The following is a 288358-nucleotide window of genomic DNA, read 5'->3' as shown; positions in this document are numbered from 1 at the left end:
TTATTAATACCGAAATACAGCTGGTGCATTTCTCATGCTACCTTTAGGAGCTAGCAGGACAAAATGGCATCAAGCAACAGTTTTTAATTCCCTTTGTTAGCCCTAAAAAAGGCATTCCCTAGTGTGTAATTTCCTTTAACCTTTGCTTTGTGAGTGTTTCCTAACATGTAATTTCCTTTAGCTTTGCGTGCATGTGATCTATGTGAATGTATGTATGTGTATCAGAGCATGCAAATACCTAAAAGAGATAGAAGAAAACAGAGAATTTTTTTTTCTCAACCACAACATGCCAAAAACAAAGGAGAAAGAGGCATCTGGAATTGAAAAACTGTGCTAAATTAACAGACATTTTCTGTGGTGCAGGGGTCAAGGTCAGTGAGGAGACAGAACCAAGCAGATCAAGCCCTGCTTACATGGCTCCATCCATCCATCATCCCCTGATCTGGGTAAATACCGTGTTTGTGTTTTTGAATGTGTTCAGAAAATTAAAGGGGGCTAATCAACAATATTACACAACTGGTGTGTAAATGATTAATCTGCTTGATCCATTAAACAAGTTTCATACTGACGGACCAGGACAAAGCACACATTTATGTATTGCAAAACAAAACATTTTAGTAAGTGTTCCAAGAAAGAAAACTCTGAATATATAGGCTATATATCTAGTCATTCTCTTATGTTTTCTCATTAATACTCAACATTTCTTATTTTTTAGATATAATAACCATTTAAGATCTAAGGATTGTGGTACAACCCTCAGCTTTTTGTCATTTGAAAAGAAAAAAAACTAACATTTCCCTTCAACATGTAATAAGTCAGCATAACTTTGAAGGTTGTTTTTTGTTCCCTAATATTTGCTTTGATTTTTATTAGCTGCTTATTTAATAAACTTATGTTGACTGATTTTTATTTTGTCATGAAGTACATACACAGTAGTTTTAATTGTTGAAAAAACATTTGTTTTTATACTGCAAATAGTGCTCTACTGTTTTATAATTATGGTTCCGTTGTGCCATCCAATAAAAGGCCTCTCCAAGCCAACCTCCCGGGCTGATTTTCCACACGAGCCCACCCCTGATGGTGGTAAACCTTGTGCTTTGAAGCGGCTGGCAATGAAGGAAGAGATACAATTTTATATCGACAATGGCAAAAAGATGGAAAACCTTGGAACACAGTCTGCCACTGCACCCACCAATACAAGTAAAATCTACAGGATAAAGAAAAAACAAAAAAGTAGGAGACCATGTGGTCTGTCAAATCAAAATATAACTTCTTTTGGAAAAGATAGATGCTGCATCCTTGAGACCTAACAGTGTATTTTTAGTAGACATCCATGATGCATGTTACCTCCAAAGAGCAGTTCATTATCTTCATCTTCTGCTTCAGAGATCCTGGATATAATGGGTGCCATGTTTCTTGCCCTTGTTGTTAAATGAGTCTGGTGATGTTCCAAGCTGTTCAGACAGACTACTGATAAGCTCTTGATGAAGGACAGGCGACATTTCCTTTTATCACTCTTCTGCCGGTATGTGTGCAGCAACCTCTTTGACTCCATGTTGACATGAGAGGTCACTCTTAACTTGTCTGACGGAGTAGGTGCATGAGCTTTCTGCTACTGCCGAAAGATGTGATTAACCTTATCATGATGGTGTGTCATTGCCCGGTTTACAGCGTTTACAAAAGATTTTAGAAATAATGTGTAACTGACCCATAGGCTTTGGGAATGATGATATACGATACTGGTTAAAAATGCAGGCTGTTTATATTTTTAAGAATGAAGTGATAATTTTTACTTGACTCCTTATGGTGATTTTTGTGTCTTAAATTGATTTATTATTAAAATACTACAATTTAAATAACCAACAGTTTTGTTAAAATTAAAACTTCTAATGCAGTTATGTCTAGATATCAACCAATCAGTTATTAATTTCTGTCAACGTGCAGCTACAAAGAGGTATCTACAAACCGTTGGCACAACAGATAAAAAAATTAACACTGACAAATAGCACATGCCAAAGGTTAAGTAAAATGGAGGAGAGGAGGAAGACGCATAATCACCAATGGAAACTGAACATTTTCATGCTGGAGGGGAGAGCGGATGCAGCCAGTTGGTGTTCTGGAAATATCAACCTTATTCCCAAGTCTAACAATTATATTAACATGATAAATAATATTTGAAGCCTGGCTAAGGTCAAGCAGGTCTACCACTGAGTGCCTACTGCAGAATAAATTTATCAGATGGTAATTATTAACTCAGATAAATGTCTTCAATCCTGTGAGGTTTCCTAAACCTACAAACTTCACATTATTTTAATTAGACATTTCAAATAGTCACAAACCTTATTAACCCAGTCTCACTGGGGTTCTTGAAGCAGTCACAGACTAAGAAGTATGGATCTTACAGAAATCTTTCTGCAAGTCTTCTCTAGCAGTGATAGCAAATAATGATATTAGATAAGGTAGGCTATTTACAATACACATGCTAAGATAAGACTTCACTAATCTTAAACTGGAGAAAATTTACTGGACAAATTCAACCTGGCAACAACAAGTTCGCATACAGCTGCCTTTTCATGTGTATCTTGATATTCACTGCGTGATGCGTCATGTGATATAGGAAAAGTCAAAAACAGCTAAAATGATGCTTTCCTCCATATTGAAAGTGGTTGCAGACTCCACTAATTGGTTTTAGTGCCAAGTGACAGCAAAACAAATTCAACACTTTTCAACTTTGTTCTTTCACGCAACCAGCCTGCGTGTGCATGTCTATGTGTAAAAGATTCAAATTACAGCTGACGTAATTCATTAACATGATTGAATTATGCCAGCCGCTTGGCTGGAGGGAAAGCAACTGTTGCCTCTTCGCACAAGTTCACTGGGAAATAAATGGAGAGGGGGTGACGTCATTCCCGGTGTGTTGAGCGTATTAGGTTTAGAGATTCTCAAGACCTTTGAAGACAAATTGTATGTTTTGTCTTTGCAGAACCATGTCTGTGTTAATTCATTTTCAATGCATTTGGTCAAGGCAAGCAACCTTTTAAATACAATGTCCTGGTATTACATATTCCATAATATTATACACTAACAATGTTCCTGGCAGAGCCTTTGAAAGAGAAAGAGGCCCATAGCATTACAAATTGTCCTCCATACCCAACTGTGGGAATAAGATGTTTTAAACATTTTTACCCAAATGTAGTATCCATACACATTATTTAATTTATGTCTATCAAGGCCAGTATTCCCATATTTTTTCTCCTGTACCTTCCCATACCATCCGGATCACTGTGCATGCTGCCAAAATAAACTTTGTCCTTGATCAGCATTGTTTGTCACAGTTCCAAGTGTTTTAAATGTAGGCGTTTTTGCAGGAGCATTCACTAGGCTTTTTGCTGACGCTTACAAAAAGTGTCTGGATAAATCAACTTACAGCTAAATAATGAGATGCTACATAGAATTGATAACTGATGACTGCTAACTTAATTTCTCAGAGAAAACATTCGAGCAGCTGGGCCATTACTTAGGCCAATAGTTGAAATGTGATACACTGAACAACCTAGAGGGATTAGATGGAAAAAAAAATTGTCTATATAATCTTGTTGTTGACCGTTTCTTGGATGGAGCAAAACTATGGACAGCTGTTTAGGTCATTGACTGATCCTCTGAGGAGGTGAGCCAGCCATTTGTACTAAAACCTACACAGAAAAAGACTATTTGAACATACACTGTGCCTTTGGTGGTTGATAGTGGCTGTAAAAATGAATGAAAAACCAATAGAAAGGTGATTAAAGCAGTAAATCGCTGCTCCCTTTAGTATTTAGACACATACTAGATGCCAAAACATGTCCTTGTTTTATCATTTAAAGTGCAAAATCTAAATTCAGATAACATTTGAACCTCAAATTTTCTAATAAAAGCTGTTCATATACAGGTTTTATGCAACCATAAAATCCTAAGACATTAAAACCACAAAACAAAATGCCTGGTGGTAATGATCTTTCCAGCAAACAACACATGGCTTTATTAGCAGTTTCATTAAATCTCACATTAAGTGGGACCCATGAGAAACCATCTCTTGTAAAAACTGTTGCTCCTGTTCCAAATGATCTATAAAATTGTTGCAGTAAAATCAGGGCCTCCCAAAGGTCAGGTGTCAGCAACTTGTGGCTCTAGAACTGCATGTTGATGTCTGAGCTAATCACATTGTTCCTTCAAAACTTGAAGGAATATTAAATATTTTTATTTAGAAAGTTAGTAAGAAATTCTGTCTATATCAGTTCTTTCTGTTTTATGCAATATCTGCATAAAATGTCAACAAAATACCACCTATGGTACAAACACTTATTTTCTTTAGACATTTTGTCATTTAGTGGCAGCTGCAATACTTTAGTTTTATTCTCAGGTCTTAATTGGCTTTATTCTACACAAAATAATTATTTTTGGTAAAGTTTGATCATTTATTTAGCTGGAAACATAGACAGTAATCATATAGTTTTTATACAGTAGGCATCTATGAATAACAAAGGAAAAATCACTATCATCAATATAGTACTAGGGGACATCCAAGTCTTTCGTCTGTTTATCTCCAAACTGAAATCTTTTATCTTCATCCTGAACACTGTTTTGTGCATAGCCCGACTCCAACAATCACTAGTCACATTTTCTTTCCCTTTCAGTGACAGCATCAAAAAGAGAAAAAAAAACTGCACTCACAACAAATAAATGAAACAAACCATATCAGGAACTTCTGTTATTCTCACCTTGTGTTGTGACTGAAGCTTTGCAAACATTTCCTTCAACAAAGTTTGTATTCTTCAGATTCTATTATGATTTTATCAACAGTGAAATACTGCTGAAAAAATATTTATCTAATGTAACTTGTCATTTTAATGCATGAGAAGTATGGATCAAAATATCTAAAGCCCTTGAATGTAATTTTCTGTGGGGTCGTTATTACTACCTGTAAAAGAGTTGTTTTCATCTATGTCCTGCTTTATTCCATGCAAGACTCTACAACAGAGCAGATTTTTAATAACATCAAGTTATAAGACCTTAATTTAGACTGACCATCATAATGATACACTAAAAAAAGTGTTCTTTGATTTCCAGTGAACTAACATGCACCCCTAAATCAGCTGGCAGTGGGAATCAGACAATCATTCTCTAGATTGGTCTAGACCAGTGCTTCTCAATTCCAGTCCTGAGCCCCCCTGCTCTGCATGTTTTAGATGTGCCCCTATTCCAGAACAGCTGATCCAAATGATTGCATGACCTCTTTTGCAGCCATCAAGTACTGCAGAAGCCTGCTAATCACTTACAGATTCGATCCAAGTGTGTGGCAGAAGGGAAACACCTAGAACATGCAGGGCAGGGGGGCCTGAGGGTCCCCAACCTTTTTAGTACCACGGACCGGTCAAGACTTCACAAATTTACTGCGGACCGGGAAGGGGGTGCGTACAATGACGCCGATGCTGCTGTTTCTAAATCATTCTTTAATCACATTGCTTTAAACAGTATTAGTTTATACAGCACAGATGTTTTGAACATGACATAATTCTAACTTATGCATAGTCATAGCCTGTCACCCATCACAATTCATTGCTCAGAAATGTACTTTATTTGTGATACTTTCAATATTTTCTGCAGTGGTGCATCAGGGTCTGTTGTGCTCCATCCAATATTTCAGTTTGCCAATTTTAGACAGGAGAGAAAATTTCAGAAGCTCTCAGCCTTTTCAATGAAGCCATCTCTATTATTTTGTTTAATTTCTTTTTTTGGTTAGCAAATTCTAATCTGTATTTCAAATTTTTGACCAAGATTTCCTTTTACAGATTTAACCTTTGCATAAATAATGACTACCTGATATCAGGTGCATTTTATTGTTACCTTTGGTTAAAACATCTATCCTGCAGTGTTGAGCTCTCTAAAATCATTGAGCTTTGCATAATCATGTCACTTGCAATTATATTCATATGCCCGTGTTACTTAGAATGTGTAGAAGTAAAGCCTATTTTAATAAGTAACCTTTCTAACACTTATATTGATAATCACTGCTGCATTTATATTCTATATCTTCAGAAGCAATTGTTTTGTCTGGGCAACATTTTTACTATCCTTAAAAAAAGAAAACCCTTTCAAAGTCACAGTAAAGCTTCTTAAATATATATATTTTACATACATCTTGTATGATTCTGTAAGGGTAAATCTCAATTATACTTTCATTCCTGTTTTGGATTAAGATTTATAGAAGTTTTATTCTCAATGCTGAAATGTTTACAAAATTTGGTGTTCTTGATATTATTCACTTTCAATCCCATAGGTTATACTATTGGATAACTTGAGCAATTCACTCCTTGTCTTTGTACTTTACATTTTCTTTTACCCCGAGATCTATTTTTATCATCAATGTTAGAAATTTGTTTGATAATGTATAGCGTAAAGCACTTTGGGATCCTCTCGAAGCCTGATTTACTGTACTTGCTACTTACAATTTTTTGGAGGAGTGAAAAGTTATAAGCAACAAAATTATGTCCTGCCCTTTTGCCTTAACCAAAATGAAATGTTGAGTGACTGAAAGAGACAAAAAAGAGGCACTGGACAAAACCAGAACCACAGCTCACACTTTCTCCCAGGTTTGGGAAATTGTCATTTAGAGTCAAGAGACCTCAGAAAATAAACACACGCAAACACCTGCACCATGTGGATGAAAATGTGGAAGTTCTTGTTCTGAGGGGTCAAAAAATTCCAGTTGTTAAAAATGGAAAAGACCAGAGGGAAGGAACAGCTTAGGTTAGATAGCCTTGGGCTGAACACAAGAAGGGAAAACTCTGAGACTAGCCCAGAAACAGAAAAGCGAAAAAGGAAGAGTCTGTGTTCAAGGATGATACCCAGTAAATGATCTAAGATGAAACAGAAAGCTCACAAAAAATAAAGGATAGGAGAAATAAAGCAGCGTGAGTGACAGGAAACAGTTGCTGTGAGGAAGAGTCAACTGAAAAATTGAACAGAGAACACATCAGAAAAGTAGATCAGACAGAAAAGAATTGTAGTAGCAATTTTTCACAAGTAAACAAAGACTTATTTCATGAGGCTGGCAACGTTCACTAATGAATGACGTTTTACTTGAACTTCTTAAAATATGTAGACCGACTCCTACAAAGATGAATCTTGTGTTGGATTTTTACTTTAATTATTAACATTTCCCCCAAAAGACACTTGTACCAAGAATTAATCTTGCCGACTGGTCTTACCACATTATTTGTGCCTCAACAGGTCCATTACCATCTAAAAATGCTAAAGAGTACTAACATTTTTCAGTTCGTATTTCATCAAAAAGATGCAAATGTCATCTGTTGGACCTAACACATGCACTGAGCTATGCTTTCAGGAACTTTACTTTTTGGAAGTCCACAAACCCACTTCCATGAGATTGTAGGTCCTTGTGGATCACCCATCATCCTGTGCATACATATGTTAGATGAAATGTACAATACAGTAATATGTACTGAATGTACATGTATGTATGAATTATGTAATTCTATGTTGTTACATAAAATAGAATTACATAATTCTATTTCTAAATATAGAAAGTTAAAAAATCCTAAATAAAGGAGTTAAAAAATCTTCTACTAAGCAACTTTTGCTAATTAGCTCGAGCTAATTACTCAAACTAATTAGCTTTAGTTCGAGTCTTTTTGGACTCTAACTAAAGCTAATTTGGATTGTCAACTACCAAACTCAACTAACACCAGGAAGTTGTTTGGAATTGACAAGAGAATATTTTTTCCTTTTTTACACAAAATTTTGCAAATAGGACTGCGCAGATGTAGTGAGGTACCCATTTTACCCATTCATTTCTTTATCTTTTGGTGCAAATTGTGCTGCTGCTGTTTTTTGTGTGAAACTACATTGAAGCAAGAACTGTTGGAAACAATTACATGTAGGCATACAGACACAGAAATAGGATTGATAAATGCCATTTTGAAAAAAAAATCAAAATTGGTTAAGCTAAATGAAAAATAAATACTTTATAGTACAAACCAAAGGTTTGCAAAATAGCAATATAAATGATCTCATTGTATATTATTTTTCCAAGATCACAGGTGAGGCTCTCCCTCACCTGCCTCCCCTGACCGCAAAACAACTGAAAAACTAACTGGCAGGGAACAAAATCTCTAGCATGGGTTTATTTTATTTGAAATCAAGGACTGTCCAATAAGTTTACATAAATACAGTACATCAATTAAACAAATAAAATAAGCTAATGTAATAAGAATCTATTTAAAGGGCTTGTATATTGCAGCATATATTTTGAAGTGAGGCTAATGCATCAGTTGTATGACATACTCAATATTCAAGTAGCACTGTTGAAAGCTTTTAGCAAGATATTCACATTGGGGTACTTAGAATAACAATGTTTGGCCAAAGGAAAATTAGACACCAACACCAAGGAAACAAATGACATTTTATTGTGTTTATTTATTAATTAAGAGACCAAAGTCTAATTAGGAGCCAGGAGAAAAAGTGAATGGAAAGTCACGGGTACTGGACACTAAATATAAGTTCAACAGCACTTCTGAAAATTTGCTTCTTTTTTTTAAAATTTCATTTTGTCAATCACTGTTTATTTTAATGCTTCACTTAAATATTTCCTTTTTACATGAATACCAAATACATGCATTTAGAAAAAGCTTTAAAATGTTGTCAAATATTGTTAAATATATATATATATATATAGGCCAGTTGAAAAAATGACACTTGAGCCTAACTTTGTATGTTTTTGACACCAGAGTTTTTGATAAAAGCACTAAGGCAAACCTTTTCAACCTGTGTGGATTATTTTTCACAGATCCCCTTTGAGCTCTTTGGACTCTTTTTGGTTGTCAGAGCACCGAGTGCTGTCAAACAGCCTTTTTATGTCAGTCTGGAGAAGCTACCGCAGCAGGCACTGTCAATTGTGATGACTAACAAAAAGTTAGGAGCTAATGACAAGTAAAAAGAAAAAAAAAACCTTTTAACTTGTTTGTGAGTATACATATCTAGCTAATTCAGAAAATATTCAAATGCATTTGTACAATGGTCCTTTTTACGCTTTTATGCTTAAAAATGTACAGGTATTGTAACAAAATAAAATTATATGCAAATTGCATGAGTACAACTTAGACCTAATTTTTACCTAACAACTGTGTGATTTATTATCTTACTTACAAAGTTTGCTTTCTCTTTATTGCATCTCCATCAGCTGAAGCAGCCCCAAATTTGGGTCGGCAGCACTTCTGCCAACAAGATCAATCTAAGCACATGCTTTTCAATAACCAATATAGGCATATTGCATACGTATGTAACGGCCAAAAGCTCATCTAAATGATAACAACAATATTTTCTACCTCAACAACACCCAGCTCAAGCACTTAGCGGCTTAATGAAAAAAACAACAAAAAAAACATAATTAGACGCTAATTAGATACCAACTCCTCACACCTGGTAAACATGCAGCAACCACAGCGCAACACGGTCCTACCCACACAAACTACCATGCTATTTGTAAAAACTCACTGAACCAGCAGCCACAGAAGACAAAAAAATATAGCTAATTTCACAAAGCTAAAAACATAAATTTAGTCCTACCCTTGTTGTGTCACGGTCATAATCCATGTGTTAGAGTAAATATTTCCGCTGTATGCCCTGTAATCCATTGTCCTTGTGTCACACTGATGTGATTCCTCACTATTTTCAACTTTTCTATCACTTTGGATACCGCCAATAAACTCAAAGGGTCCTTCCTACTCTTGCACGCAGCTGCAGCTTTCCCTCGTTTAAGGAAATACATTTTCACTCCTGATTGGTGAATGATATTTCGTTGGTAGTTTGTGTTACCCACTGATTCTATTGGCTATTGGATCTGTCAATCACCCAAATCAAGCAATGGGCTGCAGATAATCTGCCCTGAAGGTTTGGTTTTATGACTCAAATGCTCAATTCTTCTATAACCAGGGCGCCCAGGGCAGTACTTCTTAGTAGCACTTTACGCTTATATTGTTTCAAAAACCATTGTTATTAATTACAAAGAATATTTATAGCAAGATATGGTGCCAAATGTCCAAAAATGGCACACTTGAATGTATGCCTGGAATTTTATCAACCAATACCTTTCTAAAATGTCTATGCTTAATTTTATGGGAATGAAATGTGGTACAGTAGGTGGTCAGAACCTGTACTGTGAATTGCTAGAGGTTCTGGATTTCAACTGGCTTTCAAGGAAAATTCACATTACTTAATATATTCTATTAGAATGTATATATATATATATATATATATATTTTCACTGTGTGCCATATGTATTTGTTCTTACTCGGTAATACAATTGTTGATTTGTAGACCTCTAGAGTATTCTCTGGACTATTACCTTCTTTAAGGTGTATTTGACTGGAGTTCCTGAGATATATGGGATTCATTTTGGGGGTGTCATTTTGAGAACTCTCCAAAAAAGAGGCTTGGTGTTCAAGGGGTTGAAATTTCAAAATGCAGCATTATGTTCAAATATAATCCATCCACATACATATTTGCTAACACTTCCTGTCTTAAAAATAAAAAGAAGCAAAAAGCCAGATGCTTATGAACTTCATTGACTTCACAGCACTTGCACATTTCTTAATTTCTTGGCATGTCCCTTTTGTCTTTGATAAAAGGAGTGTTAATTACCTTTTTGTATTACTTTTTGCTCATCAAAACAAATAAAATGAGAATATTCCCATAAAACTATTACCTCAAAAAGATTCTTTAAAAAATACTAGAAAAATTTACTAAGGATTAAAACAACCTTTTCATACACTGCTAACTTTTTTAGTTTTTCACAATGTAATATAATGAAACACTGCCTAATGAAAACAAAGATGGAAAACCTATTTGTAATGTTGCATGTATCTCTTTATTTGATGAATGTATTTAAATGAATAAATAAAACACTACGGCGTCACAGCACAGAAAAACACAGTCACCTGGGAGGCATGTTTTGTAAAGCACCTTTTTTTCAAAATGAAAGCGGCATCCAAACTGCCACCCCTGAGCTGGTTCTCTGCCACTCTGCGACAGTGTGCCTGCCAACCCTCCACCACTCTATCACTTCTTCTCTGACACCCTCTGTTTAATTTCTGCACTCTCGGAGACTGTTTGGCTGCCATGAACCCATTTCTTTCCCCCTTTTCCTAACCTCAGTGGAGTCCAGAGGTAAAGACAAAATATTTAATCTTGTAATAATTTTCTACATGGTGTGAGGCCAGAAACGTGTTTGATCACCCACTCTGCAAACAGCCTAAGCGCTCTGTGACGACTTTAGTGCTATTTGCAGTTAACTGGGATTGATACAGCCCTTTATCAGTACTTGCAATTGGATTTTTGTACAATTTAAATGTCACCTTTTTACATGAATTCATTTAATATGTTTCACCTTGACAACACTCAAAAAAAGTAAACTTAGTTTTGATTAACATGTAACATGTAAGCCGAATAAAATGAGATGTTTTAATGACTGGAATTTTTCTAAATGTATAATCCAAGAAATTTCTCATCTGTGCTGGATCCAGTAACAGTGATCAAGGTACTCAGCAATTCAAGCTGAAAACAGAAAAAAAAAACTATATATCATTTTCCACTTCAGCACAGGTGTTCCCATAACACAAATACACTAAACCTGTGCTGGCCATAGATAATCTACTTTTGTCTTAGAAGTACTTTTTCACAGCATGCACACACTCAGATTGAAGGCAATATGGGCCTTGGCTGTTTTCTCTAAAATCTTTCAACATATGGATTGGGGAGCTAGGATCAAACTTCCAACCACCTGATTGGCAGACCACTCTTCCCCTTGAGTTACCACAGCTTTGATTCCTTTCAAAACTTGTTGACTTTTTTTAGTTTCGCTTGCCAGAATTCAACACCTCTGTCTCACTAGATTTAAATGTTTTAGTGGGACTTTTCTCTGCCTGTCTGGAAAGCTATTGTTGGCTAAAAAAAAAAGAGGCATGGGTGTTTTCTAAAACAATTAAATCTGAAATGCTAAAACGTATACATATTTAGTGTATTACATGCTTCCATTATTTTAAACATGTAAAAGGAGCACCTTTCATGACACTTAAAACTCTCACAATAGGCATACTATAAATAGTGAAGACATTAATCTGGCTCCTGGCATGGAACAAAAGGACAACATGGGCACAATCATATTTTATTGTTCAACTTTTAAACCCCAAAAGAGGAGGGTTTTATTTGCAGACTTTTGTCTCTTGTCTGTCATTTTACTATTTCTTTTTTTTTTTCTGCCCACATAATCTCTGAAAAATACTAAATACCCTGAGGAAGAACCACCTGTCCTCAGAGATCCTCACGAACTTCTACCGCTGCATCATTGAGAGCATCCTCACCAACTGTATTACAGCTTGGTACGGGAACTGCTCTGTCTCCGACCGGCAGGCGCTGCAAAGGGCGGTGAAAACTGCCCAGTATATCGCCGGGACACCGCTCCCTGCCATCAAGGACGTCTACAGGAAGCGGTGTTTGAAAAGGGCCGGGAAAATCACAAAGGACTCCACTCACCCAGCACACACACTCTTTTCCCTCCTGCCCTCTGGGAGGCGTTACAGAAGCCTACGGACCAGAACCACCAGGCACCGGAACAGCTTCTTTCCCACAGCTGTCACGCTTTTGAACGCCTCCTGACATAAAACATAAACTATAAGGACTGTACTCCCCTATCCTCTCATACAACAGTAACACATGGACTATCCTCACACACACACACACACATCATGGACTGTTTTCTTCACACACACATACAACCTGTAAATTTTATCTGCCATTATTTATCTTGTATTATATTATATACATATATAATCCATTCCCTAACATTCTTGTATATTCTGTATAATCTGTATAATCTGTGCATATAGCTCCCATATTTATATTTATATTTATACACAATATCTATATCTCTTTGCTATAACACCTTATAATCCATACATACATAGTCTTGTACATCTGTAAATAAATATTTATATCTCGTAGAGCACTTCTGGATAGATGCAAACTACATCTCGTTGCTTGTACTTGTGACAGTGCAATGACAATAAAGTTGAATTCTATTCTATTCTATTCTCTACTGCTTTTTTATAAGCCCACTATCTTTAATGTTCACATAGATCTGTATGTGTGTGTGGCTATTTGTGCTTTAGACTTTACTCATTATTGAAACTAAAAAAGTTGCCTTTGCAGCTCACTTTTTTGAGGGTATTTTATTATTTTGAAAAAGATTAAAGGCAATAAAACACTGTACCAGAGACAATTACACCCAGTATGGGGGTGGTTTGAAGAATGTCTATGATCACTTTGCTTGTTGATTTTTCACTTTGACTAATACATCTGCAGGAAAAGAATTATTATTAAAGTAGGATGGGTTCCTTTGCAAAGTCTTGAGGAAATTAAGAAAACAAACATCAGTGATGAATGACTTTTGCTTTTGATGTCATTTTAATACAAAAAAAATCAGCACATTAATACTCAGTCCCACAAATGCACTCTGCTTCTTCAGTGGCATTCTTAATCACCTGCGCTTCTCCTCGTATTTCAGCAAACCTCAAGATGAGTGATTGTAAACAGGTGCAGACTCCTTCAGAAAAAGTCCTCATTTTGCACAATGAGTATGCAATTTTATGGCACAAATCTTTAAAAAATAAATCGTGATCTGAATGCCTCTTCTGATGTGTGCCTCTCATGATGCTCAGAGTTACCAAAAGAAATTTTCCTATGTGTGAACACATTCTGACAACCCAGGATTCTTAATTCTTTTGATTTTCCAAGTTTCAGTAACAGTGTCCTTACTGGACATTGTTTACTGAGTTCAACCATTTGATGAGTTATGTGTGCAATGCTTTTATATACACAGTAAAAGGTTGTGACTGCAGTCCAGCAATTTATTTTAGTGTCCATTTTTAAGTTTTTAACTTTCTATTAGCACTATAATATTTGGTTTTGCTTTCAAATCAGCTTTGCTGCAGTCTTGTTATCATTTCAAGAGTACACATAGCAAAAAGCATTGGATTTTACTATTAAGATAGTTTTACTTTTCAAATTAATAGTTTGAACAAAGGATGGTTTGACAAATTTATATTTCTTGGGCTGCGTGAGGTCTGGTAAATTTTAATACAGCACATTCTATCTGAATGTGTTAAGATATCATGCACAACATTCGGGAAAGACATCATCACATTTTTCTATGTTTTGAATGACTGTTTTGTGACAGTAATGACTATCATTTTCAAAAATCACAGTATATGACCAGATGTTGTGTAACATGCCATTGTCGCTTCTCAAATGGTTCTCTGAACAACAAACAACCCGGAAGCTTGTATTGTTTTACCTAACATTTATTTGTTTGCATTCTTATGTTTTCTTTATCCCTAAGGAAACTTGGGGCAAGTAAAGGGACTGAAAATCGTATGTTCTAAACCTGTCTAATGAGCTAGATTATAAAATAATATAATGTTATTACTTATAATAATATAATAATAATATATTTTCTAAATAGGATTAATCTTTTTACAACCTCATATGTAAACAACCCATTGGACTTTTCTTTTAAAATCTGGCTGCTGGGTAATAGTAGAAAAATAATAAAAGCCAGCTTTCAATCTAAAATCTGAGATGAACTTTCTTTTTTTTTTTCATTTTAGCTAAGCTTTTCACAAGTCAACAACTGGAGCCAGATTCTTTCAGTATTCATATTTTTCCTTTAAATTAGTTGTTTTGTTTTTTTCAGTGAAACTGTACAAAGGTTGAAAACGTATTGAAAATATTTCTCAGGTTCTCCTTTTAGTTCACAGACACCTGGCATTTTAACTATAAGGCCCAAATTAAAAGTATTATGTGAAAGATGCTCCAAGAATTCAATGAGTAAATAGCAGCCAGGTGCTGCTTATCTACACACAGTTAGATAAGCAGCACCTAACTGTGTGCTGCTTATCTAATTGATCATCAGAAAGTGTATCCACCTGCAATAAAGCAAAAATGTTTTTAGTTTGCAGATTTAAAGCAGTGAAGCCCTCAATGATATGAAAGAACCAAACAGCTGTTACTCATTGAACTGAGATGTATGATGAGGCCATTTCCAAATACAAGTCAGAAATACTCAGGGCCGTTTCATCTTCCAAGGAATGAACACTGAAGTCATTTTATCTTAAAGTCAGGAAGCGCAATGCTCAAATAAATCCTAGTCACTTAATGAGGTCTAAAACTCCACAGGCCTCACATTCTATATTTCATGTTAAATTAAGGGCATGGATAAGATTAGGAAAAAGGAATGACAAGTGAATGATAAGTTTAACCTATCTGGGTTAGGGTTGTCAAGTGACAGAAGGAAGTCTAAATTTCCAAAGAAACCACCCACAACCATGTACATAGGATTTGTACATAGTTGTGGGCTTGTTGATATTCCAGTAATACAGTAGTAACAATTTTACTTATGTTATTAAACAACACACATTTCAAGGCAGTGGTATTACTTTGCAGTGTGAAGAGTAAATACTGAAAATGCTTGCTTGCCTAATTATAGGCAAGCAAGCTAAGGTTACACTTTTTTGGGGTTAAGTTTTACAATTGGCAAAATACATCAGCACATAAAAGGGCAACAATTACAAATGGTCAGAAGGATTAAGGATGTTACAACACGGCTGACTTGTAGATTAGCTTTCCATGAGGACTGGAGATGGTCCAGCTTGTGGCTCTGGAAACAAAGTGCACATGCCAATGACCTGATTCAAACAAATAACACTGAATAACAATGAATTCAGGAAACATTTTTTTTCCTCAAGAAGAATAAGCAACGCTTTTAAGGGAAACACAACCAACTGCAGTCAACCTGTTAAACATTTTGGTGCATTTTAGTCACAATCTGTAAAGTTGTATACTTCCCTATTTAAACACATAGAAAGGCTATTAGAGTCCCTTTGACAGAATAACAAGATAACAAAATATCTATGTTTATATATTTTTACATGAGTTGTGGAAGACAGACAATAAAAGCATCATAGGTATGGACATTTATGGGTTATTTGCACAAAGATGACAGCAGAACTACATGTGAATTTGATTTTGCACAGTTTAAATATGAATATAAAAATACTTTTTCATCACATTTATTGTAGTTGGTTGCAGTCAGAACAGAAGTCACATCATATGCACTAACTTTACAAAAATCCTATTATTGCACCTACTGCTTTGTATTTGGCTGGGACAGTCAGTTTTCTCCTCAAGTTGTGAGATGGAATGTTCAATCTGATATTTCCTGAGATGCACAATGTGTGCTACGCTACAAATGGACAACTGACTTACCAGAGACTGAATAATGTGTTTTTCTCCATGTGTGAATTAAACATTTTGGCAAGGCTTCCTCCAAATAAGCAGATTGCTATGCGTCTTATTTTTTATTTTATATATATATATACATATGTAGAGAGAGAAAGAGAGAGAGATGTAATACAATACAAGAAAAATGCCCCCGACCATGCCTCCAAAAAAAGAAAAGAAAATGAATTGTTGCCCTTGTAAAGTTTCTTAATACATCAAATGTGAATGTATGGTGGCAGATACCTCATAGCTGCCCGAACCACCGGATGAATTGTCTGCCAGGCTAAAAGTTATTAAAGATTTTTATTACCACCTATTTTATGCTCTACAGGTACAGCCACCTCCTGCCAAACAGCCAAAGATTTGCGAAAAATCATATTGGAACTAATCAAGTTTTAGCTTTTTAAAGTGCAAACTGTAACAATCCTGGCACCTGTGCCAGTAGGATGAATTAGTAAGAAAGTCAGTTCTCTTATTTTAGAGTTGAAAAATAAAATCAGGTAATTAACCTTTTTTTTCTGAGGCACTACTATGGAAATCACTAACTGCAAATGTTAATTATATTGTGAAATGCTGTACACGTATAATTTTACAAAACAACCAATGAATTAATTGTTAGCAAGGATGAGTGCACATTATTCAAGTGTTGAGAAACAGCATGGATTAAAAAGCTGCATGTCAGTGAAGTATACCCTGTGAGCAAGTTTTTGTTGGACATAAAGAGAAAAGACAGTATTTGCCTTCAATAATATGAATTTGAGTGTGAAAGGTGAAAAGAAATCTGCATAAAGATATTTACTGATGTGTAAAAATTGTAGAAAGGCATTTGGGGTTGATTAGCTAAACTAACCAAGCCTTACTTGCAGCTCTGTGTGTCTAGATGAAATTTGGACAAAACCAAGGTGCTAGAAAAGTCCAACTTACAACATATTTTTTGTTGGCTAAACAAAGACAGGAACTGGACAACCCTTATTTTCCTTAAAAAAATATCCATGCTTGTCGAGGTTTTGTTCTCAGAGTATAATGCTGTTCGTTTTTTGGGGGTTTCTCCAAAAACACAAATGTTAATTCATGTTGTTTAAATACACTTCAGACATGACGATTATGTAGCTGTGTTTTGGTCTTTCATTTGATGTACCTGTGCAGGTTTTTTTCCACCTCTTGCCTGTAGACAAGTAGGGGGAGATACCTTCACATGTCTACTTCCCTACACTGAACCAGAATAAGTTGGTAGAGAAACATAAATGGGTGGACTGCAGTGTAGTGCATTGTACACTACACTGAACTAACCACTAAATTAAGAGTTATTATGAAATGGGGAAAAAAGCCCTAAAGCAAACTTGAAAGGAAGAAGTCCAAATTTAAGCACATACTGCCAAATTCTGCATTGCTGCACACTCAACTTCACATTGTGCACTTGTTATAAACAGGTGTAGCCAGAAAATCCATGTAAACCTAAACGTTGACAATTTATTTAATTTTTAGATTATGGGACTCATATGTAGCCAAAACACCATGCCCTTCCTGGCATTTCTCTAATTTGTTACTTGGCCTTTCAAATGTTGGTTTAAGGGGACAGCAATGAGCAAATCATTTAATTTAAGTAGGACTATACAGCAAGTGTAGCAATCAGGCAGACAGGGAAATGTCCCAGATGTTATGTTTTAGATGATGAATATGCAGAGGGAGTGAGACTCTTGGCATCTGGCACAAGTTCATTGCCTGCTTTCGGATGGCCTCATTCCTGTCAGAGCCCCAGCCACACAATGTCTGTTTGCGGAACTAAAAATAGTGACAGAGGCAAAGCAACACTGGAGAATTGTGTTCCCAAAAGACTGACGTTGGCCTGAGAGCACTCATGTGAGCTGTACTGCCACACACCACAATGCTTTTTTAAACACTGTAATGTACAGAAAACAGTAAATGTATTCCTAGATTAGGCAGTGGGAAAAACAATACATGTTTTTTGCTGAAAGCTTTGTCCTCAGATAACTCCCTCTTAAACAATAAAACGGCTGCAGGTTCTAAGTTTTTGATGGTAATTTTATACCGAAAAGATGACTGTCAGGCTGTCAACCATCTGCGGTCGTGACTGCCTGCAGCTCCCTTTCACTGGATTTTCACAGTAGTGGGCTTTCCTCCCATTGTTGCCGCTTCCATGCCATTTATGTACCACCTGCTCTCAAGTGTGAATACTGCAGACAGCTGTAAAATGTCCAGCCTGTCCAAGCATTGCTGCTACAGGGGTTTTTAGGAATAGAAGGTGCTTTTTCAGGTCAACTTAAGATTTTAAATTGGTATTCTTAACAGGAGAGACAGCAACTTTCTCCTTGTTTCCCTAGTTTCTGCAGGGATTGTTTCTTTCATTGCTCACAAACTGTTTCAAGGCGCTTGCCTGCTCAATGTTTTCTTGCCTGTCTTATATAGATAAAGCAAACATTTGGGAAGCCCTTAAGTTTTTTTTTTATGCTAAGTCAATACTGTTCATCTTCACAATGGTAGATTCTGATTGAGCTAAATCGTACAACGTTCTTCATGTTTTAAAAACTTAGACTTATATTTAGAATTATCAAAATGTACCAATAATCCTAAATGTAGGCTGAGAGTTAACTTGTGGAGGGCGTTGCTTTCGAAATCTCTTTGGAGAAATTTAAGACTACGGCTACAAACACTATGTATACATAGCGTGCAAGTAAAAACAAAACAAAAACCACTGAGCTTAGTATGAAAATACCATCATTATTCAAGAGAACACAAAAACATTTTGCATCAGAATATTTACAGAGATCATTCTCTATTGCTCACCATGCAGAATATGAAGAATTGCAAAATTCCAGTAAAGTCAAAACAAAATGCTTGACAGTAAACAAACAACAAGGATGATCAAAAAATGTGAAATATGAAACAGTAAGGCTCAGTATAAAGTGATTCCAAAGCTGTTTTTTAAAAGTATATAGAGCAGACCCAAAAGAGTATATGTGGTGTTTTTTTATTTTTTGGAGTGATGAATAATTCAGCAATCTCACAGCATGATATTATAGCACATGTATTTAGGAACATGAAGTCTCTTTCTATTTTGATGCATTTTCAAATTCTCAACATGGAACAAGGCCAAAAAGGGAAACCTCCTGTTGTTCCAATTGTGGAACTGGAATTCTTGATTTTTGCTCATCTGAGTCACACCAAGAAGGGTGATATGATTTCTTTGAACCAGAATATCATGTCACAGTTCAGCATGGCTGAAACAATCTGACAGAGACAGGAAACAGGTAACCAAATGTACTAATTTAAAAACATTTAAAAAAATAGATTGATAAAATATGAGCACCACAAATATCCTTTACACTAAATGCCAACTGGCAGAATTGTGCTCCAGCGTCTGTAAAAACAGATGCTGGAGCACTTTCAGCATCTGCACTTTCAACTGAAGCTGCCTAGTCTATATTAAACAGTCACCAGGAGCCACAAAAATACTCCTAAGAGGTACAGTAAGTCCATAATGTTTGAAAACTCCATTTACCATATGTATTTTATTATTCATACGTAATTGGATTCCTTTTCTCATAGCCAAGAAAAGTGTAACTACCTGTTTCAACACCTAGCTATGTTGCCACTTAAAATTACAAAAAGCTTTAATCAGCGGTTCTGCAGTTATTTTCTTTTTTATCTGTACTGCGTATTTCGGACTTTCTCTTTGGAAGGTACACATGCAGGAGCACAGGAGGTTGCTGTGGTAGTCAAGAGAAAAATGACAAGCACCTGAGACAAATAACTGAAGCTGACATAGTACAGTGCTTTGATCAAAGAAATACTAGAAACATGTTGCTGTAAGGGCAGAGAATATGACCTAAAAACTTTGTGCAAGTGAAAAATAAGTTTTATTCTGAATTTTGAACCTTTAATATGAAACCACATCCTTCTTAAAGGGGCAGTAATATCAATTTCCTAGGCACACAGTGTAATTTTATACTAAAAATGCTGTATATGCCTGATAAAACTTGAAAGAAATTTGACATCACAATTGCATGTCTTGAAACCGGGCCTCTGTCTCTTTAAAGCTGGGGTATGTAACTTTCATGAAAAAATTTTAAATTTTCAACATGTCATGACAGTACAAGGAAAGTGCATCTGCTCTTTCTGACAGCCCATCATCACAATGTGGCTCCATTCAGTTTTTACCAGTGCTTTACTGAGAAGTTCTTTTGTAAGATGAAGATGCACAGTTCCACCAGATGTCTGCTAATTGCTGCTACCACTAGTCTGGAGGAGCTGAGTGGGGGATTGGAGGGGTAGGAGTACTCTATGAAGCAGAAGGTTGGCTTAGAGACCGAGGCTCGGGGGAGGAGCTGCATGGAGAAGACAGCGCTACGAGGCTACCAGGGGAGATTGAAGGATTTCTGAAACATGCATGAAAGAATGAAGGCAACACTCCAGATATGTATTTGTTGAGGAAATATCATATAATATGATATAAAGCTCAAAAAAGTTTATTTTACATTATACTGCTTCTTTGTCATGTACTCATCACATCATACATTACTTCTTTTACCACTGAACTCAGCGGTAATAGAACGATGTGTGTACTGGTCAGCTTGCAGCTTCACCATTCCTGATGGTGGTTTCCTTGTGTGAATTTGTACCCATAGTAAGAAGGTTTAGTTTATCAGGGTGGAGTTTATGAGAAGTGCATCTCAGCATGGAAACTAAGACTAACATAACATCATAATCTGGTTATCAGTACATTTAAACAGCTATTGTTAACTCATGTTGCCTGGCATGTTTACTAATTCACTGTTGCAGGTACTGTAGGCTTACTGACCTTTTTAAAGCCCTCTCAAAACATCAGATGCTCTGATTGTAGTATCACTTGGCTGTGCTGCACCCACTCGGTAGCAAAGGTTGCTGTTTCCATCCTTTGTTGCTTCCTGTTGAGCTGCCTCATAGGTCTCATGTACCAAGACAAGATCTCAAATAGAGAAATTCGAAAAGCCTGCTCTTCCAAAGACCTATTTTTCCTCTCTACTATGTGTCCCCACCAGGTTTGTCCTCTTGGAACTCATTTCTTGTTTTATAGACACGGCATTAATTCTGTCTCAAGAGCAGAATCAGGTTAAGGGTTAGTTTGAAGGTATGTCAATTTATCCAGCATGGCCTTTGTAATTAAACTTATTTCTGCTCTTTATTTAAAATTTGTTAAAGATTTTACACAGATTGAAGAAGTTTCAAATTGCTTATCAGTTTATTTTTTGTCCTTCATAAGAACCTTGTATTTACAGAGACATGGATGTTTTGAGGTCATCTGGATGCTATACGTAGTACGCTGGTTATGTAAACAAAAAATCAGAAAAAAGATGTGAGAAAGAAGTTCAAAGTGAAACAGAAATACAAATCATACCTTGTAAACTTTTGAATTGTACAAATACTATCCAAATATGATTGCATTTGCATTATTCGTTGATAAATCATACAAAAAAGAGGTTTCATATAGGTAAAGTACATCTAAATATACTTCATAAAACCCCTCTGCAGCATTAACACGACTTATTATTCTCTGTTGCAGAATGGTAATGATATGCATGAAGCAAATTCTGATGTTCTGATGCAAATCTAACAGGGCTTTTAGATAAAGATCAAAGACTTCACAACCTTGCATCAAATTCTCCCTCTCTCTTTCTTGCACACACACATAAACCGTGCATTTCATTTGATGCTTTGAACCACAGAGGGCCTCACACAGGAAAAACTTTAAGAAGGGCCTAAATATGAAATGATGCAATTATCTGACACATCCTTCAATAGGTGAGACTTCACTCTTTTGCCTGCTTGAAGCTCTGTACTTGTGCCTCTCCGTTCTCCCCCAGTGCCGAATGATGAGGGTGCAGTGAGCATTAAAGGGCTCCTCTGAACAAAAAGATTCAATATGAAAAGGAATGAGATATTAGGCAGCAGGAGGGGATCGTAACGCCACTGTTCCCCCTCCCTTGAAGCTGTCATATAATTAGATAAAGGTGACACTCTGCGGTGAGTCCTTTCCTTTAGAGAATTTTATGTGACCCACAGGTCAGCACATGGGAAGAACACCAGACACTGAGTGCAGGTTGTTCCTACCTTTAAGTCAAGGTGACATCACCTCACAACAATGGAGGAGGAAAAGAAAATCAAAGAACACAAAGAATACTGTACAAGGGAGATTTGATGTTGGAAAAAAAGTTACTGTAACAACATGCCTGAAATTTAAATGCCTGCATAAAATGTAAAAGCAAGCTTCATTGTTTTCTATTATGTACAAGTTGCAACATTTTAAAAACTGCTGACTATTCATTATAGACAATACATTAGGCAGTTTTGCTAATTTGATCTGACTATAAAGTGAGAATTTATTTGTGTGAATTTTATGACAAGTTTATATGAACTACTCAGCTGAACTCAAGTGTTTATGCAATTTTTATTTAACTGTCTCCTTATCACCAAATACTTTTTTCATTCAAATCAGAAGCTTGATATGCTTTATCAAAGCCACAAAAATCACCTGACATCGTTTGCTTTATTCTGACCTAAATCTTTCTTTTCCAAAACACCAAGTTATTTCATCTGAAATAACTCTTAACAGTAGATAGTGGTTTATTTTCACAATTTCATCATGCACCAAAGCTTAGCACAATGAAATTTAATCAAATTAAGTCAAGCTATTTTTTATACCAACCCATGCTAAAAAGCAATCCAGCTGAGCTTATAATGCGACAACTATCAGGGTTTTCAACTCATTTTAAAATTGTATTACGTTTAATTATAGCATTTTATTAAACACATTTAGATTTAATTCAGGCTTATTTTTAACTAAACTTTTTTGTGTACCAGTTTGAACAATGAAAAAAGTCTACATGGACAATAGGGTGTTGCTGAGTCTTTGATGCTTGGCCGTCTCTTAATGATCAGAAGCAGAAAGGAAGATCTGTCATATTGGCAAGGGATTGGGAGCACAGAGTTTTCTGAGACCTTTCTAAGGCTTTTCCCACTGATCTTCCTTCTTTTGTTTAAAAAAAAGTTTTCCTAGTTCAGAGAACACATAGAAGAATATGAGATCTGAAACAAAAAGATGTTTTTAAATGTTATCTAAAGCCTGAGAGTTAAAAAGGGAAAAGAAGTTTACTTTATGGCATACACTTGAATTAGGATTTTGATTTAGAAAGAAAATGCACAGCGAAAATAAAGAAAAAATATGTATGTTGCTTAGGGTTGCTAATTTAAATATCTATTGATATTAAAAGAGATGAATGATGAAATAAAGATTGCATGATTTATTAAACAAAACTAAGCCAAAAACAAAAGAAGCTGGTTGTGGTAAAAGTAGTTAAACAATATAACGTAACGTATAGTAAACAATATAACTTGGAATAACAAGAATAACTTGGTATTGAACTTTCATGTAAATGTGGCCATCTCATTGTAAGGCCTGGAAAAACTGCTGTGTCATTGTGTTGACTAAGACGGGGCTCTTCCAAGAGAAAAAAAGAGATCACAACAATGTATCCATACTTACCCTGCAAATCCTTTACATTGTAAACATGACAGGACTTGACATTTCACAAAATGCATGTTTTTTATGTTAGGGTACATGCGAACAGTGACTATCGATATGTCAACGTCATAAGAGACACTGTCAAGACAGCAGAATAAATTATCCTAAAAAGATTAAAATGAAATACAGTAAATATATCATGCCCATATGCTAAAATCAACTTGTCCTCTGAAAAGGATAGAAAGTGTTGGGTAAATAAAGATGGCAAAGAGTAATAACTTTCTGAGACTCTGGCAAAAAAAATAACATTTGAACAGTTGCAATCTCAGATGAGCAACACTGGCATAGCTGAATGGCAGAGCTGATGATGTGCTCTCAGGCCTTTTTCTATTTACACCCTAGCAGTATAGTTTGGCAATCATTCATTGGACAATCTGACATGCCTCAAATTGACGTGAGTCTTTGTGACAAACACTGTGACCAAGATTTTATTAGAACTATCTTGCACAGTGCCACATGCAGTAAACTTAAATTTCTTTGCTGTGGCGCTGCTAACTTAAAAAATGCTTGAGGGAGAGGTCACTCTCACAGTTTTAAAAAAAGCAATGCTGACTTTGGATAATAGGAAGCGAGACTTTGTGTTCTACTTTCACCTTTTCACTTTGGGTTCTGCAGATGAAACAATGTCCCTGCTGTACAACTGAACAAAAAGTTGTTTAAACAAATGTGACACCTTATTTTTTTATTTATTTATGCATGCATGCATACATGCATGCCTGCCTGTCAGTCACACCTCTGACCATCCATACCTCAGATGCCTTCTGTCGCTATCTCAAGCATTTAATCTACTAAACCCAGAGTATAGTCTGGATAGGTCACCCGTCCATTCCAAAGGGTTTTATTTTCATCTAATTTCTCCTGGTCAAATGAACATGTAAGAGCAACTTATATTGCAAAATGTCTGCCCTTGAAAAGTGAGTCACAGGGTGCTTTCAAGGCAGTCTCAAAGCTGAGTTCTCTCTACAAAATTATTTTTTAGGGCATCAAATAAAATTTGTTGTAGAGATAATGAAAATTCAGTAAAGAAAGAAAACTTTGTGGAGTCAGAGTGATGTATGCAAGTCTTTTCTTATACATCAATTTCTTTGAACTAAATGCATACAAACTCAGGCTGAAAAGTTGTCCTAGACACAGTTTTTTCTTGTCTTTCCATCACTGACTAATAATATTGTGTTTTTTTTAAAGCAATGTGTTGAGAAAGTCCTAATTATAAACTTTTTAATATGGTGTACTGCAGCATTACAAAAAGTTTGGAAGACCAGAAAGTATCTCCGTAATGCAAACCCCTACTTCATCAAATCTTGCTGAATAGGTCAGATATTTATGGCCGGAGTTTGAGGATACTGTTTTTGGCAGCAAATGAAAAAGTGCTTGTGGCTTCACCTGGAAATTTTGTAAAATCTATCAGGGGATAACAAAGATAGATGGTCCAACTAATCATTTGAAGCTACTGTTGCAACAGCTGAATTGTGTAGGCACTCTGAGTCTGCAGAACCAGGTATTTTTATCTATTTTACATTATTGAAGTGATTGTTTTCCCATAAAGCCTGAGTCCCTAAATGCTGAACAGGCTCTTTTCAGACAGGGATTTAAGTTGTTCTATCGGTGTCCGATTGCCAGAACAAAGCCACTGTTACAAAGATTGATGTTGTACTTGTTAATAATTTTCGGTACATATTGGGAAGCAAATGGTCAACGTGGGATTCTGCACAGTTTTAGTATGCTTTCTCTCATTTAGATCATGAATCAAAAATGTGGGGGCTCTGTGTGTAACTCTGTGTGATCAAGATTTACTTCAGTTTTTAGATTAAGAGCAGATGCTGGCATTTATAATTCAAAGTTTTCCTCAGTGAGTTGGCTCATAAGGGTATCTTTGTCTCTGCCCTGCAGCTTAAAACTAAACCTTAATGAAAATTAAAAGCAAAAGGAAAAGAATATAAAATGGTTTGCTTGGCTAAGAAACAGACATGTCTAACATGATGTAAAAATTACATCAAGTCAGTGGTCTGATCCTGTAATTTTAAATAAAACAAGTTACACTATGTTTTTAATTTTATTTAGAAATGCAATTAAACATGTACTTGGATCAATTTTATATATTTCTCCAGAGGATTTATTCGCTTTGATGGTTTCAAACATACTTTTTTGCTGCGTCTGTGCTTTGTCTCACAAAAAGTGAGACTTCATAGAATAAGCTTGTTCTGGTCTACATTAATTTGAGAAAAATGGGCTGTTTTATAAAAAGTTCACACTCTTAACACATGCATCTGATTAATGTATATGTACTTTTCTATAGCAGCTTTTCATCTCAATAATCAGAAAGACGATTGCAGTTGTTTTGAGTTTTTTGGATGCCCCTCTTTAGTGGAAATTGCTCTGATCCTAAACACATTTTCATGGCTTCAACTTAGTTGTACTAAATGTTTTGGTCATCTGGATGTCAACTGCAGTATCTAGTAAGTTTCTAATTATTTTAAATCTCTACAGAAGTTCAAAAATTGAATAATATTTATTTATTCTCTATCAACTCTGTTACTAATTGTGTAACTGATCCAAAGAGAATCAGATTAAATTAACTGTCTTTGTTCCAAACATACTTCTGACTACTGTGGAATTTATATTTCTAATGGTGGCCACATTCAGATGTTAGTTGGATGGCCACTTCTTATTCAGTCACCACTCTGAACACTAATTACGCTTGCTGGTTGTCCAGCCTTGTGCTTGTATGAGAATGAGTTCTCACAGTGGCAGTGGTATGCAGCTTAATTGCATACTTTTATGCAAATTAAGTTCAGCTCCAAACACTTGGTTCAACTGTGTGATTGCAGTAAAACTTTCACCTCTTGAATGCAAGCTTGAAGCTCATTGTTACCCTTGGTTAAAGCACAACATAAGCAGAATACAGAAGAAATGTGTTGCTGGATTTGTCTGTTCCAGAACATAAAAGCTTTCTTTTCATCAAATGCTCAAACCATTTTGTAACTGATCCACTTTAAAGCGGTCGAATGCCAAACAGCTTAGTTTTATTAGAGTGGAAAATGCATGGTTTGTCATATGCATTTAGGATGAAAAATAACTTGGGACTGTGGAATAATTCATGGATTTCTAAGTAAGAAGCATTCCTGGAAACCTTGATTGTACCAAAAACCCAACTATATTAAAATGGGAAAACGTTCTCTCCTGTACTACATCACAACTGTGTGAAAGTATCTTAAAGTGCAGCACTGTCATATCTTGCCATCGTGTGAATGAGGTAAGTCCAGCCAAGCCCAGTTCAGCAGAATTCAGAAGCTTTATTTCTATAAACTGGTATTTCTGTCAGATAACGAACAGACATAAGCAACGCAGAGGATCCCACAATAAATCAGGGACACGGGTGAACTTAAATATGCTGAGAAAACACAATCAGGAAAACAAAAACAGCTGCGTAGATAACATCCAGGTGGCGGGAATGAAGAGAACAACTAAGGATAACCAAACCCATCATGAGAAGCACTTAAAGTAAAATATACAGTCCTTCTATTAAAAATGTTAGTTTTAATAATTTGACCCTAAATCACTTGATATTTTACATGAAGTGTAAAATTCTAGCCTTTGCTATATTACCGAGATAAGTTCACGGGTTCATTGAAAACAATTTAAGAATTCGAGAAATTAATACACCAAAAAAAACATAGTTTTGCTCTTTTGGGATTTAATGTTTTTTAATGACATTACAAAACAATTTCTTGGGGACTTGAAACATTTTTTTTTCTTGAAAAAGAAAATGGTATGGTTTTCCAAGTTTCTTTAGTAAAATTCAGAAAATATATTTTCTCTTACATCCTTAACTGAACTACAGTGCAAGTAATTGCCTTCATAGCTCACCAGATCCTTAGATAAAGTCCACCTCAAGAGATGTTGACAAGTCATATTTTCCAAGTTCAAATTGAGTCTCAAGTCACCAAAGTACAAAATCCAAGTACTGTAAAGCCTTTGAAAGGAAAATCTAAGTTAAGTCTTCATCTCCAATGACTGAAATAAATGTATTCCTATCAAATCCTTGGCATCTAGTGCATCTCTAACACTGCATCACTGCAATTTATATTCTGATTATATACCTATGTACTGTTCATATACCTAAATTACCACATTAATATATATTAATTATTTTTAAATCTTTTAATTTCCATAAACAGTTGTCATTTATCTAGGCATGCAGAAAATTGCAAAACTTTTCTTTACATTATTTGGAAAATTGATCAAATGTAATATTTACCCCATTAGAAAAATAAACAGGCATTTCCTATTATGCTACAGCTTACATTGACAAATTGTTTTGAGTTATTAGGAGCCTATCCATGAATGTCATTATTTAATAATCAAGCACATCCTTAACAGGAAAACATGTACAGCAGAGCATCACCTATCAGGGTTGCAGCTTGCAGCTTACATACAAGTTTCCTTTCAATCTTCATACATTCTTTATTCTAAACCATTCCTTTTCAGCTTTGTATTATCCTGCCTAAGGGTAAACCACTACCCCAGTTTCAAATCTTTTGCAGCCTCTAATGACTTTTCTTCCAGAATTGCCCCATATTTAGTGCCCATAATCCTATCTATTCTGACTTGCTTCCACCTCTCTACGGAGCAAATTATCCTGATAGCATGATAATGCAAGCAAGTTTCAGTGTACAGTAGTTGATTATGCGGCAAAACTGGTGGTGGAATTGAGGACTGCTGCAGGCTAAACTTGGATGAACTTTCTGTCCGACGCACACTCCAAACAAACTCCAGACCACTTCTGCATCAGGAGTGATACATTTATTCTGTTTCAAATCTAAAGACATGACGTGAGGATGAACCACTGACTGAGAGGCAGACTGACCAAGTCCAAGCAATTAATGTGGTCCAGGCATGGCACCATACAACACGGTCAGCAGAAAACATGACATCCACCAAGGACTCCCCACTTCCTCATTCAGATAAAGTAGGTGTGCCAGAACGTACGCCATCCATACCTCGTGACATACCTCCCCACCACACACACACACAGGCAAACACATCATCTGCTACAGTGCCATTGCTGAGCATTCGGCTGTGACATTAGGAATTTGCCATTTTCAATCATATGGCTACAACACTAGCGATGGTCTGTAGAGTGACATGCAGTGTTAGCATTTGCCCTGGCTCCCACACAGCTTTTTATGGATGGTGAAAAGATTAACTTTGGTCTCCTCTGACCAGAGCACTTTTTTCCAAGTGTTAGATATGTTTTGATATATAGCCAGTATTTTAACTTCACCATTCTCCCATAAAGACTACATTTTTAGAAGTTAATAGCTGTCCTTTCAACAGACTTTTGTTTGTCTCTGCAGCTCCTCAAAAGTTACTATGGCTGCTTCTGTGATTAATACACTCCTTCCTGTTCAGTTTAGGTGGATGACCTTAGTAGCTGTGCATTTTTTCATTTTCAGATGATGGATTGAACAGAACTCTGTAAGCTCTTCAAAGTCTGATATATTGTTTTGTGTCCTAACTCTTTAAACTACCCCACAACTTCATCCCTGACCTGTCTGGTGTCCATGATGCTGTTTATTCACTGAAAAACAATCAGGAATTTAAATTAGTTTATATTTGGTAGAGTCTATATTAAAGGAGGATGTTCTATAAATTTTATTCTAGGTTGAGTAAACCTAGATTAAAAAAAGTGAATCTTCTCAATTTAAATATGGGTTACATAGATATTACAGATGCCTATTAATAGCAAATAATCCATATGTTAAACTCAGCATAAGGTAACCTTTAAATTCTTAGTGAGATGGAAATATGTATTTATTTTAAAATTGTAGAATTCTTGAGAACTACGAAGCTTTTAAACATTAGTAAGTTTTAATAGTTGTTAGTAATACAGGAGAAATCATGATATTGTTAATTTTAGAGGTGTGTACAAATTTTCTGGAAATAAGAAACTTTTATTATATGGTGACCAGAAATAGCTATGCAAATATTGAATAAAACCTTTAATTTACTGTATTGCAGGCTAGACAATGTTGCATTTCTGGGGCTGCTGTAACAGGCACAGATTTGCACTGTTGTAAAGCTGCAGCACTACGCAAGGAGCCCAGAAGAGTACTGTACACTCCTTGTTTCTATGGTAACCATGAACATGTGTGAGTAAAGAGGAGGAGACCACGGTGAAGATGCTTGAGGTGAGATCATGATGCAAAATGACTTGACCATGTAATATTCTTCTCTTAATAAGTGGGTTGGTGTTTGGCATCTATGTGGCCCCCAGTGACTCCGAGTCATTTTCTGTTTTTTCCTCCAGTTTTGAACCACGCCTACTGCACAAAACAAAGTAATTCTCTTGGCTATAGTGCCAGCAGTACATCTAAGGTGGGAGACTGACAGGTCTGGTGAGGATATCTTTATGTTTTCTTTCTTTTCTCATTATTTCAAAAAGAAATGCTTTGAACTATGAGAGAAGGCCACTGGGGGATTGAGAAGTGCGAATATGACGCATAACATGTTTAATCTTACAGTAGCTTCAAAGTCTCCATGGACTTCTTTGGAATCTATGACCCCCATAAAACTAACATGGTTATTTCCATACCTTAGGGACTTGTGGAATACCAACACTGTAAACAGATCAAAGGTACAGGATTAAAATAGTGCCGCAAATGTAGACCAGAGTGCGGTGGTTAAAGCTGTCACCCTCACTAAGAAGTTCCCCAGTGAGTTCCCCTGCATGAATTTAGATTTGGCACTCTCCAGCAGCCCATAAGCAGGCATCTGAAGTTAAGTGGTTATCAGCCACAGGAGGAAGTGTGAATGTGGATGTGTTTTTGTCGCTTGTCTCTGTGTTGGACCTATGATGAAGTGTATAACTGTCATGCATCTATCCCGCCTACTGAAAAATAATAGCTGAGACAGGCTCCTTATAAAACTGAGCTGGATAAAAAAGCATCATGTAGGGAAATAAATGGATGAATGTGGACAACATTTTAATTAGCATCCACTGACACATTTTGTTAATAACTCTTTAATGTTAGAGTATTTATATTGATTTTCTCACTCCATTTTGAACTGAAAAAAATTAAGTTAACATACCAGTACATTTCAGATGAATTCTGCACTGAATTTCTGTTTGATTAGAAGGTCAAGCAAGCCTTCTTGTCTTGAGCTTACTATTTTTGGAGAAAAAGAGGAGGGTGAAAAAAGAAAGAGTAAGGATGGTGAGATGGTGAAGGCCCAGGGAGAAGAAATAGGAACACAGAGCACAAAGGAGAAACTAAGAAGAGATGTACAAGTATGAAGAAAACAAGCACAGGATAGAGGAAGATCAACTACATCAAATAGTATTATGTTCTACACTAATCAGCTATGTCATAAATTATGGACTGAGGATGAGGGATGCTAGTCTGGGAGTTTATACAAATATCTGTTAGATATATAAAGGTATAAGTCATTTAAACAGATTGTCAGATTTATAAAAAAAAAAATTCTGCTTCCCATATAGTAATTAGTAGCTTACTTCATCAATACTTTAAACCATGTTACATTTTACAGTGTTTTTGTATTTTTTCTTTAGTTTACATAGGAACTCTAAGGAAGTTAAGTTCAAATGAAGCCTAGGCGCAAATTCAAACTGGAAGACTCTTTAGCCCCACCCGCATCATCCAATCGGCGCGTCCCGCTCATCACCGCCGACCTATCAACGCTGGACCAAGCCACGTCACGTCCAATCACCGACCAAGGCCCAGTTGATAAGGACCTCCATCCATGGCATCTTCCGCTTTCCAGCTGCGCTCAACCCTCCTCCACCCCTTCTCCACCTCCATTCTTCAGGCTCCCATCCTTCACCGACCTCCACCACCAGTGTCGGGTTCCGGGGGATGACATTCCTAACCTACATCGGGAATGCTCATCCGAGCTGATCGCAATTCACAGCTCAATGTCCTCAGCCGGGGCCCAAGCGCCAAAGAACTTTAAATTCATGCATGTCAATAAACCTTTTTAATCGCTGTTTTTTTCGTCTGAGTCTCTCCAGATTGAATTTTACTAACCACACCTGAGCTTGAGTACCATCATAACTGTCAGATAAAAATTTTGCCTAAAGGAGCAGTGTTATGTAAAATCGTCTTCTTTGAGCTTTACATTATGTTATATTGTTATTCAATCATCAGAAACCTGGAATGTTGCTTTTATTCTTTCCTGGATGTTTGAGAAATCCTTTAATTTCCAGTGGCAATTGTTTGGGGACACTGAGTGCTGCCTTAAAGGATAAGCTCCTCACTGGAGATGCAAATTCCAAGCTTCCAAGCATGACAGAGCACCCTCCCCCCACGACTCCGCCACTCAGACTAGCCAGCAGCAATTAGCAAACATCAACGGAGTGTTTGCTAATTGCTGAGCTCATTGTGTGAGCTACTTCTCAGTGCAATGCTGGTAAAAGCATTGCTAAAGGTTTAATAGAGGATGTTGTAGTGACTTTGTGACTATAAAAAATAGCAATAGTTTCTTAAAGAGACACAGGCCCAGTATCAAAGGAATTAACTTATAAAGTCAAATTCCTTTTAAGTTATATTTGATATAAACAGCGTTTTTACAAGTGAACAAAGTAAATTGATTGTGCTATAAAATGGCTGGAAAACATACTGTCCTTTAAATAAGACCTCTCTTACAACAGGCAGGCTTTAGGATCTCAAAATATTCATGCCATATTTTAAGAAATTTAAGAACAGATGAGAAACAGAGACATTGACACCCAAAATGTATTAGACCTCTCGCAAACCAAACTGAAAAGCCTTATCCACAAACCTACATAAATGTGGTGAACCATCCTAAGAGTGTCTTGGCTATCAAACTCAGTCAGAGGGCATCCATAACTCATCCAGGAGGTCACAAAAATCTAGAACATCTAAAGCACTGCAGATCTCACTTGGCTTCTTTAGGGTCAGTGTGCATGATTCAACAGGGAATAAAACAATCTGCCACAACAGCTTTGATTTGGTTAAGTCAACTGATTGCAAGTCAGTTAGAATATTTTTTTAACACAGGAACATACAGTCTTAAATGATGCCTGTTTGAAACAAAATCCAAACGTTTACTGTCTTAAATTCCTCTTCAGCGACAAAAAACACTCATCCATGCTTAATGAAAGATGTTGCTGCCAAGGGTGATGCAACTAATGATTACTTTTTCACATTAGACCAGGTAAGTCGGGATAGATTTTATCCCTTAACAAACAAAATTATCATTTGACACCTGCATTCTCAGGATATTCGTCTGTAATTTCAAGCACTGTGCCCCATTTCAAAAATCTTGAAGACACCCTGAGTGCCAAAAGTGTTTTGGGATTTAGTAGATTGTGAAAATATTTTGCAAACAGATTTGTTTGTGTGTTCTGCTAATTATGTGTGTAGTCGTGCAGAATTACTGAGTGGTTTCTGCTTTTAAAAAAAAATACAGAAGCAATAATGGAAAACATATTCTACTTTTGAACTTGGAGATGGGGGAGGGGGAGGGAAGCCTTGTTAATAACTTAATGTTTCTGTGCTTTTAAGATTTTCTTTTCACAGAAGACTGAAAAAAAATTAAAGCATTTTCTTTGTTTTATTTAGGGGGTCACTAGCTAAAAAGGTTAAAAATCACTAGAGAATTAGCCTCATGCCAATCAGCTGTCAGACACCAACGGCTTGCCCTTTAAGGTTCACTGAAATACTGCGGTTTCACCCTTAGAGCTTCTCAAGAGTAATTTAGCTGTGCCTTTGATTTTTTTTAAAAATTAGAGCATGGTAAATTAAACATGATTTCCCCTCTTCCGTTGTTACTTCTGCCCATGCTGCTGCAACAAATGTCCAAGTTTATATAGTACCTTTGTAGAAGAGCAATAGGATTTTTTTTTTTTACAAATATGGGCGCCTTGATGAACGTCAGTCAGTTGTAGCAAAGAAGCCTTTTCGCTTGTGAAATGTGATCACATTTAGAAAGGTTCATCAGGAGCCAATGTAGCATATGATGATCTTTGCCTTGCCATTTGTGAAAACACTCTTCCACACACCAGAGGCAGCTAATATTTTCTGCAAAACTGATTGATTTGGGCATGTGAACTAAGATCAAGGACCTCGCAATAACACAGCCCTACAGGAATATGTTAAACAGATTAGCAAAGAAATTATTTAAAAAGTAAAATAACGTTCATTTTATTCTTTTTACACCTGCTTTTCTCTTTCTTCCTTCTTGAGTAACAAGAATGCTACTGACTGCCCTCACTACCACCCACTCACATCACAAAATATGTGTTATGTACTGTAGATGTATATGTTTATTGTTCTAGCTGCTGGCCATATAGCACTAAAAATGTGTAACTAATCCTGCAAAAACAACAAAAGATCCTATTTGGAATTCCAACTAGCATGTGCCCATAGGACTATACAACAACAGTAGGCATTTAATCAAAGACGATGCTAGGCTACTCGCTGGCAGTGGGAATTTTATTCAGCATCATACTTAAAACAAAACCATTGTGATCCATCTTTTGGTAAGTTTTAAAATCATTATGGACTTTGGAGAGTGATTTCATTACCAGCCTGACCAACAAACAGCCTCATTTTAAAATGTAAACAAACAATACGCCTAAAGCAACTCTGCAACTACTACTCCTTCTTGGCCTCATTACAGGGCAAAATCTACACACAGGCTCCTCAGATAACAGAACATAATAAGTCAGATGAGACTTTATACCTTAGATGCCTGAGGCCTGTATTGTTCTTTTATGTTGTCCTTGGCCTTAATTGTGTCAATGCAGATAGATTTCTTCTCAAAACTTTTGGATGTTATCGACCAACACCAAAAAAAGAAAAAAGAAAGTAAGAACAAATAATCCTTGATTCATTTTCTAAGAAACATCATTCCTTATCAACTTTGACAGGCCTGTAACTAAATATTGAAGCATTTAACCCTGCGAAATCCAAAATCCAAGTTTTTTTTTTACTCTGGCCCAAAACTTTAAAACTTTTCAGTTTGAAACTTCGCTTTTCGTTTCTGCTTCCACTTGCTGTTTTGCTTTACCATCAAGAAATACCTGGCCTTGGCAACAAAAAACATTTGGTGCCTTGTCTCAAAGCAATTCCTCTGACAGTGTATCCTTTTTGTACAAAGCCTTTTTCTGGTCTGCCAGTGACGAGTCTTGCTGCCTCTGCACCAGACACAAATTCTGACACAGAAAGAAAAAAACTTCAGTTGAATAAATTACACCAAGTGTTGTAAGGAATGTCACAAAAAGCACAATTTGTGTCTGTCAGCATACAATGATTTTGAACCGGTTTCTCCTTTTTCCGAAAGAACAGGTCATGTTGGAGGTACATGATGAATCAGGATCTTTGTTCCAAATGTCAGACATTTCTTTTCACTTTATAGTTAAAATTTTATCTCAAATTTTATTACAGCTTAAGGGGTGTATTTTAGCAGCCTTAGTCCAATTACAGTATCAAATCTGTATGCTCCAAAAATCTTACACGTATCACAGCTTCATGCAAAAAGTTGTTAGTGAGTCAATGACCAAACTTTCTTTGGCACACTAATAATTTTTAATGAATCAAGTTGAATACAGCCTTGCCACTCTTTAGTGTGAGGGTTGCCCTGACTTGAAGGTTCTGGTCCAACTTGATATGCAGTAATTGCATGCCGCTTTCATGAAGATCATTTTATCATATTTAGCTGTCTCTCAAACACAAGAGAGAAATTTCTTTAATGTTTTTTTTTTTTTTTTGATGATTGGTTGGGCAAAGGAATTAAATGTCAGAAAATGGTAGAAATATTTCCTAAAATTAAAAGAAAGGTTTACTTGAAGACACAGCAATTTACCTAAATGTGAAATTATACCATGCTTTTTATTGTTTGATTTTTTTAATGTTGCTAGTAGGAGTTCCAGGCAATGTACTTTATTGCAGTTTGTGAAATTTTTTAGAACTGACTGACAAAATGAAAATACTTTTGAAGTAGAAGAAAAATGTTTAAATTCAAAATGTTTGCAAATAAATAAGTAATCCACCGTTACTCTGAAGCCACCCATTTGCTTTTGGAAGTGATCAAATAGTCCACCTGGGAGTAATTTAATCTAATTCGAGTACATATTTTCTGTAAAGCCCTCAAAGCTTGCTAGCAAATATTATGGAAAAAATTACCTTGTGAAGACAAAAAAACCCCCCAAAAACCCGGAAAGGTCAGGGGTAAAGTTGTGGAGAATTTTAATGTAGGTTTAGGATCTTAAACAATGCTCAAAGCATGGAATATCTTACAAAGAGAAGCCATTTAATTCTGGAGAAACTGCAGGGAGACACAGCTCTGTCTGTAATTGGAAGAACTATTACTCATACACTCAACTATTTCGCCTTCATGGAAGATTTGAAGAAAGCCATCGCTGAAGTTGTCAGCACTTTTGCAGTGTCTCACAAACCATTTAGGAGACACTGCAAATATGTGGAAGAATGTGCTCTGGTCAGATAAAACCAAAATTAAACCTTTAGGCCTGCAAAATATTATATAGATTATTCTAAATGCACCCTCCTTATGGCGGCACATGGAAATGGCAGTATCTTACTGTGAGGATACATTTCTTTAGAAGGAAGGGAGGCTGCTGGAACTGGTCAGAAGATGAATACACATACATTCAAGCATTTGAAATACTATGAAAAGTTTTGTTATATTACTGTGGGGGAATTATGGGTCACCATTTTTAAAATTATGTTTAAAACAGGGGGGTTCATGCAGAAAACCTGATAAAGGCTGCCAAAAGCTAGAGAACACGAGAGATTTACATAGGACAATGTTTAAATATATAATAAATAGAATGGTTTTTCAGACATGTAACGTTTCAATGGAGTCCAACACACCTAAATCGCCTCTCCAGAATGCAGTCTAGTTGGGCAGAGTCCTGCTAATTTGCTAATTATTTCATTCAGCGGTGTTGGAGCAGAAACACGTTTAAAGTAGCAGAAAGTCCGACCCTTGGACTGACAGTTTGACACTTTAGGTATAGATCAAAGCTCATGTCTTAAATTGGCCCAGTCATATTGCAGAACTGGGGATCTGTGGCAATATTTGAAAGTCGATGTTCACAAGTGCTCTCCATTCAATCTGACTGAGCTTGATCTGCCTTCCAATGAAGAATGGGGGAAAAAAATCAGTATCCAGCTCTGTAAAGAAGGGAATTTCATATCTAAAAATTGTAGGACCATCTTTTACTGCAATTAAAGTATTGATTCAGACCAACTTTGCACAAATGGATACAAGACTTTTTAGGTTTTTATTTTTAAAAAGTTATTAAACCCATACATAAAAATGTAAAAGGATGAATATTGTTGCAAGGTTGTAATTATTAAAAGACAAAAAACATGCTCCTTACCTTTAAAAACATTTGACGCAGCCAAAAGATCATGGAGAATTATTTTGAATGACCTCACTTCACATTTAAAATTTTCAATCAGCTTGTAGGAGTTGCCAAATTCTAATAAAAATGCATGTTTACATACCCTCTTCTTGTAAACAAGTAGGGATTAAATTTGGATTATGGCACTGTTGTAGCTTTAAAGTAGAGCGGCAAAAACATCTGCTTGCTAATGTTTTGAATCATCCCTAGCAGCTAAAAACAAATCAGTATTCTCTAAGGGTTCTCATGACTCAGCAGCGGTCATGCACTTTCTTTCCTTTAAGCTAATTTTCTTACATTTTCAGGTTAACTTCTTTCTGCAGTTGCTCTTGTTTTATTAATTGTATCCTTAAGACAGTGTTTAGCTTCACTCCCTTCTTGAAATGTTCGTCGGCACGTTTTATGAAAACAGCACAGGGTATGTTAGCAGGGTTTGAGGAAATTATGTTCTGCAATCCAGTCAATGAAAAAGATACATCATGTTGTGTAACAATACTTTTCTCTTAAATATGTCTTCTATTTTGTTGTGTTTTTTACACTTAAATATTTCAGTTGAAACTAAATTAAGTATCAGGGGAAATAAATTTAGCAGGTAACAAAGCAACTATCAAATGTTCAGGGGTAACAGCTATCCAAACCAACCTCTTCCTCTGAAAACAAAAAGTAACCCAAATATTTCCTTTTTTGACAAGAGCTGCAGTCAAGCATTTGTGTTAACCTGCAATTAGTGCTTTACAATCACTATTTGGAGTCCCAGAACCTCAGAATGGCATTTTTGTTCATTTAAACTACTGTCACATTTATACATGTAATTTCTTGACCCAATCTGGCATGGGTGTGTCTACTGAAATTGAACTCCAAAAATGTTAAACATTTTTCATAATTCAAAAATTTTGAGGCCATGTTGGTCCCTTGTTCCCTTAATAAATAAAATACATTTGAAAACTTTACTTTTCGCTGGTCATCATAGTTTGATAATAAAAATGGTTTGATCATTTTTGTAAGAATTTCAAAAACTGAAATATATACCAAAATATCTTTTTAAGGCAGCACACCAGCTCTAGAATCTCAGGCATTAAAGGGTGTCTATATTGTAAAATCTAGTTTTTTGAGCTTTAGATAACATTATAATGTATTTTCCTCATTAAAAACATGAGTGTTCCTTTGATTCTTTTATTCATGTTTGAGAAATCATTGAATCTCACCTGGCAGCCATTCATGGGTGCCAAAAGGCTTACTTTCACTATACTTCATTATATCAAAACATTCCTCCCTGGAACTGCACCTGCCTTGCCTATCATCCTAACTTCTTGCGTAAATTATCAGGGTGATATGACGTTATTTTTTATTTAATTATCTATGAGTAATTTTATTGATTCTTACATACAGAATAGTATAAACAGTATCTACAGATACTGTTACAGATACTACAGTATCTTGCAGATACTGTAGTTTTTATTCATTTATAAGTTTTTCCACTGAAAAAAAAGATAAATATTTATATATTTCTTATATTTGATGTTATGGACTTGTTTTGATATTTCCCTTCCTTTCTGCATGCATAGGTGAATGCCTGAGGCACTGGAAAACCAAAGCACTGAAACATGACACCAATCAAGCTGAACATTGTTGGAAATGAATGAGCCAGGATGGATTACAAAAGCGGCTTTCAAAGTCAGGTTAACAGTGTATGAACAAGCTTCTTAGGCAAATCAAGCAGCTCCATGTGACTTCATTAAGAGCTACATGTATTCAAAAGATGTCAAGGTATCTTCATTTAGCTGTTTATTCAAGCATGCATTGAGAAATCAGCTGTCATTATATCAATGACAAAATATTCCATAGAAAATAAAATCAAAAACACATTTAAAAATATGTGTCTATGAAACAAAATTAAGTCTATGGATGACCTTCAAATATGTCTTTTCATTATGACGCATTGAACTGTACATGTCTTCGAAGACACAGTTTCAGTTTTCTCAGATTTAATACCAAAATTTAAAGCCAAAATTTTCAGTATCGGCTTGTGAACAAAACACAGACTTGGCACTTCTTCATCTCCTCTCCCAGCGGCTGTTTTCGACCATGTCTGCAAGAGGTCACCGCACATCAGGGGTATCACAGAGCAAAACAGTTTCTTAGAGAAATAAGACTCCATTTCTGCGATTGATTCACACTAGTTCCATTCTGCAGCCAAGAAGAACATGTGCACACCTCCGCACACAATCTTTTTTCTTTAGTAATGGCTTCACCACTCAGCTCACCAATCCCGAGTCACTGTCATGCTGCCAGACGTGAGAGACTGACAGACAGATAGTTGATTGACAGGTGGATGGAAACAAGACACATCCACCCATCCATCCATTTTCTCTAATATTTTTGTTCTGCTAAGGGCGCAGACGATGATCTGGTACAGCCCGGACAGGTTGGCAAGTTCATTGCAGTACAAAAAATGTGCACACAACTTAGAGGATATAATCATTAACTAATCTAATACACATTTGACAGTGGGAGGAGCCTCACAAAAACTAATTAGAATGTAATTATTATTATTATTATTATTACACTGGAAACGTATTTTAAATTCCTGTGTTACCCTGCAACCTCGGATGACTGAGGGTAATGTAGTAGATGATCTTCCCTCAACGTGTGATGCTGCGATATAGAAAAGACGAGACACACACGTTGAGCTCCTTTTACCTTCAACAGGAAGATTTATTCTTCTGGTGATGACCGTACTCCATATACACTACATATGCAATACTTCATATCAAACACTTCAGGTATCACTGTATAACTTCAACAAATAACCCTTCGATTCAGTACATTACAAATGACTGCGATATCCCTTTAAACCGAACAAGAATTATTTTAACATGCTCCATCATGAATTTTACTGAATGACAAAATATTTTAGATAGCTTTTAATTCTCTAAACCAATTAGTTTTGTTTTAACTCAAATATCTTGTCCCTTTTCCTCAGACCTTTTATATTTTTAACTTTCAAAATAAAAATATATGGATTTGCTTTTAACTATTTTAATAGCTTTTACAATTTTTATTTTGCACAACATATACTTCAACATTTAAGCAATGTAGCTTTTAACTGTTTTAACAACATTACAGTATTTTATCTCTTACACACACACAAAAAAACTGCTCCGTTAATACAGTCTCTTCATGCAACCATTTACTCAATGAGTTTGACAACAACATTGTTTCTGTTTTTTTTAAATAACCCATAAAGAAAAGACACCAGAAAAATGTCTTTTACTATTTCAAAAGTGAAAAATATAATAAGTTCAAAGTGCATTCATTCTCTAGTCCTTCAACTGTTTCTCAGCTCAACACGTGTACAATGTTCGCTCGCATTAGCATTAGTTAGCCTCCCGAAATACGTCCCGTTTTCTACACATTATCAATCCAAAGCTGTACAAAGTGACCCACCAGTTAACTCTCGAGTCTATAACCTCTTAATTTTTGGACATCACATTTATGCATCAAAATACATTTTTACTGACCTGCGATATAGAAAAGACGAGACACAAACGTTGAGCTCCTTTTACCTTCAACAGGAAGATTTATTCTTCTGGTGTGCTCAATCTTTTCTTGGTCACTAACGCGTCAGCGCCCCTAGCGGCCATGTGTAGCATTGCACGGACTAACTGAAATAACGCTACAGAACGTATAACGAGAAATTAAAGATACAAAATGAAAAATTATGTTGGGGTGCCTATTTTCTTACTTCTTGGTTTTGTTTACTAACAACTTGTTTTTCACCCCTCTACACCTGCTTAAAGGTTGTTATTTAGAATTGAGATTTATTGGTTCATGTATTCTAATTTATTGAATAAGAGAGTGTTTATTTTGACTAAATAACACATTTAGAAAAAAATTTAACTGTGGAATGTAAGCTGTCATGCTATCTAAACTAGTATTCAAATGAGAAATACTCATCCATCAGGAAGTGGATGCACAGCATAGGGACTTTAAAGTTTCTTCAAGATCCCCTTATCTCCAATTTGGCAGGAGGCAAATTTCTATGGGCTTCTTATGAAATAAGCAAAAAACATAGCATTTTATCAAATGACATCATAACGTCATTATATAATCATCAAATATACATCAAATATTTTAATCAATGTTCAAGTTATTAAAGAGCTGGGATTGTAGCCTTGTTTTAAAGGAGCTAAGTAGTTTGGCTCTTGTGCAGTTGTCTGTAAGTTTGATCAAGATTAACAGAGCATAAAAAATAAATTCTACTTCACCATGTTTGGTTCTGGGGATGCAGAAGACCTGAGTGGTGTGTTTAACATATAAAAAAATAAAACAAAGTTGCAATGGTTAGTGAAATGTCATACTGACCTAATTGTATGATGTTTATTGCTCCTAAAAATAGCAAGTGAAAATCTGAATTAGGCTAATCCTATCTAGTTTCTTTATAGTGACTTTGATTATATATGCAACTGAGGCATGCTGTGTATTATAAATGTGTTTTAAACTAGTTAAATACCTTCATTCCATGTGTGCACAACCATTTTGTCAGGTTGTGAATATTTCACTGATAAGAATGACTCAAAAAAAATATATATTTTGCTTCCCTCTGTGTTGGAATCCAGTCCTGAGAACATTTTGTTCTACCATACCACAAACACCACTGCAGGTAACTGAGCCACAGCTACAAATGTAAATGGAAGAAAGAGTTAAAAGTGACTTGCTGAAACCTTTTGCCTAGACACACACATACTGTGATGTTTGTGTGGAAATGATGGAACTGATACAAGAGCCACAATCAAAAAGTTGACTTTTAGTTGCTTTCCTCATTGGAAGCACAGCAACACTAAAAAGCGACAGCTGTGTAGTGTTGAGTGTGGCTCAGTTAGACAGGATCTGACAAGAAGGGACACAAAGGTGGGCAGAGCCAATTGTAGTTTCAAAAAAGAGGAAAATGTCAGCAGTTATCTGGCAAACTGCTTACCATTCTGCAAGGTTCCGATTGTTGCCTTCTATTAAGCCTATAGCAGAAATTTTCAGTTTAAGTATATATATCTATATATAGAGAGAGATAGATCCATCCATCCATCTATCCATTCATCCATCCATCCTCTTACACTCTTGTCCTTAGTGGGGTCAGGAGGTGCTGGTGCCTTTCCAGCTAGCGTTCCGGGCGAGAGGCAAGGGTACACCCTGGACAGGTCGCCAGTCTGTCGCAGGGCAACACAGAAACAGACAGGACACACAACCATGCACACACACACTCACACCTAGGGAGAATTTAGAAAGACCAATTAACCTGACAGTCATGTTTTTGGACTGTGGGAGGAAGCCGGAGTACCCGGAGAGAACCCACCCATGCACAGGGAGAACATGCAGACTCCATGCAGAAAGACCCCGGGCTGAGAATCAAACCCAGGACCTTCTTGCTGCAAGGCAACAGTGCTTCCAACTGCACCACTGTGCAGCCCTTTATATATATATATATATATATACTTAAACTGAAAATTTGTGAAATTACAGAGTATAACTTATGTATCACAAAAACAAACCATCACAAACCAAATCTGTAAATGTATATAAACTTAGTTTTACTGTATGTGTCTAAGTATTTAATATTTGTTTTTAGATTCAAAGTTTCAAGTTGAAGAAAGATTATTCTGCTGTATGGCTGAAGAATGAATACAATTTTACAAAACAAACACCTTAAAATATGCAATAAAAAATGCTGTGCTTATTGTATGGTTATTGTATATTTCTGTAATTTGCTGGATTATTGCAGTTGACAGCATTGTTTTATAGTTTGTTTCAAAAGTTTAAAGTTTTGAAATTAAAAAATAATTCTGACTGAAACACCTCCTTATAACACTAGTCATTAGGAGCAACAAAAGAACTTAGAAACTGCCTGCTACTAAATCAATTAAACTGGAAATAAAATAATGTAAACGATAGAAGTGATCCATGTCATACTGAATCATAACCCAGCATAGACATTTAGATATTCAAAGAGAGTCAAAATATGAGTAAGTAGTATGCCCTGCTTTTAAACTGCATTATTTTGATCAGTGGTTTATGTACAAATAGAGCAGCAGGCATACCTAAGGTATTTTAGTTACTTGCCTGAACATCAACTCATCTTCACATTTATAAATGCTTTTTAACATAATAGTAGTGGAGTTAATTCATTTTCTTGTATTTACTTTGTTACTGTCAAAAAATGCAAGTAAAATGCTGTAATTCAGCAAGGGACTACAGCTTTTTTCTTTCTAAGCCCAATTTTTCGTTATTTAAATTAAACACTGACCAACAAGTTACAGAAAAAAAGGAAAGGAAAAAATGCACTGGTTGAAATATAAAAATATATGTATCATGTTTGGTGTTTGTTAAGCAGATGTAGAGGGGTGTAGAGGGGTGAAAAACAAGTGAAAAACATTTTTCTGTTGTCTTTTCTTTATGGGTTATTTAAAAAAAACATAGAAACAATGTTGTTGTCAAACTCAATGAGTAAATGGTTGCATGAGGAGATGGTATTAACGGAGCAGTTTGTAGTTTTTTTTGTGTAAGAGATAAAATACTGTAATGTTGTTAAAACAGTGGATACAGCTAAAAGCTACATTGCTTAAATATTAAAGTATATGTTGTGCAAAATAAAAATTGTAAAAGCTATTAAAATAGTTAAAAGCAAATCCATATATTTTTATTTTGACAGTTAAAAAATACAAAAGTTCTGAGGAAAAGGGACGAGATATTTGAGTTAAAACAAAACTAATTGGTTTGGAGAATTAAACACTATCTAAAATATTTTGTCATTCAATAAAATTCATGATGGAGCATGTTAAAATAATTCTCGTTTGGTTTAAAGGGATATCGCAGTCATTTGTAATGTACTGAATCGAAGGGTTATTTGTTGAAGTTATACAGTGATACCTGAAGTGTTTGATATGAAGCATTGCATATGTAGTGTATATGGAGTACGGTCATCACCAGAAGAATAAATCTATCTGTTGAAGGTAAAAGGAGCTCAACGTGTGTGTCTCGTCTTTTCTATATCGCAGCATCACACGTTGAGGGAAGATCATCTACTACATTACCCTCAGTCATCCGAGGTTGCAGGGTAACAAAGACCCAAAAGCAGCAGGCATGCAAAGTAGAGTTAAGTTTCTTTTGTGAATTTTAATGAAAAGATGAACAAACTTACAGCACAGTCCAAAAGGCTAACTGAATAGTTTTTCTATTCAGTTGCATTTATCTATTACAGTACATCATCCTTGAATTTCACCACAGGTGACATTCTTTGACACCTGCAGGTACATCTTGGTAAATTGGAATATGCATTCCAGTGAGTCTCATTTGTCAGATTAAAAGAACCCTTTGAAAATGATAACCTCTAAAAAGTAATTAACATGCTTTTAATTAAGCTTAGCTATGTTAAAAATGCCGTTTACTGGTCGAATGTAATATTCTGATGGTCAACAAAATCAAAGCAAAGTTTTTATTTGCTGTAAGCAAAAAAAAAAATCATCATAATTTACAGAAGACAACAACCTGTACAATTCAGTTTAGTTATGTAATTATATATGTCAGGTTAATTGTAAAATATATATATATTTTTTTTGGACCACTGAATAAATGTAAGTTTTGGATTGTTTCAGAATATATTAAAATAATATTTGAAAAGAACAACTTTGGTCTGAAAATAATTGAAGAAAAAAACAAAACAAAAGAATTACTGACAAAAAAATTATAATTTAGTACAGTCAGTTTTACAACTCAGTTAATGTTTATGTTTGGAATATAAACATGAGCAAACCAATGACCCAACAAGTATAAATATCAAGCATGCTGAATTTGAAGGAAAATAAGACAAGTTGAAGGTCAGATAGTGATCAGATATCCCTAAATGTGTCATTAAAGAAATTATAGATGCAAATTTGCACTAAAAGTACAACATAAATGTAATCAGATCTGTTAAACTTCTTAAAAACTGGACTTTGTTATTATCCAGATGCTGAATGATTTCAGTCCTTGAATGAAAACCATGTGAAAAAATAGCAGGAAATATTAATGAGACTCAATCCAGATTTTGGGATAAGTGTGGAGTACTAAGCACTGGTAAATAACTGGACAATTTTAAGTATTTCACTTGTCAAAACTGAGCAAAGATTATATCTAACAAAACAGTCGCATCTTTAAAAAGTCAAAGAATAAACTCCTTAATTCTAACTTTTAAATGTACAATCTTGAGAGATTGCTGTTGTTTGTGTTGTGTCCATGGTAGAAGATAAAAAAAACTCTTCTTTTTAAAAAGCTTCTTTATGTGCTTCCAAAGACACTGTTCTAAGCAGCTTTGTTGTCTCAGAATTTTTTCTTGACATTTGTGTTCTGCTCCAGATTCCTGAGTGCCCATACTGATAAATATTACCCGACAGGTGCTGCACTCTATTTTGAGACCTATAATCCATGTTTTTTGTAAGTTTGAGAGCTTTCGCCAGGTTGGCTCTGTCATGCTGAGATGAAAACAAAGGGGATTGTGGCCAGGATTTGTTGACCCACAGCGTATCTTTCAAACTCTGCCACATAAGCTCAGAGCCACCAGCGGCCAAAGCAATGGGAGAGCAGGATCTTGGTCAAGCTTGCTCTGCAGTACGCAGGCTTGGGATATGATCAAAGTGACAGTGTGGTTTTTGTATGCCATCTCCATTTACTGCTTGCTGTTCGCTGCTTGTAATGATGTACTTTTCAAGCAAAGTTAGACTTTATTTATAGCTGAGTTGCACAAGAGATTGGTTTTCACAAAGATCAACTTGATGATGGTAAATGTAAAGGCAGCATAATTCGTTGTGGCATAAATTAACTCATCTAAACATCTAAAAGAAAAACTCTGCATGTGACCCCACAGATTTCCTTTTAGATCTGTGTAGCTTTTATTCAACAAGAAAATCTGGAATTAAAATAATATGTACTCTACATTCTGACAAGATAATTAAATGAATTCATACACTGCTGATTTTTCACATTTTCCCTCTTACAAAGAAGGGAGAGGTCTATAATTCTCATTGCAGATATGCCTCAAATTTGAATAAATTGTAAACAAAGAAAATCACATTGTATAATTTTTAAATATTAATTTTCCTTTCTGTGCATGAAATATTCCTTAACCCCTACCAATTATCATACATTTTGCCTCTCACAGATCTGTTAGTACAGTTTTAAGAAACTCTCCTTTCCTCCACTGTATTTACTGCTCATTTGAACTTTTTACCTGTATAAAATTCACCTGTTCACACAATCAGTCAGACTCTAACCTCTCCACCAAGACCAAAAACCTAAGGACACTAGAGATGAAACTGTAAACCTGCATAAGGTTGAAAAAGGCTACAGGACAATAGGCAAAATGGTGATTCAAGAGGCTTGACAGTCTCAGTCAGAGTGGAGCTGCATGGAAGATCTTGCCTTGTGGCATGTCAATGATCATGAGAAAAGTGACATGAGAGAACCTGGTCGTTGAACCAAATTGAGCTGGAACCACAGTCCTATAGGTTATCAACAGTAAATAGGATTAGAAGTATTGTCTTAATACAATGCAAAAGCAGATAAGTGTCTATAAAATAAATCTGTAATTTGTGTCCCATAAAAAGTTCAAATAATCAAATATCTAATATTTGATTATTTTCTTAATATTATTATTATTAATATATATTAATATTATTAATAATATTATTCATATTATTATAATAATCTATATATACCAAATAATTTACAAGATCATTTGTTTCATGTATAAGTCTTAGAATTTATGAGGAACCTGTAATTTTTAAGTATATTCATATCATTTATATTCACAGTAAGTGCAAGATGTTTAAACCATCTTTGCTGAAGCAAATGGTAATGCTGTATGTTGTATGGAAAAGATATTTTGATGCACAAGTGTTCTCACTTGAGTGCACCTTCAGGGTAATGGCATACAGACAGACTCGGTTCCAGGATTGGGTAGTCATGGTTTATATAATTTTGAAGTGCATGCCCCTGAGGAACACTTGAAAAGGTTGCATTCTAGGATTTTTTTCCTGTAATAATTTTTTTCCTCCTTTTTTCTCACTCTTGAACACCACATATCCTAGGTAGTGGATGAACATGCATCCTCAGATGAGGCAGTTCATACAGGTAACTGAAGTCTTCTGCAAGTTTGATTGGTCATGACAAGTAAACTGCTCATTAGTTTTTGAGTATTATTCACTCTGAGCTGGAGATTTTGCAGATAGTAGTCCCAAGACGACTGAGGTCAAGCACACAGTGATAGACTTATGTCATATAGTATTACTGCTAAAAAATAATATGGTTTTTACCACTTCTTTACATTCAACCTCCAATCAACAGTGATGCATATTAAATCATTGATCTCTTTTTTGTATACTCACTAATCCTATTCAGGGTTGGAAAGTATCCCAGCAGTTATTGGGTGAGAGGAGAGACACATTTTAAACAAAAAACCACAATGTAGAAATAGTGTGTGAAAAATATAATACTTCTACTGAAGTACAGTATGCTCCATTAGGAATTTAGAACTTGAACATCAGAGTTGTGATGCCAATATACTGACCATGTTGATGATCAGCAGGTATGAAAAGCAAGTCTGTAACAATGAGGAGTGTATCAGCATGCTGACAGGAAGGATTTGCAAAGGTTTCACAAAAGTAGTTGGCATCCATCAACATCTGTATGGCTGGACCAATTTAAAAACAATTTAGAGTCCATTATTCCACTGTGAGAAAGATTATTTACAGGAGGAAAACAACACAGCTACCAAATTTATCTTGAATCAGTCTTCCCAGAAATTCAAGTGGAGGTCAATATAATGCATTTGAAAAATTTAAAAGCTACATTTCAGACTTTTCAATCTTCAGAATCTTATATTTTTGTGACAGTAAAATTTGAAAATGACTGAACAAATTTAGCTTTACTCCTAAGAGTTTTTCCTGAGAAAGCCTCCACTCCCTGAAAGAACAGGACAGCAAGTTATACATTTTTAAGTTGCTATTGAATACACAAAAACACCCAAAAACTTCTGAATCAAAATCCTTTTACAAGCTATACCAAAGTTGGGATGTTTATATTTTTTAGATCTCCAGCCATGAAGGACTGGTATAACTATTGATTCAACAATGCACTGCAACACTTCAACAGGAAGAATAGTTTTAGGAAGGAAACTCTGTGATCTTTGGGAGCTTATAATAAAGGACTAAGACAAATGGATGTCTCTCTTTTCACCCATTCATTAGGCGGGCAACATCGGGAACATAGCGTGCCACCTAAAGTCCTTTCACTGCTGGTTGAGAGAAGATCCACTCCATGTCCCAGGAGCTCTGAATCCAAACAGGTGACTCTATTAATCAGTTGAAGGAAAAAACATTTATCCTGGTTTCATTCAGAACCGTTGATCCGGTAACTGATAGATTATGCATCAACTCTTCAAAAGAGATTATTGACTTCTTAGTCAAAAGTAATAAAGCATTACTTCACTCAAAATAAAGTTATGGTTTCTGAATATTCACAATTCACACTGAACTGTGACATGATTGCATCTTGTTATTGGTTTCACTTTATTGATTTTTATATATTTTTGTTTTATCTTTCATGGTTTTAGTTTCATTATTCTTTTATATTTTTCTTATTAGCACAGCAAGTTTATCGATTAACATGTTTAACTACATGGTAAAAGTTTGTGCAAAATTTGGTTGTTAATAAACTCTTGTATATTGAGTTTATATTGAGAGAATTGCTATTCCACAGCTTTGCTGTTCAAATAATATCGGTGCTGGATTTATACCTTTATATGTTATTAAATATATAACACGTATCTATAAACATTGATTCATATTATTAAATATATACTCAATAACAGAAATTATTTATTTGAAATCCAATATGTCAAGCTATTTCTCAGTTTGTAAAAAAAAACCTTCATACATTTACACGAATGCTAAAAAGGGAATGCAGTGATCAGCAAAACGGAGCGTTGTTTTTGTTTCGTGGACAAAAATAGTCTTTTTATGCACAATCTTTCTATATAACGTCAAAGACAAGAGTAATGAAGTGGGAAGCAATATAAAAAATGTTTCACCAGGAATAATCTACAAGCCTTTTCACAGTTGAACCAAAGGAGTGTACATAAGATTGAGATTTGACAGCACAGATTTGACAGCACTTAGTTAAACTATGAATAAAACAAGGTGGCAGAGATAATCCCATCCTTTTGTATTTTTGTGCTGGACACCTGCACTAAATTGACTCTGTCTTGACAGAAGTGAGATATTGCTTGTTTCCTATAGAACATGGTGCACTCCCTGGTTTGCAGCTTCGTGACTCATACTCCAGCAGGAAGATGAACCCAAACACACTTTAGAGCTCTAAAGAATGTCTTGAAGAACAAGATGGATAAAACATGTAGGGTTTTGAGATTTTGCTTTTTTGTTTTTTTGCAGGATCATTGTCAGTTTGTGAGTCTGTTTGTAACTGAAACAAAATGGATGCATGACAAGAAAACAGAGCTGAATCATTAACTTCTAATGAGAATTTTGTCAGCCTTTCAAAATTAGCTTTCGTATCAAACCAAAACCAAAATAAAAAAGTGACTGCTATAAAAAGCAGTATTTTTATAAAAATATTATGCTTATAGTCATGACAACAGTAAAACTTAATCAAACAATGAAAAGGTGCAAAGAAAAGAAGAAATCAACTTCAGATTTTTTGACATTTGAAAAAAAGCTGGTATTCTTAGTGGCTCCTAGGCCCATGAAATGAATTCCTCTGCAGAGTCATGTCTGTTTTAATGCTATCTCAGGACTTTAAAATCCATACTATGCAATATTGGTTTTTAGCTTTGTGCCCATTGTACAGTTTTCTCCTTGCTTTTTAAGGACTGTATTGCTGATGCTGTTTGCATGGACAGGATTTTAAGGTATAGTCATGGAAAGAGATTTCTGGATTTGAGAAAAGGAGTCATCCTCAAGCCTTCGTCTGCAGACTGGTTTGCATTTCATTGTGAAGTGGCCAGGTGTCAGGAAGCACTACACTCGTCTTTAACCTTTTTATTTTAATTCAATGTGTAAATTTGAACATTTTGGGTAAAAGCACTAAGATATGTGTTTTGTGGTGTGTCTTCTGTGGCAGTCATATTGTGTTTCAGCTAAAGAGGAGTCCAAACTCAACCCCAACTTCTTAAGACAAAGTGAGTTGATAAGAGCCAGATTTTACTTGGTTGAGAGTCTGAAAAAAGTTCAAATATTTAAAATATTTAAATGACTTTTAAACTATGCATACATAAGATGTTTGCTTGATATTTCATTATTGGAAGTAATTGTTTCTTATGTGAACGTCAACTTCTATGTTGTCTTTTTCTGTTCTTGAAGAAACAGGAAAAGACACCTTTTTCTGGTGTCTTTTCACCAGAGGTGATTGGCTGATTTGAATTGAGAAGGTGGAGTCTGAAGTGTGTGTATATAGGTGGACTCCTGGATGGAGCAGAGAGACTGATGGAAGGGCTGTCATTTTGAAAGCTGCTGTGAAAACCGATAAACCAGCTTTGTTTGCTGTGCAGCCAAGTCTGAGTGATGACTTTTCTTTACCACACCACACCTCTCAGAGTAAGGCTGTGATTCTCAACTGAAAAGAAGTGAACTGCACCATCTTAGTTGGGGAATAGGCTCTACTTCGAGCAGTTGACTTGACAATGAAGAAGTGGCTTAGGTGTCTTACTCACTAGTGGCAGGATGGATTGGAGCCTTGTTTGCAGGAAGGTGGGTAGTGCTCTTGTTTATTGTGAGGAGGAAGGATCTGAGACAAAAGGCAAAACTTTTGATATACCAATCTTTGACTGAAAGGTAGGTGGAATCATCCTTAGAGATAGGGTGAGAAGCTTGATTATCCTGAGGATCCCAAATTATAGCTATTGCTCCTCCTCAAAAGGAATCAGAGGCGCTTCAGGAATCTGTTTAGGACGCCTTCTGCACCTCACTGTGGAGATTTTCCAGGAATTTTGCACTAGGATGAGACGACAGGACAGGCTTCGAACCTGCTGGAGAAACTCAGAAACCCTTTCGACATAGAAACACCCTGAAATCCCCTAAAATAAGCTGGAGAGTGTTGCCGGGCAGAGAGACGTTTTCTACTAGACCTGGTACACAGGCCACATGCCTCCGATAAGCTAAGGTAACAGATGCATGGATTTTGTTTTGTTGCTTATGAAGTATTAGCATCTTAGTGGTTATATTTAAAATTTGTGTTTTATAGTTTATATTGTTTTCAAATAGGAATTTCTGGCTATACATTTTGTTAGGTAATCACTGACATTTTTTTGGAATTGCATAAACAGGGAACTTGTATTTTTTAACAAGCCTTTAAAGGGTTTTCTGGGCATGTTTCACCTAGTAGATGTACTTGGTGAGACATGCCCACCATGCATCAGAAAGGTTTCTGAGACATGCCCAGCAACTCTTGAAAGGGTTGTCTGGGCATGTCTCACCAAGTAGAGGCCCACAGGGCAGATCTAGATTACACAAGTGACTGCATATTCCTGTTGGAAAGGCCATGCATTGGGATCCTCCAGAATGAACTGTAAAGAGTGTAGAGAGTGAAGAGTGTTGCTAGGGAGACTTGTTACCCTAGCGGCCCAATGTCAAATAAGCAAAAGCCAATAAATGAATGGATTTTACACAGATTATTGAACATCCCATTAATTTAGTTTACAAAAGTGTTTTTTTTATTTTCAAATGTTTAATAAAAGATCAGTATATAATGAAAACAGCAACCATATTCCCACATTACATAGTGCATGACAGTCTCACAATTGTTGTTGAAGGAACTCATTCTTTTTTGTGTTACTGTTTTGTAAAAAGCTTTCTACCTTGTTCATTTGTGTTGAAGAGAATCTGGTTCAATTTGTTTCAATTTAATTTATTTCATGAGATTGATCTATTTATTTAAAGGAAAAAAAAATAGGAGTTATTCCAAGATCTCTTTGAATCTTTTCTTTTTTAACATTCAGCATACAGTATACAGTACAATCAAAATCACTTTTGTACAATTACATCCAGTCAGGTGTTGGTTAAAAGCAATTCATTTATAGTATGTGCCCAACCCCTTGATTATAAAAATGATACAATTATACATTCCAGCTTGGGACACATGCAGCATAACTTAGATCTGACTCTGTGTTATTCATAAATTCCTATGAAATCAGTTCTTTCCTCACTTCATCCAAATATAAGACAATGTCTTTTTAGCATTGATAGCCTTTCAATAAGCGTTTCTTTATTTATGTATAGTTAAAACTGGGGGGGGGGGGACATATCTTTAGCTAAGTTTCACAATTGCACAGGTCAGCTGTAATATGACAGTGAAGGACCCTCTCTACTGAAATACACAAACTTAATTAAGCTCTCAGTCTAATTACACAGCCTGGAGCCACTTCTTTCTCAACTTGTCCTGTTGGGGCTGATGCCACATTGAAACACACACAAATGACTGCAAAATCTTTACAGACTGTGCACAAGTGTGTCAGGATAACCCACTTCATCTGCTCTTTCATCCCAGACTCTTTAAGTGCAGCTTGTTAATGTGCTGATAGAGTAAATGATTTTAATGAGGTAGAGGCTTGTGATGGAAGACCTGGCTTACAAACCCATCAATTCTAAGCACCCGGGGAAAGCAAACCTGGGTCAAACAACAGGTGGAGATAGCTTTAAAGTTGTTTTGAATACCAAAGTAAGGACCACATGACCCAAGTACATCAGTACTTTAGTTAGATGTCCATCACAGATAAGCACTGACTTTACTTTTTTCATCCATCCATCCATCCATTTTCTGTTCACCCTCGTCCCTAATGGGGTCGGGAGGGTTGCTGGTGCCTATCTCCAGCTACGTTCCAGGCGGGAGGCGGGGTACACCCCGGACAGGTCGCCAGTCTGTCGCAGACTTTACTTTTTTCTTTTTTTTTAATCTCTTGGTATTATCTGGAAATTTTAAGAGCAAGGTACCCTATTTGGCAGGAACAAATGACTTGGGAAGAACAGATGAGACTAATCAGTGGAAGCATCTCTGAGTGAAAATGGTTAGGATCTGCTATAAGGGAAACACAAAGAAACATATTTGATAAAAAGTGATAAGAGGCTCAATAGAAGTAGAACTAAACTTAAGAAAGAGCTACATAACAGTATTAAGTTTCCTAAATCCAAAACATTAAGATACGTTCGGCCACAGAGGTTTATTCTGTTATATTTGTTATTGAACTTAGAAGTTATTGATGATATATACAAAAAAAGGGGAACAAAAATGCCAAGTTATCATGGAGAAAGACAATGCATTGACTCATAAAAAAGTGGAATCTGAAGAGTTGTTCTTATGGGACCAAAGCACAATATCAAGTTAGACAAGTTTCACCCTCATTTAGAGACCAAATAATTGCAGGAACATTGACAGGGCTGAAACAGCCTTTTCATCAGGTAACCTCATTCAAGGTTTTACTGCGTCATAGCACAAAATGACCTTAATATTTCTGCCCAGCGAGAACAGAGTTGATCAATAGCAATGAGATGGGTAAGATTTCTGGCTGACAACACTCATTTTCCGGTCTTTACACTGGTGCTTAAGGCTTTTCTATAACTGTCTCACATCATCTTGCTCTATTTTAATGATCAGTTATCCTGATGTAAAAAGTTAGAGTTGTACAGAAATCAATGTTCTGGAAAGAAATTCTGAAATCAGTAAAGAATAAAACAAAGAAGAATCAGCCTCAGAGGGAGATATTGTGTTTTTTTCTGTATTTGAAAACAACCTTGAACAATGACCAATATAAATAATATGAACAAAGTCTTAAAATGCTCTATTACTTAATTTTTGCATAAATCAGTGTAATTTACCTCCGACTACTACTTTCTTGATATCTGTGTTCTGTAATCGACCGGCCCTTGAGTAATTTGCCTCCTAAAGCCATGCAATTCCTCTGAGGAAGGACAAATTTGTAGTCTGATTCAGAAAAACTTATAAAGAAAGCCTGCTCTCAGTAAAAAGTGTTACACAATCACCCACTTGCTGAGAGCAGTCTCAAATATTCTGAGTTAACAACTGGGCACCATTAAAATTTGAATGAACACTATGTTTTATAAACAATAGACTGGATTCTACAAGAAGCTGTTGCTAAAACACCACTTTTTGAATAATTTAGAAGTAAACTCCATGGGCCATTGTTTAAAATTGTCCACCTCTATCTTAGAGGCCATAAAAAGGCTCATTAGAGCACACAGCGTTTCTCAACTTATAGCAACTGTCACCATTTCCTTTAATGCTGAAGTTATGAAAATACATTATCCACTAATCAGGCTCAGTATAACCCTTATTGGCCTGATGAAAAGCACACTAAAGAAACAATCAAATGTATATGTCTACATATAAAAAGGCTCAATAAGTGGATTTAAAATGAAAACTAATGAAGTTCCAGTATATTCCTCAAAGTGCAAACCTTAATTTAGAACAATGCTTTTTTTTCTTCATACCATTTTTCAAGCATAACTTTTATTCTTGTTCTCATCGATTAAGAAAAAAACCTTCTTTGTTTTATGCGTGCAAAGTCTGGTGAATAATTTCAATGAGTGCCAGTTTTAAGACTAAAAGTACCTTTTGAAAATAATAACATTTTAGCAGGTATTAAATGTACTTTTCTTTACCTCATTAATAGTAATTTATCTGTCTTACGTAATACTGCAATCTTAACTGTAGTTTTTTTCAATAGCTTAAAGTGAAAAATCATAATTGACAAAGTAAGGCTCGAAAGTCATGTATAATTAATTCATACAATGTGTTTCACTTCTTGAACTAAGTTACTGAAATAACTTAATTTCCATAGTACTTTAATTTACTGAATGGATCTTCAGTAAATATTAAGAAAAATAAATAAATAAAAGATTAAGTTGTAAAACCTATGAAGAGGATGCAGTCCAACACCAGCCATTTGCCATAATTGATATTTGATATAATAAAACATGCATTTTAATTATTTCTGTTATTTAAGCTTTTGAAACGAATGCATTTTCCTTTCTAGAAGAGGTAAACATACTGGAATCAAAGTAGAACAAACAACACAAAGCCCACCTACCTCTCTTTAATCGGAATCTTAGACATAATCAGTTGTTTCACTGCATGGTGTTGCATAATTTTACAATGCATCTAACTTTGTTTTCTTTATACCGCAGATATGAATAAAAGGATGTCAGAGACCCACTGATATTGTGGATCTACACAGCATGCTCTCATGTAATTTATGAAATTAGCCTAGTGAATATTACTCTAAACGTGCTGTGGTTACAGAAACCAGTAGAAATATTGCAAAGGATTTTCTACAGTTCGAGTTATTAGAAAAGTATAAAAAAATTAGGTGAGTATTAAAAATTTCAGGAGGTTGGTCAGTGGTATAATTAGAATTTTGAAATATCTTTGTAACCCATGATGATTTGAACATTTGCCACCAAGTGTTCAGTGTTTCAGGGAGCAGCAATGGCAATCTCCAAATAGCAAAAGTTAAGATACTGCTGTTGATTAGATGCGTTGGTACTGCAGTAATTAAAGTCTTTTCTTTGGAAACTACAAACTTCTTTGCATCTTTTACATTTTAGCTCTACAATTTTACAAATTTGAAATTTATAATTTAATCTTTTTTTCCTCATTGGATGGGAAATGTGGGAAATATCTTCAGGTATTTTGGAAACTGAGAATTAGCAGAAATTATGACTCATAAGTCAAATTCATAATTTTAAGCTGTGATCCAGACAGTTTTATTGATACTGCTGATTGGTGTCTTTTTTCGCTAAATATACACTGTCAATATGAACTCAGCTGAACAATTGATAATGGACTTACACTGCAGGATTTTCCACAGGTATAAAGTTTGTTAAAAGAAAATAGATATTTACCGCTAAAGAATATAGAAGAAAATGAATATTATTTTTCATTGTGTATTTGAGTTGATAGCAAAAGATGACAGGAGAAACTACCCAATCTTCTGGCATTAGTGAAGTGAATTCCATAATGTCTCTGGAACTTTTGACAAATTTTAACATGGGTTCTGAAGCATTCAAGTTGCACTGGAGTTACTAAGGGCTCAAAGTTTTTATATCTGAGGCAGAGTTCAACTCCAATGACCCCCCACTGGGCACATTATAAGTCTCTGTGCCTGCTGGTCATTTTCAGTGGAAATAGCAAATGATGCTGCAGCTCTGCAGAAAACTTTGAGGGGATTTGAAAATCATCATAATGGAACACATTGATCAGAGCATATGAATTTAATGTAACCTAACATTTTCATTTAAAATCCTTTTCAATAAAATCTTCCCTTGTAATCCCAAGTAAAGGCTTTGATGAGTTGTGGTAATCCTAAACTCCAAGTAGTGTCCTCAATTACAGGTTAACTACTTCTACTGCAGGCATACAGAATACAATTGAACCCTTCTTAAAAAGTAAAATAATGCAAATAAAATGGAAAAAACTGGAAAAACAAAAATGGATATTTAATAGAACTTTAATCAGTTGCCTTGTGTCTTATGATATTTCAACAGAGTTGTGTGGAAGCTTGTTTTTAGGAGGGTTGAAAATGATCAGATAAAAAATTATTTCAGGCATTCTTTACAATGTCAGAAGATGGTCACTGGTACACATTTCCTCATGCTTGAAGGTCATATATATTGAAAGAGTTTTGTTGTGCTTAACGGTGCTGGTTATTCTAATTAGCTTAAGCGGTTGCACCTGTGAAGGTGTGGATAAAAGCCAAGGTCTTTGGCTCATCGTTGTTACTGGAGCTGTTTCTTTGTACTTTTGTGGTGTAGATTTGATTATGATGTCTTAGAATGTGTTTCTTTGGCCTTCAAGAAAGATTTCTTTTTCTTTATGCTGATTTCAGTAATAGTTATATTAAAAATGTGGCAATGAAAACCTAAAGTACATAAAATAAAAAGTATTCTGATGATAATATCAGGGTTATTGTTATCCAAGTGTGAAATGGCTATGAGTTCAGGCAGTCTCCCTAGGTGGGAGATTAAACATGACTAGAGAGTATTGTAGCATGTCTGCCACATGTCACACTCTCTGACATCTGGGTTTATACAAGCAGCTCACATGTGGGCTGTAAATAATGGTTTTGTGTGCCATCAGCTCCAGCACATGTTACGCCACAACAAACCCTAAAAGGTACATAAGCATTATTAGGGAAGAAAATGTAGCCCTAACATCAAAGGCTCTGTAGAACCAACTTCCATTTTGATGTTGTAATTTCAAAGCCTCTTTAATAATTGAAAGACACTTGAAATGAGGATAATTGAAACTATCCTGTACTTGGCAACGCAAGGGCTGAGAGATGAGAGTGGTGAAGCAGACTCAAAAGTCCAAAAGGGTAAACACAATTATCATGAATGATGCATCCTAAGGGATACCATCTAGCAATGCAAAAAAGCTTTTTTGTTTTTTAAAGCACAGATTCACTCTGGGGGGGAAGCTGTATAAAATAATAATAATTAAAAAAAAGAAATACGGCCATTCTCCACAGAAATTGTTTGTGTTGAATTGAGAGGCTTGTTATTGCAACTATTTAATACATTGTTTACAACTTCACTTTCTGAGCCAACAGTGTATCTAGCACTTGGAGAACCAAATTGCTATCTTCATGTTGATAAAAGCCTGCTGCTTCCTTATTCAACCAGATTAATTACTTGAGCCTTTGTGCTAACTCAGGAATCATGAGTCTGAGATCCCCCTTAAATTGGATCCTATATCCTAATGCTGACTGTTACATTTTTTTTTAGCTGAAACATTTACTAAGCAACCAACAATGTACAGTATCTACATTTTATAACATGGCATATGAGACTGAGGTTGCTGCTACTACGTACCCAAGGCAAATAAAGCTGCAGACACACTACATGAATGTCACAGTTTTCATTTTGAAAAGAGTACATGTTCTCACAAGCAGACATCACACACTGGACCTGCAGAGGGATCGCAGACCATAGGATTTTTCAGACCATCTAAAGACAACAGAGCACATCAATGTCTGATGGAAACTCTCAAAAGATTGACAGGTTGAACATACAAGTAAGTGACAGTTATAGAGGATATTCTCAAACTGCAGATGATCTATATTACTGTCTCTCACATAAAATGGAAAAAGATGCAACTAAAGACATGGACTAAGAGCAAGACAGAGAACTCAGAAATGTAACAGAATCAGCGAGTTTGGTTGGTTGAAGGATGGGATCACCGAGTTTGTAAACACCACTGACTTCGATCGTTTCTTCAAGAGTCATCAGGGTCAGTTCAGCCCTCAGTCAAAGGATGGCACCATATGTACAGCAAATAAAGAAAATCACAAGTTACCAAAAGCAGAAAAAAAACAATATGCCTCATTTGAATCAGAGCGCTTAAAAAGTAATTCAGATTACTTCATGCCCATAAAAAAGATTTACCAACTCTAAGGGTGATTAAAATGTTTTTTGAACTTCAGTCTCTGCACTTTGGGTTCATTATGGGAAGTTAGACACAGTATCCAACTTTGATGTCAAAACAGGGGTGTCCAATCAAGGTCTGGCAACCTGCATGTTTTAGTTTTAGTTCAACAATCTGGTAGTAGCTACCTCCTCGGTATATCAATGTTCTGCAGAGGCCTGCGAACGAGCCATCATTTAATTCAGGTGTGTTGAACCAGAGAGAACAAAAGAAATTCAATATACCTGCCCTTGAGAACTGACTTTAGACCCCTCTGAGTTAAAGATATGCTGAGGGTGTATTGCATCAAATTTGAAGAGGCAGAGTTGCTTATATCTTATTTACCTTATTCAGTTGTATTCTATTACCTACACATATTCTTTTTTGCCTCTGTGACATCAGTTAAGTCACGTTTCTGTGCATATTACATTTCAGTAACAACACAGCTCAACACCAATAATTAAACAAGAAGCAAATGCTGTCTTGTCAAATGCTATCAACAAAATCGTAATGAATAGACTAAATCAAATGAAGTATATTAATGTTTCAGTTGTTTTTCATAAAAGGTGACTCTAAACAGGTGGGGAGTTTAGCCTTGTTTTAAAGAAATTCTGTGCTTTAGCTGTTTTACAGTTAAAGCACAAAAACAAAAAAACTGAATGCTGCTTCTCCATGTTTGGATCTGACTCTGGGGATTCAGAGTAGACTTGAACCAGAATACCTGAGTCAGCAAATGTCAAGACCAAGAAAATACAATAAAATTGCATACTAAATCAGCTTCAATAATAGAGATACATCTACAAATGCAAATTTAGATTTTGCGTTGCAGTAAAAAGACCTTTGCATTAAAAATAGCAGAAGGCTTTAAATTAAGCCATTAAGTATATTGATTTTGAAAAACATTAGGATATGAGCTCTTTTCTCAAATCTTCATTGTGGTAAGATCATGTAAATATTTCTTATATTGATGAAAACTCAACAGTATGTATTGCCGGTTTGCTCAGCTGGTCAGAGTGTGGTGATAATACCACCAATGTCACGGGTTCAATCCCCATATTGGCGAATTGAAATCTACACTATTCAGAGAATCAACACTTCAAAAAAGCAGTAGACTTTAAATTAAACCATTATGCATATTGATTTTGAAAAACATTAGAATATCACTGCTTTTGTCAAGATCATGTAAGTTTTTCATACATCGATGAAAACTCAACATTATGTGTGGCTGGTTCGCTCAAATGGTCAGAGTGCAGTGCTTATAGTGCCAAGGTCATGGGTTCAATCCCCATACTGGCAAATTGGAATCTACGCTCTTCAGAAAATCAACACTTAAAAATAACAGAAAGCTATAAATTAAACTATAATGCATATTGATTTTGAAAGATGTTAGAATATGAGCTCTTTTCTCAAATCTTTAGTGTGGTAAAATCATGTAAGTTTTTCTTATATCGATGAAAATTCAACATTATGTATGGCCGATTAGCTCAGCTGGTCAAAGCGTAGTGCTAAAGCCAAGTTCATGGGTTCAATCCCCATACTGGCAAATTGGAATCTACGCTCTTCAGAACATCTACACTTAAAAATAGCAGAAGGCTAAATAATTAAACTATAATGCATATTGATTTTGAAAGATGTTAGAATATGAGCTCTTATATCTTCATTGTGGTAGTGCCACGTTAGTTTTCTTAAATCCATGGAAACTCAACATTATGTAAGGTAGGTTAGCTCAGATGGATAAGGTGTGGCACTAATAATGCTGAGGTCATGGGTTCAATCCCCATACTGAACAATGAAAATCTAAAGTCTTTGAGACAATCAACACTTCAAAATAAAAAATGGTTCTGAAATAAAATCTATACTTCAAAATAAAAAAGGGTGAAAAATAAAATCAATAATTCAAAATTAAAAAATGGTTCTGAAATAAAATCAATACTTCAAAATAAAAAGGGGTGAAAAATAAAATCAACACTGCAAAATGAAAAAATGGTTCTGAAATAAAATCAATACTTCAAAATGAAAAAGGGTGAAAAATGAAATCAACACTTCAAGATGGAAAATCAATAAATCAATACTTTTAAATAAAAAAAATGCTGGAATATAAATTTAGCACTTCAAATAAAAAGACTGTAAAATACACCTTTTAAGCATGTTGATTTTGAAAAACTTATTAGCAGTTTTTTTTTAAATCTTCATTGTGGTAAGATCATTATGCACCATTATGCATATTGATTTTGAAAAACATTAGAATATCACTGCTTTTGTCAAGATCATGTAAGTTTTTCTTACATCGATGAAAACTCAACATTATGTGTGGCTGGTTCGCTCAAATGGTCAGAGTGTGGTGCTTTTAATGCCAAGGTTATGGGGTCAATCCCCATACTGGCCAATTAAAATCAAACTTTTCAGAAATCAACACTTAACCTCATCTAGAGATTCCAGTGAGTGGGCTCATAAGTGTTCAGGGTGGACTTTCACTTTGTGGAATTGTGTTATGGTTAGCTAAATTAATATTCCATATTCCTTTTGAAAAAAAAAGGCAAGATGAAAATGTTCTTCTCAGACTGTTGCCAGTGGAAGAACCCAAAAGCTAAGATCTAATAAGATCTCTTTGTAAAGCACATTTTTCTGATGCCAGCATTAATGTACATTTTGATAATACTTAAGAGCAGAAGATTCCACCTCGGTATAGATATATTTTTCAACAATGAATTTAGCTTTCTGCATTTCAAAGGCATTGCTGTAAAGGCAAAGTTAATGGGTACTTGACAGGCCTGCCTGCAGCCCTGAAGTGTCACATTAGAAGGTATATGAAAAACAAATAAACAAAAATGATTATTTGCTTTTGCAAATGTTAACCCCTTTTTACTGGATGAATGAGACAAAATAAGGTCTGAAACACCCTATTGCTCAACATCCCCAAGGCTAAAATGTCTCTAGTTTGAAGTGTTCTGCGAATAAATTAAACCTCACAAAGCAGGATAAACATTTCTATTACATCTTGTTTGTAATGAAAGCTTGCCCGAAATATACAAACTTACACTAACATTGACTTGTTAGTGAAAAACAATGCCTTCCAATATCAAGGTTCTTAAAAACTTTTAACATATGAAACAGTTCTTGTTTATTTCACATCTGTCTGACATTATCCATACTTTGGTTCCCTTAAGCTTCAAACTCAAGCTGGAGAAGGTGATGACTGAAGGAAAAAGACAAACTATGTCAAATAAAACAAGAGAACAACAAATGGAGAATTGTTTATGTTAAGATACATATCTTTCTATGTGATCAAAACCAAAGGCTGACCTGAAATGATTTGTCCAAAGTATAATATTTCCTTATTATTTTTTATGTTTATATTCAAACATAAGTCTCTGAAAAAAGCAGAGAGCGGAACCAACCCAGAAAGGCAAAAACAGAATAACTGCAACATGTTGACATTGTTTTATCTAGAAACCTTCTGATGATTTGGTTTTTATTGTGATATACAGAGAACACCTATTATAGGGAATCTGGGATCAAATTCTTAAAAGTAAGGGAGAGAAAATGTAGCAAACATTCCAACACAGAGTTCTGCAGCTCATCAGAATATTTCCTTTAAAGAAATCAGGATTGGATGAAATGCATGAATTGCTACAACCAAATACTATTTATTTTCAAAAAAAACTTTTGGTTCTATCAACTGAATGCTGCTTAAAATATTAGATGGCATTTTAATCAACCTAAATTTGACTCAGTTGTGCTACTTAAAATGTATTTGCATATTTGTTTTTCTGTCTTTTGTTGCAGGTGAATGAAATGCAAATTTCTGTCCTCTCTCTGAAGTCCCTTGACAATCTTTGAATTCAATTTCCTACCTTTGATGGATTATTAAATCCTACAACTTCAGCCCACATCCCATTCTCATCAAAAAGAAGCTGCATCAAATTGGCTCAATGAAAGACAGCTTTGACTTTCACATTTCATTTGAGATGGCAAATAGTCAAGAATCCACACACAGAATAGTAAGCAGAGAGGAGATGTTTAACCTTTCAAAATACTTTGGGGGTAAATTGCATTTAAAAGGTCATTTTTATTAGTTGTGAGAGGGCCACTGGCACCAGACCAGGTCAAAAACAGATCCTATAATCGTCCTGGTCACAAGCTACTGACATTTTAATTCAGTCCTGGAAGAGCTCTCAACTCAGGAAGCTCAAGGGTTTTGAGGTAGGTTACACCAAATGTCATTTTTCACTCACACGTGCACGCCCACATTCACAAACACAGAAAATAAAAAGCTGTAGATCAGCATTTTCTTACTCACATTTATAAACATAGGAATACTTCAAGTGGAAAGGCACAAAGATTCAGTTTATGTGTCTTGATGACAACTCTTAACCTCCTTGAAGAAACTGACTACTATTTGTAAAGCTGGTGCTGCAGAAATAAAAATGGATATAGGTTTGTTTTTACCATTCAAGGTCACTGGAAATGGTGGATATCTTTCCTCCATAATCCTTATATCCTCATATCTGATATCACAGCTCAAATATCCAAATGTTTTCAGCATAGGATGATGGCAGGGCTTTTAAGGTCATTACTAGAAAAGAATACACAAAAAGTCTCCTACTGCTTATTGGCTCATTGTTTAGCCAATGTTTAACAGCTTATGTCACCAAATATATTTTGTGATGTGACAAAAATGATTTAAAAAATGTAATCACGCCTATACTGAATGAATCCAACATTGTTATGAGCCTTAATTGCACAATGTTTGTGTGTAGAACTAAAGAAACAAATGTATGTCTGACACCTATTATGTAATCTGATTGACATCAGTGCACAATGTCGAGCAAAAACGTAAGGCAGTAGCAAACATCTGAGTGCACTGGTTTCTGAAGGCTGTCGAACAGATGAAATATATTTACTTTATATTATACTTCTGCTCAGGAAGCAACTAATTTTTTCAGCTGCAGACAGTCTCTTGGGACTTCTTACCATCAGCATTAACCAACAAAAGGTTGACATGCACAGGTGATACTGACCTGAAACAGGTGCCTACACAGATGTCTTGCTTCTAGTAGTTTCTTACTCAATTTAATGAACTTTACATTGTTTTTAAGTGTCTTGCATAAGTCACATCAAGTAAGTGAGGCTAATTAAGAGCTACTGTAGTTGTTTAATGCCCCTCCTTTGCCTGGTTTTATCTATTTTAACAGAACTAAAGTCCCTTTCTCCGGTCGCTTTTATCTCAATTATTTTCTATACATGCGTACTGCACAAAAATATAAAAGAAAACTAAAATAAAGAAAAATAAACACATTTAGGCAAACATTTCATTTTGTTTTCAAATGCAGCAATAAAACCCATCTATGAGGAGATAGAAAATTTATTGTTTTACAGTATGATTCACAATATATGAATTTATTATATCCCCTTATGCTACTAATTAGTCACTTCTAGTAGCCTCTCAGCCACTCCAAATGCAAAAAAAAGCATAATTTTTCTGCCCATTGCAGAGGCCAGGACTGCAAAGCATAGCCTTGCTATGTTTATATCCCAGTAGGTGTCAAAGTCAAGAGGCAATGCCCCAGGCAATAAATTCCAATTAAATGCTCATTGAACCGTTAAATATAAATTACATTATTTTCAGTTAACTCCAGACTAAATATGAGCTTCTGTATGGTTATTTGGGCTCAGTCTAAAATATACTGGCAACTGTGCATAAAGATTCTAAATATCTGGCATACACTCTATGGTACACTATGGGAGGAATGTGCCAATAATCTTTTATCTGAACTCCAAACATACATATTGAATGCTACCTTAAAACCAAAACCTGCACCCCAGAAATAATAATGTAAAATAAGTAAAATTGACTTTTTTGAGCTTTAAATAATATTATAATGTTATTCTCTCATCCAAAACATGCCTGAAGTATTACTTTGAGAAATCCTCGAATGTCCCATTGCATTCAGACTAGCAGCGCAGCAACTGGAAAACAGCTGGTGGAAGTATACATCTACTGAGCTTATCATGTGAACTACTGAACTTCTCAATCCAAGTGTTGTGCTTTAGTAGAAGTCAAAAAATATTATAATTGCTTAAGGCAATTATAATATACTGCATGTTCTCCCTGTGCACGCGTGGGTTCTCTCCGTGTTCTCCGGCTTCCTCCCACAGTCAAAAACATGACTTTCAGGTTAACTGGTCTCTCTAAATTCTCCTTAGGTGTGGCTGTGGTAGGCGTGTGTATGCGTGTGGGGGTGGGTGTTTGCCTCTGTGTTGCCCTGTGATAGACTTAAGACCTGTCCAGGGTGTACCCTGCCTCTTGCCCATCTCGTCCCAACCCCAATGGGGTAGGGGTGTAAGAAAATGGATTAAGTTTGATATATATGTAGCATTTTTATAACTGGGGGTAACATTATTGATTGTGCTATAAAATGGCACTATGTGTCTAGAAAACACAAAACACCCCTGGCACCCCTTTAAATGTTTTGGTTTAAAGTGCAGATTAGCCCTATACATATCATACAGTATGGTGGATAGCCTAGGGAGAAGCCATAGCTAAGGCCCCAATATGTTAAAGAGTGCTTTAGCAAGTCTTTTTTTTGCCTGAGGAGGTCAGACTTTTTAACATATATGTATCCTCTAAGACACAAGTGCACAGTTGTATGTCTTAGATGAAAATACAGTTATCTATCTATCCATCCATCTATCTGTCCATACAAGTGCATTTTAATAAATTAAAATATTATTGAAAGAATTTAATTCACTAAGCAAAACACATGATATGTGACAGATAAAAGTGGGCTCCCAAAATCAAAGAGGTAGGAGAAAGTAAAAGGTTTAACCAAGAACTTTAGCAAATTATGAAAAGATGCATAATATTTCTGAAAGAAATACAATTTAGTTAACACAGATATTTTCATATTCCTTCCTGTCAGTTAAAGGCTTTTACCTCATTTACTGATGAGATGTTCTACTTTGAAGCAGACTTCACTTACCTGCATGAACTGCCTCAACTGAGGATGCATTTTCATCCACTGCACACTTTACCTTACCATCCCACTACATCAGTTATGCTGGTAAAAATGATATGCACTTTTTGCACTGCTTGGTTTATGCTCATGTTCTCAGTTTACATCACAATTTACTTTTGCTTATAGTTGCTATTTGGTTAGATTTAAACATCCCTGTTTCTTGATGTGACTCAGAAACAGCCTACTTATATGGCTAAGCCAAGCTATGTGGTAAGGCTATGGAAAGTTACCATAGCCAAAATACTTACCATAGTGGTAAGTATTCTGCTATAAAATGTACCTATTGACTGCATTCAGTTAGCACTGCATTGAAATACATGGAAATATACCTCACGATTATATCTTATTTTTCTCTTAAGGTTACTAGCTGATGCTAACATTTTTTCTCTGAATCAGCTAAATCATCAACATTTGATGTAAGTTAAACTTTATAGTTTAAAACATGTCATAAATAATAATCTTGTAAAGTAATGTAATGTAACAGCAATAAAAATATTAATAAATTTAAAAAAATGCTAGGTGCTTATGCGTGTTCTGTACTGTGTCAGTTAATGTGGAAGTATGGTTCTGGTGTATCGGAGGAACAATCTGTAAATATTATAGGGATGGCCTCTTTATTGGAATCCCTGGTAAGACATGTTAATTTTTTTTTAATATATCTTCATCTTTTATTGTAGCAGTTTTATTGTGCCACTGAAAAATAATTAGAAAAAAAAATCAGCCTTTGATTTGAGTTTCTTTCTAAAGCCAGAGAAAAAAAAGTCCCACAATAGCAAATAATTGTTTTAAGAAAAACTGCAAATATTATAATTAAGTTCTAACTGTCTGCTAGTTTCTAAGAACTTTCTCTTTTCATATGATGTGATAGATGGGTCTTCTTCTAGGCCACTAAGCTGGATGAATGTCTGAATTTATCTCGCCACCACATGCATTGTGCAAGATGGCAAGAGCCGTAATAAAAAAGACAAAAGTCGCCAAATCTCACTGTTAGAGAACTGCAGTAAAAAGCGTCTTTCTGGGTCGCTTTTCTTTGGGACAACAGTAAGACACTATTTAAATTCCAACAGGTTATTTGGGGGAAAAAATAATTTTTTCAATATTTTGCAAGCGTTTGGAATTTGCTAAATTAACTAGAGCGATGTGCTTCTGTCATATGTGCCTACAGCAAACATTTCAGTGAAGTCTGGCATGAATATTTAGAAAAGCACCTGATCCCTACTGTTAAGTATGGTTGAATATACTTGACAATTTAGGTCTGTATCTCTTCCAAAAGTCACCAACAAGATGAGTTTTTTTGAAAAACTAGCAGTATAAAGAAAAAAATAACAATTTCTCTTAGTAAACTTCAGTTCAATTCAACTGAAAACATTTTATTGTCAAAGCCCTGATTTACAGCAAATGTAATTTAATGGCATTCTACAAAACAAATAAACCCAATTTATATACAGATATTACATTGGCATGTCATATGACATTAGTGACTCAAAACAATTTGTTAATGTTGTAGATATAGCCTCATATTAATAAGCACATTTTAGTCTCCCATACTAAATGCTGTGTTAAAAGACTGGATCACTTCAAAACAAAGTAGACAAACCTCTGACACGCTGTTGCTGCTAAGAGAGCTGCAACATTACAAGGACACTTCTTGCTGAAAATATCAGAATAAAAGCACTTTGCACTCATTTATTTACCTACTAGGCTTTGTCTTTGTCATTATGTTGTAATGCCTACCTTAAATGTGAAAATCTTTACCACATTGTTCATGAGAACAATGAGGTTTTGTTCTCATTTAAAACCTGAGAACAAAGGTTTTAAATGTAGAGTTAGAAAATTGTTTCCCCATGTCATTAAAATTTCTCCAACTCAGAAGAAAAATCTTGAAACCCTATTTAGCGTGAAAATAGCTCTATAGATAATAAGTAGACAATATGAAGACATAAATAAACAGGTGTTAATTGTGTCATTACAAAACAAAAAGGTTCTGATTCATTCACAAATCCAAAATGACCTTTCATGTTGTGACCTTAGAGCATAACTGCCTACATATGCCTAATTAGAAGCTTGAGGCCTGACTGAATTGGGTGTGAAAGACTTGAGACTTGACTTGGAAAAATGGCTTGAAAATCTCTGCCAACTGGTATAAAGTTTTCTATTTAAAGGAACCCAGTTGACTGCATCAAGTGACGATGTTTCAGCAAAAACTGAGCAATCACAATGTTTTCAATGTGGCAACACTGAACTGTGTGGTATTCCCTTATTCAGTTAGCCAAGAAATGATCAAAAATGATCAACAAAAATTTTAATCATCAAAAACAAAACAACTTTCAAAACCGCCATCTCAGCCAACAAACCTAATCCTACAGAAAACTTGTGGGGTGAGCTGAGATGATGTAGGCTTTAGAGTGGACTCAACATACTGGACGATTTAGAGAGATTGTGCAAAGAATAATGGTTAAAGATTCCGATCATAACATAACATTTAAAAAGAAAAGTCAGCACTCAATTTGAACACTGGCATCTTCTTAAATGTTTAGTGTAAGATTATGTAACTGCAATCAAAAATAGGTTTACTTTATGACCTTTTAACCATATTTACCAAGGATGTTTATACACTGCTCAAAAAATAAAGGTAACACTCAAATAACACATCCTAGATCTGAATGAAATAAATATTCTCATTGAATACTTTGTTCTGTACAAAGTTCCATTTGCACAACAGCAGATGAAATTGATTGTCAATCAGTGTTGCTTCCTAAGTGGACAGTTTGATTTCACAGAAGTTTGATGTACTTGGAGTTATATTGTGTTGTTTAAGTGTTCCCTTTATTTTTTTGAGCAGTATATATGTAGTGAACATTGTACCAAGGGTCTTCAAATCCAGATTTCGAGGTCTGGTGACCTGGAACTTTTAGATATGTCTGCTTTAACACAGCTGTTTCAAATAATGAGTCATTGGCAGGTCCCCAGAGAAGGTTTTGTGAGACGGAGTGCGGCAAAACAAAACACATATCAGAGTTGGAAAAGGCGGATTTTGGCATAAACTGGTATGTGAATGGTTTGGTTGGAAATGGAGACAGGAAATGAGGAAGACATGGATTTTGAAGGGTGGACGCCAGTGGGGAGAGGAAGAGGGAGAGGACGGGGAAGGCATAAAACAGATGAAGGAAAGGAAATGGGTGATATTCAAGGAAATAAACGAGAACTGGAAGGAAGTAGTTCCGAAGAAGAAAGGATAGTTAGGAGGAAAGTTGTGAGGGAGGAATTTAAAATAATATTAAAACTTAAGAACGAAGAAGAACAGGATAACATCAGCCCCATTGTGGTGTCAAGAGAAATAAAAAAGAAAATTGGAGATGTTGAAATGGTAAAGATTTTGAGAGATGGAAACCTATTGGTAGTTTGTAAAAATGAAGAACAAAAAAATAAGGCTTTAAATGTGGATAATATATGTAAAAAAACTGTGTTGGAGAAAAAAATTGTGGGAGAAAATAAAAAAACTAGAGGAGTGATTTATGGGATCCCTCTAGATGAAGATCTTGATAAAATTAAGCGAAGTATTGTAGGAGCAAAAGCAAATAACTTGAAGAGATTGTCAAGAACAATAAATGGAGAAAGAGTAGGAAGTTTGTCAATCCTCATTGACTTTGAAGGGAAAGAATTGCCACAAAACGTCAAAATAGGTTATCTTAGTTTTCAGGTCAGACCTTATATCCCTCCACCACTTCGTTGTTTCAAGTGTCAAAGATATGGACACATAGCAGCAGCTTGTAAAGGGAAACAAAGATGTCCAAAATGTGGTGAAGATCACAAATTAGAAGAATGTAAAGAAGAAGCACAAGAAAAATGTTGTAACTGTGGAGGGCAACATAGAGTTACGTATGGAGGATGTGAGGTAAGGAAGAAGGCAAAAGAAATTATACAGATTAAAACAACTAAAAACATTAGTTATGCGGAAGCTGTTAAAAATGTGAAGGAGCAGACAACAAGAAAGAGTGAACAAATAGCGAGCCAAATCCCACAGCAAAACAAAGTACAATCAGAAGATAATATCACAGTATCAGTAGAAAAACTAATATTATTTGTAGCATATGTTATCAACTGCACTGACCAAGCCAAGCATAAAACTGAGAAAATTAAAATAATAGTGAGAGGAGCTGAAAAGTTTTTGGGGTTTAAAGAGGGATCATGGGAGAACATAAACAAAAAGCTGGAGGTAGATGGTAGATCAGGACCACCAGGTGAAAATAATTAATGCTAATATTACAATGGAATGCAAGAAGTTTAATTGCTAACGGACAGGAACTTAAAGGTTATGTTGATAGTCTTGAGGATAAACCAGAAATTATTTGTGTTCAGGAAACATGGTTAAAAACAACATTAGATTTTGTGATTAAAGGATATAATAGTGTTAGAAGAGACCGACAGGAGGAGAGAGGTGGAGGAGGATGTGGAATATTTATAAAACAAGGGATACAATATCAGGTATTAGGGAAAGGGAAAGAACTTGAATATATTGTAATTGAAATATGGGAACAAGAAGGCAAATTTAAAATAATAAATTTTTATAATCCATGCAAAACATTATCAATTGAAATATTGGAGGAGTTAACCGAATATTTGGAAGGGAAAATAATTTGGTGTGGGGATTTTAATGCAAATAGTACATTGTGGGGTAAAAGTAATGATAGAAATGGACAGGTTATAGAAGAATTAATGGGAATGAAAAATCTTGTATGTATTAATGATGGGAGGGGAACAAGACTCAATGTAAGAACAGGGATGGAATCAGTTATTGATTTAACAATTGTTTCAGATGTTTTAGCTGGTATTTGTGAGTGGTTCATTGATAAAAATTCAACAATAGGTAGTGATCATTATCCCATTATAATAAGAGTAGGATTAAATTTAAATAAGAATATAAAGGTCAATAAAAAACTGAATTTTAATAAGGCAGACTGGATTAAATTTAGATACTTGAGTCAAATAAATTTAGAGAAAGTAGATATGACAATGGATATAAATGATATAAATTTAGAAATTAGTAAAATAATTATGGAAGCAGCAGATAATTCTATAAAGAAAACAGGGTGTAGAAATGATAAGAAAATGGTGCCATGGTGGACAAATGAATGTAAAAAAGCAATAAAGTTAAGAAATAAAGCATTTAAAGTACTAAAAGGTAACCCAATTTATAAGAATTTAATTGATTATAAAAGAAAGCAAGCAATGGTAAGAAGAACTATTAAGAATGCTAAAAGAGAATATTGGAGGAATTTCTGTAGCACAATAGGGAAAGAAACCAAAATAGAAAAAATTTGGAAAATAATTAAAAGAATGAATGGCATAAGGAGAGAGTTTGAATATCCTATATTAAAAATGGATAATATAAATATAGTAAGAGATGAAGATAAAGTTGAAATATTGGCAAGAACATTTAGTAAAATTCATAGTTCAAATAATATTAGTGAAGAGGGAAGAAAAGGGAGGGAAAATACAAAACTTAAATATAAAGAGTTAGTAGAGAGTGTTGAAGAAACGAATAATCTGTTAAATGTTGAGTTTACAAAAGCTGAATTGAAATCTGCACTCAGGAAGACAAAAAATACAGCACCAGGTAAAGATCGGATTTATTATAGAATGATAAGACAACTTAGTGAAAAATCAAAAGACATAATATTGCAATTATATAATAAAATTTGGGAGGAGGGAAAACTACCATTGAACTGGAAGGAATCAATTATAGTACCAATAGCAAAACCAGGAAAAGATAATTCAAACCCAGAAAACTACAGACCAATAGCTTTAACATCCAATGTATGTAAAATAATGGAAAGAATGATTAACAATAGGATCGTATATTATTTAAATAGTAAAGGATATATATCAAAGTTTCAGAGTGGTTTTAGAAAAGGGAGGAGCACTAATGATCCAACGTTATGTCTAGAGCATGAAATTAGAAAAGCACAAGTAAATAAAGAAAGTGTAGTGGCAGTATTTTTTGACATAGAAAAAGCATACGATATGATGTGGGTTGAGGGATTATTAATTAAATTATATATGTTGGACATTAAAGGAAAATTATTTAAATGGATTAAAGACTTTTTAACAAATAGAAAAATACAAGTTAGAATTGGTGAAGTGATCTCAGGAAAATATAAAGTAGAAAATGGAACTCCGCAAGGAAGTATTATAAGTCCATTATTGTTCTTAATTATGATAAATGATGTATTTAAAGATATTGGAAAAGAAATTGGATGTTCACTTTTTGCAGATGATGGAGCTGTTTGGAAAAGAGGGAAAAATGTAGATTTCATTGTAAGAAAATTACAAAAGGTTATTATTGAAATAGAAAAATGGGCGTTGCACTGGGGATTTAAGTTTTCAGTTGAAAAAACAAAAGTAATGATATTTACTCAGAAAAAATTAAACAAGGAAATAAAATTGAAATTATATAATCAAGAATTAGAGCAAGTAAAGTGTATAAAATTTTTAGGAATATGGTTCGATGAAAAACTAAAATGGAATATTCATATTCAAAAAGTGGTAGATAAATGTAAAAAAATCTTAAATATTTTAAGATGCTTGGCTGGCAGTGACTGGGGAGCAGATAGAAAATCACTAAAACAGATTTACACTGGAATGATAAGATCTAACATAGACTTTGGTTGTATAGTTTATGGTTCAGCAGCTAAAACACATCTGGTCAAATTAGACATTATTCAACACCAGGCATTAAGATTATGTACTGGAGCATTTAAAACCACACCAACAGCAGCAATACAAGTAGAAATGGGAGAAATGCCATTAGATTTAAGAAGAACAAAACTAGAAATAAATTACTGGTTAAATGTACAAAGCAATAAATTTGATCATCCAACTAGGGAAATTTTAAGTCCATGTTGGGAAAAAGAAAAGAAAGAAATGAGGAGTTTTGGATGGACAATTGAAAATACAATAAAAGAATTTAAAATGAATAGTTTAGAAATAAGTCAAACACCAATATCAATAACACCACCATGGATTCTACCAGAAGCAACAGTAGATATGTCAATAATGGAAAAGAAACAAGATAAATCTTACATAGCAGATAGTTATTCAGTACAGATACATTTAAACAATTATTATCAATATATGCAAATTTATACAGATGCATCAAAAATAAATGGAAAAATAGGAGTAGCTTTTGTAGTACCAGAATTCAATTTAAAAATGGGAAAACGAATTACAGATGGATTATCAGTATACACAGGAGAAATGTTGGCAATATTATTAGCTTTACAATGGGTAGAAGAAATAACACCATTAAAAACAGTGATATGTTCAGATTCTAGCTCTGCACTATTAAGTTTAAAGAACACTCAATCAGATAGTAGGATGGACATTTTATTAGAAATATTTCATACATTATTTAGGATACAAAATATGGGTTTAATAGTTATATTTGTGTGGGTTCCAGCACATATTGGGGTTGAAGGAAACGAGAGAGCAGATAAAATGGCTAAGAGGGCAATTCAAAATCCTATTGGTTTTACAGTTAAAACAAGTAAATCTGAGGCAAAGAGTATGGTTAAAGGAAAACTGATGGAAAGATGGCAAAAAAGGTGGGATGAAGAAAAAACAGGAAGATGGTTTTATAAAATTCAGAAAATAGTAGGAGAGAGAAGAAATGGAAGAAGAAATAGAAAGGAGGAAAGGGTGATAACAAGATTAAGATTTGGACATACAGGACTTAATTATACACTTTTTAAAATAAAAAAGCATGATAATGGCAAATGTGATTACTGTGGAAAATATGAAACAATAGAGCATATTATATTAGAATGTCATAAGTATGAAAGAGAAAGAAGATGCATGAGAAGAGAGTTTGAATGTATTAAGGAAAAGATTAATTTATTAGATATTTTGAGGAAGAATTTGGGGAGTAAACACATACAAATAATTATTAAATATTTAAAGACAACTAAATTGTTTCACAGAATTTGATTATAGTAGGTGTGTTTGTGAATATGTGCATGATCTAGAGAGGTATAGTATAAAGTTAAGTATAAAAATGGATGAATGTGTGTGTATATATATATATATATATATGTGTATGATTTATTTATTTAGTTTATTCATTATTGTTATTTGTAGGAGTATATTTAAATTTATATAAATAGATAGTCCATCTCGAACCACACTCCATACCAGTAAGTGGCGGTAATGCTACTTAAAGTTTGTTGCCAACCGCCAAAAAAACTCAAGAAGAAGAAGAAGAATGTCCCCAGAGAACGCTTTTTGCAGGAGGTGATTCAGCCATATGATTCAGGTGTGTTGGAGAGGAGGTACATCTAAAGGTTATAGGCTACTAGACCTGAAGACCTGGATTTGAAGACTCCTGGAACAATTCATTCTAAAAGGTTTTGAAAAAAAAAAAACATATTTCCTTGACTTTGTTAGGATTATTACTCTGTATTTCTGTTTGAAAATATTTCTGAATGCTTAACAGTTAGTTTTGGGAGAACAGGTGATACTTTCTATACATGCGGTTTAGCTGCATGCAAGAAAGTATAGCATGCTGTTAGTATGCAGAGAGTGCAAAACCTGAGTCAGGATTCATTTCTTGGATCACAAACAGGCTCACTCGTTTCTTTCCCACAAATCACCATTTATTCTTCACACATTTACTGAAAATTACAGTTTATTTAAAGGACACGGGAAGGTCAGATAACACAGATACATGTAGCTAGGAGTTACTACTCAGTGCATGGCACATTCTCAGGGAGACGACCCATTGTGAGTCTTTGGCTCTTTGCCTCAGGAGTGTTAAAGGCAGAAAGAGTGCTGAATATTAAACGTTGAACAGTTGGCCAGCCAACTTGAGCCTTTATATTTCAAAATGTGGAGTAAATTAACCTTGCTACAATGAGTGACAAACAATATTCTAAGTTGGGTAGTAGTAGTAGTAATAATAATAGAAGTACTTTTTTTGTCAATTGATATACTTATCACAGGAAACAGTGTCAGACCTCACCAGTGCAAAGGGTATTTCTAGAAAGATCACACATTTAGAAAGCAGTGTCCTCACTTATAATAAAACTCAGAGAATTAAACAACAAATGAACAATCATGAAACAAGTTACCAGTGCCACTGCTACCTTTGAAAAGAATATCTAAACGCATGCCATTTTACTATGACGGTTGTCAGATGACAGTTTGAAATTTGTTGACAGTTCCAGTGTCTCAGCCTTCTCTAACAATGCTCATATGCATATGTCTTGCTCTTTGTGTGTTTGGCTATGTTTGTGTGTGTGTATTTTAAAAAGTAAGCGTGTAAGTCAAAATGTGTGGGCGCACGTTTTTCCTTGTAGGCGTGCGCAAGTGTGTGCTCTTAGAAAGATCCTCCAGGCGATGCAGGCTGCTCTGCGATGACATGCTGTCTGCTCAGTTGTATTCGTGGAGCTTTGTCTTTTTGCTGCTCTCGCCGTCTGCATCCTTATTGTCGTGTGACAGCTTTGTGTCAAGTTGTTCACTCTGCACCTGGTCCTTTTGCTGTTGAGTTACAAAAAAAGGTTTACATTAGAAAAGACCGAAAGGATTAAGTTCTCCAGAACAGAGGTGAATATAGTGTTGATTAGAGTAGATAGAGCCAGAGTCAGACTCCTCTAAATAAGGCTTGGAACACTCTGAATGAGGAAAAAGAAATATCAGGCTGCAGAGATAAATCATTTAGAAATTTCATGCCACCAAGATGTGAGGTGGAAGGGAAGTTAAAGCAGACCTGTAAAATAAAGGCATGTTCTTCTGTAAACAGAATTCTTAGAATAGTCCTGAAATGGTCTTGTTATGACCTAGTCATACCAATTACAATCATCCAGCCCAGCCCTGATGGTTTTTTTTCTCCCCTCCAGGGGATCTTTTGTGGGCTCTAGTGATATGAAAGTAGGCTGACAGGAAAGGGGGAAGACATGCGGCAAATATCGCCGGGTCCGGGAATCGAACCCGCGACAGCCGCGTCGAGGACTCCAGGCCTCCAAACGTGGGTCGCGCTATCCCCTACGTCACCACACCCCAGCCCTGATGTTTATAGGACATGAACATTACATTGTTTTTTTGCTGTCAGAATTCAACTACAAACCATTCTGGAGCAAACTGCAGCAAAATCAGATCCTCAACCTATGAAAAGCACAAATCTTAAAGTACAGCAAACGGAAAACCAAAGTGATATTACAAAAAGGGAAATCTTGTTACAAAACTGAATTTCTCTGATTGTCTCTTTAATTCAGTTTTGTAACAAGATCTCCCTTTTTGTAATATCACTTTGGTTATAAAGTAAAAATTGAACTTGTCCACAATTTTCTTGAGAAAAGGGGCACAAATCTGTGTTCTTTGCCATTTCAGTAAACGTATTGTTCATCTTATAAAACAAACCAATGAAAAGAAAAACCTTATTTTGATAAAATATTTGATTCAAAATCTTTTCTGATCTGATTTTATTTAAGACGGAACTCAAAGGTAAGAAATCAATCTTATGTCTTTTAAAGAGTATTAGAAAGTGGGGTATTAGGTAATTATATCTATAAAAGTCAAACAAAACCTAGATGACATAAAAACAAAACAGACACTCTTATAATTTCACAAGTAAAGATGAATAATTGCCACAAACGTAGAGCTAGTTTAAGCAATGGGTCTGATCTTTTGTATAGCAAATAAGTAGTTATGAATTCCTAAAAGCTGTCCTAAAATGAGTTCACAATTCTTCATAACACTCATATTTGGAAATGATTGCAAGCCTGGAATGCTCACAATCTGAGAACAGTCTCTTACCCAGCTGCCAAATTGGAGGCTACAAATCTTTTGCCAACTTCAGCTCGTAAGAACAACAAAACTAGCTTGATTTCCATTTACCCTCAAACCCTAACTTGAAGAATACATAAGAAAGGTTAGCATGCACCTTTTGAACACATACCTGTATCTAATTAGGTAAATTAGAAGAGAAAATCTAAAGGTGAAGTTGTTTAATATTTTCTGAAAAGGATCCACATTAGTTGTAACAATAGATTTTATTTGGGAAATATTTATTTTAGATGTAAAAACAATACAGTAATAATACTGTAGGTTATTTAGTTGTTATACATTTTAAGAAAATATTGTCACAGAAATGTCGCCATGTTGTTCACACTGCAATGCATTCTGGGTAAATGATGTGCAATGGTCCAACTGCCTGACTTTCTCCAGCCAAATCAGTGATGAGTAAAATTATTAAGCCTTTTCGATTTGAATTGGAGCTCTTTGAAATCGATCGGAATGTAGAAACCACAGAAGGTGATGATGATGATGATGATGAGGATCAAATGGAGGAAGAGGACAGAGTTGGTTGTAGGAGGTTGCTGCAGCTACTGCCTTCAGTTTCATAAATGAAACAATGAATGACACCTACCTCTGGTTGGACTGATTGATCGGTAAGTAATTCTATAGCTCTGTGTCGGTTCGGCAACAGCTGTTTAGGGTCCGAACTTGGGCCGGTGTTGTAGTGGTTTCACATTCAGTAACGGTGTTCTAGCTCAGTTAGTATTTCCAGTAGTAATAGCTCTGTTAGCGCTGCTTGTTTTTGATGTTTCTCCCAGCATCTGTAGAGCAGTGTCTGGTTTGGCAACACTGTATAGGGTCAGGTGGGGTCTGGTAACAGCTGTATAGGGTGGCTTTGGTCTGGTCGGATCAGTGGTGTTAGTACCGGAGACAGTATAGCTCCTGTTAGCATCTCAAAGAGTCTTCGTAAATCTTGTTGGTACAATAAATGTAAAGGGCACAGATTAAGTCCTTTGGTAGTTGTTTTCTGTTCCGTCTCTCGCACTGCGCTCTTCTTTCTTTCATGTGGGAAATTATCCAGATTTGCCTCACTTTTTTCCTTTCTCTTTTCTTTTTTCTTTTTTTAATTGCATTTTAATTTTGACAGTGTGGCATTATCTAAAATTACACCACGCAAACGTGATATGATAAACATCTACTAAGATAAAGTTAGCCTTCCTATGTTTACTCTGTAGATTCCAGTACAGAATGGTCCATTATGCATCATCAACCCATCGGTGAAAAAATGGCGACCTCCATGGGTGAAAAATATAACAAAAGATGCATATTTGTGAAATAGTTATGAGTGTTGGCCTATCACAAACAGCATTTTTTTAGTTAATACTAAAATTACAACATACTTACACTAACATATTCAACCAGTCGTGGATTCCTTTAAAAACTTGATGATATTTTGTAATGTCTGATTTTCCATTTAGTTACGCTAAAGTAAACACCAGGTAAATAAAATTATTTGACTATTTTGTAGAACTTGTTAGGAGTTGTTTTGTTGGCTTGCCATATGGAAGTAAACCAACAAAAAGCACTCTCTTTTTGATATAGACGGTGAGTGAGTATGAGAGGGAGAAAGGGATAGAGAGGAAAATGCTGCAGTAAACTGAGCTGTTTCTGAAGGTCTTTAGGATGTGAATTGCACAATTGTTTTTATTTCAAAAATAGGAAGAAATTAATAGTAAAGACAATAGATGCTTTAATTAGTCTGATTCCCCATCAAACTTTCTTATGTATGTAGAAATTGTACCATCTGTAATTCTGTTTGAGTAGCTTCTGTTTAGAAATTACATTTTCATTTGATGGAATCAAGTTGAAAAGTTATTGTAAGACTAAACGCTATTGATGAGTGCCCCAAATCTATGTGGACACATGAGCTAATAGGGTATTTTAGCAGGTTTCTTAAAGATGTATCTTGGAAATTAGAATAGCAAAGAAATTTTATTTTTCCAGTATTATAAAGTGAATTATATAGTCACATTACTCAAAGTTTTGTATATTTCAAGTGTTAATTGCTGTTAATTTCGGAGATTGTGGCACAAGTCAATCTCCAAAATAGGATAGACTGCTGATGTGATCTGCCCAGCAGTCTTGACACCTTCCACCAGGGACCTAAGTTTTAAAAGGTCACTGGTTCTTGAGAGCTGTATCCAAACAAAAATAATTTAAAATTCAGTTGATGGAAAAGTGTTATAGAAAAAGGTGCACAAACTAAACAATAATTTATCTTGTGAGGCAAAGCCCATTCAGGAATTGCAGCGAAATTTTAAAGACATCATACACAGATTCACCCAGGACATGGGCTATGTTCCTCTTGGTAAATCAACTTCTTTTTTCAGATTAAATTTTGTATTTAATTTGGAAATTAAGAGGTCCAGAGGGAGAGTGGAGAGGCACAGGACCCAATCTGCTTGGTATCAAGTATAACATTTCTATAGGAAATGATGATTTGGGGAACAACTCCAAGACAGAAAATACTTCATACCTTCATACGTGCTTTAATAGCCATGAGTTCACTGGACTAAATTCCCCAGCAAACTGACCTTAACCCCAAAAATAATCTATGGGGTATTGCGGAGAGGAAGATGAAAGGCACCATACCTGAAAATGTAAGTGAACTATTAAAGCAACCTGGACTTTTTCGACACTTCAGCAGCCCCAGAGGCTACAGTAATCCCTTCTAATCGAACCCTGTCCAAGTATTGAATGTCTGTATTGTACAGTACACTTATATACATTTCAGTAGGCCAGAATTTCTGTGTAAAAAAAATATTTTAATATTGGTCTCATGTGATATTAACATTTTCTGAGAAACAAAGTTTAGAATTTTCATTAGTTGTAAACCATAACAATCAGAACTAAAGCAATACTTGAAATATATCACTCTGTGTGTATTGAATTTATGTTATTTATAAGTCTTGCATTGTGAAACGGCTCACTTAAACTGAAACTGCTTTACCTAATGTAAATTATAGCATGGGCTGTTAGATTTGGACAATTTCTTTCTCTTTGCTTCTCTAATTTCGCCATGTTCAGCAGTACAATGGCAATTTAAATATTTCTGAAATGTAAAGCAGTTTTTAAATATTAATTCAGGCTCTCTGATACTAATTGTTTTTTTTAAGTAAGCATTTTAGAGCTTGCATTGATAGGAAGCATATATGCACTGATCTCTAGCAGCTTCAAATCGAGGCCAGTGGTATCAGCTCCTTTTGGTGAATGACTTCCTTAGATAAATGATAGTTTGTGCAATGCTGTGTACTTTACTATGGATGGTGAGAAGTGTTTCACCCATAAATTATTGATGTGGAAACTCTGGCTGCTCTGTTTTTTTTTATTATTGTTTGCTGCTTGTGTGTCTGAATGCTGTGCACCCAATTTAACCATCACATCCTCTTAGTGTAGGATGGAGGAGAACTTCCAAGCTGATGATGTGCAATTGTGTTGGGTTTTCATGTTACAGAGGTTTTCCTGGCGTGCTATGAAAAAATCATAAAACTTGCACAAAATAGTGTTAGTTCTGTTGCAGGGTTTTAATCCAAAGCTTGCAGTTATGCATGGACTTAATCTTGTTGACTAAAAAAAGAGGTCACTACTCACGCTGTGCATTAGTGAACAGAACTCAAAGTTCTTATTAACGGATGTAACATCTAAGCATTACAAATTAAAAAAGTCACTTTGAAAACATGTGTTTCTCTAATTTGTGTCTATAGTTCACAACACATTAAAACTGAATCTTTATATTTTTGTGATTCGAGTTCAGGATCCAGAGCAGCCTTCTTTTCCATTTTAATAATTTAAGTCATCTTTGGCAATGACAGAGACGACACATAGACTCTGAAAAAGAAAATTCTCCAAGCATCTGTTTAGTGCTCACCAGTGTCACTTCAGAGAATGCCTTGAGGCTTGCTGACTGCTAAGAAACAGAGTTACACACGGCTCTGCTTGGCAGTAGACTGTAGATTAAATGTTCATCTTGAAACAAAATGCAAGAAAAATGGTAAATTAAAATGAGTAGTATAGGTCCTACCAAATGATACAAGCTAAACTGAAAAGTACATCTAATTTTCACCTAATTCTACTGGAAAATTGGGCATTTCACTTAGTTATGAGGATTCCTGACAACAAACAGCACTGTGTGCTTTGGTATTTCCTTTTTTTTCTATATGTCTTATTTATCAGCAGTACAACTCCCCTAAGCACACCCGGGTATAAGTAGCTTTTTTCATTTATTCATAAAATAAATACATAAAAACTCTACTGCAAATCCACATCGAGTGTGGCTTGTACAAAAGTATTCATAACCCTTTAATGACTACAGCTTCATTACATTTATATACAACACAAAGTAGCACATAACTGTTATGTAAAAGTTTCCAAGATGGCGGCGCCCAAAATGGCTGCGGCTGCATGGGCTCTCGACAACTTGCGAGTATTTGAGCAAAATACGCCGCCTACAACGCTACAAACTTTGCATCCAGTCAGTAAGTTAGCATATGATCGCCAGCGTCTGCTGGAATTACGATCATCAAATGATTTCGGACTCTTAAATACGACTACTCTGGAGTGTTTACGTGACCTCGGAGTGCTACGGAAGCAAGATCCAGCGGCCCGCAGTGCAGCGGACTCGCCTAGCAGCACTAGCCGGAGGAGGAGAAAGCGAAGGCGGTGCGACCGGCAGCGGAAGCGCGGCTGTCGAAGTGGACTAACAGCTAAGCTAAACGCTAACCCCCACAGATCGCCGCTTCCTTCCATCTTCCTCTCCAACGTCCGCTCTCTGGACAACAAAATAGACCATCTGCAACTGGAACTGTCTTCAAAGAGAGAGTTGAGGAACTGCTGGGCTCTTATTCTGACGGAGACATGGCTCAACTCGTCCATACCGGACAACGTTGTTAGCCTGGAGGGGCTCGCTACATTCCGTGCAGACAGGAGCAGCGCTCTCAGCGGTAAAACCCGAGGAGGGGGGCTGTGTAATTACATCAACAACAACTGGTGTAAAAATGCAATGACTGTTGCCAGTTACTGCTCCCCGGACATCGAGCTTCTGACTGTTAACTGCAGACCATTCTACCTGCCCAGGGAGTTTACTGTTGTTAGCATCACTGCTGTGTATGTGCCCCCCAGTGCTAACACTAAAGAGGCTATGAGTGTTCTCTACCGGACCATCAGTGATTTGCAATCCTCACACACAGAAGGCGTTTTCATCATTGCTGGGGATTTTAACCAGGCCAACATGAAGACTGTTCTCCCTCACTTCAACCAGTATGTGGATTTTCCAACCAGGGGAGGAAATACTCTAGACTTGGCCTACACCACCATCAAAGAAGCATTCAGAGCAGCCCCCCGCCCCCACCTTGGCTCTGCTAATTCCTGCATACAAGCCCCTGCTGATCAGAACAAAACCTACAGTGAGGCAGGTGAGAGTGTGGACTGAGGGGGCCATGGAGGCACTTCAGGACTGTTTTTTTTTTTTTTTAAATCTGGAAAGTGAGTTGTGCATTTATTTTCTGACCCATAAGTAAACATTGTTATAGAACTAACTTTTGCTGTAATTGCAGCTACAAGTATTTTGGGTGTTTCTCTATCAGCTTTGCATAACTACAAACTTGCATTTTTGTCACTTCTGGTCTGCCTGTATGTTCAGGTTTGTCGCCCTGCTGGAAGGTAATCCTCTATTTATTACAAAGGTCCTTTGCAAGTTCTGAATTAGTTTCAAAATTATCACAACTAAAACTCCAGTGTTTTGCTCTTAAGGTTTACAACTTTAGTTTGTACTACTTTGTACACCAAAAAGTATAGACGTGCAAGAGCAGATTCTGTCATAGCTCTATTATTGAACTGATTCTGTTGTAGCTCTTACACACTACAAATAAATAAAAATAAAAACAGGCTAACTTGTACAACTTTTAGGAATATGTGAGGTAGGAAGTATGTGGCAGCATGCTCAACAGTTTTAAAAAATGTTACACCTGTGTTTACAAATGCTGGGGAAATGTTAGACTCTCAAATTCCAACCCATTAAATGAGTAATAAATTTTACTGCAAAAGACTGAAGGCATTTTATTGTTCAAGTCAGTATTCTTACAAGCAATTCCTGCAGAATAAAAAGCTTCTCAAACTGAAAAATTAATCTGAATTCTTTTAGTATGAATGGCAAGTAGTTTATGTGGATCTTCAGACTAAAATTCACTCAATTTTATCCAGTCCCGAGTCACGCTATGCCATTTTTCTTTGTCCACCCTTCAAAGAACATCTTCACATCAAGCTAGAAGCCTCTCAAGTTTTCAGTCTCATAAATCGAACATGAGGACACATAATGAAGGTAGACTGACTGAAACGAAGAGCGCCTTGATGCAGATTGATCCGCAGGGACCGGAATGCAAATTACGACTAATCACATTGTTTACTACACCCTGAATGGCAAAAGGGCTGTGAATGAGGGATGTGGGAAAGAGTTGATTGTAGGCTTGCTGTGGTAAGCCAATTTGAAAAATTTCCCATGCAATAAAGGAAATACCGAAAAGGTTTGGAAAGCAGGGAAAGATGTTACATATCACTTTTGCAAAAAGATGTAGGCATTTATATTTGTCAAAATTAGACTTTTAATTTATAAATATTTTTCTGTAATTTTGTTTTTGACTTAGAAAAAAGAAACTGAATCACTTCATGTAGACTGACTCTTTTATGCTTCTGCATCACATAAAATAACACATCCCTTTCTCCACACTGACCGCCCAGGCTCCCCTGACATGAAGACAAAAAACAAAACAAAACATGCTTTCTAGCATAAAACAAACCAACACTCAAATGTGTCCATTGGAACTGTGTCAAAATGTTCTTGAATTCTAGGCATGCGTGTTCTAAATATGGACTTCTGCCACTTGGAATGGGAGACAGTTGCTCAGTTCCGACGTATTGCACTGCATTTAAAATTAGATGCATTGTTTTGCCATCTGCCAAACAGGTGTGACTCAGTTCAATAATAGATTGACGGAGACAACTATGCATAGAATTTGGCAGACCATTGAAAATCACACTACAGAGATGTCACTGGCACATTGAGTGTTGGATTTGACTGGATTGGTAGTCTTTTCTTATCAGTATGATGTAGGTGGTGTTTCTTCTTTTATTTCAATATCTTTTGATTAGCGGTTGTCATCAATTATGTAGTCATCCTGCTAGATAAGTTTAGGTTGTCTTTCCTATAGAAGTCTTTAAAATTGAGTTTAATTGCAGCTTTTGATCTTTGGAATTTTATTTTTGTGTTTTGCTTTATTTTGGTATTTAACTTCTACTCCCACCTTCCTTTTGTGTTCTGTCAGCCATTTCTCCCATTTCCTCATCTCACTTCAGCTACTTGCCTTCCCTCACAGCTACACCTAGTTTCTAATCAACCACCTGCTCCTTGTCAGTAATCAACTCTCCAGCTTCAACATCTCTCATCTCATCAAATCCTATTACTGCATGTTTCCTGGTTCATGTTTTCTTCTTCAGGTTCTCCCAGGACATTGAGTTTAGTTTTTTTTTTTCTTGTCTGCACAGTTTAATTTTGGAACAACTTGTCTGATGTCTTGTCTCTACATTTGGGTCCTTCTCTTTACCATTTTTATGATAATATCATCCTCATGTCCTATAAAGGTTATGATGTAAATAACCAACAGCCTAAATATGGAGGATATGCAATATAATCGCCCAAATTACCATTCTCTCCTCTTTAAATAGCAATTATAAAAAAATGCACTGAGTAGGCTAATCGATGATGCAGTAAATTAACCCAAAACATAAAATAGTCTCTGTAATTAATAATTAGAAAAGTTTTCTATAAAAGTAATGGCAGATGAAGTATTGTATAGCATACCTGAATGTCTGGTAGGCTTTTGCTTCCTGGGGCTGATCCATTCGTCTGATTCTGGAAGCATTCACCTGCGGCCTGTAGGAAACAAACAAGAGCATATAAGTACATTGCAGACAGTGATTGTATCATCTTTCTGTTTAGATTAAAAACTAATGAAGTGAGTATAACCATATTAGTGAGCCAAACGTTTTATCAATCATAATCATTGATTGATTTTTCTTTCACCAGATAGAACTTTGATTTAAGCAAGTAGTTAATCTGTTGGAAATCTAAAATTAAATCTACAAACAATTGATTTTACAGCAGTCAATGTCTTCAGTTTAAAAAAAATAATAATAAGGTTGTTGCTAATTACAAAATACAAATGAACAAATTTATATTCTCTTCCCAAATTAAAACAAAACAAATAAGAAGTGAAGGACATAATCTAAAGGAATCTATTAAACAGAAAATCATCTTTCCTGTTTAATAGGCTATTTTATACTGTAGTATTATTATTATTTTCCAAGCTCAGTTATAAAAGGAAAATAAAAACAACCTTACAGCACTTGTGTTTGACTGTAGGGATAGCATTAAATAGGTAATATCTGCAGCTTTCTTTCCTCTGCACACAGTGTAGGGAATTGTGGACAAATAGTTCAATCTTTGTTTCATCAGAAGAGAGAATTTTGCCTCACAGTCTGAGAGGTGTTCAGCTGGCTATTGTCAAATTCCCAGTGGTCTCTCATGTGTCTTTTACTGAGCAATGGCTTCTCCCAGGCCAATCTAACACAAAAGCCTGACTGGTCAAATAATGCATCAATGGCCATCGGTTTGTGAGGTTTCCCCTTCTCCACTGTGGGAAACCTTTTCACTCTAATTACTTAATCTGGCAGGGTAAGCAGATCTAGGAACTCTGTTCTAGATTTCTTTTGATTTCAATAAAGCACATTTTCTAATATTCTTTTGAAGATCTGAACCTTGACACGGTCTTGACATGTCAATTTTGCTACATCACAGCTTGCTTGTAACTCTGACAGTCATTTTCAGCTGTAAGATGTCACACATATAGGTGCCTGCCCTTTTAATTGGGACTCCTGTCAAGTTACAGAACAAATGCAAGGTCTATTGACAAAAGAAGAGAGCTTGTGACTTTTTGATGCTGGTTATAAAAAAGATTTCTCTGGATTATCAGGAAACATACTGGCCAGAGTGCAAACCCAATTATCCCCAAACGAAGTTCTTCCAAAGAAAACAATGGTTGTGGCTTTTTTTTTTTTTTTATTAAAGAGAGACTGTGTGGGAGTAGACTTAAAACATGTAATTTAAACGTGCAACAGTCTTATTTTCACCACAGTGACAGGCACTGCTCAAGAGGAAGACAACTTAAGCTGGTGCAGCAGGACACATAATCAAATAATAAGCATAAATATGATGCTTATTATATTTATACAATACGTGTAAATATAATAAGCATAATATTATTATATATTATTAAATCAAAGGTTATGTATGCTAAACATAACCTTTGATCCATTGAGTTACCAAAGAGGAAAGAAAACATGACATTTTCTCTGTGTGCCAGAACCCCACTTTCCTGTTGAGACTCCATCAGAAAACTTATTTTGAAGGACTCTAATACTGGAAACCTTAATATCACAGAAAATCATGAGTAGTTTGTTTTTGATAATAAATACATATTCTGCACGACATGTCGTCTGTAGGTAATATCTCAATAATTGATTGAGTCAGTTCACTTCTACTCCCTTATTCAGGTGATTCTGATCTTATCAAGAATATTGGCTGTCAGTAAATTTTCATAACTTACTGCTTCCAGTCCCCAAGACCGGGATTTAGACTGCAAGACACTAAACTATGCTTCCCTCATTCTGTGCTTTTAAGGTGTCAGTGAGGCTCTGTGTGAGGAGTGTTTTCACAACAATCACAACACCAACGCAAAGCTGGAGCAATTGAAGGAGATAATTTGTATATTATTTTTTTGAGCAGTGGCAGTGGGGAGGACTAATTAGTAAACTATGTACCTTCTCATAAATATAAAAAAACGGAATTTTCTCATGACAAACTATAAAACAATGAACATCCTTTTCCCAAGGCAAAATAAACTGCTCATTTGAAAAGGACTGAGTGCATGGCACACTTCAAGACTATATTTACAGTTCCGATAATTGCAACTATGATTATGATGTTAGACCTTTTGTCTTTTACATGCTTCTATGTATTGTAGATTTATATTGTATTTATATGTTATTTTTATCATTTTTGTCTACCTTAAGGACTGCAGATGGAAATCAGCCAGTAACTAAATCTAGTGCAGTGCAACTCCTTTCTTATGAGATTAATGTCCATGTTTATGGTCCTGAATAAATACATTCAAACTCAAAGTACGTCCACAGTGCCATCTCTAAATAATCCGCAAAAAATATGTCTACTTAGTGTAAATATACAACACCAAGAAGGTTGTATTACTTTTCAACCATATGCAAAAAAAGAAGTCTAATTAATCTTTATTAAACAAGATTCAGATAACAATTTGAAACAATTTCATCACCAAGGTGAAACTTGCTAAAGATCTTGTAAGTTAGCCAATTTTCTAACCTTAATGAAGACGCTTGAAGTAAGTTGATCTGATTTCTGATGAAGGAGCATGAATTTCATGAAAAGATGGAGCTCATGAATACAAGCCCTGTGGTCACATAGACTATTACCATTAATTACTCCAAATGCTCACCTTTTCCATCTGGCAATCTTTAACTCCAACATTCTCTCTTCTTATTTCACTGATGTTCATGGGTGATTTACTGGAGGAAACAATTCTCTGAACCTTGGAGATATCCTGAAGAGAGAAGTAGACACCTTTTCATTTTTATTTTGGGTTTAAAAAAGTACATAGACATTTAACAGCTCTGATGGAGATGGATTTTGACTTGTAGAGTACTTACAATATGCATACTATTTAAAACAAAACTTTGCAATTGCATTGGGTTGACTTGAAGTGGATATATAACCTAAAATTTCACAATATAATAGAGAGGGAATAGAGGTGCAATATTTCACAAAATCCACAGCTCAGTTTGCTTTAGTTTCAGGGTACACTTTTCAATTCAGGTTGTATCATTTTTTTTTCTTTTCTGTTTTGTCAACATTCCAGAAACGCCATACAACAGCATTCGATAATGAGCTTTTTTTGTTGCTGCAAGAATGGGGGCTCCCAGGAAAATGTTTCAAACTCTGAGTCTTCACAGCAGCCAGGCGAAAAAGCAAAACAGCTTCCTGACCTGGCTGTTGTGCTCTGCTGCTTCAACAGGTTACAAGTACAAGACGCTTGTCTTGCATGTGTGCTGAGCTAAATGACATACACATGTCCCAAAGTGAGACAAGCCAACCAAAGATTAACAGCAAGACTATTGACATGCAATCACAACTGGGGTTTGGTGACCCTTACTGAATTTAACACAAATTACATATGGGAATGTGGAAAATGTTGCTTTTTGTAGGAGCAGCATTCAGTCATACACAAAAAAACATGTACAGTAATAAGTGCTATTGAGTACATGTTGACCACAACACGGACCTTTTCAGCTGAAATGAAGCTAGAGGGAGCATCAGGAAAAGGTTAAGTCAAGTCAAGCACATTTAAGCAACAAGGCAGTTCAAAGTGCTTTACATTATAAAATAGGGTGAAAAAAAGCACACACCCCTCTACACAAGGACACACTCCAGGCTAGAAAAGGCCCCTGTGTCAGGGTTTCCCAGTGCATATGGGCTGTAAACCTCCAAACTGAGACTTACAGAATGCATCGTGATCAGATGCAACCTTAACTGACCGATCTTGACACAGAGAGTGAGTGCCTGTATGGCTCCTATGGAGGAAGCAAATTTTCTTCCAAACTTAGTCAATATCAAGACTATTTGTGAAGTTATGAGGGTGAGACTTGAAGCCAGACTGATAAATTGAGAACTTAAAACTTTTTGGGCCAGCTCTAAGACAAACCAGAGCAGCGCCTACATTCCTGCAGATGAAGCCATAGTCGACCCATCTCCTTCTCCATACCACCATCATTTGTGAACAAGACACCAAGATACTAAAAGTCAGACCCCTTATCTGAAGGGAGCAATCCACTTTCAGAAGGCGACTTAAAACAATTTGGATTTTTTTGTTTTTTCTTATATTATACTACAGGTTGTGTGGTGAAGACAAAAAAAATATGTGCTAAATAATAGTAATTTTGGCATTCAGTATTTGTTTTCCAAACAAGTATACAGTTAAAGTAGGTCAGATTTGGTCTCTTGAGAGCTTAAAGTAAGATAGCTGCGAAATGAAGGGAGGCAGTCTTTGCTTGTCACTGCCAAACCTCATTCCGACTTTGTCAGCTGAAGTAACATGCTTTTAGCAGGTTTAGTGGAAATGACTTTACTTGAAGAAGTTACCACTTTTTAGCCATTTCATGCATAATTTTAAAACTTCTGACAGGATCTGTCTCAATCAGCCACAGTTTTTTGAAATGCAATGGAAAAACCTTTTACATGTCATTTTTTTGGAAGTGATCTTCCAGTAAAAAAGCTGATGTTTAAGGTGAGAACATTTATTATTCAGCCGTTTCAGCAGTAAATTGAATTCCACTGTAAAATCTTAAAAAAGTGAATAATGTGATATAATTTATAACATAATGGGTCAGTCTACATCCATTGGAAAAGCTGACTGATGCTTTTAAAAATGGCATAGCTTGCAGTTATATTCACTCTCTACAATGGGTCCAAAAGTGTGTGTGCAGGCCCCAGGATCAAACTTCCCACAGTGAAAAGTCACTCTTCATTCACAAACTAAAGCAGAAGGTAATGAAAATGTCAAACTGCGAATCTAAACATTTTCCACTGTTAGAGCCTTTATACACAACAAAGCTGGAACGCATATAAATGCCCTTCTGGATTTTTTTTCTGATGTTGAGAGGTACTTATCAAACAAATCAGGGTTGCCAGAGCTCTGCATTTCCAACTCTCAAGGATGTGAAATACTTATGTGTGAATATGGGCTTACTCACATTAAAGCTGATCTTATAATTATTCGATGCTAACTGAATATTTAAGAAAGCAGGCAACATTTTGGGAATCTGCGGGTGAATTATATTGAGCCCTCAATCCTTATTTCATCTTTAAATGACAAATTATGGATGTTTAAAATTTGTAGACAATTTCACTTGATAAATGTTCATCAGGAGAATTTTAGATTTATTTTTTTAAATAAAAAAATATATATATAAAGCTAACATTTACATATACAGTATATATAATACCACCTAATAATATACATATGTGCTTTATAGATATGCTTTATTTGTTTAATCAAAGAAATAATCACACAAGTGCACACAGGAGAGCAAAGCAGTGGAATGTTTGAGTTATCTTCTCTGGCACAGTGCTCTCAGCGTCTAATGAATCATCTCCCATCACTTTGATGAAAATTGCATACTATTGGACCACAAGCCTTGGCTCTCCCCCCAAGACTGTTAAATATGAAGCAACTTCCATTTGAATGTTGCTGATCTCTGCATCTTCACACTAATGAATCTTTCACCAGCTTGAAGTCTTCATGTGTGTCCGTATGTGTGTGAGAGAAAACATTGTCAGTCTTATCTATGGAATTAAGCCAAACTAAAGGGTTATGTTTATTCAGGCTATATGATTGGAGCTCAAAGTGGAAAGATTGATGGTGTAAAACAAACATTCCTCCATGTCACAGGAGTCAAACTCCAGTCCTCAAGGACCGGTGTCCTGCAGTTTTTAGATATGCTACAGGTACAAAACACTGGAATGAAATGGCTTAATTACCTCCTCCTTGTGTAGATCAGTTCTCCAGAGCCTTGCTAATGACCTAATTATTCTATTCAGGTGTGGTGCAGCAGAGGCACATCTAAAAGGTGCAGGATACCGGCCATGGAGGACTGGAGTTTGACACCCCTGCTCCATGTAATGATTTTAAAGCAAAATTAGATTTTAGACAGTGCTCCCAAAAGTGGAACAACTATTTCATCCATGATTTATTTCAAATATCTCAATATAATTTTACTTTCTTCTGGCCAGAAATACCTTGGAAGTCCCCAGGATTAGGGAGTCACAGGTTTGAGAAATATCTGGGTTTCCCATCCCCCCTCCCTCGACCCAACTTAACAATACATACATATGGAACTATCAGTGATTTTACAATAATACCACTTTTATATTACTATATGTGACTGACACACAGAAGAACCTGTGTTGAAAAGTGGCAAATGTAACACAGTATTCACAAAGTGCTGGACAAATGAGCAGTCTGTACAATAATTCACTACAATCATCCAGATGGTTAATTTAATATAAAATTCAGTATATGTTGGGTTTTAACAAGTGAAATGAGCCCTTGTGTGATGCACTGTGGGATCATAAAGTACAGAGGAGTTTAGTCTCCACTGTATGAAAGGCTGTGCACTTATCACTGCCACAAATTGTATATGCAAGACTACTCAGCTTTTTGAAAAGGTTTTTGTATGAGGAGGTTATTGGGCTCGAATTTTAACCAAGTAACATTCTTTTCCATTCCAGTGTACTCTAATTTTAAGAGACTCTCCAGATAAGACTTAATTCAATAGGTCTAGGTGTCATTAGCATATCTAAACCTGTGTCTTGATTTGTTCCCTTTTGTGTGAACACCTCCACGTCTAGAACAGCCACAGCAGATGACACAAATGCTTATGGTTACACTCAGTGGTATGGCATGGCTTGGTGCAGTTCTTTCCGCTATTTTCTGTCATATTCTGGAGAGCATTTCTACTGCTATTTGGACTCTCTCTAGCCAGGTGACGCTTCACAAAGTTATACAAAAACAGTCAAACTCTTAAACATTGCTGATCACAAATGTTTTCCAGAGATTGAACTATTAAAAAAAAAAAAAAAGTAAAAACGGAGAAAAAAGCATCATCTTTATGTGCAATGCTGGCTAGAGACAGACCAAAAACAAACAAAGAACAAAAAGCAATTGATTTATACCTATTTATACCTAGTAGATATAGAATTTCAATAAAATATTGTTTTTTAAATACTTTTTAAGACACTGTAGACATCTATCAAGCGATATAAAAGGACACAGCAGTCTGGGCTAAATTTATTTAGTTTGCCATTTCTTGTGAAATCTGCTCATTGGGGTTTTCACACCAGACAGCAAAGACAGTTCAGAGTTGTTGTGGAGTGTAAGCAACAACAAACCTCTTTTACAGCATGATTTGTGATCCACAGTCTGAAAGCAGTTCTGTAAGCCTTGGAGATCACTTCAGAAACAGAAGGTTGGACATCAAGGTTGATTCTTCGCCGTTATGGCTCTTAAGTTCCTCAGGATTTTGTCACTGAATCGTAATGGTCATGCTAGGAATATCCAAGTCAAGATTACAGGACAGGAGGGATCTACAAATTCTTTCAGCAGAATCTGATGCATATAATCAAATGCTCAATAAGGTGAATATTTTTTCTCTGAAATTTGTTTCCCTATTCTTCAGTTTCCTTGTTGATTTTAAGATTAGATACTATTTTATGCTCTTGCCCTCTTTTGTTCTAAATATATGCTCTCTTGGCTGTTAGATTATTTGTATGATATTATTTGTGATATATTAAAAAATGCTTAAACTTATTATCTTAGAGTAACTTTGTTGAGTTCTTCTTAGCTTGTAAAATGATCATATGATAATCCCAAAGTCAAGTTCTTGACATTTGTGACTCAGCTGTATGTTACTTGGCTCTTCTAAGCTTAGTAAGTGTTGTTTTTCATTGCCTAATTTGAGTTAAATTTGGCAGTGATTTAAACGAGGTCTGACCCTCCTCCACATGCACAGGCAGAGTGGACAGATGGAGCACCACAGTAACTTTTACAGTGGGGGCTAAGTAGGATTTATCAGACAACCTGTCAAAGTAGCAAATGCTCACAACTGAAATTCTGCTATTTGTATGCTAATGAAGAGGAAAGTAATAACTCTGTTAGCATAAAAATCAGACCTTTGATTTCTTGAGTTTTTCTACTTATCTTTGCTTTTTTAAGATGTTTATTTTCATCTGGTTTGGGCATGGAAAGGAGGATGATGGGGAAATATGAACTTTTCTACTGTATAATGGAACCTTACATTTTGCTACCAGAATTTACATGTACATGGCTCCTCAATTAGAGGTTACTGTGATCTAAGATGCCACAACAGAGGGGCAGCAATGGTACCATGGAATCTGGATGATTAAAGATAAAGAAAACTTAGAAGTGGTATGTCAAATTTCACCACCCACGAAAAGAAGCACACAGTGAATTGTGGCAGCTCTGAGGGGGGAAAGCCTCTTAAAGCCAGTAATGCTCACCAGGATCATGGCAGATGAGACACAGCAATCCTACGGCCTGCTTGATGATTTCAAAGTAAATGCTTTTCAAAAATAATAAGTAATACAATCTTTGATTGAAGTTGACGTGGCTGCTTGAGGGGAACCAAAACAGCCATTGGAACCATGAACTGAATTTTTATTAAATAACAACTATATGTATATTTTTGTTCCCTCTGAATTGTATTTTTATGTCAGCCAGAATGGGTATTTTTGAAGGCCCAATGTTGCTGCATTGATCAAACCTTGACAGCTGATATTGGTCGTAAAATGTCAGTGTTTTCCAGAGAAAACAAAAAAGCAATATCTACACTGAAAGCTAAATCCTATATTTACTATGACTCTCCATGGCAGTCACCTTGTTTTATTTCTAAAAGGATTAAATCCTAAAGCCCCAGTTGAATCTGCTGTGACCTTGACTTAAAGAGACTCCCAACAAAGACTATTTGACAGTGAGTAATTTTCATGGCGGACGAACATAGCAAAACTCCCATAATGCTTGAAAGTAATTGTATTTTATATTAAAAGCTACATCACCCTCTACAAAGGCAAGCACAAACTTCCAAACTGCTGCCTGAGTTAGACATGCTATTATTCTGAACACCCCTGAAATCATGTTGGCCCAACTCTTATATTCTGTAGTAATTATTTTCTGCCCTATTTCTCTCTAGAGAGTGGTACTCAAGGTACTAGATTCACAAATAGCCACTTGAAGACGAGGTTATAATTAGCTAAAAAATTTCTGTTCATATGGCATCTTGTACATTATGTACACACTGATGTGCAGTGAAGTAAATATTGTAGCAAAAAGGTATATTTCTTTATGTTCCCAAGCTGGCTGTTTCAATTTGAAATGAATTTTAGTCTGGATGCATCTAAATAAGTAGTGGGGGAAAAAAAGAAAAATTTACCTGCTGTAAAAGTTTGTGGGAAAGCTTTGTACACAAAGAAAATTCAGATTATCTCTAATTCTGATTTAACAGACAACAGCAAATATTATTTTTGAAATTTGAAATATTTGGCAGGGACTTTGCACAATAATTAAAATTGCTATAAATGTGCCCGAATTAGCCATTTGTCTGTTTCTTGTGTGTTGTCCCAGAACATTTAGTATTTTTTAAAAGTATCTGTTATCAGTACTTTAACATTGCAACACATGAAAGCACACGTATACAAAAATATGGTATCCCATTTTCCAGGTTTGGAAAATAGTATACTATTTACACAAATCATAATAAAAGCATTGTTATTTGTAACAGAACAATTGTACATGCTTGTTAAAATATGAAAGCACTGCAAAATTACATGTAGTTTTTAACTTTTGTTATAAAATTAAATTATGCATTTTGAGTCAAGATATTGAAGAGAAACAAAATGCTGATTCCATTATTATAACTACGACCAGAATATGCAACTTGTCATGCATGAAGTATTTGCAAAAGGTTTTGCATGTTAATAAACAAGCAGCTATTAATGCCTGAATAATAAAAACCAGGGCCCTGATGTATTAAGTTTTGCAAAGTTGTTTCACTAAAACTATTTTGAGGAAAATTTATTTTTGCTGTCTTTGCATCAGATTTGTGATGTAAATGTATGCATGTTTCCCTTTGACAAAACTTTGTCACAAGGCACGTGCAAATTCTGATGTCTGGTTTCTGTTTTTAGACATAAACGGGGGATACAGGAAAATGATTGCAAAAACAAGAAGCATGGTGGTTCTTTCCTTAAAGAGGCTTTGATCCAACCATGCATTTTCCTCTTTAAAAAAAAATAAGAGAAAACAACATTCTAAAGCTAAACCCCTTACAAAAGCATTTTATTGTGCTTTGTTTTAAATTATGTATTTCAAAATTTGGTTTGAGGAAAAAATATATACATCCCCCTTGTCATATTGTTGAGAAATAATTGCTTTACTTTTTTAATGTTGACTTGTTTCAATTTTCTTTGAAGAAGCACTGCTGTAGCTAATCATACTCTGGTCTGTTGTTTCATCTCACTAATTTAGTAAAACATCACTAAACCTGTTTAACGATTATTGCTTTTCACACAGCGCCACTAGCAGATCTACTCCTGCCATTGTTTCGTGTGTTCAGACATTTTTGAAATGAAAGTTCTCTCTGTGCATGTTTACTGTTTCTTTGTGTGTCTGCTTCCTGTCTTCTCAAACTCAATGTTGGTTGCAGCAAATGGCTTCTGAAACATAGACTGATTCTGACTGGGGCTTTCTTATGGTTAAAAGGGAGTGACTTTTCATTGCTGCCACATGTTTGCTCTGTGTGAGAGATTGCTGTAAAGCCAATGACTGGATGTAACTGGCTATGTTTCCTTACAGATAACTTTTAACTACTTGTAAGCTGAATTAAATTGTCTTGTATTACACTGCAGATGTGACTGTGAATATATATGAATGTGTTGGATTGGTATGAATGTAATTTACTGTGCATTTCTGTATAACTGGAAATTATTTCATTTGTTTATCTTGTTAAGTGTCTTTGGATGACACTATGTGAATAAAAATCTAAGGTCTAAATTCCATGAATAAAGGGTTCAGTCATGCGGGAATTATCTATGTTCATCCATTATATGTATCAGTATTGAATTTTTTTTTCAACAATATTGTCAAGGCTAAGCATTTTCTAATACTGGCATTAACTCAATGTTATCATGAAATTTGAATTTTAAATGCTCTTGCTATAAAAGACTATTCTAAAAGAGGTTAGTCACTAAATGATTGCAGAAAGTAAAGGACAAAAATGCCGATACATCAATGCCCTTGACAAGGGCTGCTTTTACTGAGTGCATGTTGTTGCTAGGATACAAAAGCTATTGTTGCTGATAGTTGAGATCTATCTCTCCTTTGTTATTGGTGATTGGGTTCATATGGTGGGTCCTTCCCCCCTCTTGATTTTGCAATGACAATGAATGAAAATAATAAAACTCAGGAAATGTTGCAGTTCAACTATTTTTGACTGAGAACAATGTGAAGGAAGAAATTTTATTTTTATTTTTTTTTTTTTCCTCAGGGACCTACCATTTCTGAACTGCGTCAAGGTATATATATTATTTCTCCTAGCAAGCATTAAAATAGCCAGCCTGCTTCAATCCTTTAATAAATGTTGGCCTTCTTGACCAAAATTATTATTTTTTTGCATATTAATGCCATGAACTGATTAGATACTTAGATAGAATGGTTTATTTGCGGTTCTCTGCTTTGCCCACCACAGGGTCTACATAAGTTATTCAAACCCGTGTTTGACCATCCATCCATCCATCCAGCACAAATGATTACACTCTCTCGTGCAACTCTCCAGCTCTTCATGGGAAATTCCAAGTCATTCACAGGCACAATATATTAGAAAAAAATATTCAATATAAAAGTTATGTTTCAAATGTAACTCAGGTAGGCTTTGAGTCTACTCTCAAACCAGGACAAGTAGAAAGTAAGGAGTCTGGTTGGTTTCCAAATCAAAATCTCAAGCCACCTCAAGTGGCTTTATTTAATGTGGAGGTGCTCAAATTCTTAATTTTCTTGTTGGTTTCGTGCTCCAAGAATATGGTTTAAAACAGTAAGTTATTTAAGAATAAGTCATCGAGTTCATCAGTCCTGTTAACGATACAATAATTTAAAAGGACAGTGTAAAATCTTTAGGGGAATGTTCAACAATGACTTATACACAGTGACAGATAAATTATGTCAAGAGGTAAAACAAGATTTTGTAGTGAGAAGTGTCATCTGTCTAACTCACTTAATGTTGGACAATGGGGAAAAATATTATTTTCACCAGTTTTCTTGAGCTTTTGTGTTAAAGGTTTCTACTGATGTAGATTTTATACAGTAAATAGTCTTTAATGTGTACAACAAACTTGTAATCTTAGAATGTTAAAATTCCAATTTTCTTCTGTAGAGTGAATAAAAAGATTTGTACAAGCCAGTGTAAAAGACAGCTTGGCAGAGTATATATTGAGATCTGAGAGGGAAACATCCTGCTCAAGGACAAGCGGATCTCATCTACAGCAGATGTATGCTTCACAGAGCAATCTCTTCACTCATTCATCAATTATAAAAAGGTTGAGTTTCTTACAACGCCCAGGCCATCTCTTGCAATAACATTAAATCAGATGGAACTGTGTGAAATATTGAATACCTTAGCATGTGGCTGCTGAAAGGTGAGTCTGGAGCTGTTGATGAGCGATGAGTATCTGAATAGGTGGCTGGGGGAGGAGGGGAATCTGTGGCTGCTGCTGGGCTGGTTGTGCAGAACAGCTGAAAAGCAGATGTGAACTGTGTCCTTCAGTGCCTTCAGCTGTGACTCCTGTCCCCACAAAAGATTACACACAGAAGACACCTGAATCTCTCCTTCCATCCACATGAAAAATGAATGTAAGCCATAAAGCCAGAGGTCATGCTATTAAGTGACTGCCAAACACCTAAAAGTCATTGTTGGGTAAGACACAAAGAAGAACTCAGCATAGTAAATGTTCAGTAGAAAAAAAATCATTTACATTTAATCAATAATAACAGAATTATAGGTATAATTATTTTACAACAGCCCCTGATGTCAGTACTCCAAAAGATGAACTGCAGAATTACCTTCTTTTGTAATCTGCATTTTTTTTTCTTCATGCAATTTTAGCTCATCCAACTAAACCCTGCTAACAGCATGTCAATAAGCATATGCAAAATGAAAAAAAAAAAATCTTACCAATTAAACCTGAAGCATGTCTCTAAATGACTGAATCTAAACAGCATGAAAACACAATCTTGGGTGTGAAAACTGAGAGAAAAATCTTGGTACTTACTCTTCTGTTCAGAAACTACTTCTAAACAATGCTGTTTATTTAGCTGCACATGATTTATTCATTCAACAATTGGAATGTCATTTCTATAATTTAATTTCTTAAATTGCTGTTTGAATTGGTCAGATTAAGATATTCAAAGCTGCTTCAGACATTCAAAAATGTTAAATAGATATTATTGACCAACGTAAACAACATCAAATCCTTATTATGTCACCTTATCAAGGGCTGTCTTCTCTAATTCCTCCTTGGCGATGGTTAGCTTGTGCTCCAAGTCCAGAAGCTGTTGCCCCTGCAGAAATGCATGACCACAGATGTAGGGAAAAAATATTTTGAAGGTCTATGAAGATATTAGAACTGTTACATCAATTGCTACACAAAGCTATGATTAGTTTGATCTCTACAATAAAAAATTACTTGATAACCCCTCCTCGAAAATCTAACCAGCCCCATAATGATCATTATTTTTTGACTATATTCCTCTGGATGGAAGAGAACACACAAAAGGGTCATATTCCATAGATGAGCTGATTTAACATCAGATGATGTTAAATCATCATGAGAATCAACAGCAGCTCCTCTGAGGTGTCTTTAATTATTGATAAACTCATCAGTATTGCAGAAAAATACGCTCATTTTAGGATTATTTGCATGCAGCCTACGTTTGACCGGCCTTGATAGTGAACTTTTGAGCCATGAACTTTTATTTGGTGTCTTTTACTGGCCTTTCAAAGTGATAAACTGCATAAGCTTACATTATGGAGCATCCAAGGTCAGATAGCACAATAAATAGTAATGGCAAACTCTGCAAACAGTCCATAACGTTAGAGAGTGAGACGATGACCCAAAATAAGAAGTTTTTTTTCAGAATTTTATCATTTTTAAAGACATCCATTCCATCCATTCTACCATTTACCAGGATAAATGGTAGAATGGATGAACTGCAGTTTTCTTTTTTTAAGATTAGTCATTCAGGGATGATAAATTATGATATATTATTAAATGATATAAAATTAAATTCCGTTCAGTTTATTTACCTGGAAGTGAAAATTCCCAGTATTACTTTTAATAGTATCACATATTTCTTCCAGTAGGTCTCTTCTCACACAAAGCAGAGTTTGGAACTAATACAAGACTCATTTGTTACTGTTGTATTGTGCTGAAGAGAAAATCAGAGCTTATACATCTTCAGGAGCAGTTCTTTAATAATTGACACAGAGGTGTTTGCACAGAAAAACGAAAGTGTTCACTGACATACAGCTATTTTCTACATAATGGGATGGAGTTATATATTTTAGCAAAGATTATATTTTTGAGATTGAAAAATATTTAATCAGATATTTACCACTAAGTTAACGGCACTAGTCCAGTCCAGGCATTGTTGGTCTAATCATTGTTCATGCTTTACATATTTTCACTCTCGCTTAAACAGTAAAATTTATATTTAATAAAGAATACATTTCTGCAAAATCTATTTTTGGTATTGAATAATGAGCTCACTATATATTTAAAGGAAATGGATATTTTGTAGTGTGTTTTTGTGCTGTATCACAGCACAGAGTGATTACATCTATTACACAGAGCATCATCAAAAGATAGTCCATTGAAGAGGATGCATGCCTGACCACTCACCCAGAAATGCTGACTGCCAGGGTTAGTGCCTCCAAGTCGCAAGCTTCATATTTCCATTATAGAGGTTTGAGGTCAGTGGGCCACTAGCTTTTCAGCTATATATGGCATGCAGCTCCATCAGGCCATCATTTTTCTTTAGCCTTTTTCTTTTTCTACGCTCGAGGAAAAACAGCTCGGGGGGCAAATTTAAAACTGGACTGATGGAAGAAAGAAGATATGAAAGCCTGAAAAGAACTTCTGCTCCAAAAATACTCTCTCAGAGAAGCACTGCAAAGGCACTGGCCGTCCTTTCAGCATTTTCGATGGTAAGTGTGGGGAGACCTGCATCTTTGAGCTGTTTACAGCTGACACATGATGTAGATGCTGAGTTGGATTTCTGTTGCTGTCTTGAAGTGCTACATAAGCAACAAAAACACATCAAGTGCAGAACTTCTAACAAGACAGCATGTCCCTATTGTGAATCTGCATTTCTTAGATTTTAAAAACGGAGTATTCCTTCTTTATAGCTACAACTCTGTTACTTTTCAAAACATAATTCCACTGTGAAGACCCAAAAGCGGCTTCACATTGATTGTGTTACAACAAATCTAATGATGTTACTAAACTGTAGTACGGTGTGTACACAATTGATTTAGTTCAAAGCACTTTGTTAATAAATTGCTTTAGCATTTTATAGAGAACTTTGAACTTAACAGGGTATCTTTCAACATGGCAATCTATTATAGGAGTCTAAGCACTTTGCAAACTGTTAGGAGAGAATTAAGAAAATATTTGTTTCAATTCCCCTCAGTTTTTGAGGTCATGGTCACTCCTATGCACCTGATGTGTGGCTATTAGGTTCAGGCCTTTGCAAATTTAAATTTTTGAGTAAATTTGTTGTGATATATGCCTTTGCTCTCTCTTAGCACTGTAAACTTGAACGGCAGTAGAAGCTACAAAAAGTCAAGTAGTAGTTACTACATTATAAAATAATCAATGGGTGAACTGGATCATATTTGTCGAAAATATTTTAAAAGCTAAACAATTTGAGCTGTTTCATGTTACGGGCCTGAAGTTGGTTCAGAAAGATTAGGAAGTGAAACTAGTACTTGCTGCAAATGGAGTTTCTAGACATCAAGGAAGGCAGTGACAGTCCTAAATGGTCAGCTTGTGAAAGGGTAGGATGGAAATGTGACACACAGGTTTGCTGTAGTGCTGTAACACAATCTGTGTGACCAGGTAATTGTGTGTTTTTGTTTGTTTTTTTCTTTTTTAATTGCAATCACCAAAAGACCACTTTTATGTTTTAATTATTTGCATTTGAAGCACTGAATGCATTTGAAAGGCCAGCAAGAATTTCATGGCAAACTTCTTGCTTTTATTGTTTTGACAAAGATTATTAGCTGCACATTTTGTGTCTGGTGCCACAGATCAAGACTGCTCAGTTATATACCATGAGTACTTTCATTCCTTGTTGCTGGCTTCATTGTTCAAGTACACTTCATTCCAGAATACTTTTGGCTCCATTGAAGCATCTGATTGACCAGAGACACCTTTAAAGTGGGCGACATCTTTGCAGCCATATCATGAAACTGTAATGTAACGTAATATAACAGTCCATTAACCCATAAATTAGAATAATAAGTTCTGTTGAGTTCCTTGATCATTCTTATCAGCATGCACTGTGATGTGCTGCAAAATGCTCTTTGATATGGTACAGCAGCTGTCATAACCCATTCAGTTGCTTTCTGGTGGTAGGTTGACTCACATTCCTCCTATGATGTTGATGACATTTACATATCTCCAACTACTCTTTGCCACTTTCTGCTCCTTTGTTGCTCGCTGGGGTTTGGATTTTAGCATATAGGAATTGTAGATGAGGTTTCAGCAACAGGAAGATTAGGTTCAGAAGAATGTGAATCATATCTGTTTGACCTTCCCACATGCGTAAAAGAAATCAGGTCGTACCATCAAACAAGGCTGACCATTTCAATGGAAAAGAAAAAATGCTCAAATTAGTCTCTTGCCTTTACGGATGCAAACCACGTCTTCAGCATAAATACTGAATGTTCGACATTGAGAAATAAAGTTCTTTTACTTGAGTGACTGATCCAGTTTAGAGACAGTGATTTACAAGATCTGACAGCAGGTGAACAAGTCAATACATTCATCATTCACGGAACAAAAGCAGGCCAAAGATCAGAACACCCAGCGACAATAAATTCAGCTTTAGAGCTAATAGTAGAAAATGTAGTCTGCTATCAATTCACCTTTTTTAAAATCACATCTATCTGCATATATTATAACTTTAAAGCATCGAAATGCACACTTATAAGGAGGCATTACAGAACATTTTTTGCAGAAATATGGACTGACATTTTACCACTGCAAACAAGACCGGAAAGGTCAGTCCGTGTACCTGTGAATGCCGATAAATATTACGTGCTCACTCAGATATGAGAACATTTAGTCCTCACAATACAGAAGAGGCAGACAAGTAAATGAAACTGGCCACCAGTTTTTTTTTTTTATTTACCGCCGCTCATATTCTGCTAACAAAGGTAGCAGACGCATAATGCATATCTGATTCCTTGAAATAAGGACCTCCCAAGGAAATACAGAAAAACATGATGTCATATGTAATTTGAGTCAAGAAAATTCTTATGTATGAGCTTACGTAATTCTGTATTATCATCTGTTGTCGAGAATGGTCAACCACAAACCTTGTTTGACTGAAAGGGATGAGCCGTATCATGCAGAGGCAAAATCAGAGAACAAGATTTAGCAGTATGTGGTTTAAGAGACGGCCAATTGACTTTGCAGGCTGCTGTCTGGCTGCAGGCAACTTTGTAATTGCCAGCTGAATTAATTGGAGCGCCGTCTGTGATGGGATCATTTTATTTTCCAAGTTAAGTGTTTACCCCTGGTCTGTTACAAAGCCACCCACCCACCTTCAGTTTGAGCTTACCTTAAAAATTAAATCCTTTTTCCCATACCGCAGTTCTTTCAGTTGAGCCTGGATTTTTTTGGACTGCAAGGGAAAGATAAGAAAATAAGTGTTAGCTTATTTAAATAGCAAAACTGGTTTGAGATGTAGCTGGATTCTGCAAGCTGCAGCAGAAGAGTCCTTTGTGAGTGTTCCCTGGGCAAAGCTCTGACTCAAAGAAAGGCCCTACTGAGAGGAAGAAAACATCAAATCTGCCCTTCACTGAACTGCATAGTACACAAAATAATGCAGTCATGCAGTGGCTTCTTGCCCATTGTCTAAGTCTGAATTCTTACTGCCCCCACACATGCGACTGCTGCCGTCGCTACATACTTGCAGGTTTTTACATTGTGACTGGCTCTGGCCCATTATTGGATCGCAACACACATAAACAAAGAGGTTCTTCACTGCCAACTACCCTGAGCATGAACGGTGTCCAGAGCTGCCTGACATTCATTCTGCTGTTTCACATCACTGGGCACAACCTAACACTGGGGCTGTCTCTTAGTCATACTGCCATCCTTAAAACTGCTTATTGTATGAACACTGAAAGCCTTCAAATGAAACCCATTGGTTTCTGACAACACCTTATGACACCAAAATATTTGTAAGTTAGGTATGCACTGTAAACTATGGAAGGCTGAGGAGGCAAGTGTGAAAAGAAATTATTTTACACTCTGACCAAAAATGTTCCTTTTCTCACAGGTATAAACCATTTTAACAAGTAAAGAATACTAAAGGAGGGACCATAAGTCTTTTTTTAAACTTAAAAATCCTTTTTTTTTTGAGTTGGCCAAACAAATGTAAGATATAAATTGAAAGAAATTGCATCCATTCACAGAAGACCTTCAAATTTCTAAAGCCACTTGAAAACATTTGGGGATGGATGTAAATGAAGATAAAAGAAAACAAAACAACCGTCAGTTGCAGAAGGTGAATGCCCTTTCTGGAGCCATAGCTACGTCATGGAGCAACAGTTCGAGCAGCCTCCTGCAAACACTTAATATAAAGCTTCCTTAAACAGGTTTTTAAAGAAAGCAACAAAAACAGCAGAACTGTTCATTACTGAATTATTTTATTGACATATTTAATTGCCTGTCAGACGAATTTCTTCTAAAACCATATACTTTTGTTTCATTCTGCATTTCAGAGCTGAGAAAGAGGATTTGAGAAAAATCTATTTGCTTCTTCCAAAAATTAAAAACTAAATTCTACAGAAAACCAGAAAACCTTAAAAACAAAATGAAAGGTAAAACAGATTGGACTTATAAGATGAAAAAAAAAAAAAAATGTACTGCTTACATTTTAGGGCCAACCAAAGCACAAGTATCTGTTGAGCAAAATGTACCATTTTACCTCAGATCAGCAAGAAGTAATTATTTTATCATTTTAGGTGTGCTACAAAAAAAAGAAATGCTGAAAAATTATTTGTCTTTTTGTCAGTTCACTGTGTTGTGAAAAGCTCAGTTGCAATGAACCATAGACATCTGCACTGAGTCTTACCTTATAAACCGGGAAGTGTGAATATACTGAGCTTTCTGAATTGTTTTGACTTCTTCCTTACCCTGGAGAATTACAGCAGTATTTTCCTTTATTTTTTGACTAAAATCCTTCACACATGAGGCCTGCATTCTCAACAGTTTTTCTAAAACAGTCAAAATACAGTGACACTGTATTTTGGAGCTAGTTGTAGTTTAACATCTTTCCCAAACTTTTTTTGAGAGAAGACTCACGAAATGTGTCACTGTGAGTCATCATCCCTGGGAGGTCGATGACAGAGCTGTTAAGTTTCAGCAGTCTGTCCAAAGGACAGACATAAACAGAACACAGTGTGTCTTTTTCTTTTTTCATCCAATGGGTTTACTGTCTAATAACAATCAATGATAGGCTCTCAAATATGGAGACAGTTGTAGAGTTTAGTAATATCATTCATTTGGGTTGTTTTTGTGAAGCACAGACAGAAGTTGTCTGTTCAGCCACAAGGTAACAGGCTTATTAGGAATTGTTACCATAACATTTCTAGTTTTATGAAGGCACCCACTACAGTTATAGACATCCACGGTAAAGACAATCTCTAAATCTAACCTATTATGCAAGTACATTTGTTTATTAGGCAATACAATTATGACATAACATCAAATATTTTTGTAATCAAATTCACTTCTATTATAGCTTTTGGCACCTCAATTAACTCAATAACGGTAAAGAAAACATTTTGCATTTAGTAGCTCTTTGAAGGTTGTTAACTTTTAGAGATACTTTTAATTTGACAAACAAGCCTCATTGGGATGTGTACTTTAATTTATTGAATATGACTGAAGCTGTAATGAAACTGTTGTATTAAAGATGTGCTGGTAGTCCTACTCTTACAGGCTATAAACCAACCTTTTTTAAAGCATGGGTTAATACTGTATTATTACATACAATTATCAATTATATACTGTATATATATATATATATATATATATATATATATATATGTCAAGGGTTAATAAAGTATGTATTTAATTGTTTTGATTATTTAGAAATATGTGTCTTTGTTGGAGACCATCCAACCATTCAGGGAAAAGCAAGAATGTAGCTGGAATTCATTAGAAATGAAATTATAAAAACATAAAAAAAATTGTAACTGTGGAACTGAACCACATTTATAAAAATCGCCCAGTGGAAAACATCAAGAACATGCAAATGTAATTCTGAAAGGTCCTTCAAAGTTTTACAATCAGAAATCTCCTTTACCTAGCAGTTTTAATCAAGCTTAAAATAACTGCTAAAACTTCCCACTTTCTATTTCATGATTTAAAACTTTGCAGATTTCTGAATTGAGTTTATATTTAAATTTAACAAAGGAAAGTCATGTCAGCAAATCTCTGCAAAAATGTTAGAAGGATCTAACAGTTTTATTGTTGATGCACCCTCAGAAAAGCTGGGTTTTTTTAAAGCGTTCTCCAGGATCCACAGTGGAAATGTATGCATTTTCTTTAAGACTATAACGCTTATTTTTCTGTTGTGTCTCACAAAAATGACCCAATTTTAGTTCGTCTGAAGATGAAAAAGAGAAAAAATGTTGTGAAATGTCCAAAGTACATCCTCCCAGAAGTATTGTGACTTGTCAACATTTATTTTAGAAAACTCCAGTCATGCTCTTTTATGCCTCTAGTTCAAAAGTGGGGTCTTGCTGGGTTCTTGCTGGGTCTTCTTCCTTGGAGCCCACTTTCATTCAGAAAGCAAAGAGACATTGTTGTTCTTTCATCTTGAAGTTGAGATTGTGTCTTGTTTTGAGGTTTTGTGTGTCTTTTTTCCCCACAATTTAAACTATTCACTTGGGAGGCTCTGGATACAGATTTTTCTCTTGTTCAAGGAGATTAAAAACAACAAACTCATAACAGTAAATTCAAAGTGTTTTACATCTAAAGCCAAAATGAAGGCACAAACTTTAATAATAGAACAAAGATCACACAAGCAACAAAAAAGCAGATAAACTGACATTTATCTATTTATATTAAAGAATAATCTCAAACAAATTTACTAATGTATTGTGACTCCATGACAACCGATTTCAAATCTGTAGATTGTGGTGCTGAGTTGCAGTGTTGTTTTTTTCTGCTAATCACAAAAGACTTGAGGTATTTCTTTTACATATTTCTTAGGACCTTCTGTGGGGCTCAGTTCGTCCTACTCATGTGGAGGTCACTATGGGTAACACAGCAAGGTTTTAATGAGGTTGTAAGTATGTTCAATACAATAATTTTAATTTCTAACATGTTACTTAAAAACATAATACTGAATTTGCAACAGAATTTGCTTTTAGGTTACATTGTCCTTAAAAGCTGAAAATAAAGACACTAACTGAAAAGATTGTAGTAACCTTAATGACTACCAGTGCATATTGTTGCCAGATGCTTGCTCATTAAATACACTTTTTGAAATTTGTATCCTATAATAAATTAAATTTCAGAAGATGGTATTATAACACTTAAAGAAGACTACATGTAATTTGACACAAATATGTTCTGCTTAATAAGGTATGAGTTGGGTTGATTCGACTATACACAATATTCCTATTAGATGTGAACTAGATCAGTTTGTCTTGTTAGTGCATTTTGATTACATTTGTTGTGTATTTGTTCAAAATGGCACAATATTAGCAAATGTTTTCAATCAATCAAAATTTTGAAATTCTTGACACTTAACAATCAGATGGTGTTTACTGAACTCTATTTCTCAATTGTTCTATTTGTAGAATCATCAGGGTTCTTCTTTTATTCCAAGCGACAACACAGAAAATTGGGCAGAGAGAAAAACACAGCAAATGACCGCAATCTGAATCTCAAATTAGGGAAAGAAATCTTCTAGTACCTATTGTGTCTATTGTTGGAATGCATTACCAAAGAAAATCTTTCAGTGGTGGAAATATTGGTGAATATTGTGACAAAGACATTACTTGCTGCATAAGCCTATTTTTGTGTTTCCTCTCTTTCTCATCTGTGCCTCTATTGCTCTGGGACCTTTATTATTTTGAGCATTGTCATTTGTGTCCATAGTGAGCACCTGCTTCCATGAAACTGTCCAACTGAGTAAATATAATGTGTTGGCATGTAAAATGCAACTGTAGCAGCGTGTGAGCTATTTGAAATACATTTGAATTGTTCAGGTTATTTATATATGTTCCACTTAACAGAATCTATGGTTTCCAAAAGTTGTTTTTTTTTCTGTACCTTTCATGATGCAGTACCCAGGAGATGTGGGCCTTATAAAGCTGACAGTAATTATTTCTAACATGAATGGCTGGAAAATAATTACTGTCAGCAGGATTTTACATTGTTTGAACTCTGTCTTTTAGAAGTAAATGTGTTATGTTTCACTTTCCTCCAGTGAAAGCAGCAAGATATGTTTGTTTGTATTTCATTTGTGTTACAAGCCTGTGTTCTTCATGTGAATATTTTTTCTTGTGTGTTTTTTTATTTTATTTTCAAGGTCATCCAGAAGACCCATTGCATCTGTAATAAAGGGAGATGTAGAAATATTAAAAACTAAAAATCAGCTATCAATGCTATGTTAAACTTTGTTCTTGAGGTGGGGGTCTGCTAAAGAAAGTTTATTGTAAGTGGATTATATTGACCAACAATTACTGCTGTCTAAATAGACCTTTGTAAGATTAATATTGCAAACACTTACAGTATATGACAATGCTAGTATACAATATATTGTGCAGCTCAATTATCCAGTAAATTTGTTGTTCCTTTTATCTACAAACAACTGTGTTTCATTAGCATAAAATGTAGCTTTTTCCCCCATACACTTTCTAGAAAGAACTGATTTCTCTTATATGAGTTTGTTTTACCATAAATTGTCCCTGTGGAACAACACAAACAATCCCCATGACAAATAGATCCAAAGGTGACAGGACACAAATTGCCAGTGGTACTTAAGCAAAAATGCAGTTATCCCCACCTTATGCTAAATTTTTAAATGCAACAGGAGTGCAGCATGGTGATAGACCTGCACAGTCTAGCAGTGGGTTGCTGATGGCTAAATGCTCACAGACTCAACTATTATACTTCAATCATTTCTGTCAGAGTAATTTGATTTATTCAATATGAATAGTGAATGAGGTAGACGACTACAGCCATACATTTATATTAACCATAAATTCAGCCTTTGTACACTCCCTGCGGACGGACAAATTGCATTGCAGGATATATCATACAGCAGTGAATGCACATCTTCCAAACAACATACTATCAAAGCTGCCAAACATCAAACAAACCATGGGAAGATCTTACTTTGATTTTTCTTTCCTGAAAGAGGCCTGGGGCATCCTAATGTTACATGGCATTTAACATTATCACTTATCATCATGTTGGTCCCTCCTGGAAGGCTTAGTAAATCTGCAATTGGCTTAAAACTTGAAAGTGCAAAGACACATACAAAAACCCCACTTAAGACATAAATGGGGTAATGTGATTGATATAGATGCTTATCCATTTGAGTTATTAAATCAAAAGCAGAAAATGGCTGCACTATCCACTTCTTATAATTGCACATTTTAATAATTCCTTTCAGCCACGTTGCTAAGTGTCAGAAATCAAATAGCTGTTAGTCTGAAAAAAACATACATTAGATGTTTGTCCATTTACCTAAAAATATACTGATAAATTACATTATTGACAAAATTATTTATTTAAACTTTTAAAACTTATGATAGATTCATTACTCACCGAGTGATTTTTAAAATTATTATTCAGATTTATATCTAATAAAATGTCAGTCATTAAAAAAAAAAACATTTAAAAATAAGTTAGTTAAATGAATGTTTAATACAAAAATGTTATGTCTCATGAGCAATACTACTGACATGATTCCAGTAGATGGGCACTGACACCCTCCACAAGAAAGATAAGCTTAGAAGTTTACTAATAAATAAGCTGGCTGCTTAGAGAGAAAGCTTGGGGGATATTTATAAGACTTGAACCATGACTGGAATCAGTGCCACAAAAACCACCAAACGCAAATATTTGAGCTGTAAATGTCTCGTTCCTTATATTAACTACTAAACCAAAAAATTATCTTGTGTTGGCAAAGCAGTAGCAAAACTGGATAGTCGCTCAGTGGTCCAAATGAATCGCTTTAAATGAAAGTAAAGAGAAAAGAAGGACACAGATTTAGCATTTCAACTATTATCCCAGGGCCTAGAAGATATGTAGATGGCACACAATCCAAGTTGCTTGCGGAACAAATGTTAATCTTCATGATACATTAGTTTTACTTATTGCATTGAATAACTAAAATCAGTTACAGTTTACAGTTATTCAATCATACTGAGATGTTTAATTAAATAATTTGTTTTCTGTCAATTGCTTGACAAACAAAAAGTAGTTTGTAAAGACCTTTCTGTCTCTCTGACTGTTATTCACCAACTCTTTTTAATAAAGGTGCTTGGAGCATTTGTTAAAATAAAGTTGTGGTACTGGAGAAATTGTCTTCAAAGCTCATTAATTGTCTCAGTATCTACAATGAAAATGACATGCAGCTTCATTCAAAAAGCCCTGCAGAATTAATTACACAAGGCTATTCACCTTGAAATGTGTCATTACATGAAATCTTCCTAAATCTGCAGTTTTTATATTTTAGCCCTCTTTGTAATTTGTCCAAGTAAGTGCTATTGGATGGATGGAAGGATGGATGGACAGATGGATGGATGGTTTCCATGGATGCTTCAGTTAAATCCTGATGCATGAATTCAACGTAATTTCAGTGATAACAGCTCTTACACTGAAGTGTGAAAACATCATTCTTCAACATCATGACTGCGCAGCAACACCATAAATTTGACAGAGGAGGGAAAGGGGTGATAAATTCATGCAGATGTGAAACAGATTACAGGGCATCTCAAATGCCATTTATCTCCCTCCTTTAGCAAATGGTTCTAACTTTGACACTGAATCAAGGTTCCTCAGCTATCAGATGTTTCCCTTGAGCGCATCAGCAGCATTTTGATATGTTCTGTGACATTTACATAATGAACTGATAAAACGTAAAATAGTCAGAAATGTATAGCAGGTGGTGCTGAATATCCTTCAAGGTTTTCTTTCCAGTTTGAATAAAGGAGCAGGATTTGTGGTTTTATGTGATTGCTAAAGTGAAATAACTGATCCAGGTACTTGTGAGTTGCTTTCTTCGTTGTGTCTAATTTTGAATTTGGCAAGAGTTCTTTCTGACTTTGAGTCAAGAGATTATCTTTGAATACCATCAATTCCTCTACTTTGGTTTCAAAACTATTCATGAGTAATATATCAATTAAGTATCAGGTTAGTGCCAACACATTCATAAATATGCTTATTTCTCAAAATCTTTCCTTTTGAGAAATAAGCACTGCTCAAATGTTCACAACTTTAGAACAACACTTTGTTTAAGAACCTTTTTTAAATAACACCATTTTGTCTGGTATAAGTCTATCACCATCCCACAACTTGGCTTGGAAATATTAATACATTTGTCCACAGCCTTCTTCGTGTGATCCAACAGGTTTTGTGTCTTTTCTACTTTTGTGGTTAGGTCATTCTAAGAATTTAATCTATTTCTCATTAAGACATTTATCTGATGAGTTGGATGTATGAATCTGAAAACAAAATATCTAACCTAATAAAGAATAGTTTATTATTTTACCAGTTTTGAAAAATAACCTCAGTTCCATTTAAAGAAAAATAAAACAAAACATATGATTTTGCCACCATGAAGTTTCCTGATAATTATGATGCCCAGGCTTGTTTTTGTGGCAGACATACATCATGGAGTGGGAAAACTAAAGAACATCCCATGATGAGCATTTGATTAGATTCTTTGTATTTGGTAAAATGTGTAAACTCAACTGGACATCATACTTAATGAACATTTTAATGTTTCATTATTTCACTTGTGCAGGATATGTGTCACATTAAAGCCGAAGAAAGGTTTGAAATGATTGATCAAAGTGTTATATTTTAGCTCACATTGTGTTTTTTGTTGTTGTTTCTATTAGGTGAATGGGTGAGTAAAAGGTTTATCCATGTCCAAAGGACGACTCTCGATTCTTGGAGCTGCACTTGACGTCTTTGCATCAGGATTTTTTTCTTCTTTGCTTTCATTTTCTTTCATTATTTGAATTGATTAACTCAGAATTATTAATGCCTTGAGAATATTCTAATTTAAAATTAATTTAAAATATAAACACTTAGCACCTAGACGATAACGTATTCAATGAATATAATAAACATGTAGAAGTGGCACTATGAACAGATGGTACATAGTCAAAGTGTGGGGTTTTCGAAGGTGTAGCTCCTTGAACAGCTTAAACAGACAAACTTGAGGCAAAAAAGGTGCTCCTTCTAATTACCTTTAGCAATTGTTTTTCAGGCTCAGAGACCATCTCTTTCTGTCAGTCTGTGGTAATTACAGTGCGATTACAGGTTCAGTCGGTAACCCTTTCCCTTAAAACATAAATAACTTTCTAGGATTAAAGTCGAAGCATGGAACAATTTCCTCTCACTGATTTACTTCAAAAGCCAAAGTCTGGTAAGGGAATTGAAGACAGTGACCTCCATCTACCTGTTTTCAGGAAAAGTCTGCAAGCTATTTGCTGGCTTAAAGACCTTAAAGTCCAGCAACCGTGACTAGAGTTCTTTTGACAATAATCAGAAAAAATCAGAGTAATTTTTCTTCATGAGTTCAGTTGAATAGGAATGATTTGTATTAGGTACAAGGAAAAGTTATCCCTTTTTCAACCATTTGCCTAAAAAAAAAGTTGGCTCAGTAAATAATGACCCGCAGATTCAATCAGAACCTTTTCGTTGCCTTTTTACTCCTTCCAACACATGAAGAGTTCCAATCAGCCGGGCTGCATCTCAAAATGTGCCATCATCTTCTCAGGGTTTGAATATGTGATGATAGCAAAGATAAGCTATCGCTGGCAACATGTCAGCGAGTTCAGCTTGAAGATTTTTGAAGGAAAGAGGCCAGAATTTTTAACTCCAATTTTCTGTGTCTCAGTGGGAGTGTGGGAGCAACCTTAGCTTTGGAGCTGACTTCAGAGCTGATGAAAAGCTCCTCAACATCAAAAGCTCCCAAACTCAGTGTTCTCTTTGAGGGCTTTAGATATCTAACTTCACGTGGTGTTGACTACTCAGATTAGTCCATTATTGCTGATGCAGTTAAAGCCTAAGGGGGAGTTTCCAGTAATACAATTCCCAAAGTAATACTGAAGCATGACCCAAAATTAATTATCCCCTCAAATTCCTTAATGCTGTGAGATGTGACTGCCACGATGGGGAATTGTAAATAATGAAAACATTTTTAACTCTAGAGCAAGAGTTATTTAAAATATACCAGAAACCTATGAAGTTTTATTTAATCACCACAGAAAAGTTTACTTTTTTCTCTCCAAGTTACCAAGTTTATTATGAGTAACTAAAAGTCCAGCAACAATTTTCTTGTCATAATTTTTGATGCGTTTATTCAAGTACAAACGATTTAAATGAGTAGACAATGAATGAATGGAGAGACACCATTCTTTGTAAAAGTTTTAGGATCCCTTGAATACGTTTCTCTTTTTTTCATGTAATCATAAAATATATTTTTCAGACTATTGCTTTCAATGTTTTTTTTTCCATAAAGAAAAATCTGAAAAGTGGGACATGCATTCATATTTAACCGCTTTTACTCTTTTGCCCCTAGATACAATTAATTGCAGCTAAACTCCTTCAAAGTTCACTTATTTAGTAAACGAAGTCCAACTGTGTGAAATGTATTCCTTGATAAACATGAAAGAAAGTGTTCTGGTCAGACCAAAACTGAACATTTAGCCTACATGTAAAAAGGAATATGATGGCTTAGGTCAATTCATATTCAAATTTGAGTATGACCTAATTAAAGTCCAGTCAAAAGTTGAAAACTTGTGTTTGCAGAAGCTCGCTGAGCTTGAACTATTTTGCAATTAAAGATGGGTAAAATCTTTTATGTATAGATGCACATTTGGTAGACATCTACTCAAAACTGTAATTGCAGTAAAAAGTTCTTTTATAAAGTATCACATCAGCCTTTCCAAAGGTAGATATCTGGAGGGCTCTCATTATTTATGAGCTTTCTTTTTGCACACCAACATCAGCAAACTGGTCACAATAAAAATTCGCTCAAACTTAGATTTCACTTCAGAGGTCTGACCTAGAGTCTCTCTGTTACAATAGCAGTTATCAAGCTGCCCACATTATCGCTGTAAAAATTTAAATAATTCCATAAGCCCTACAAGAAAAGGTCGAGAGTTTCAACGAAACAACCACATAACTATAAACGCTGCGATTACACAGCAAAAATCAGCTGTGATGCGAGCATGTCATCAGGATGCCTGCCAGACCCGCTGTCTTGTACAAGACTTCACGGCTAAATTACAGCATAAGCTTCGGTCAGCAGGAAGGTAAAAGGCAGCAGTCAAAAGCTCAAGGCTTCAATGAGGATGTGAACTCCCTGGACTGTGCTGACTATGGCAACTGGCAGCAGAGTCGAAGCACGAAGAGATGAAAAGTGACAGCGAAAATGACACAGTGACACAGACGAACCTCACTCAAAGCTGCTCTCGCTGCAACTATAGCTCCTCAGATTGCACTGCACAGCAATCAAATGGCTGACAGTTAGTACAAGTTGCTCTGAAATTCACTAGACAGGCAAAACCAAGCAAGTTTATGTCCATGTCTGAACTCTAGATGAATGTATAAGTGACAGATAGAAAGAAGAGTTAAAAGCTGTAGCACTTGCTGAGATCGCCTGGAAAAAAGACTGCAGATGCAAACAAGTACAAATTGTTATGAGAGACTAATTCACAAACTATTGTTAAAAGTTACATCGTAAATGGTCTGCAATTTGAACCTAACTTCAACTGTTATGAACATTCCTTCCTGAAAATGTGATTATAACAAACCTTAATTTTAGCTGCTAATGCTGTCAATACATAATGTTCACACTTAATATTGGAGGGTGGCAAGTCAACAAAAAGTATACAGATAAAAAACTTTAAATCTTTTCCCAAGTTTATTAAAACAATAACATACCCAAGGCTGAGTAGAACCTCAAAACAAATTCCCCAAAAACAGATTTTTCTAATTTGTTTTGTGTATTTCTTTTGTTTAAATATCTTAAGCTTAAGTTTGGCGAATTTTTAAGCTGTTATCTGTTTTGTTGTATTGTTTGCTTACAAGTCCTGATCATAATCTCTTTTGAATTCCTCCAAGTCTGTTATCAGAAACAATAATATGGAGCGCAGAAATTACTGCCTTTGTAAAACAGAAAAAGCCCTTACCTCTTCAGCATATGCATCGCAAAGTTTGTTTCCAGAGAGTAGTTTATTTTTTAGGCTCTTGTTCTGAAAAACAGAAAAGAAAAAAATGGCATTAACTTCTGGACAGTATGTTCTCTTAGCTTCCTTTTATTTAGCTTACAAAAGCACTTTGACTCAGTGTGCTACCATTTGTCCAGACCCACATTTTGCTGCAAAGGAACATTGGCAGAAAGTGCTTGGTTAGTCCTCATTTTCAGGCAAGACCAAAGAGCAGTCACAGATGCAATTGTTTAAAGGATTCACAGATATAAAAGCTTTTGAAAGGAGAAAGGTGTAGTTCAGGGTTTCACCCTAGTTCAACCTAGAATTAAAATCATTTGCAAACCAGAGGACAGATGAAAGGTGTGAGTTTGAATATTAAAATCTTGCGGTATCTCATAGATGCACTAGAGCAAATTGCAAAAGCCCTCATATTTGAAAAGATTTGTTTCAAATATGAATAATCCTTTGTAAATCTCTGTAAACTTAAATAACTCATAAACATGTTGAACCTTTTAATTGTATCTGTCATGATGAGTTTTAATTTACGAACCCACATGCAAGAACACAATCAGAAGAGACCGATAGATGTACAATAATCAGTTTTATTGAAGTCAGGGGAGGGGTCAGGACGCGGCTCCTGGTGCTGATGACCGGGTCGTCCTGCTACCAACAGGAGAAGCAGGGTCAGAGCAGTAAGGTGACAATCCTTCGGGAATACTCCAGAGTCTGTCTTACTTGGAAATGAAGGGGGTTCCACCAGAGAGGGATCGACGAGAGGAAAGGGTGCACACACGAGGGGTGGCTTCTGACCGGTAGCACCGACAGCGTCGAGGGAGGACACAGGAGGTAGGTAATCCACAACGAGGGGAGCACAGGCGCACACTGAACTCGGGGAGGACTGTTCTTCGCCAGAACCGCGAGAGAACAGCAGGATATCTGACGAGGAAGACAACAAAGGGTTAGAGCGGAGCAGATCACAGAGAGCCTAGTTCTGGAACGAGTTGTTACCGAAGTAAGCAAACACTCAGGCGATGAGACGGAGAGGAGCTGCTGCTTAAATCCATAATCCACGCCCTCCAAAACAAGCTGCAGGTGTGTAGACGGGTTGAACTCAGCAGCCTTCCAGGGGCTCTGTATGTTGGCGACCTCTGGTGGATGTCGTGAGGAATGCCGGTTCCAATGGCAGAAAAAAAAAAAACTCAAACCAAAAGAAAAACCAAAAGAAAAACGGAAACAAAATGCAGACCCTGACAGTACCCCCTCTCAACGGACGCCACCTGGCGGCCGAGCAGAGGACGAGGGCTGAGAGTCCCAATACTCCCTAATGAGGGTGTCATCCACAATGAACGATCCAGGGACCCAGGAACGTTCTTCAGGGCCGTAGCCCTCCCAGTCGACGAGGTACTGGTAGCCCCGACCCCGCCGCCGGGAGGCCACTAGCCGACGGACGGCAAAAATGGCGTCGCCCCGCCTGTCCAGGGAGGGAGGAGGGGGTTCGGCCGGAGGGCAAAGTTCACTGGAGAGAACAGGTTTAATGTGAGACACATGGAAGGTTGGGTGGATACGCATGGATGAAGGGAGTCGGAGTCGCACAGCCGCGGGACCCACGAGCGCCAGTATCTCGAAAGGACCGATGAATCTAGGGGACAACTTCCTGGACATAGATTTAAGGGGAATGTCACGTGTCGACAACCATACCTTCTGTCCCACGGAGTATGTCGGGGCAGGGATCCTACGTCGGTCAGCGAGTCGTTTATTACTGGCGGATGAGTTGTTGAGGGCGGAGACGGTGTCCTTCCAGATCTTGTGACTCCTGCGAATGTGGTGCTGGACCGATGTGACAGAGATGTTACTTTCGTCACCCAGGAGGAGAGGAGGTTGGTATCCCAGGACTACTTCAAAGGGAGAGAGACCAGTAGCTGCAGACGTGTGGCAGTTATGTGCATACTCTACCCACGGAAGGTGTGGAGCCCAATCATCAGGGTTGGTAGAGGTGAGACATCGCAGGGCGGCCTCCAGCTCCTGGTTCATCCGTTCAGTCTGCCCATTGGTTTGGGGATGATACCCGGAGCTGAGAGATACCTTAGCTCCCAGGGCGGAGCAGAACTGATGCCAGACCTGCGAGATAAACTGGGGCCCGCGGTCGGAGAGGATCTCCTGGGGTATCCCATGCAGCTTGAAAACATGCTTGATGAGTAGCTTAGCTGTCTGAGCAGCGGTGGGTAGTTTGCGTAGGGGGACAAGATGACAGGCTTTGGAAAAACGGTCGATGATTGTGAGAATAGTGGTCATACCTTTGGACCTTGGGAGTCCGGTGACGAAGTCGACAGCGATGTGGGACCATGGTCGTCCTGGTATGGGTAACGGCTGTAGGAGGCCAGCAGAGGGTCGGTTGGACGACTTGTTGCGTGCACAGACTGCGCAGGCGGAGACATACTCCTTAACGTCCTTGTGTATGGATCCCCACCAAAACCTGCGATTGACCAACCCTATGGTGCGACTGACTCCAGGGTGAGCGACGAACTTGGAGGCATGAATCCATTGTAGGAAGCGGGCACGGACAGCGGAGGGAACGTACTGTTTACCTGGAGGACAGGCTTCAGGAGGAGGCTCGGTCTGGTGCGCTTGGCGGAGGATGTCCTCCATCTCCCACGTTACTCCTCCGACTGTGCAACTAGGCGGGAGAATGGGAGCCAGGCTTTCCTCCGAATTGTCAGGGGAGTGTATCCTGGACAGGGCATCTGGCTTTACATTCTTTGAACCTGGATGATAGGAAATGGAAAGGTTAAAGCGTGCAAAGAACAGAGACCAGCGAGACTGGCGTGGATTGGATCGTTTAGCTGACTGGAGGTAGGACAGGTTCTTGTGATCGGTCCAGACTAGAACGGGGTGTTCTGCTCCCTCCAGCCAGTGACGCCACTCCTCCAAAGCCAGTTTTATGGCCAGCAATTCTCTGTCTCCCACATTGTAGTTTCTCTCAGCTGGAGAGAGTCTGCGGGAAAAGAAAGCGCATGGGTGTAACTTTTGATCCTGCGCAGTGATCTGGGACAGGACGGCGCAGATGGGAAAACAGAAGACTGGTTTGCGTCCTGAGGTAATGAGTTCTGTAGGAAGTTTGAGAGTTCAGTTAATCGTCGGTTAGTTTCGGCTTGGTGATTTCCCAGCTCTCTCAGAGCTGCATCGTGGGACTGAATAAGGGCTTGTTGGTCTGATAACGCTCTTCTGATCGCGTCTGCGGAGGTCGTAGCATGGCCTGAGTGTTCTGTCATGATGAGTTTTAATTTACGAACCCACATGCAAGAACACAATCAGAAGAGACCGATAGATGTACAATAATCAGTTTTATTGAAGTCAGGGGAGGGGTCAGGACGCGGCTCCTGGTGCTGATGACCGGGTCGTCCTGCTACCAACAGGAGAAGCAGGGTCAGAGCAGTAAGGTGACAATCCTTCGGGAATACTCCAGAGTCTGTCTTACTTGGAAATGAAGGGGGTTCCACCAGAGAGGGATCGACGAGAGGAAAGGGTGCACACACGAGGGGTGGCTTCTGACCGGTAGCACCGACAGCGTCGAGGGAGGACACAGGAGGTAGGTAATCCACAACGAGGGGAGCACAGGCGCACACTGAACTCGGGGAGGACTGTTCTTCGCCAGAACCGCGAGAGAACAGCAGGATATCTGACGAGGAAGACAACAAAGGGTTAGAGCGGAGCAGATCACAGAGAGCCTAGTTCTGGAACGAGTTGTTACCGAAGTAAGCAAACACTCAGGCGATGAGACGGAGAGGAGCTGCTGCTTAAATCCATAATCCACGCCCTCCAAAACAAGCTGCAGGTGTGTAGACGGGTTGAACTCAGCAGCCTTCCAGGGGCTCTGTATGTTGGCGACCTCTGGTGGATGTCGTGAGGAATGCCGGTTCCAATGGCAGAAAAAAAAAACTCAAACCAAAAGAAAAACCAAAAGAAAAACGGAAACAAAATGCAGACCCTGACAGTATCCATCACTATGCAATGTGTAATTCACAACAAAAGAATGCAACCCAAACTTTTAAAAATGTGACTCTTTACTTTTTTAAATGTGTTATTTTCTCACTTGAAATCATAGTACAACAAAATAATTCATAGTTAAGTCAGGAAAGACCCAGATTTTCTAACAGGAAGGTCACATGTCAAGACAGCAGAGAATTCTGGCCACAGGCTTGATGTGAGATGACACGCCACTAAGATCTTTTTCTCTGAAGTTGGTCTGAAAAGATCCGCTCCACATTCTTTAAGGGGGGAAATTTGCAAATGGCACAGCTGGGAGAGAGCATGCTGAGGCAGAAGAAAATAAAGCCTGAAAGTGATAAGAGCAATTTAAGAGGAATGGAATTTTTCTTTATAATTGGCAATGATCTGTTAGTATGAGTTTTGCTTAAGTAACTTAATGCTTAGCCTAAAACACATTCAGATCTTGAGATGACCCAATAAAACAGCACAATCAGCCATGACAAAAACTTCACCAGGGTATTTGGGGAACTAAAATTGGACTGGTCCCAGCATCTGCATTAGCCTTTTAGACGGTATCTGTTGTGATTTAAAACTGAACTGACTATACCTCAGAGATGTTAGGAATGAATGCTGCTTGGTAAAAACTGCATAATTCAGGAAATATGATACATTATACAATGTAAATACAAGTTTTACATTTGTTCATTTTTTCTTTAGTCTGCAGATACAAAACAGCAGTATAAAATCACAGTATCTGCATGCTTTCATAATTTTGTTGTTTTGTAAGGCTTTGATGTTTTTGGATGCTCTGTTACTCTTCTCTTTCTCTTAGTTAAAGCTGAATAAATGTACATATGGATGTCTCTGTAGTGTTTCTGTAAATCCTCTAATTACCTTCTAGTTAAAGCCCTTTGTAGAAAAATATGGGGCAAAAGATGTTGGAAGCTCTTTTGTTGTTTAATTCAGCTCTATTCATTTTAATGTAGTCTTTCTGTATGGTGTGAAATCATAGCACATTATATCAATTCAGTTTATATACATAACTTTACATTACATATATGAACTGAATCTATGCCTTCAGTTTATGTACATAAACTGTGTCAATCATACAGACTGTACAGACTGTCTGTATGATTCAGTCTGTATGATTGACTGAATCATACATACAGTCAATTACAAGTATTCCCGTTTGATTCTAGCTATAAAGCACTTCATTCAAGTTCACTATATTATGTCAATATGGAAAATATTGGGAAATCCAGCTGATTGCATAGAGTTGCTAATTTTGCAACAATCACTCCACCTGAACAAAAATATAACAGTGGACTGCTATTTCCATCAAGTCATTAATTTTGCAGCAATATTATACTGGACCTTTATATTTTGATAATGGAGATGAGAAATAGGTTAGATTCATGTACTGTCTGTTCATTGTTTCTAAATTATCATGTCTAATGTTTGCCAGCCTCACGCCAGCTTTTGGGTCCTCCTCAACAACATACAAGAGATTTACCATATGTGTTTCAGAACTTTGGATCTTTTTTTCGCTGAAGTGAAAGGGGTGTGAATAAAAACAGGATGTTAAGATGGCATCTACACACATACATAAAAAACACTCAAGAGATTTTCAAATGTTTGTGTGAGGATAACAACATCAAATAGAGCCTTTTCACACAAAGGTGAGTTGGATAGACATGCGATTGTGTTTTTGAAACCACAGGGAGAAAAATGTTAAAAGAGATCAATTTGCCCCTAGAAATGCATGTTTGACTGATGTGTTTTAAAGCTGTATACCACATGGACACAGCTACTCTGACATAAAATGAACAGTCAGAATCAGACTTCTCGATGAAACATATGCAGTAAAAATATGCTGTTGGTGGGGAAAGTGTCTAGAGATAGAGAAATAAATAAGTCACAATTCCCAACAAAGATGAAACAGTCCAGTGGCGCTGTATTTGCACACACTCCTCACCAATATGTGGACAGATTTTTGGAAATATTAACAAGTTTCTGGAAAAAAAGTCTAGCTTTATCAATGTTAGGCCATATTTTTTGAAGCTGTCATGCATATTGCACGTGACGATTTTGGAATACTTTATCACAACTATACACATACGGTGTACCAGACTCCTCAATAAACACACTAGAGGCGCACTGAGCTGAGGTAATGAGCTGCATTGGCAGCTGTTTTGTGATTCAGTGAGGCAAAACTGCTCAAGCATCACTTCCACACAAGACTACCTTCTATCGTCCCTACAGTGGGACCACCATCTGAGGACATGTGGAACTGGCAACTATCGTAAAATGTGAGATAGCTTAGCCTCAGGACATACCGAGAGTGAAAATTAGATCTTTTGGAATCAGAAAGTCAAAGAGCATTATGCAAAATGAAACACACTGAGCTGCATGTGTCATAACGTGTTATTCTTTCAGCACTGCCATCCTCTGGATCTAAAAAATTTGGCTACTGCTTGCTAATTCATTTATTTTCTCTGCTATCTTTATCTACTTCAGGGAAACTGTGGGGTGGCGGTGGGATGTGTGTGCATATGTGTGAAACATATCCCATCTGTCATCGGGTGAAAAGCAGAATATATAGTGAACAGAAAGCCACTAGGTCACAAGATCGAGATAGAAGCACATGAGACAACTTATTTACGTGCATTCAAAGATTAACCTAGAATCACAATTTATATGCATGAATTTGGATTGTGATAGAAAAATAGAGTAAGGACATGAACTCAATCAATAAATAAGGGTCTTGCCAAAATATTGACTTGCAAATTATTGTGCACAAACCTTTAAAAATGAGCATTCTCATGAATAGTGTTAACTTTTTGGAGACATTTTGGGAACTTGGAAATGCTTGTTTTACATGACAAAGTTAATTTATGGAAAAAGGGCACCTTTAACGTGAGAAACTTCAATGTGGGAAAGTTTTAGCATGAGTGTGGTTCAGGTTGTCAGATACACAATATTTCTGTGGGGACTGGTTACTGATAATGCATGCTTCTCCTTTTAAAATCCTCATTTAAACTTCTCATAAAACAACAGCTCATACCATTGGCCATCAAATCTTCCTAGATTATGCCAAGATGTTATTGTGTGGGAGCTTGATGCAGGCAAGAATTTCGACCAGTTGTGGATTTGGAGGTACAGCACAAAAAAGCAGAGGAATGAAGCCACAGCTAAATAAATTCTGTCACTTCTAACATGTCTCTCCAACAGGCAAATGTAGTCCTGTTGACAGTGCAGAAAGTTTATTGCTTTATGTGACAGACAGTTTTATCAAGAATCGTCACAATTGAAGAATTGTGACATTTATTAAAGAGGAATACCAACCATGTAGTGCTTAAAGGGTGGCTGAAATCAAAAATGTAGATCAAATAGGATAACTTTAAAGGAGAGGGGTGTTATGCAGAATTTATTATTTTGAGCTGCATATTATGCTCTAATACTATTCTCCCATAAAAAAACATACAGAAAAATTGCTTTGATTCTTTCAAGCATGCATGTTTGAAATATTCTTGAATTTCTGGTTCACTGTAGCAGTGCAGCACTAAATGCCCTTTGATAGTCATTTAGTGTGTTAAGTTATACATAACTTATTATCCCCATCCTATGTTGGGAATTACTGATCTTATCACTAAACACAAGGGTAAGGGAATTTAGTGTTCTATACTGATCTTTGCAGCCAGATTTTGCAGTGCTCAACACTCATCAGTGTAGGATCCTTTCAGCCTTAGTGTAAAGTGTGAGAAAGTAACTCTTCAACAAACAGGTTTTTAATTTAATCTCAGTCAAGTTGTTCTGCCATTCACACCACTGAGTGTGAAAGTCACACGCATAATAAATTAATTCATTTATCATTTACATATTAAATATCCCTTCAAAGCTGTTTCCTCACAAATGTAGAGAGTTTTAAAATATAAAAGTCCATGTGATGCTAATATTTCTATTTCAGCAGGCAAATTCATACTATTGATGGCATGAACCTTGGTTGACATCACTTATAAGTGCCACAAGCGAGACCTTGTTGTCACAACACATTTTCTCTTAAAAGGTCAAAGAGACAGGAAACAAGCCTTTATCAAGATGTTTCTTTTGGGTTAGCATGCATTAGCATACTATGAAAATATGCCTTCATTATTCATGTCAATTAAAGCCACATTAAACACTGAAAATGTTGTCAATGTTGGTGTAGGACTGTCAAGCAAAACTTTTCCTTTTAAATGACAGATATTAGCTAGTCTGCTTAAACATTACTGTCAAGAAAACAATAGTCGGAAAAAATATTATTTAACCAGACCTAGGAATCTTAAACTGTTTACACCATGAAGTACAGCTGCAAATTCTGGAAACAATAAAAACAGTAATCTAACTGTGAAAACCTGAGTTATTCTGAGAAGTACATAGTGACATTCTTAAGTCTGTGCAGAAACATTTCCTGGGCTCTGTTGAAGGACCATAAGCACACTTATCATGCTAAAGCAAAAGAGAGAATGCAGATCAACAAAACATGTCATTTGTATAAATTATGGTCAAATGTTTAATTCACAAAATCCTATGTGCTCCTTGCTAGTGTTTATTAGTGTCAGTGAGCAAAACAGTTGTGATGCCGGTGCAAGTGCTTTGGAGTGAGAGGTGAAAATGCTGGCATGCAATAAAATGGATGCACGACCAATGGTTGTCTTGTAGGCAGTAAAGATACATTTTATGGGGCCTGGGCATCTCAGTTGTGTTTCAAGCTTTACTTCCTAAAGAGGATGACTGTATTGCTCTTTTTCAGAGTTCTCAAAATGTTGATTTCATGTACTATGCTCCTTTCTAATCTTTTTTAATAGTTCTCATCAGTTGCAAAACAAAACCAAAACAATTTTTGCTTAAAATCCAGCAATAATTTTGGCTCACACAGATCCGACAAGTATTAATCTATTATGATTGACTGCTTCTCTAATCAATGCCCTCTTTGCCCAGTTTGTAAGTTCAGATGGAAGACTATAGATTTGCAGTTGTGCAAAGCATTTGTTTTTAGAAAAGTTGTGGTTTATCAAGTTTTTAAAACATCCACAATTGCTGCACAAGCCTGCTTTAAACATATCCACAACTTTAAGGTTGATCTTTCTGGTGTGTTCCCAAGTCTTTGCAGTGAGATTTTCACAGGACAGCTGTTTAGACACTGATAATGAATTCCAAGCTTGTGGACTGTGTAACAAATATTTGCCTTACAATTTATTAATGTTAACAAATACTATGGGGTATTTTTGAGATCTTTATTTGTAAATAAATAAAATGATAAATAAGGCTAACCATTTCTCATTTTTTCACCTAATACTTAAGGGTAACTTTGTTTTGACCCATCACTTAAAATCCCAACACATCTCAGTTTGTAGTTGTAAAACACTGTGCATTACTATTATATGCCTTTTTCAATCCACTTGCTACTTGATATCTTTATGGAAAAAGGCTTCCCTCAGGTGAAGAAAAGGGTCTTCTAAAGTTCACAAAATGATTTTAACATTTACATTTAAAATGAGGTTTCTTTATGCATGCTAATAAAACGTGCTACTGTGAAGTGACATCTGCTATGAGAAAACTAACAATGTGACATCTTTTACTGATAAACCTCATGTAATGTACCATCCATCCTCACAATTTACATTAAATAAACAATATGTTTATCTAATTTTCACAGCCATATATTTGTGTATGAGTAAAGAGATAATGAATCACGTTCCAAAGAGATGGGGAAAAAAATCTATATGTACTAGTTCTGACATCTAAATAAATGATATAGAGCTATTATTGTTATGCTTTTGATATGTAAAAATGGTGAGAATGACCTTATCCTTCACACTTTGAAAGCCAGTAAGAGTAATAATTAAGAGCAGAGAGATCGAAAGTTGGATGAGTTAGTTTCATAGCTTAAATTGAACTACAAGCTGCACCAAGCTGTGGTCAAAATGTTTAATGTTCACACAACCTTTTAGCTGTCTCTCTGTCCTGAGTTGATATTAACCCTTCATCTTTGTTGTCATACTTTTCATCTTTGCTGTTCCCTGTACTTTAATATATGCATGTATAATTAAAAAAGAAACATGGAAAGTTCTGTCTGTTTGACAGCATCTGTCACATATTAATGAAGAGATTTCACACATAACAAAACCAATTACAATCTATGTCACTGTAGACCAAGAACCAATCCCAAAGCATTAAAAAATAAGACCGTCACAATGCAAAAAAACTCGATGGGGCCCACAAGTAGCAATGTATTTGAAGAACCCATCTAATATAGATTGCTAACATTAGCAAAGCAAATGTTCGGAAATGATAAGCTATTAAAAATGACATATCTCCAGATATCTAAGAAGACACTTGTCAGCTTCACATAAACTTATCTTGGCTGTTCCTTAAGGACTCCTGAGGTCAAAAAAGAGACTATGCATAAGTGATGGTGCTTTTCTGTCACAAGTCCATTATTGTGGCACATAACTTTATATAGGCATAGAGTTTCAAAACAGAGTTGTTGTTTTTTTTAACATAACCATTTTCACTTTCATTTTACCCTATGTATGTACCAGCAAATAGACTAAGAAAAATGAAAACATACAGTGCTAGTAGCTATAGCTTATTTCCAGCTTGTAAGGCCAGTTCAAACCATTTCATTACTTTTTCAAGTATATGTTCATATGCACCATATCACCATTAATATGCATTACATTCTGATTTGATGGAAATATTTCTCGTATCTTCCTTTGGCCTGACCATATGTGTCAGTTCCATTTTTTCTGTAACGCCTTGGTGAATTTCTCATTTAATGAGTTCCAGTGTAAGACATGCAACAAGGCTTAGGGCTATTCAAGAAAACAAGATAAGATGAACTGAAGCGATCCTCTTAGAAACATGGAGATGCTCGCTTCTGCTCATTCCTGAGCTGGCACACTGACCCACTACTCATTCCGATCAATTTACTTGCATTAATCTTTACATAAGCTAAATAAAAATGGACTTCTGTGGGATTGTCTCTGCATTTTACAGACTTTTTAAATTTAAATACAAATTTGCCACTTATAAGAGACATGATATCTGAAAAAAGCCCAAACTAATGTGAATTAGTTTCATAGCTTAATTGAACTACAAGCTGCATCATCATGTTCTTCATTCTCTCAGATGAAAAGGTAAGACCAAGCAAAATTAACAAAGGCAAAGAAATTTCAAGATAATTTTAAATAAAACATATTTATACATGACATTTCCACAGTATTTATAATATATAAAGCAAAATATATTAAAATCCACCATAATCCACCATGAATAACATTGTATTGGGATTCAAGTTAAATGTGGACTATATTTTCTTGCCAAAATCTTAACTGACTAGCACTTCTGTGGTCTAGCATGTGCTCATGTCTCTTCCACATCAACAGCTGTGAGAGTGGAGCTTGGGCTGAGCAGCTCACATCATGAAGAGAGAACGGAAAAGGCAGCATCTATAATGATCTTTCTATCATAGCTTTTGCTAACACTTCAGTTTTGATTAACTCCTCCCAATTACAATGTGAGAGAAAAACGTAGTTGCCACAATCTTAAAAACAATTTTGATTTTTCTGTCTCACTCAGCCTTACACCTTGTAATCAAGAAAAATTGCTGACTGAAGTCTTTGTCTTACTTTTAGAGATATGATTGGGAAGTAATGGGTTCGTCCTGCAACCAGTTGGTAGCCGGTTCAAATCCCTGCTTGTTGGCAGTGGTCAGAGGGTCCTGTGGCGCCAATTAAATGGCAGCTCTGCTTCTTTCCATGTACTCCAGGGCATCTGTGGCTGATAGGTAGTTTGCCAGCATCAGTGTGTGAATGTGTGTATAAATGAGTGAATGACTGACAGTAGTGTGAAGTTCTTGGACTTGACAAACTGCTACAAAAATTTACCACAGTAACATTTGCTGCTCCATTGTTTATTACTAAGAAGTTTCTATGAAAATTAAAAAGTCTTAATGAATAAAAGTGAAATTAAAATTAATGTCAATGTATCATAACAAACTGTGTTAAACTAGTAAAACAAATTCTATTGGTGAAAAACACATCTAAAAATGAAAGATAAAATGAAGCCTAGGCGCAAATTCAAACTGGAAGACTCTTTTATCCCCACCGGGACCCGTTAATTGAAGCAACCCGCCCACAATCGTCGACCTATCAATGCCGGACCAAGCCACGTCACGTCCAATCATCGACCAAGTCCCAGCTGATAAGAACCTTCATTCATGGCGTCCTTCGCTCTCTAGCCGAGCTCAACCCACCACCCCCCCTTCTCCTCCATTCGCCCGGTCCTGAGGCCCGCACCCTTCTTAAACCTCCACCACCAGTGCCGGGCCCTGGGGGATGACGTTCCTAACAGCATCGGGGATGCTCATCTGAAGCCTATCGCTAACGCTGCGATAACCGTTATCCCCAGCCGGGGCCCGAGCGCCAAAGACTTTAAATTCTGTTTGTCAATAAACTCTTCTAATTGTCTTCTCATCTCCGTCTGAGTCTCTCCAGATTGAACTAAATTTTAACTGTCACACATCTATTATACATTAAACACCGAGAGCAGTAAAAGAAAAAAAACTTACATTTAGTTTGTTCTTAAAAGAAGAACTTTTCATGCTAACTAATTAGGTCAACAATTGCATATAAATTGTTGACCTCAATTTTAAAATTAAAACTGAGAATGATTGAGTCATTGCATACAATTCTGTCCATCTGTATGTACACCCCTGCATACAAATGTACATCCTCTGATTATCAGATCATATTTCATCTCCCCAGCTCCTGAAGGAGAATTGTAAGGAGTTCTCAGGGCCATAAGGGATACACAGATAACATTTTTTTCTCTGAACCAGAGCATTGTTAAGGAGGGAGCTCATTTTAGCAGTTAGGTCTCTTTGTAATCCCACTGAGATATGGTCATGCACCATGTCTCATGAACAGTGGTGAGTGTTGAGACTTGGACTTGTAAAATAAAAAAATAAAAATTTGCCTGTTGGCTCATCTCTTTCTTCCGCATGAAAGGCTACAATGCCCCCATTATGGGAAAAACGACACCCTATTCTATTCATCTCTCTTTCCAACATGCCATCATCCATGAAGGCCTCTAGATAGGTAATCTACCTTACTTGGGATAGAAATTAATCTATCACCTGCTAGAAGAATTCCACCTCTTTCCAGTTGAGAACTGCAGTTTTAATTTTGGAGAACCTGATTCTCATCACGCCTGTTTCACACTTAACTGCAAACTGCTCCATTGCATAATAATGATTGTGAATAGAAGACACCCACAAAACGGAACTTGAAGCCAGGGTTTTTAAACTCTTAATGACTGCACTTCTCCATAAAAGCCACAAAATGAGCAAGTAAACGATGGCAGAATCCAAATCCCACACAAAAAAGCTGAACTTTGCGCTGAAGAAGTGGATACAGCACTCTCCTCTGAGAGTATCCAAATCTGAAAATAATATATTCACACATCATCTTCACATAAAACCCACATCAGACATAATTTTGAGTTTTCTTAATATTCACATTACACCAGCACATCTGTAAGGCTAAACAAAGCATCTAAGGTCTGACAGTGGGTTGACAATGCCACATCAATATTTTTGTTACTGGTTTCCCAACAATTTTTAATAGCTTTGATAAACAGTGTTTTGATGTACCACATAGCTATAGTCAGACAATAACTGTGCAGTACACGACTACACAAAGGTAGCAGTAGTAACCTTAAGTGTCCAATGTTTATGTGAAACATATCTGTAGTCAGTGGGAGAAATATCAGCCGTCTACATGTTGCAGGTTGTTGCCTCACTGTTTTCTGACTCTAAGGTTTTCACTGCACTTTACATAACAAGCATAGTTGACAACTATGTCCCTTGACTTTGTGCTGTCCACTACTATATATTGCTAACTGCTTTTTGGGTGTCCACTGTCAGACAGAGTGGGAAAATGTAGCTCTTAACCCCAACTGGAGAAAAACACTGCAGAACCTTGTTTTGTTCAAATACAAAAACCATGTGGGGAGAAAAAAGGCTCCAGAATTTTGACATGTCTGTTATTTATTATGCAATCCAATCTGTTGGTATTGTAAGAGGTAGTCATTAGTAAAGTAGATGCCAGTAATGGGACAGGGTTAATAATAATGTTGTCTGAAAAAACAAAAAAAGAAAATGCAAACAAACTAGTAGTCACTAGTCTCTTAGATGCATTCATACAGATTTATGTGGTGAGCGCAGTTATTTACATAACTATGGCACATCAGCAATATGATTCATCTTTCCAACTATTATACATCTGAATCTTACAGCTAAAATACCTATAATGGTTATTTTTTTAAAACTACTTTCTAACTTGAGACTGCCTCAGTGTCCAAACAGTTTAAATTGAAACAAGTTCAGTTTTGGTTAAAAAGCCCCAAGCTAGAATAAAATAAAAAAGTAATTGTAAAAAATCTTTTCTTTTTCTGAACAGCAAAAAAAACCCACAATAAAAAAAAATAAAATAAAATAAAAAAAGATATATATATATATATATATATATATATATATATATATAAAGAAAACCTTATCATCCGCACTGAAATGTCACAGTTGAATATGAAAGAAAGCTGGTCACTTGTCTAGAAACTGAAGGCCAAAAATCAATATCCATGGCAGACTGTGAGGAATAAAGCTGCCATGTGACAGCATGACACCAGCACTCTGAACATAGGGAGTCCATCTTTACCTCTTTCAAGCAAGTTTCTAAAATCTGAGTTCAGCTGCCGTTCCCGAGAACCAACCAAAGTTTAAAATGTAGTCTCAGTAAAACAATGTGCAGCATGCCACAATTGTAATCCCACTGAAGAAAGTGTTATGCATAAATGTAAGAGTTGGCAGCAGGTGGCTGCGATACTCAGACACCCCACACACTGAAAATGAGGGAGTATGATTTTTCACTTGATGCTGATGTAAAACTCAGAAGTACCTCTTTGATGTCGGAGGCAGTTTGCCGTTGATTGTTTTCCTGCTTTTACTGAGAAGTTCAGGGGTTACAGTGACTCACTTATGAGTCATTGCTGTAAAGAACAGCTGTACAAACTTGTTCATTCTAACCTATGTATCAGAAATCCTGACAGCTGATGAAACACTTCAGCAAATTGTAAAATAATAATTTACTATGTACATACATATACAGTACACACACGCACACACATGCATATACATATATACTGTATATATAAAAGCTATGCTTTGATTTTTATCAAAGCATAGCTTTTTCATTCAAATTTAGGAGTGATGATTCTGGAAAAGTCTCAAAATAAGAGAAAGGTCTGAACACACAGAAATAAAGAAAGTAATTTGTGTTATTTTAAACAAGTTGCAATGTGGCAAAAACCACACTGGAAACTGTAGACAGCCTTTACACATAGAATGTGATGAGTGGGCTCAAAGGAGGAAAGAAGGATGCACATAAAAGTACTCTTGCTTATTGGGTGGTTGCTGGACCATTAGGACTATAAGATCGAGTTTTGCAGGCTGCTGTCTGCAATCTGTTAAGAAGAGGGAGAAAGAGCCAATACAGATAGGAGATTTTTAGTTTAAGCCATGGCCAGATTTTGCAGAGTTTAGGCTTGATCAGTCACTGTCCTCAACAACTGATTCTGAAATAACTCATGATTTTGTAGCATGCATAGTGACATGCTGATAACATAGCAAATTAAATTGCATTCAAAATCCAAAAGAAAAAGAAGTAATTTTGGTCAGCATTTCTGTTATGAGCTCTCAAACTGCACAACTACCCAGATACTTTGAGTGTAATTAATTCTGATTATGATGATTCCATAGTGTATGTAAAACACTACACACAAAAACCATTGTTTCACAGTGGAAATCCTGGGTAATGTCACTTAATGTCACTATGTCACTTAGATATGTGGTTTTGTGTGAAGGAGTCAAGTTCATATTCGACCCTCATCTGAACTTTTCTTTCCTTGGGATGAAAATGTTAAGCTTTACTGTTTTTTGCAGTATTCAGTCACATTCGGTCAGTAACTAGGGATATATTTGAGAGGTTTCTGATCACCTCCAACAGTCCAAAAACATTACTGTTAGTATAATTGGTCTCTCTAAATTGCCCTTGGTTATGTGTGTGTGTGTGTGTGTGTGTGTGTGTGTGTGTTGTTTGTCTCTGTGATGGATTGGTGACCTGTACAGGGTGTGCCCTTCTTCTCACCCAATGATCGCTGGGGATAAGTACCACCCCCCACGACCCAACAAGGACAAGCAGGTATAGACAACGGATGAATGGATGGAAAGCAGCTACCCAAGCCAACCTTTTCCTGCAACAAAATACTTCCGTTCTTATTAAACTGAGAAGTAACTGCTTTTACTCACATTTTCTGTCTAACTGGAAATGTGAGTACACCAGAATGAAACACGCAGAATAAATAAAAATCATTATACCTCTCTGAAAACATGAAGTATAAGATCTCAAAAACCTACACCTCACTTTCTGATCTGAAGAAATTTAAGAACAGATGAGAAAGAAAAAAATAACACAAAGGCTGCCAGGAAAACAAACATTTTCCACATCTTGTTTGGCAAATAACATCTTCATGATCTCCATTGTTTTTGAGAAAATATTGCTGGACTAATAAGAAAAACGTCTACCAAAACTAACACAGCAATTCAATAAAAAGTATTATCTAGAGCTGCCTCGGTTTTGAGGACCTGGACAACTTGTATTAGATGAAGCCATGAATAAAAAAAAAACACATAATAGCTTTGGAGAAGTTGTTGCCACCAAGCATAGCAGAAGCAGTTTTTAATTTTAGAGGGGCAATTACTTTTTCACATGGTGCCAAGTTGGGATAGACAAAGAAAGCAAGTTCACATTCATTTAGAACCAAAAACACTAATGTTTTAACTCAGCAAGAGTTCAGAAATCAATATTGGGTTAAATAACCATGAGGTTTTCAATGGGGTTCAGTGCAGCGGTTTCTTTTTGAACTTTGAATTGAATTTTGTGAAAGGTTCATATCGCTTTTTGTGTCAGAGTATGATGACGACTTCACTTTATATGATTAACTTTGTCATGTGATTATAATTAAAATTATGTTTTTAAACACTCACTCTCAAAGGATCTAGTGTTTCTAATATCTGCTACTTAAAATTTGGTTTCCATTTCACCCTAAAGTGAGACAAACATTTGAGACTTATATCCACAGAATGTGTGTTGACTTTCATCCTTATTACATTGGTCATTAACGATAGTAAATATACTTTCCTTTTCTATTTTTTTTTCTGTTGAATATTTCAAAGAGAAAACTATTTTTTGATTTAGGTATTTGTTGTAATATATAGAACTCAATCTTTTTTGAAAATAAAGTTTTGTAATGTTGTAAAAAAATATTTATGGTCTGAAACTAACTGGATAATATGTGGCTATCAGCATTATGTTCAAAGACACTTAAAATAAGATATATCACCTGTAAATGAAACTGAAACTGCTGCGTAGGCTATTTCACAGATGGTAACTGCAGTTTGTCTTTTTGCATATTGCAGCACTTTGGCAGCGTTGGAAGGAAATGCAGATTTAATACGAGCTGGTCTCAAGGTCCCAGAAGGAAAACATACTCTTGTTACTATGCAATACTGAAACCACATGATATGCTTGAAGTTTTCAATAATCAATGTAGACTTATCATTGACAACATATGGCAAAACTACTTTATTCCATTATTTTATAGGTAACCATCATATATTCTTTTTTTACAGATGTTGTTAGAACAGTTCATTGTGTTTGTGTACAAATTTACTATCTATAGAAAGCTGTCCTCACAAGGGCTTTTAATCAGATCCAGCGATCTCTGCATACTTCCTGACCAACGGGTTATCAGCTTTAATTAAAAAAAAAGAAATAACACAGCATTAGGAACAGAGCAGTTCACAAAGATGTTTATCCTGATGTCATCTGTTATATAAGTACCCCTGCTGATAATAAATCTGCAAACAAGAGTGCCAGAGAAGGATCTCTAGTACAGCACAGCAGCATCTACTTTAGATGTTGAAGTTTGTAAATTTACTCTGATCACAAAGAAAGTCTTTAAAGCCTGCTGCAGGCAATATGAATCTAAAGTGTGTGAGCTGTGTGTTAGTACACATATAGTGCAAGTAAATATATACACAGTGGATGAAACAAGTACTGAACATGTCAAAAAATTTTCTCATAGTAAATATTCATACAAAATGTCACCAACAACGTAAGCAATACAAAGAAATCAAAGCAGATTAATCAATAAATTATGAGTACACAAATGGAACGACACAAGGAATAAATAACACAAAATGACTTACTAAAAAGCACAGAAACAAGCCAAGAAACCATCTGAAATCATCATTCTGTTTATGTCCAGTTATGTGTAATAAACTACATATGATTTCCCATTACCAAAGTGTTGCACAGTGTTATCAATGGTGAGACAGACCTTCACAAAATGTCTTACAATGACAATGGTTACAAATGCATTTCTGACCGTCTGAATGTTCCAGTGTCATGGTAGCCAATGACTCTCACTTGTAAAAAAAAGAATGATGACGAAGCTTGTTCAAAGTTTGCTTTGAACAAGCAAGTGTAGGAAGTGTAGGAATTGGACTAGGCTATGATATACTGGGGCAGCATGGTAAGGTCAGACAAAGCCAAAACTGAGCTCTTTGAATGACCATGCAGTGGTTAAAGTGCATAAAAAAGAATATTTATTAACAGAAACAACAATGGATTGTGAATGTCAGTATCAGTGGTGTAATGCAAATGCTTGGATGTGGTGTATGAGTGCATATGGAAGAGTTGAAGTGCAAAAACAAAGACAAACTCAAATGTGCAAAAGGAGGGGAGCTGAGGCCGACAACAGAGCACTACAAGCAGCAGAGCGGACGCCGAAGACCCAGAAGGTGGAGACAGCCAGGTTCAAATACTCTGTGCTCCGAATAAACGGATCAGAAACACCTGCAAAGGGGAGGAGCACAAAGACAGACAAAAGCACCACCTGCAGGCCAGCTCTTAAGGCCCAGGGCCATAATAGTACAGCACCCCAAATATACCAAGCTTATAATAGTGAAGGCTCATACTGGCTGACTTCATATAATTTAGAGATGGATGAATGTGGGAATGAAGATGAAATAAGACCAGAATTTCAATCAGGACAATCAGTCCCAAACACATATTCAAGGAAACTCTTAATTGGTTAATTGGTTTCACACAAAGAAAGAAAAACAAATAGAATGCACCATTCAATCATCTGACAGTCATCCACTGAAAATCTGTAGAGAGAACTGAAAATCAGAGTGCCTAAGAAGGACACCTTCAAGATTTGAAGACAGTTTGTGTGACAAAATGGCTCAAAATCACACCTGTAAGGCATGAGACTATTTTCTTCATTCAGAAGACATATTGAGGCTGTCACTGCCAAAGAGGCTTTTCCACAAAGTATTTTATATAGTTCTCTAAGTGTGTTCAACACTCATTCCTGAGACATTCCCATTTTTTTACACATTACTTCACTTGTGGATTATTCTTTTACTTGTTCGGCATGTGTGGATTACATAGGTTGTTTCTCATATCTGGTATGAATTTTATGTTTAATTAATGACTTCATAGGACATATTTAAAAAGAGAAAAACCTTAAAATGTTCAATATTTATCAAGCCTTAATTTGCCTGTTTGAAAGCTTAAGTGCGAGTGCAGCACAGAACAATTTATGAGTTATGATGAGGACCCTTCCTTAGCGTCTTTGACCACCAGAGGAAGTTAAATGATGAGAGCGGCACAATTAATGATGTGAGATGATTAAATAAAGCTGGATAACATATCCCACCACAAGCTACTTCTTAGACATGCCTGTCTCATTTCTTATCAAAAGCAAACTTTTTGATTGATACCAGTAATGTAATGTGTTCCCCTTACTGTGTGTGTATATACTGTACATTGCAATTTCTTTTTAAATAAAAACACATACGTACATTGCTCTACAGTGGACTCAATCGTGTCATAACTTTAGTACACTTACAACTAGTCTGCTGCAATTTATCCACAAAATTTATTTGTGTGCCCAAAACACAGGTCTGTTTCAATTGGTGTATTTCAAGCATGTTAGATTTGGTTGTCTTCATGTTGTAACTTTGCACTGCACCACAGTCATCTGTTTGCATGTGTTGCAATGAATGTGTTGCAAAATTAATTAGTATCTTTTCCCAATTTGCTTGTGTTTTGTCAATCGGAGTGTGGGCGTGTGTGTGTGTGTTTGCTGTTGTTGTTGTTCTAAGTTGAAACACACTGAGCTGATGTTGGAATAGCTGTATATGCTATTTAGCCCCAGTCACTTTATCCCGGAGAGGAGCTCTTTTGTAATGTTCATGCTGCCCATTGTCCAGATTACATTTCTTCTCCTCCTCCCAAAATTTGAAAGCTTCTTTTTTTCTACAACATTGGATAATGAGAACTAGCCATATTATGTAGTGAAAATGGGGCTATATTCATGACTGGCTGAAAATTACTGAATGGATAATTTGAAAATAGACATCTACATCAAAGAGGAGTTGAATCAGATTTCCAATAGTGCAAAGAATAAGGTCTGAAATGTGACTAAGTGGATAGACATGAGGCTATGCTTTGTTGAGAAATACTAAAGCAGTTCATTCAAATGAATTCATGATGTTCAATAGTTTACTGTTATATTTTTTCTTTCTTTTGTCCATAGAACTTTTGAAGTCAATTTCTAGTCGTTTAATGATGAACTTTGATAACCAGTCACAAGAATACCAACTTAAAGAAGAGTAGATGATTTTCAAAACCACCACACCTCCAAACAAGGCAAGCACGGATGCGACTTTTTCATAATGGCAAGCAGCTTGAACATCAATATTTTGTTTTCTTACAAACACCACATGCTTTACTTGCAAGAAAAAAATGTTTTCCTTCTTCTAATAACAAATATGAACATATCTTTCTTACATTGTTTTGCAAAACAGTAATACTCATCTTCTTTGAGACCCTTCATGCAAGCTAACTTCAAATTCCTGGAACATTTCTTTAATATTTTGCATGTACATATCAAATTAATTACTTGTTGAATGAAACTGCACAACATCTTGACCAACAATCACTGCAGTAAGTAAAACTAATTATATCAGTTACATTGAAAGTAAGTGATAAGAACAGGGTTATTAACTTTTTAATACAAATATCATACTTTACCTGTGTAACGTCAAATCTATTTGATGCAAACTGAGGCAGATTTGGTAACTCTCTTAAGCTCTGCTGGTGCTTGAATAGCAAGGTGGCATAAATTGAAAGAATACGGTCTTAGTATGAAAAGTAAGAACAAGTAAATTAACGTGAATTAACCATGCCTGACACTGAACTTGAAATGTGCAATATTTTAAGTGAATTCTTAAGTATTTTTAACTTCTCAAGTCAGATTTTTTAAAACCATTATGTTATCTGGCTGAAGTAAATCCTAATCAAGATTTTTCTTTGCTAATCAAAGGCTCATTGAAGCTACAAGGAGATCTAAATTTGTTACTCAATAGATGCTGATTGCGTGGGAGGATATTTACCAGCTCATCAGTCACTGCTGATTGCTTGTTTTTCTTATAATCTTTAGCTAGTTCTTGAATAAAAATACATATTCTTTAGTCTTACTTGCATTTGGCATTTTTTTAATGTATTTTAGGTTTAGCAGATCTGCATTCATGAATTTGCAGCATCTAATCAGAGGTTTTTGCAATATTTCAAACCACAATGCCTGTAACCTTCATACATGAATATATTGTGACTGGACACACAAAAACAGTCAAATTTGGACAAACATCCTATTCTACTTAAATTGAAAACTCATTGCCTACATCAGACAGCAGAGATTGGGAAATATATGCAACCTTGTTTTTCTGCAATGTTTCTTTCTTTACAATATATATATATATATATATATATATATATATATATATATATATATATATATATATATACAATTCCCTTCTCACCCACCGCGGGTGGTTCTTATCCTCTGAGCTCGGGTCCTCTACCAGAGGCCTGGGAGCTTGAGGGTCCTGCGCAGTATCTTGGCTGTGCCACGGACTGCACATTTCTGGACTGAGATGTCTGATATATATATATATATATATATATATATATATACATACAGTATATATATATATATACTGCTCAAAAAAATAAAGGGAACACTCAAATAGCACATCCTAGATCTGAATGAAATAAATATTCTCATTGAATACTTTGTTCTGTACAAAGTTCCATTTGCACAACAGCAGGTGAAATTGATTGTCAATCAGTGTTGCTTCCTAAGTGGACAGTTTGATTTCACAGAAGTTTGATTTACTTGGAGTTATATTGTGTTGTTTAAGTGTTCGCTTTATTTTTTGAGCAGTGTATATATACTGTATATAAAAACATAACTTACTGGATTAAATTAAAGGACAGAAAAAGATATATCTATAGAGTTAAACGGTCACTGTTGATACCAAAGAAAATCTGACAAAAAAAGTGAATACATTATTTTGAGACTTTGTCCAACTCTAGCACTTTAGTGTTAGACAACACAATGAAGTTATGTCCTTGTACTTGCTTGAGCAACACAAAGAAAAATTTTCTGTAAAGGAGAAATTTTCTTTTCATGTTGAAAATCATCCAAAGTTAATCACAAAGTATATTCATGAAGGCTGAGGAAAGATTTGCTGATATAACTTACCACTTTATTTCACATTTATATGTGGAATTTGAGCAAAGCATATAGCTCACTTAGGTTAATCATTTTCTTGAAACTTCAACAGTGTTATTTTTGCTGAATTTCTTGTCAATCATCTCTGTGGAATAATAAGTTAGGTCTCTTGTCTCGGATACATGAAAGCAGCAATCAGGTGCAAGCCCACCTGTGCACACAGAGCAAACTGTAACCTACACGCCATCTAACCTCTCATTATACCTATGATTTTACCAGATGACATTTGTTCTTAATGCATGTCAACTGTAAAATGTGCATGAATCTGGCTTGATGTAGTCTGGATGGGTTACAGAGTTTATATCTGTCAAGTTGCTACCTATTTATTTAATTCTCGCCACACAACCCTAATCAGGATGAAACAGGTTTGAAAAATATATGGATGTATGACTCAACTCAAAAATTGCAACCTGGCATTCACTAGTAATGAATGGCCATACCCATCTGATTTCTTAGATGGGTAGTGCCTTGAAAACTAATTTATATTCATCCCATTGATACCATATACAATCACATTAACCAATATACATAATTACTAATTGGGAGATGCCTTATGTTGGGTATTTTAACCTGTTCATATAAAGAACCATACAGAGAGTAGTATCACTTCAGCCTTTGCAAAGGGAGAGAGTCTCAGTGGTGCCTCAGGACAACTCCAACTCGCAGCAGCCTGGGTTTACTGAAAGTGGGGTGGGGGTCGGTCATAAAACAGAAACTTAAAGATAAGGAGTAGAGCGGTCCCTCTGAACTAGCTGAAACCAGTTTCTCCAAGAACAGCATGGTCCACCTCACCTTGTTTTCAGCTTAGAGTAGCGAGACAAACTTATTCATGAGATAACTATTTGCAAAACTCTGACACCTTATATTTTTTTTTAGTAAATTTTGTTTCACACTAAAAGCCTTTAATATTACAAGACCCTACGGGCTTGTAATATTTAAATTGTATCATGGAATTTTGTTCATAATTTGCATCAATTAACTATATGTATACATGTACTGTATATCATTCAAATATATAACTGATTATCTATAACAATACAATTTTTTAAACGTTTTTGTCCAAGGCTTCCTAAATATTCATATAGGATACATATTCAATTTTCGGCTCACTTCATTTTGCCACCTTTGTTGCTAGCATTAGTATCACAAAAACATCCAGTAAATGTTGTGATGTCAGTAAATGTTGTTTCTCTGCCATTTACCCAGCAAAATGACATTCTGAAGACATGAAAGGAGGAGGACAATGATGTGAAGCCATTTTAAACCAAAACATATATCAGCATCAGCAGCTCTGGGCTGGGAGTGTGGCAAAACTGTCTATTACAATGCTCTTTGAGAACCTGATGAGTCCCAGCAGGATCCAAGTCAGCCTGTAAATCATTCTCCCGCACAATACTCATAATAAGCCTTGAAAGCAAATCATTGATGACGGCTTGACAGTGAATTGCAGCCATAAAGCTTCCCCAGTGACACCATAACAGACCTCACAATGATATGCAACATAAAAAGACATTCCAAAAGCGCGGACTGATGTAAACAAAGGGTATTGTTTGCTGTATAGATGTTCATTTCAGCTTTGCCAGGAATTATTATGAACTTCACAACAAAAATCACATTTCCGTAACAATGGCATTACACAAAATGTTTTGAGTATGCATTCCTAGAAGACAATATTGTTTGCAAATCTGTCAGTCAATAATGAAGAACCAAAGCTTATTGCTTCTATTAACAAAATGTTAAGGTTTCCTTGTTTTGATTGTGTGATAAACCAGGGCACATACACTGGCCTGTATAAAACACATAACATGTTATTGGTAACCCTTTGAACTAATAAAGATTTTCATTTAAAAAATAATCCTTTTTCACCTGTCACAATTATGACCAGTGGAATAATGTGAAACTTTGCTTTTTAAGTATCAACATGTAATATAATCTGAAAGCATTGCTTCTTTATTTGAATATGACTTACAAGAGCATTACTTTAAATTTTACTGTTATGTAATATTATCAGTGATCTTGTCAGTAGAACATTGCAATTCAACATTTAGTGGAAAACAGCTATATTGCTCTACATGCAATTAATTCATACTGAACATAAAATATTTAGGTGCAATGCCTCTTCTAGAGTGCACGTTCAAATATTACCATATTTAATGTCATGGTAAATCAAAAGGCTGGATATAGAGCGCAACTCTAGAACAAGGTGTTTGATTTGTTTGCTCATAACTATTTTTAAGTGTTGTCAGTCATACTGTCATTAGAATAAAAGAACAGATAACATCTATGGTAGAGACCTCAATCTAAGTAATTAACAAAAGTCATTAACAATCTGAACATTTTTCTGTGAGTGACACTGTCATACAGTATTACTCAGTTGACGTTATCTGTTGTACTGCTCCTTCTCATCATTTGGTGACTGTAATATTCATCACTTCTGAGTCTTTCCACCCCTTTTATAGCTCTTAGAATACGTCTTGAAGCACTTGGGTGAAATAGGTTAGTAGTCAGGCTGATCCATAAAAAACTGTTTACTTTATAAAAAACAAATTACTGTCCAAGTATTAAACAGATAAAAACAGCAAATGGTTTTTTAACCTGTTTATGTTGGCATTATGTCCAATTTTAATTAACTGGATACCTCAACTAACTACTGTTGAACATTAATTTGTCCACAAAATAATTTGTTAAAGTTTGAATTTACCATGCAAGCTACTGTTGCTAAAAGTGTCCTTGATGCCCAAAGGCATCCAGGAATCTTCTGGATCCCCTGCAAAGTAGAGGACCAGCAACACTTCAATCTATTTTTAAGGCTGTATTTTGGGATATTTGCTAGAAAGAAAGTTGGCAGTATTTGGATTTATAAACTTAAGATAAAGCACGTTACAAGAAAAGACATAAGATACGCACACACTCCTCATGTTTTTGGTCATGCATGGGGAGAACTCTATGCATTAAGAGAACAGGCCAGGATTAAAACTCAGAACCTTCTAGCTGCAAGGTAACTAAACACTGCTACATCGTGCAGCCTCAAAACAATAACGGATACAGGAAAATGTTCTCATATTACTCTGCATGTATCTGTGATATAAATGTCAACAATATAAGTCCTTTGACTTCTATTGACCACAAACAATCCATTCTGTGATTGCAAAAGCCCTCAAACCTGCACAATATGTAGATGTGAAGCAGAGAACACAGACCTTAAAATGTCAACAGTGATGAAGCAGTGAGGACAACTATGTATTTATGAAATCATTTCTCTACTGATGTTTTCACTGCTTCCTGCTTCAGCCTCTTGCCAACAGTGTAATTGTGAGTAAGTAACTTCTGCACCAACTTTGCTATAGCACAGCGTTTAGACAAGCTTTCATTAAAAAGGGCTGATAATTTGCTGTCTCACTTCAATTACAGCCCAGTTAACTTTAAATCAAGTCTAACAGTTGCCAAAGCTGTTTGCCAGCTCTTTGTTTTGGCAAGATTAGTGTGTGCATTGATGACTGGCTTATGATAATGAAGATTAGTGGTAGGACTGGGTTCAGAACATGTGAAAACATGGAATCATACAAAAGCTGCAGTGGCTGTGATTATCACTCTGCCACTTTCATGCACCCTCATTACTGTTTCCGTAATTCATCCAAAACGAGATGTTATGTGTAAGTTAAGGAATCTCAAATTGTCAATCACAAAGCTAAATCATGGTCCTTTTAAGGATTATTTAGTCAGTTAAACTGATCTGCTGCAGAGTATTGCAGATGTGTACAAACTCCTGCTGTGAAAATCACTTGATTGATTATTGAAGTGTCTCTGCGTTTCGCTCTGATTACTTCCAGCAGAGGGACATCCAAGAGCAAATCCAATGCATCTAATCCTAGAACACTCATACCAATGTCTTAGTATGTTTGATATCACAATGAAAGTCCATTAATACACAAGCAAATATTCCACTTTATGAGGCCTTTAGGTTGTACCTGTAGTGATGACTGATGGTAGAATATGGATTTGTTATGGAGGTTTCCCAAAATCAAATCAATATCAGTTACAGCAGAATGTAGCTCAGCACCACAGTGTGAATTACAGGGTAGAATATGAAACCTGGTGTTTCCATCATAAGTGGAAACACTTATAATAAAGCCCAAAGTACTAGGTTTTGGGATTTATGTATCCATTTATTCCATGTTACCTGTGTTCATGATATGGAAAAGATAAAAATAACCTTTGAAGTCAATGATTAGATATTTTTTTCTTTCCCATACTGTGGGTGAGCTACGGTTCTCTGTACAACGATATAGTTAGAAAATGCCAAATCTTTCACATATTTTCTTTTACTTTACAATGATGTACTACTTTTGCTGTTTTAATCATAACTATAAAGTACCATTAAATATTATGAGGTAAATAGAAGTGTAAAAATGTAAAAATATGAAAAAGTAAACAAGAAAAAGTAAGAATGTCTTTTCAGTGCAGTGTTTGCCAATGGGAGAAAACAAGAAAACCTCTGGAAGATCTTCAAAGCTTGGTGTACTAAAGAACCTGTATTGTATAGGTCAACTTTTCCGTTTTGAAATAAAGTAACCTTTGTTACAACTGTCACATTATAGCTTGTGCTCAGTCCAACTTTATCCAAAGACAAATAAGAAAAAGAATAAATATAACAAACAAATCATGAAGTCATGAGAAATGACTACATCTGCTTTCACTGTTACAAGTGAGTCATTTTAATATCCAGGAGGGACTGATTGAATTATTCCACTTGGTGATTTTGGCCTTTTGTACCCTGCTAAAGATGGCAAGATGCTCCCTCTAGGCAGAACACTGGCAACTGTTGATCAGTGAAATATTGTGACATCAAGTTAAAATGTTCCAAATGTGCCATGTTTCTAGAGGTCAGGAAATTACGAATACCAAAAAAAAAAACACATAGGGAACTGCATAGCAGACTGTGACAAATGATTTCACCAATTTGTGAGTTGAAGCAAATGTCAACTGTAATTAAAGGTGCATAAATATAAACCCCCATAACATGAAAAAGAAAAAACAATGGATAAAAATGGAAATTAGTTGTTTTTTCTTTTTAAATGTGCAAGAAAATTCATCTGATTCATCTCCTGTGACTCACATTGTTTGCATGCATCTTTGATAAATTCACAGAAACCTGCACAGTGACAGGTACTTCTCAGAACAGCTTGACTCCAGTAATTTGATGTCATTATGTCATTGTTTAGTTCCCAATCTGAGTCACTTGATCATGTTACTGAACAAAAGTTTAATCAGAACTGCTCCCTAATTAATTTGAGCATCTGGCGAAAAACTACTTTTCACAGTGAAGCTTTGAGCAATATTGTGTGATTTTTCAGAATAGTTTCATCATCTTGCTCTGATTTAATTTATTAGCTTGATGCAATTGAAAACATTCTCTGTTACTGTATTACATAAATATTACACAATATATTTTTTTTCCCATTGCTTCAAAGTTTAGACCTAAAAACCAATTATGAAATGGGTTTGTATTGATTTCACCATAGAGGTTTATCTGCTAGAAGAACCTTTCTACATTTGTAAAGTCTTGTATATTGTTTCAATCCATTCAGAAATAAGCTTTCATAGATCCTTATTGATCTGTTAAAAATACTTCTTGTACTTATAAGCCTCTGTAAAAATTAATTACATGGCACTGTATCATTTTGATTTCAATTATCAGTACTGGTCTGCAGCAGACCCCTAATTTTCTTGTCACATTACAACCTAAACAACCCTTAGGCAAAGAGAATAAAAGAAAACTCCAATGTATGGGCATAAAACATCTTTAAAGTCTTACATGCCCAACATAGCATGCTCTATTAATAGGCAGATGTTATTTTGATTTCTTTTATATGTGCAATCTCGTTTTTTTTTCTTTTTCCTCATTTCTGCCGATAATGAGCTAAAACGTAAATAGTAAGGATTCGTAGTCAAAGTTTAATTGGAGTGATGTTTGCTGAAGTTTTTCCACAAATGATTAAGGCATCAACAGTAAAATTCTTGTGGTTGTGAAAACCTTCAGACTGAAAGTTTTCAGCTCAACTTAGTATTTGCACTAATATTGACAACCATGCACAGGGGTACTTTGAAAAGAGGCCAAATTGTCATTCAACAATTGCAATCATGGCTGCAGTGATGATCAAAGAATGCCCTCCTGTGTTCACAAAACATTTGAAAGAAACCCTTGTGTTCAACCCAGTGTATGTCCACCTCTGATTGAAATTAACAAGGCCTTTCCTTGGTCCCCTCAGATTGTCAGAAGTCATTTGGCAAACTCAGAAAATCATTAAATCAAATTGATCTGAACAATGAAAAGAGCCAGAGAACTTTGATGGGTAAATTACGACAAGATAGGTTTGATACATGTACCTTATAAATGTGTATTGGGATTCTTGTCAGCATTTGATGATACTTTGATGACTCACCTCTTGTTGTAAATCCTTGATGATTTTTGTTTTTTTCTCCATCTCCACTTTCAGAAATTTTATCTGAGGACAAAAGAGGAACAAGGAACACAATCAGAGAAGCAAACAGCGTCTAAGTGTGAATATTTTTAGTCAGGGAACAAGGCAAAATGCACAAGCAATTAAATGGAAAGCAGTGATAATAAATTATCTATCCCAAATGTGAGTTCATATAATAAAGATTTAATTATTGTGTGCGGAAAGTTAAAACAAATGTCTAAGAGACAGATGCTTCAGACAAAAAAAAAAAAAACAAAAGAAGTTATTTATGATGCTGAATAGTTATATTTTTAAATCTAAGGCTTTAACTTCTTTTTTAGATGCTCCAGTGGGAAACAAATCCTCTCACATTCACATTAGAATGCTTTTGTCAAACAAAAGAAAAAAAGAAACAAGAAATAATAATGCTACTGAACTGCCACACAATGACAACATAGACCAGTTAAAAATGGGTCACAAAGAATCAGAAAAAATACTACTAATCTTCTTAAACAGCTTTGTAGTCTAGCGTATAGCAAAAATTACTCATGCCTTTGGGGAGAACAGTTTTAGCTCCAGATTACCACACATTTGCTTCATTACACATTTGCTGCAAGTAATATTAAAAAAAAAGAAACTAACTAGAATCAAATACTATGGATTTACTGTAGGCACTAAAACAACCATGAAAATTTATGAGTAGAAAGAAACAGAAATGCTTCTTTATTTTAGTTGATTGTTTTTTTTTCAGTGAATAAGTCCATACCTTACCAGTTGACTCACATTGCTACACAGGTCATAATTACATCAAATGTCACTGTCACTGTCTCTAAAAATACAAAGATAGAGAGAGCACTACATTCGAGCGCTAACTGTTGTTTCATAAAATTGATTGTGACACGGCCTCTTAATTGCTGATTGTGTTCAGCAGAAGCACAATGAGAAATACATTTGAATTACTGAGATACTGTACATGCTCATACAAGCATGAGCATGTTTGCAGTTGTATATAAAAGTGAATATAAAAACAGTGACAGGGATAGAAAAAGCTAAACACCTGTGATACAATGTAATAAAACTGACATGGTAAGTCATTTCAAACTTTACTGTGATTTTTATTTGTACAAATTAGATGAAAAAGAAAACACTATCCAAGATAGAAAAATATATTAAACACCTTTCTATTGATATTTTGTTAAACTGAGTTTCAAATTAACATTAGAATTCAGCCTTTTTTGTTTAAACACTTCTGTGGAATTGTCTCTTAGTTTATTTAAAATGTTTTTCAGTGTCCATTTCTCAATTTGTAATAAGCCAATGCAGTTTTGTGTGTCCTTCTGGCATTGGTAGCACATCCTAACTGTGGGAGAATTGACATGTTTAGGGATGAAGTTTATACTCTAAGAGTAGAGATCTGAGAATCATTTGACAAAAAATCTCAACTCAGTGACTATTGGCATGGAGATTGGGACCAGTTATATAGAGACTTGTTTTTCTAGTGAGGGAGAAGGCATCCCAAAATGCTTTCATCTCAGTTATTTAGCATCAGTAGAGACGCTTTGGCCAGATTTTAAATGGGTATTCTCCTAATACTCTCTACAGGTGTTACATTCACTAACAGATTTTCCTTGTAAATGTTGCACTAATTGAGGGGAATTAAACATGCTTTCCAACATCACAGTATCAAGCACTGCCCCAAAGATATTTATATAAAAAACAAAAATAACAAAAAACATTTAAGTTTAATGAAACAAAACTTACATCTTTCATCCAAATTCCAGAATATAAGTTTAGTCCAAAAATAACACTTCCCATATCCAGATGCAAGTAGATCTCATTTTGACTTGAAACCTTCATTTGTCCCCTAGAAAGTTGAAAATGAAGATGGATTCTGCTTTTTAGTATTAATGTGAGTTGAAGCATGGGTTCAAACTCACAAAAGAAGAAAATACAGATTTTAAAGTGGCCTAGAACTATATCTGACAGATGATCTCAAAAGTGCTGTGGACTATAGGTCCTTATAATCTGACACATTTGGAGAAGTTTTGCAGAGACAAAGTCGGCAAATATTGCATGTCAAGATGCTAACACAATCTTATCAAAGAGGACAGAAAATATTTAGTTTATAAGTATTTAGATATCCATTCATCTCAATTTAAAGGCTCTTTTAATTTTAAGATATGTCCACATAAGACATTTCACTCGTTAGTGCTGTGTGTAGATTGTAGGTATGTTTGAGTGCAGACTTCCAGAAATGTGATACATTGATGCATTTATTCCCGATTTGCTCACAGTGCCCGACTTATTGGCTTATATTTTTATTACGGCAGAGTGATATCTTTGTTTTTGGCAATCCTTTTGTCAACAGCTCAGCATGCTTTCCTGGTACAGGCATGAGCCCTGTGAGTATGTGTTTATTTCAGCCAAATGGAAGTTCAAACACCAACTGCAGATGGCAAATTCCTGCCATGGGCAACCAAACAAATACATTTGGTGTGTGTGTATAAGACAGATAGGCTGAGTTTGGAGTTTGTCTGTTTTTTGTTTTTTTTTTCCATTCTAAGAGAGTATTTTTGCTTTCCCAAGTGTTGTGTGTCCTTGGGAGAGGTCGTCAAGATAGTCTCGGGGACAAAAAGGAAAAGATTCATAGGGCTGGTGACCTCATGCCAGGTATACACCCCAGGGAATAGTAAACTAAGTCTTGTCAGTTGACTCACATCCCCAAGCAGCACATGATAACATCGAGGTTCATGTTTGAGCCTTTCACTCACTGCCACAGCCTGAGGGGATGGTTAGAAAAACAGCAACAAGAAAAATACTGGCATTGGGTTTTAAAGGAATAAACAGCACAAAATAAACCTCATTTTGAATATGAAGTTCAAAGGCTATTGTTTTAATTACTAAGTTTTAGACATTTGCGTATAAATTGTAGATTCTTTTTATAAATTAGGAAATGTTTGTAGCACTTGTAATTTTTTTTCACTTTGTTGACAATGTCTAACATACTGATCAGGAATATTGTACTTGTGGGACTTAGATGATGCTAATAAAATGCATCTAAGTATTGAGCCAGTGTGTCTGCTGTCATGAGTGCATTTCTTAGAACAAATACAGAGCGTAAATATTTGAAACTGATTAGAATGACCTTAATTTTTCAAACACAAGGCACAAACAGTTTACCATATAATTGAGCTAAATAGCAGGGTATTTATTTAATCCTGAACAAGAGGATTTTATTCTAATCCTATAACTGTAATCATGAAAATTTACACTACTTCAGTTCTGACTGACTGGGAAGAAATTACATATAAAGTAAGAAATAAAACACCCAATCAAAACCACAGTGGTGTTTCTGACATAGGTCAAAGCAGCAAACAAGGAACATAAACTGGTACAACAGAGAGTGCTTTCATCCTTAGTTGGCAACTGTTTTATTGGCATCTAAATGGTAAGAGGCAGTTATTTAAGATAGTAATTTCTATGTTCTGGGCAGAAAAAAAATGTTTGAAGGTAATGTAAAAGTGGAAGAGAGCATGTTTCAGCATCCACATCAGTGAAGACTTGACATTCTAACCCGCAACTTATGCCATGCAATTTAAAATTTTTACATGATAAATTGGAGAAGCCACCCAGACGTTCCAAGAACTCACTTATTGGCTGGCTGGCTGGCTGGATGAGATTGTGCCATGGCAGTGATTACTCACAAAAAGGTTAAAGGGGTAATGCATGACTTTAGGAGGCAAGCTTGTGTCACCCTTTAGCATCAGCTATGTTCAATGTTTCTGACAGCTCATAAAGCTCTTTATCTTGGATAAAACATGTAAGTCAGGTGTCAGATCTCTCTCTTTGTGTCAGACTTTCAGGCTACAGAGGAGAAAAACCAATACATTCACTTTCACTAGAGGAGAAGAGTGTTTCAAAATGCGGTTGTGTATTTTCTCAGGATAACTGAAGGCCTTGGCATAAAATATGAGGCAAATAAAGACTGCCTACTGTTGTAAAGACATAAATGCCTTAAACTATCTTTACATAACAAGAACAAGTCGAATCTTTGAATAATTGGGGGTGAGTCAGTACTGAAGTAGCCTCTTTTCTTTTTAGTACCAAACCACTAGTATGCCGTGAGTCAGTGCTGCAGTCCAATTTACAGCAGATATATTATTTTATTTAAGTAGTGAAAAGGATTTGTGGAGGTAAGTAAGTTACACAGAAAGTATTTATTTTGACTGAAAATGTGAGAGCTTATTATTACAGGTATTGTATAAATGCAAATCAATCTATTTGCAAAAGCTGGAAGTCAAAACTACTAATTTAGAATTTAAATGACTTGTGTAAAATTCGTCCTTGCTGATATGACATCAAGGTTAAATTACAAGGTATTTGCACCTTAACAGTTTTGTATGTTTTCTGTCACATGTGTAGGTTCCAGATCATCAAGCAAAGGTTAATATCAGACAAAGATAATATGACTAATCATTAAAAAAAACATTGTCCAAATGATTTATTTTGGGAAAGTAAAATAACGATTCAAATCAAACAGACAATAGGTGAAAAACACAATCTCCCTCTTATTAAGTCATGAATGGACACAAAGGTTAAGTAGAGTTTCAAACACCACACCTGTACCTGATTACAGCCAATCTTGCAAAATCGAGAATATCTTAAATATAACCTGAGGTAGATGATAGCCTATAACCTACTTCATGTAGATATCTTAATCTACATGATGTAGATTCAAAGATCTACTTTTAAAAATATCTGTATTGATTTCTAGTAACTGTCTCCTATAGTTGCAATATCAATAACCAGATAAGTCTTTACATCACAAGAAGGAGCTGGAACACTAATTACCTGAAAGTGAGTCAGTACTTTAGTGACTTCTTCTTATAAATCCAAAATGGGAATGAATAGTATTGCTTACATTTATCTTTGTTTATCCTACTTAAAATTGTGTTTGTCTTCAATTTTGGTAGTTAAAGGGAAAATCAATGTATCAGTATTTATAGTATTTAGAAATTATAAACTATATAAGAAAAATAAATTAATTTTATGAATGAATTTGACTTTTTTATTTAAAGTCTGTGTAGTTTTAGCAATTATGAAATATTTGGATAAGCACACTATTAACTCCATTTCAATACTTAAAAGAAATGAAATAAACAGCAAAAACCGTCCATCTGTAATATTATTTTGCAACCTAAATTATGTATGGTCACTCTTCACTTCCCTCTGAATAATGGCAGTGTATTCTGTGCATATTTAATGGCCTAAGAATGTGGTTTAAAGTAATGGTGTCATTTGCTACAAGTAAGATACATTTAAAATCAGTGAAGATCTGATTATCTAAAGAAAAGTAACTTTGTTCAGCAAGTTACTGAAAAAAGTCACACGGCCATCTATTTAAATTAAAACGTTTGCTTCTTTCCATTATATTATATCACAATATACACATTAGATCAGGGTTTCGAAATTGTAATCAAAAAAATAAGATGTGGCAAAAGGTTTTCTCCTGCTGTGTCAGAGTTTCAGTTTGAAGTTGTGAGACGGAAGAAAAAGCCAGCTGCTGCGTAATGAGCGTCGATCACCAAGGGGGGCTGTGTGACAGGTGACGGGGCTGGTTAGAGGAGACCGAGCGCTGATGGTGAGGTCATCTCTGTCTTACCGTGGCCTGCTGCTTTTCAGCTTTCTCATTTGCCTCATCCAGCTGCTTCTGCAGGGCTGCCTGGAGGGACTTCATCTCCTCTCTGTCAAGTGGCAGGGAAGTGAGAAACACCCTGTTAGCACATCGTCCTTACACTCTCCGAGCCCTTTACTACACTACCTCTGAATGGTTTTCTAAAGCACACTCCTTTGAGAGAAAATAGATTTTTGTGTAGAAACAAATACTAGTCACAATAAAATATTTTTTATTTTGTAGAAAATAAAAAAAAACAACACTTGATTTAAGCTAATTTAATCACAATGTTGGTAATATTGGTAGATTTCCTTAACAAGTGTTTATCAATCTTTGGGGAAGAAAAATCAGCATTTCCTAACTAGTAAAAGTGCAAACAGTTGAGGCGTGAACTGCTTTTGACATTTGTGCATATCAAAACAAATGAATGTTTTCTCTGCTCAAAATACATATTTAGTATTTGGTTTTCTTACACTGTCTAGCAAAAGAGTTCAAAACCTCTGAATGTTTATACATTTTTTTATAGTAAAGCAAGAAATTAAAGTGTATTTGTCTCAGTTTTTTAGAGCAGCAAAAAGTAGCACAATGCCAAACAGGAAAGAAAAGAATTAACATTTTCAAATGTTATTACAAATAAACCCTGAAGTGTATGTCATGCATAACTATTCAGCCCTTTTTTTTCTGTATCCTGATTTCCAAAGATCTGACCAACCAAAAATCAAAAGCTTACACTTTAAAATTAAGAGCAGTGTTTCTTCTTTTTTTCTTCTTAACGTGTCCTGGTGCTTTTATGGATTCCAATAAGACAGATGATAAGAACAAGATGCAAACCTTATTCGGATTAGGGAGTCTGGGCCACTCTTCTGGAGCCAGGCTTTGACTCTTGGGGCTCAGCCTGAAGAATATACAGGAAGTCCCCTCTATGTGGGTCACCACATGCAGGTAAGAACGGATCAGTTGCCATGCAAGTTGAATGACAAGCAAAAGCGTGGTGGGGATTCTCAGCCCCCAGCTGAGTGTCTTGATTGAGTTTTCTACAGTGAGCAAGACAGATGCCCCTTTGTGACTTCAGGTTGGAAGAAGCAAAGGTTCTGAATGTTGGCTATGCTTATTGTGCTGGCAGCATAATCTGGTTTTAGGACATGGAATTTCACCTCACTGAGGTGCCAGAGTTGTTGTGTCGGGTTGAGTAGTCCCAGCAGGAAATAACAGGACTCACAGCTTGAGCTCTGAAATCAAACTCCAGGAGAAGAGCTGGACTCACTCCTACTCCGAAGTTGCCCAGGGAGAGAGGTGTCAGGTGGGGTGGGGATGCTCATATTTCCCTATGAGAGTGTCTTGATTAAGCGACAGGGTCGCCTCTTTGCAACTTCACGTTGCAAGAAGCAATATTCTGAAAGTTATCTGCACCAATGCATAGAACAGCATTTCAGATTTCCAGGCCTTTTTGGAGTTTCTGACCAGAACCCAAGCAATGTTCTAATGATAGACTTGTTGCTGGGAACAGAATTTCCATAGTAAACACTGTTTGAGCACAAAGTGGTTCATAAGTTTTACACCAGGGGCCGTAATAGGCCCTTCATTAACTGGCAAGAAGAAAGCAACAGCACCCTTAATAGATCCTGACTGCAGTTTGCCATAATCATTGTATGGAACAAAGCTCAGATGAAATGAAAGCAAAACAAAGATTTTTAGTCAACATGTAATAAATATATGTGTGGCAGAAAATTAACTCTGCACCTCACCTTGGGCAAAGCTTCCACTTGGTAAGTTGGCATGTTGGCAGAATTATGCATTGTGGAAATTGCTTCTTTGCATGGGGAGTTAAACCTCACAATTGTTATTTACGTCATTTTATTGGAGAATACAAAATCTCTAGGAAATTACATTGAAGTTTTATTTATTGAGGTTTGTGGTTGTAAGAAATGTTTAAAAGGGGTCTACAATGCAAAGTCCTATAAATAATATTTTTTCCACTTCTTTTTGAGCTGAAAAGAATATATTCAACCCAGTTCTTGTTGTCATGAACTACTTCCATCATTTATATGAAATTCACTGTAGTAAACATGCACTGAGCTCAGTTTTGCATTAAAAACCCTGGTTAATGATATGTGAATTTAGACACTTTTGAAAGATACTTGATTTTTGCTTTTTCCAATGACATTTTATGTATTCTCTGGAATGCCCCACAGATTTTTTTAGCCTGCTGTGTGAAAACTATTTTTGCATTTATTATACATCTAGCATAAATGTAAATAGGTGTTATAATGCTGAGGCTATTTCTGTACTGTTTGGTTTTCCTGTGCACAGATAACAGCAAAGCACAATGAATTATATATTAAGTAGGCTGGTGATGTGAATCCGTGCTTTTAAAAAATGCTTGTAGAAATCACATCACAAGAGGCAGCCAGGTTAAATTCAAAAAGTCTGCTAATATTTCTAAACATCGCTTTAAACTTAAAAGTACATAAGGCATAGGGAAAAAGTGGTGTAATGAATCTGTAGTACCTTTCAAGATAACAGCAACAGTCACTTTGTAAAGGATCTTGATGCACACATATTTCAGATGCCAATGCTCTTGTCTTTTAGCGCAAGACCAGTAAACCATTTTTTCTTTAATCAGTAATCAGTATAATATATATGCCAGTATCTAAGACATGGAAACAGTTTGAGGCACAAATAAGCAAACATTGCCTACGCTGACAAAAGGGATACACATCTCTCTATTGAGCAAATAGCACATGTTTTTATAGTAGGTTCAATCATAGTCGAGTTAATTGTTGATAATCAAAACATGGAATGTTATGTTCCAACCATGAGTGTCTTTTCTGTTGGAAGACATCCCCAAACTGTGACTGTTCTGTCACAGTTTGGGGTAAAATTATTTTCAGAAAGCAATCAAATCTCTGTTAAGAGATGTCAGAAATAAATGACTTGCAATGAATCATCTGTCTGCATCTGCCATAATGGAGTCAGCAAGTAATTGCTCTTGGCAGCCGTGGAAATCCAAAGGTGGATTAATAACACCCTGAAAAAAACTATGCCTTCCAAAATGCTAGGTAAGCAACACTGATCCAAACTGCTGCTTTATAGTTTTTAGCTTGATGACATGTGAGAGCTGCCATGTGATGGACTATTGATTGGCGATCAAGATCTTGCTCACAAGACTTCTATAGCTTTTCAGAGAGCATGTGAGGTGACAAGTGACTCCTAATCATGAACAGACTCATTACACACTTCATTAATCAGACGATCCTAACTGGTAAAAAAAAAAAAAAGCCCCCTAAATCACAGATGGCTTCTCATATGTTGGGGGAATAAAGACTGAATAATCATTTTTTATGTACACTAGTTAGTTTATTATTTTTCAACTCCTGCTTGCTTCTTTCTCTACCATAAATAAACTAGACCACACCATCAATTACAGTCAATAGCATCAGCTACTGTATGCAGTTGAAAGCTTTTTTTTCTATTCATATTTAGATTCTTATTGTAAGCTCAAGGAAATGAAATACACAAATCTCATTAAAAAGATTCTGTAACTTTAGAATTTATGTTTAACATGTAACATTCATCATTCAACTAAAGAAAATCAGATTTTGTAAATGTACTGTTTTATTGGCATCGTTTTTCACTGAAAATTGGAAAAAGCCAACATGCTTCAAAATTACTGATACTGAAAGTAGTTACTACTCCAAAACCTGAAAACCAAATCAGATAACTCAGTGGAAACCAGACAAAACCACCGACTGAATGAAGGATGTTCTAAAGGTTCCTAGGAGAGTCTATCATTTCATTATGGAAGCTGGTTGTTTCGCCCACTTCATAATTTTGTACTTTTGCATCTTCAATTATATACAAATCAAAAAGGGGAGAAAAACAAGTGATCTTTTACAGAATGTTCTGTGATGACCACGCATCACTTTGTTGGGGTTGCTTAGAATCAGCTCTGACACATTTTGTTATATAATTCAATCACAGTCTTTTAAAACATTTTTTATGTAAATAGCCTCCACCAGTAAGAGGTGATTCATGTTTTTTTTTTTTTTTCAGCTGTCCTAATGTCTCATATTTAATAAGAGTAGACTCAACTGTGATCAGAAGTCCAATCAATAGAAATGTAAGATCTTGGAAAAATTGTGAGCAATATGGATCCTGATGGATTTATATTGTTTGTGAAAATGTGTTTAAAATCCATCAAAATGTAAATGTTTTATCACATACATGTAATTTGGTTACAGTACTCATAAAATATCCTAACTTGTTTGAGGACAAACAAGTTTGACGATTTGAAGGGATTCTACATAAAGGACCAAAACATAAAACAAAATCAAACTGCAATAGTAATGTACTACAAAACTGCATTTTGAATGGGACACAAAATCCTCTATTTAGTTTCATGACTTTTTAAAGAGTCTATGAATACTAAAAATCTAATAATAAAAAAAGAGATCAAATTTTTGTAATTTGCATAAACAGCCAAAGGAGATGGAGGAATAACTTTGGGAAAACAGTCAAGGGACTCAAAAGGATAAACATCACTCACTCTATTTATCAGGGTTACTTCTATCACTCAAGCCCTCCAGATCACTCATGTGTCCTGTTATTCCCATGGTAAAATATTATTTTTCTATAAATCCCTCTTCTGTGGAACAGTGTTTCATGGCTTCTGTTAAAAGCAAACTAAAGACATCTACTGAGTTGACACAAGTTAATTCTTACAGGCTGCTTAAGTACATAAAACAATGGTTAGACAAAAGAAACATATGAAACAGGTGTCATATGACAAATTGACAGGAAGCCATTTATGAGGATGGGTTCAAACTTTTTTTTATGTCTTTTTGCATATATATATACAGTATCTACAAACTGAAACTTCCTTTAGATTTTTTAAATAAAATACCAGAAAAAATAGCCTCAAACTCTTAAAATCTACCTAATTTGTCGTATTATTATTTTATTGATAAATATAAATATAATTTTGCAAATCATAGCAGAACACATTGCAAATTAGGAGACAATGATCAAGATCTCCTTTCTAAATCATCCATGGTGCCCAGTTTTACCTTTGTTTGTGGCTGAGCTCCAGAATCCTTTGCACATCCTTCTTGGCCACTGACTCATCATTTTTCAGGGACTGAAAGAAAACAAAAGACACTATTTTTTCTCAAGCAAAGGCACAGTTTTCTATATTGAATGGCAATTCAAAGCGTCAAACAAGGACAAACAAAGACATTTGAACTGGCTCTGTTTAGTACACGTTTCCTACAATTCCCAGGGATTTAGTAAAGATGGACTCAAATCCAGTCGGTGTGAAAATGATCTGAAATGATACAATTATTGAGAAAAGTATTAAAATAATGTCCAACAGATGTGGAATCCTGTTGATGTCCCTTTTCTAAATTCTATTGCTTTTAACAATCTGTTGATAAATGTCCTAATGAGTGCACACACAGATGCACAGATTGGTTTCTGCTGGTGGCTAACCAGATTCCTGATGGGTAATTAGTAATTAGTGATATATTTGATTGCCCCAAAAGCCCTTTGAGATCTTATATTAGTTGAGAGTGGAGCCGAGAAGCACAGACTTCTGGGGTAAATCTGGAATCAAAGGGAGAGTTTGTTTTTAAAATATGCTTGAAAGTCTGTGCTAATTAACACAAGTCAATACAAACTGTCTTTTTTTTTCTCTCCCAAAGGAGGAGAACCAATGCACCCAGAGCATACAAAACTATGCTAACGATATTGATAGAAAAATATAAAAATTCAAGCAAACAGGTGCTGATGACAGTGGTTACCAGAACAACCAATTATTGCAATTGCAATTATTTCTAAATGAATATAGCTGATTAATTTCTATGTAATGTTCTGGTGGGGACGTTTTGAGTCACATGCGCTACATGCCATAAAGACTTCGACACACCAACCTAAATAATATCACAGTCATTGAAATGACCTCCAAATACCACAATCTGACTGAGCTTATGTACAGCATGACCCACAAAGGTGGCAACCCATCTTAATGTGCAGACTGAAGACTGCTGGAAACCGTCCAACTTAAAAAACAATTTTTTGTCTCTGTCTCTTGCTCCTGCCATCTGTTCTCATTTCTGTTTACAAGCAAGGCCAAGTTGATCTTGAATAAGTGTACTTAGTTGGGTGTGTGATTTATAAGTCCTTCATAAACATCTTTTGCAGACCACATACAGGCTCCATTACTCCTGGTGGCAGTGGCCTATTTTTATCAGAGGAAACATCCCCACACACTGCATGATTTACTTAGAGTTGATTGAAGAAAATCACACGAATTTCAAGGTTTTGATAAAGCCTCAATAATCCTTAGATCTTGGGACGACCCGACAATTGTGAGATTTTACTGGAAAAAATTTCTGGTTCAAGCAGAGCAACACAGTTTGGCGGATTTAATGGATCTGCTGCAATCATCTTGGATTCCGTTATAAAAGTACCCCATTAAAGCTTTTACTGTGGCATCTTTGCTTTGACAGGTTGGTTGTTATGGTTGTATCTATCCAATAGCAAGGAGGAAATACGCTCCCCTCCAAAGCTTCTAGATAATGCCAAACTGGAGAAGAGACACTTGTATGTTTTTTGTTTGTTTGTTTGTTTTTCTTTTGTACATTGCTCAAAAAATGCTTTCATAACATCACAACTTTAAACTGTTAATTAAGACATTAAAGAGAGGTAAAATTGTGTATCTCAAGAAGGGTTTATTTCAACATTTATTTCACCTTTAAAAATAAGCACAAACCTTTATTTTCTGTTAAAATAGTTTAATTTCTTAGCTTATTTGTATAGGGACAACTAAACAACTGCTCCTGAGAATTTTAGCTAATTTGGAATATTATAGAGGCATGCTTTTAGTTAAATAAATAGCATGAATAATATTATAAAACATTTGAGATGCAAATACAAAACAGAGTAACACATAACTCTCATTAAGACTGGTAAAATACAAATTGCATAACACCACATCCTTTTCCACCAAACTGAATTAAAAACAGAGGCAATTATTCTTGAAGACTATGGTCTTTCCAAAAGTACTGAATAAGTTTTAGTCTTAAATAATGTCAGTCAGAGTTCAGTAATTATCTGCAGGTAAAAAAAATAACTTGTTTAAGCAAACCAGTACCCAGTTTCACTCTTAAAGAATAGTCTTGTATTAAAGCCTATTAGGTAGTTTAATGGATGATATTTTAAACAAACAGCATGTTTGAATTATATCACAGGAGGGTTGTAAATCATCTCCTAACATCATTGTATTATGAATATAAAATTCACTGCATACAATCTTCTCTAGAGTCATTAGAGCTTATTCAGTCTACATAACTGGTTAATGATGTTCAGTCATATTTTATATTGCAGATAACACTAAGAAAACGTGACAACATCAAAACTGCTTTGAACTCAGAATTAACTTCTTAACAACATCACTAGGGCATGCTGCCAAGCAAAAATCCCCCTCGTCACGGAAAGTTTAATTATTGAGGTTGCTGACCTGGACCTAGAGGGCAACTTGTTAGAAAGATAAGCACTCACTCCTTTGTCTTTTGAAGAAACGTAGCACTGCTTTATTCTGCTGACGCTGATTTTGTTTGAAAAGTTAATGATATTTATGGAGATGGATCCTTAGCTCTAAAGCATAGATTTGTTCCACCGCCCAAATATGAGGGGTTTCCTTTGCCCAACCGCTGCCCTGCCAACATGCAGGAGCAGGTCCCCGGGCAAAGATGGGTGCCAGCTCTGCTTGCCTGGAGTGAACACACATCAAACCCTGTGTCCTCAATGATGGTGGCCAGACGACCTGAGGTTTTACAACTTTTAACAGACATATGAAAAACTCACAGCAGAGCTGGAAATACACACAATTCCAAATGGACTATTCTTCACTGGTATTAATTATGCCAGAAAATTTTAAAACATCAACAGTAAGAGAACGATGGTCTACTTATCAAGGTAGGTGGCATCTTTTCCACAAGCGTTTTTGATTTGATCACTGTGACTGCAAAATGTGACATAATTAAATTACCTGATTATATTAATTAATTTCCATTTACTTCAGGTGATAAACTTAGTCTTAAATAATTACCAGAATTTGGTATCTGAAAGTGAGATAATTGTTATGCAAAAATTCTCAGAACACTTTAACATCTAAATACTGAGCAATTTTAAAGTGTCCAAGGTTCTTTTATACCAACTTTTTTACTGCTAAGAGATACAGTACATCCAAAGTATATATCCTTTTCTTTCCTGCAAGATATGAAATCAGACTAAACTTATAAGGTTTTTGTTTGTTAAGTGATAGAATATTAAGAATATGCATCCATTTGTTTATAATTTATCCCATCTTGCCCTTACAAAGTTGCTGTGCAAGAGGCGGGATACATCCTGAACATGGTGTCAACTCTTATTTTACTTTCATCAAAGTCAAAATTTTGCATACTAAAATTACAAAGTCTTCAAATAACTCAGAAAAACACTGATGATTACGTCATGACTTAGTAAACTTCCTCTAGGGTGATAAAAAAACAACTTTGAAATTAAATGGAGGTACAGCTGTGAAAGAACGAACTGAAGTAAAAACAGAAGCAAACCAGAAAAAAACAAAAAAAAACATAAAAAACTAATGAACACTAATAACAAAACCCAAAACAAATCCTAACACTTTGATGATAGTTTGATACATTCTAACTGTTGTTGAAAACATGACAAAATAAGGAGTGGTAGTTTGAGATGTTTAAAAATCAATAAGGCTCCTAAATATACTGAAAAGCCATTGGAGGTCACTGATTATTAACAATAAATTGAAATGCTATTGAGATATATGTCTTAATTCTGTCATTATAAATATTGAATAATCTGATGTTGATTAAATGTCTATCAAGTCTTAAAACTTGATAGACATTTGAACGATGACATAAATTTTGTCTTTTATTTACTTTAGGAAATGAGTGACATTCATAACAAATGAAACTCGGTTTCAGAGAATGCTCTGAATTCGGATACTAAACTATTACTATGTAGTGCAACTCTCCTGACAGAGCAAAGCAGAGGAACGTCGTAACTGCAAGAGGTGATTGGGAAATTCAATAATTTAATAATTCAGGAAGAGCTAGCAGATGCTGATGTGGCAATCTGCTAGCTATCTGCTGCAATCTGGAGCTTTTAAAACTGAACCCGAGGCAAAGGAAACCCCTCATATAAAATAAAAAATTTATGAAGTTTACACTGTACAGAGCTGATGTAAACAACAACAAACAAAAATAAAAACTAAACCTAAGAGAACAACAAAAAAGTACAAGTATCCAATGAAATCTAAAGAACAAGACGGAATCAATAATTACAACTTCAAATAAACAAACAAAAAAACCAAACTGAAGCTAAATACTTATGATTTCAATTAAAATTTCCTTTTGAAATGTGTGGAGAATTTTGAAGAACAGATTGTGGAAAAATCTTTCTGTTGTAGCTCTGAAGAAGTTTTCATTTGTTATCATGTGTTTCTGCATGCCAAATCCACGTTAATTGGCTACAGCATTTTATGTGACGCTGTACAGTATATGTAGTAATGGTGTGTATTCTGAACTCAAAAACCCAGACACAGAAATCCAATTCTTTCAGTCACTTTCCAAAGCTTGTAGCCATAGATCAGGGTAGGGTCATAGATCGATTGCTAAATTGAGAGCTTCACCTTTTGGCTCAGGCAAAGCTCTTCACATATGATTAGATAATAATCATTTGGCTTACAGCATAATGATCAAAAAGCTAAGACAGAATTATTATTTTTTTCATCTTTGACCTACAACTCAAAACTACCAGCTGAAACATTGTGCAGAATTATAAAGAGAAGCAGTATGTTTCTCACCTGCAGGTTGCCTTTTATGCTGTCCAATTCCTTTGATGTCTTTGAGAGCTGATGCAAGATGCTGCTTCGTTCACTGAAGACTTCTTTTAGCTTCTTCTCCAAACCATCGTAGCTTTGTCTATCGAGAGTAGAGAGATTTCACGATTTAATGTTTGCCATGAGCTGAGGAAATTCAATCATCAGAGAGCTCTTGAGAGATAGACGTGTTTCAACTTGCAGTAAAACACTTACTTTTAAAATAAAAGAACATCAGACAGAGACAGACACTTGTATCTGTTCAGCAGAAAAGTATTGCATAATCAAAACTTTACGTTTTGTTTTATATTTACTGAAGCTTGAATTAAAAAAACAAACTGTAAAATACAAATCACTGGGTCATTGATCAATTACCTGTCACACTGCAACATTTTACAGAATTATTTCAAAAAATGGAACATTGTGTAGTGATCTGCACTAAAATGTTTTGTGCCAAAACATGTTTAACAAAAACTATTGAGAATAACTAAGCATGTTTATTTTGCTATATCTAACCAGCAAGCTTATGATAATCCTAAATGCTTTAATAGAAGGGAGCTTTACTTCCTTTCATGGTTGTTTGACCTAAAAAGGAGTTACTTAATTTTTAAACACTCAGAATACCGGAGTTTAAAGCTCAGACTCTTGAAGGATCTTCAGGTGACCAAAGCCCTATGTTGGATAGTATGCCAGTTTTTTTGAAAAAAACAACAAAAAAAAGTTATGTTGCTCAAAATGTTAGAAACAAAAGAGCTTTTGTGAACGTTAAGTTCTGTCATTTCTTTGAAGCGTATATCAATTTTGATAAACTCCTGCTCTAAATAATGCATACATGCTAAGAATCAGAGGGCGAACTTCACAGTATTCTACTTCATCGGAGTCAGGGAATTTTCTGTGTTGTCACCATCAATTTTAATTTCTTTTATGTTGAATTATCGACTGACAATTTAAGGAAAAAAATATCAGTGGTCTAAGAGTTTCCTAATTGGTTAGATATTTTTTCTCTGAATTATTCAGATTGAGAACGGTGACTTAAACTGTAGTTTCAGAATACTGACATGAGTAAGCAGTCTGCATAATTTAATGTGAGGTTAAGTGATGTTAGTATTGTGTGATTGCTGTGATATTTAAATTGGAGTCCCATTGTTTCTGTTTCAGTGATGCACATGTGTATCATTCATGCCATTTGAGAGCTGTGGCACTTATGTAGTATAATCTTTCAACATTTTCAAAAGAATCTGCGGTAGGTCGGCTATGTTGTGATGGAAATGAGCAGGTTACATTGACAAATGCATATTAAGGTTATGTAGAAGTTTTATATTCCTGTGGTATGGTGTCTTTCAATGCAATTGGAACTAAAAGAAAGTAGTGAGGGTTCCAAGGTTAAATTCTAATATCTAGAGAAAACTGAAAGAAGATTGAAAAGAAACTAAATAATCTGTTTACTTCCTGAAATCAATTAAATATCTGATTCATCTGAGCGTTATATAGCTTAATAAAGACAAATGGATAACAACTTTTTTTTTATACGGGACGCGTAGGATGTGATTACGTGAATGACAAAAAAGTGTAATACCATTAAGACGTAAATTTAATCCCACAAAAATTAACAGATTTGACTAAACTGATTCCAGTGGTTAATGTTAGCAGACATGAAATATCCTTCAGCCACCTCTTCAGTAGACAACAGGAAGCTTACATGTACAGCACTCCCACATTTATTGGCACCAACATTAAAGATGTAAGAAAACCCTTTAAACGTATTCCCTATATGGTCCCATATAAAACTAAAGGAAAGCTTCTGATACGGCATCCTTTAGTTCCATCGTATTTGTTCAGAGGTGGGAAAAAAATGCCTTAAGAACTTTTTTTGTCCTTACGCAGTCATATGAGTCCTGAATGATTCCATAAAAATGGATGCATCTTTGAAGTTTTAATTAGTAATCCACAAATCTCTTCTAACTCTTCAAAATATGAAACAAACCAGAATATAATATTCAAGTAAGGCAGACATGTGTTGATCTAGAAAAAGGTGGGAAACTGCAACAAGATAATGTGGAAAATAACACTAAGGACATTTACCCAACAGGAAGTAATTCTGTTTATTTTACAGGTTTTTCCATACTGTTACCAGGAATACTAAAATTGTCAAATGTCCTGAAAAAGAAACTGAGTTTCATCATGTCTTTGAAATAATTGAATACAACTTTCTTTATGTTATTTTTTTGGCTTCACACTAAGCAGAATATATGGTGTTTTTTTTTACAAATGAGTCTATATCTAATTAGTCTAATTTTATTCATCTCCTTCTCCACTCAGAATAATTATTTGCCTTGATTTCTGTGTATGGTACGTTTCAGCAACATGGCAGTTTGAAGTTCTATCTTAGCGTCAAAAAGGTATGAAGTATACAGTCAGCTTTTGCTTGAATAAATTCAAGCAAAAACCTATTTATAACTAAACAAAATCAAAATTAAAAAGGCATTCAAAGCCAACATACAACTGATTAAATGGGTCTCTATTTTTTTTCTTTGTGGACAAACTGGCAAATTACTTATATATGTTCCTAATACTTATTTTTGCTTACTTCATCTTTTTTTAACTCATTCTTGTGAACCAGAATTTGCCTGAGCTTCCTTTTCCTGTGAATAAAAATAGAAAACAAAAACGCTTGTGGATGGAGCTTATAGTGCCACTGAATCTGAAACATTATTCTGAATCCATGGCTTCAGTTCAGTCTGGGCTTTCTTCCAAAAACCCTCTGCACCCCGTGTCATAGATCCCAGCAGCAGATCATACACAATAACACATAAATCACTAACAGAAAAGCAACACCTGGGAAATAAATAAATAACACAACGTACTAAATTCCACACTTGACTTGCTACCATATGGCATTGGCGGGAAATTTATTACAGGTTCATGCAACGAGGGAAGATAGGGTGAGAGAATCCTCCCAGTCTGCCGTATTATTCATTACCCGATGGAATTGGCCCTTGGATATCCATGAAATGAATAAGGCCTGTAATTTGAGCCTCACTGACACAGAAACATGTATATCAGAATGACTTAAGTATTTTTATTTCAGCGACCCAATTCACTGTAAATTCCTCACTTGTGAAAACAAATAGTAACAGCTGCATAATTGTACCAAAGAATTCAGTACTCTAGCATGCTCTGTCCAAACAAAGCCTATGCTTGTTTGAGTCAGCGATGTTGATGACAGCTAAAATGCCTGACACGAAAAAGCTTCTAATCAGAAATGGCTCCACCAGGCAAAAGCTCATATAAAGCAGCAGTGATGAGATAATGAAATCCTCTTTTTTTGGAGCTGTGTGAATTGATCCCTGGCTGTCATAATGAAACTCATCAAACTCCTAAGATTAAGAGGGAGGTATCATTTAAAAAAGCAGATTACAGAGAACAAATATTTACATACCCTTATAATCTCATAGCAGATTTCAGAACATTTTTTCCTGCCTACCCTGTAGTGGAAATGGAACTGCTGATGCCATTTGAAGCACAATAGAAAATGAAAGTTGATTTAAAAAATGCTTAAGACACACTGACCTCTAAATACCTGTAAGTACTTTTATCACAGTTAAAAATGCCAGACATGACTTGAATTTCAATGAGCTGCCTTATACTAGAGATTTAGTTGAAACACTCCACAGCTTCACAGCATGTTATAATTGAAAAAAAAATTCTTTATAGAAAACTATTTTTCTATGATGACTTTCATAGATTTAGATTAGATCGATTAGATTAGATAGCATTTATTGTCATTGAACAGAATTCAATTCAATTTGGGTCACTCTTTGTGCAAACTAAGCACTAGTTTGGTATTTGAGTGTCTTTATTGTGGCTTTCAATATTGTCACCTTCCTAAAATAATGGCCAGAGTCATTTTTGCCAACTGTGATTTTGGGGGAAAAAATCCCCCAAAATCGTATATATATATATATATAAATAAAAATCCTTACCACTTGTCTTCGTTGTGAATCAGCTCACTGTTATGTACTAATCATCCCTCCCTATACACAGACTTTTGGGCTTCCTTGAATCCTATTTCACTTCACCTACTTAAAATCACATGATACGCAGATGGTGTTTTGGTTCTTTGTTTTTAAGATAACTCAGTTGTCATCCCAATTGTGCCTTCAACATGACTACATTTAGAATCTCTATGCAATTCAACATTACACTAGAAGGCATTAAAAGGTAAACCTGACATGGGCTGTTGGAGAAGTAATGTATCTAACAGTCGATAGCAACTCTCAAGGTCAGGAGTTTGATATGCCTGATTTTAACAAAGCTGCAAGCTAAAGGCTCAGGTCGCTGACTCTTAAAGGCAACATATTGAACGTGGTACAGGTAAGTGGACAAATTAAATGTCCATTGGTATAGCAAGAACAGTAACTCTAAAGCACGGTGTCCGGTGTCAAGCAACTTTTAGATGTTTTGTTTTTCTTTTGTTTCAAATATATTTCCCAGGTATGTTTAAAAAGATAAGCTTTTCAATCCACTTTAATCATAAAAAATTTAAACAAGTCTGTTTTACAAAATATCTCGACATATTTGGACAGAGCTTTTAGTCTAGTCTCTGCAAGCATCCATCAAAACATTCAAGGACACATTGCATAATGGACTCAGCTCATGGTTAGCTGCATGAGGATCAAATTAATCTTTATGTCTAATGTCCATATTGCTTCATTATTTTTACATTTTGCTTGGAAGAGAGCAAAATGTGGGAAATTATCTCCTTGCCTGTTTTGAGACTGTATTGGCTATTGACTTTAAATTATGCAGTGACATTGAAGATATTCTCCACCACAGACTGCTTAGCAATTAGCTGCAGTAAACATGAGAAGCTCAGTGTGTGTCAGCAGGTTGAGTAACCCAATGCCTTCCGCTCCACAACATAAGCAAAGCTATTTCTGGAAAATTTACAAGAGACAGACAGCATTTTAGACAAGGACAAATTAAAGGATTCCCTGGGGCTCAGTGCCTTTGGAGGCCTCTCCACTATGAGACCTGTCACTTTAATACCCACCAACAGCCTCTTCTGAGCTCTATCAATCACGCATTTCAAATGTCAGCTGTGCACATAATTCAGCGAACACACAGACAGCAAGCTGCTATCTTTTAGGCATAACCAGATGTTTTTTTTGGACACAAAGTAGCTTTTCAGACGAAGATATTTGAATATTTCCCAACAGCTTACGGCCTACAAAAAAGAAAGTTTCACTTTCTATTTGAGTCAGACTACCTTGAAAACATGAACACAGTGAACCAAAAAATTATTTTCCAACACAAAGTAACTTTCCACACTGAAATATTTGTATATTTTCCAAAAATGTACAATCTACAAAAAGTGTATCATTTCATAACTCAGTCGGAGTACCATATAAACATATGCTTTTAGAACTTTAAAGGGTTCCCATCAACACAAAGTAAATTTCCAGACTGAGAAATTTTAATATTTTACAGCAACTTTCTGAAAATGGTAATCTGATTAAATAAATCTGACAATTGTTTTCAAAGCTTGAACTAGCAAATGAATACTTAAACACTGGCTGTGTTGCCAAGGAGAATATTCAAACTTAACATAACATAGTTCCGATTGTAAGATCAACAGTAAATATCTAAAGTTTTTGAAGGCAGTATCCTCAAAAATTCTACTGAGCATAAAACATCCAGCGGATTCTGGGCAGCCAGTGGTTTAAACTGTACTTCCAATTTCAGGCTGGATTAATTATGCTGTTGAAACTGGGCAAATAAATACTTTTAATAAGGAGGGCTGCCCAAGGCCTGTCAGCAAATTAATATATTCTTCTAGCAGAGCATGACCACCATAGAGCATCTAAAACAAAAGTCAGTCATGTTTACCAACTGCTGTATAAACAAGGCAGACAGCAGGGAATATTAATTGCATGCATGTCAGGGGATGTCTGACAGTTGTCTGGTGATGAGGAAGCCAATTTTGTTTGGTTAATAAAGGTCAGTGCAGTTTAGAGACCTTGAATGTCTCAGTATGTTAGGATATTAGTTTTAGATGTTCATTTGATTTTTTTTTCTTCTGTTTTGTAGTTTTATATTATTCACAAAAGGCAGACCTTAAAATATTACCTGTAACATTTCTCCACAAATAACTTCTGTTTTACTAATTTGTGATAAATATTGTGAATATGCACTAACTGAAACAAAGTTTTTTGTCACTTCAGCACAGTGAAAATTTTCACTTTTCATTTTTTCATGATTGTTTTTTCTGCCATTTCCGCAGATCCTATGTTAAAACAATTTAAACAGACTCTACAATAATAAAAGCTGGTTTGCTTTGTCAACAAGTGCAGAGTAATTTCAATTTACATATTTATTGCTCAAACTGAAAAATTAAGCTAAGCCAAACCAGTTTTACACTGGAAATATTGTTAATCTTACCTGTTTTCTTGTTTATTTAGAAAATGCATAGTGAGAACTAAAAAAAAAAAGTTTTCCAACTGATTGTACATTTTGATAACAGCTACCATTAAATGATCTACATTTATCAAGTCAATATAGTATAAAACTGAACTAGTGAAAGAACATTTAAAAAAATTTACAAGATCCTTTTAATTTTTATCCCAGGAATTGAGTTCCTCTTTAGTCATTTTTTTAAGTCATGTAATTTTCAACCATGAGAAATTTAGGGCACTGAAAAAGAAATACTTAGCATATCAGATGAATAATTAAATAATTACTCTAAGGCTTTTTAATGCATAAGTAGGAGACACTTTCAGTGCCTCTGTTTATTTCACCCTATCTCTCTGCATATAGCTACTAAGAAATAATCACTCCTTTTAGGTAAGTACCTCATGAAAAAGGAGGGAACATTTTCAATGCTGAAACCTCCATCTCCCTTTACTCACATCAAAACACGTACACACAAACCACAAAAAGTATAAACATACAGCTGGTTAGAAGAAAAATGTCTCATCGTACCAACAAAAAAAAGCTAAGCTTTTACGACCTTGAGTTTGACTGGATTTGGTCATTTTCTATCTCAGTCTTAACAATACATTTGGTCACTACATTGTCAATTTTCACTGTGACATAAAATTATATTGATGATGCTATGTTTTTATTGGATATTTTGGAGTAGATTCTTACACTGAGAACAATAACAACTGATAATCCACACATGAGGAAAACCTAAATGTTGAAATTGCAGCTGATACCACAGTGAGACTTATTCATGGGAATGATGATCTACAGTGAGGAAGTCGCATAGCTGCAAGGCTGGTGCAAAGGCAGTGATGTGGACAGAACAAATGAGAGGATCATCAACTTCTCAAGGTCCTGACCTGAGAACACACCCCTCAGCATCAGCATTAGTACTGTGCAGTAGGGAGTATAGACAGCATTAAATTCCTTGGAGAGATCTCTGACCTCACCTGGTCAAAGAACATCATGGTGATTGTGAAAACAACCCTACAATTTCAGAGGAAACTCTAACCTATCAAGCCCTACCAGCATCCTCTCAGTGTTCTACAGAGCTGTGGTTGAGAATGTGTTGAGAAACTCTATCTCAAAGTGGGAATACAGCTGCATTATGGCAGACAAGGGTCCTGTAGAAGATATACAGAGGAGTGGAGAAAGTCACTGGAGTGTCTATATCGTCTGTCTAGCATCTGTTGCAGAGTTGCTGCAGGAAAAAAGCACTAAATACTGTCAGAGATCCAACCTGAACTGCTGCTATGAGGCAAATAGTATCACATGTCCATATATAACTGCTGAACTGTAAGGTTGTGATTAATTATTTGTCAAAAAAATCCAAAATACAAGTGGAAAGGCAGAGCAGCAGTAAACAAATGCAATTTTGGGGTGTAAATCGAGATGCATCTGTGTTCAGGTTTTTGTATCAATAAAATTTGATCCATTTGTTAAGATATTCCACACTTTTATTTAGAAACATGATCCCAAACAACTATTAGATTTATGTTGACTATTGTAAGATAGTTTCATGTTTAAGTGTATTTTCCCATCTATGTTTCTAAAATAAATCTGATCATTGAAATTTTTGAGACCTGTGTCATATTACCCAAAGACCAGAGATGCACAACCGAAATGAACAGCTTTCAGCCACAAGCTGTTAGAAAGCAAAACTGCAGATAGGATTATGCACTTTGCATTATTGGATCTATGTTGTTTATTTGGGTAAGCATTCATTTAGTTTTCATCTTTCTGAGAGAAACCTTTTAACTTTGGGATTTCCTATTAGATGTGCAAGTAAATTATTTAATATCTGGACTTTGTTTCTTGGTTTTTGATGATTTTTCTACTGTCATTTTTTATCTACAAAGCTTGTGTTTCCTTTTAATTTTTCAACTATATTGCTTTACTGAAATTATATATTTGCAGTTTTCCACAGGGGTGGGTGGACTTGTTCTTGGTTCCAATGGCTTTATCCCCCAACTAACAACTACTACCACGCAAATGGCTTTAAAAGCATCCAAAGTACATCTAAAAACTGCAACCTTCAATTAAAGGTAGAATTTGAGTGCATCTAATGCACTTTCATCCATTCGTGGTTTTCAAAGCAGATATTCTAGCATCAATAATTGTGCTATTATAAAGCTAGATAGGCATTTTTACTCTAAAATGGCACACTGGCAGACTTCAATGCTCAGTATCTTGAGTGACAGAGTGTTTTTGTGGGCGGGTTGAAAAAATCTTTTCTTATGTTTTGACAACGTTTAATCAGGCTTTCCATCTAGTGCTCTTGGTCAATTCACCAACAAACAATAGGACAAAGAAAACATCCAGATATTCGGAGAACTAAAATGGTATGTTTGTCTTATTAGCCACCATAATGCCTTGTATGTAAATTATATCTTGAAGCATTATATTTTATGGCCATAAATTTACACATGTAAACTCCACCCAAAAAAAGGCCAGGCCAGACTGCGATTAAAAACCCAGAACTGAGTTAGTGTGAGGAAAAACCTCAATGTCCTGCACAACAGTGCTACAATTTTAATATTATATTCATTTTTGTCCAGTGGACACCCATCACAGACAAAAATAAATTGTTGTGCTTGACAAAATGACTAAAGGATTAAAGTGACTGTCTAAACCTTTAATCCGTGAACACTCAGGTGTTGTTAAAAGTGGATTTCTTCACAGATTTCCATTTCCCTTAGGAATAATCACAGTTGGTTGGTAAAATTGTTGTTTATGAAATGTCTTTGTGACTGTCATCACAAAGACACTCAATTTATTATCTATGGGACAAACATTTCGTCACCTTCCTAAAATAAAGGCCAAAGTCATTTTTTGCTAAAACTGACTGGTGCTAATAAGCCTCAGTTTTCTGTCTAACTCCAAAATTTAACACCATTAGAGAGGAGGTAAATAGCTGAACTTGCTCTCTGCTCTGCAGCTCCTCCCCCACAGCGGAGCCTGCTGTGAATGCACAGAATAGTGAGCATGGCCACCACCAACAACAGTTTGTTGCTCCGCCATTTGTTTGTGCATCCATGATTGACAGTGCTAAGATCCTCCTTCTGACTCTGACTGGTTGTTTCTGATTGAGAGTGGTGTATTTCTAAAGATGGCTGTAGAGTTGCTGGGAAGAGGTAGAGGAGCTCGATGTTTTCACTGATGATCTGTATTATATTATACTGTCAGGGCATAGTGACAGTTTTAAGAAATATTTTAAAAAGACATTTTTATAAAAGCTACCATGTTTTTAACAGTACATATGTGCACATATATTTTGAGAAGTATTTATTAATGAGGTGAATACTAATTGAAGTCATGTGCTATAGTCATTTGACTATACCTAGTAATAATATTTAGCTCATGCATAGTAGTTACAAATTTAAAGTACAAGAACTCAGTTTTGGCATCAGAACTCAATAACAAAGAACCATGTAGTTTAACTTATGTTTTACTTAAACATGACAATCTTCAGAGGAGTACAAGATCCAACAGCTTGTTGTATCCACTGTCTTTTGGCTCACCTTTAAATGCAATTTGGTAAAAGTTCAAGAAAATGACTGGTTATTATACAATGATTTGAACAAATCAAACAAAATTACTTGTCTCACAAACAAAAATGACAAAACACAAATGTGTTTGTGTTTCAAATATTTACATGAAATATTTGACACGTAAATACAATAAACAGCGCTTGTCTCATAAAATGGGCCTCTCCAGACTGCCGTTTCTTTTTTCTGCTCATCTGACCAGTAGCTGTTAAGTTGGAAACTGGCAACAAACCGGCATTTGAAACTGATTCACATCAAGGGCAATCAGTGAAGCCTCTTCTCGACTTCCAAGTGTCACTCACGGAAAACACAAGAGGATGAGTTAAGCCAGGCAAAAGAAAAGGGCGGGCTGGTGTGTGAGGTGGAGAATTTAAAATTGTCTGACGGATGTGACTTGATTACTGGTTAACTATCCTGCTGGTGCACCACTCTGGTCTGGGGGAGAAACCTGCTGGTAGCTGGATTATCAATTTGGAGAAGGCAAGACTATTAGAATGTTGTTTCACTTCAGGCAGACTGACAATAATGGGGCCACTGCCTTTCTCTCCACTTGAAGTTGTCTTTCCGGTTGTTATTTGCCTCAGTGTTTTGCAACCTAACTAAAAGTAAATGTTCACGTCAAACATAATAACAAATTTGTTTTCTGTTGGTGTGCTGTAGCAGTTGTGCCTGCAATGTTTAAATTTTCGCACGAATCTGCCCACCATTCTAAAGAGTGGACACAAAACACCCTTCAACTTAAGTGCGTTGGTAAAATGGCTAAGTTTGAAATTCATAATTTTGTAGAAACAACCAGCAGGGAAGTGAGAGCAATATTGATTCTCTTATATAGCCTCCTCAACATATAGACTTCTTTTTGTAAAATCATATAAATATAATATCCCTCAAGGCTCAAATGTCAAGAAACATGGCCCTAATTCAATATGCATTTACAAAAAACACAAATATTTCGCATGGATATAGCCTGTGTTCAGGCTGAAATTTAGTTCAAACAAGTTGTGAATAAGTCACATAACATCAGGGTTATTCACCAGTTTACAAAAGTGGTTAACTCAAGATGGCTGCAATATAAACTGTGGGATTTATTTGTTGTGTTATTAAAAGTTCTGTCCCTTCAAAAAAAATCTGTCATGTTACAAACTTCACTGTGTGATTTTATTAAACACATGTTGGGCCAGCTCAACAGATTATTAAACATCCCAGAAGAAGGAACAAGATAAAAACGGTATAAATTCTGATGACTAGTTTTTTTTCTTTGTTACGTATTTTACTGATTTGTTTTTCTTTTTCAGAGTTCACACAACATTTTATGCAGAAGGATGCTAGAACAACTGTTGTCATTCTGTAAAACTATGTAACAGTATAGTGTTACATATGTGTAACACATATGTTTTATAGTGTAAAAAGTGCTTTTTACACTATAAAAAGCACTTTATAACACAAAGTGCTTTTTTGTGCTATTAAAAAGCACAAAAAGTCTAGCAGCCCTCCTAAATGAATATTAATGTAAATTGACTGAGGTCTGTAATGACACAAACAATGTATTCAGTTTAGATTAAAAGTCAATATATCTGTTTTTAACTTCATTTCTTAAACAGTGTTTACCACTTGGAAACTTATAATCAAAATCTGACAACACATATATCTCCCATTTTTGTTATTAGTGTTCTCTTTTACTTATTTGTAATAAATCAGGTTTTCAAACACCCACAATTAAATTAACATTGTATTTGATCCATTTTTATTAAAAGAGCTCAGCTAGAAAGTTGTGTTCTACAACAGCATATCCAGTAGTGCAAGTTAAATGTTTCCATTTCTAATTTTTAAGATATTACATTAAGATTACTGTTTAAAAGTTATGGGAAGCATTATTCATTATCAAATTATTCTGATAGATATTTGTTTGAGGATGCTCTTTCTCTGATGTTTTTATTAATCTTGAGGCTAAGAATTAACCTCCACAAAACTTTGGGGAGAATGATTTACAACACTAGTACAAGCAGTAAACAGCTATTCATATGGCATCAGCAAAAGTTTTTACAAATATCACTTAATTACCTGCTGAGGGAGTTCATAAATGTTGAAGAAGCAACTTTTTAATTTCTCACAAGACACTATGTTGTCTGAAACAGTTCCATTTATGATTACATAAAACCACATTATTCTGTTGCTTTTTGATAGGTAAAAGAAAATCATTGGAAAAGCACTGTATAAAGAATTCCTCAGGGGATCTAGTAGGACAGTGCATACAGAATTTGAAGTTTTATAAAACCTAAATGTTGCGAGTTATATTTAACTTCATAAATTTAATGATAACTGAACAGGTTTTGAAATACACAGACAGGAAGATGTGCTATAGGAACAACTACTGCATGTTTGTACATAATAAATAAAAAGAGATAAAACAGTTTCTTGTCTTGAAACCCAACATTTTCATATTAAACGTTGCTTACAGCGTTATTAGACATTAATGAGGTGTTCACCTGCAGGGTGAGAGAAAAACGTTACTGTGTGTTACAACTTATGATTTATTTTAATTTGCCCTTGTTTTGCCCCAACAATGTTTTTTGCTTTTTTGTTGTTTTATTTCCCGTTAATGCAAAGCAGTTTAAATTGCCTTGTTGCTGAAAATGTGCTATGTAAATAGCATTGTTATTTTCTTGAAATTAATTACAGTGATGTTCAGACACTTGGTTTTTAAAATAAAATGAAAAATAATCAAGAAGTGAAAGAAAGATCAAAAAAGATTTTAGAAGTAGAAGACTGGTATTTTCTTTAAGCTGAACTATATAAGTATAATCACAAACAATTGCTGGCAAGATTTGTGACCTCAATAATGTTGAAAATAATGTTTAAAACCTATTCTGTGGTTTATCAAAAAGATTTCAATTCAGCTCCATGTCATGACCCCTGCATCTCTGCAGTGTGCAGAGTGAATACAAAAAGATGTTTCAAGTACAGGATGAACAAGATGACAGATGGCAGCATGCTGATATGGTTTCTGAAAGGATAAACTACAGAAGAACATGATGTTATGTTCATTTTCAAACATAAATGTTTTCAGCTAACAGAGGCTTGTGCAGCCTCCTGCAAAGTCAAGATTACCAAATGATTTTTAATCTTGAAATTGATAAATCACCAAGCTAAAACATGGTACATATCTTTACTCATCACAGGGACAAGGCAATGATCTTCTCTTTAATCTGCATGAGTTGCATATCAAATTTGTAATTACAGTTATTAGCATTTTAGGTACAAATGCAATCCTAATCTGGAGCCCATTTACATTCCTTTCACTGAACTGTGCCACATTTGACTGTACTGAAATGGATATTATCTCTGGTGCTACAAATAAATCCAATCTGAAGAAGGACTGAAGTGAGCCAAGGTTAATAGAGGTCCTCACCCCTAGTTGATAAAAATAAATGTGGGCAGCTGTGGTCTTTCACAAGAGTGACAAAAAAAGCATTTTGAAATTAGATTCCTCTTCCTCCACTCTCACTGAGACAATTATCCTGTTACCATAAAGTATTTGATGCATTCCTCCATATAACAGTGTAATCAATGTTTGTTCTAATAGCTACAAGTACCAAGAGCAAAGTGTTAGCAACCACATTGTGGATCAGGTATATTTACAGAAGCAAAAAAAAGAAGGAAAATTAGTTGTTTTTAAATCGGTAACTTATAGACAAAGAGAGCAAATAAAATCAAAGCATAAAAGTTTGAAATGTACCTACATTTTATAGCACAATTAAGTAACTATGTTAACTTCAGTTATAAAAATGCCATATATATCATATGTAACCTAAAGGAAATTTGGATTTATCGTCTTAAAATTGAGCCTCTGTCTCTTTAATAACTCCTGCTCTTTCTGAAACTTTGCCTTTAGGAAGTCATCACAACATTGCTGCTCTATAAATTTTTTAATAACGTTTTCACCAGCGTTGCACAGAAAAGTAGTTTTTATAATGAGTTCAACTGTGAGACATAAGCTCGAAAGCATGGAAACTGAAGCTCCAAGGACAAGTTGCCTATCAAAGCGGTGCTAGGTCAACCCAAGTGTTTCGCACAGCTCAGTGGCTGCCAAGACTAAAGGACTTCTCAAACATGCATGAAAAAAAATCAAGCCGACACTCCAAGTATGATTTTGATGAGGAATTAACATTATAACATGATGTCAAACTAAAAAGAGTCAGTAAAGTATGCAAGTATGTATGTGAATGTACTCATTAGTTGTAATTTCAGTCCCACCTAGTTTATAGATATATTTTTGTTTCTTGTTAAATATGTTTAACTCCTTAGATACTTAAGTTAGATTTTCTTCTTTTAATAAAAAAACTATTTTTTATTGTGTTGTTACTGTTAAGCACAAGAGCCACAGCTACTCCAGGGTCATTTCTCCTTACCTTTGTATTAGTTAATACTCAGCGTCTTTTGTACCAAGCTCTGTCAGCAAAACCGTCAATCACACCTTTGTTGTCATGCCCCAGGTACCCGGACTCGCAGGATTTACCACTTGTTAACATGCTCAATGTGCTGAATTCTCTTTCAACTTGACCCTGTCTCGAAGAACACCTGCGCAATGAAAAGACAGACACCTTTCTCTCGTTGCCTGCTTCTATATTTTTTCTTTTTTACTTCCATAACTTGTAGTAAAAGTGCACTTTTAAATGTATCGGAGAAGGTTTGGCTAAGGGCATTATTTCATGGTGGGACACTTTGAAGTAGGTTCATCATTCATCGCTTGAAATTTCCTTCAACAGGAATACTTGTCAAAAATATTAACAGAATAAGGACTTGCAGCTATTTTGAATAGCAATGAGGTAAGAGATATGCTTCATTTGCTCTAATCAGGCATAAAACGGGATTATAAAGATTTATTTCTAAATGGAAAGATCATGGTCACAGTGATTTGCAAATTTCGACTGAACCCACTCAATGAAGATCACTGCAGATTAGCGTTGTAATATCTACATGTTTTTATGCAGAAAATATAATCTATAACCCTGTCAGTTCAGAATGCACATATACCAAACAGCGTTTAATACATAAACACATGCGCAATGATTATGTGCAACCAAGTGCACAATGCAATGTTCTGTAGAGCAACTTTAAAAAGGGACACCAAAATAAAACAGAGGATTCCCAGCTATCACTAATCTCTGCAATTTGCAGCTACATTTGAGAGAGAAAATGCTATGTATCTTTGAAGAGAAAAAAGGCATGCAGCTGGCTCTGCACTTACAGTAATTACTCATTTGAAACATCATCAAGCAGAATGCAAACAAAGAGAAAAATCTGCTAATGTTCAAATGGCTACCTGTAGCATCCAATCAGCCTAAACTTCATATATGCTATAATAGGCAAGATGGTAAAATCTCTGTTGATAAAAGGTGATTTTACCAGCAGTTGTGCATATGTTGCATTCAGGTACAACTGGGACAGTAGGTTGCTGAAATATCAAAACAACACCAAAATGTTTTAAACATGTTTAAATCTGAAATATGAGAAAAGTTTTAATAAAGAAAATTTCAACATTAACATTAACCATCCTCAAGTAGTTATAATGTTGTACAATCTGTGTATTATACATATGTAACATATAATACATTATTTATCATGTATAATGTATAGATAATGTACATTATCTACAATGTATAATGTATTACATTATACATACTTTAATTACTGAAAAAAAAATCTTCCCAAATCTCCAGTTGGTTCTGTACTTGTTTTCTGTTTTAGAAGTTTAGCAGTCTAATTTCTGAGTTTGGTGTAGATTACACACACCAATTAATATGATTTTCAAAAACTATGTTTTTGAAAATCATACACCACTTCACATTTTACTCTTCATAATTTAGCAACAAATATACAGAAAGAAAAGGTACAAAAAGAGAAAATACTGTATCAATGTACTGTCATGGAAAAAAGTCTGGATGAGATGAAGCAACAAATTTATTAACACCTTGCAAAGTAAGAACAAAATTCAGAGTCAAATGAGTCTGTTGAGTCTCTAACAAGTAGTTCATTCTGGCTGTCTTTTATAGATTCTGGTCAGCAGATCTTGTGACAGCAAGCTGGCACTGTTTGTGGGTGTTTCCCAGCAAATGGGAAAAATGACTGCGTTCATTGAACTATATGTGTGAAGTTGTGGATTGTTATGCACCAAGGATATTGTGGAGCTCAGCACAAATGGTCTTGGGGTTGTGTTTGTTGTTAAGGAGGACAGCTTTGATCCATATATGTATCGCAGAGTATAGGAAAGTAACGCAGACATTAGTTCTAAGTATCAAGTATCCATCCATGACACTGTCTCTCATGCCTCCCTCCACAAGATGCCGCAAATATCAGAAACCACCACTGTGTCTATGTGAGACCAGCTGACCTATCTTATGACAAGAATATGCGTTTAATCTAAAAGAATTAGATTATGAAATACATTATAAAATTGTCAGTTTTATGAAGCTCATTTTGATTGAATGTAAACATTTAGTCTTGGTCAATTGACACTTTTCATCAATAATGGTCAAATTTGATGAGTGCAGATGTCCTGTCTTTTCCACATTTCCATCTTTTATCTAAAGCCAAGGATTGCAGAGACCCCATCTCAGGGTCAGTTTTATTCAAACTGTAAAGGGTTTTGTCATTTCTTCCTTAATTTACGTCATTCCTCTGCCATAAAGACACTGGAATTTACAATGTTTACAAAAAGAATTCACCAAATCAATCATGATCAAATTCAACAACAAAAACTACAAAAAACTACAAAACAGTTTTGCAAGGAAGACTGGAGTAGATCTGCAAGTCTGACCTAGACACAGGAGGTGAATGTTTATGCAATTACTTGTTTAATGTTACGTATTTGTATTTAGTCTGCATTATTTTGTAGAAATTAGTCTTTATTTTGACAGAGTTTTTTGTATGGGTAAAAACTTACAAGAGTGTAAAAACATTTTATAGGCAATGGATATGCAGTTGACTGTTGTCTGTTGCATTTATCAGTTTTTATCATTTAATCTGCAGGATCATGAAAGAAATCTAGGTGAAATTGATTATCATCAGTTAATAGATTAAATATATGGTTGCTGTTAGCTATTGGAAAAACTTTCCAGTATTAATCAGGAGTGCCCTCACAAGAGATATTTTTAACACACTAACTAAGAAAATATTCTTTTTCTCTACATGTTAACTGATCTGCCCTATTAAGCCTTTACTTTTTATATTTTGTTCTTGTTGGTTATTTTTTTATTTGTGTAACACTTTGACCAACCCTGGTTTAAATAGTGTTCATAAATGTAGCAAATTTATTTTGAAAAACACATTTGACATTCTTAACACATCTAAATTTAGCATGCACAAAGATGTTGGAAGACATCTTGTTTTTCCCATCTGAACAGCCCTACCAATGTTCATACTAGATTAAAAAAATATATATTTTTAGTCAGACATCTTTTTACCTTATACTTTATAACTAACTTTTTGTATGCATAAGGAAGGTAGTCATATTTTTTTACATCTGAATGAAATTTGCTTGGATTAGGTTACTTAAGAGCTTACAGTAGGTGAATATGTGTCTTAGGTGCAATGACTGTGTGTGTGTGAAAACTGTGCTTAACTTCTTTATTTGTTTCCACATGCATATAAACCCCAGTTCTGCAGTTTCAGGGCAAATAAAATCTATGCCAAACTTGTGCATGAATATTCTAATTCATCCTAACTGATGACTATTTCTGAAATCCATGTACAGGTAATAAAGCAAAACGTGGGAAGGAGAAAAGGAAAAATACCCATATTCCTGAAATACAGATTGATTGACGGCTCTGCTTTTCCTCCTAAGCCACTGGCATTTCTCTAACCAAAGCTTTAATGTTTCAATTTGTTTGATTCTTGTTTGCAGCTCAAGTTTTTACCTGGGGTTGTTGCTTGTCCTACTGCAAGAAGTACAAGATTGGCTTGGAGCAGTAACTACAGTATGAGATGTACTATTGAGGGCAAATAAATTAGAATACTACATGAGTAAATCAAAAAAAGAAAATAAACGATGTGTCTTTAGGGCTATCCAGTTATATAATCCAAAAAGACAAGACCCTTGAAGGATAATGATTAAAATAATAATAGACTTGATGAATAATGCACATAATTATCAGTGCAAATATGACAGTAGGCAGGACTTTGCAAATTCTAAAGGGGTCACAGGTGAATCTGGGTTGAGTTTCTTTCTCTAAACTGTCTTAACAGATCAGCAGCTGAAAGTGTGAGCTATGTGCAACTGTGAAATCTCTTATTTAAATCTTGTCTAGGACCTTTACTGCTTGTCACATTATCTCCCATCTTTTTTGTACTATGAACTGTACAGTAGAGCAGAAATGCCATTAAAATGGTCTTTGAGGGGGTACTTATCTAAAAATGCCACAGGGCTCTGAATATGCCCCTATGAGACCTTTTTTTTTTTTTTTTTGCAAGTCTGCTTTGAAGATTTGCAAAGCATTATGTTGATTTGGTTTAAGAAGGTAGGATTCTACCTATCAAGATTAAGCATAACATAGAGCATAATTTCTTACAGAAAGCAAGGTCAAAGAGCAACCATTTCTTTTATTTTCACATCAATCAACTTTGGGGTAGAAAGTATATTAAATGTGGTTGCCATATTAGTTTGCATGTCAGGAATGCAAAAATAAGTAAGTAAAAATGTTTAACCCATCAAATGCATAGTAGTTTTGTAAGTTTCCATTATAGTTCAACAAATTTCCAAAGTAACTTCAGAATATCTCTACATTGAGCAATATTTAGACTCAAATGTTGTAAGTAATATATTATTTATATTATAGATGCATTTGAAATACATCTATAAATAATTGTTCCAAAAGATATGTCAACCATAAGTGTACTCAATTTCTGTTTGCATTACCTGCTTTCCTTGTTCAAACCTGCTAATCAACATCATAGTTAATTGGGGACAAAATCTATGTTCTGCTAATAATTACCTGATAGCATGTTGGTCTCATTTGAACCCAGCATAACATACTTGCTTTGTTTTGTCATCTGGGCATGCATTAAAAATAGCTAGTCCTCTTGCACACATATCATAATTGCATGTGGAGAGAAAAACATGAGAGGAGAAGAGCTTTAAAAAATATTCGGTCATCCATCTGACCACTAGTCAAATAAAATGTCTCATAAACAGGTTCACAGCTCTTGCTTTCATGTGTAATCCCAATATATGTCCTTTCTTTTTATGGGAAACATGATTTTGTTTTCATGGGAAACAGTGTGCAAAAGGGAGCACTTATTTTGATTTAGAATCAGTTTTTAAAATACAAGTTCTAAAATCATGTTATAAAAACTGTAAAGCTGGCATATATAGAACTTAAGCGATTCTATCTTGGTTTAATATCCAAGGATGATAGGACATTTTTGCTAGAATTATAGCATCCTTGAACTATGTATTCTGCAGGGAATAAACAGTGAAACAGAGTGCTGGGTTGCTACACTTTAATTGGTATAGAATTTTATCTTAGGTAGATGTAATCTGTTCTTTTTTTTGCGGATGCTCAGGAAGCACATTCCATTTAATAATAAAACAGAAGCAAACTATTTGATTAGTGTTGAAACTCCCAGTGTTCTTTGAAAGCAGCATGGTTTCATTTTATCACAATGCTGTGTTACTAGACTGACAAATGGAGTGTATCTCCAGAAATCTCCAGTGATTGATATGCCCACATCAAGACCCTGCTTGCTAACCCTGAGAGCAGTTGTCTGAAACAAAGTAAAACCAACCAATCATATCTTTCCTTTAAGTAGGTGGGCTTTCTAATCATAATTCTATGACAAGTGTCATCTGCTACAGGGGCCACCAATCAGAGCTTAGCCTGTATGTTATTGTAGAATTGCTGGACTTCAGTAAGATACAAGAGTGCTAGTTGCCATGTTCGACAATCTTACAACAAGAAGGAGATAGCTGATCAGTTTATTCTGCCATTGAAGGTATAAAAAAATCAATTTGGAAAATATATGGTTAAAAGGCAAACCTTTGCTAAATAAATAAATATGCAATGTGTCATTTGAACTCTACAACTTGATTTCAAACTTGTTTTATTGAATGCCTGCTGTGTTGATGGGTTCACTTCTTGGTGCATGTTGTGTCAGACCAAATTTGTTTTGGGGTTTAATTGTCTGAGAATTAAGACAAGATGTACATATTTGTTGTATGTTGGACCAGTAAACTCTTATTTATGCATCTAAAATTTTAGGCCTCTAATCCTCCCCTCCTCCACAAAGCATTTTCAAAACCATTGCTCAGAGAGCTCAGTAACCAGAGATGTGGGCTTGCCTTTCAATTCTAACCAGTTGTCATGCTGGAAAAGGATTTGTCTTTTCCCAGCAAATAAACCTGAATCCAATGATGTCTAAACTCTACACACAAGTAGCCATGAAATCCTGTCTTGATTGGGTTTTAGAGCTGGATGAGCAAATCAGAAATGCTCCCATTTGGAATTTAGTTGCCACACTTTTGGAGCACTGCCCAATTAAAATATCCCAAGCACAATTTAACAGCACTTGACAATATCTTGACAGTTGTATTAGTCACACTCATGGTAGAGATCAGCCTGTTATCGGTGCTTCATGCATGCTCACTGGACCTTGGTGGAAACCACTGCTTGGACAGATTCGGTTTGAATATTGAGTGCGATATCACTTTTCTTCACAAGAAATGTCAAGTTGTTCAATTTGGTCAAACTAAAAAATAACTTTTCTTTACAAAGCAAAACCACTCTTTCATACAATGAAACTTGGTGGTCATAAATGAATACATGTAAAAAAAATCTAATCAAATCAAGTCAACAATTCCGCATAAACCTGTATAACTGGACAAAGAAACAAAAACATATATGACATGACCTTCCAAACATGAACACAAGGCTGGTTGTCATACAAGAGGAAAATGAATAATAGCACTGACTTTCATTGCCATTGTTTAAACTGTCATTTTACTGTGGAGACCCATAATATGTGTGTCTATAGTGAATGGTAATAAATTTGACATATGCTTGATGAGCCCTATTTTTCCTCTCAAATTGGACAAATGGAGGAAGAATTGCATACTGGCCACATGAGACAATTTCATCACAGATAAAGTCTTTAATGATGCCTCATCTGCATTTTTCAATTTATGGAGTGCCAAAAATAGATCACTGGCTGGGCTTTGTTAAAATGAGTCATGTTAAACAGAGAGCAGTGCAATATTCACATATCAAGTTTGCGTGTCTATTTTACCAGTATTTCATTTCCATGATTTTTATTAAAACCATTGCTAATAAATGAAGACTACGAATGATTAATGATGATTGCTTGTTCAGCTCACTAAATGCCAGCTGGAGGGCTTGGTTTATTTATTCAGTTATTCCCTTTCATGGAGAAGAGAGAAATTTGTTTATTTTAGTTCAGAGAGCTATAACAGAAACCACAATAATGAGTAATGGTTTTCTGAAAGGTTTATCAATCCTAAATCATTGGTGGAAGAAAAAACATACTAAGCAACAGATATTTACTTCAGTTTTAGAATTAATTAGAAGCTGGACCATCGGTGAAAAAAATGCAATCTTCAGTTATTTTGCTACATTTCTGAATATTCTTTTATTGCTTAAAATTTCAAAAGATTTATAAGCTTCGATAGAGAAAGTTGTTGTTTATTCCAACAAAACAATGTTGGAATAAGCAATAACTTGCTTATTCCAACATAAGCAAGTTATTGTAACTTAAGAACTTATAAGAACTTAGAACTTATTTGTTCTAAGTTCTAGTAACTTATATAAATGCAATATAAACCACAAATATGCAACCCTGCTACACAAACAACCACCAAAAGGGTGATACAACCATACTTTATTTCATGCTACAATATGGAGATACTCTGTCTTCAGACTCTCTCACATTAAGATCCTCTGTGCTGATCATGCACTTGACCCACTATCTGATTAATTCTGCTAATCATTATTTGACCACTTGAGAACATTGACCTTTGATTTCCAAATTATAAACTGTTTTTAAAAAGAGAGACACAGCCCTTTTAGGTAAATTTAACATAGCCATCATAATTATGTTTGAGTGCTAGTGTATGTCCTTCATTCCAATAAATACTGTACTCTATACAAAATATGGGTGCATCACAAGCAACACACATTCTTCATAGATGTGACAGAACTTCCAATTTCCAACAAATGTTTCTCATATCTTTCAGTTAAAGCCCATCTAAAATGTTTTTAGATACACTAACAAGTTGATACTCGCAACTGTGTAAACTAAGTTTTTTATTTAGATATACTGTAACTAATCAGTACAAATCCATTCATGCTGACTAAAACTAAAAATGAAGTTTTTTTGGTCATTAGGAAATCCTCTCCTCAAATTTGCTGAAACTGAATCAGTTTAGATAAATATGTTGTCAGAACTAGTTTTTGTGCATAGATTATGTGGCTTTCCACAAGGACCCATGTGCTCTGCTAAAAGCTGGGGCAAAGACTTGGCCTTGGACTTCAGAGATTGGCTGAGCTATTGACAACTCAGCCTCTTTTCCTGCATCTTCCAGCCAAAATCATTAGCATTTGGATAAATTGTGATGAACAGCACAGGATCATAAGCTGAATCCTGTGATGAAGTCAGACAGATAATGGCAAGTGACTGCACCATGTTGTGACCATTTATGCTAATTTTTTGTGGATTGTAATTTCTACCAATTTAGTTTTTTTCTTTGGGTAGTTAGAGTACATTTAAGTTAATTTAGAATCAAAATTTGTAATTAATTTTTATATTTGGAATTGTTTAGATTACGTTGTTAATTGTTAGACCCTCCCATTAATTTGAGTAATTAAGAACACACCAGGTGCTTGGTAGAGGTCTATTGTTTGGTAAGTGTCGAGTGTGTTGATGGGAGGTTCTGTTAAAGATTTTTTTGACCACTTTTAGAGTTTTAAACATCAAGTTGAGATTAATTTTCATTTTTGACTAAGTTGCAAGACATTTTTAGTAATTATTTTGTCTCTACTTTTGCAAGAAATAAATCATATATATTTTTACAAAACAATCAAGTCGGAAGTGCGTGCAAATCAAACCACCTGTTGCCACCCACGGCCTTTGTTGGAAATGTTGGTTTTTGGAACATAGAAGGCCGCGACACACCATATTAGAGATTCAAATGTCTTGTTTGTCACTACTGATCTTGCATTCTTCTCTCAACAAGGATCATATTGTATATTCTCCCGACTGTGAATCCTGATCTGGACAAAAGCAGAGCAAGGAAAGAAGGGGAACCTGGTCAAGCTCACCCCTTCCTATCTATCCTATCTAACACCATCGTGTTGGCTCTTATGTCTTTTTACGTGAATGTCAAAATCAGAATAATCTGCTAGTGTTGCTGCTATGGGTTCTCAGCTCATTTGTGACCTTTAAGATTTAAGATAAGACACAAAGTGTTAGCTCTAGCTCAATGGGCCTTTCTCCTCATTTTATTTAGGTTTGGTTCTGATTAAATATTTAGAACAGTTTCACAGAAATACAAAATGGGAAGATGTACAAATAAAAAAATGCCTGCTAATAAGTCAGTCCTAAGAAACTGTGATGAATTGTTGTCATAAAAAACTTTGATAAAAAATTACTCTTCAAGCACTTCAAATTAAGAGATGACAGACATTTGGACGGTTGAAACAAATCACAGAAGCACAACACAGTACTGTGGCAGAGATGCTGCTGGTGAGCCAAAACAAAAACACTGTCTTATCTCAAGTTGATTTTAAGACTCTTGAGGATTTATACAGGTTGTCTGTCTGCTACATATTTTTTCAGGTTTTGCTACACGTTGATTAGTGTGATTAGTTGTCTGATGTTTTTATGTGCAGATTCTGTGCTGACGCGCAAATTGATTTTTCTTCATCTCAATTCATCTAGACATCTACAGGATGTAGATGTAAACATCTACAGGAATCAAAATATAGTAAGAAACCTAAATAATACACATATTTCACGCAAGATTTTAAATATATATATTTTTAAAAGTAAATACCTAAAAAGAAAAATGTTTTGCAAGAGAAGAGGAACTACTTAGAGCAACAACAGATGAAGAATTTTTACAAATCGCAGGTAATGTTTGAATGCAAAAGATAACATATCATGTATTCAAATGAAGGCATTAACTGTCTCTGCCTAAAATACACCCAAATCCATTTAATTTCTTAATTTTTTGTGACAGATGGGACTTCAAGGATATTTTGAAAGTCATAAAATTGTACTGTAATTAAAATGATTTTAGAACCATGATTTAAACTTGATCAGAGTACAGATACAGGGCACCAATTATTTACTGCAGGTGCTGATTGGAAGACATCAGTTTGGATTGGTCCTATTAATTCATTTTGTTAAGATTGTCATTTCAATAGATGTCTTCTTTCTAAAAGACAGATGGTTAGTTTATAACACTGATCACTACATATTTCCTACTTCACACACAACATGCATCTAGTATAGCATGCTTATAAGCCTTGAGGCTAAATTGCAAAGATTATTACAGGGTCAGCCTGGAAAGCTTTCTTGAGTTAATCAAAATGTGAAGTGAAGTACAGATTATTGGTAATAATGCAATGTTCTGATGGTAAATCTCATGTCATGGTTTCAATATAGATATTATTTCAAAACATTGTTTCTATGGCAAAATGCACTCCGTGAGCAGGTCACTGAAAAGTATAAGAAATTCTGGGGTTTCACTGAACACCACTGTCAGCTTATCATGTTGACCCGGCTTGCAAACTTTAGTGATTCTAATTTCCAAGACCATTTACAAGATCTGAAAAAATAAAAAATAAATCTAGAAAATATGTACTTCTTGTGTCCCATTGGACTATAACCCCCCAAGAGGTTCAAAATATATTTAGGTACATGCCATAACTGTGCATACAACAGTTCTAGAGAATTTATGCAGGGATTCAAACTTTGTCACATGCAGCTCACACAACCTCAAAATATGAATTGCATTTCACACACACCCGCACGCACACACATCAAACAGCTCAACCATCTGCCTCAACCCCCCAACTGGTTGGGGCAGATGGCTGTTCTCCTTGTGTCCGGAGCTACTTGAGGTCTCTTTCAGCTGAAAGAGAGTTCTTCCTCTCCACTGTCCCCAGTGGCCCTGAATGTGTTCAGAATAAAGGATTTGTGCATTGTAATTTCTTAAATAATAGCTGCATGTACTGTATCTGTGTTTGATTAAAATGCTTGTATGAGGATCAGCTTTGACACGAAGTAATATGATTAATTTGACAGAATTTGAACTATACTATATACTGTAAAGTGGATTTCAACTAACCTTGCAATTATTTTTTATAGCTACATAGTGTCATATTTATTACACTAAAATTTTCTTTTTGTGCTCAGTCTCCAAACAGCACAAGCAGAAGGTTGCCAACACACCAGTGCTACAATTTGTAAAGGGGCCTCAGTGGAGGATGGCAAATAGAAAGAGAGAGAACAAAACAACATACATGATTAATCCTTATTCAACATTACATTGCTGGATTCTGCTGACAGATCTGTTTACAAAGAACAGATAAAACTGAGCAACAAGAAAAATAAATGTGAGTGTTGTGTCCAGTCAAATATGTGCTCCTTGGCATCATGGATTCATACTGGATAATGGGAAACATGACAATGGCTCAAAAGACAACGTAATGAATAAGACATATCCCATAAAGAATCCAAAACACAGCAAAAGAATTGCAATTCTCTATGTAATTTTAGGCAAATTACTCTTGGTATTTTGACTCAATTAATGTTAAGATTGTTTTTCTTTTATAATTCACAACTCTTTTTTTCTTTCATGGTGTAAATCTGTTCCAATTTTTCCCCTAACATCAATAAAAGAACTCAGTCAAATCCGGCCAGTGAACTCCCTAAACAATACCATTCTGTTGATTAGAGTGCATGAAATCTATCAGAATATTATCCCGCTGTCAGAGCGTAATGCCAAGCTAAGCTGATCAGCATCTGGCCACTGCAAACAACAACCACCTTTCTGCTTTCTCCATGACTAATTTACATAAATACATATTTCGTCTTGCTTCTTGTCTTGTCAAAAGTGTGACCAGACAAACATTCATGAGGTACAAGTACACCGTTAACACCTGTTTGCAGGCTGAGTAACTAATTAACAAGCTGCAGCACATTTAGCAGCATGTGGCCAAACCTGGAAATGTCACTTTGGTTCTTCGATTCTTGCACGCTCCTCACCCTTCAGCTTTACTGAGAAAAATGAGCTGTTTGCCCATCTGTCAGCTCTATAACTTGTAGTTAAAAACTTTTACTCTGCTTCTTGGTTACAATTATTTTCCAAGAGGTGAATTTTCAAAGAATTGTCTATGGTTTGAATCTCCTATTAATGTAGTTAATTTGTTCTATTATTTTGACAAATTACAGTGAAACACTTTCTCATTCTACAATAACATGATATACCATAGAGAAGAAAAGTTTGATGATCTGTTTTATTCATCCTGCACCTGGGGTTTAACGTAAGCAGCTTGTGAATGTTGCTTATTTATTATACCAAAATCAATTTTGATGTTAATATTTTTGGTCCTGTGCCATAACATTAACTTTAGTCTGTCGGCACATCTGGCCTGTTTTGGTTTTGAAAGAAAGTGTTTATATGTTTTGCTTTCAGTAAAAATTTCAGTGAACCATCAGTAGTGTAAGAAACTTTGGCTATACATTCAGTTTTAAAGGAGGATTTTGTTGTACACATGGAATTCCATGTGAAACTCATATTTTTAAGTCATACTTTAAACTCAACATACACATATTTTTTGTGTCTCAAATGGAAAGTGAATAGAAATTCTGTGGGATTTTGTGGGAGATCAGGTCATGTCACATTTTTCATGTACCACATGTCTTTCGCTTTGTATGTGTCCATTCCTAATAGTGACTGCGGATTGGAATAAATGCTGTAGTATTGTGTCAGAACGGAGCACCATACTTTGAACATGACATCAGTGTCTCCAATAGCTTTTTCCACAAGCCTCAATTGATCACCACTGCAGTAGCTGAGCCACGGTATTATATGGAATGGTAACACACCTATGCTATGCTGAAAGCCACCTGTCAGGTGATTATGCACAAGAATTTTTTAAGATGCCAGAAAAAATTGTGGCGATCTATATTTTTTGGTGATCAAATTGTAAATAGTTGCCTGAGCCATGTTCTGAAAAGTGTTTTTTTTTTCTTACCGTGGAAAAGAACAGAGTAGTTTCTTTCCATGTTGTTAAAGCTGCAAACTTGACTGAAATTGACCATGAGTAAGCAAAAATAAATATGTAGCAAAATGTATGGCAAGAAAAATGCTGTTTGCTCTTTTGCCATTTTTTTTTTTATCTTTACCAAGGAATAAAGTTGATATTCTGTCACAGAACTATAAGTCTTGCAGACATCTCACTGAACCCCAAGCATTCTTTATTAATGTGAAATATGTTTTAATCCAACCTGATGGTATCAAATGCCAGCAGGTATTTTATATTGCATGACAGAACAAAACAGTGAGAATTTTCAGAGTGAACACTGCATTTTTCTTGTTTCATTATGGTCTTTAACAGATCTTGTAAACAGAAAACTCACTGAAGGAGTGAATGTGAAAGAGTTTTTATATGCAGTGCAAACGCTACATACTTACAAAATAATATTTAGGAAAAGTGACAGTAATTTGTATAAACATACAGCACCTTACCCAAACAGCTTGTCATATAGCATAATGAAACCCAACATAAACTTTGAAACTTTTATATCACCAATTGTAGGAAGATATATAAATAATGCTTAAGCAGATGCTCATATTCAATTCTTAATTTAAAAATAGATTATATAGCACCAAAGTAATATTTGTGATAAGAGAGAAAAACAACTGAATGAGCTCCATAGGAACATTTAAAAATGTCAAGTGACAACAGTTGCTACATTACTCTCATGTGCAACCTTGTACTTGACCTTCCTCTGCCTGCACAGCACGAATACAGCCTGCCCATCTTCTTCATTTTGTCTGTAAATGGCAGGCAAATCTACCTTCTTGAAAGACCCGTTTCATCTGTCAAGAGATGGATTTCAGAGCCAATTCTAATAACTTTCCTTAATGACACTAACCTATAAATCCAAATGTTACACTGAACCACATTATGTCTGCTTTAAATGAAAAGTGATATATTTTCCTAATAACAGACTGTTAAATAGTTACAAATACATAGTCAATAACAAACACCCTTGGGTAGATGGTATGACCAAAATACCTGGAATGGTTTGCTCAGCTGCAGCAGCCTCTGTTCAGAGGAATGTGTTGATAAACTACATTCATTAGGCTTTGTTCATTTTTCTGCATTAATAGACTACAGTGAGGCATAGACCATGCAGTCTTGTACATTTACAATCTCAAGGGAGCTGACAATATTGGTTTCTAGAATTGCATGTGTAATATTTTGTTGCAGAAAATAAATCTCATTGCAGTATTTTTCCAGAGTTTCTATAGCCTTTGGACTCACAAACAAAACAAAACTTGCCCAATATCCATAATGTGATTTGTTGCAGTTGGCCAACTTATTGCTAAACCAGACAGAATAAATAGCAACAACCACAGATCTGAAATATGACATAATACTCCTTCATTCGTGTAAGAATTCAAAGCACAGAGCATAAGAGAGCTTTCCATTGGAAACCAACAACGTTTTACAGAAGATCTGTTTAGACACATAAATGATAACATTTCTAAAAAAGGCTAGTGGAACTTGACCTAATGGTTAAAGCTGCAGTCAAAAGCTTTAACCAGCTGACCATTATTATTATTAACCTCATTTATTTATTTATAATCTCTAGCACATAAAAGTCAACATTTAATCTCTTGAAAAGGCTGAGTTAAGAACTGTAATCAATTTCTACCCTTCCCACTAACCTCATTATGAATTTTATCCCTTTTAAATTCCTGTGTCTCCGTTAATTACAATACTCCATAATTATAAATAACTGAATCATCTAATTGAGTCATCTTATTAGAGACAAGGCAATTTTTTATGGAATAAAGGGAAATGATTACAAACTTAGATGGTCATAGTGGGTATGGTAAAGAGATTTTTAAAATTAATTAAGGTAATAACATAAAGTTTTCCCTGTTGATTTAGAAATTTGGAATAGTTAAGAACTGTACTGTATATACGCCAGTCAATATTCAGACCTTACAAAAGTGCACCTTTTTGACTGGATGTAGTTTAGTTAGCATGGCAAAAAAAAAAAAAGATTTTGATCAGTTGTCATGGAAATGGTTGGATTTTCTCAGTTGTAAAGACATAGTTGTTGAACCATGCATGTAGTAACTAAGACATCACCATGACAACAGGTCTCACTTTTTTCTCACTAATAAAGACTGCAAACCGGCCAGAGGGAGAAATAAAAATACTGTTACTGTTTAATAAGTTTTTATCTTTTTTGAAACAAGATCACAACTTAGGATGTTTAAATTAACATACTGGTTGAAAATACAGCAGCAGAATCTCAGATTTATATCAAACCTTGTGTTTATTGGTTTAGGTCTGTCTGTTTAACATACCGTATCATTACTGTGCTGATGGCCTGCATTTGGCCTTTTATGATTTTTAGGAGTTCATTTAAATAAGCCAATAATCATCTGGTAGGTCTAAAACCACCTGCTAAATGGTAAGAAAAAGAATGAAAATTAGCCTCAAAATAAAAGAAAGTAGAATTCAGATCAGAATCCGTTATCTATTATGTTAATCTTGGCAACATTGTTCTCTCCTTTAAATTGTGAAAAGAAATGCATTTATAGAAGTTTCATAATTGTTTTTAACCACATAAAAGACACATCTTAATATACAATGCAACATATTACAAATAACAAACATGACCTGTTACTCTCATAAAAGTATATTTTGGTTTATTTTTTGCAATCTTATGTTGTGTTAACAATGGTCTTGGACTAACCAGGGGTTTAAAAAAGAGACAGAAATACAAGGAAAGGCGACACATGGCCAGAGGGAATGTGCTTTCATCAATCTGAACACAGACAACTACAAGTGACAAGCAACAGTCAAAGAAACAAGTCTGGGCACTCGATCTCAGGTGAAATCACGGATACATTGGTGTTCAGACTAGATTCAGATATGCTACTGCCTTCTTGCAAGAAAGCTTGTACCACAAATCTAGGCCAGTTAACCATGACATCAATCCAAACTGAAAACACTTGTATAAAACAAAACAAGTATATTTGCAAAATATATAAACAAATCTTTATTTAACTGAACTTCCATTGCAAGGATTCATTCATTTTAAGAAGAGGCAAACAGTCAACTTTGTGATGTGTGTTGAAATGACCAATATTATTTACGGTAGCAGATTAAATTTGTCTTTAATAAAATGCATTTATCATCCACTCTTTAGCCTGGAAAAGTTAATAAGGTGGAGATTGAGGTTTAAAAAAAAACAGCAGTGAAACAAACAAGCCACCAGATTAGAGTCTAATGATAAACAAGGTAAGGGCCTACTCTCCAAAATAATCAAGAGCTTAAAAAAAGCTTGTTGGGCTTATTATTTTTAGTTGATTACCTGGCATCTTTCAACTAATGCAAGGTGTGTTGCATATTCTCTTAGTAATTTGCATAAACATAATAAAAAATATGGTGCAATAGACAGGAAAAGCTTTAATTTTCTTGGCTTATTAGCATTCTTACAAGAAGAAACTTTTTTATTCTTCATTAATTTTTCTTGAGTCTAGGAGAGTAAATTTGATGCCGCAATCTCGATTCCTGCTCGAGTCTCTGCGTAGTGTGTGGCTGCATATCAGGTCTCATTTTATTTCTGCTAGAAAAAGCCACCTCCTGTCAGTCATCACTCCATGGTTAGAAAAACAACTGCCAAGACTTGAAAGTTGCCCAAGTCAGATAATGTGCTGTGGTGAACAGAAAGCCCTAATTTGCTGGGTTTTTTTCTTTTCCCTGAGATTTCCTTTACTTCACATAACGGCAAAGAAAAATGCATTCAATTTAAAATTTATCAGGTAAAACTAACTCTAGCAAACGTAACATTGGTGCAATAAATCTGCCACTCTTAAAGGGCTCTAGGTATTGGGTACAATGTGGCAATAGTTTTTGACTGACAATTTATTCTTTATTTCACTTTAACCTAAAAGCCAGAGGAAACATCCAGTAAAGTTTAAAATGTGAAAATCCACAATTTCATCATAAATGAAAAATGGTTTTGCAATTAAACTGTTAAAGGTGAAAGTTGACATTTACACAATCACCAAGACAATTATCTTTGCAAACAGAGCATATTTTGTTAAAAATTTGGTCAATTTCATCTTCCTAAAATAATTATGCTAGAATTTATAATGTTATTCAGCTTTATTGTAATTTTAATATTTGTGCAAAACATAAAGTTGGACTAAAGGGATTCAGTAATGTTGATGTTAATATGGACTCTGAATCCACGCTCTGCTGCCACAATGGAGACTGAAATTACAAGCTCCACACCAGCCAACGTTTTTGAATCAGGGAACATTTCTCCAATTAAAGTGATCAGAAGTTGGCAAAACTCTGAACAAAAGTTTTCCTGCACTCACTTCAGTGGGAGGAAATCCTGCAACCCGAAGCAGTGGCTCAACTGCACCAGACACAAATCTGGGTCAAAGATGATACTGAGATGAGAATATTTTAAAATGCCTTAAAAGTGAAGGTGATTTATTTTTTCCCTCAGCTTACTCGCTGACACGAGGGTACAGAAGGAGCTACATGGGACAATAAGGAACAAGAAAGTGTCCTGCTGGGTGTCTGAAAATGGCCTTGGCTGCCATCAATGGAAATTAATTTTTCAAAGCAGCACTATGGTCAGTGCAAACACAACCAGGGGCAAAGTACAATAAGCCCTGCAGTGTAAAAGGCCTTTAGTTGGTGTGGGACTCTTGAAATAGTTTAGACCTATCTACAGCTAAAACAGAAATTGTCTTGTACTAGGCTTAGTCGTACTCGTAAAAACTTGGTGTGAGAGAAGTTCAGTGAGGTTATGAAGCCAGAATTTTTGTGCTTCGCCAACTCCATAACAGTAGGGATGAGGAGCGATTGACCTAAGCTATAGTCAGGCAGCGAAAGTAACATTTTTAGTTTCTCTGTTACTCATATTATTCTTTTTGGGGTGTAAAAGTCAAATGGGCAAAAAGGGATTGTCCCTATCACTGTTACTGATTTCACAAAGGTTAAAATGGAATCAGGCAGTGCTTTCAAACTATCACACTTCTCACCCTATCTAGGACCGACCACATTGTCAAAATCTTCAGATTCATGAAGAACAGGGTTTTCATCATTTTAAAGAAATGTGTCGATGGGGCAATGTGAGATTCTGTGTCTAGTTCTTCTATATAAGCTTGACAAGAGTAGGTGGGGAGGAGGGATTTGGGCATATCTGGTCAAGGTACTGAGTCTTGAATAAGGGATGAAGGGCATGGGATAAGGATTAATGGATATATAGAGTAGAGGGATGCACAGATTAAACCACATTTCATTGTTTTTTTGTGGTAAAAACTTTGAGTTCACGTGAAAATAATGAAAGCCATTGGGATTTATGTTTTAGATATAATGGCATTCATTATTCTGAAGGGTTACCTATGTATTACTTTAGGAAACTTAAGATAAAATATAGGTACATCATGCACAGAAAACTCCAGAAGACATGTAAATCTGATGAAACACTTAAAGAGTCCAGAGTAGTTGTAATAGTCTTCAAAAGCGACAGGTTATCCCTGAAAATATCACCTGCAGTGAAGCAAAGAAGATTCCATGGCATATTGAGCATGCAGTGTATATTGATTTTCCACCTCTGTGCACATGTGCACTGCTGATGCTCACTTTTCCATTGGCTTCAGGTAGTTTCTGAAAGCCCACAGTGTTGTCAGAGAACAGATGTCTATATCAGAGGTGGAGACAAGAGATGCAGTTGTTCACCTCGCAGACTTAGGACTGAGGCTTTCATGAGGTAAGAATTTTGGCTTCACATACATTAAACCTATTGATCATTTGCTACTTCATAAAATCACCAAGTCAGCAGCTAGAAAATTATCTTACTCTTATTCTCCAAATCTTCTGTTTTCATTCTCTCTCAGTCAAATCTGGTCTTGTTTTTTTTAGTTCAGGGATGTCTGGCAGCCACTCCATTATAGTCACAGGATAACAACAATCTGACCAATTCAGTCAAGTTGGCTCTGTTTATTCATACATCTAATCGGGCTAAATATTCCCCTGAGGTCTTGTGAACAACCTGAAAAACAAGTACACTGTGAAGTCATTGTCAATAAAACAAAGTCAGCAGGAGGCCACTAAATGGAGGTGGACAATTTTACATGGTGTCCAGTGGAGGACAACCTTTTTTTTGAGAAACTGCCATAAGCAGTAATAATGCAGCTCTCCCCATTAATCTGTTAATTTGCTTTTCATGTCCTGTGTTATTAGCTGTAACTTCTGTATTTGTGGTTTATAGATTTGTTTTTAAAATAATCAACACTACAACATAAATTTGGTGAAGGGCTTTATGAGATGCACTTTGTACTTTATGAAGTCATGGCATATGATCTTGCCAATATAACTATGAAAAGCCAGATTAAACTGTGAAATTGAGTGAAATGGATAGAATTAAACTGAAATGAAAATACTAATTGAAATTACTGATGCAAGGAAAAGAATGGTTGGGATTGGATACATATAATTCTATCTGCCCTGACATTTTTTTTTCACAGTTGGACGATCTGTTTGAAGAGTGTATAGATTACTACTTAATAGATTGGTATGTTACACCTGTCCACTAGACAACTTTAGAGACTTTCTTCTGTATAGCACAAGAAATGTCATTATTTGCATAGTCATATACAGTAGTTAGTGTAGATGTCCACTCCATTTTTTACATCACCACCAGCCTGTAAATATGTCAACTGCTCTATGTACAGTGTGCCATGTTTCATCGATGCACATGTACTGGCGTTTCTTGACTTCTGTTACTTTAATGCTCTGACCTTAATTGAAAGCTCCCATAAAGCTATGTCAAAAAACATAAAAGCAACGTTGTAAAATAAACCACCTATGTGAGTATTGCCTGAAAAATGTAAATGAACCCGCTGTGTTTCCTAGTAACACTGTGGGTGATACAAAAGGTTATTGTTGAGTACAACTGTATTGTCTTATTAACATGCTTTTTTACTTAAGCCACAAGGAAGTCATTTGTCAAATGAGGCTTATAGGTTTTTATGGGGAAAGAAAAAGCAATGTTGCAATCCCTGACAGACTGATGGCTAACTGTACTATCACTAAATTGAACTAGAGAGAAACTATAATAATTCAAGGAAGGTCACAAAAGCAACAATGTTGGACACTGTGTTTGTACTGCAGTAACAACACCAATATTGAAAATTGTGAGTAAAATAAAAAAAATGTCCAGCAGTCCAAAATGTTCTTAATATTTTTTGTTGATCTTTTTCTTAACTCATTTTGCATCGCTTGAATTCTGCTCTTGCTGCCCAAATCTCTTAAAGAAATTGGCCATTAACCTTGAAATGGTAACTGAGTGTCTATGGATAACAAGCAATTTTTTATTCTCACTGATTGATGAGGAGGCAAATGGCTCCAAGTTTTACATCTGTCAGCTGAAAAGAACAAATGTTAAGAATGCAGGGTTCTGAGCATTGGTGCAAAGGAAACTTGCAAATCCTTATCATAGGGGACTAAGATGATAAATAGACCTGCCAACCTTGATGAAAGTCTTGGTGGACTACATTTGGCTAAAAACATTTTTGAACATTAAACATTGAACACATGCAGAATTTTAATGTGTGGAACTAATTACACAATGCAAAGTTGTATAGCCCAGTTTTTAAAAAATGTAAAAATCAAGAAAACTGTGTGGATTACCAGTTATCCCATAACACTACTGTTTGGGAATGTTAAGGTTTCATGGTTTCTACTACAGGTTTCTTCAGTGGAGAAAGTATGGTGGACTGTAAGGTATGTACTTTTCATCCGCAATAAACAAAAACTCGTCCCGACTCGTGCTTTTAAAAACAAATTACATACCCAACCATGATTTTTGTGTACAATATATTCTTAATAGGTACAATTCAACAAAATTGAATATTGTGAAAACTGTTTTTGTTACTAATTTCTGAGTCCCAAGTATATACTAGACAGATGCAGCACACAGAGTGAAATGTTTTAAGCCTGTTTTTGTATTTTGCTTAGCCAAAATAACCCAAAATTCAGTCACAGAATTTTTTTTACATTAAGAAAAGTTACACCTTACTTAAAGAAAGTCATGTGAAAAGAAAAATTGTGTTAATAAAAGGGCACAGCAACTGGGATAAAAGCAGACTTGAGAGGATTGTCAGTCAAAATCCATTCCATTGGGACTTTTACAAGGAATGGCCTGAGGCTCGAGTCAGCACATCAAGAGCCACTACACACAGATAAATCCTACACATGAGCTACAATTGTTGCATTGCTACTCCTGAGTCAGAGACAAAGTCAGAAGTGTCATACATAGGCTAAGGAGGAAAAGAACTGGACTGTTGCTCAGTAGCTGAAAGTTCTCTTTTCAACTGAAAGTAAGTTTGCATTTAATTTAGAAATCAATCTCCCAGAGTCTGGAGAAAAGTGGAAAGGTATAGAACCCAACCCACATTGCTCAAAGCTCAGTGTGAAGCATCCACAATTAGTGATAATTTGGGATGTAATGTCCTCTGCTGGCGTTGGTTCAATGTGTTTTATAAAATCCACCATCAACGGAGAAATGCCTACAAGGAAATGTTAGAGCACTTCCTGCTTCCTTTTGTTCACACACTTTATGGAGATTATGATTGCATTTTCCAAAAGGACTTTTCACCTGCCCACACTGCCAAGATCTGGTTCAATTACCATGGTAATAATATGCTTGATTGGCCAGCAAACAGGCTTGATCTGAACCCAATAGATACTCAATGGAGTATTGTCAAAAGGAAAATGAGAGACGCAAGACACAACAATGCAAATGACCTTAAGGTCACTATCAAAGCAACCTGGGCTTGCATTACTCCTCAGCAGTACCAAAAGATGATCACTTCCATGCCACGCCCCACTGATACAGTAATTCAAGCAAAAGGAGGACCAAACAGGTATTAGCATTGAAATAAAACCCTGACATCTCTTTTTAAAATATTGTGCAACAGTTAGTATGTCATATTCTGAATGAAACATTGGATTTAGTGTTTTCATTGTCTATAAACGATAATAATAATCAAAATTACAAGAAATAAAATCTTAAAATATGTATTGAATTTTTATAATGAGTTCCACTTTCTGAAATAGCCGACAAACCATCTGACTCTTGAAGAGCAAGATGACAGAAACCTCTGGCTATAGATGTTCCATGTGATTTGTTTTTTCTAGAATGAAATGTCACTTTCACATGATTTTTTAAAATTCTCTTGAATTTTTACCTTGTTCTGGAGCTGTCTAGTCAGGATATTCTTGAAAATTAGATTTTTCATTTTCAAGCAGCTTTTATTATTGTTAACAAAAGGTTAATAATTATTTGAGTTTTACCCATGCCTCTTTATAGCGTAGCCCTAAAAACCTAAAGGACAACAACAATAAACACAGTACCATTTAGTGACGTTAGATCCTCAGTAGGTTTTAAATTAAATTAAATGAAATAATTGTAATGTGCCACAGGTCTTTTGAATGTCAGCTTCTGCGAGTTCAGCAAAGGACTGACCTTAAAATGGCCTTTTGAATCAATGAAGAAATTAAATCAAGCAGTGATAGAGGAGCTCTAAAACCTAGTTGAGTTAAAGGACAACACTAAGATTTCAGGGTGATCTATTAATTAGAACTTACCATGGTCAAGTTTGTTTTTATGCTCAATATTAAAAGAACATGCATTGCTTCCTGTGTTGTAGATTGTGAATACATGGGGAAAAAAATACCAATAGATAAAATGAGAAGTACTTGAGATACACTCCCACATATGAGATGACTTGAAGACCTACATTTTATCATTTTATGGAGGTGTTTACATGCACATGTTAAGAAGGTTCAGTTATTATTCCAGTCTTCCAAGTCAAAGTGTTGATTAATGAGGCTGACCGCTATGCTCAGTGGGAAAGCCCTTTGGCACCATCAGTCATCAATCATGTCCATACTGTCATAAACACTAGACATGTTGTTGTCCTGAAATTTATGCAAGATCTATGTAATTACATTTGTCAAACACACTCAGGGCAGAAGGGCCAAATGTTACAAAAACAAAATACCTTAGAGTGACATTTACTAACCTGAGATCTATGTAAAGATTGTAAGATCATAATCTTAAAATATGACTGAGACTGATATATTGTATCTGGTATCTAGTTATAAGTATCTTGTTTCTAAAAGGAACTATGTGACAATTTCATAAAAATCTGTAATTAACTCATTGTGATTGTATGGGCTATTTTCAAGAGAACTGCAAACTCAATATATTTTGTTATTGGCAAAAAGGTAGTACAGCAATTAAAAAATTACATCGTAACATGTTTTGGTGGTTTATAAAGTATAATAAATAACTTCAATTGTTTGAATTAAGTCACTTATAATAAATAACTTAGGCTTTAAGAACCTTAAACAGCAAAAGCACAATTTGTCCAAAAGGTCAAGATTTAGATGTAAGCTACCAATTTGGACACTCATCCATTCAGTTTCAATAAAGAGATTTGTCCAGCCTTTTTTCATGACAATGTAAACACTATGTGGCAAAACAAAGCAAAACACAATAATCCTGTAAAAGGAAATGCTTTAATAGCCCTACAGATCAGCACATTTATTATTTCCTTGCATCTCAATGTAGGTAGTTCAAATTATTTATTATGGGGAGCTGGGTGGCTCAGTTGGTGAAGTGCGCACCAGAGAGGTTGTTGTGGAGCAACTATCTTTTTTTAGAGTCAAGTTGGTTTGGATATTTATTGTTAATGGAATTATTATTTGAAAACGGTGTTGTGTAGGCCTATTATTTCTAGTAATATCTGTCCATTTGTTTGATAATCTGAATAATTTAAGTCAATCAAATAATGAAAATCAAAAGAAATTTGTAAGGGGAAAAAACTTTGCTTGGTCAGGGAACTTCATGTTTCCAAGTCAAGCTCTGTTCTGCAGACTTGTTATTTTGATCACATTCAAGGCATCTTGTCTTTCTCTCGTCAGTTTTCCAAGACAGCCACTCTATCAAGAATCTCCTTCGCTGCATCTTGCTAGATCCTCTATTAAGAGATTGCCACTCCAAGGTACTTAACAAGGCTGAAGCATGTGATTTCATTGGAAGTCTGGGAGGTAGTCAACACAGTATTGGATTGTCAATACACATTTTGTGCAGCACTCAGCAGCTGATCACCTCTAAGCAGCATCAGTGCGGGGATTCCATCTACCCAAAATGAGATCAAAAGGCAATGGTTTTCAGTATACAAACTGATAATTGTTTACTGACTGAGAAAATGTCATTTTCTTATAGATCCATTTACTGATATTCTTCTCAGCAAACTTCAAGGTTTTTTTCTTTTGCGCTTAGAGATTGTCTTTAAAGTCAGCACCATATGCCTCCACAGCAGCTAGTTTTATTCGTTCCTTTGTTTTTCTTAGCATTCCAAGTAAGAAGGAATACAATAAAAGCATTTGTAACTCAATAAATATATCATTAGTAAAACTATTAGTTAGGGGTATGGTCCATATTTTGTGTCAACCTGGGAAACACTTTGGCTTTCAATTAGTGTTCATGACTTAGTCTCTTGGAGTCTTAAACAACTTTGTGAGTAGCGTTTGCTTTTATGGAAACTTCTTCCAACAAAGAAAATAGGATTTGTGCAGTACAATGTTTAAGCTGGAAATGGGAGCAATATTATAACAGAGATAACTGATTTTGACACAGTAATAGCTTTAGCAATGATATACTGTCAACACTTATGAGTATGACAGTGATTCAGATGAAAAAACTACATTAGAAACAGCTTAGCTAAGTCTTTGCTGTATCACTCTTGGAGGAGAGCTAAAAAACAAACTTGTGCTTGAGAGTAAATTGTAGTAAGTAATAGATTTTTGTGTATTTTCTGTGGTTAGTTTTTACACATTAAATGTTTGATATCCCACCTTTTAGAGAAGAGCTGAGTAACAGCACATAGACTGAAGAAAATAGAAGAGATCATCCATAAGCTATACTTTATGCAGTCTTATTGATATGGAGAAACATAATGGGGGTTTTCATGGATTCATTATCTATAATATAAAATAAATGAATGTTCTTCTTGAAAAATTCAATAGAACTATAAATCCATTACTGTTTTGCTCTTTATGTTCACTCATCAGTGAAAATTTATTTTTTTTTTCTTTTTAAAGAAAACCTTCAAGGTGTGAGTGTTTTCTGGTAGTAAAAAAAGAATCAAAATCTGTCCAAAACAAAAAAGATCTACATTTGTTGGTGGTAAATATTTTTGCATTACTGTACATACTGCTTTTGTTTTATTTAATTTATGTACCTGCTATGCCTATTGAGATCACACATCTCTTATTGACACAGTTCTAATTTAAAAAGATCTCAATAGATCAATGAATGCCTGAAAATACTTGCACAGTTATGCTAAACTATGGAGATTTCACTAAAGCTTTAAATTTGGTTAGAGATAAAATCTAGTTTGAAGGCAGATTTCCTAGTTTATTTCTTGCTCTTGGAAGAACTATTGCAAAATGTTAACTGAAAGAAACTGCAGTTTTCTTGTTTCTATATCAAACACTAAGCAAGAATGAATTCTACATCAAATAGTAAGCCAGAATGAATTGCACCCAAAATGATTTAGCAAATTAACCAACTATTCATGAAAAATAAGTTATTAAAAAAGGTGAAATAAACTTTGTAGATCTTCCTAATCGATTTGCAATTATTCAAAGGTGGAAACTGAATAGTATAGGTTTCACATAGAATATGAATGTCAAATGATGCAACTCCGTAATTGGGGGAAAAAAAGCCAAAAGATAATGTCCAGTGATCAAATATCAAAGACTAAAGAAATAAAGAAATGTACTACAATACTTGCCCAGAGCTTATATTGCCCCCCCCCCCCCGTGTAATCATTTTTTAAAAAGCATTGTTTTTTTCTAAAGCACAAATGGGAAGTATGTCAAAGAATATCCTAGGTTTTGTTTCAGAGCCAAATAGATTTTTTAAAAATTAAAATCTATTTATGGCAGTTCCACTCTAGATGCCACCCTATTTCCTTTATGGATAGTTTTTGCTTTGATTGGTGAAAGGAAAGTCCTTGCATAAAACCTAGAAAGCACAGGCAACTCATACGTTATGGAAAACACATGCATTTATCCATGGTTTCTTCACTTTTCTTTCAGCTTATCCTGTGACTGTCAGTGACTTAACCTTACTAGCGCCATGTACTTTGTGCATAGTTTGGTGTTTTGGTAAAATCCTCAGGTAAGGAAAATGAAAAACTCAAATTCAATGCAGACTTTTCCAATTAACCCAATGAAGTCCCTGCAAATGGTGACAGCTAAAAACATTATGATGGATGCTCTTCATTTCTCCATCCTCAATCTATATCAATCAATCAAGGGGGCAGTTGAGGTTAGAGTGCTCTTACACCTGTCTTATTTAGCCCAGTGTTATTTGTCTGCGATTATAAACCAAACCTAACTGTTCCTCTAGGGGAGGTCTAGATGATGTGCCAAGTACATGCTAGGGGATAATTAACTCAGCTTTCCAATTAGGACAAAGCAATCCACTGAGGATACAAGTAGGGAGAGGATAAATACTAAAGTGTCAGTGGAGGAGGATGAGTGCAGGACAGGCAGACAGATGCATGGAATGGGAAAAGGAGAAATGCACTGAGAAACTTTAAACACTTTCTAAAATGCAACAGTGATTGATACAATGTGTCTTTTTTGCAACAGTCATCCATTCTTCTGTATGTTGCCATAATATTTGAAGTTTGAAAATGTAACAAATGACTTTGTATCACCTGCCTACTTGTCATAGTGAAAAATTCAGAGACTTAACCCTCTGATGCAAGACATATTGACTATACAGTCTTCCATGAGTGGGTCGTTTTGGACCTGTGTTTAAATCAATGTGTTTTTGTCATTTTGATTCAAAATAATGTTTAGTATGATACTTTTTGTTGTATTTTATTTCACACAAGTATTATGTCATGTTTGAAATATTTTCATTTTTCTCCTTTTTAAGCATTTTTAGAAGAAATTGTAGAACATTTGTGATGATTTGTAGAACATTTTTAAAACGAAATGACAACAACAGCAATTGTACAACAGCAATGCTGGAACAATGTCAGTGTCCATTATGTGTGTGTGGGTGTGTGTGTGGGCAAGCTAGCTAACATTGCCGTCTGTGTTCTATTGTGCTGTGTGTATCATGCATGTGGGGGTCCGTCTGTCCGTCTTCTTCCATTTATCAGGGGTCAGGTAGCGGGGTAGCAACCTAAGAAGGGAGGCCCACAGTTTGCTCTCTCCAGCCACTTGTTCCAGCTCCTCCGGGGGAATCCCAAGGTGTTCCTAGGCTACCTGAGAAACATAGACCCTCCAGCGTGTCCTGGGTCTTCCTCTGGGCCTCCTCCCGGTGGGTCTTGCCCGGAACTTCTCACTAGAGAGGCATTCAGGAGGCATCCTAATCAGATGCCCTACCCACCTCAACTGGCTCCTCTCAACAAGAAGGAGCAGCGGTTCTATTCTGATTCCCTCCCAGATGACTGAGCTTCTCTCTGTAAGGGACAATCCAGACACCCTAAAAAACCCTAACCCTAACACTAATTTCAGCCACTTGAATCCGTTACCTCGTTCTTTCGGTCATGACACAAAGCTCATGATCATAGATGACGGCAGGAAAGTAGACCGGTAAATCAAGAGCTTTGCTTTTTGGCTCAGCTCTCTTCACCTCAACAGACTGGTACAACGCCCGCTTCACTGCAGACACTGCGCCAATCTGTCTGTCAATCTCCCGCTCCACTTGGAGAAGGCACTCTATCTTTTTTCAGCTCATTTATTTATTTTATTTATATAGCTATGAATTTTTATTTTATTTTTTGAGATAATAAAAGTAAGAACCTTGAACATATTGATCAACAGGTTTTGCATATCATTCAACACATTTTCTCTTTTGGTTTTCTCATCCAGGGTATCAGACACGGAGACACACACACACAAATAATACACATGCACAATAAAGTATAGGCAGTAATGTTAGCTGGCTTGGTTAGATAACTAGTGTTTTTTTTGGGGGGGTGGGGGGGATTCATTTTATTTGCACAGCACATTTCAGCAGCAAGGCATTTCAAAGTGCTTTACATCATATAAAACACAAAAACACAATGCAACATAGAATCAACAATCAAAGCACGACATTAAGTCAGGTTCCATCAATAAATTTGTAATTGATTACGTTTCAAATACAATTCCAAACAGGTGGGTTTTTAGTCGGGTTTGCATCCATAGAAGGTTTACCTGTTACACTCCTACTGTGTTATATGGAACAAAATACCTATTGCTATTTTTATTCCAACTCATGCTCACAATCATACAGTTTAAAACGATGTAAACAGCATTTTAATGGGCTTCTGGCACAAGGCTCCGTACATCTCTTTCACGGAATTTCGAGCAGGGACTCCGCCGTCCCTCAAGGAGTTTTGTGCAATTCTATGATACCTGTTAGTGTCTAGAATTTACAGGGTTTGTGTTACGTGCAGTGACCCTCAGTCACTCGCCGTTTTTCTTCCGGCACCAGACTCCGTACACCTCTCACGGAATTTTGCTCTGGGACTCCATCGTCCCTCACAGATTTTTGTGCAATTCTATGGTGTTAACTAACTTCAAAGAAGGCTAATAGGTTGATTTGTGACAATAACACTGTCACAGCACTGATGATCGGCACACACACACATTTGTGAGGTAAAAATAAAGATAATTAAATGTAAAAGTTCTTGCGGTATAAAATATTATTATTCAGGGGTGAGACTTAGGACTCAGTGTGTATGGTTCACAAAAAATGTGTTCCTGACAGTCACAGCTGGTAAGAAACAAAGATTCCCATTAAATTCCATAGGAAATGAATGCGGGTCATTTTGGACCCACTTATGGAAGAATGGGGTAGTAATGTAAAACAGGCTATTTCTTAAAATGTGTGAAAGGTAAATTAAAATTTTGAATTGAATGATATCAATAACATGTTTGTGGAGGAATACCTGGAATATGAAGTGATGAAAACTTTTCATTACAAAGATATTGCAAAAAGATGACCTCACCGGGTCCAAAAGGACCCACTTATGCATCAGAGGGTGAAAAATGCGTCACAATCTGTTTAGCTATTAATCAAGTACTTGCTTCGATAAATAATCCTGCTGAGAATTGTAGGTTTTCTTAGCTGCCGTCGTCTACAGGTGACATTGTGGTCAACAGATTGTAAGGTTTTCAAAAGAAGCAAGCAGCTTTCAGTTCTCAAATTCAGAAGTTCAAATATTTATTATAATTCCAAGAACTTTTTGAGTTTTTGCTATATCACAACCACAATCTTGGATGTATTTTATGAGGATTTTTATGTCATAGACCAACAAAACGTTGTGAAGTATCATAAAGTGGAAATTAAACTACTCATGGTTAGAAGTGGCTTTCAAATTAGAAGAGTTGACATGGATTTGTGTCATTGTAAAATACAATGCAGCTTGTAGTGGACTGTTACGTAAGATGCCAATAAAATGCACTGAGGCTTGTAGTTATGACAAAATGTGGAAAAGGTTGAGGGGGTATTAATACTTTTGCAAAGTACTGATCTTGACCCTATAGAAATGTGCGGTACAGTACAGTATTCCCAAATGCTAATGTAATGAAATGCTTTTGAACGGCAACAATATGGGATCGCGGATATTTTTACACTAGCCGATGGCAGGTTGCAGATGCATAAATACACAAGTGTAGCGACTGATTTAAACCCTCATTTCACCAACACGGGCTTCTATGCAATCATGCACATTCAGCAGAACGCAAACCTCAATATAAAATCTGCCTTTGAGGCACTGTCCCACAAAATTGCACAGAGACGTAGAAGTGTTTTATGCTTTGTGATGTTGCTGCTATGAAATATTTGGAGTTAGATTTTATTACTGCTTTATTGCTTTGCAATGAGACTGATTGCTCTGTTTGCTTTTAATTTATATGAGTGCATCAACTGTTAGAATTACCAAACTACAGACAGATGAGTCAAGTTTGAAGTACTGTATTTAAACATTGCATATATAAACAGAGAAAAAATTTGACTGTAAAAATGAAACAATAATGGACAGCACATTTGAGTGGTTTTTATTTTTTCTGAACATGCTATAGAATACACATCTTGAATATTTACTTTACATTTTCTTATTAAAATCTAAATGCTGTTAATTGTTCTAGTTTTATGCTGAGTTAATCTCATATTGTCATTCATGCAAAGGCAATCATTGTCATAGGAAGTGTGTTAATTAGAGATGTTCATTTGAAAGGACTAATTTGCTAACATCTCAGTACACTGTCACCACTGTTGTGTTCATTGAGGTTTTTTTTAAGAAATTGCATTTGTCATATGTGTATTTATTTATTTATTTTTACTAAATAAATGTCTTGAAAAAATAATTTATTTTTAAGTTAGGAATGAGTTAGAGAATAAGGAATGAAATCTCACTTAAACCCCCAACAGATTTTGTGTCACAAGAGCAGCTCAAGAGAAGGTCATCTTGTCTTATATCTACATGATTGCATAATTCTGTAAAAGAAACTTGAAATCATCCTCTTTTTTTTGCAGGATAGCCTCTTAAGTAATGCAAATTTTGTAGTTGCCTAATATCCTGACTCTTTAATCTTTGTCTCATGAATCAGCTGCCTGGGCCACTCTAATCTTCCCTTGAAATTAAAATAAAAGATGCTGATAATGCAGAAGAGGGCATGGAAGTAGAGCAAAATGTTCTCAGGTAACTACTTGGCTACCTCTTCATTTCACTGGAAAACTAAACATACAGTATTAGATATCATGTCAGTTTTTTAAAGATGTTTGTCAGACAGACCTGTACACAAGTGCCCTATGGCATCACTTGTTAGGTGTTTTATCAGATTTGGTTTTTAGCCCTTAGAGATGCTTTTCCCCATTAACCCATAGACATGACATCAAACAAATGCAGTCCGTTGTGATGGAAGGACAAGTTTAGTAGAGAAAATATGCTTTGTGGGACGCTTTCGGTTTCAATTGGCCTTTGTTTGATCACTAATATGTTGAAAAAAATGAGTCAAATGTTAAAAATTAAATTTGTGTAAATAAAAAACATTTGATTTGACAACAGATATTTTCTCTTACACTAAATGCACTAAAGTAAAGCTTACAATACCCATCATGACCTATGTCAGCTGTTCAACAGTCATGCTGGAGCAAATTATGGATTCACCCCCAGCTGTTGTTGGCTTCGTTTTACCAGCTGAAGCTGATTTATTTATTTATGGACATTCATCATCAGATGAACAACTTGTGACAGTGGCTAAAGGCAGACAATCCTCCATAAATGAATCGTATGTACAAATTGATTATTTAACAACACACACTTACAAGTCAACAAGTATTAAACTAAGAGCTATACAAGAGTCTGAGCAAATGCATATTTATTGCCTGTGTTGAAATTATTATTTTTGTATGCAATATGTTATTGCTTACACACACACACATGTGCACCCATATTATGTAATATATATATAATGTTTATTCGGAATCTTAGGACTAAATGAACAAAAATATTCAGGCTTATAAATTCTAATTTTTCCTAATACAATTAGCAATTACACTCTCACATGCTGATTGTTATTGTCTAGTTTTTTCTACTTAAATGATTTTTTTTTAAAGTTTTTGCATTCTTATCTTAGTGTCCAAATAGTGCCCAGACGCACCATTGACCCCAATATATTGCTGAAACTTAATTACAAATTATAAATATTTCAGATAAATGTGAATAATCCAGTCTTTTCATACTGCATCCTTGCAAGTAGCAACAACACTATTGTGAGCCCATGAGCTGCCTGTCACAGAAGGGGTGGACAGATAAAATAGGTTGCCACATGACGCTGAGGTACCCTAAGGGTGGAAGTGAATATCTACCAGCCTGAGGGCTTATCACTCCCTGACAGCTTATCAACGTTGTTTTTTTGTATTTCTTCTTCTTTAGTTGGTAAGAAAAGCATTTACACATAATAGTTTTCAATCACTATTTAGGAATTAAAAGTTTAATTTTGAAATCACATCTTTATTATACTTCCCACCAAAACTGAAGTGGTTACAGCAACATAAGAGTTATGCTAATTATTCATCTTTAGTTAATAGTTTTTTTTTTCATTCCCTTTGTCTCACTTGGCAAAAATACCTCATTATGCTCTATTCTTTGTTGTTTTTTTTTTCTGTGGAGCAGAACTAGTTTCTTTTGTTACATATTTAAGTGAGCAAAATCTAAACTTAACACAAAAGTGTAAATCTAAACATGAAGCATTATTGTCAATACTGAAGACAATAGCAGAGAAGCAAACTGTGGGTTGCTGAGTACAAAATGCATTTTGGAGCCTAATAATGGATGCATTACTTTCATGGTATAAGTTGTGGTTTGTGTTTCAATAGGTTAGAAGATCCACATTAGCAGTATTCTCAGCAATAGATGTCTGACACCTCATCCTGTAAGCTAAAGGTCATGAGCATCTCTGTGCATCTGCTTTTAAGCTTGAAATGTACAATAATTTCTTTCAGCAACTGAACATTGAAATAGCAATTTGTCACCTTATAACAGCTTAAACATATAACTATGTAATTTCTAAAGATGCAGCTTCAATATTTTGGCACAATAAAAACATTCTCAGGCTTTGTAGTAAATATTAGGCATGCAGTTTTAACAAAATTTAACAGTGACAAGTTTGAATCTTGTTGATGTGCAAGATGACAAAGCTACATGAGAATTACAAACATACTGTAAAAGACAAACACTTAAGTTATCACTGAAATTCCCTGCATTTACTTACGCTAACTTAAAATATATTGTGTGTGGCAAATTGCTCTTGTCTCTGGGCCAGGGACATTTGAGACACTATACCAGAAAAATAAATATATAAAAATGTTTTTTTGTTTGATAAGACAGTGGGTGTTAATTGGTTGCTTCTACGGAAACAGCTTGACCTAAAATACTCAAGTGTAATCCTTTCAGTATTAAATCTAAGCATGTGGTGAGTTTGACCTTTTGCTGTGAAAATAAGGAAAAATGAGTGGAATTACCTCAAAGAAAAAAGTCAACACCCTCTGTTTTTAATTTAAATGTATTTAGATCAACAATATTATGTGTCTCAAGAAGTCTGAAGATGTAGTCAAATCACATCTTTTTTAAATACTTTTTAAAAATTTTATTATCTGGATGCATGTTAACATTTCTATAGTAGAGTTTATTTCACAGCTGCGACTTGTCCTTGAGATTCTTGAAGCATTTTGAAGCTCAAAGGAGCTAATTTATAATAAATGTCACACCAGTGGGGGGAAAGAATGTCCTCCAAAACTGTAGATTGTTTCCTGCCAATAGAATTTACCCCCTTCCTGTCTACAAAAATACCGTTTCTTTTTACATCAAAATTAATTTCTGTAATTTTCACTCAGATAAACTTTACATTTGTATTCATGTCTTCATCTGTTTCTCATTCATGTAACAGTTAACTTTTGGTACTGCAAATGTCAGGGAATGGTGGGAGGAAATCTTTATTGTTTTAATGTGGCTTTTATGAGATGATGAGCTCTTGAGAAATCAGGCACGTCCACCCTTCACCTTTGTTTCCTCCAGGAAGACATTTTAAAACAGTTGTCTTTGACAAGCGTTTGACATTGTAAATCTAATTATGTAAATATGATTGATTGGGGGGGTGCTTTTAAATCATCTGGGTGGACAGTAAGGTCAAGCTGATAAACTAATTCAAAGTGAATATGTGTTGTTTTTTATCTCTTGAAGGTGATGATGCAGGTAGATAAAAGTCCTGCTGGGGCCACTATTCACTGTCAGTGTCTGTCTCAGTGGCCTTCCATTGCATTATTTGTAAGGACAGCTGTCTGTGGCTACATAAATATGCACCCGTTAGGGGTCACTGCAATCAATGAGGACTGACTGACATATTAGATGTTGGGTTAAAGGCATATGTAAGTGAATGGAGTTGACTGACCCACTTACACTGATCCAGGGTTTTTGGTGTATGAAGGACAAGGACGATGACGCCCATGATGCTAGACTGCTATAACATTCTTTACAGGGAACATACAGCCCATATCTATGTGAATAGAATGCAATACAATATCTCTGCATGATACTCCTAGATCAGGGGAGCAAGAACAATTTCCAAAACATAACCATACAATAAGGATGCAAACAATATAAATAAACTGCAGGCATCCTCTGGAAAACAGACGTTCCTGTCGGAGGTGCTTGTAACAGGGTACCATATGTGCTTGCTGAGATAAAACGGAAGGGATGGGCACAGCCCCTGCAGGTAAATACTCATCAGACCAGAGTATTGGCTGCTGTGTTTCCAGATTATTCCATCATTTGCTGGCAGTGCCAGTAAATGTCCTGCAGTCTTTGATATTTTCTGAAGAGTCTGGATGCTGGTGAGCAAGAACTGGCTCAAAAGGAACCTCTCCATACCCCTGGAAGGTGAACATATGTCTTGTTTAACATATGGGAACCATTAATCATTCTATTTTAGTTTATCTTGCCTGAACCACATCAAATCTATTTACACATTAAAGTGTTGTGCGATGGCACATTGCCTTTTGGAAGTATTTATACTGTTTTATTAAGGGGTATCTTATTAAAAGGTGTTGAATAGAAATGAACACCACACTTTTAAATTTTTATTTGTAATAAATTTGGACAACTATATGTGCTTTTTCTTTTACTTCACAATTAAAACCTGCTAAGTGTTAAACTATAAAATCCAAATAGCTGAAGCACTTAAAGCTTGAGGTTGTAATGTGAGAAACGTGAAAAAGGTCAAGAGGCCTACATACTATTGCAAATTGCTGTATGCATTGTGTTAATGCGGTTAAGATCTTGTATAACCAGATATGTTGTCATCCTTTTTCCATTTTAATATATGTGGACATGTTTTACTGATCAAAGCTCCGCTGCAATCACTGATCACATCCAGGCACGCAACATTCACAAACCATTACATCCCGTGTTTGTACTCTGCGGACCATGGGTAGCCCAGCTCTTTACGTCTCTCCCATAAAAATGCAATTAAAAGTAAATCCAGTCTCATGCATAGCACATTGGCTTGTTCAATGAACTTCAATGTAACCGCCGTGGATTCAATGAGTTTTTCATGGGCCAATGACAATTTAATAATAGCATTTCAATAACAGACTTTGGCTTAGTCTGCTCTCCACAAAGATAAGTACTGAACTCTACTTTGAGATGAATGAAGATGAGATAAAACTATCTGCACCCTTCAAATGGCCATTTCATTTCACCAACACAGGATATTGTTGGCTATTACAGCTGCAGCAATGCTGCTTGAGCCTCTTCATGACTGCTCGGATTATAATGTCACAGAGGTGCTCTTATCTGCTTGGGTGAGTCAAATAAGTGACATAGCAAAAATCTTAGGTGCTACTCTTTGAGCTTGGAGATGTACAGATTTGTAGTTGGAACTACTGGAAGATCGAATTAGCTAGGGTCTTATCATATTAAGAATTAGGTGTTCTATTTTGAACCAAGTGACTAACTTCAAAAGCAACCTGAATGAGCAGGAAACAGAAACACTTTAAAAAGCAAATGCACTTGACAATGTTATATGAATACATGGGTGCAGAATAAGCAACCTAGCTTCTGTTGGAGGTCAGTAGAAGAAATTGTTGTCCTAACACAGTGGTTCCCAAAGATTTTCTGGGCCCCCATATAGTTTACAATAAAATCCTCCCCCCCCAAAAAAAAATCACATCGTTCACACACATTGTTCAACCACACATAAACCTATACACATATTTTGTTTTCAAACTCCACTGAGGGTTATTTCACACTTCAGGTTGCAACAAAACACACTACAAACCATATTTACAGTGAAACACTTTTGTGTAAATGTTTTTTGTGTTTTTTTTCATTCATCCATACCTCTTCTCAAGCTTCCCTTCAATGGCACTGCACTCCCCATAGGGGGCGCACCCCACACTTTGGGAACCACTGTCCTAACACGAAACAGACATCAAGCAAGAAACCAAAACCAAAAAACATCTAACACAAATATCCCAGAAAGAAAAAAAAGAGAAAACCATTCATGTTCATTAAATTATTTTCCCAAGCCAGTCAGGGCAATTATTACAGATCTTGGAGTTTTGTGTCATTCACATATGTTAATTGTGTAAGTTATTTTAATGAATATGCAAATATTCTTGCATTTTTAACATTTTATTTTTGTTTGGATTTGCACATTTTAACCATTTTCATAATTTGGGTAGGGATTTTAAGTACAAATCCATTTATTTTCTACTGCCACCACTAGTACAGATTTGTGACATGCCATCAGAAATCCAGGAACAAGTAGCCAGAGCAGAAATAATAAACAAAAGCTAAAAGCCACCAATTTCTCTTTTTTTTAATATTCTAGTTACAATTCTAAAAAAACCCAGCTCCTCCGGGTGAATCCCGAGGCATTCCCCAGTCACCCGAGAAACATAGTCCCTCCAGTGGGTATTTAGGCGTGGTCTAATTCTTCTAAAGTTCAGAGTTCAGAGAAAACTCCATGACCAAATCTCACAAGACAGAAGCTCATAGTCTTATTGGAAAATGGAACAAAAGCTGAAACTTCCAAAAATATATATGAAGTGTCTGTTATTACGCAATAGCCAGCCCCGCCCATTCCTCACAACTCTCCTGGGCTGACTACTGACCAGTTCTCTGTCCAACAGGTCCGGAAAATCTCTAAGACCTGGGTATTACCCTAAAAGAGATCTATAAGAGATAATCTATTCAAACTGGTGGCGAAAGCGATTCATCTAGCTCTAACTACCTCCAATCCAGAAGCTACGACCCTTTTCAGTTAAGAAACAATCAGCTGAGTAGCCCTCGCAGCTGCATAATTCCAGTAACCACTCCTGTTAACGGTAGCTCGCTTCCTAACATATAACTCGCTCTTGGAACCGGCTAGATTAAATTTAGTGACTTGGATGTAAGTCCCAGGGTCATTATTTAGACTCACTAAAGGAAATTATGAAGCCAGCTATTTACTGGAATCATGTACATTAGTTTTACCTCAATTAAAAGAACTGAAAAATAATTAAATGACTCAATTAATTCCAATGTCCACCAACCTCATTAGAATTTTATAGTATAAATTTATTAAGCAAGCTTAAGCAGGGATGTGTGACATACAAATCAATAATCAATTGTATATAATTCAAGAGCAGTATAATAAAATCAACATGTATAACCATACTATCCTGTCTCTTTTCCCTAACTTATGTCGCAAGTTCTGAGATAGATTTTTAGGGAGCAGATTCAACTCACACCCAGTTGTTAATGGATCTTTAGCAACAGTAACATCCAGAAGCCTTCGTCAGAGTCTTTGTCCTTGTATGGAAAAATCCCCCTTAGAATAGATGCAAAGCAGAACAGGTCCAAATCCTTCAAAAACCCAGCTCTTTATCCCTCCGGGACCTTTGTCTTTCCTCCAAGTCTGTTGCAGAGTTAGAGATCGTTGGGTGGAGGCAGGGTCGACGGTCGAATCAAGAACCAGGGATGGGGCAATCGGTGTCTTGTCCCTTCTTGGCGGTGCGGAGTCTTGACTTTCCCGTGGTTCCGAGCTGCGGACCTCTGCTGTCTCTCAATCTGCTTCTCCGTGTTGTCTCTTCTCCAACGCCGCGGACTAAGAACCCCTTCTTCCTCTTTTCAGTGCGCCTTTATACTTTCCCTTCCCATATGTGTGTATGGGGCGCTTTGGTCTACGTGACTTCCTGACCAACTGCTGACTTTGGTGGAAAGTCCCGTCGGCCCCCAACCTGTTTGCTGAGTGTACTGAAAAAGTCCCTTCTTTCCCCAACTTGCGACATATCCTGGCAGCAGGGCCTAGGCCTCACCCATCCTGCTGACTTCAACATTATAACTTCCTCTCTTTTCTATAACTCACTATCATCTGTTACAAATCATTAAACACATTCAACTTGTATTAAAACATTTGAATCACTTTTTCAAATTATCATAGCTTTGATATTCATTAAGAATTAATCACATTCCGTACGTATCATAATCATTAACATAATCATTACATTGTTCTTACCATTACAGATCATCATTCAGAATTACATTTTAGAAAGTTATTTAGTGATTACTTATACCCATATTACTGATTGTATTCATGCATATTCAACTTAATTATTATTTTAATCAAACCACAAGATTGTTTTATTTCTCTCAGGCCTTTATACACCTTTTCTGCGTGTACCTGGAAAGATCTCACAACCCCATGCCAGTTTTCTTGACAGAAGTTATAAAATGAAGTTATGGATTACAAACTGTATAAATTAACAAAGATGTTTACATTTATTTTAATGAAATTATTAGGAATACCAATAATTGTGACATTAGTGATTTTAAATTAATGTACTCACTGAAAATTAATGGTTACAATTGTGATGCCAAATAAGGTCATTGCAATCTTTTGAAGAATTTGAAGAAATTGAATTAGAATTATTTTTCATATAAAAATGTGAATATTCTTATGATCTCTAGGACTGAGGCTTAATATTTCAATAACATTTTGGGCAGCATATGGTAGAACATGAGTGTCAAAGGAAAAACTGAGCTGTCAGACATCTTACTGCAATAATGTGAAAATGTAATTAGTGGCCCTCTGCTGGTAAAGCTACGTGACACTAACATGACATGAACCTGCTGCAGGTGCTGGAGGTGGCTGAAATTAGAATACACTTTAAAAAAGAGAAATTAGATCTATACATTAACCAGCAATACCACAGACTCAGCAAGACTTTAATATTTCCAATGATCACTAAAATGATAAGGTTTGCAGTTATAATATTGTATTATGCTAAATAATTTCTATCATGGGGAAGAGAAAATCGCTAATAATATAATCATAAGGATCATAGGTTCACAAAGAGAAATATACAATGACTTAAGTGGTGCCTTAGACCCAAGAAACATTGGAATTATTCAGATAATGGCAGACTTTCTACAAACACTGAGTAACGTTATTAAAGTAAAACATATCACATTTTGAGACAATAATTTTGAGTTTTGTTAAAGAAGTTAAATATGTTTATTTATCAAACAAGTTAATTTCTGTCCAATATAGTATCATTTACAGAAATGCAGCAATAATAGTGCTTTTATCCCCTTTCAACTTCCCCTCGTTTCTTTGAGTCTTTATTGATTAGGACTGCCATTTTTTACTAGTAATAAACAGAAGCTTTGTGCAATGAGCTGAATGACAGCCTTTCACTCATCAATGCCATCCAACATGACATTAACTGCCTGTAACAACGCAGAACTAAAAACAGTCCTGTAAATGGAAGCAGAAAAGAAGCAGGTTTCATTTTATAAGTCACTTATGAGTTTCTTATGTTTTAATATTGGCTGTTCAAATCTTTAGATATCCCATTTGAACCCTGTACCATTACAGTCCCCAACACTGATTAAAACCTCCCGGTTCAACAGTTACAGTCAGAAAGGTCCTTGTACAACCACAATTATGGTACTTCTTGCTTAAAGTATCACCCTAACTTTACTGTTAGAAAACTGGGTGGATGTGACTGGAATCCCAAGTAGGTCTTTCTGGTGAGAGATATGAGTCTAGAGTGCAAAGACATGCAGAGTGCAACTATCTTCACATGGCAAAATAAGTTTTCAAAAGTAATATAGTTAAATACATGTTGAAGTGTTATAGATTCGGAAATGCAGTAGATTAAATGTTAGTCTATTTGGGGTTTGAAAAGGAGGACAGAAGCAATGAAATGTGACATAGTAGCTTGCATATTGGTCAAAGATTTAAGATAGGAAAGACATAATTATTAAATCATGCTTAGATGGCTTTTATAAGAGACTCATCATACATCATGCAGGTATTAAGATGAGAAATAAAATACCCAGAGCATACAATCCTAACAACTCGGCAACATAAACCATCAGCAAATACAATTTATCAACTGTCTATGCTTAACTTTGCCTATCAATATCATAAGACTGTTTTAAAACACTACATTCTTTGACATCTTTCTTATGTAAAAACATAAAATTAAAAAATTACTTTTATTACAAATACTTGTCATTAACATACTGTTGTACAAATGTATCTCTAGGAACACAAAAATATTATATTTTGTAATCGTTAGTGATGTGGATTTATCAGGCACAAAAAATTTTTTCCCTTAACCACAATGTAACAGTGCTGAAAATCCTAGAAATCTGTGCATTCTAGAGCACTCAAGACAGCATCCACACTTCTGCACATCACACTGAGAATATACATAGTAGACAGCAATCCAGACAGCTGACTGACAGATGGAGGGAACGTAAGGAAGGAAAAATGTGGAGTTTAAATTCATACTGAAGTGATTTATCTTAAACAAGTTGCATGGAAATATAAGCAATTTCTTTTTTTTTTGAAGAGGAACATACAACTGTAAACATAAAATGTGTGTTTTAGAGGAGTCAGCTAAAAGGTCTGGAAACTAGATATCAAATCAGTAACTATGGGGATGGAATGATACAAAGCAGACTGCAGAAAAAAATGAATAACGTGCCAGGTCTTCAATATGACCAGGTGATGTCTGTGGTGCAATCACAGTGGGGAGTGACTGACAAACAGAATGAAACTAACATCAGATCAACAATACGTGTGTCCAAACAAGAATTCTTACTTTAGCATAAATTGTAGCCGTGTGTCTGTATCTGGTGCATTTTTGGTTAACATTGGTTTCTTAGTCATTTACTGAAGTTACTCACAATAGGTTGAGTCAAAAATTTTACTCAAGAGTGGTAATACCTCATAGTAATAATACTCAAGTAAAAAAGCGGTGTAGTGAGTCTACTCCTAATTTTGTTTTCAACCTGAATGTGAATGTTGGATTCCCATGAAAAGATTTAAAACTCTTTCTAAAAACAGTTGAACTCAAGACTGTAAGTGCCATTCTTAAATAGCATTATGAGGACTTAATTCTATATTCTATTTTTGATCATTTTTATTTTGTGTATGTATTTATGTGATGTCCAGACCTTTTAAGTATTGCTTTGTATGCTGTACACCAATGTACTTCATGGCCAGGTCTCCCTCTAAAAAGAGATTTTATCTCAAGGGACTTATGGTTAAATTTTTAAAAAAGAATATGTTATTATCCACCGCTGCACAAACATCAAACTATGAAGGGATATAGGAGCAGTCTATATGTTTATCTTTGGTGGGGGGAAATTCAACTTCAAGAATTAAGAAACTGAAACAAACGGTGACTATATTATTCTTGTATTTTCTATGTGGACAAAATATGCAATTGTTATGTCTAATAAACATTTTTATGAGTATTAACTTGTTGCATCTTTTTTCCAGACACCGTTGCCCACATCTAAATCAACTTGGTATTGCCACCCTCCTATCAAAATTCCCCATTAAAGAACAGATTGTATTCTTCATATAAAAGTTATTATTCCTACATTCAATTTTATTTTTTTAAATCTTATGACATTACTTATGCTCCAAAAACAGTATCAAATTACATCATTTAGCTTTAGGCACAGAAAATGAACCTAATCATTTCTTTTACTTAAGGTCTTGCTTAAGAAAGCAAATTCTTATGAAACTATGTGAATATGAAGCAATTGAGAATAGTGTGCACTTTTTAGCCCTTCATTTCTGGTTGCTGATTCTGAGTGTCTTGCATTTTTATTTCATCAGCATTTTCAGCTATATCAATTCTACACACAGCTTGCATTTACCAATGCATAGCACTCCCCTGATGACCTAAGCGGTGCACAGCATGAGTAAATCAGCTGTACAGTGAGGTGTAGCAGTAAGTACATAAACAGACTGTTTTAGAAGCCCTGCCTTTTCCCCCATTTTATAACCACCAGGCAGTTATTTTTCCTTCACCAAACATTGAGCATAATGTTTCATCAATTCCACAAATAAAACGGACTTCCTCAAAGCCAATGTATATAAAAGGTGTTGGTGTAGAAAAAGCAGCTCAACAAATTTCCAAGAGCACAAGATCATTGTTAATCCAGCAGGGTCCGAAGTTATAATTTATTATTAGTCCTATTCATTTAAGCAACGGATTCCGCTTGCTATGTACCAAAGAATTTTCTCAAAGAAACCTGTTATCGCCAAAGGTTAGGAAACGGTTGGATTAGTATAACACATTTCACAAGTGAGACAAACCAAAGCATTCTTTTACAGACATTGGTTGGTGTAATCTGTTATTAGTGACAACGGGCTGAGCTTAATTTCTTATTGCAACACAGAAAATGTTTCAAAGGATCGTAAAGCCTCTTTTGCAAAAAGGGTTTACAAATGCGTGCTGCAGTACTCTAAATTTGTGCTTTTCATTGTTTATCAATCTCTTAATGCTGTAGAGGGATTTAAAGCGCTGGGCTTTTAAGCACCTTTTTGACTTTAAGGACAAAATCAAATGCCAGAGTTGTAACTGCTGAGTTGTGGTCAATGCGGACAGCAGGTGATACTGCAGAGCCTTTTGTCTGGATTGAGACTGATAAGGAGAAGACGTACAAGGTCATGTTCACCAGGGACAATTTTTCATTCCCACAGACGACCATTGTTCGGGTCTTTTTCAACCTGTCGGGGTCCCAGCTTGGCCAAAAATTCACTTACTGGGCACAGTATGTGTAAGTTCATACTCAAAGCATCCATTTATCTTTGAAAGGCTTGCACCACTAAGACTATAGGTAAGAGCATTAAGCACTAGCCACAAAAGGAACAATATTGGATAATAGGAATTGAATATATTTTAAACCACATTGTTAATATGTGATCAAATCTTGTTTTATATGAAAAATAATGTTAAAGTGAAATACATTTCTAGTGGACTCATTTTAAAATTTGAACCACATCTTCAAATATACTGTATATATATATATATATATATATATATATACATTTTTATGTAATGCTTGATATTTTCCGCACTTGTCACAGTCAGTTATCTATTTTAGCACTGTGGATGACTATTTCTGCTTAATATTGTTGTTAGGAACTTGTGAATGTTCTGCATTGTTGTGTCCTAATTATTTAAAAAAGGCCTGAAGAAAATAGATAACAAAACCTAGCCTTTAAGTAGGAGTGACAAAAATGGACTGAAGCTTTTTAAAAAATGAATATCACGGTTTTTTTATTGTGCTCCTGGCACAAAGTGTTAAAAATCCTAAGTCTTTTTGTCTATAAATAAAGTAGTTAGTCTAGAATCTTGTAAATTTTGCCTCAAAAATAGCTCAGCCAAAACCAAACAAACTAAAAATTAAATTAGATGGTCAATTATTTGTATTTCTTTTCATGTGATGAAGCAACGCAAAGTAATGCATAGTTGTGAATAGAAATGAAATGGAATTTTTTTACAAAGAAGTTTATTACAAATCTAAAAGCAGGTGAGGCAAATATCTTGTACATTTGTTCTATGAAGGCTTCAGAGGACTGTCAGAGGACATTACTGAACAAATTGAGGTTTTCACTGAGGTTAAGTTATGAAACAATGTAAAAATGAGTATGGCAGAACTATAAGCAAAAAATTCTTCATAATCTTGCAGCGGGTATTCGCTCCTTCATCAGAGACAAGGAAGCTAGTCTGACATGATGAGCAGATAGACAGAGCCAGCCTTGGAAGAAAATCTAAGCCCACAGCCCATGACACAGCACAGTTTCAAAGATCATGTCACACTGTGCAATCTCAATATCTCAGTAACCACTGTCACAATGCTTGATGGAAAATGCTGGATTTGTTGTTGCAGGCCAATTGTGTTCCATAATGAAGCCATACCAAGTTACGAGTGTTAACTCTCTATCGCACCTATTAGTAGACTCAGATGCTGAAAGGAGGGAGAGGAAAATGAAAGAAAAGAAACAGCAGTAAGTGCCAGTAGATGGGCAAAAGAAACAAAATGTCAGAAATCTGTCGCAGCTGCAGTGACACAGCACAGTTTTGCCAGAAAATGTCAGGCACCGCTTGATATTTATAATTTCTTGCTTTTTGGGGGACAGCTGAATTGGTGATCAGTGCTTCTGATACATCAAGTAAGTGAAGGCCAAGATCATGACCAGATATTTCCATACTTGGCACAACATTTTGGCAGATGGTCAGTTAACAGACAGCACTGAACCTGGTTTTAGATGCTGCAGAAAATATTGAGGCAAGAGTGGTCATGGCCTTAAAGATAAAGCCAGGGCTGCAGTGAAATAGTTTGAACTAAAGTATATTCATCTCTAATAATAGCTCAGGTTCAAATCTAATTGAGCCTGAGCTTTTGTGCAAAGAGAAATGGGTAATGCGCAAACCTGATTTAAAACATACCCGAAAGACCTTCAGTTGCAACTACAACATAACGTATTTTCCAATGATGATGTAATCATCATGAGGAATGACCACATATGGATGGCAGACTTCAGATTTTTATTAATAAATAAAATGCGGTTTGTGGTTTAAATACTTTTGCAAGGCATGGTCTTGCTGCTACTGGAATTTATATCATCAGAATGCCCCTATTTGTGCATGTATTCCAATGAAGCAAGCCATTATTGTTTTGAACATGAGTTGAATTGTATTTTTATAACATAGGTTCGTTTACACTTATCACAAAATGCTAATCAGCCGCTCTTGTAGTTATACATTCACATATAGTCAGTCCCTATTCAGAGAAAGTCTGCATCCATGTCATCACATGTGGGCTTCAATGAAAATTTCTTAAGAATAAATGTCACCCACCTACCAGTGTGCCCAGACCACCAGATCACCCTTCCCAAGATCCCTGTACAGTTTCGACAAAGTGTGATACAACCAGTGGGCAACCTAGAGGCTCTACAGTATCTTGTGCTAACATTCCTGTTCAAAATTGTTCACAGATAATATGGATATTAAAAAATTAATTTTTTGTCACATCAACACTCAATTGTAAGCAAAGGTAAGAAAAACAAGTATACTTTTTGATATTTTACCATCAACCTTTGGGGTCGTTGGTGGTCTTTAATGCAAGTAGGGACATTATTTTCAATTTTAATGGTTTCAGCAGCAAGTAAGTCATCAAAAAACTGTGCCTTTTGCCCATGGGAATTTTATAAAGCCTGTTAAATCAATGTTAATCCAAGCACCTGTCATCATATACTAATTTGCCAAAACCTTTGGGGAAGGTTGTTTGGTATAAGGCATTTAACACTTGAGGGTAAGATAGTACACAAATTTTCATGTTTAGCCTTTAGATTTATGTCTGCACAAAATGTTCTTTGTAACCTCAGTGGTTGTTCAACTCAATTACCGTTTGTGAATGTCTTGGAACTGTGTTGTTACTACACAGATTATAAGATTAGAGTCAAAGTAGAATGCTTCTCTAATCCAAAGAGCTGGGTCAGGAAAGTAAGTGCAGCCAAAACACTCAGGTCTGTGTAAACGTTTGAGACTGAATTAGTACTTTAGTGTACATTTTAACTACATTGCTAGCATCACAAATTCCACATGGCAGCTAACTGGAGCTCGAAGGATGTAATTTCATTCAAAATGTTTATCTCCAGATAAAAACAAACAATAATTGAGCTTCATATGTTGCTATGCAGCTGTGTGTTTCATATAAATATCCATTACACCAGAGTTTGTATTTTCTTCAGAACGACAGCTTTTCTTTATATGTTTTGGTGGGTGAGAGCTTCAGTGCTTCTGGGAAAACGGCGCTTCGCAGCCAAATTGACATTCACTGGAGTGTGCCACCCTCCTATCATTTTGTCAACACCATCGCTGTGTGGAGTTCAGCCAAGCAAGACATCTGACAGACAGTCAAACGGGGGTGGTGGACTTCAGCAACATAACACCCTCTCGCTGCCCTCTCTGTGCCCAGCAGTGAGGTTCAATGCTTACACACACACACACGGACAAACGAAGAAAGGACACATTTGCAACAAAAGCTTACTCTTTGCTCTTTGGCCCTCTATCAGCACATTCTGCAACACAGACCTCTTGGCACTTTTTTCAGAACTAAAGAGTCAGACAGGCACAGATTGATCAGAGAGATGCAATCAGCAAGAGAGGGGACTGCATGACTGAGTTTACATCTGTAGCCAAAAAGTAGTCCTGACAAAGGAAATTGATTGGAAAGTACCAAAAGCCTTTTAGTGCTGAAAGCATCATTGGAAGATTACTGCTTGCTGCTCAGAAATTATCAGTGCCACAGGACATTTACATTTCTTATTCAAAGCTACTTAGTATTAAGTAGCATATTAAAATATGGATTTTAATATATATATATATATGTGTGTGTGCAAATATGCAGGCGTGTCCAAACACTGTGTGCATGATGATCATGACATGACAGGTGCATATACCATATACCTCTTGTGACCACTGCTTTCTTTTGCCAGTATGCTATATGTGTTCTGTTAAGTGTGCACAGTTTCTCACCATGCTTTACTTTGCCTGATTTCCATGTACCTACCATAATCCCAGTAAATGACAGTGGCAGAGTTAAAGGTCCTCCCTTTCAAATCCTTTAAATATGTGTATAAATTGAAGGAAACCATCAAAACAAAGCTATTGTCCCACACAACGGAACAAAAACACTGCTGTTTCAGATTTTTAGGCACAAACATTATAATTGCCAGTAGACAAATTTGTTGTTAATTTCAAATTTAAAAACATGATGTGAGTGTTTCAAGCACAGATGCATCCCCACTTAAAAAAAGACAAAAGCAACACAAAAACAACTAGAAAAAAATTGTACTAATTTCTGCAAAAGGAATATGTGCTTAGGCAACCCACCAGTCATTTAGGTAACATAGAAAAATTACCTTATGTAGCAAAATATTTGGTAAGATCATATTTAAGTAGAAGAACAGTTCTATGTAATTTTGTCCATAAGAATTTCTTCATTACCAGTCCTGCATCTGTCCTATTTTCATCCTATTTTCTTGGTTGGCTTAGTTAGGTTGTTATTGTTTCTAATCAACTTTTATAAGTGTCTGGCTGGATCTTTAAAAATATGTATAAACACATAATATATAAATACATTTAAAATTCTTCACTTCTTAAAAAATTACTTGGCCTAATAAAAACTGTTCTCTGCTTCCCACAGATCGTTGGCTATTGAGAAACAATTGCTTACAGACAGAGAACAATTGTAACACAGTGCAGAAAATCAGCATCATCATTCAGAACTCTTTCTTGATTGGTGAGGGCTGAAATTCAGCTGGAGAAATTGATTTCATTGGGTGAAATCCCAAAGAGAGTAATGAAGGAACATGAGAATTGAGCAGAATTCCTATGAAATTCTGCTCAATTCTCATGTTCTTAATTTGTTAGCCAGGCTAAGTAATGTGGCTTCTTAACGTTGGAGTGTGCATCACATACAGTTTTCTTACAAAGATCATAATTGATGTAATGTGTTTTATTATTAGCCATAGCCACTATTAAAAATACTCTACAATTGGACGAACAAGTATAGGGTGTAATAGTGAGTTTCTAACAAAAAATTAATGCAGTCTATGTAGTTTGTCATGTTTAATATTTTCCTGTTTTTTTAGTATAATTAGGTACAAATATAAATTACTTCACAGTCTATTGGATATCCCACTGACATTGAATGCAAAGATTGTTGTTCCAACAATATTTCATACATTCATACGTTACAGTAATGCCTGCTAGGATGAAAATGATTGAGATTTTTATTGTTGCACACATTTTTGATGGATGCAGGTAGAGTACTGGAGGGCAAAATGCACTTTCTTATTAAGAAAAATTGACATACACATTTTGAAAATGCAAATTCCATGTTTGACTTAATTAAATTAGTTTTCCACGGTTCTGCTGCTTAGCTGTTATTTCAATTTTGCATATTTTTGAAAGTGGCAAATTTATATAAATTGTCTCCTTTGACCAAAGCATATAAATTAATCACATCTCTGACACTTTGCCTTTCCTCAAGACACTATTTTCTTTTGCAGCGAATAAGCAGGGGTCTCCTCAGTGCCATCAACTACCAAGGTCTGCAGGCATGAAAATATGAAACAAAAACCATTTACGAGATAAACTGCCACAGTGGGCAATACTGAATGACTTCTCTGTATTAAATGCCAACTGTCACTGCTGAAACTCATCCCTTCTTAGGCACACACTGAACAACACACTTATCAGTTAGGTGTCATGGCAAAACAGTGGAACAACAGGGAGATTGGGGACTCACATGGAACCGGCGCTTGTCACCCAAGATGGATCCTGACACCAGAATATGCTCAGGAAATGATTAGATAACAATAACAGAATCCACACAGGCGTCTTTGAGGAGGTGTACTGGTGCCCGATAAAGGATTCAGATTTATGTATCCTTCACCCAAAGAAGCAGATATGTTTCTTGAAAACTGGTACATGGAAGCTTAATTTGATATACTGTACAGTTTACTTAGCAGAGAGGAAATGCAGAGGGGTTAATAAAAGACAGGAAATGAAAAACACAGAAGCAGTTTGGCAGCTTTATGTTGTGTCTTTAGAAATCAATTTCATCTTATGAACATCTGCTTATTTGGCTTCTCCTTGAACACTGACAGCACAAATCTGCCAGACACAGTATTAGAATGTGCAATATGCCAGCGTGCAGTACAAAAATTTTCTTTTTTACTTAGGTAAAGTGGAGTAGTAAGGTAAAAGGATCCCAGATAACAGGTGTTTTGTGAAATAGAACGAAAAGCTGAAAAGAGTTTTAAAAACAAATTCTGGCAGCTAAGACTTCCATCCAATGTGTATACGTTCAGCACTGATCAGGCCTCAATTACTCAAAGACATTGTATCTGCACAGCCTTGTGCTGCACCAAATTTAAAATTTGCACTGTTTCTAAATGCTAAAACCTATTAATAACAGTTCTCCCAACAGAACTTAGAATGACCCACAACAATTAAACTGCACAAAGCAAAGACATATCTAATAGCTGACTGACCAAAACAAATACCTCTTTCAGGAGTAATTCCTACAGCGGGATTCAGATGGGAATCCACAATGAATAAGTAATAAGTTAATCCCTCCTACCACTTTTAGGAGGTAGGAGGGATTAACTTATTACTTATTCATTGTGGATTCCCATATCACAAAATCAGGAATTTTTGTTGTCATTTTGTGTGACCAGCCACCACTTAGCAGTTGGCTAGAAAACTAATCTTAAGCAAGTAACATTTTAAGTGAATAACTGTATATGAAATCTTTAACATCTACCTACTGACAGGGTAAAAGCATCTCCCGTACTTTAGAGAGACTTTAGAGAGAAATATCAAGGTTAGAATCAAATGACATATGGTGTTGACTGAAACCTTTTATTTGAGTTGAAGTTACTCGTCAACGTGCAGGTTTTTGTACGACCCAATACCAGTGTTGCACAGTGTACAAGTGCTTTATTAAGAAGGATGAACAGACAGTTTCAATGGAACTAACTGTTCTACATCAAGGATTATTCAACATCCTGTAACCTTTAAAGTTAAGCATTGAGAAGAGAAGAGAGTGGCGAATAAATACAGAAAAAAATGTTTAGCATTGGGAAAAAAAGAAGAGTGGTATTTTTTTAAACAGTTTTTAACAAAAAGAGTTTGCTTTTACCTGCTTGTATACAATATGTTCTTTCAAACAAGGTATATATTTTGTATTGTACTGTGTGAAATAATTCTGTACTATATACAGGTTTTGCTCTCAAAAAAGAAAAAAGAGAATATCAATAGAGCTTGTGAACCTGAAATTGTATCACAGATATTTAACTAAAGCAGCATTTTTATGCACAGGTGTCGCTGGCATGGTGCCCAGTGCTTCAGCTGGAATAGATACGTTACATTTATAGAATTATATTACATAGTTACTATAATTAAGGTGTTTATACATTTTCACATCCTGCAAAGGTTCAAGCTCATTTGAACATATTCTGTGAATATGAAAAACATTTAATTGCAAAAGCATTCATCTCTTTGCTGGTTAAAAAGACATGTATGTAGATCTTATCTACATGTATGTACATCTACATACAGTACATGTAGATCTTACATGAAATTCCAACTTGGTGAATAAAAGAAAAACATAAAAATATTTACTACTACTACTTTTATTTACTTTTATTTATTTACTACTAGAAGAAACTGAAGCCTAAGTTAAAAGATCAGGGAATGAAAATAACTGAACAATGGGTTAGGGTTAGGATGACTTCAAAACTAATCTTCTATATTCTCTGATATCTCCAATGTTCCAGTAATCATGCTTCTGAGGATTCCACTTCAATCTGTACTCAACCAGTTATGGGCCATTACACTGTGGAAAAGGATGAAATCAGAGAAAATGCAGATTGGTGATTCAGCTTAATTATTGTTCAAGTATTCCCTGATTAAGAAAAGAATCCCATGAAACCTCAGAAAAACCGGGATGAGTAATGTGATTAAAAATGATTTCTACCTTTATAACTGCTGCATAGTTAATCTGGTCTTGCACAACCAATGGCGTTAACAAAAAACCCACTGAAGGGATGTGGGGGATCACACTGTGAAGGGCAGTATCTTGGTGTGCAAGCATGAATACAAATGAATTCAAATGTTTGATGTGTTTCCTTAATATTACTTGCAATTGAAGTTTTGCTATTAAGATGATATTTATATTCTGCATGTATTTTGTTTTGATAATTTATTCTAGCTTACTGTATTTGAAGATTAAAATTCAACAGGTAGCTTTCAATAGTATTCAAATCTCTAGCTTTTTCGTACTAGGTCACATTGCAACCACATTGGCATATCTATTTTTGACTTTCATAAAAAAATTATGAACATGTGACATGAACACACCAATACCAGGTTAAAACATGACTGGTGCAATATTCTGCTATGGAAATACTTTTCTTCACCAGTGTTAGCGCCTGTCAGAGCTGATGGAATGGTAGATAGAGAAAAACACAGGCCTGTCCTGGAAGAGGATCTGTAAGAAGCTGCAAAAGTCTTAAAAGAACAAAAAATGGAAAGGTTTACAATAAATGGTTAAAAGCAAATTTAAAGTATGTGTTGAATGGCTCAGTCAAAGCTGAACCCTAAATCTAATTAGGAAACTGTGGTAAGAACTGAATATCAATAATTTCACAATTTCTGGCAATACAAAAAGTCTGAGCTTAAGCTTAGACAAGTTTTACAAAAAATGAGTGAAAACATGTACAGATCTGGGAGAGACATACCCCAAAAGACCTGCTGTTATGAGAAGTGGTTCTACAAAATACTGACTCAGAGAGACTAAATACAAATGCATACCAAACCTATTTAGTTTGTAAAACAAATGAAAACCTTGTATTATTTGTATTCCATTTCACAAAAGTAGCCTTGTGTTTGTCCAGCACATAACTGCTCAAAAACATCCACTGAAACTTTCTGCAGATAAATAAATACAAAGAAAACATTTTTTTCCTATGCAAGTAGCCAGACTGGAAACAAGCTGAAAATATAAAATGTATTGATCATGCACTTTAGTTCAAGCCCATGCAGTAATGTCACAGCTCTCTCAGTGCTACCAAGAAACGACACGCTCCCAGGCTTATTTGGCTGAGGAGCAGCAAAGCCATTCTACAACAATCCCCACAATGAATACTGACATTTTATATGCAAAGTTACCATGACAAAGAATGCAGCACAGCGTTTGTTTATTATGCTTATACATCTTGCATTTCACTGTAAAACAAAAAGCCTGAGCTACTAACAACTCATCACTTAAACAACACAAGCAACATGTTTACAAGGACTGAGTAATTAGCCGTCTGCCAATTACAGCTGTGACTAATATCTGTGCTGACAAATCAAGTTCTCGAGGATGCAGCGATTAAGACTCATATAGCTTCCACAACTTGATCAATATTTCTGTGGCAGTGCATCAAATGGCAAAAGTGAACAATATAGAATAAAAACTAAAAAGTAAGATCTCCATAAACTGCCAAACTCAAAGTATTCAAACCTGTAACAAAAGTCATTGATGCAGAATCATATGCACATTTATGTGACACTCTTAATATCAATAAATAAAGATTTTAGTTTGCAAGAGTTAAGAGTTTGAACCTTAAATATGCCACAGTTTTACTAATTATATATCCAAAAATCTACATGACTGAAAAATCATAAAATCACTGGCCTTTTTAATTTGCCATTAAAGCAATTTCTGTCGTTGTCGTTTTTCTGTCATTCCTGTCTGGTTGTGTTTGCATGTTTTTTCTATCTTTCTTTAACAACCACCTTTTGCAATCTCCTCATTTTGTATAGACTGTGTGAAATGTTATAAATGAAAGGTCAGGTGTATTTTAAGGTGGGTGTGAATAGGGAATAGTTTCATTGTTATTTAAGGATCTTTAAGCCCAGCTAAATATGTAAATACATACACAAGGCAGCAGTATATTGTCTTTCAAAGATGCTTAAAATTTAAAAGTTTAAAAAAAAAGTTTTCTGAGCCACACATCTTTAATGTGAATTACATTTTGTGATAATGCAAAGTTTCATTTCACATGAATGATTTTTTCCCTTGCTTATCTGGAATCAATTTCTCAAGAGAAAAACTACTTAGAGTTTCATTTCTAAAGATTAAATATTGCACTGCTATATGCTGTTCTAGCTTGCTTTAAATATATCTGAATTTAACTTTCAAAAAGGAAAGAAACTTATATATGCCTTGAATTTATATGAGAACTGTGTGAAGACTTCAAAACTACATATGAGAGTTGTGATTAAAACAGCCTCACATTACATAGGGCAGTACTTTATAACACTTCAGTCAGCTTTAAAGCAAAATATATCTCAAGCAGGCATGCGATTTTTAATTGGACAAATTTTAAAGAAGAATTAATAAAACATACATAGCCTCACAATTATTAACTAAATCACCATAGTGCTTTTTATGTACCTTGTATTAATTTAATACCCAGCAAATGTCTCTTTTTATTTTATTAAAAAGGAAAGAAGAATTATTTATTTTTATTTTGTTTCTGACTAAAATGTTACTAAATTACTAAGTTAGATGAATATTGTAATATGTCTAATATATGCTTGGGTGCTTTTTATTCTGCTGTTCCAAAGTCTCAGTGCTTTTCCACCTAAAACTGTTTACGTTTTAATTGAAATAATCAATAGCAAATGTTATTTTTTTAAGTGCTTTGGTCTGCCTGTTTGAATATTTGAAAGCATTTTGTAAATCAATACATGGAATAAATATGTGTTTAGAAAGCTGAATATATAGCTCAATTGTTAACATTTAAATTGCATCTATGAAACATGCACATTACCCTAAAAATTTTGTTTTAAGATGGCAAGAAAACACGATCTATATGACTAATATGACGGACGTAGGGCTTGTATGGTTTGATTTTAAATTATGCCACTAGACTAGGTGCAAAGCACACTTCAGATAACAATGCTTCTTGTATCTCTCTATAGTATAAAAGAAAAAGCATAAGGAGAACTCTGGCGAATGGAAAATTGAAGCAGAACATGTTCAGTCAGAGAGCAAGCACAATATGTCGACAAATACCTGGAGGGATAAAAAAAAAAAAACGTGTTGCAGTGCTTAAACCCCTTGCTACAAAAACGGATGCACTTTTGAAAGTTCAGTGGTACAAAAACCCCAGGCAATGGTCTCAAGAGCTCTAGAAAAAGTCATATGGTCAGATGAACCATGCTCCTCTATATTCCTGAGTGGTCAAGTCCATGAGTGTTGATCATAAAGAGAGCAGCTTGAATACATGAACCCTGACTGTAAGGTCATCTAGTCATGTCCTGTACAGGAACAGGTCACAGAAAATTAGTACTTACATTCGTCTAAATGATCACCTTTATCCTCTTATGAAGCATTTCTATCCTGATAGGGTTTTGTCTTCTCTGTGACAGTGATGCCCCCAATTTAGTGGGCAGGAGCAGTAATTTAATGGCTTAAAGTGTATTGAATGGATGTAAATCATTGGCTATGGCAATTACATTATTAACCTAAGTCAGCACTTTTGGGAGATTTTGGACCAATGTGTTAGAGAGCACTTTCCCAAATCATAATCCAACACACAGAACATTGTAATATCGTTGAAAGAGCAACTTACATTTCTTTCAATAGTTATCCAAATAATTACTGAATAAATGTCAAGACATACTGGGACTGAGAAACAATCCAAGTTTTTTTGGTTTTATCTAGGATCCTATTTGGAAAAAGGATGTACACTTACACAAAAAAAAAAATATATATATATATATATACATATATATATTTTTTTTCACTTTTATAATAGAGCTGTAAAGGATTCTTTTGATGACTCAAGAGGGCCATCTCCAAAAACTTTGAGATAAAATCTCTGACACAATGCTTTTATTTCACACAACTGCTTATTTTTCAAGGGGCTATTTGTTTCATAGGAGGACAGTTATAGCAGTCACAACATAATTCTATTTACACTAAGTGTGATGGAGAAAAAATAAATAACGAGACAAAAACTGGAGAAAAGGAACTGTAATGGCAAAGGTTTAGGGCTGTTTCAAACCAAGCAAGCAAATATTCCTGTGTAAATGGAATTAGCTTATCACCAATGACTTTGTAGACAGATGCATTTTCTGAATCTGAAATCTGCATTACTCATGGACACAGCCATACTGTTAGAGGAACAGGCAGACGCAGCATACCGGATCATGTTGCAAAAACTGAGCTACAAGCAAAAGTTAGAAAGATGTAAAATTAGGACCGGTAATAATGAACACCACAGATTGAAAACTCCTGGGCATATTTTTACATAGACTTCAAACAGCTTGTGATAAGAAACAAATAATGTAGACTTAAGCTGTTGCGAAATGATGAATTTGGACATTCACAACTTAAACTTCAAAGTGATTTGGTCTCGAAGAAAAATTTCAAAAGAACACTATGACAAAGTGGTTCTAGTGATGGGCAGATGAAGCCTCATTGGCTGTATGGCACATTTCCCAAAATGTCAACAATGTGCTGAAACTGTGCTGCTTTAAAAAGTCATTGCAGGCAAATTCAATAAAGACTGGAAAAAGAGTGAATAAGGTTCATTCGCATGTTTTATTTTCAATAAGGACACTCACATCACTGTCCACTTCTGCTTGTATCAGCATTGACAATGGTGCTAGCCAAGTGTTACAGTAAATGTAATCTATGTTGTACAGTTTCAATTTCCAAAGTCTTCACAGAACACATAATCTACTATGTGGCCTTGAATATAAAACACATGGCTACTTTTCACCCAGCACTGATCTTGGCCCTTTTAATTACTTTCTCATTTGTTGGAGCCACCCAAGGTTCTGTTTATTGTGGCCCACTTCATTACTGTCATGAGGTGGTGTGGTTGCCATGGTGTGACCACTACGCCTTGTCCTTTGAATTTTAATTATCATTCTCTACCTGATTTGAGCCGAGGTCATTCCCAGCCTGAACAAATATAATTTTGTCTCATCTTGATGACCCCACTCCTGAAGGTTGTGTTTTTCTGATTGTGGCTGTGCAATAGACCCTGTCTGATGATATAGTAAAATTGGAATGCAGTAAATTGGTACGTGTAAATCACTTTGATACACACAAACGTACTATGATGCATGAGTCAAGTCACACTCAGTTATTCATCAGAAAACTTTCTCTGTGATAAAGCAAATGGCCATTCTCCCACATTTTTTAGTCACTTTTGACACTTTACCCATTTTCCACCAGCCTGCTGTTCTGTGACATGCACAAATGTTTACACGAATATATAAAAAAATATGAGTTTGTTTAGATGATGGAGCTCACCCGCTTTCAATCCAAACTGAGACAAACAGCAGCATAAGTTGCTGACTTGAAGTAGAAATGTCACTGCGCTCTGACACTAAATTCATAACAGACATAGTTTAGCTCTCCAAGTACTTCTTCTGTACTTTCCTAAGAATCCGATGGCTGAGTTGAAACAAGGCAAATCAAAGTGTGGAGTTGCAAACCTGCGTCGATCACTGCCACCTTTGCAGTTGCTATGAAACGTCTACAGAGGTCAGGTTTTGAGAATGAGCTAAAGTCCAGGAGGACCTTCAATTCATTTTAATACAAAGTTAGATGCTGAGTTCAAAGTCTTTTCAAGGTTACAGACTTTTCAATTTAATATAATCTAAATAAATTGATCCCTGTAATCTGTTCTTACTTAGGTAAATGGAAAATCTACCCAGAAAGAAAATGTTGGCTAGTTTCCATTTTATAAGTACTGCTAATCATGTTCTGTCACATTTGATGTATGCAATTTGCAAACTCAGTCTCAGTATTAGTATCAAGAAAGCTCACAGTTCCTCAAAGCTGCTGTTGTTTGTGTTTTCAGCCTGGTGTTTAAGGCATTATACACAAAGACATTCTCTATGAATCCTGCACAAAGAAGTAACAATGGAGAAATTTGCTTGCTACACAAGTGCATACAAACAGACAAATGTACAGAGAATTATAAATTACTAAAGCAACCTGATTGAATTGTGTAATAGAAGTCTTTTTAATTGCTGTCCAAAACATTCATAAATATTTAACTTTCCAAGGATCTAACCAGAAATCACCATTTCCAAGAAGAGTCTGCTAAGCTAACAGACATCAAAAGTGTGTCAAGTCAATGTGTCAAATATGTTACAAGAAATACCTTAAAGGGAATATTTGAAAGTGTAAAAAGGAGGACCTGTTTGATCCTAAAGGTGAGAGAAGGGGAAAAAAGCAAAAGAGCAGAGTTGTTGTTTTAGCCTCCCAATCCTTACCGAACAGTGGACGGTCATATCTCAGGGGGCTCATGTCGATGCAGCCTTGTCTTTAGTCTAAACACAAATTAATTACTGCAGAGACATGGCTATTCACCACATACGCATGGCCTGTGTAACCACCTCACTCCACAAGTCAGATATTAAAGCAAGCAAGAATGAGTAAAAAAAAAAAAGAAAACAAGACATTTATGACGACTTATGCATCATAAGTTGTCAATATTATAAGTGAGCATTCATTTTAGAGATAAAATGAATTGACAATTTTATCAGTAAAAAATAAATAAGAATAAATGCTAGGTCTAAATTTTAAAATCTCAAATGTTACTTGCAGACATTGTAATTCATTCTGCCACATATCTTTAGATTCTGTTTTCAATAATTGTCATTCCTTCAGGCAATGTTATCAGGTCAAACAATGAAGGTTGACTGCAACATACAACATGGATTGTCTTATGTGCTGCAGATAAAATGACTGTAAATCAAGACGAGCGTAAAAAAGCAATCTAAAGACTAGAGGACTGAAGCTACAAATCATTTCCCTGCCGCAGAAACACCTCTCAGTCAAGTTTGTCCTCTGTAATACCATTACAGCAAAACATAAGGATGTCACAGATAATGAGCATGGTTTGGGTCCATGACCCACAGAGTGAGAACAAAACACATGGCAGGTGCCTGAGAAAACAATCAACACAAGAAAGGCTTTAGTTATCTTTTAGATCACAAACAAATTCAGTCTTAAGAATTTAATTAATACCCTGAAAAACAAGAAACACACAGATTTCTGTCTGCCGAAGTCTTCAGACAGAAATCTGTCAGAATAGACTACTTTCAATTTTGTTTCTACCAAGACTTGATATGATAATCAGTTTGCTGAACAATACATCATATCAATGCCAACTGTCATTGGCATTGATAAGAATAAACGCTAGAATAGACTCCAGAATGTCCCACTCTGGAGTTAATCAAACTCCAGAGTGGGACATTTCTTCAGTTCAGATGGCTAATAAAAGAATCTCGTGATTCATAATATATCTAATATTTCAATGTGCATATCAATAAGTGCAATATTACAATAAGAGAGCTTAAAGTGGACTTAAAATTTTAAAACTTGTCAGTTCATCTGTGCTGATAATTTAATTAAAAATGACAATATAGATAATATGGTAATATGACAATATTATCAATGGCAGAATCTGTCCATTGATTTTCTATGCTCTCACGTACAAGCATTACTTTTAAACCATAAACTATCGTCTATGCTGCAAGAGTGGGCTTTGGTGTTTCTTTATACAGTCAGGCTATATTTCAACTGCACTTGACTCAAGCAGGCAAAATTTCACAAACAAATTCAATTTTGAACCTGCATTAAGAAACTTTTATGAAGATGCTTTTATATATTTGATAAAATGTCCTGATGAAATAATTTGAGACACATAATTTGTGGAAAAAGTCAGGCTTTCTGCTTCCTCCCTGTGGTCCTTCTGCGATCTACAGAAATACACCAATCAGAGCCAGAAGGAAGGTCTTAACACTGTTAGTAAAGCTCATGTATGTGCTGCTTACACCCTCTCCCCTTCTCTCTGCTGCGCCACAGATCCTGTTTTTATGGAAGCACATAACATGGACAGATATTCGTACAGCGTATCCGGTAAGTATTCACCAGCGCTTGTATTTTGTCACATTTTATGTTGCATCCTTCTACATACAAATACACCACTATGACAATGGGAAAATGTTTTTTTCAAGATTTTTACAAATTTATTAAAAATAAAAAATCTAATCACATTTATGCAAGTAGTCACACCCTTTGTTCAGTGCCTTGCTGATCCACCTGTAGATGTAATTACAGTCTCAAGTGTTTTTAAATATGATGCCACAAGCTTAGCATATGTATCATCAGGCAGTTTTTACATTATTTTTTACAGTATTCCTCCAAACTACCACCATACTTCACTGTTCCTCTAAGCAGGACGCCTGACATTTACACCTTGACTAATCTAACCAGAACATTTTGTTTCTCGTAGAAAAGTGTGTGCCTTTCATTATCAAGTTAGATAAACTCAATGTACCACAGGTGGACTCTTATTTAAGCTGTTAAAACATCTGAAGGGTAATTAGAAGCAGCTCAGTTTTGAGCTTCATTGCAAAGACTGTGAATACTTACCTAAAATGTGCTTCAATAAATTTGTAAAGTTCAAAAACTTTTTTCCACATTGTCATAGTGGGGTTTTTGTCTATACAATCTTGAGGGAAAAGATTAATTTAATACAATTTGGAATGAGGCAGTAACATAACAAAATTGGGGGAAAAGTAAAGTGCTGCAAATACTTTCAGGGTGCACTGAACAATTATCTGTCCATATCATGTGCTTCCATAAAATAATACAAAAAAGCAATTGTGGCAGTGCTAATCTCTTTATTACCTGACACTTTGTAATTTATTTCTTTGTTTAAAATAAATAAATTTCAAGAACTCAATACTAAGAAATTAAGTTACCTGGATACTACGCCTTTAGCAAACATTCAGAACTCTGCACTGATTTTTTTAAATTATTTTTTTTATGTTGAGTTAGGAAACAAACTATGTAATAAAACACTGATTATATCTGTGTGGTCTGGTAATTACTTTTCATGACATCCTCCCTCAAGAGGTAACAAACAATCTGTGCTGACCGACCAAATTACCAGCGTAATGCCTCCCTCTCCAATTAGTACCTCGAAAGATGATGATAGCACACAGTATTTACAATCAAGGCCTGAGAGACAAAGTGTGTTTTAATTATTCAAAACGAGACAAAAGCTTTAATGTGGGCGAATCATCTCATAATAGTAGGAGAAAACTGCATGTTTTGAACAATTACCCCTGCAGGTTACATACGCATTTTTGTCTCTTACAGGAGTAGTTGTGGGTGCTTAATTTGCAGAATGCAAACAGATAGAGGTTAACACTTCAATGCAGCCTGTAGTTATGTGACTCATAAATCATCAGTGAACCCCAAAAGGTATATGGACATATACAGGTAAAAGCCAGTAAATTAGAATATTTTGAAAAACTTGATTTATTTCAGTAATTGCATTCAAAAGGTGTAACTTGTACATCATATTTATTCATTGCACACAGACTGATGCATTCAAATGTTTATTACATTTAATTTTGATGATTTGAAGTGGCAACAAATGAAAATCCAAAATTCCGTGTGTCACAAAATTAGAATATTGTGTAAGGGTTAAATTTTGAAGACACCTGGTGCCACAAACTAATCAGCTGATTAACTCAAAACACCTGCAAAGGGCTTTAAATGGTCTCTCAGTCCAGTTCTGAAGCCTACACAAACATGGGGAAGACTTCAGATTTGACAGCTGTCCAAAAGGCGACCATCGACACATTGCACAAGGAGGGAAAGACACAAAAGGTTATTGCTGAAGAGGCTGGCTGTTCTCAGAGCTCTGTGTCCAAACACATTAATAGAGAGGCAAAGGGAAGGAAAAACTGTGGTCAGAAAAAGTGTACAAGCGATAGGGATCACCGCGCCCTAGTCAAGATTGTGAAAAAAAACCCATTCAAAAATGTGGGGGAGATTCACAAGGAGTGGACAGCTGCTGGAGTCAGTGCTTCAAGATCCACCACCAAGAGACGCTTGAAAGACATGGGTTTCAACTGCCGCATACCTCGTGTCAAGCCACTGTTGACCAAGAAACAGCGCGAAAAGCGTCTCACCTGGGTCATGTTTTCTGACGAAAGCAAATTTTGCATTTCCTTTGGAAATCGAGGCCCCAGAGTCTGGAGGAAGACAGGAGAGGCACAGGATCCACGTTGCCTGAAGTCTAGTGTAAAGTTTCCACCATCAGTGATGGTTTGGGGTGCCATGTCATCTGCTGGTGTCGGTCCACTCTGTTTCCTGAGATCCAGGGTCAACGCAGCCGTCTACCAGCAAGTTTTAGAGCACTTCATGCTTCCTGCTGCTGACCTGCTCTATGGAGATGGAGATTTCAGGTTCCAACAGGACTTGGCGCCTGCACACAGCGCAAAATCTACCCGTGCCTGGTTTACGGACCATGGTATTTCTGTTCTAAATTGGCCAGCCAACTCCCCTGACCTTAGCCCCATAGAAAATCTGTGGGGTATTGTGAAAAGGAAGATGCAGAATGCCAGACCCAAAAACGCAGAAGAGTTGAAGGCCACTATCAGAGCAACCTGGGCTCTCATAACACCTGAGCAGTGCCAGAAACTCATCGACTCCATGCCACGCCGCATTAATGCAGTAATTGAGGCAAAAGGAGCTCCAACCAAGTATTGAGTATTGTACATGCTCATATTTTTCATTTTCATACTTTTCAGTTGGCCAACATTTCTAAAAAATCCCTTTTTTGTATTAGCCTTAAGTAATATTCTAATTTTGTGACACACGGAATTTTGGATTTTCATTTGTTGCCACTTCAAATCATCAAAATTAAATGAAATAAACATTTGAATGCATCAGTCTGTGTGCAATGAATAAAGATAATGTACAAGTTACACCTTTTGAATGCAATTACTGAAATAAATCAAGTTTTTCAAATTATTCTAATTTACTGGCTTTTACCTGTATATCATATATAACCTTGCTTTTCTCCACGCTGTAACTCATGATGCGCAGAGAATAGTTCTTTTGTTTTATGTCTTTCATTGTATTTAACATCGATCAGGAACAATGAGAATATTTTTCCATTCGGGTAAATTCTACAGCAGGAACTCTCGACTTCAAAGCCATTGATCTCTAACTGTGTTTTAAAATAAGATCTAACCAAAAAATGTTTAAATGAATTGAGTTGAAAATAAAAAAGAACAAGTTTCAGAACGCATGCCTTCCTGTAATTGTCAAAGCCTCGGTTTCTTCGCGTAGCTCTCATTAAGACAGCGGTGTCGAGCACTGACAGAGAAATCCGCGGATTTTTATCAATGGTTCAACTAATCATTAAAACTTCCTCGGCTCATGTGCTTATCTGTACTTCATTTCTCTTCCCCATGCCTCCCGTTGCTCCATTTCCAGCACCTGATATTGCAGATAATTACAGAAAAACACGCACAGGCACCTGCTTCTTTATCATGCGCTGCAACACAAGTAGCCTTGTCCCTTTCTCGCACACTTCCCGTCACTTTAACTTCCACCCTCACCACAAAGCAGCAAAAAGTCGCCCATTAATAAGCGATGTCACCGCTATGCTGGATGGATCACAGGAGGAAAATCCAATGAATCACCCACACAAAAGGACAACTGTCTCTCAGTCTGCCCCGAACTGAGAAAGATAACAGCCCAGTTGAACAGATAAGCCCTGCCTTCCTCCTTCAAAGTCTTTCAGCATCCAACATGCTTAGCACACAGAAAGCCTTTTCCAGGAAAACATAACGATTTAAAAAATGGCAAGACTACACGGACACTCAGGTTAGTAATCAAGATTTTCTAAAGGCGTGCTTTGAACCATTTCTGTGTTTGTTTCCGAGTCTCCATCAGCTCAAGACTGAAACAAACAAAAATAAATAAAGCACTTATTTTGTATCTTACCTGCTGTTGAGGGTCAAAGCTGGAAAGAGAAGCAGTAAGCAAATAGCCTGGATGAATTTCATAGCTGTCTCACACTCCCGTTCCTGCTCCCTTCTCAGATGCTTTTTGCCTTTCCCCTGTGTCTCTCTCTTCGCTCTCTAGCTCTCCCACTGGCTGCCTGGGTTTTTTAGCGCACTTTCACACTCCCCCTCTACACGCACACAAACACACACACACCGACACACAAGTAGCGTGGCAGACAGATGCAACACAGTGGCTTGGCGAGAGAGGGAGGATCTCTGGCTTTAAATAACACAGGGACACAGACTGACTTGGTAATGGAAAAGAGCGGGTGTGGCTAAAATCAAGCGAGGGAGATGTGGGAGTGATATGATGTCAGCGACCATGCTGCTTCAGCTATTGGTGAAAGGCATTTTTTCTGCTTTTGTTTGGAGCTTGTTGTGCTCACAACAAAACACCTTCCCATTCATTTCATTCTGCCTCCTACATTTTTGTAAAGATGCAGTCAAACATTTTGGGGAAAACAGCACAGGTTATAAACCAGTGACTACAAAAGTCCCAACTGAGTTCAAGCAAGGCACAAGAACAGATTACAGTATTAGTACTATAATGAATAGTGTGGATGGAAATAAGAGGAATGCCATGCTGAACATTTTTGATAATGCTACTATCAGGCTTTGGATGGGAAACCAATCAATGAATTTACCAATTCTGATGGGAAGAGATTTGAAGTGATCATGCTGAAACCTTGATGTGTGTAAAGACTGAGCGATCAAGATACAACCTGCTAAGGGACTTGTGGGCCACAAATTTAGGTGGTGCTGCATGTGTATATTTAAGCTTTTATGTGTAATGTTGACCATGCCTGAAGTAAAGGAAAAAATAAATAAATCTAAACTTGTTCACCTTATTTCTGTCTTTAAAAATTGTTAAAAAATATTTGTCGGAGGATTATTCAAAGAAAAAAGAAAAAAAAAAACAAATGCTTTAATTCCATTTCAGTGTTCAACTACTTCTGAAATACAGTGTGGCTTAGGTAAGGTTCCTTGGAATTCATGTATGCATTCATCAGTCACATTAAAACAAAGACTTTGCAGCACTGTGACACCCTGATGTCTGTTTTAACCCAATTGTTGTAGGTTTGCTGGTGTGCAATGGATCCCTGTCCTGCTGAGTGAACTAGTTTCTCTTTAACTTCAGCACTCGGACATATGGTCTAACTCTCTTACTTTGGTGTACAGAGGAGTTCAGTGTAGATTCAATATCTGCAAGATGCCCAGGTCTCATGGTGCTAAAATAAACTGAAATAATCAATTCTTCCCCACTGTTCTTTAAAGGTGGTATAAGTTGCTTAAATCCTTTTCATTTTTCACCCAACCTTGCTCTAAAACCACGATGGGGTATCTTCTTTTCACTTGTAGTTGTTCCAGTCTCTTTGTATTTTAAAGCTAACTTTACAAGTACTCTCCAAGAATGAGAGCCGTTCAAAAATCCATTTTTAACTTTTTCTTGTTCAGTTATGTAAATATTTTATAAGCACTCCATCACTGATAAATTTTGAGGTTATGCTCAGAGTTTTTATTTATTTATTTCCCCCACAGGTCATTTAGATTGTGGTGTGATCTTACTGGGATGTCCACCTTTGGTAACATTATCAGCTACTATGCATGTTTCCTTAAATTTTGTAGGAATGGGTTAAAAGAAATCCCAAAATTGATGGGTCAAGACAAGTTATTTCCATAATTTTTTGTTTTTTCTTTCTCACACAAATCATACATGCTTTTGACCAACACCCTATCACAACCTTTGTGTTTGCACAAATGTTTTTAAAATTGATAGTCAACATTAACTAGGTACAGGAGTGTATTTCACTTTTCTCACAAGTTTTCACAGTTGCCTGTTACCTGAAGTGCTTTAAAGACAGTGAGTTAAATATCTTCAGCCTAGTAATGCGAATGGTTTTTACTCATATTTATTTCAGATTCACCTCAGTGTTGCAAAGTAGGGCATACACTTTTCATTTCGTAACATAAACCACTTTTGATATTGGTAAAAAATGTAGAAATATGTGGCAATACAATCATCTTTTTCCACAGTTTTACTCTGTGTACTGTTCTAGATTTCAAGGTTAATCTTGTGAACATAGGAGCTTCTTAAGAATAAAAATTGAGCACTGAGAGAATATTACATGGCAGATTTCAAGCCATGAAGCACAGGTAGAATATTAAGCAGCTCCTACAAAAGGTGGAGGTCACACACAATAACCATGATAAATTATTTCTATTCCAGATTTAATAGAGTTTAGAGTGTATTGTACCCTGTAGTAGTCCATTTCCACGCTGAAAGACTTCCACTCATTTACTTGGTCTAATTAGAAGCTCATGCATGAAAAGCTGTGCGGACCAGTTCTGATGACTGTGCTGGACCACAGCTTGGCTTGGTTACCAACAAGTGTGTCTTTGGGAGACCTGTGCCATCCATCTCAGTCAAGTATCATATCAGCTTGAAACTTGCAGCCATGATGCACTCTGGTTCCACCTGTTGAACTTCTTACCATAATAAGGAATAATCACCATGAAATGAGCATAAATTGTTGACATTATGCGAGGTTACCAATGGAAAAATCCCCATAGCTAAGCTCAAATATGTTTTGATTTGTCATTCACAAATGCAACTTCCTCTCCCTCCCACAACCCACCGATCAAAATGCTTTGATTTAGACAAACCCACACGTCATTTAATGTCTCATTGTTCTAAACCTTCTTGAATCAAAAAACGTTCTTATATAACATGTTTTTATCCACAAATGCATTATGTATATCATTATGTTATCATTTCTTGGTGGGTACAAAAACTAATTTTTCTTTCATCATATCTTTAAACATACCCATTTTTATTCTTTTCAAATCAGTAAAACCACTATATCAAGGTATTCTGCCAGCTTCCCCCTTAATCTTACATTTCTATAACCACATTCAAGCTGAGTATGTTGCAGTATACTAAAAATCCAGATGTCTTTCTGAACTCTATGTCAAAATACTAACAGATAATTTTCCCTGGTTTACTATCTTTTCTCCAGGTAAAAAAATATATAATCCATGGACTTGCAAGCTAAATCTAAAGAAATTGTACAATTTCTAGAATACTGATTGTAAGTAAGAGTAAGCAAGGAAGGGGAAAAAAGTCACCAAATTCACATCCTGTTCCCACCGCAGATACTGCAGGGAAATAATGAGTATTGGACTGAAGCCGCTAATCAGGCTTTGGACACAAGTTGATCTAACTGAGATTAAAAGATGCTGATTCACTGGTTTTCAGGAAGAATAATGTTGGTGCATTGATTAGTACTACTATCTCAGGAAAAGAAGATTCCTGATTATAACATTGGCTAGGCTCCATGGGGAGAGTTTTCATGTTCTCTACTCTCACCAACTTTTGCAATGTAGAGTAGACAAAATGTAGAAAATTAACAAAACTGTTTTAAAATTTCACACAATTTCTACAAAACAAGCTAAAATAACTCATCCCATTATAGCATGAATTAATGTAGTACATTATGTTGGGTAGTATTATCACTCAAAGCAAAAGTCTGTGCTCAGGCATCGTTTTATGAAAAACTTTTATAACTCTGCATGCATTCAGTCTTTCAAACATGTGGCCTTTTCTCACCTTGGCTAAAAGGCAATGCTGTATGCACTGTGTTTTGTTAACCAAACGCCTACAAGGTGCCACTAACTGGTGTCAACGTAACATCAGAATAAACTTCAGTATCGCAAATATGTTTCAAAAAGCAAAATATAATGCACCGTTTAAATTCTTTCTTTTTTTAAAATCACTTAATTGAAAAGGCTATCTTTGTTGTAATTTATATTATATTGAACTTTGAGGTTCATATTTGTACTGCATTTTGTGTTCCTCTTTGACACCAAAATGTATTAAATCCATCATTTGTGATGGAGTAAAACTGACATAACCTTTCATTTAGTTAGCAACAGTGTGCAAAATGGGTTCCATTTTTTCATGTACTGTAATAATTAATTGTCGAGGGACTCCTCAGTATGATTCAACAAATATGGTTCTTATTTTCTTTCTTTCAGGTTACATGCCCCCTGTCTGCATAGGGGTTTACTATTACCAAAAGGGATATCTTATTTTTTTTCTTGCAGGAACATCACCAAGGACAGTAATGTTTACTGAAAGGAGGCTGAGTAAATCAGAATAGCCTGGCAACTATCAATACTCTTTAAGTGATACTGATGCTCTTAAACATTTTTTAATCTCTTTTTATTTACTCTCTGAAAGGTATACTCAAATACTCTACAAACTAAAATCAAGACACTTTAGAATGATAAAACATTCAAGGTCTGCTTTGTATTTTTATAAAGTCTGTAAATGAAAAAGAAATCCAAGTATGTATCCAAGTAAGGTTGACAGTTCTCATAAGGTAAGACATGTTTTTCCCCTTTTGGGACTGAATAAAAACTGTTGGTATTGAAGCAAAGTTTAAAGGGGCAGTATTATGTATTTTCTGGGCCACTTTTTGTAACAACTGAATGTAACATAGTTACATTCAGTTGCTATAAAAATGCTGTATATATCAATCATAACTCAAAAGAAATTTGACTTCACAATTTAACACTTTGAAATTGGGTCTCTGTCTCTTTAAGAAGCCCTTGCTCTTTCCGACAGCCCGTCTTCAGCACGTCACCACAAGAACAGTTCTCCAATAAGCCATTTACAAATGTTACTTGGAGCATTGAACTGAGAAATAGTTCATATAATAAGCTCCACAGATGTGGAGTTTCACCAGGTGTTTGCTAATTGCTGCTGCCATTAGTCTGGAGGAGCTGAGTGGTGAAAACATGGGGTTGAGTTCTGTGAGGGGAAAAAGCAGTTGCTTGGAAGCTTGGGGACTGCAGCACCAAGGCGGAGCTATGTGGAAGGTGTGGCACTTGGTGAGACCAAGTGCTTAGCCACCACTGAATGGTTGCTGTGGGAGAGTAAAAAAAAAAATTCAACATGCATGAAAGAATCAAAGCAACCCTCCTGGTATGTTTTTGATGAGGGGAATAACATTATAACATAATGTAAAGCTCAAAACAGTTGATTTTACACAATACGGTCCCTTTAAATTAGTAGGATGAGGATGAAGGTGAAATAAGCTTTCATAAATCATGTACAATTCAAGTACAAGTCTTACCTATGAGAATTTTGTTTGGTTCATGTGTTGGGAAGGACTTTACAGATATGAAAATATCTAAGGTTCAAGTTCAAAAAAATTATCTGCTCTTTGTGCTACCAATTTCACAAAGGACAAACGACTAACAATGAAAGACAGAAAAACCCAAATCTGACAGATGATAAACTGAAGAACTATTTTTTAGATCTCTTTTAGTACCAGAGAAATGTGTCTTTTAAACTTGAAGAGACTGTTCTGGTTCTTGTTAAGTGAAAAAGAAATAATCAAATCATCTTGCTTGACAGAACTTTGCAACCTAAGTTGTTTTGGTGCTGTGCCCTTTTCCAAAACTTTACTTTTTATGTAAAGAAAAAAAACAAAAACCAGATCAGATTCCAAATGGGGGAAGATTAGTATGATTTATGTTATTCTTACACAAGAAAGTCATGTAATACCAGGGTTGCTATTTATTTTTTTCTTTTCAAAAATACAATGACTTGACACTCATTGACACATACATAACAATATGTTCTGTGTATCAGTTCATGACCAGAACAAGTTGAACAAATTAGTTATGCCACCACAGTAGCACCCTCAGAAGCAGCCTCTTTTATCAATTGTCCTGAATCCCGCAAGAGTGTCCCAAAGGCCGGATGTGGCTGCAGAAAGTGCATCATCACATGCTCTCTTTTAAACGATTCTGCTTTTGTTCCTATCTGAGTGCTTCCAGTATAAAAGAAATTCTGTGATGGTGCAATCATTGTCACTATTTCTTTGACAACAAACTGAGCAAAAATGGTCACACTGGTAACTTGAAAGATGGGGGTTCAGAACAGACTTCTTTTATTTGTTTTGGTATCAATTCTGAGATAGAAATACACAAACAAATCCTATCTTTAGGTGGAGAAAGTTTGTTTTACTGCTTTTTTTTCAAATATTATTGTTGCTGGTTGTATACTTTTGCCACTGACCCAGTGGAAAGCTTGTCGTGAGCTCTGCAGCCAGGACTGTGAGTGGGAGAATTATTGGATTAGTGTTTCTTCTTCCCAGTTCCTCTGACAAAAAGCAAACCCCTTGTTGGACCCTCCAAATAATACAAAATATGCAAAAAATAAATAAATGGTAAATGTGGGCATAACAAAAAGAACCACAACAGCAGATCTATATTTGAATTGTTTTTAATATGTTATTAGGAGTTGCCATGATTCATTTTGATGTTAGGTTCAGGGAAACTGAACAACAAAAGAAAAAAATAGCATGCATTTATTTTTACTAACTTTTGAAGTAAAAGAGGTTGCGTTACTAATAATATTCATACTGAGAAAAGGGGCGGGAAGTATCCAGTGTGACTGTGCATGTCTTATGTTATATTTCTCAATATTTCAATAATCATAAGGTTTATATACCCTCCATTAATTTTAGGCTTCATTGGAGACTGAAAGTGTTTGAGCTCAAGCAAAAGTATTGCATATTTTTGTATATGACATACAGATGGTATATGTTTAGCAAAAGTAGAAAAAATCGAGACAAAACACAAGGTTTTTCATGATGAAATGTTGATCTCCCTTCTATTAACCGGTGTTAATATCATCATTATTGAACTGTGTAAATTATAGCTTCAAAGACACTATCACAGTATTGATGTCATGGTTCGATACACACAGGGAGAATACTGCTGTGAAGATTGATTAATCAAATGTGGAACCAAACTGCACAAGCATCTTTTTCACCTAATGCAGTTCTGATGCATCAGCTGCAAATGCAAGCCTTCAATGTTGAAATTAGCTTTCTGGACTTTAAATGATCACATTATTAAATCAGTTATTACAAAAAGACAGAAACACAAACTCTGTACATTAGTACTCTGGCATTATTACAGTAACTTGTATTCCTTTGCAAATGTTTATCATGTAACCTGTCTCTAAATCAGAAGATATAGCATTTGTCCACATGCAATTTTTAAAAAACTTTTAACTTATCAATTTTTTCTTCACTAATTCTGGTGAATTAATACCTTCCAAATCTGATAGATTTACCAGCAACGTATGGTTTTTAACCAACTGTAAATAATACAATTGCTGGAGTAAAAAGCAATATACCAACAACAGTCGGCCAAATGCTTGGATCCTAAAGCTTCAGAGTCACACAATCACCAAATGGCACTGAGATATCGAGACACAGAAACTAAGCAGTGCCATAAGGTGATTTGTGTGTTATGATGGAACAATTGAGGATTTGTACAACACAGTGTGGAGCATTTTAAAATCCTGTGCAATTAAGAGCAAAAGAAACAAAGTCGGTTATTGTTGTTCAGCTTTGGTAATTCTAAGCAACTGTTATGTTCCAGTAAAGACTTTCTAGGCAAACACTTGGCTGTAAACCACAGTGATGCCGTCGCTGGAGAGGAGCATTTGTGGAGGATTTTGACTGAGTGTATTGTGTCTGTGGGCTTGTTAACCACTGAGCTACTTATTTTACATCCCCTAAGAACAGGCCAAAACTACTTAATACCATTTCCTATAAATTATTCACCCATGTTGTAAAAAGAAAAAAAAAATCATTGATTAAATAAACTACAAATAATCAACTATAATTAAGCACTAATTACACTTTGTATTCAATGCTTTGGTTCATAAGCTCACTTAGACTAACAAACAGCAAAGAGTATTGGGATAAGCAACATTTTAAGCATCTAAAGGAGTGGTGGATAACAGAGTAGACTAGTAATGTCTAGAATAAACACTTCCGTATTTACTTGGGGATTATTTTGCCCAAGAAAATCTGGAGACAAAGAATAAGGTTTAACATTGTAGGTGTATATTTGCAAGTGTCGGAAGACTATAGGTTGATTGGATTACTAACAGTGTTTTCCTGCTCTTAGTAGTATTGAAGCTACTAAAAATAGTGCAGTACTGTGGCTACATTATAATTCAAATACACAAACCATCTAAGACTGCTTATAATAAACAGTTAGCTTAGGAGCACAAATTCCTGTTGGTATTGACATTGTTAAACATTTTTAAGAACTGCATGTTTTTAAAAAATTATTCCCCTGTCAACAAATATTTTTGAGATATATCTTATTCAAACACTATTTCTGAGATGACTCGTAACTAAAAAATTGTAAATATTTGTTGGTGGCTTTTGTATTATGACTTTCGCTGCTCTCTCTGCATCATTGCTGCAGGTAGTGACTTTAATCATACACTAACCTGCAACCATACATACAGAGAGCAACATAAGGGTTGCACACTTTAATAGTTTTCTCAATTGAAATATTTCTAATGTGGGTACTGACTTAAAATTTACAACAGATGTTGCCAACAACCTAAATATTCCATGCAAGCAAAAAAGGGAAAAAACCAAAGCAAAATATTTCACATATAAATTGGTAAAAAATTGGAATTAGTTTATGTCGTGGAAAAAAACATTTTCCAAGCACTTTTAGATGAAATCACTCAATAAGGTTTATTATTTTTCCACAACCGTTTATAAATAGTACACATTTATAAAGTAGTAGTAGTAAACACAGAAAAATACAAAATACTTTGTGAATGGAAGCTTTCTTCAGATCTGAAAGATTCAGGGATCCTTTTTATCCAATCGGATCTTCACTTCTCTTCATAGTCTTTTATTGGATGCAAGTCAGGTTGACTGGGACACTCATTGTAGTTTTACTGTCTTTCTCTGAAACCAATTTCTTTGGATATGTGTTTGAGACTATTAACTTGGTTCGGAATTGTTAATCCAAACTCATTTCATCTTCAGATTCCCATCAATAAATTTCCTTGTACACTTTCTCTTTTAACTTTCACTTCAGTTCAATAAAGTATTTTAGCACCATAAGCTGAAAGATGACCTACATCATGTATTTCCTACCTGCAAGCTTCACTTTTCTAATTGGCTTTTAGGGCTGATGTGCAAAATAATTTCTCCTCCAATCATAACATATGAAAAAACATAAAAGAAATTCAGCTTCGTCCTCACCTAAGCATAATGTTTTCTCCCAGAATTGTACTGCAGTGGAGGCCATTGATGTTGAGAGCATTTCTTACCATTTTTACAGGAAAACCTGCCATTTCCAGGTTTTTGCTGAAGCTCTCTGTGAGTGCTCTTTGGCTTTTGGTAAACACTCCTGATTATGGTTTTGACTCTTATGAAGAGCAGCTGACCTTTGATGGTTTTTGATGAACTAATGTTCATTTCACTGTTGGACTATGATTCCAATGGTGCTAACTGAAATATTCCAAAATTTAGAAATGAACCTTTAACCACTGCCAGCAGTATGAATGCTTTCTAAATCAGGCTGATTTCAGTTGTTTTTGTGGTTGCCTTTGAATTTTCATCATGTGTTTATTACTTATTTCCTGAAGTTAACTTTAGAACAATGATACCATTAAAATTTTTTAAACAGAATAAAACCTTGACACATTCATCTTTAGGTTAATTAATAAATCCCATGTTTGTACCTCTGGGTTATATGTTTGATTGTGGATATACTAATATTATCGCTTTGTGTTACCTCAGAATACTCCGTTTCTTTATTTCAAGGTGAAAAGTAAGAAACAATTGCTATACAAAACCAAAAAGTATAAATCTTTGTTAAAACCTTTGCCCCACTGTCTCATAATTTGAATTCTGCCAAAGTGACATATTTCTAACAGCCGACATAAGAGGTGGGAAGATTTCTGGTCCTTTAACTCAGTTTTTTTTTGTCTGCAATAGTGATGCACTGTATGGGTTAATGATGTAAAAACTGCACATTCACTGACATTTTTATTGTTGCTACATCTGTCTAAATTTTGAATGTTGTTTTCTGCAGATGCTAGATAATTTTCTTTACCCAGAAAATAAATTCTACTTAGTTTTTATTTTAAAAGGTACATGAGCTGGAGGCCAACATTTTTATCTTTCACAATAATGGATAAATAAACTGAATTTTTTGAGATGGTAGGGTTGACAGGTCTCATAAGGTAAAGTTTTTAATAAAACTCATTGATGGATTTTTACTGCCACCCTGAGGCTGATTTGTAAAAGTGCAAGTAATCTTAAGACTGACCACTATGGAATCTGAAGATGTTTTTTTTTCCATTGCTGAATAGAAAAACTATTCAAAACCATGTATTGAATTAAAATGTATTTATTTCTAAATAAAATTCTGTGACAGTTATTTCTGTTGACCATGCAGCTTGCTGTTTGTTCATGTTTCTGTTCTGAAACTGCTGAGCCATCTTCAGTAGGAAGTGGAGCACATTCAAAATCTCACAATGTTCCCTTTGTTACACAGCTGCTGCATGACCTGGATAAACAAGATGAGGCAGACAGAAGTATTACACAGTGTTGCCTTCAGATGTGTTTTGGGCCAAAGCTCAAATTAAAATGTTTCAAATCAACAAAAACACTTTTCAAGTATTGGCAATTAAAGGACGGTATTAATGAATGAATCTTTATATTGCGGGCATGGCTAATAACATGCTAAGCTGGACTGAAATGTAACATGTTTTTCAATGTATTCAGCAAAAAAATAAATAAAAACCTTAAAAATTAGACCTATTTTTATGTGTTGAGGCTTACATAATGTCAATCCTTGACCCTCGAGCTTTGTTTGGAGACAAAACGAGGCTCAATCACATAGGGTTTTGTGTCTCTGTGACTTATTTTGTAGGCAATATAACAAGTTATTTTTTTAGTAGTAAGTCAAACCTACTTACTAACCCCCTTACTTTGCCACTGCAGTGTAATGTTGGTTGCTTGTTTGTTGTTTTATTCTATTTCTAATTATGTGAAGCACTTTAAATTTTCTTGTTGCTACAAAATTGCCCTTCCTTTGCTTAGACAAAATCTGGATTTTGAAAACCACAGATCCAAACAAACTCAGCAAATTTCAAGCCTATCTATCTAAATGTCTTCAAGGACTTTAATCGAATGCAGTGGCTAGAAATCGCTAGATGTGTGACTTGCAGTTTGTTGTAGAATTGGTCCCAAAAGTGTTTTTAGTAGGTCTTGGGAAGCACTGTGTATAAAATTACATAATATTATATAGACATTTCTAGGGGGCTCCATATGTGTCAGTTTTAGGACCTACACTTGTTTACCATTTAACAATTTGGGTCCTTGTTTTACAAGTGCAACTGTACATTTTTATGCTGATGATTCAGTCATTTATTGTCATACAAAATCAGTTGCCTCAGTTTTTGAGCACTTCTAGTCAGTTTTTGGCAGCTTTCAGTCTCAATTATTACAACGCGCTGCTACTGAATGCAAGAATAAGGTGCCCTCATTTCTCTCTTCTATCACCAATGTGCACACCATGGGGTGTGCACATTGATTTTGAAACATCTTACAAATATTTTGTCATCCCCATAGATGAAAATGTAACTTTCAAAGCCCACATTGAAAATCTGTTCAAAAACTTCAGTTTAAACTAGGTTTCTTTTATCAAAACAAAATTTTTAATCAAACAATGCCAGGAAAAACTTGTTTCTGACACTTTTAAGAATATTTTAGACTTAGGAGATAATATGTAGATGAAGGCCTCTACCAGCTCTTTACATCTCTTGGTGCTGTCTTTCATGGAATGGTTAGATTTGTCACAGGAAGCAAAGCCCTCACTCACCATTGCACTTTACATCCTGCAGTTAAATGACCCTCTCTACACACTTGCAGACTCTTACACAGGTACATTTTAATTTACAAATCTATTCTCCATCTGGTTCCATCATACTTGTCATGTTATATTTCACACAAAAAGCAATAGCACAGCTTTCGCTCTCATTGATGTAACAATCAGTGTTCCATCAATGCACTGAGCTTGGCAAAAAAAGAAAAAAAGGATTCTCCTTCTCTGACCCCGACACCTGGAACAAGCTTTAACAGCACCTGAAGCTCCTTTATCTGGTTACACTTGAGGATTTCAAAATTCTAATAAAGTAGACTATTGTTATCTTATTTGTTGTAGATGAATGCAACAGGTCTCTCTTAGGAATGAGATGATGAATCTCAAGATGATGATTATTAATACTATTTCTTTCATAAAGTAAGGTAAATGAGGGGGATATTTTGAATATTTCAAGGGGATACTGAGGAGTTTTATATTTTGCTACTTTTTAATGAAACCCTTGAAATGCTTATGTGACGGTCCCTGCTGTGCGGTCCTGTGTGAGTGTGTGTGCTATGTAGCGTCAGTTGTACTACTCTGTGATTGAGAAGGAGACGTTTGATTTGATCTTAGCCCTAAAACATTTCAATGTTTATTTAAGTGGTGGCTCTAATATCGTGGTGTTTACAGATCATAATCCGCTTAAGTTCCTGTCTTCCCTGAAATGTCCAAATCAAGGGTTGATTCGCTGATCATTGTTTCTGCAGTCCTACAATCCGGATATTCATTACATTAAAGGAAAAGACAATATCATATCCGATGCGTTATCTCGCGCTCCACTTTTGTAGCACGTTTGCTTTTTGTGCCCGTTTTTCTCCCTGTTCCCTTTCTCTGTTCCTTAAAAAGCTTCTGAGTGCGCCAGTTGCTGGTCTGGAGAGTGAACTGAGGAAAGGACATGTACATTAAACATCGAGTTGGCTAAGTATAACGTGGAAAAGAGCAACATGTTAATGGTGGTTGGGTTTGCTTTACACATTGTGGTGAAATTAGGTTGGAGCAGGGTTCCATATAGGCCCCTGCTTTTTTTATGGGCGGGGGTGTGACAGTCCCTGCTGTGCAGTCCTGTGTGTGTGTGCTATGTAGCTGGTAAACTGTTTATCAATTAAGGTCCTCGATTGTGGGACACCTGGTTTGTATATAAGGAGCGCCGTTCCACTCATGCATGCTGGCCGATGCAAGAACCAAATGCAGACGAGATCCGGACTCGGAGGCGGCGCCGGCAGAGTTTGAGACCTGTGGGGCCCAACCGGGTCCTTGACTGGTGAAGGACCAGGCTGAGGGAGCGCTGAACTGTCACGTCTAGGGCTTCCGCCCATTGCACCCCTAGACAATCCGTTGTTTTAATAAATGCCTCTGAAGGGCTAAAAATATTTTTGGTTTCTGTGTCCTCCATATTTTTTTTTGCGGCCATCCGAGCCGGGCCGTAACAGCTTACATTTCAAACATTACAGATGCTTGTGCAAAATGTTGTGAATTTTTGTATAGATTTTGGCCTCCAAAAAGCCACTTCATTTCAAGGGAGAATAATAAACATTCAAATTCCAATAGACCTTTGAAGAGCTTTCACTGCTCAGGCCTAATGAATAGCTATTAAAATTGAATTTGACAAGTCATTTCATATTATTTCCTAAAGTGAGTCACATATCCTAATTGAATGGAAAAACCAAATGTCTATCATTCGAAAGTGGACTTGCTCCATTTCTGACTAAAAGATGGAGGATATTTTGACATTGCCCTGGATGTCCTAACAACTGGCTGCTGGCTGACTATGACAGGTTCCAATTCTAAAGCCTGGCAGATCCCCACTCCAGTTCTCTCAAGCTGTCAAAGGCCTATTTGCTGAGGTGGGTAGAGAAATATTTGGAGCAAGTAGCCTGAAGCAGCTGTCATGTTTTCAGCAGGTGTTAGATATGGATGGTGGTTTGTGAGCATTATTGAGCCTTGCCTTTCTTGAGCATAATGAGGAACAGCAAATGTATTTTGTTCCAACAGAGAAGAAGTCAGCAGTCATGTTAAAATTCTCAGCTTTTCAAATCTGTGTTCAGCTCATGTATAATCTGCTAGCTCAGATGGGAACTCACTTTTCTTTTACTTTTCTATTACATACTTTATTGCTATAAAGTAAATTGTTCATTTAAAAAAATTCTCCACCAAGAGTATTATTTGTATTGATAAGTATTTTATTCTGGATTATAATAAATAAAGTTAGCGTGATTTAATAGTATGTCAGCAAGTAAAAATTACAACTTGTTTAGTTAGACGAAACCTGATACTAATCCTATAGTTTCACACTTTGTCAGTTTCTGTAATTTCTGCCCTTTCTATGTTATCCCAAGGCATTTTTTATATCCACTTATTATTTGTTGGCATACCCTAATCATCACCACAGGACAGAGCTCTAATGATGTCCTTTCAAGCTATGATCACACTGTCAAGGAGACAAATGAGAATTGTTATGTCACTGATTACTCTGAGCGTATCTAATAAAATACCGGCGAATGGGCCAACATTTTAAATGGGCTGGCTGACTGTGTAAGATGAAATGAAGGTTTTAAAGAGGCTTAACTAATTTATTCCAATGCATTTAAAGTGTAAGGTAGCTGGAAAAAATTGGGACTCACTACCATCTGTGTCATTTGTAGATTTTATATTTTAATGTAGTAAATGTATGCTTTTTGTAAAGTCATTTGGAAGATTCTGGTACTGAGATTTTTATTAATTGGTGAGAAAAACCATATGTTTAACAGGGAAATAAAATTATCTTAAATTAAAATACAATTCATTAAAAGCAAAGATTAAAGAGATCTGAATATGTTGTCAGAATGACTAATTTTGGCCTAGCAACAGAAGCATTTCAGAAGTTTATGTTAAAATGTTTGGCTGATACATATTAAGAATAAATTAGGTTTTCTAGTTTGTTTTTTTATTTTATTTATTTATTTTTTCAATTACAGCATCTTTGGTTAATGATCTAATTGTGCATTTACAAGCAAGCACTCCAGGCTAGGAAAAAAAATTAAATAATAATTATGGAACCACCATACCAAACTGGAAAAAGTACTGGTAAAGCATTAACAACCTGATTTATTTTCAAAGGTAACTGAACCATGAGATTGGATATTAGGACTTGTAGCTAGTAGCAAAGCAAAGCATGACAGGAAGTGTGTTGACTTAGTATCTGTGAGATACAATTAATATGTTATATTTTAAAGTTGGTGTTGATGTGGTGAGCTGGACAAATCTGGGCAATAAAATATACTTTTTCCACAACAAATTTAAATGACTCAAGAAATGACATTTTTAAAGGTATAACAGGGAAAATGTAATTTTTAGCTGCAACTGCTATAAATATTGGTGAAAACTGCTTGACTAATAGAATCAGAATTTTTTCTAATGTCATTTTGAATGAATAAACCCCAAAGGAATTTTAAAAATAGCAACTCTCGAAGAAACACAAATCCAAAAACTGGATTTACGTTTCTCTAAGTATGTAAACATTGGAATTATAGGCTTATCTGACTTAGTCTCTGTATGACTTGACTGAATTGATTATAATTCTGTAAAAAGCTAGATCTGTTTGTCTTGAAATGATGCAACATTTGCTGTGAATCTGTGCTATATAAATAAACTTAACTGAACTAAATTGGTATCAGACATGAACTGAGCACACCTGATACCAATAACCAAGCAACATTTAAAGTCAACTTCAACAATGGCCTGTTTGCGATGCCCTGTTTGAACTTAATCTTTACCATGACTTTATGCCTAAAGGCACTGAAATCTGCTTTGCGATTGAACAGGCATAACTCATAAAAAGGCCAGTGAATGTATCTGTATGTAGGTAACCTATTTTTAATCAGGTATATCTCATTGAGATTAAAAATCTCTTTTTCCAAGGGGCACTTGGCCAAGACTTGCAGTAACACATCAACAATTACACATCAGTTTCTGTATAGATGTCTAGTGGTTTAGTAACTTGTGTGTGACTTTAAATGTATAGTTTTACAAGATTTGAGCAAGGAAAACTACTGTACCTTAAATTCTTCCATCTGTTTCTTTTGGATAGAGCGCAAGGATGGTTAGTTGAGCATAATATTTGTTAATTTGACGCCGAGTACGAGGAGATATTATTAGCCTTTAGAATCTTCCTAAATGTATCTAATCTGTAACACCGAATAGAGCTTAGTTTTGCCCGTTAGTTTGTGAAAGTATGAGAAGTTTGGCTTTCTAAATTTAAAAATATTTCATTTTGCAAAAAAAAGAAAAAAAAACATGTCAGTTTCTACAGAAATCTTTTGACTTACCACTGTGCAATGGAGCGATTTTATGTGTTTGCACAGCTTTTGAGTTAAAAGCTCAATGGCTAAAATCATTGAGCTTTAGCCAATGGAAGGATTTTTTTTTCCTAAAAAAGCAAGGTCTCAGGAAATGGTGCATGACTGCCAAGCATGGTAGGTGGACATGCTTTATGGCATATGCAATTATGTTCTCAAGACAATGAATGCTCACTGGCTGTTTCTGCAATTTTAGAAACACGTGTTCTCCTTGTTTTTCTTGTTGCTTCATTGCAGCAGAAAATTGAAAAAAAAAGAAAAGTCTTCAGCACATACATCATGCTCGACTAGAGCATACATTGTCTGTTCCGGTGACATGATCACAGCACAGTCAGCATCATGCCAGAGAAATTAGTTGTGTTCCTGCCGTCCTAAGGATTATTCACTGTGCAACAGCTGCATGTAATTATATCACCATTGAAGTATCCTTGTATGTGCAGCTGGTTTGGCAATAATTGTACTTGACCCATATCTTTTCCTGTAAATGTCTTGCACTGACCCTTTTGGACAAATTTAAAATACAAACTAAAATGTTTCAGACAAAAAAATTTACATTATTTGCATAAGTTCTTATATTACTTTGGGTCATGTGCAAATACAATTCTTTGTCCACAAAAATGACAATGTACAAAGTATGTTCCTATAAGAAGAAATTACATACTAAAATTGTCATTATATCTCTGGGCCACAGGATGGCAGTCTTTTATAAACTTTGAGGAGAAAATATACTTTAGTCGTTTAAATAAAAGTAACTTTTTGATCGTAGTTACCTAATGAAAGATTGATACAAAATCTTTAACATGTATAGATCACACATATTTTCACAACAATTATTAATATTTAGTAGACCTAAAATAATCAGTTTAAAAGGAAATTATTAAAAATCATACTTTCTTTTTCACTTTGTTTTTAACAGAGAACAATAAAAAAATAAATAAATATTGCTTACCTAATTAAAAAACGGTCCCAGTTTATCACCAGCATACTAACGGGTTATTTCATAGAAAAACAGTAATGCTTTGTAACATTTCCTGAGTAATAAATATCATTTCAGGGATGTCATTGTAATCCTTCATCAAATGTAATTGGAGAAAGGTTTCTTCCACTTGTCAAAGCTGTCATAGTACATAAAACATCAGTTTGGGAGAGCAAGTACTATTACTGGTCAATCTAATGATAGTTTAACTTCTGCCTGTCCATATAAGCAGAAAACCTGGATAATACAGATATTAAAACAGAAGGATGCAGAAGTTGAACAAAAATCTTTATACAATTTTATTTAATCCTCATTGTGAAAATGGAAACATTGTTTCACCTTTTGATAGGACATCTTGTGCTTCGATGATCATCATTTTCTTTCTGCCTTGAGATTTACTTAATTAAACCCTGAAAAAACATCAGCCTCTGTATTTCAAGCATCTTATTGCCAATCATCTGTCGTCCTATTATCCGGCTGCATCATTGCCATTCTTCACGCAGTCTTAGTCACCATCTGCCAAAATCTGAATAATGAAGCATCATTACTACATTTGCCACCCAAATGCTGGAAAGTCTTGTGAGGGTTTGCTAATTTGCTTTTGTTGATCTCCTCAGCTCTCAACTTTTAGAATTACAGTCATTATCACTATAAAGAGTAAAAAAAGAATAATTACTGTCATTTTTACATTTGAGTACATATTCTGTGTATTGGGGTGTTTAATCCCATATATAGGTAAAGTTTTTTCAAATAAAAAGAACATGTAAAATCATTGCACACCTTCCTGGAGGAGGGTAATCCACTGAACTATTGCTTCCAAGAACTTTCTCCATCTATAGATGATAAATTTGGACTTCTCTTTCTCTGTTTTGCAGTACATATTACCGATCCACCTAACTACATGCACACTTTTTAATCCAGTTTGTACAACTGGTTCAGAGGTTATCTGTTTAGCTGTCTTTCTCTCCTGGATGAAGCTGGGGAAAAGCTACCACATCTATTAACTAGATGACTTAATCTCTAATGCAATAAAAACTCCAGGAAAAGAGACTATGTGTTTTTGTGGTTGTGCTCTGTCATTTAAAACCACATTTGGTCACAGCAGATGGCCACACATACTGAGGCGTGTTTTACTGGAGGTTTCTTCCTGTTAAAAGGTACTCAGACATTTCTACTGTCACCATGTGATTTCTCAGGATAACAGATTTTTGCAAACAACGTTTTAATGCAAGCAATGCTCCAACAAGCCTGGCTTCCGTAAATAGACATATTTTTACTAGTTAGAATAAGAGGTAATATTTGACTACACTGCATTATAACTGGAATCATATCAGAATGTATATAGTTAAATTTGCATCAATCTACAATTGAACTGATTTGGCAATATATTTATGTATAAATTTGATACATTTATCCTGGTAAGAGCCTTGAGATAGCGTTTGTTGCAAATTAGTGCTATATAACAACTGGATTGAATTAATCTGCATATACCTATACAAACATGAGGATGTAATAGATTTTACTTAAAGTTGTTGAGTGGACAAGCATCATATTTTAATTTTTTTATGCTCTAGTTACAACTGACTTTGTTCTTAGCTTTCAGTAATAAAATCTCCATTTTACTAGCTTTTTATTAATGCAGCTATATGCACTATTTCAGACCAATAATCATCTAATAATCTGCGTGTCATTTAATCTCATTGTAAACACAGTACTGCATTTTAGTAGTGAAGGCATCAGAAGTTTGTTTTAGAGCATTTGTGAACAAAATCCGTTGTTTACTAATGTTGTGGAGAGGAGCAATGGATATATATGTATGTAAAGTCATCTGGGTGGTTCTAGATTTGAAGTGCACAACTTTTGTTTTTGCTACAAAACAAAATAACCCTGCAGTTACTCTTTTTGAATAAGAATGTTTTTAGAGCATTAGACAAAACTTCTATTAAATCACTGAGTCAATCCATTCATGCCTTCTTCAATTAGTATTTTCCATTTGAATCTTCTAAGATTTCTTTTGTGTATCTAACCATCTGGTGAGCAAGCTTATGTCTCAGTTGAAAGCATTAAAAAGCAAAGTAAGTGTGGTTAAACTACTGCAAAGATATATTTTTATTGTTGTTTGCTTTTAGATGGTAAGTGGCTAAGAGTTTACAGTGGTCATACTGATGGAAATATGGAAGCTGAATATGACAAACTCTAACTTGCTTTCATTAAAGCTTCAGAAGAATTCTTTGATGTTTTCAGACTCTATTCCTCTAGTCAATATTAGACATAAACAGAACTCATGCTGCATATGTGTGGGTGTATTTTATTTATATATTTTTTCAAGATATACCTCTTGCATGGTAATTTGTTTTGTCCATATTTTACCAACAGAAGGAAATAAAAATAAAACTATTGTTGTTTTTTGAGAATTTTTATGATTACATTGTTATGTGATTTGGTGATTAGAAATGGTCTACACCCCTTAAAAACAGCTCTAACTATGTTAAAACCTAAAAGTGTATTGCTAGCTGTAAGCAGCTGTTTAGCTGACCACTCAAATTGGGTTGTAATGATTTACTAATCTTAATACGGACGTTTTCTCAATAGACAAGCTTAAAGTGATCCCACAGAATTTATTTTGGGAAACCGTTCCAGATGTTCCCTAAAATTCAGTAGAAAAGACACTGTCTTTGTTATAAACAACATTGTCAAGAGAAGTGGAGTTTTGATGACTACACCGAGCCCTCTGTGAAAACTGAGGATGAAGAATCTGCATCTTCACATCCCAGACGAACCTCTTCTCTTTCTAGTGGATGAGGACGGCGAACTGCAGGAGGGTGATGGACTCCCAGCATGTGAAAGGTCTGACCTCGTGGAGGGGGTGTCAAGAAAATCCGAGCTCATCCCACTTCCCCATGCTGGAGATTTTAGTTTAACAGTAATAATAAATAAAGTTATCTTTAAAATGAATCACTCAAGTGACATCAAGGCCCAGCAGTAGACTTAAGTGTCAATAAAGTTAGTTTAACAGTAATAATAAATAAAGTTATCTTTAAAATGAATCACTCAAGTGACATCAAGGCCCAACATTAGACTTAAGTGTCAATAAAATAAATCTAGTTGTGTGTGTTGTTTTTGTCTCATGCAAACTTTGCTTTAATTCTACTTTTTTCTATCTAATCATAAGAAATCATAGTCAGTCAGAGAGAGTCATTAAACAGGAAAAGCAGGTTTCCTGGAAAAAGAGGAAGTTTCCAGCCTGCAGATTTATAAAAATAGCTGAGACTATTTTAAAGCATGAAAGTTTTAAAGAATGAAATCTAAACATTATTAGTAATTGGATAAGATTCAAAGTAAAATACTTATATGAATATTGGTTTACTTGTAATAATACACTTATATTTGTGGGAACTACAAGAAAAACAAGTAACTGTAACTTGAGTAGTAAATAATTAGAATCATGTATTATTCTTGGTTTCTTTTCAGAAAAACATCTGTAATAACTCACATTAAGATTATAATAAGAATAATTAATAAGTTATGGTTATAAAATTATAAATGAATGATAGATCAGAGAAGCTGAAGAAAATAAATGTGATATAAGTTATGGTTATAAAATTATAAATGAATGCTAAATCAGAGAAGCTAAAGAAAATAAATGTGATATAAATGTGATTTTGACATTAAACTTGAAATGGTGTAAAAAGGTGTAACTGCAATTAAACATCACTGATATGTTGGAGGTAGAGAGTAGGTGAAAGGTTGTGCAGGCAAGGGACACAGGAGGTTGAGCAACCCTGAGACATTGGCACAGACATCAGGAAATGTCTGTAAGACAGTGATGGATATGAGATCATCTGTCTAAGCAGACAGCAGGCGCACCAGGGGGGTGGATGAACCCTATATAAGGTGAGTGCAAAAGAGGAACCGTTCGTTGGATCCTCCGGGCAGCTTCGAGCCAAGATCGAGATGGACAAAGAACTCTGCAGCTGAAGAAGAGCCGGGGCCACGGAGCCGGAGACTGTCCTGCACATGGAGACCAACCCGTCTGGCCCACAATCTGTGGCTTCGAATCGCACTTCTCTCATCGGCTGGGTTCTGACCCCAAAGACAAAGATGAAGACAAAGACAAGGAAGAAGAACTGGTGCCTTTTTTCCTGCCAGCACCAAGTCCTGTGTGACCTCAGCATCCATGCGGAGAGGAGGCTCATCAGACCTGCGGAGATCCTGGCCTTCATCGATCAACATCTTCCTTCTGCTGCCACACCTTCTTCATCATCAAGCCAGGTCTGGGGTTCGAGGCGCCAAACTCCGTCCGTCTCTCTCAAAGGTTCCCTTTTTTAGTTCTCAGTATCAGCAGTAGGGAAAGATAGACTAGATGATTGATTTTACTTATTTGATTATTTCTGCTACTGAATTAAGCTGTACTGACCCTTGCAAAAATGCCTTACTAATAAAATATTTAGCATAAAGAAAATCTAAAAGATGTTGTGGACATTCAGTTAATGAGTCACCTTAAAGTTCTTTGATGGTTGTAAAATAGCTGTGATGTTTGATTCTGGAGAGGAAGAGGTGGAAAATGTTTTTAGGTTGCTGGTAGCCCATATTTAAAACCTCATCCTTGGGACTCGACCGAGTCACTAAAACCTACCTGGTTCAATAACAAATGCAAGTTGCAAAATAGAGAACGAGCGACCGTTAACAGGTGTGCTCTGTGAAACTAGTTGGCTGTAGGCTGCTCAGTCTGGCTAATTCACAGGGGGAAGAAGGGTGGGACACCTGGATGTAGGCCGTCAGATAACCAGGCGAATCGTTTCTCGAAACCAGCTTAAACAGAGTTTACTTCAGTTCTGGACAGGGTAAATCCCAGCAGATTTAGGAAACTCAACGGACCCGTTAGACGGAGAGCTGGTAGCACATCTCCCCTCTCAGAAGAGGAAGTACGAGAGTGAGAGAGTAGAGACAGAAAGGAGGGGGGGGGGGTGTTGCGCAACAACAAGTGGCGCCCAACGTGGGGCCCAGTCCAACGGAGTAGGAGGGCCCTATGGCCAAGTTAGTAAAAACAGATGTGAGGATCTGAATAGCTCACTTGGCTTGTTAACTCTTAAGGAATAGAGTTAATGGTGACTGATAAGGCCGTCAGTCACAACCCTTGCAGTAACTGTATAGCATACAGGTGAGGGAAAGCTTCTACTGAGGATAAATGACCGGATCCAGACAGTGAAGCTAGTAGCCAACATAGTCTAGACCCATCCCTGCTCGAAGGCTAAAGAGAGGCTTTGGGGGATAGACAACTCGAACCGACAGAGAGACGGAGTGATGGATGATCACTTCGAGGAGGAAAATCTGGGGAAGAAACCGGAGGAAGCCGGCCGTCCAGATCGTTTGGAAAATGAGGAGACCTCAACAGAACTGCATCAGCTTTCTGCACAGCTACTGTGACTCAGACCTGAAGCAAGTGGGGAAGTTGGTTCCAAGAATGAGGAACTGAAACATCAACCCGAGACAAAGGAAAGTTGGCTCAGTCTTGCTGGAGAGAAAAGTATCATCAGCCGACGATGGATGAGGAAGCACACCGCGTCCTCCACTGCAGCCATCGAGAAGACATCCGGCAACAGAGGAACAAACACCAGCAGCTGACATCATCACACAGACGCAGACATGGTTAAAGACATCCTGCTGGACCTGGAGCTTGAAATTGGGCCAGCACAACCCACCAGTAAGAAACGACCGTAAGAGACATCTGAGAAGCCAGAACAACCGGAATGGACAATCTACACCGATGGATCCAGAAAGGGGTCCGACCAGTCGGCATACTGGGGATTTATTCTGAAGCAAGACGGCAAAGAGAGATGCCGTCAGAAAGGAAAAGCTCCCGGTAGTGCTCAAGCCGGAGAAGTAACGGCAGTACTGGAAGGATTGCTGGAGCTGGTGAAAAGGAAAATCAAGAGTGCCAGGTTAGTAACTGACAGTTACTACTGTGCTCAGGCCCTTAGAGAGGACTTGGCCATTTGGGAAGAAAATGGTTTCGAGACTGCAAAGGGCAAGCCCGTGGCACACAAAGATTTGTGGAAAAAGATTGCTGAGCTAAAAATGCAGTTGGAGATAGAAGTTGAGCATCAAAGAGCACACACGCATGAGGGAGCTCATTGGCGTGGGAATGATGAAGTGGACTGTTATGTCCAACAAAGGAAGATCGTCTTTGTCGGTACCGAGAAGTGGGACAGTACTCCCAGAGGACGGGAGGTCCCAGAAGAGTACGTGGTCGAGGTCGTGCGGAGCGTGCATGAGGCCCTTGGACATGCAGGCGTGCGACCTACCCGTAAGGAGCTGGAGGAGCAAGATCTTTGGATCCCAGTGAAACAAGTCCAACGCGTGCTGAGGGACTGTGAAGTGTGTGGTCAATACAACGCAGGTCGCCGAGGGCAGCGGATGGAAGGTTTGTTCATCAAGAGCACAGTCCCATGGGGTTCAGTCTGCATGGATGTAGCAGAGCCAATGGGGACAACAGGAAAGAGAGGTGAGAAGTACCTCTTGGTGCTGATGGACACAGTGACAACTGCTAGAAGAGCAGGTCTTCCCCTGCAGAGGAACTCCGTTCACGTCACAGAAAGCAGGGAGGCGAAGACACTTCTCCTTTTTGCTTAGAGAAGGAAAAGGGAAGTTGCAGCTTGAAGTGTCACTGAAAACAGGGCAGAGAGTTTGGATTAAAGCTCAAGATCGGCCTGCAGCTACGGGGATCAAGCTGAGATTCAACGCCCAAGATTTTGTAAAGTAAGTACTGAACTTCAACACAGTACTACTGATGAAGAAAGGGGTCCATGAGGAAGCAGTGCTCAAGCCAGTTCTTAGCTACAGCGAACCAGAACATTACAAGAAGATGGCCAGAGAATCAAGCACCATGCCATCCTATATTAGACTGGCCACTATTACGGGAAGGTTGCCGTTCAAAGAACAACTTCAAGGCTTTGGACTGGGAGGGCCGTGAAGAAATTGGACTATGCTAAAGAAGAACTCCTGTCACAACCTGATGGATTAAACTGGAAAAGGGGCTGAAGTCGTGAGGAAGAAGCGGCGTCATAGAAAATCACCAAGATCAATTCTGTAACAAGGCATTGAAGTCAGACCCAACACCTGGAAGGTATGGATGGAAATCTGTTTTTTAAAGAAAAGAAGATGCCACTTGTACACTGTGAAACATTTGAAGGTGGTTTAATTTGAAAATGAGAGTCCACCTGCTGCCTTGAAAATGTAGTTCAAGTCCACAAAATTGTTTTGGTTTTATCTCAGAAGTTAGTTTATGAAGTTGATTTAACAACAAGAGACAAGTTATCTAGAATTTTTTTGTCTTGAATTCTGCGTTTTACTTAATGCCTTAAATTTAAACAAAATAGTTATTTCACAATAGGAGGGAGAAAACTATTGTCACCTAGTAAAGGAGCAGACATTTCTCTGTTAGTTTCATTCACAATATTGAGTTAAAGTAAATGCCTATTTTACTTTAGAATTATTTAGATTTTTGTTTCAAATTGCATTAATAAAATTTCTGATCTGAAAAAATTTTTTGTACATCACAATGAATTCTGCTCAGAAACATCTAGTATGAACAGGGTTTTTTTTTTTTTTTTTGATGACCTAGGAACTCTAGTTTATTCGACTCTTAGAGGATTGCAGAATGAATAAATGCTTAAAACAACTTACGATTAAATTTATCTTTAATGGACTCACACATTTAGATTTAAAATCTAAAACTTGCTGAATCTATTTGACTTAACAAATAGAAGATAGTAGAAACAATTGAAGACGGCTCAAATGTTTTACAGTCTATGTGTGTTATCAAACCAAACGCAAGCTGAATTCACCCCTCAATGCATGGCATCAGAAGCTTATTTTACAAGCCTACAAGCAACCGGAGGACTTAATTGTGTCCCACACGATGGATTGCATCCACAGAAGGAACTGTTTTGTTTTTGTGTTTTTTCCACCTTCATCACACTTCAACCTGGCTGTAAGTTTTGATGAACGGGTCCAAAGACTGCAGTTTTTTAATTGGACAATTCCTGATGCCTCTGACAACTCCAGTACCCCTTAACGACCCCAGCTATGGAATAGGATCATGATTACGGATAAAGCGTCATGATGCTTATGCTTTTTGCTTTGCTCTGCTGAACAGCCAGAAAAGTTTTTTTTTTGAGGCCTTCTGTCTCAGCCCATCTTCCCTAAAGAACCATTCCACATCCTGAAGAACCGACAGTTCATCCAGCGAAGGTTCCTGTAGAAGAATCAGAGCGATCCAAGTTTTCTTCGACATTCATCACCTCATGGGGGAAATCAAAACTCCAAAGAGGGGGTGTCAAGAGAAGTGGAGTTTTGATGACTACACCGAGCCCTCTGTGAAAACTGAGGATGAAGAATCTGCATCTTCACATCCCAGACGAACCTCTTCTCTTTCTAGTGGATGAGGACGGCGAACTGCAGGAGGGTGATGGACTCCCAGCATGTGAAAGGTCTGACCTCGTGGAGGGGGTGTCAAGAAAATCCGAGCTCATCCCACTTCCCCATGCTGGAGATTTTAGTTTAACAGTAATAATAAATAAAGTTATCTTTAAAATGAATCACTCAAGTGACATCAAGGCCCAGCAGTAGACTTAAGTGTCAATAAAGTTAGTTTAACAGTAATAATAAATAAAGTTATCTTTAAAATGAATCACTCAAGTGACATCAAGGCCCAACATTAGACTTAAGTGTCAATAAAATAAATCTAGTTGTGTGTGTTGTTTTTGTCTCATGCAAACTTTGCTTTAATTCTACTTTTTTCTATCTAATCATAAGAAATCATAGTCAGTCAGAGAGAGTCATTAAACAGGAAAAGCAGGTTTCCTGGAAAAAGAGGAAGTTTCCAGCCTGCAGATTTATAAAAATAGCTGAGACTATTTTAAAGCATGAAAGTTTTAAAGAATGAAATCTAAACATTATTAGTAATTGGATAAGATTCAAAGTAAAATACTTATATGAATATTGGTTTACTTGTAATAATACACTTATATTTGTGGGAACTACAAGAAAAACAAGTAACTGTAACTTGAGTAGTAAATAATTAGAATCATGTATTATTCTTGGTTTCTTTTCAGAAAAACATCTGTAATAACTCACATTAAGATTATAATAAGAATAATTAATAAGTTATGGTTATAAAATTATAAATGAATGATAGATCAGAGAAGCTGAAGAAAATAAATGTGATATAAGTTATGGTTATAAAATTATAAATGAATGCTAAATCAGAGAAGCTAAAGAAAATAAATGTGATATAAATGTGATTTTGACATTAAACTTGAAATGGTGTAAAAAGGTGTAACTGCAATTAAACATCACTGATATGTTGGAGGTAGAGAGTAGGTGAAAGGTTGTGCAGGCAAGGGACACAGGAGGTTGAGCAACCCTGAGACATTGGCACAGACATCAGGAAATGTCTGTAAGACAGTGATGGATATGAGATCATCTGTCTAAGCAGACAGCAGGCGCACCAGGGGGGTGGATGAACCCTATATAAGGTGAGTGCAAAAGAGGAACCGTTCGTTGGATCCTCCGGGCAGCTTCGAGCCAAGATCGAGATGGACAAAGAACTCTGCAGCTGAAGAAGAGCCGGGGCCACGGAGCCGGAGACTGTCCTGCACATGGAGACCAACCCGTCTGGCCCACAATCTGTGGCTTCGAATCGCACTTCTCTCATCGGCTGGGTTCTGACCCCAAAGACAAAGATGAAGACAAAGACAAGGAAGAAGAACTGGTGCCTTTTTTCCTGCCAGCACCAAGTCCTGTGTGACCTCAGCATCCATGCGGAGAGGAGGCTCATCAGACCTGCGGAGATCCTGGCCTTCATCGATCAACATCTTCCTTCTGCTGCCACACCTTCTTCATCATCAAGCCAGGTCTGGGGTTCGAGGCGCCAAACTCCGTCCGTCTCTCTCAAAGGTTCCCTTTTTTAGTTCTCAGTATCAGCAGTAGGGAAAGATAGACTAGATGATTGATTTTACTTATTTGATTATTTCTGCTACTGAATTAAGCTGTACTGACCCTTGCAAAAATGCCTTACTAATAAAATATTTAGCATAAAGAAAATCTAAAAGATGTTGTGGACATTCAGTTAATGAGTCACCTTAAAGTTCTTTGATGGTTGTAAAATAGCTGTGATGTTTGATTCTGGAGAGGAAGAGGTGGAAAATGTTTTTAGGTTGCTGGTAGCCCATATTTAAAACCTCATCCTTGGGACTCGACCGAGTCACTAAAACCTACCTGGTTCAATAACAAATGCAAGTTGCAAAATAGAGAACGAGCGACCGTTAACAGGTGTGCTCTGTGAAACTAGTTGGCTGTAGGCTGCTCAGTCTGGCTAATTCACAGGGGGAAGAAGGGTGGGACACCTGGATGTAGGCCGTCAGATAACCAGGCGAATCGTTTCTCGAAACCAGCTTAAACAGAGTTTACTTCAGTTCTGGACAGGGTAAATCCCAGCAGATTTAGGAAACTCAACGGACCCGTTAGACGGAGAGCTGGTAGCACATCTCCCCTCTCAGAAGAGGAAGTACGAGAGTGAGAGAGTAGAGACAGAAAGGAGGGGGGGGGGGTGTTGCGCAACAACAACATGGACATATGGTTGAAAAATGCAAGGTAAGAGGTGATTAATTATCGAATGTATTTATTAACATCTTAAAGAGTTTAAAAAATAGATTTGATCAAAGCGACTGAACAAGGAACCATTTCAATCTCCTTTTTTGGCCAAACAGTGAGATTTTTAAAGTTTCTTATCTTTGATGAATAAAGATAAGAACTGGTTGACCAAAAATAGCTTAACATTCCACTACTGAAGTCTTAGCAGCTAAGAGATTCACCATTCCAAATGTGACTTTGACAGCACAAATGTTTTTAAGCAAGTTTTATATCATACTTAATGTTGTCAACTTTTAGGTATTCAAGAATATAGATATTCCTTAATACAATTTTCAGGTGAAAAGGGGTGAAATTATCCCATGCTGTGACATTAGCAATGATTGCTTTAATATGCATGTGATAGGACAGCATTAGGAAAAATAAAGCTTAAAACATTCTGCGGGTGGCTGTTCTTATAAAAAGCATCTCATAACTCTATGACATTTTTAAGCCTCTGTGGCAATGCTTTAGAGTTTAAGTCTTCCACTAAATGTATAGTGCACAGACAGTCTACAGTGTTTATATTCAGGGATAATTTGTTTACCTTGAGAGTAGGTAGCTGCCTTGTGAATTGACAGGAGTGACAGCAGCTTTCCTGGATTTGACACTAAAAGTCTGCAGCGCTTTCAGACCAGAGTTTGGGGGGCTTACTGGGGGTAATGGGCGATGGCGCGCTCCCCGGATGACTACACACAGTTAAGGGTTTTTTCTCTGGTTGTGTTCTCAGAACATAATGTAACAGAGAGATGATGTAACCATCAAACTGACAAGCATTCATCTCTGCAAATAGAAAAATTATGGCATGTAATTTACATCATAGTGCAATGATAAAAAAAAGAAAAGACAGTAGGTGAAAGGAATGGGTTGAGAAAAAAGAATGCATATGTAAATTATTCCAAATGAATAAATAAGCATAAAAACAAACAATTTCAGCCTGAGCCTTTCAGTTCAGTATTGTGTACTTATCAAAAAACCCTATTTCACAGAGTTCTTTTATCAGAAGGAGCAGCTGCAAGCAGTCTGTTATTCATGTAATAAACATGTGAAGCTGGCATCAGCAGTCAGCCACCTGCAACACATAAAATCTTTCATCAACATTTAAAAATTGTCGGACTGCTTGCAAGGATTTGGCAGCATGCTGTGGTGGCACCTCTAGAAATGAGGTGCCACTGATAATCAAAATGAAAACAATAAAAAAATAAGAATTTTGGATGTTTTGCTACATGTTATTTTTGGTGAAACATGAAAATTAAACCGTGAACATGTTTTTTTTTTTATCTCTGTGTCCAAGCTATTTTTTGAAGAACCTTTTACAAAAGAAACATTCATCCACTCATTTTATGCATTGTCGCAACGGGGAATGTTGACTACCTCTAGTAGTCACTGGTCGAAAGTACACTCTGCAACTCACCCCATCAACAATATTGCAACTTATTAAAGAATTCCCACTGCTTTCTTAAACTGATGTGTAAACATTTTTCTGCATATTACTCTATGGAACCTGCATGGCCTAGCCTGGCCATTGTCTTCCTGTACAATTCTGCTCTGAAAAAAAATTATTGCATCCAGCACAGTGTGGGTTTTCTCCCCTCGACTCGGATTGTCACCAGTTGATATTTGATTGGGCCAATTGCCAAACAGAAGGAGGAGTTGTAAAGTATAACGTTGATTTCCTGAGCTGTTTTGAAATTGTCTTCTGTCTGTAGTTTTAGCAATGGAAGAGGAGGAAGTGAACGAAGCCATTTAGTCCGTGTTGGCCTCTCTTCTAAATATTGAATTAACATTAAACAGCTGCCTCATTCGGACACTTATTCGACACGTCTTTCTTCATAGTGGAGGATGGCTGTTTACAATGCGGGCAGCTTTTTAGCATCGACTGGTACATTACATATGTCCCGAGAAAACATTAGCAATTGGGTAAAATTTCAAACCTCGCCCCCAGGAAGTGATTGTTTCTCAATAGCCAAGAGGCCAAGCCCTCTGTATGAAGCAAAGTGTAGATCAATGGGTTGGTTTTTACCAGGCTATGTGTGGCCAATCCTACTCAGTGGAATCATTAGAATACTATCAACAGGTTTGCACAACACTACCAAACCCCTTGCAAAAACTTCAGCTATTCACCAAAGAACCCAACCTTTTTTTTCCTTTGGTCCTGATATAAATAGTAAATTACGATCAAAGTTATTCTAGTTTAAATGAAAACGACGTTAGCTGGAGAAAGTTAATCAAATTATGGTGTGAGATCTTCACTATTCAAAAAAATTACTGTATCTTGTCAGGATGCAAATCATATGCAGACATTAATTATGAGAAATAGAGATAGAGAGAGTAGGACAGAAAGAGGCAGAGAGAGGGAGGGAGAGAGAGATAGAAAACTTGGATCTTAATTAAAAAAAAGGAGCTCTCACACTTTTTAAATGTCTTGGGGAGCATATCCAGTTACTTAATATAGGTTTAAAGTCACATAGTTCTTGTCGAAGATGAAAATTCATAGCGCTATTGAATGTAAGTGCAGTGTCATGAATCAGCTGTTCAATCGTTTTTTAAGTGGCCATAGACGGTGTAGTCTCTATGTCTGGTTTGGGCTTTTTCCTTCAAACATCGTTTGAATTCCTTCAGCACCACCTTTCATCTAGTTTTATTTCTTACATGGGGGATAACTCATTGCTTTTAGATTAGCTTGTAGTTGGTAAAATGAACCATAAATTTATTTTATGTTGGACTGGTGCGGAGTGCGTCGCCTTTTCCACCTGTCTTAATAACTCTCATCCTTCCGGTATGTTTTATTGTTCAGCATAGATGTGGCACCATTGGCTGTCTCTTGCTTCATATGCTGTTGTTTGTCTAAAAGACAGATCGACTTTACCGTGCAGAGTACATCCTATCACCTCTTAAAAACTTATTGAGAATACATCACATTAACATCAAGAGTAGAATATTCAGGTAAATGGGTGTTTTTCTTTGGTTCATATTTTAAAGCAAATTTAAGCCTTTAAAATTGGCTTCTTACCCATTCATTCACTCAAACCTCGCATAGCTCTAACACACAAAAAATTACCCACTATTGACCATATCACGAACACTGTGAGATTTCAGTGTTTTACACATGGACACTTGAGATCTATTTAAGCAACCAACCAACCTTCCAACTGGAAGACCGCTGTACTACCAAACTCAGGAATAACCTTGCATGGCAGACGGTTAGTTACTCTGGAGTCTTTCTGTCGCCTATCATTTTGTGGCCAGGAGCCCTTCAGGTCCACCTCCACTCCACTAAATCATCACCTTCTAATCTCCTGTAAACACTTCCTGACTGTGGGGCCTCCTTGGCACTGCCAATGTGAGGGTGTGCCAGACCCTCATATCCATTACCAGTGCTAAGCCTCAGCTCCTCATCCCCAAACTTCACTCCTTGCAGTAAACCCGAGTTCATGTGATTATTACTTCGCCTTGCGCCGTGTGTCAATAATCCTCTGGCAACAAATCTTAAAAACAGAAAATCAATTCATTCCCTTCCACAGCTGTCTTCCCTTGCCTATCATTTGCAGTCAAGATTACATACATCAGAAAATTTTGCTTATTTAATTCAAACATATTAATACACATACCTTTTTCTGATCTCTGTTATGACTTAGTGTTTTTTCATAAATATTTCATGTTTTACTGATGAGTGAACTTTTGGAATAAACTTACAATGATTTGCATATTAAGAAATACTAAAAAAGGAAGGAGGGGACTAAACAAACACAAACACTTTTGTGAATAATCTAAACTGGTAGAGAATTCGTTTTCTTCTTCCCAACTCTAAACACTACGCCTTCTCCTGCAGCAGCCGGAAACAAAGTAAAGCACCAAAGCAGACCTTAAAAGGAAACGTACAGTGAAAAAATATCACTGTTGCAATCAGAGAACGTTTCTCTTCGTCTCTTTTCAGCTCCCTGTGGTCTATGCCTCCTATTCTCCCAGTCCTCTCATTTTCCCAGTGCACTGCAGCTCCTCCCTCCACCTCTCATCAGCCGCCCCTCCCTCTTCCTCTCTTTTCTCTGCTAGGTGCAGCATGTATGTGAGCGTGTGTGAGCCAGCAGAGCCGCCTGTGTGTTTACATGTCAGCCTATCAGTGCTGCTGGATTTAGCACATCTGGAAAGGACGAAGGCATTTCTCAAATGCCCCTTAGACGAGGGATTCTCATCTCTGCGTATGCTGTCCTTACCCGTCTTAATCTAGCCCGTCCTGAATCCTTGCAGCCCCGACTCCATGCTTTTGGAGGCATTTTGAATTTCCTTGGCAACATGGAGCTGCCTGAATTAGAATTCTCTGCATGACAGTCCTGGTAAGTACTCTGTCTCTATGGTGGGCTTTGAGCACTGAGTCACTGGATCAGATTTATTATGGTGCAGTGGTGGGGCCATGGGATCGGCAAGAGGCAAATTATTGTGAGGAAGAAAAAAAACTGAGTACCCTAAGCAAATGGAGGGGATGTATAAAAAGGAGACTTATGCTCAGATGAAAGCTCTTGGTCTTATTTGTGCTTTGTCATCTGGAAAGGTTTTATCTGGCTCCTCTGCCCTAAAATCTTAAAATTGTGAAGGGACCATATATAAATGATATGTGCATGTCATTAAAATATACATTACATTGGTTAGATACTTTTTGTTGTGTTTCACAAATGCATGTGCTCTGTAGTTGTTATGTCTTTGCTTGCATCTGTACAAAATGGTCTTGGTCCCTCCTTTTTATACCGCACATAAAGGTGCAAATGAGAGAGCAAAAGTGTCCTTTTTATGCCTCCCACCCTCAGTGTTTTGTTTTGTTTTTTTGGTTTTTTTGCCAGGGTGGTTTGCTGTTGCTTCCTAATTTGCTCATTAACATTCATGTTTTTTTTCAAAATGGTAATAAACTCATCAGGACTGACACACATTCTCATAAAGCGCTTGCTGCTGGCCATTTCCTGTGGCAAACAGGGATGCTGTTGCAGGTGTTTGATTTGCCACAGGTTAGACAGATGGATGGCAGTAGTTTTGATGGCGAGGGTGGGCATGGGGGGATGGGTTGTGGTGGTAGGGTGACTTTGTTTGATTATTTATGGAGGCCAAATGAACAATATCTCATAGCTACATTTTTTATTGCTTCTTTATAATCATGGCTGATACACTCCAGCAGGCAAACGGCAATAAAGGGACTGTTTCTCTCTCTTTTTTTTAGCAGTGCAGCAACATCCACTGCAAGCAAAAGACCCCCAACAGTCTCTGAGGGAAAAGGGACTGTTGTTTGAATCCAGATTTTATGAACTATGCAGAAGCATTTAATTGGGACCCACTTGTCAGGTTATGATGGCTGACTGGATTCTCTTTCCTGAGTTATTATTCATGCACATCATTGTGTCAGAGCATCCACAGATTCAGATTAATCAAGCAAACATTTTGGAACGTAACGTTGAAGGTTTCTTGGAACTCTTGAATCATTCTTGCTACTGTCAAAATCAAATCCGTTTCTGGTTTGTAGGTCTTTGTATTCTACTGTTTATATAAAATTGCAATTCTGATGTGAATATAAAATCTTATGCTCTTTTCCATAAAATATTTGAATTAAAGACTTCAAAAATGTGTACCATATTACCATTTAATATAACTTGTCAGATAAAGATCAAGCAATTATTTTGACAGGATCTTCTTCTCCCGAGTTGTGAAATTTCATTATACGGTCATTCACCTTAGACATTAGCTGCTGTGGGGCTGGGATTTGGGCAATATCCAGATTAATTTGGTCTGCTTAATTTTGTCAGGATCAACAAAAAAAAAAGCACAACCTGGATAAATGTTTGAGCTGGTATTTTCTAAGACAGCAGAGCAAACAGAAACTGCAGCAGCTAGAAAGATCTCTGGAGTCCTGGGAACATCAGCTGTTAATTTGGGGCCACCTTTGCTTGCCAGCTTTGCTAGTCAAATACACTTGATTAATAGCAGCAGGGGCAAACAACAAAAAGGCAAACCCACAGAAAGTCAGTTGGAAAGCTTCAGCAAAATAGTTTTTGGGTTTTTTTCCAAGGCCAATGCCTGATGTATGTTTTTGAACCAATGTAATAATTTGGAGCTCAGAAGCTAAAAATACAACACAAGAACAATAAAATGTGCCCACTCCATTTCACTAGCATAAAGCACATAGTACAAATAAAGAAAGGTTATTTAAGTCATCCTTGTTTTATTGAATTTATTCATTATTCCTTTCTCTCTTCTTATTTTTACTCAAAACAGAGTGCTGCTTCAGTTTTACTTAAGGGAGTAATAAAACAGAACAAAAACATGCATTGAGGGTATTAGTATTACAAGCCTAACAATAAAAATACTCACTAAAACAAAATACTGATATAATTTGGAGTCAAGTGTGCTTCAAATTTGGGCAAGTCTCCCCTCTCATCTACACAACTGTCCAGTTGTGTAGACTTTGGCTGGGTATCAGTTCTGCATATTATAGTTTTGACCATTTTGATCTGCTGATCTTCAGATCTGTATGAACTACTATGCTAGGTAGTACTAGCTGATGTCCCTACTTGAACAGGCCATGAACATGTTGAGTTATACTCTAAAAGGTTTTCATATTTTATATAATTTGTACTTGCCACTGTTCAGAATGGCAATTATTAATAAACCAATTGAGCCTAAAAAATATTAATCATTTGACAAACTGATGTTCACATAACAAAATAGCGTACATAATTGACATTTCTACATAAATGTGTTAGGGGGTTTCTCCAGTAAGCATAATGCTGTATTATTCTATTTTTTCCTGTGACCTTTTTAAAGCTCCAATCTTTTCTAGCTTTACTTGCATTGAATTGTTTTTCCACACCACTTGACTGGCAATATTTGCCTTGAAAAGCTCAATCAGTTCTCTATATATACATATTATATACCATAATAGATATCAGAATTGGTTAAAGGACCATCACAAATAATCGCAGCAGCATGTCATTAAAAAAAGCACGGATACAATAGTGAACAAAAACAGAATAAGGTCACACTATTGTGGTGTCATCAATTAAATACGAGTCAAATGGGGAATTTGATCTCTCTCCCTTATACTTATTTAACTTTTACTTTAAATTCTAACTTGACTTAAAAGACTGGACAGCATTGAAATAGTTTGAAATTATTTGAACTGAATTTGGATTACTTGGGACCCACAATTTTGTTGACTTGTAAAGTGTCCAGAAATTATGTAACTTCAGTAATTTGGCATTTTATAAATATGAAAAAAATTAATTGAATGTGCTTAATTACTTATAAAATGTCATGTGATTTTGTATGAAATTTGAATTAGATTGTTCTAAATTGGCTCTGATTAGGACTATGTGATTAGATTTGATTGAAATAATTTGAGCTGTATTTGGACTAATTTGGATTCTGCACAACTAACCAACAACTGGACTATGTTGATAATATTTATTGTAAACTCAAGCTAAACAAGTGAAGAAACTTAATTTGACAATGCAATCAACTTGTACAATAAATATTGGATAGATACTTTAAGCAAAAGAAAACCAAAACTCAGTTTCAGTTTTGTCAGAAGCTTTGCTAATGTATATAGTTAAGTTGCATTGCATAGATTATTACTTGAGAGAAATATGAGCTCCATTACTTTCAATTTACTACTCTGACAGCTTACAGAAAATAAAATGCTGTTAATAGAAATATTGATGCATGACGCATGTAAGTAAGTTGTAAGTGACAGGCAGAAAATAATCGGTGCCTGGCAAGAATATACTTTAACCAAAATTTGGGACCAATTTATTCTCTTACCTTAAAAATTAGGATAATTATTGAAGGAGATTTCAGAACAAACTTGAATGCAAGCTTAAATTGAAACTGTAAGCATTGTTAGTCTATTGCTATTTGCAATAACCACTTGCCAAGTTTTTGTTGTTTAATTTTAGGCTTTATTATCTTGACATCTATAAATAAACAACCCATTTCCAAGATGGATATATTAAAAGGCTGTATCAGATGTGTGTTCAAAGTGGTTGTAACTAATGTCTTTAGAAAAGACATTAGTTACAACCACTAATGTCTTAGAAAAGTCATTAGTCTTAGAAATTTTTAAAAATCAATGCAGGTGCTAATATGTTGACACCCTTCAATTCTTGTAACATAGTTTTAGTTGATTGCATTAATTTGTATGTACTCAAATTATTAACACAGCATTAGTTATTATGGATACAAAAAACACAACAGATTGGAAATATTATATTTTTAGTTTTTTTACACAGCTAACTGTATCTGACATGACTGGTAGGTATGCAGCCCAGAGGGATGTGCCTTCACGTTTTATTGATGATCTGTCAGATAATCAGATAATCCATCCATCCTGGACAGACAGCCAGTTTATCACAAAGCTACAAAGAAACACACATGCAGTTACGCACCAATACCTAAGAGCAATTTAGACAGACCAAAGGACCTAATAGTCATGTTTTTGAACTGTGAGAGAATGGAGCACCAAGAGGGAACAAACACAAGTGAGGGGAAAACATCCATGTTCTATGCAGAAAGAGCCCATGACCTCCATTCTGCAAGGGAACAGCGCTACATGTGTGCATGCACTGAATATACACTTAATATCAACATATACATAGCACTTTGGTGTTTGCTTAAAAAAGAAAATAAAAAACTAAGCAGATAGAACATATTCAAGGAGCATCTGAAGGTATGCTAGAGAGTCTGGTAGGTATAGCGATACATTATTGAGAGTGAATTGTGAGGTGGAGTCTTTGTGGATCAGGCTTGAAACCAATAGTTGGAATCAGATCCAATCCCACTGGTGTCCAGGGAGTTTGAAGGCATATTGAACAGATCAAACTGTAGGTTGTGGTTTTTATGGCAATTTTAAGCATTTTCTGTTCAGCTGTGTTGGAAGGGGAAGGATTGATAAGTGTTTTCATGATGTGGGGGTAGGGGTTGCAAGATTGATTTGGAAAGATGCAGGCTTTCAGAGAAGAATATACTGTTGTAATAAGATGAGCAATCCTACTCACTTTACCAGTCAGTGTTCACAATGGAATGTCTGGTCTAAATATGCAATCAATTTAATACACTACTTATTTAATAAAGTTGTTACTTTATCCCAGATAAGCCAAATAGATAAACATAGGCTTTACTTTCATTCTGATATATGTAACTGCTATATAAAATTCTCACTATAAATTTGGAATCAGATCTAAGTTAACTAAATGTAATAGTATGAGAATCGACATCATATATTGCTGGAGTTTATGAGCAGCAACACATTGGGGAAAATAAAATATGAAATAGAAAACACTGAGAAGAATCAGTTTGGTCAGTGTGGCTGCATTTTTATGTTTAGTTCTAATTATAGGCCATTTTATTTACATCTATATTCAGGGCACTTCTGCACATAACAGTTCATTTGTGATGGCCCAGAAATAAGAAATGGGTGAACCAGCCAGAAAAACATCTGGGATGTTGCTATTAAAACATTTTCTGTAACAAGATCTGTCTTGGATACATATGCAGCTCCATAATGGGCAACATCAAAGGAAATGATGGAGCATGATTGTGATAAATCCTCCCAGACTGAGTGTTTATGCAGTGTCTGCTGGATGGAGAGGTGACAGTCGAAGACAGATCTGTCACAGGATACTCAAATTTGCGTTCTACAAATGTATTCAGAAGGTCACAGTCCTGCTGCTCTGCAGTATCCTCATTTAATTTTAATAACAGCTTTACGCAAAATATGAGACAGTTAGAGACTATAGTAGTGGGGCAGAGGACTCAGGCTGGCTCATTTTTGAGTGCTTAGGTAGTTTTAAAGTGAGCCCAACAGAATTTACAATTATGGAAACTGGAAGCTACAAGTAAAAATTTTGCATGGATTTTGTATTGTTATTAATCTTTTTTGAATATGATTTTTTATATCAATTTTTTATTTATTTTGAACATGACAAATATAAAATCACCCACATCAATAAGGAATGCAACAGACACATTTTGTGTTCCTGCAATCCTTATTTCTGTGTTGAATCTTTGTACGTTGGGTTCCTGATTCTCTGACTGCTATTTTTATGACTGAGTTTTTTCTTTTGAGGCACAAATTCTAAAAGTAAAGTAATATTGGCTCTATACCACAGAAAGAACACAAATAATTAAACCCCTTTCTTTTTATTTTTTGTCTGGTCTATTATGTCTAGTGAGATAAATAATTACAACTGAATGTGGTTGCAGTGAGCATTACTGCCATTCATTATTGAACCAAAAAACAAATCTGGATGTTACAGATGCATGCAGTGTACAAGGGTACAAGAAGTATCTTGTATCTGCTGTTCCATCAGGGATCTGACTGACTGTGTTCATTTTAAACCAGAAAATATGCAGAAGCATGCAAATACCAGGGTTTCAAGTTTAAAAATGAAGTGCAACTCTGACAAGTTTTATTTCTAAAAAAAGACTATGAAAGAACAGCCTTGCTGGTATTTCTGCGAATTTGCATTGGGTGTGCATGCCTTGTCCAATCCAGACAGCTTTCACTGACTCTTCAACTAAATGTTGTAGGCAGCAATTCCCAGCTCAGGACCATTTTACAGATTTTCAACACACTGTACACTCTCTAGTCAGTACGAAACAGAGCAGATTATAGAAGTGTTTTTAAAAAAAAAATGATTACCTGTATAGACAGTATACCCAGGTAAAAGGACAGTAAATTAAATATAATTTAGACAACATCATTTATATGTCACTATGCTTGGCCACATTGCATGAAGTGTTCAATATTTTAGAATAAGACTTTGGTAACAGCAAAGGATACTTCTTTATCCCATTTAATTTATTAGAGTCCTAAACTTTCAGTGACTTTATTCAATCTAACTGTATTTTTCTCAAATTTTTTTCAAAAATTGGCAATGGTCAAAATAGCCTAAAATCAATAGTACTCTTTCATAAATTTCACCTTCTAGTTGATCTCTCCCCTGTTCAAATTAAATATTATAATTGGAAATATAAAAACAAATGGATTTTGGTCTTAGTCATTGTTGTGGTCCTCATGGTGTGACACATGCAAATAGTTTATTTGAGATAGTTATGCATTTTGGCATCCTTGAGCAAAAAATCCATTGGTTGACTAGATTGTTAAAACTATAAAACATGTTTTAGTTTACCCACTAGAAATGGAAACGCTAAGCTCAAAGCCATCTGCATATTAAAAATATTAATCTAAATATATTTATATAAATCAAACATACTAATCTAAATACTGCATCTAATATTTTAGTAATTGAGAGCAGTTCACATTTTAGCACAATCTTAGGCCCCACTGTGAGGATTAGACAGAATTAGGAAGGTCTCATCCTACTTGACATCATATGGAGTAAACATTTGAGAGTGTTACATTCTTTACCTTTTTGTTATGGGAGTCTGCTCTTTGTGGTGCACTTCAACAAAGCTCTGATCTGCAGTAGCTGTGTTGTTGGCAGCTTTATAAAATGTGTCATGCTCACAAAAAAGCTTTGGGAATCAAATGAACTAAAATTGTTCCTGCATTTTGTGTTCAAACCTTAACTATTAATTGGTCAGGTGTATGCTAATTTTTTATTATTTTATAATTGCACTATCTTCCAATGCATAAAACCACAGTTTGAAATTTTAATAAGAATTTGGAGATTCAGTAAGTATTACAATATTCTTGCAAATAGAAGCAAAGTCATTGAGTCTTTATTATGTGAGCCTTTTTATACAAATTCTAGCAGATACTGAATCATTAGTATTCATACTGAGCTGTAGCTTGTCAGGTGACAGTAAAGATGAATGGTCTTTAAGATGAGATGGGGCAGAGAGTAATCATAGATGTTCTTCTTCTATGCCTAAACCTTACTAGCCACTATAGATGGTGTTACAGAGAAAAATAAATGTACATTTTCTACACGCATTTCAAAGCAGCTTACACTCGGACTGAGAGTGAATGATAAATTAGGGCTGACAAAAATGGGTAGAGTAGCCAAAAAGTGGCACAATAGTACCTCTATTCAGTATATTTTTACTCAAGTAGAAGTAAAAAGATGTAATAAAAATATGCTCAAGTAAAAGTAAAAAGATATTTAGTCAAAAATGCTACTTCAATACCCAGTTCTAGAGTACCACTGTTTGTTCTGATTTAATTAATTTGAAAAAAAAAAACATTACATGCAAGTTCCGGTACTTTTACTGATAAAATAACAACAACAACATCAAATTTGAGAAGAAACACACATTTCCTACAGTAAGTGATGTATGCATGTTAGAACAGTGCATAGTACAACCAGTGGCAACACGCAGGAAACACTTTGTTTCCTGTATGTTCAGTTGACCTCCAAATGGCACAGCAACCTAGAAAAGAACAGAATGACAAAGCTTAGTGAAGTAATAGACAAACCAGAAGCTTCACCTTTACACAAATTGGGTGTTTCTGTGTCTGATGTCTTTTTGGTTACAACATGCTTTTATGTCAATCAGTGTAGGAACTTGAGGAGAGTAAAGTAGCCAAAACCTGTACTCAAGAGTAGCATTGCTTCAGTTTCTTTGACGTACTGATCAAAATATAGCATAATTTTGTATGCACTATTATCAGAATGCATAATTTTTCAAACTTAAAACATGCAGAGGTGCCCAATCGCAACAGCGTGCAGCAATACTGTACACACTAAAAATCTAAAGACATGATTAAATTTATGATTATAGACATAGACTCTAGGCTTAGACTGTACCATAGGGCCCTAAAGACATTAATGGGAAAATACAAAATCTGTTGAATAAATGACAAAGAAACCATTAGCATCATGATTAGTTTGCAGTTATTATTCATAAACCATTTCCTTCTTCCAGCGTAAAAGGTCCAATAAACCTGCCACTTAATTCCCAATGTAAATATTCTAATAGGTTTTTCAATATTATGCCACACAGCAAAGGTATTTAATAACTAAAACAGCTGAAAGGGACACATGCACTGATGCATAAAGCTCATTTGTCTGTATAATGCTTGAGACATTCATTGACCCATGAAGTGCACATCTTACTCTTAGTTTCACCTTCATGAAACTGTGCAGCCTGTTGGGGCATCAAGAGACAGACGTGGGCAGAGACAGGTCTTTTGAGAGACAGGGTGAGAGGTCCCCTGACATAATACAATTGTCATGAAGGGCCAGTGTAGAAAAGGCCTGTCCATTCAAATGTTCACAAAAATAATGCAGTTAAAAATGAATGGGGTGAGTCAGAGAAGGGAAAAATAAGTGACAAAGTAGACTGAGGTAAATATTTTCTCTAACAAAGACTATTTCAAACATTCAAACATTTTTTAGGCCTATCCAACACAGAGAAACTGTTGCTAGGAGCAGCAATAAGTCTTCTTGCTTAAAAAACATGTAAATCAATTTAAATGTAAAAATAAAAATGCGAATAATTGGAGAGATTAAAATGTGCTAAGTGGTTAGAAGTCATTGAAACAGGGTTTATGTCAATTTATATCTAATAAATGTAAAAACAAAAGGCACAAAGGATTCTACACTATCATTTAAAGCACAATTTACACCAAAATGGGAAAACTGACTGTAAAACCACACCTTTGTTTTCCCCAAAGGTTTTAAAAGGGAAAGTAGTAGCCAGGTGCCATCAAAGAAATGGTATTTCTTATAGGTCATCAACAAGGGTGATCAACTCTTTGAAAGTGGGTGTCTAATTCTCTTAAACTGGAAATCAAAGAAGTCTTTACATATTAGCATCTGGGAAAACTGTTACCTACTCACACTAGGGGGAGAAATGAGAAAATTACCCAAAATGTTCCATCTCAGACTCCATAAACCTCATTGATCATGCTCCTGTCTCTTCTCTGGGCCCTTTCCCTTCGCAAAGAAACTTTCCAAAGACATTTGATCTGTTGCTGCTTGTGGGCTCAATGTTGGAGAGCAAGACATAACCGAGAGAATCCAATTAAAGGATTTTCAAAACAAAAGATCCTCCAGACTCAAATAATACATAAAACAGAAATATTTAATTATTTCTTGCCTGGGGGTTGGGGACCACTGCCCTACGCCACCAAGGCACGCCCAAAAAATACACTATTCCTGTTACACAGGGGGTCTTTTTGCCTGTCAATGGTCTTGGAACTATTGTACTACAAATGTAAGTCTCTGTAACTGAAACTTTGCTCTTTAGTCACTATACATATATATATATATATTTTTTTTTTCTATATTTCAGCTTTTCCTTTCAAATATCTAATGTTCTATACCTTATAGCAAACAAACTTTTAAGCATTTATACTATCATTATGTATAAAAGCTCTAAATGCAGTGTTATTTAGATACATAACACTGCATCTAAATTGTTTAATAGATGCAAACACCAGTAACCAAATCTGTGATATTATTTTAATAATGCAACATTATCAGAATATTTACAATTTCGTATCTCAACAGATGAAACTGTACTATGTGATATTGGGCTGCTTGTGTCCACAAACAGACACAGTGTGTCAGTGGGATTGATGGTAATTGTTTTCAGCATACTCAGAAGTCTGCAGTATAGCAGGATAGTTGCACAGTATGGCCAAGCCCTTTCATTGATTGTCTGATTCTATTACTTGTGAGGAACTTCACCCTAACTAAATTAAATCCAGGGGAAGGGAGAGTCATTGAACATTTAAAGTCATGTTGATGTAAAAAACAATAAATAAAAAAATTCTGATTTACTTATGAAAAGGTATTTAGGTGCAAGAAGTAAATTTGGGTTGTAATTAATATCTTATGTATTTTAGAGTTAATCTACCTGAAACTTCCTAAATCATAAAATATAATCTTATGGAAAGGTGTCTTTTTTAATCATAGAAAATCTTCCCTAAATTTCAAAATAATGTTTGCATCAATAGAAAAATATGATGGCATAAAACCCATATAGACTTTGCAAAGCAATACTTTATAAAGAATTCCAATGCAACAGAGTCCAGTCTTTATCATGTATTTTCTCTAGTAATATACACATCTCCCTAGTCATAAAAATCTATTTAGTGAAATGAATTTTTTTTCTTCCTAAGGTTCAAAACACAACAATATTCTGTATTTTTCTGTCTCCACAGGTAAGCAGTAGGATGGTGTCTGGAAAGGCAGGAGGGCACAGCTACTTGGTGGCATGCTGGCAGCCCATCCTGATCCTGATGCTGGGCACCGTCCTTTCAGGCTCCACCACTGGCTGCCCTTCAAAATGTGACTGCAATGGCCAGGAGCGATCAGTCGTCTGCCATCGAAGAAGGCTGGCAGCTCTTCCTGAGGGCATCCCCACTGAAACTAGACTCCTAGACCTCAGCAAAAACCGTCTGAAGACTCTAGGGCCCGAGGAGTTCATTAATTACCCTCAGCTGGAGGAGCTGCAACTGAACGAAAACACTATTTCATCCATTGAGCCGGGGGCTTTCAGTAACCTAATGAACCTTCGAACGCTAGGCTTGCGCAACAACGAGCTAAAGCTCATTCAGCTTGGAGTGTTCACAGGCCTGACCAATCTCACACAGTTGGATATAAGTGAGAACAAAATTGTTATTTTGCTCGACTATATGTTCCAAGAGCTGTACAACTTGAGGGCTTTGGAAGTTGGGGACAATGACCTAGTCTTTATATCGCCTCGATCATTTCATGGTCTGAGCAATCTTGAAAGCCTCAACATTGAAGGGTATAAACTGGGCTCAGTTCCTACTGATGCCCTTAGTCATGTTCATAACTTGCTATCCCTTCGATTACGCTATCTGAACGTCACTGATATAAAGGACTTCTCCTTTAAAAGGCTGTATCGATTAAGAATACTGGAGATTTCTCATATGCCTGCCTTGAATACTATAGCTTCACAAAGCTTGTATGGACTCAACCTCACATCATTGTCTGTCACAAATTGCAATCTGTCTACCGTCCCCTATGAAGCCATTAATCATCTCAGATATATTCGGTTTTTAAATCTATCTTTCAATCCTATTCATACTGTTGAAGGTAACCAACTTTTCAGTCTTCAAAAGCTCCAGGCATTTCACTTGGCTGGTGGACAATTGGTGGCCATTGAGCCTTACTCATTCCGTGGACTCAACCACCTACGTATTCTGAATGTGTCAAGAAATAGCTTGAGCACCCTTGAGGAGTCAGTTTTTCACTCAGTGGGAAACCTGGAGACCCTGGCTTTGTATGAAAATCCTTTGGCTTGCGACTGCCGCCTGCTATGGGTCTTCCGCAGGAGGTGGAGGCTTAACTTCAACAAACAGCAGCCCATTTGTGCTTCACCTAAGATTGTGCAAGGAAAAGAGTTCAAAGATTTCCCAGACGTACTGCCTCCAGACTACTTCATCTGTCAGAAATCAAAGATTGTGGATTATAAGGTTGTGGAAAGCCATGTTGATGAAGGAACTACTGTTCACTTCACGTGCATGGCAGAGGGTGATCCAGCTCCAGTGATAATGTGGCTATCCCCCAAGAAGGAGTACATTACTACAAAGACTATAGGGTCAAGGCTCTCAGTATCCAGCGAGGGTACACTGGAGGTACGCTACGCCCAAATTCAGGACAATGGCACCTACTTGTGCATTGCCAGTAATGCTGCTGGCAATGACACAAAAGCTGCTCACCTTTTTGTACACAGCTACTCCCCGAATTGGCCACATCAGCCAAATAAGTCATTTGCTTTTATTTCTAACCAGCCAAGCGATGAAGGTGCTAATGTGACCAGAACAACAGTCCCATTTCCATTTGATGTAAAGACACTTATTGTCGCAACCACGATGGGATTTATCTCATTCCTTGGAGTGGTCCTCTTTTGTCTTGTAATTTTATTCCTCTGGAGTAGAGGAAAAGACAGCACAAAGTCAACTATTGAAGTTGAATATGTGCCACGAAAAGAGGAGACAGAGGAGGCCAGTCCAACTGAGGCACCTGTACAATTCAACATGAAAATCATGTGAACTCTTAAAGGAGGTCATGTAAGCTTACAAACTGCAGCCAGGGTGCATACTGTTCTTGTCAAAAATATGTAATCAGTTTGTGAGCGATAGCACAGCAGCAAATGCATCTAGACAGTATACCTTTGACATTTTTTACTTCAGGGACTGAATCTTTAAAAATAAATGTTGAACAATTGTTCAGATTTCTGTACATGTACTGTATAGTATGCTAACATGCACTCAAATTACATGATTTCTGTGTGGAACCAAATAAGGGTTATATAAGAAAAAAGCACAGTAAAAGTATATGACAAGCAGGCTAATACAGATAAGCAGTTGATAATTATTTTAAGTAATCTTTCTTTTGTGAAAAACAAAAATGATGTTGGGATTTTTGTTTGTTGGCTATTTTTTAACTTTGATAGTTGTTAAAAGCACATGAACCTGTCACGAGCCAATACTATATTGCCTGAAATACTGAGATAAAAATAATTTTCCTTTTTCCCTTCATCTAGTTCTTTTTTCTTTTTCAGTCAAAAGAAAAGTATATCACAAGTACTTTCTTTTGAGTTTATTATATTTAACAAAACATACATTTACTTTTCAGAAACTGACCCCAAAATTTCTAAGATAAATGTTAAAAACAATAATGAATCAACAAAATAGTCATGGTTTTAGTGGCTAAATATAAAAGTAAATTTCATTTGTTAATTAAAGACAAAATAGTCTGTTAACACTGGTCTTTCTGGAGTTTTTTTTTAAATCCTTAAATCATTTATTGAAAATTTACAAGATGGGGTTTTTGGCTAACGTGGTTAGGTTACATTTGAAAGTGTGCATGTTACCACACTGCATAGAAAAGCCAGTTTCTGCTCCTCTCTGCCAGCAAAGGAAGATTGTCATTAAATGTATTTAAATGTTGTGATATACATATTTTTTCTGTATTTTATTCCTCTGTGTACATTACGCTATTGCATAATAGTAATGCTTTTGATAGCTGTGGGTTTTGAGCAAACTGCAATCCAAAGAGCAGATTAAATATACAGTAAACATGTTTTTGATGTACTTAACTGAAAGAGAGTGTTAATGATTTTAGAACATAACCTCACCCTTGAAAATATTCTGAGCAAAAATCTCTAAAATACTTTACAACCTATTAGACTGTTTAGTAAGGTTAATCACTGTCCTAGAATCCAGAAGGCACAACGTCACTAAATATTTACAAGGTAGTGACATTATTTAATTGTTGCCTTAAGAACCAATTTTCCAATTTTCTGCTAAGCAATACTCAACATTTCTATGTAAAATGCAGTTCCAGTTCTCATAAGAATTTTATGTTGTCCAATTTATTTCACAGTCAAGGTCTGCTCTGAAGATAATGTGTTCATTAACTTCTAAATACATGTTTAAAAGGGATGGGTAAATTGAAATTCTATTAAAATAAAGAACATTTTACACAACAGGCTATTTATTTTATGCTAAATGAGAAAGAAGATGATGATGCTGCAAGTACATTTAACACAGGTAGCTGCCTTTATAAAAAGGTTTCAGTAAGAAAATATTTCACAATACCTTGATAGCATTTCCTGGTATTTCTATGTTGATACATGTGACTGAGCTTGTAAATTTCAATTGATTCCAATTTTCTGAAGAAAAAAAGAACATATATATATATATATATATATATATAGTAATGTAAGATGTATTATGGTAACATTTTAAATCTGTTCTATAGCACTGTGAAGATACAGGCCTCCCCTCAAGAGATTTCTTTTGTTTTTTACTTTTATTACATTTACATTTCAGATTTTCAAACATTATCACTTTGAATGTACTCAAACAAAGATTTATCCAATAACTTTATTTGAAAAAGCAGTAGTAGTAAACCAAACTGGGGATTACTTGCCAGTATTTCACATCACTGTGGAGGCATTCTAGCACACTTCTCTTTGCAGAATTGGTTCAATTCAGCCACATTGGAGGGTTTTTGAGCATGTATGTACTCTTTAAGGTCATACCATAGCATTTCAATGAGCTCTTCGCACGTTTGGTGCTGACGTCACATCTGCATGAGCGAAATGCGGCTTTCTTGCTTCTGCTTTGAGTTACCATGACAGCTAGAAAAGAAAGTCCTATTTCAGAAGCAAATAAAGCAGTACAATGAACATTGTTGTCTTCCAAATATAATGGACTTTTCATTGATTTCCAAACGATCCTGAATTAAGAAGGCGGTTGCTTGTAAATATCCGTTGCTACCAGTTAAAATTAACGCCGAACAGCAAAGTTTGCAGCCTTCACTTCATTCCGGATCAGCTTCTTCAGCCTAAAAATGCCGGGGGGAGACAGATGGCAAATAAAGAAACCGTCCTCGGGTTATTTCCATGGAATCACTTATGTATTCAGTCTGAACTGAATGTTCCCATAAACAAGCAAGTTTATGGGAACAAGTGAGCCGACTAGAGCCAGATCGCCAAGCAACAGATCTGCCTGTACATACTGCTGTGAACACCATCCTATTTGAGCTCTTCACAAGAAACATGCAGAAGTAATAAAACGAAATAACACGGAGACCTTAAGGAACACGGTCATATTTTTCTAAAAGCAACAACTTTGAACCTGAACAGTCAGCTGAACTAGAACTCTGACAATTACCAATGCTGCTCTACTTTTAAGCTACGGGACTTGTGCTTCCTCATGCTACCTCATGCTCATGCTCCCAATTATCCAGTGGATGATGTACATTATACAGTGCAGAACATTGCTGATTATTAGGCTAAAAAATACACAAAATATACTGAGACACTGAAACTTTTAAAAAGTAGCCAAGATTCACAGCAAAATGTAAGCAAATGCATTTGGGGGATGGATAGTTTTTGTATTATTATGACACCAACCTGAGCTGTCTGTCAGTTTTGAATGAGATCATTTGTTCGCTTGCAGTCAGGCTTGTTAAATCAAGATTTTAACTTTGCAAATCAAACTGTCAGCATCTTACAGAGCCCAGCATTTATGTCGAGCACAACTAGTTCTAAAGCTCAGCATGTTGCCTCTTCTGGGCAAGCAAAGAAGATACCAATTCTTCTTTCTATTGAAAACAGCAGTTGTTTGCTTTCTACTAGCTTTGTGCATACTCTTTTGTCTTCTTTTCATCTATCTAGAGCAGGTGTGTCCTGCCGGTCTTACATGCGTCCTTGCTCCAAGGCAGCTGATTCAAATGACTGAATTACCCCCTTAGCATGTCTCCAAGTCTGCAGAGACCTGCTAATGAACCATTAATTTGATTCAGGTGAGTTGAATTAGAGGAGCATTTATTTATTTATTTTTATTCCAGGCATACCATAGGAAGGAGCTTTTTGCTAACATGTTTGAGGGCATCTTTGCTCTACAAAAAGAATATGAGGATGGTATCTAATTGAGTGATTAACTTTATTAAATCGGGGTGCCACTGACATCAATGTAGACAAGTTGCATAATGAAATGTGAACCTCTGTTGGTATGACCTTTGGCCTTTGGGATTATGTATATGTCAACATTTACATTTCTGTGTGTGTTTGTGCATGTGTAATGGATAAGTGTGCTAATTTGCCACTTGGAATTGAGACTGTGCTATAATGTTGAGAACGGTATGAAGCTCATGACATTTTGAACCCAAGAACAGTAGGCATTAGGATGAGGGTCACCCCCCAGAAGCCATAGCGTTCCCCAGCAGAAAGCCACCAAGCACCTCCCAGAGCAGCTATCTGCCTAACACAGGTAGGTCGGCAGCAGCCCTCTGGCCACAGAAGCACAGAAACAAAAAATGGTTTTCTGTGGACAGTTAAAGTGACATAATATTATTTATAATTTGCAGATATCATCCAAAGAATGTATCGCAAATGTGAAGGATCCATTGCTTTGAAGTTGTCTAAATACTTTTGCTTTGTCCGTTTGTTAATTTGTTTTAAAGTTAAGACTTAATTCCAAAACTTGACTGTAAAATTTATTTTTTGTCTTTGTACTTAAGGACTATTATAAGGCAAGCATGGAAACATTTTTAACAAAAAAAGGAACAATATATATATATATATATTTTTTTTTTTTTCAATATTGTATATAATAGATCTTAGTTATGCGGTTGTCTAGCAAGCACATTGCAGTGTCAGAGTCCAGTGCATTTGTACTGGGTGTATGACAGCTACTGAAACACTTCCAGTTGCTGTTTTATTCTCCGCATCTGAAGGAGAAAATTTTATTTATGGCTCAATTTCAAGGAAGAAAAACCTGTGCACCTCAATTTATAGAACTACAGCTGTACACTTACACAGTAAACGGACATAAGCTGTAAACATCCAAACATTGCTATAGACAATGTAAGCACTGAAATTTTCGAATTGATTTGTTAATAAATAAAAGGAACAAATTGGAAAAAATGAACCGGTTGGATGAACAAGTTATGGGGACACAGTTACATTGCAACTAAAGGCTTTGAAAGAGATTTTCTAAACTGTAAATAATAAAGAGGCTGCAATAAACTAAGCAAAACTTTTGAAGTTTTTTCCATATCTTGTAAGACAGAAAAGGTGTGAAAACTACAATAACGCCAAGTAGTAAACTATAAAGGTTTAATTTATAAATAACTTTTGACATCAGCTTTGGTATAAAGAAATCTTTTGTATAAATAAAATACTTTAAAAGCAAGATTACAATTATCCCTAATTAATTTAAAACTGAGGCAGCTAGCATGAATAAAAGAAAATGAAAGGCAATAAAATTTTGTTCACCCTTTTGCACAACGTTTCGCTGCCTGTTTTGCTCTGATGAGTGCTAAAAAGTTGAAACACTAAAAATGTGGCTAAATAATTTCAGCTGCTAAAAATTTAAAGCCAACACTCAAATGGGTTTTCCCATACTTACAACCAAGTTAATGCTCTCAAAATCCTCAGTACGCAATGAATGTCTCAATGTTTTCTGCAAACTAGTTGTGCTTTTGGAGCTGGATACAGATTCTCGTCAGGCTCCTTAGATATCTTGAAGTTTCTAACAGCTTTTAAGCCTCAACAACCAATTCTGTTGTTTATCTATGGTTGGAAATAATTAAAATTTAAACACGAGACATTATTGAATTGATATTACTTCACTGATATAGACATAAATTGTATGTAGTTTGATCAGTTTATTTATACTGTATTATAAAAATTCACAAGAAGTCATATTAAGAGGCAGTTAAATTAAAGTCCGGTGTGCAAATGCTAAAATGTGTTGAAGAAAATGTTGACTAAGAAAGCAAGGTTGTATAAAATCTTCATTGGGATTCAGTCAAGTATCCTTTGCATGTATAGGGTGACAGGCTTCACTGAAGCAGAAAAATACTTTTTTAACAGGAAGCGACCTCCAGCAGAACCGTACTTAGTTAGGGCTGCCATCTGTCCAAACAAAAGAGTGTGCCTCGCCTGAAAGCAAGTACAGCAAATAAAAAAATCTGAAATCCAAATGGATTCCACAAAATTTGTATTGTGATGTAGAAAGCTGAGCAGAGAAGCTCAAAACTTGTGAAAAGGAAGAACATAGATGAATTGATAAAAAAAATAGTTAAGCGTGGATACTGTGTTAAACTGAAGCTCTAATTCACTATGTTTCATGTTGTTTTATATTACTAGCTGATTGTTGGGCAGCAAGGCAAGCTGAAGGCTTTATAACTTGAACAGAGATAAGAACAAAGAAAACAAGCAAAACACAAGAAGTAATCATTTGGAGTGTACCCTTCAAAAAACATTTCTTAGATGGTAAATTATATCCAAACATGCTCAAAATAACTCTGTCATGCCAATGTTTCTTTCTGTCTGTCCAGTTTGCAAAATGTGTAAGCTGCTGCCTCATTTTAATTCACACATTGTATCCAAAATGTGTTTTTGCTTGGGTTTAAATGTTAAGAAATTAAACTTGCCTTTTATGAAACATGAAGCTTGGTCACACCTTTAAGGATGTTTATGACATATGATGCTTTTCCATTGGTTTTGTGTGTATTAAGATGAAGGGTATCCAATGTGCATTCAGGCACTGGACTAAGAAAATGTTTATTTTGCCAGATGGCAATGTCTTGCTTTTTTTCTGTATTTAATGACTGTCTGACCATTTGGGAGTGGAAATCCAATTGCTTAGACAAAGTAGTCTAAACAATTGCCTCAAAATTGTCTAATAACTATTTGCTTAATTAATTATTAAGAAAATCAATTGGACTATCCCCCAAATGAAGAACATTTGTTTTTTTGAGATGAGTGAATCTTCATAATTGCAGCAAAGTATTAGCATAGCATACCATGAGCATTTAGTTATGCTGTTACTGGGTCATTGTGTATGACAGGGCTACTGGGTAAAGGCATATTCTTTGATATTTCTGGTGTAATTATCAGATTAGATGCTTGTCTGCAAGTTAATGTCGTTGTAGTTTCATTATGTTTTGTCTACATGATGTTTATTGTGTTGCAGAAAGCTTATGTCCCCAGCTCATTCATAGATCCTCTACTCAATTTTCAAATTTTGTAGTAATAAAACAGTGAGACTGAAGAAAAAGACCAATACATTATATTTGAAAAGCAATGCCCCCTTTGAGTACAAAGACTGAATAATCCAACAGATTTTCCATTATTTTATCAATCTTTTTCAGATGAAGAAAGACATGTCCATTGGGATGGCAGAATAATGATCAAACAGAGGCCCAAAATCAAGCAATAAGATCTGAAGAAAAGACAAACCTCACAGTCTGTTCTTAATCGCTAAGGAATTAATTCAATAGATGACAGTTTGACATCATAACTGGATCTTTCCTCCCTTAGATTTAAGAACTGCAGGAAATTGTATGTTTGTTTGTACATGTTATAGCTGTACCTTTCTTTTTTATATTGGGTTTTTTATGTTTTGCTTTATAGAAAGGTCCACCCTAATATTGGACAAACACATTAAATATTAAACAGTGTTGCTGTAGAATTGATTGTGGATTCACTAAGATAGCAGAAATGACCATAAAGCTGTCTTTTTTTGTTACCTAATCTTATGGAGTGAGTTGTAATTTTGAAATATCTTGTTTGCAGTGGTTCGGTGGTTCTTGGTACAGTGCCACCACAGGCAAGAGGGTGAACAGGTTTTTAACAGGGTTTGGTTCATTTCACACAGTGCAGTGTGAAACCAAACCACAGCAGCTGAAAATGTAACAAATTTTGGAATCTTGGACCTCAATTGAACCGAGTCTACTGGATTATCAAGTTTAGCTGTCTCTGAAATTCTTCCTTTATAGGTTGGCATAAATTGCTATTCTTCATAACATAGGACATACAGTGGCACCAAAATCCCAAAGAATCTTCACAATTTTATTCATTATATTTCATTGTAAAGTGTGAGATTACCAAGTGAAGACAGGTGACAAATGTTTTTTTTATCAGTGTTCAGTGGAGGATTTTTATTATTATTATTCATTCTTGTATTATACATGATAAATTTGCAATCAGATTAATTAGAAACTTCAGATTAAGAAACTGTGCCTAAAAGAAATCTATATAATCTATAAATATGATTTCCAGTGGATGGTGTAAAGGAAGAATATTTATTATTAACTTTGAACAAAACGTTTGGCTCATATCTTCCTTAAAAGCCGGGTCCTCTCGGCGAGCAGCAGGGCAGCTGTAAAGCGAAACTACAACAAGGCGTGTTGACGTCACAGATCACAGAGTTTAATTCATACAAAGCAACGCATGAATCAGTTAACAAAACTGCAGAGGTACAGAGATATACATTTTATCACAAAATAACAACAGACAAGGGGAAACAGACAAACACGAAAC

At 35.8% G+C, this 288358-nt stretch overlaps 2 protein-coding genes and 1 long non-coding RNA gene across 3 annotated transcripts; 1 reads left to right on the top strand and 2 right to left on the bottom strand.

The window, feature by feature from the left end:
* Window positions 1-74553: 74553 nt before the first annotated feature.
* On the bottom strand, window positions 74554-236045 carry luzp2 (leucine zipper protein 2). Its single transcript, XM_028015199.1, has 12 exons — window positions 235755-236045; window positions 159060-159177; window positions 154243-154313; window positions 149165-149246; window positions 143485-143547; window positions 114224-114286; window positions 102379-102441; window positions 98017-98091; window positions 97148-97315; window positions 87349-87453; window positions 84624-84695; window positions 74554-75454 (listed from the first exon to the last, which is right to left on the bottom strand). The coding sequence occupies exons 1-12, from the start codon at window positions 235814-235816 to the stop codon at window positions 75347-75349; spliced, it is 1050 nt and encodes a 349-aa protein (XP_027871000.1). The 5' UTR covers window positions 235817-236045; the 3' UTR covers window positions 74554-75346.
* A 27565-nt stretch (window positions 236046-263610) lies between these two features.
* On the bottom strand, window positions 263611-288086 carry LOC114143609 (uncharacterized). Its single transcript, XR_003595280.1, has 4 exons — window positions 283439-288086; window positions 282117-282190; window positions 275858-275965; window positions 263611-264665 (listed from the first exon to the last, which is right to left on the bottom strand). It is a non-coding gene; the product is annotated as an uncharacterized LOC114143609 (long non-coding RNA).
* On the top strand, window positions 267631-282004 carry lingo1b (leucine rich repeat and Ig domain containing 1b). Its single transcript, XM_028015813.1, has 2 exons — window positions 267631-267927; window positions 278706-282004. Exons 1-2 carry the CDS (start codon window positions 267916-267918, stop codon window positions 280563-280565), a joined length of 1872 nt encoding a protein of 623 aa, XP_027871614.1. The 5' UTR covers window positions 267631-267915; the 3' UTR covers window positions 280566-282004.
* Window positions 288087-288358: the final 272 nt, after the last annotated feature.

The sequence above is a fragment of the Xiphophorus couchianus genome, chromosome 4 (genome assembly GCF_001444195.1).
Source record: "Xiphophorus couchianus chromosome 4, X_couchianus-1.0, whole genome shotgun sequence".
NCBI classification, from domain to species: Eukaryota; Metazoa; Chordata; class Actinopteri; order Cyprinodontiformes; family Poeciliidae; genus Xiphophorus; species Xiphophorus couchianus.
This window is presented reverse-complemented; position numbering and strand designations above follow the sequence as displayed.

Bases quoted from the DNA above. Each gene is read 5' to 3' on its own strand.
- luzp2 (XM_028015199.1), bottom strand. From the start codon at position 235,816: ATGAAATTCATCCAGGCTATTTGCTTACTGCTTCTCTTTCCAGCTTTG. The intron at 114,287-143,484 runs GTGAGTCATCAA...TCTGTTTTTCAG, and splicing joins TCAAGGATTTACAACAAGAG to AACAAGAGCCTAAAAAATAA. The intron at 97,316-98,016 runs GTGACATAATAA...TTGTGGGGACAG, and splicing joins AGAAGACAGCCCTTGATAAG to GAGTCACAGCTGAAGGCACT.